General features: G+C 45.2%; 6 protein-coding genes across 10 annotated transcripts; 4 read left to right on the forward strand and 2 right to left on the reverse strand.

Annotated features, from left to right (window-relative positions):
- Nucleotides 1-1001: 1001 nt before the first annotated feature.
- cmtr2 (cap methyltransferase 2) lies at nucleotides 1002-7548 on the reverse strand. Of its 2 annotated transcripts, none has more exons than XM_033035972.1 (2): nucleotides 7420-7548; nucleotides 1002-6553 (listed from the first exon to the last, which is right to left on the reverse strand). In XM_033035972.1, exon 2 carries the CDS (start codon nucleotides 6547-6549, stop codon nucleotides 4279-4281), a length of 2271 nt encoding a protein of 756 aa, XP_032891863.1. In that variant the 5' UTR covers nucleotides 6550-6553; nucleotides 7420-7548; the 3' UTR covers nucleotides 1002-4278. The 2 variants fall into 2 exon arrangements, with proteins under 2 accessions (XP_032891863.1, XP_032891864.1); XM_033035973.1 differs by lacking the exon at nucleotides 7420-7548 and adding an exon at nucleotides 6779-7398.
- Nucleotides 7549-41733: 34185 nt separating this feature from the next.
- LOC116982658 (purine nucleoside phosphorylase-like) lies at nucleotides 41734-76698 on the forward strand. Its single transcript, XM_033035974.1, has 6 exons — nucleotides 41734-41909; nucleotides 61340-61509; nucleotides 62823-62926; nucleotides 64637-64812; nucleotides 67723-67913; nucleotides 76190-76698. The coding sequence occupies exons 1-6, from the start codon at nucleotides 41890-41892 to the stop codon at nucleotides 76387-76389; spliced, it is 861 nt and encodes a 286-aa protein (XP_032891865.1). The 5' UTR covers nucleotides 41734-41889; the 3' UTR covers nucleotides 76390-76698.
- Nucleotides 76699-111113: 34415 nt separating this feature from the next.
- calb2 (calbindin 2) lies at nucleotides 111114-154877 on the forward strand. 2 transcript variants are annotated; one of them, XM_033035976.1, is made up of 12 exons: nucleotides 111114-111350; nucleotides 112263-112339; nucleotides 122235-122303; nucleotides 122483-122563; nucleotides 124389-124445; nucleotides 135553-135630; nucleotides 136014-136069; nucleotides 136746-136785; nucleotides 141385-141402; nucleotides 149080-149133; nucleotides 149969-150040; nucleotides 150901-154877. In XM_033035976.1, exons 1-12 carry the CDS (start codon nucleotides 111260-111262, stop codon nucleotides 151012-151014), a joined length of 807 nt encoding a protein of 268 aa, XP_032891867.1. In that variant the 5' UTR covers nucleotides 111114-111259; the 3' UTR covers nucleotides 151015-154877. The 2 variants fall into 2 exon arrangements, with proteins under 2 accessions (XP_032891867.1, XP_032891868.1); XM_033035977.1 differs by lacking the exon at nucleotides 141385-141402 and having other exon boundaries at nucleotides 111117-111350.
- An 8883-nt stretch (nucleotides 154878-163760) lies between these two features.
- got2 (glutamic-oxaloacetic transaminase 2) lies at nucleotides 163761-188738 on the forward strand. Its single transcript, XM_033035975.1, has 10 exons — nucleotides 163761-163917; nucleotides 176752-176908; nucleotides 178078-178206; nucleotides 178832-178891; nucleotides 179623-179784; nucleotides 180652-180756; nucleotides 181019-181169; nucleotides 183678-183843; nucleotides 186488-186638; nucleotides 187797-188738. The coding sequence occupies exons 1-10, from the start codon at nucleotides 163835-163837 to the stop codon at nucleotides 187917-187919; spliced, it is 1287 nt and encodes a 428-aa protein (XP_032891866.1). The 5' UTR covers nucleotides 163761-163834; the 3' UTR covers nucleotides 187920-188738.
- Nucleotides 188739-194183: 5445 nt separating this feature from the next.
- Nucleotides 194184-218512, forward strand: slc38a7 (solute carrier family 38 member 7). 3 transcript variants are annotated; one of them, XM_033035980.1, is made up of 11 exons: nucleotides 194184-194229; nucleotides 198473-198862; nucleotides 201635-201833; nucleotides 203335-203485; nucleotides 204722-204820; nucleotides 205403-205460; nucleotides 207216-207330; nucleotides 208538-208685; nucleotides 214089-214288; nucleotides 215686-215740; nucleotides 217143-218512. In XM_033035980.1, the coding sequence occupies exons 2-11, from the start codon at nucleotides 198611-198613 to the stop codon at nucleotides 217243-217245; spliced, it is 1380 nt and encodes a 459-aa protein (XP_032891871.1). In that variant the 5' UTR covers nucleotides 194184-194229; nucleotides 198473-198610; the 3' UTR covers nucleotides 217246-218512. The 3 variants fall into 3 exon arrangements, with proteins under 3 accessions (XP_032891871.1, XP_032891870.1, XP_032891869.1); XM_033035979.1 differs by lacking the exon at nucleotides 194184-194229 and adding an exon at nucleotides 194734-194819; XM_033035978.1 differs by lacking the exon at nucleotides 194184-194229 and adding an exon at nucleotides 194817-194927.
- A 3075-nt stretch (nucleotides 218513-221587) lies between these two features.
- LOC116982663 (lysosomal protective protein-like) lies at nucleotides 221588-243478 on the reverse strand. Its single transcript, XM_033035981.1, has 11 exons — nucleotides 243144-243478; nucleotides 236910-237021; nucleotides 236666-236803; nucleotides 234340-234498; nucleotides 232442-232533; nucleotides 231180-231264; nucleotides 230160-230309; nucleotides 229066-229196; nucleotides 226023-226185; nucleotides 225050-225139; nucleotides 221588-222912 (listed from the first exon to the last, which is right to left on the reverse strand). The coding sequence occupies exons 1-11, from the start codon at nucleotides 243296-243298 to the stop codon at nucleotides 222829-222831; spliced, it is 1359 nt and encodes a 452-aa protein (XP_032891872.1). The 5' UTR covers nucleotides 243299-243478; the 3' UTR covers nucleotides 221588-222828.
- Between the last annotated feature and the right edge of the window lie 315 nt (nucleotides 243479-243793).

The following is a 243793-nucleotide window of genomic DNA, read 5'->3' on the forward strand; positions in this document are numbered from 1 at the left end:
AATATACAGCGAAGACAGGAAGTGGTCAAGATGAGACTTTTAATTATATAGATTGTCAAGTGTACTGAGGTACAATTAAAAGCTTTCTTGTTGCGTGGGGCACAAGGGGAAAGATTATAGATTACAAAGCAAGATTTTTATACAGCAGATATTGTAACAAGAAGTTGGGATGTTATGTTACAATTGAACATTGTGAGGCTGCATTTGGAATATTGTGTTCAGTTTTGGTCACCTGCTATAGGAAGGATGTTGTTAAGCTGGAAAGAATACAGCGAATATTTATGAAGATATTGCCAGGACTTGAGGTATACGCAGAAGTTGGGCAGGCGCAAGAGGATGAGGGATGATCTTAGAGCTGTAAGAGATCATGAGATGAATAGATAGGGTGAATGCACAGACTCGTTTACCCAGAGTCGGGGAAATCGAGAACCAGAGGACATAAGTTTAAAGTGAGAGGGAAAAAAATTAATAGGAACCAGAGAGGTAACTTTATCCGCACAAAGGGTGCTGGTTATATGGAACGAGTTTCCAAAGGAGCTAGTTGAGGCAGACAATATTACATTCAAGAGACATTTGGACAGGTCCATAGATAATAAAAGTTTAGAGGGATATGTCCTAAACACAGGTAAGTGGGACTAGTGTAGATGATGCATCTTGGTCACCTGGATTGTGCCTTGTACAACTCTATAACTTGTATTACCATTCATCTACACCAGCAGTTTGTCAACCAACAACCTTCCAAAAAATATGTATCTGCTGTGGTTGTATACTATTAGGTGCTGGAGAGGATACTTAGTTGATATATCGATACTTTACCTGCTCTTGGAGTGTTCGTTGGGACAGTACAGGAAGGATTTTACTCAGCATCGAAATGTGTGCTGTCATTGCCAGTGTCTGCACTGATAGCTTCATTGTGGAGCAGCAAGGTGATTAAACCATTATTCATCAATAGAAATGCCACCCCAGTCAAGGGAGCAACAAAAAATCAAATCAAACTTGGCTTGTGTAAATCTGAAGACATTTAATGGTTCTCCATACAAACAAAACTAGTTGTACATGGTTATTTCAATCTCTGAATATAGAGCCATTTTTATTTCAGATGAAAACATTCTCCAACCAATAACATTAACGTCAAAACAGGAATATTTATCTCCCACAGGATTTATTGATTTCCTTTTCAGCTCCAAAGGGTATGTTAAAGTGCACTTTTGAAAAAACGAAAAATTATTTTACATAAAACAAATGAAAGTAATAAACAATAAGAAAGAGGTCCCTTATCATTCACAGAATGCATTTCTCATGTAGTCAAGTGGTATCATGGTGCTACCAAGCCATATCCAGTGCCAGACACATCCCAACCACTACTGGACATCAATATCTTCTTGGGACACTATGGGATCGATCTTTATATGGTTCATCAGTAATCACTGGCTATTCAAACCCCAAAACAAACTCCCAGTTACTGAGTATTTTGATTTGAAGTTCCTGGGAAACGCAGCAGGTCAGACTGCATCCATGCAGATAGGAAAAATTGAGCTAATATCACCGTTTGATGCGTCTATCAAAATTATCCCTTCTAACCCAAACTGGAAGGGCTGGTTATCTGATACTGGTGTTCTCTATAAAGTGCTCAGTATCCCAATAGAATCCCCATGCACTGGCCTGGCAGATTACCCTCTTACAGCCAGAAATTCAGGCAGCACTGATATGGGCTGCAGACTGACCAGGAAAACAAATTAGTGGTATTTCACAGTTGACAAAGGACCAACAGTCTAGTTGGTTTTCATCTGTGCTACACAACCCAAACTCTGCACTAAGAAAGCTCTCTTACAGACTCAAAGAAGCAAACACTACTCTGCTCTTCTATTTATCTCTCCCCCAAGGATCACAAGCTTCAGATACCTGCAACCAAACAAGTGTTTTAGTCTCTACCACATTTGAGCATCATCCCTTTCCAACCACCAGTATTCCCTGCCAAAACATCGTCCATTTCTCCTGCCCTTTGGATCGCAGATAAACTCAAACTGGCTCCAAAGAATCCCTGGCCCTGTGGCCAAAATGTATTTCTCAATCACAAAACTGGTTCCTCCATTTGGCCTGGAGCAATTTGTATGGTTTTGGTGTTCATAGAATTGCAGTTGCATGTCCTACACAACAGGAGATGACGTGGCTTTGAAGAACGGCCCGACGTCCTGAAATATTTATGCTTCCTCTCTCGAAGCTTCATTATTCTGTTCTGAGTTAGTTCTGACTAAACATCTTGCTTCCGAAAATCAAATTAGCATTGTTCAGTGTTCTCACAAGGTCAGCACAAGCGATACCACAGTACGAGACGTGGCTCTTATTCCAACTCCTGCCTTGGCCCTCTCTTTATGCTAAAGATTAACATTATGCACCTTAAGTTTAACACTGGCATTTTATGGCAAGACAATAAACTGTTACACCAGATGCTGGTGCGCCAGATACTGGGCTGAAGATAACGTTTTCTAAAATAATTATTTAATGTTTTAAACATAGAAATGTTTTAAATGTTATATTGTGGGAGTATTGTGAGCAGTTTTGGGCCCCATATCTGAGGAAGGATATGCTGGCATTGGCGAGTGTCCAGAGGTTTACAAAAATGGTACCAGGAATGATTGGGTTAACACATGATGAGCGTTTGACAACACTGGGTCTGTACTCGCTGGAGTTTAGAAGGATGAGGGGATGGGGGGTGGGGGTGGGGGGGAAACCGCATTGAAATTTACCTAATACTAAAAGACCTCGAAGAGTGGATGTGGAGAGGATGATTCTACTAGTGGGAGAGTCTAGGACCAGAGGCCACAGCTTCAGAATAAAAGGACGCACATTTGGAAAGATGAGGCATTTCTTTAGTAGAGGGTGGTGAATCTGTGGAATTTGTTGTCACTGAAGTCTGTGGATGTCATATCGATATATCCTTGATTAGTACATACGTTAGCAGTTATGGGGAGAAGGCACGAGAATGTGGTTGAGAGGAAAAGGTAGATCAGCCATGATTGAATGGCAGGGTATACTTGATGGGCAGAATGGTCTAATATGTTTCTATAACTTATGATTATATCACTGCTATACAACTAATCATGGGAGTTGTAGTGGCCACAGCGTGGGAACAGGTCCTTCGGCCCAACTTGCCCATATCGACCAACATGTCCTATCTACATTAGTCCCACCTACCTGCGTTTGGCCCATATCCTGCAGAGGATTGTTGAACAATACTCACACAGTGAAGAGGAACCATCCTGACTTTTGGTATGCACCTCAGACCTCACCAGCCCCACTAAACTGCAAAAATAACAGCTGCTACTACTGAGATACAAATAGTTGGAATGGGATAGTGCTGCATAGGAGTGCACACTAAGCATCTGTGTTGTACAGGAAACAAGGATAATGAGAGATAGGACAGTAATTTCACTGCTGCAAGGCTTGTAATTCATACCATAGATTCTATCATTTGGTAAAACACGCACTCAATTCCTATAAAGTCATTTCCTATTCCATTGGAGTAATGGGGGAAAGGAAGTCAGATAAATCAAACCAGTGATTCCCAACTCGTGGCCGAGTTGAAATCCTAGAGACAGCTGGACACAACTTTCCCACATTGCTTGCCCTTCACATATCTGCTGGACTTGAAACACAAGAATAAATGAATTCCAAAATGTAATCGCTCATTTGTGGAAGAGAGTCCCTGGCAAGTTTACAGCCGTCCCTGCTCCTAACACCATCACCAAGTCACACCTGGCTCATGAGCCACATTGTGATGCAATGTGGTCCCCGGTGTGTGAAATAATTATTTACACAAACACAATGACTGATCAGACTCCTCATTCCACAGGGCAAACAGCACACAGCTCAACATCTCCAGACTGACCTCGTCACATTTTCCATGCAATTCCCAGGCACCACACCCATCACAAGGTGGAACACTCCCCACTCCCTCCCAATGTCTTTCGGCTAAATATCTGACAGCTTGGATCAGAGCCCTACGATGACGCCCAGCTCTGTGATCTTAGTCAGCCTGCGTTCACACCTTGCATGCTGCACTCTGAGCTCTTCAGGTGAGTCTGCCCCATGAAGCCAACACTGGGCCATAGGACCATTGTGGACCCTGACCCCCTTTGGTCGAAGCTGCCGTGCAACTCCCTTGTGACTGGACGCCTCTGGAGGATTCCCTTGCCTCCGGTGAATTCTGGCGGACAAGCTGCTCCAGCGGACCAATGCTGCCGTGTGGTCGCCTCGTGCAGTCCGGAACACGCTGATCTACGTGGTGGTCTGGAGCGCCAGGTGAAGTCTCTGCTTGGTGATGGCAAGGTTGACCGCACTCAGGAACTCCGGCAGGGGCCCGTTGATTAGCAGCTCCATGGGCACAAACTGCAGCACCTGCCGGGACTGCTCGCTCCCAGACTCTGGCCTCTCGCTCAGCTGGCCCTGCATCCTCCTTAGGAACTCCACCAGCTGGCTAGGGGGACGGCAAAAGCCTACGCACAGGAGGGCAGCCAGGTGCCCCAGGGCATCTGAGGAGGTGGGGCTGGCAAAGGACAAGGCACGGAAGCAGTGTTGGAGCACGAACACCAAACCCGCCGTGAAGCGGGTGAAGCAGGAAAGGAGGGGGAGGACCAGGGCACCGTTCTCAGTGCTCTCTGTGACTGCCTCCAGGACGGCCCCCAGTAGCCACCGCTGGTAGCCAGGGTCCCCATCATGGAGCTCAGTGCAGCGGGCAGGGGGTGGGGGCACAGACTGGCACTGCCGTAGCTGGACGCCACTGGACTGCCTTGGGGCTGGATAGTGCTCCAGACTCCCAATCACCAGGCACTCCCAGGGCGGGCACGGCATCACTGTGAGGTCGCCCAGCTGCTCCCTCATGAGGGCCAGCTGCGTGAGCACTTGCTGCCCAGTGTAGGAGCAGCAGGAGGGGCAGTGGGCAACGGGAGCAGCCTGGCACGTGACCAGCGCCTCGTTTAGATCCCGCAGCAACCACGGCTGGCAGAAGGGGGAGCTAGCCAGCCGGCTCAGACCACGGCCCTCCAACACGTACCAGGACAGTGGGTCGGGGTGCCCTTCCGCTCCCTGCAGGATGTAGGGATTCTCCAGGGGACGCTGGCTGTGCCCATCCACATCAGGTCCGAGGTACCCTCTGCGCACCCGCTGCTGCCAGCCCTGCCGAGCCAGCTCCTGCCTCTCGTTGTAGGAGCCGGTGTGCTGCTTCCTGCCCTGGGCCAAGAGCCTGCTGGACAGTCCCCGGACGGCCCCTGGCCCCTTCAACACCCAGGCATCCCGGGACAGAGGGCGCAGGCAGAACCGGTTCAGGTAGAAGCTGGCGGCGCAGTCCCGTTTCTCCGCCAGCAGACTGGCCACCTGGGAGTCTGTCTTCCCAAAGAGCCGCAGATTCTCCCGGATGGTGCCGGTCTGGAGCTGGTGGAAAAAGTGGCAGCAATCCTCCAGCTGGCCCAGGAAGGAGGGCGGGACAGGGACGCGGGCCACCACTGCCTCCCCCACCACCTCCGGCCCGAAGCTCTGCACCAGCTGCTCAAAGTGGCCCCCCAGCGATCTTTGTCCTGCGTACTCCAGGCAGACAGCGTAGACCTCGGAGTTGCCCGCCTTGCTGGTGCCCGGCTTGAAGACGTGAACCTTGTTGAAGCAGCAGTTGAGCAGGTAGAGCAGGCAGACTGAGGAGCGCTCAAATAAGGTGAACATCTTCAGCACCAGCGAGCCGCCAGGGCTCAGCAGCTTCAGGGCGGAGATGGCTTCACAGTAGTGCAAGGGGGCTACCAGAACCTCCTGCTCACCAGGGTTGTCCTGACAATCCACGCTGCCATCCGCCGTCACCAGGTGGATGCTCTTCATGTTCCGCGTAAACTCTGTCAGACCCTGGAGATACTGCGGGTCCATAATGTCACCAGTGTCATCAGGACCAAAGTACCACCAAGGCAGGGTGCCTGCGATCAGCCGGTCATCCGTTATCATCATGCCGGTGTCATTGCCCTCGTGGTAGGGGTTGAGAGTGTTCCCCACCCAGCTCCAGTCACAGGGTATCTGGTTGGACCTCAAATAGTGGTTGAGGCTGGTGATGAAAGCTCCAGGAGCCTCACAGAGGTGCACAGAGTTCAGCTCCCCGTTGCGAAGGGCCTCCACTGGGAGCAAGGGGAATGTGCGTAAGATCTCGTGAAACTTACACCAGGCCTGCGTGCACAGTTCAGCGTTCATGGTCCTCCTGACATGAGGAACCACCTTCCCAGACCGGTTTGTGAAGCTGGTGTGCTCATGCCACTTCTCCAGCTCCTTGTCACTCAGCTCATTCTTCACCTGGTTGAGCGACTCCTTCAGGGACTCCAGCCTCTTGGACCGCTGGCACTGCCCTGTCTGGACATCTCGGACATCAGGCAGAGTCCACTCATTGCCATGCGGCTTCTGAAAAGTGATTATTTTATTAAACAGCTCCTCAATCTCACTGAGAACAGGACGACTGAACTCGGAGAGATCTGTCACAGAATCTCCACGCAGCCTTTTCCTATTGGTCTTGCAATGCTCCATGGATCTGCAAGAGAACAAAACAGAAAACGTTTGGTTATTTATTTCCCTTATTCAAACAAGAAATGTCAACATTCTGTGCCTCACCATCAGTGAAAGGCATTGAATGCAAGCAGATCTTTTTCAATATCACTCCTATTTGCATCAACTCCCAATTTGGTTTAGAAAGCTGTCGACTGACCATTTTGTTTTTGTGCAAAGTAAGACTACAAGCAACAAAAGAGTGCCTCACCAAGTCGGATATCAAAACGGTCAGTCCGAATGAATCACCCAACCCCCTTTTTTCCCCATTCGGGATTTCTGGGGTCTCACTCTGGTGGCACCTCTGATTCTCACCCCACACACCTATGTGATGGTTGGTGCTCAACATACAGGGCTTTCAAAACACCACTCTGGCCACATCCAAGCAAGCTGGATGGGCAGTGGGTGGGGGGAGGGGGTAATGGTAGGGTGGTTAACAGACAAAAGCCTTCAATCCTGCTGCAGGCAAGACCCACAAACCCTGCTCTGGATTTTGGGCAGAGGGGCCAACAGACTCTCACCATTTGGACAGAGGGTGGGCGAGGAGCTGGAAAACTTGGCTTTTAGGGAGAAGGGCAAGAACAGTTACAGCAGGGCAAGGTTTCGACAAGTGGGGTGAGAGGCTGCTGGAATTAGGGCGGAAGCTTGTGGCAAGGAGGGGCCGGGCCGGGTGTGAGGGTAGGAGAGGAGTCGGAGGGAGATGAAGGGGACCCGGGGCGGGGAAGGACGAGACGGACCCGTACTGATTGCGGGGAGTTGGGGGGGGAGAGGGCGAGCTCTGTCCTCACTCATCGGCACACAACGGCGATCGGTGCCGAGGGTCGGCGGCGAATCCGAGCGAAAGCTGCTCACCTGCCTGTAACTTCCGGCAACTCCAACCTCCAGTGGCTTGGTGCGCCGAGTAAAACATCCGGAGGGCAACAGGTTCCCGAGCGACGAATGGGTGTGGACTGGGCCCGGTTTTATTCAAAGATCATAGGTTTTATTTGAGGTACAAAATCTATGAAAATCTTGCCCGTGGTAGCACAAGCACGTAGACACAACCAAGCGCATGAAAACATACGGAAAATACACTTACATTCTACAAGTCTGTTACAAGAAAAAAAAGTGCATTAGGCAAAAAAAATATTAATAATCAACTCCCTGGTCGCGCAAGAGGCGTTCCATTACCGAGATAGGTTTAGGGTTGTACAGGTCAGTTATAGAAGCTGACAGTTGCAGGAAAGCAGCTGTTCCTGCACCTGCTGGTGTGGGGCTTCGGGTTTCTGTACCTTTTGCCCGATAGTAGCAGAATGAAGAAGTGATGGTGGGGATCTGTGATGATACAGTGCCCTCCATGGGGTGGAAGATTGCAACCTTCACGTGGTCCGCCCTGTTTCAACAAATGCAATCAACCTGGCGTGCACAATCAAATAAGATCAAATACAACAAGTTGTCCTACAACTTTAGGCTGTGCACGCCCTACGCAAGAAGAAGTGCCCTCCATAATCTTTGGGTCAAAGATCCATCATTTGCTTATTTGTCTCTGTACTCTTTGTAATAGAGGGGGGGGAAATCACATGTGTTTACCAAATCTGACAATCTGCACATTGTCAGATTTCAATAAAAGCCATTTTTATACATTTTGGTTTCACCATGTAGAAATTACAGCAGTGTTTATACATAGCCCCCCCCCCCCCCCCCCCATTTCAGAGTACCATAATGTTTGGGACACAGCAATGTAATGTGAATGAAAGTAGTCATGTTTAGTACTTCATTGCATATCCTATGCATGCATGCAATGATGGCTTGAAGTCTGTGATTCACGGACATCACCAGTTGCTGGGTATATTACCTGGTGTTGAGGTGCCAGGCCTGTATTGCAGTCATCTTTAGCTTATGCTTGTTTTGGGGGCTAGTCACCTTCAGTTTTATCCAAAGATTATAGAGGAGCTCATCTATAATCTTTGGATTTATCTTCAGCATATAAAAGGCATGCTCAGTTGGGTTCAGATCAGGTGATTGACTTGGCCACTCAGCATTGACCATTTTTTAGCTTTGTTGCTTTAGCAATATGTTTGAAACATTTGTTTGAACTTGAGCAGATGGTTCACAAATGATGTGGTATGCTTTGGATCTTGGTCAGTTCCTTCCCTTCTTCATACTCTGCTCTTGCCATCACTCTGATATAAGTTAATCTTCGTCTCATCTGTCCACAAGACCTTTTTCTCCAGAACTGTGGTTGGTCTTTTAAGTGTTTCTTAGCAAACTGTAACCCGGTCATCCTATTTTTGCAGCTAACCAGTGGCTTGCATCTTGCAGTATCTATCTATCTATATAACTAAAAGTCTGATCTTGACCGCTTTTGGCTCACTGTGCTGCGATTTCCGAGAGTACGCCGCCAAAAAATTCGCCATTCTCTCTGCTGCCCCTGCTGGAGGGAGGGGGAGGGACTATAAAACCAGGAAGTGGTGTGCCTCACAGTCTCTGCAAGATGGAGGAAGCCAGAGGATCACGTCTCTCTGAGCTCTGAATAACACTGAACACATGTCTACTCAACTGTGAGTGCACTTAATGTGGTTTGAAAATGAAAATATGGTTGGTTGAAGTAAAAATGCACTGCAAATGGTTGTTTGGGTTGAAGTAAAACTGCACTGCAAATGGTTGTTTGGGTTGAAGTAAAAATGCACTGCAAATGGTTGTTTGGGGGGGTTTTGGGTTGAAGTAAAAATGCACTGCAAATGGTTGTTTGGATTGAAGTAAAAATGCACTGCAAATGGTTGTTTGGGTTGAAGGAAAAATGCACTGCAAATGGTTGTTTGGGTTGAAGTAAAAATGCACTGCAAATGGTTGTTTGGGTGGAAGTGAAAATGCACTGCAAAGGGTTGTTTGGGTTGAAGTGAAAATGCACTGCAAAGGGTTGTTTGGACGGGTTTTGGGTTGAAGTGAAAAGGCACTACAAAGGGTTGTTTGTTTAAACTTGACAACTTCCTGTTTGCACTATATTGATTTTAGGTAAAACGCTACCACTTACGGCTGAGATTTTTACCCATCTTACTCAGTGCCCCTCCGCTGATCAGGTGCAGAGGATTCTTCCCATCAATGAAAAATAAAAGTGTTATTAGTGTTTAAAAAATGTTGAGAATCTCTCTCCTGTCAATCACGCCATGAAGGCCACATCTTTTCCGGTGGAAGGGGGAGGGATTATAAAACCCGGAAGTATGAGTGTGCATGCAGTCTGCATGATGGGGAGGGAGAGGGTCCCACTTAGTCTAGCAAGATGTCTTGGATCAACTCATCGAGTGCAAGGGCAAGTGCAGCTGGCTCTTTTGAGAAATATTACCTCCAAGCTCCCCTTCAGATCATAGTCCACTCTCAGTGCTGATGCAGGGCCTCAATCTGAAACGTCAACAATTCACCCTTCATCCTCCCCCCCCTTGAGGACCACATCAGCCTCAGGGTGTGATTCAGGATGTCAATCGCCACTCTGCAAAAGTGTCATGGCCTTTTAAGAACAACTGAGTTTTAGATTTGCTGGAAGCTTCCAGAAGCTGAGATCAGAATATTATTAGTCTTAATGGGTTCTGTCTGTTTTGTATCTCTAAGGATTTCTGTCAGACGAGCAGATGGCATTTATGTTTTAAACATTACAGAACTCACAGAGGAAGCCCAGGCTTGCATTGACAGGAGGCAGGTATAATCGGTGTCAGAACAATGTTTCTCAAAATCAAAACACCTTACCAGAAAGTTAGTAAATAGGGATTCCTCAAGGAAACACTTTAGGGCTTTTGGAGCATTCTTGGTTGCATTTTGGAGCATTTTGGTTGCCCTCATCAGAGCCTAATGTGCCGGGGACCATGGAGACGCTGTGAGTGGGAATGGCAACTCAGCTGCGTTCCTCCTTCCCAAAGCAGAGTCTGGGGCTCATCAGCAAAGAGATTTTCTGCCCAATCTCTAACCCAACAGGCAACTGTGGAGTCTTTCCTTCCAACCGATCCCTCGTCGTCATTGTGTAGATGACCGACTGTGACTATAAGGTACATTTGTGAATTAGACCAGTTTATTCTGTGGATCTACCGTGTGATTGAGCTTGGTTTATATCTGTATGTTGTAGAAGCATCTTCTTGCTGTTGTTTCAAGGTTAATTCGCGGGATGGCGGGACTGTCATATGCTGAGAGAATAGAGCAGCTGGGCTTGTACACTCTGGAGTTTAGAAGGATGAGAGGGCATCTCATTGAAACATGTAAGATTGTTAAGGGCTTGGACACACTAGAGGCAGGAAACATGTTCCCGATGTTGGGGGAGTCCAGAACCAGGGGCCACAGTTTTTAAGAATAAGGAGTAAGCCATTTAGAACGGTGACGAGGAAACACTTTTTCTCACAGAGAGTGGTGAGTCTGTGGAATTCTCTGCCTCAGAGGGCAGTGGAGGCAGGTTCTCTGGATGCTTTCAAGAGAGAGCTAGATAGGGCTCTTAAAAATAGCGGAGTCAGGGGATATGGGGAGAAGGCAGGAACGGGGTACTGATTGGGGATGATCAGCCATGATCACATTGAAACATTACAGAACTCACAGAGGATGCCCAGACTTACATTGACAGGAGGCAGGTATAATCGCTGGCTCAAAGGGCCAAATGGCCAACTGCACCTATTGTCTATTGTTTCTTTGCAGCTTGAATGGACCCATTTAATCTGCATCTTTGCCACAATATTCCCGGAGCCATTCTTGGTGTCAGGTGGTATTTTTCCTTTTGTTTCTCCTGTAGAGATCATAGACACATGGAAACAAGCCTCTTCAGCCCACTGGGTCCAAGGTTTAAGTCGGATTCAAAAACACTTCTTCTCAGCAACTCAGTTATTGCACAAATGTGTTAGCTTAAATGATGTGCTCTTGTCAGTTTTATGAAAGCATATAGAAAACCTAAAACCCTCCAATAACCCTCATTCTAAGCACCTCTTCTGCTTCAATCTTGAATCACAAATCATTCTCTTCCTCTGGAGAATCAATCATTTTAAACAGCTCGGTTGCCAGGGCCTAGATTGGCAGCACTGAATACGCAAAGGGGGGTTGGTGCATCTGGCTTTGGCTTCTCCCTCAAATCCTGAACCAAAGGATCAGAATATCATCACTATGTGATTCGACAGGCTTGGGCAGGTGCACAGAAATAATGGCAGCATCTTACTGGAATGTAAATGAACAAGACAAACTGGGAAGTGATGGATCAAGTAGAAAGGCATGGATAAAGAGAGAGAGAAATGTAAAGAAAAAGGTTGAAGCTGACAGACAGATAATCAATCTAGGCTAATCCTAGTTTCAAATTCCACGAGGCTGTGTGCCTTGCGAAAGAGAGACAGTTTGATCCACCCTGGTAACATTGCCTGTGCTTGTAAGTTGTGGAAACAACAACTTCTGAACACTCCAGGGAATGTTGAAACAACTCTCCACCTTCTGAAACCACTGTTTTAAAAATCATTTTATAACATATAACCACTTTACAAAAACAGCACTTCTTAGGACTTTACAAACCTGCTTGCTGCCAAAGAAAGTATGTTTCAACCCTTATAATTGTTGCAATGCTAGAAACTCCCAGACAGAGCAAGATCCCATGAACTGTGATGTGATAGAATAAAATGCTTTGTAATTATACTAGTACAACTGGTTTATTATTGCCACGTATACTAAGATACAGTGAAATAACTTTATTCTGTGTGTTATCCAGGCAGATTATACCATACATGAGTACACCAGGTAGTGCAAAAGGGAAAATAGGCAGAATGCAGAATGTAGTGTTAAAGCTACAGAGAAAGTGAAGATATAAAAAAATTGCAAGGGGCTCAACTAGATAGGTTGGAATATCAGGAAATTCATTCTTAGCTTGTGAGAGGTCTAGTCAACAGACTGGTAACAGCAAGAAGAGGTTGTTCTTAAATCTGGTGGAATGTTATTTAAAACTCTTGTATCTCTGCCTAATAGGAGAGAGGAGAAGAAAGAAAGATGAGGTATAAGTGGTCCTTGATTATGTTGGCTGGTTTTCCGAGACAGCATACAGTGTAGATGGTGTCGATGAGGGGAGGCTGGTCTGTGTCATGCACTGGCCTACGTCCACAACTCTACAATTTCTTGCAGTTTTGGGCACAACACTTGCCAAACCAAGCTATGATGCATGCCAATGGGAATGCTTTACAATGGTGCATCTGCACAAATTGGTGAGAGTCACTGGAGACATGCTGAATTTCCTTTTGTCTTCTGAGGAAGTAGAGGTGTTGGCATGGATGGACCAGGAGTTACACTGTTAGTGATATTTACTCTTAAGAAGAAAGCGAATGGCATGTTGGCCTTTATAACGAGTGGAATCGAATATAGGAGCAAAGAGGTCCTTCTGCAGTTGTACAGAGCCCTAGTGAGACCACACCTGGAGTATTGTGTGCAGTTTTGGTCCCCTAATTTGAGGAAGGACATTCTTGCTATTGAGAGAGTGCAGCGTAGGTTTACAAGCTTAATTCCCGGGATGGCGGGACTGTCATATGCTGAGAGAATGGAGCAGCTGGGCTTGTACACTCTGGAGTTTAGAAGGACGAGAGGGGATCTTATTGAAACATTTAAGATTGTTAAGGGTTTGGACGCGCTAGAGGCAGGAAACATGTTCCTGATGTTGGGGGAGACCAGAACCAGGGGCCACAGTTTAAGAATAAGGAGTAAGGATTGGATTGGATTCCTTTATTGTCATTCAGACCTTTCGGTCTGAACGAAATTTTGTTGCCTGCAGTCATACATATAATAATAAATAACAAAACATACAATAAACACAATTAACATCCACCACAATGAGTTCACCAGGCACCTCCTCACTATGATGGAGGCAAAAGTCTTAAAGTCTCTGTCTCTTCCCTCCTTGTTCTCCCTCTGCGCTGAGGCGATCCAGGCTTCAGATGTGGTGAGTAAATCACGCGGCTCAACCGAGCTCCGCGAACGGGCTGGTTCAAGCTCCGTGGCCCGGGGTGGTCGAAGCTGCCGAAGATGCCGCCCTCCAGTCCAGCGGACGCAGCTGTAGTTGCGGGAGCTCCGGAAAAACAGGTCACTAACCTGTGACCTGTGAGCTCCCGACGATGCTGTCCACTGGCCCGCGGCCGAGCCCTGAATTCAGGACGCCGCCGGAACGCCGCCGGAACGCCGCCTCAGCCCCGAAGCCGGGCCGCCACCACCGGAACGCCGCCTCAGCCCCGCGTCAGGCCGCCGCCGCCACAGCCCGAAGTCGGCCAGCTGGTAAGTCCTGGCTGGCACTGCCTCCGGAGCCTCGAGGTCAGTCGCAGTTGGAGGCTGCCAGCCCCGCCATTAGGCCTCAGCGCAGACGGAGGCAGAGAAGGGGGATACGACAAGAAGAGTCGCACCCCCCACACATATACACAACCTAATAATCTAAAATTTAAATTTAACTAAATTTAAAACTAAAATGTAAGCCATTTAGAACGGAGACGAGGAAACACTTTTTCTCACAGAGAGTGGTGAGTATGTGGAATTCTCTGCCTCAGAGGGCGGTGGAGGCAGGTTCTCTTGATGCTTTCAAGAGAAAGCTAGATAGGGCTTTTAAAAATAGCAGAGTCGGGATAAGGGGAGAAGGCAGGAACGGGGTCATGATCACATTGAATGGCGGTGTTGGCTCGAAGGGCCAAATGGCCTACTCCTGCACCTATTATATATTGTCTATCTTCACTTCGCCTCTATTAATACAGACTGGGGCATATACTCTAACACACTTCCTGAAGTCGATGAACAGTTCCACTGACATTAAGGGAGAGATTGTTGCCTTGACGCTATGGATTGAGGGATCAATATTATGCCCACGACGCCAGGAAGAATTTCCAGTCTCTGTCAAGTGGTCTTTTACAAAGATCAGAAGGGGGTTGGTTAAATATCTTGAATGTAAGATAGCATCTACCCATCAACATGCTACCCTGGGCACCCCTGTATTTTATTCTCATGCCTGGAACGGATATTGAACCCACAATGTTTTAATTCAACAATGAGAGAGCAATCAATTGAGCTACGCATGTCTGGGGCTGAGGAGCAGATCCTGGAGAAAGGGAGTCAGCAAGTCTGAACAAGAGACATTCTGAAGCATGTAAAATGTGCAAATAATGTAATGTTTAATGGAATTTATTACACTATTTAGACATCTATATATCTCTCTGTCAATATCAATACACCGAGATCTATACCTAGACTTTTTTTTATTCATTCAAACAATGTAGACAATTCAGGATGATGCATGGCTCAGATCCAGGTGAGTCACAGAGAGAAAGACGATTGAAACGGGTCCATCAACCACCTATTTACACTACAGTATACCACAGCAATCTTGTTTATAATTCTTCACTGTGGTTACTTTAAGTTAGGAAGTTAAGGTTGAGTGGGGTGATTTTATTTTTCTCACAGGGATGTGAAATTTTGATCCCCTCTTCAAGATGGTGAAATGAGAGCCTTAGAATAATGTTAAGGCAGAGATTGATAGTTTCTTGATGAGCAAGTTACTGTGGAAGGACAAGGATCAGGAATTGTTACAATCAGATCAGCCTGTGCTATTAAATCGGACATTTGGTCAAGTGGTTGATTCCTGCTCCTAAATTGCATGTATTTTCAGTATGTCACCTCTCATTTCCTTCCAGTTTAACTATTAGCCCTGCCTTCTCGTGGGTAACAAATCACCTGAGCAGGTCAATAATTTATTGTCAATTTCACAAATCTTAATTTAAATTCTTAGATTCTTACACACAATGTAATCAAATGTTTTTACGGAGAAATGTTACATTAAACGCAGAAATGTTCTTCTATCCATTACTTGGATTTCTTCCTCAAAAAATGCGATTAGGTTTGTTAGACATGATCAACATGTTACAAATCCACATTGGCTCGCTATAATTTCAGCTCAATCTGACTGTACTTAATTGTAGATTCCAATAACTTTCCCACAACAGATGTTTGATGAGCTGGTGGATAATTTTCCTGGACTCTTTCTCTCATCTTTCCTATTGAATGGAGTTGCACGTCCAATTTCCAATTTAAAACTTGACTCGAGAGAGCTTTAAACAATTAAAGTAAAGGTATCTGCAGCCTCCTTCGATACATCCTTTAAAACCCTGAGAATGAAACTGTCATATCCTGGGGATTTGTCAGTGTTTAATGGAACTTTTACTGATGCTGTTTCCATGCTTTTGTTAACGTTAGTGATTTCCAGTCCTTTGTTCATTATTAATGTCAGGTCTTTATCCTTTGCTTGTTTGAAAATAACACTTAGAATTACACTTCCAGGGATCAATGTCGACTGTATAATTATTTATACAAACATTTAACAATACTCATAATTAAAGAGCAGCATGCAAGGAAACATAGGTTCCGGTAGTGGGACGCAAAGGTAATATGAGGTTACTTGAATATGATACTGTTTTATTTATTGATTAATTGAAAGATACATCATAGAAAGAGACCCCAGGGCTCGAAATCAGCGGTTGCCCGGGTGCCAATGGCAACTTACAGTCCCGCCGGGCAACCTAAATGCCATGCCATTTTGCCCGGCTTGGCAAGCAACCGGGACACCCGCCCGCCATCTCGGCTCTCGCTCTCGGCGCTAGCTCTCGGCTCGGCGCTCGCTCTCGGGTCTCGGCTCGGCGCTCGCTCTCGGGTCTCGGCTCGGCGCTCGCTCTCGGGTCTCGGCTCGGCGCTCGCTCTCGGGTCTCGGCGCTAGCTCTCGGCTCTCGGCGCTAGCTCTCGGCTCTCGGGGTTTCGGCCCGAAACGTTGCCTATTTCCTTCGCTCCGTAGATGCTGCTGCACCCACTGAGTTTCTCCAGCTTTTTTGTGTACCTTCGATATTCCAGCATCTGCAGTTCCTTCTTAAACACATCATCGGCCGTGGTTGTGCGCATGTGCGGCCCTGCACATGCGCACTGCCACAGCAACTGGTCGGCGTCGGCTACTTTCTCCCTCCCTTTGCATTGTGGGAGTTCTGGCCGCCATTGCTGTCCAGTCGCTGCCTCACCGCTGAAAAACAACGCAGAATCATTCCCTGGAGCTGCAGTAACTCCCTGGAGTAACTCTTGCTTCTTGGTTTCCTGGTCCTCCAAAAATATTCGAAATGGAATTTAAATTGGTGGACCCACCACCACCAAATTCCAAACTCTGAAAAATAACAGCCTATTGCATTTTATCTGTTCATTTATTGTGTATATAGAAACATAGAAATTAAGTGCAGGAGTAGGCCATTCGGCCCTTCGAGCCTGCACCGCCATTCAATATGATCATGGCTGATCATCCAACTCAGTATCCCGTACCTGCCTTCTCTCCATACCCTCTGATCCCCTTAGCCACAAGGGCCACATCTAACTCCCTCTTAAATATAGCCAATGAACTGGCCTCGACTACCCTCTGTGGCAGAGAGTTCCAGAGATTCACCACTCTCTGTGTGAAAAAAGTTCTTCTCATCTCGGTTTTAAAGGATTTCCCCCTTATCCTTAAGCTGTGACCCCTTGTCCTGGACTTCCCCAACATCGGGAGCAATCTTCCTGCATCTAGCCTGTCCAACCCCTTGAGAATTTTATAAGTTTCTATAAGATCCCCTCTCAATCTCCTAAATTCTAGAGAGTATAAACCAAGTCTATCCAGTCTTTCTTCATAAGACAGTCCTGACATCCCAGGAATCAGTCTGGTGAACCTTCTCTGCACTCCCTCTAGGGCAATAATGTCCTTCCTCAGATTTGGAGACCAAAACTGTACGCAATACTCCAGGTGTGGTCTCACCAAGACCCTGTACAACTGCAGTAGAACCTCCCTGCTCCTATACTCAAATCCTTTTGCTATGAAAGCTAACATACCATTCGCTTTCTTCACTGCCTGCTGCACCTGCATGCCTACTTTCAATGACTGGTGTACCATGACACCCAGGTCTCGCTGCATCTCCCCTTTTCCTAGTCGGCCACCATTTAGATAATAGTCTGCTTTCCTGTTTTTGCCACCAAAACGGATAACCTCACATTTATCCACATTATACTGCATCTGCCAAACATTTGCCCACTCACCCAGCCTATCCAAGTCACCTTGCAGTCTCCTAGCATCCTCCTCACAGCTAACACTGCCCCCCAGCTTAGTGTCATCCGCAAACTTGGAGATATTGCCTTCAATTCCCTCATCCAGATCATTAATATATATTGTAAATAGCTGGGGTCCCAGCACTGAGCCTTGCGGTACCCCACTAGTCACTGCCTGCCATTGTGAAAAGGACCCGTTTACTCCTACTCTTTGCTTCCTGTTTGCCAGCCAGTTCTCTATCCACATCAATACTGAACCCCCAATGCCGTGTGCTTTAAGTTTGTATACTAATCTCTTATGTGGGACCTTGTCGAAAGCCTTCTGGAAGTCCAGATACACCACATCCACTGGTTCTCCCCTATCCACGCTACTAGTTACATCCTCGAAAAATTCTATAAGATTCGTCAGACATGATTTACCTTTTGTAAATCCATGCTGACTTTGTCCAATGATTTCACCACTTTCCAAATGTAATGCTATCCCATCTTTAATAACTGACTCTAGCAGTTTCCCCACTACCGATGTTAGACTAACTGGTCTGTAATTCCCCGTTTTCTCTCTCCCTCCCTTCTTAAAAAGTGGGGTTACGTTTGCTACCCGCCAATTCTCAGGAACTACTCCAGAATCTAAAGAGTTTTGAAAGATTATTACTAATGCATCCACTATTTCTGGAGCTACTTCCTTAAGTACTCTGGGATGCAGCCTATCTGGCCCTGCGGATTTATCGGCCTTTAATCCATTCAATTTACCCAACACCACTTCCCGGCTAACCTGGATTTCACTCAATTCCTCCAACTTCTTTGACCCGCGGTCCCCTGCTATTTCCGGCAGATTATTTATGTCTTCCTTAGTGAAGACGGAACCAAAGTAGTTATTCAATTGGTCCGCCATATCCTTGTTCCCCATGATCAACTCACCTGTTTCTGACTGCAAGGGACCTACATTTGTTTTAACTAATCTCTTTCTTTTCACATAGTATATAGACACACTGAACTTTTATCTCCTGTTCTGTATTATGTTTACATATTCTGTTGTGCTGCAGCAAGCAAGAATTTCATTGCCCTATCTGGGACACATGACAATAAAACTCTCTTGACTTGGACTTAAGAAAAAAGGGTTCTTGGGGAAAAAAAAACCTACCTTAAATTTAGTTGCGTCTGGTTGGTAGCTATGGTATGGTGAAGACTATTCCATATTTAATTGTGCGGAGGAACTCCATGGAGCAGCCAGCATTTCTGGATAGGAAAAAATTGGGTGACGTTTCGGTTAGAAACCCTTCTTTACATTTCCTCTGGTTTTAGTGTTTTTAGTTTAATTTAAAGATACAGCGTGGAAACAGGCCCTTCGGCCCACCGAGTCCACGCCGACCACCGATCACCCGTACTTTAGTTCTATCCCACACATTAGCGGAGTAAGTCAAGAGTGTTTTATTCTCTCACGTCCCAGTTAGAACAATGAAATCCTTACTTGCAGCAGCACAACAGAATATGTAAACATAGTACTCTGTAAACAATGTTATAAACGAGAAAACAAAACTCCATACAGACAGCACCCATATTCAGGATCAATTCCAGGTCTCTGGCAATTTTAGGCAGCAAATTTATGGCTAATGTACTGCTCCAATAGCCTTGAACTGAATTAAAACATACAGTAGCTGTAAAGGGGGACATAGCGTCACTTAGAGATTTAAGACTGAAAATGGATAGTTTTTTTTTTAGTAACCAAAGTTATCAACGTATCATTTTTTGTGTGTTGGAAAATAAAATATAGTGGCACAGCTGGTAGACTTGCTGCGTCACACGCCAGAGATCTGTGTTCGATCCTGTTCTCGGGCACCGTCTGTGTTGAATTTGCACATTCTCCCTGCAAGCATGTGGGTTTCCTCCCACATCCCAAAGGCGCATTGGCTTTGTAGGTTAACTTGTCTCTGTAAAATTGTTTCTAATTGTGCAGGGAGTGGGTGAGGAAAATGGGATAACAGAACTTGTGTGAATGGGTAGACAAAAAAGCTGGAGAAACTCAGCAGGTGAGGCAGCATCTATGGAGCAAAGGAAATAGGCGACGTTTCGGGTCGAGACCCTTCTTCAGACTGATGTCGGGAGGGGTGGGGGGGCGGGAAAAAGAAAGGAAGAGGCGGAGACAGTAGGCTGTGGGAGAGCTGGGAATGGGAGGGGGAGGATGGAGAAAGCAAGGACGACCTGAAATTGGAGAAGCCAATGTTCATACCGCTGGGGTGTAAACTACCCAAACAAAATATGAGGTGCTGTTCCTCCTGGAGGAGGGCCAGGACAGAAAGTTCAGATTCGGAATGGGAGGGGGAGTTGAAGTGCTGAGCCACCGGGAGATCAGGTTGGTTATTGCAAACTGAGTGGAGGTGTTATGCGAAGCGATCGCCAAGCCGGCGCTTGGTCTCACCGAGGTTGATCATACGCTGAATAACCACATTTTTGTTTGGAAGTGGAAAGAGATAATAGAAATTGCATTCATTGCAACGTGTAAAAACAGATGAGATACTGTATTATAATTTTGCTGCATGTCATTGTGGTATATATCATGTCTTTATTCTTGTGTGTGGACTCGATAAGAAGAAGAAGATATGTCTTGATTGGTGAATATGTTTAGTTTGTGACTTTATTTGAAGCAGAAATAATACGTGAATGCTTCATTGAGTATAATTCCGACTGGTAACTACGCACTTCGTCCGAGCACATTATCGTACGCATCATGAAAGCCGTCTTAAATTACCACCTAAACTGTCATTTGGCAACTTAAAAAGCTGCCGAGGTTGCCCGGTTGGCAACAGGGAAAAAAGTTAAGCGAGAGCCCTGGACCCTTCAACCAACAGAGTCCATGCTGACCATCGATCACCTATTCTGAAGAAGGGTTTCGGCCCGAAACGTCGCCTATTTCCTTCGCTCCATAGATGCTGCTGCACCCGCTGAGTTTCCCCAGCAATTTTGTGTACCTGTTTACACTAGTTCTATGTTATCCCACTATTGCATCTATTCCCAACACACAAGGTACAATTTGCCAACATCAATTAACATACAAATGCACAAGACTTTGGGATGTGTGAGGAAACTGGAGCACCCAGAGGAAACCCATGTGGTTACAGGTACAACGTGCAAACTCCACACAGACAGCACCCGAGGTTAGGATAGAACCTAAATCTCTGGCACTGTGAGGCGGCAGCTGAAACACTGTGCCTTCCTTGTACAGGATCAAAATGTTCTTGGAGATTTAGTTAATAAACAAAAATGGCTCTCTTGTTGTTGGTAGGATGGTTCAGTTGCCCGATAGCAGCTGGGAAGAAACTGTCCCTGAATCTGGAGGTGTGCGTTTTCACACTTCTATACCTCTTGCCTGAATAGGCTGTGGGCCGAGCATCAAAAATGTGTCTAGAAATCAGTTTTCGTGACCCAAGTCACCAAACTACATGACATTTTCCACAGATTTAGATGAAACTAGACCAAGTGCAGACCCGTTGGGTCTGTTTCCCCAGCGGCGTTTGCGGGGGGGGGGGGGGGGGTGAGAAGAGGGGAGGGAGGGGAGAGGAGGAGGAGGAAACGGGATAGATTTGGGAGGGAAAGGAGAGCGGGGTAGGGGGTGAGAGATGGGGAGAGAGATGTGGGGGAGGGGGGATGGGGAAGATGGGGAGGAGGGAGGGAGGGAGGGGGACAGGGGTGGGGGAGAGAGGGGAAAGAGTGGGGAGGGAGAGTGGAGGGGGAAGGGGGAGAGGTGGAAGAGTGGGGAGGGAGGTCGAGAGGGGTAGGGGGAGTGATGGAAGAGGGACAGAGGGGTAGGAGGAAGGGGGTGGCGTAGAGAGGGAAGGGGGGTGGGGGAGAGAGGGATGGGTGGGAGAGGGGTGCGGAGAGGGAAACATAGAACCATTGAAATTAAGTGCAGGAGTAGGCCATTCGGCCCTTCGAGCCTGCACCACCATTCAATATGATCGTGGCTGATCATCCAACTCAGTATCCTGTACCTGCCTTCTCTCCATACCCCCTGATCCCTTTAGCCACAAGGACCACATCTAACTCCCTCTTAAATACAGCCAATGAACAGGCCTCAACTACCTTCTGTGCCAGTGAATTCCAGAGATTCACCACTCTCTGTGTGAAAAATGTTTTTCTCATCTCAGTCCTAAAAGATTTACCTCTTATCCTTAAACTGTGACCCCTTGTTCTGGACTTCCCCAACATCTGGAACAATCTTCCTGCATCTAGCCTGTCCAACCCCTTAAGAATTTTGTAAGTTTCTATAAGATACCCCCTCAATCTTCTAAATTCTAGCATGTACAAGCCGAGTCTATCCAGTCTTTCGTCATATGAAAGTCCTGACAACCCAGGAATTAGTCTGGTGAACCTTTTCTGTACTCCCTCTATGGCAACAATGTATTTGAACATTGGGCATTGTGACATCACACAATGGAACGTTCACCAAGTGCTTGTGCTCCTGCAAAGGCATATGTAAATGAATCCATTCCGATTGGACATCTGTGAGCATCGGGCATTGTGACATCACACGATGGAACGTTCACCAGGGGCTGGGGCTGGTGATGCTTCTATGGGTGAGAAGCCAGTTTATTTTTGAAATATTGGGGGGGGGGGGGTGAAGGATTTGATTAAAAACGTGCACTTAAACACGACGACCAATGGCAAACCCGTTGGGTCTGATCCAACGCAGCCGTACCCTACCCGTAGCCCCCACTGGGGGGGGGGGCGGCATCACCCCCACTAACCACCCCCACACACAGAGTTGGAAAAGTGTATAAAGACCGTTCCCTACCTGTAGCCCCCAGCGGAGACGTGGTCGTCGAAGTCGGGTTCTTGCCGTCTTAAAATAGCGTATATTGAAGTCGTCGAAGTCGGGTCCGTCTCGGCAACGGGGGGGGGGGGGGGGGGGGAGGGGGTGGTGGGGCGGCATCACACACACGAAGCATCCCCACACACAGAGTCTTAAAAGTGTAATGCCCCAACGCAGCCGTTGCCTACCCGTAGCCCCCACGGGAGACGTGGTCCTCGAAGTAGAGCCGTTCCCGAAAGGCCGTTTTTAAATGGCGTCGCGTGAGGTTGTGCTGCGGGCACCAGCAGCCGTTATGGTCGCTGGCCAGCAGGAGGCGACAAAATGAGTGAGGGGGGGGGGGGGAGGAGAATGTTTTAAAGAAAAAAATGGACATAAACATAACGAAATGTAATGAGGAGTGGATAGCTGGAAGGGAAAGTGAAATGTCTACCGAAATGGCTGCTTGTATGGGTGAGTAGCCAGTTTTATTTGAAAAACTGGGGGGGGGGGGGGGAGGAGGCATTACACTTTTGCGTTGGGGCATTACACTTTTATGTGGTGAAAGTTCTGACATAACAGGAATCAGTCTGGTGAACCTTCTCTGTAATCCCTCTCTATGGCAACGATGTCTTTGAGCATTGGGCATTGTGACATCACACGATGGAACCTTCACCATTGGCTGGGGCTCCTGCATAGGCATATGTAAATGGATCCATTCCGATTGGACATATGTGAAGATTGGGCATTGTGACATCACACGATGGAACGTTCAGCAGGGGCTGGGGCTGGTGAAGCTTCTGTGGGTGTGAAGCCAGTTTAGGTTTGAAATATTGGGGGGGGGGGGGGGGGGGTTAGGATTTGATTAAAAACGTACACTTAAACACGTCGAAATGTAATGAGGAACGGATACTTAGAAAGAAAAGTGAAATATCTACTAAAATGGAAAAGATGTCGGCGATTCAGCGTTCCCCCCTATCCTTAAACTTTGACCCCTTGTTCTGGTCTTCCCCAACATCCGGAACAATCTTCCTGCATCTAGCCTGTCCAACCCCTTAAGAATTTTAAACGTTTCTATAGGATCCCCCTCAATCTTCTAAAATCTAGCGAGTACAAGGCGAGTCTATCCAGTCTTTCTTCATATGAAAGTTCTGACATTCCAGGAATCAGCCTGGTGAAGCTTCTCTGTAATCCCTCTCTATGGCAACAATGTATTTGAGCATTGGGCATTGTGACATCACACGATAGAACGTTCACCATGGGCTTGGGCTCCTGCATAGGCATATGTAAATGAATCCATTCCGATTGGACATCTGTGAGCATTGGGCATTGTGACATCACACGATGGAACGTTCAGCAGGGGCTGGGGCTGAAGCTGAATCTATGAGTGAGAAGCCAGTTTAGTTTTGAAATATTTGGGGGGGGGGGGAAGGATCTGATTAAACACGACGGAATGTAATGAGGAGTGGATACTTAGAAAGAAAAGCGAAATCTCTGACGAAGTGGAAAAGACGTGGGCGGTCCTGCGGCCCCCAATAGCCCCCAATGGGGGGGGGGGGGGGGGGCCTCACACACACTAACCACCCCCACACACAGTGTTGGAAAAGTGCATAAAGACCGTTCCCTACCTGTAGCCCCCAGGGGAGATTTGGTCGTCGAAGTCGGGTCCCTGCCGTCTTAAAATAGCGTATCTTGAAGTCGTCGAAGTCGGGTCCGTCTCGGCAACGCGTGGGGGGGGTGGTGGGGGGGTTTGCGGTGCGGCATCACACACACGAAGCTTCGACACACACAGAGCCTTAAAAGTGTAAATGCCCGACCTCTTTTCCGTTTTTCTCTAATTTAATTAAGATGTGCAGGTGGTGTTCTTATCGAGGTTCAGGGGTGAATGACGTAAATAAGTTTTCACACAATATGGGAACATCTCATGTTGTCTTGAAGGCTCCTCGGCCCACATCTGACTCTCTGTACTGTCACTATGGCAACGATGTCTATGAGCACTGGGCATTGTGACATCACACGATGGAACGTTCACCATTGGCTGGGGCTCCTGCATAGGCATATGTAAATGGGTCCATTCCGATTGGGCATCTGTGAGCATCGGGCATTGTGACATCACACGATGGAACGTTCTCCAATGGCCGGGGCTGGTGATTGCATATGTAAATGGGTCCATTCCGATTGGGCATCTGTGAGCATTGGGCATTGTGACATCACCCGATGGAATGTTCAGCAGGGGCTGGTGCTGGGGAGGCTTGTGTGGGTGAGAAGCCAGTTTAGTTTTGAGATTTTTGGGGGGGGGGGGGGGGGGGGGTGGGTAAGGTTTTGATTTAAAACGTGCGCTTAAACACGACGGAATGGAATGAGAAGCGCATACTTGGAAAGAAAAGCGAAATCTCTTCCGAAGTCGAAAAGACGCGGGCGGTCCTGCGTCCGGTTTCGGAGTTGCGGAGAATCACAGGGAGCGCGCCAGCAAAGGGAGTGGGCCAGGGTGCCGGACGGACGGAGTTCCGTTTTGGAATCTGGGGCGAGAGTTTTATATATTAACTAGACCAAGTGCAGACCCGTTGGGTCTGTTTCCCCAACGGCGTTTTGCAGGGGGGGGGGAGGGGGGGCTGCGGCATCAAACTCATATTAACCAACCCCCAAACACACAGGTGGGGGGGGGGGGGGGGGGGGGGATGTGAAGAGGGGAGGGAGGGGAGAGGAGGTGGAGGAAATGGGACAGATTTGGGAGGGAAAGGAGAGCGGGGTAGGGGGTGAGAGAGGGGGATGGGAAGAGATATGTGGGGGAGGGGGAGGATGTGGAGGTAGGGGAGGAGGGAGGGAGGGGGAGAGGGGTGGGGGAGAGAGGGGAAAGAGTGGGGAGGGAGAGTGGAGGGGGAAGGGGGAGAGGTGGAAGAGTGGGGAGGGAGGTGGAGTGGGGTAGGGGGAGTGATGGAAGAGGGACAGAGGGGTAGGAGGAAGGGGGTGGCGTAGAGAGGGAAGGGGGGTGGGGGAGAGAGGGATGGGTGGGAGAGGGGTGCGGAGAGGGAAACATAGAACCATTGAAATTAAGTGCAGGAGTAGGCCATTCGGCCCTTCGAGCCTGCACCACCATTCAATATGATCGTGGCTGATCATCCAACTCAGTATCCTGTACCTGCCTTCTCTCCATACCCCCTGATCCCTTTAGTCACAAGGACCACATCTAACTCCCTCTTAAATACAGCCAATGAACAGGCCTCAACTACCTTCTGTGCCAGTGAATTCCAGAGATTCACCACTCTCTGTGTGAAAAATGTTTTTCTCATCTCGGGCCTAAAAGATTTACCCCTTATCCTTAAACTGTGACCCCTTGTTCTGGACTTCCCCAACATCTGGAACAATCTTCCTGCATCTAGCCTGTTGAACCCCTTAAGAATTTTGTAAGTTTCTATAAGATACCCCCTCAATCTTCTAAATTCTTGCATGTACAAGCCGAGTCTATCCAGTCTTTCGTCATATGAAAGTCCTGACATCCCAGAAATCAGTCTGGTGAACCTTCTCTGTACTCCCTCTATGGCAACAATGTATTTGAACATTGGGCATTGTGACATCACACAATGGAACGTTCACCAAGTGCTTGTGCTCCTGCAAAGGCATATGTAAATGAATCCATTCCGATTGGACATCTGTGAGCATCGGGCATTGTGACATCACACGATGGAACGTTCACCAGGGGCTGGGGCTGGTGATGCTTCTATGGGTGAGAAGCCAGTTTATTATTGAAATATTGGGGGGGGGGGTGAAGGATTTGATTAAAAACGTGTACTTAAACACGACGACCAATGGCAAACCCGTTGGGTCTGATCCCCCAACGCAGCCGTACCCTACCCGTAGCCCCCACTGGGGGGGGGGGGGGCGGCATCACACACACTAACCACCCCCACACACAGATTTATAATGAACAGTTAAATTAGTAAATTCAAATTGATAAAAATAAAGAAAATTACAATGAAATGCAATAAAATGTTATTCTTTAAAAAATAAGCTTGTAAATTAAATGGAATTTTTAAGATTTATATAATGAGCAGGTTGATGTGATACAAATAAATTCAATCCAATAAAAATAAAGCTGATTTTTATCGTCAGACAAATGCAATCCACGACTCCTGTCTTCACAAGCAAAGTAAGAATGACGGTTAGTGAAGAATTCAAACAATCGCTGAGCGTTCAAGATGATGTGTGCGCGCCTCCTGCACCAAAGGGGGGGGGGGGGTGGTGCGTTTGTCGTCACACACAAAGATGAGGAGGGAGAGGGGGAAAAGTGTGGAGGGAGGGGTGGTGTGGGATCGGAGGTGGAGAGGGGTGAGGGGGAGGGAGCGGTGTTGAAATTATTAGTCTTTAAAAGTAATGTTAAGTGAGAAATAAATCAATTCAATGAAATACAAATATTGAATTTAACAATAAAATGTTAATGTTAAAAATGAAATGCACTCCTGAAGATTTATAATGAACAGTTAAATTAGTAAATTCAAATTGATAAAAATAAAGAAAATAACAATGAAATGCAATAAAATGTTTTTTTTTTAAAAATAAGCTTGTAAATTAAATTGACTTTTTAAGATTTATATAATGATCAGGTTGATGTGAAACAAATAAATTCTATCCAATAAAAATAAAGCTGATTATTATTGTCAGACAAATGCAATCCACGACTCCTGTCTTCACAAGCAAAGTCAGAATGACGGTTAGTGAAGAATCCAAACATTTGCTGAGCGTTCAAGATGCTGTGCGCGCGCCTCCTGCACCAAAGGGGGGGGGGGGGGGGGTGGTGCGTTTGTCGTCACACACAAAGATGAGGAGGGAGAGGGGGAAGAGTGTGGAGGGAGGGGGGGTGTGGGATCGGAGGTGGAGAGGGGTGTGGGGGTCTAAGCTATTGCAGTAAAGTAAACAGTGTCACTAATGCCAGCGTGTTGTAGAGTAATTAGTTGTTAAGAAATAAGCTCGGTGCTTCCTGTGAAAACCTACCGGTACTCGCGGTAAAGTGAAGAAGCGGTCTCAATTAATAAGCGGCCGATTGGCGATCGTGGAGGCGAGGATCATATCTGTGGCCGGGCAGGGGGGGGGGGGGGGGGGGGGGTGGTCGTCAGTATTCTTAGTTTGCTCGTTTTCGGACCATGATAACGGGAGAAAAAGGGAGTGAAATTGATTGCTACTTGCCGCGAGTTCGTAAGTTACGCGATCGGAGCATTTTGTCCCTGCATGTTTTCGCATGAAGCTCCGAGATTATCTGTTATAGACTAATAACTGTACAACAGGCTGGCATTAGTGACAATGTTCAATTCACCGCGTTATAGTTCAGGCCCTCAATTTCATGAATGAACGTCTGAGTAAGTGAGTGAGTGAGTGAATGAATAAGGAATGAATGAATGAATGAATGAATCTATTAACGTTATAAAGGGTGCAATTAGATTAATTAAAGTCCATACAGTTAGATGTTCATAAATTCCGGCCTTTAGTCTTTCCTTTCAGGTAGGTGATTCATGGGTTCATTTGTGTTCCAGCACATCAGCATGGACCTTGTTCTCTTGCATTTTTATCCACTTCGCAGCACTTTCTTCTGTCGTTTTTTTATGTTTTTTGCACTAAATACAATGAAGCTGCTGCAAGTTTCCATGACATTTATTCCACAGAACAACACATTTGAATCTCCAGTAAAACAGGCATCTGTGAAGCCCTCTCAGCCATTTTGTGTGCTGGCCTGAAACAAAGCGCGTGATTGGCCAACTGGCAGACAACTCAATGTCAAACGTGCATCGATTGGAATATTAAAATCTCGACATATTGTTCGTTCTTCTCTAATTTAATTAAGTTGTGCATGTGTTGTTCATATCGAGTTTCAGGGGTTTGAAACACGTTAATATTTTTACACAATATGTGAACATCTCATGTTGTTTTGAAAGCTCCTCGGCTCACAGGCTATTCTCTGTACGGTAACTATGGCAACGATGTCTTTGAGCATCGGGGCTTGTGTGGGTGATAAGCCAGTTTAGTTTTGAAGTGTTGGGGGGGGGGGGGGGTATGTTATCCATTAAAAACGTGCGCTTAAACACGACGGAATGAAATGAGAAGCGCATACTTAGAAAGAAAAGCGAAATCTCTGACGAAGTGGAAAAGACGTGGGCGGTCCTGCGGCCCCCAATAGCCCCCAATGGGGGGGGGGGGGGGGGGGCCTCACACACACTAACCACCCCCACACACAGTGTTGGAAAAGTGCATAAAGACCGTTCCCTACCTGTAGCCCCCAGGGGAGATTTGGTCGTCGAAGTCGGGTCCCTGCCGTCTTAAAATAGCGTATCTTGAAGTCGTCGATGTCGGGTCCGTCTCGGCAACGGGTGGGGGGGGTGGTGGGGGGGTTTGCGGTGCGGCATCACACACACGAAGCTTCGACACACACAGAGCCTTAAAAGTGTAAATGCCCGACCTCTTTTCCGTTTTTCTCTAATTTAATTAAGATGTGCAGGTGGTGTTCTTATCGAGGTTCAGGGGTGAATGACGTAAATAAGTTTTCACACAATATGGGAACATCTCATGTTGTCTTGAAGGCTCCTCGGCCCACATCTGACTCTCTGTACTGTCACTATGGCAACGATGTCTATGAGCACTGGGCATTGTGACATCACACGATGGAACGTTCACCATTGGCTGGGGCTCCTGCATAGGCATATGTAAATGGGTCCATTCCGATTGGGCATCTGTGAGCATCGGGCATTGTGACATCACACGATGGAACGTTCTCCAATGGCCGGGGCTGGTGATTGCATATGTAAATGGGTCCATTCCGATTGGGCATCTGTGAGCATTGGGCATTGTGACATCACACGATGGAATGTTCAGCAGGGGCTGGTGCTGGTGAGGCTTGTGTGGGTGAGAAGCCAGTTTAGTTTTGAGATTTTTGGGGGGGGGGGGGGGGGTGGGTAAGGTTTTGATTTAAAACGTGCGCTTAAACACGACGGAATGGAATGAGAAGCGCATACTTGGAAAGAAAAGCGAAATCTCTTCCGAAGTCGAAAAGACGCGGGCGGTCCTGCGTCCGGTTTCGGAGTTGCGGAGAATCACAGGGAGCGCGCCAGCAAAGGGAGTGGGCCAGGGTGCCGGACGGACGGAGTTCCGTTTTGGAATCTGGGGCGAGAGTTTTATATATTAATAGATATAATTGAGAAGGATGTCATAACTCGTCATTTCCAAACCTTGCACATTAATTAATTAAACCAATTAGAAAATGAGATCGGGAAAATAAGCGCCATCTAGTGGCCAATGCCCGTATTACACCATGGGCAGCCTATTTCCGTGTTGCAGTCCATTTAAACTATATATTATTATACCAATATATATACAATATAATACAATACAATACGGTTTATTTGTCACATTGCACATAAGTGCAAGTGAAATGAATATGTCAGCAGCGGTACAATTATAAAGAACACACACAAAAACACAATAAAAGTTTAACATAAACATCCACCACAGTATTCATCACTGTGGTGGAAGGCACACAATTTGGCCAGTCATCCTCCGTGGTCGGGACCTCAACCCTCCGCAGCCGATGCTGCGGGCGTCCAGATGGTAAAAGGACAAGGTACAAGTCCAGGTAAGTCCAGAGTCGGCTCTTCCCCACCGGAGACAGCGGCTTTAAGTTGGTGTAGGCCGCAGACCGGCGGCCGAAGATTTAAAGTCCCCGCCGCGCCGCAGACAGAAGCACCGCAGACCGCAGGGCCGGCGGTCGAAGCTCCCCTCCAGGGGTGATGGTAAGTCCATGCCGGCCCCGCGGTAGAAGTTGGCCGCGTGCCGGCAGTGATGGCTTCTTCTTCCCCCGGGTCCCCCACGAGGGATCCCGGGCTGTAGACGCCGCACCAGCTGGAGCTCTGCAGAACGCGCGCGGCTTCAGGCTGCCGGCTGCCGCGGGCCAGCGAAACGGAGCGCTCCCCTCCAGCGAGCCCCAGCGAGGGCTCGCCCGCTCCGCGCCGAGAGTCCACGCTGCGCCCGCCGCTGAAGCTCCGGGCACGTCTCCGGGAAAGGCCGCGCCGACCCTTGCTGTTAGGCCACGGGGAGGCGACCTGGAAAAAGTCGCCTCTCCATGGGGATGCGGCCGAAACGGTTTCCCCCCCCCCCCCCCCCCCCCCCCCCCCCCCACACCACCCCCCACACAAGACACACAAAGAAACATTAAAAACATACTAAAAAAATAAAAAAAGTTGAAAAAACTAACGCACTGCTGACAGGGCTGCTGCCATTGCATATATATATGTAACCTGTAAATATGAATGTAATCACATATAATTAAGTATAATTATATTATATAAAAATAATATGATGAATATAATTGTGAGTGTGTTTTTTTAATGACACTGGCAGAGGTCCTGCTCATGAACCTGCCTAATTAAAGGGTCAGGCCAGATCCTCTATGTTTCCCCATTTACTGAACCCCGCTGACTGCCAAAGTGGGGAGAGTGGGGGTAACAGCCATAGTGGGACCGGGGCAGTGCCAGGGAGGCATGTTCCAGTCGCTTTAATAGGAAATTAAATGAGACTGCAGCAGATGTCCCAGGTTTTAAGGGCTCATGAACCTGCCTAATTAAAGGGTCAGGACAAATCCTCTAAATTTCCCCATTTACTGAACCCTGCTGACTGCCAGAGTGGGGAGAGTGGGGGTGACGCCCATAGTGGGACTGATGTTTACTCGATGAATATTCATTTTATGCTACAATGAGCTTATATTTATGTTATAGACCCCCCCCCCCCCCCGATAGTGCCTTTGCAAATGAGGGCTATTACCTTTAACCTAAAAGAACCCTAAAAGTGTTGCATTGTTTATCTCTAGTTTGTGTGTGTGTCTGTGTATGCCTTTCAAACGTTTATCTGTGGATGTAAGTGTGTATGTACGTGTGGATGGATGTATGTATGCATGTATGTTTGGATGTGTACATGTATGTCTGCGTGTGAATGGATGTGTGTGTGTGCGGATTTATGTGTGCATGTATGTGTGTGTTTGCATGCATGGAAGTGTGAGTATGGATGGATGTGTGTGTGTGGATGTGCGTATTTATGTATGTGTGGATCGGTGGGTGGATTGTCGCAGTCATTCACCGGCACGCCATTATCATAAGTAATTCACTCATTGTTTAAATAATTTGACCAAATAAACAGTGAAACGATCCACATTAAAATAAAACGTTATATAATCATTTTTTTCCACAATTTATTTCTTTTGTGTACTTTGAACCTTTACAAATGATGCAATGCGTTGGTAGGACATGCCTACGGTCAGTGTGCTCGACAGTTGCTGTTTGTTGACTATGACTTGTCATGGATCGAAGCAGTCTCTTTGGGGCCGGCTCATCTGCTTCACCATCAGGAACTGCCTCTTGAGGTGATTCACCTGCTTCAGGCTTTTCAGCGTCTTGAACTCAATTGAAAGAGGAAAAAGAAAACAGAAAAGGAATAAAAAGTAAAATAAATCTACATCCTCAAATATATCTTATCATTTTTCTAAGTAACATCATATGACCATAAGTAAAAAGATTTGTTGTTTGAGTCCTATCATTACCTTTCTTCCTTCTAGACTTTGCTATCGCTCGATTTATTGTTGTTATGTTGCAGAAGTGACTATAGCACTCTGCATGATACACTGCTGCCTCCTAATAATAGAAGATAATATGTGTCAGGTGTATTTTACATCTTTTCATGTTTTATATTATGTAAGACAATATCAACATATCAATGAGGAAATTAAACATGTATGCATGTCCAGGTAGATGGGATGGCAAGTCTGCAAATTATCAAATTAGTGTTCATTAAAGCATAGTGAATGTCCACACAAAACACTTTTGTGTGGACAGGCTCTGAATAGTGGAGGGGCAGAAGCTGCAGAAAAAAAAATCTAATATTACTTAGGTCTGCATGGACTTCAATTCATAAAATGTCAATCTCTTCTTAATGTCAATGAGACTGACACTGTACTGTAATTTACTGCCATAGATAAGACTTCAAGTTCAAGTGCAGGATAGCTAGAGAAAGAAACATCTCATAGTACCTAGGTCTGCATGGACTTCCATTCATAAAGTGTCAACCTCTATTTAATGTCAATGAGACTTACACTGTAATTTACTACAATTGATAAGTTATTTCATGTTTAAGTAGAGGCTACAGAAAAAAATTCTCATAGTCATTAAGTCTGCATGGACTTCAATTCATAAAATTTCAACCTCTTCTTAATGTTAATAAATGTTGTTAATTAATATTAATTAATTAATTAATTAATAATTATTAATAAATAATGTTAATTAATCTTAATAAAATTCCACCTCCCGTTTAAATTCCATTTGGAATATTTTGGAGGACCAAGAAGAATGTTAATGAGAATAACAATAGGTTACTACCATAGAAAAACTAGTTCAAGTTCACATATCACCAATTCATTTCTACAGAAACATCAACCATTTCTGACCATTTCTCACTGCAATGGAACCCTATAAATTTCGATCGATATCCCTCTGTTTTTCTCCCGTGGTCGGGGCCTGAAAACGGCTGCTACAGACGGCGCTATGTACAGCCTCCCCCTCCCCTCCCCCCCGCCCACGGAGATGATCCGCGGCTCCGCGTTCGCGAATCGGCCGCTTATTAATTGAGACCGCGGCTTCACTATACCGCGAGTACCTAGGCCATGCGGTCGGAGCACTTTTTCCCGGTAAGTTATCGCAGGCAGCTCCGAGATTAGCTATTAAAGACTTATTACTCTACAACAAGCTGGCATTAGTGACAATGTTATGACTGTGTTGTGGAATTGTCTGTGTTATGGAAACTTATAGTTTAGGCCCTCAACTTCTTGAATGAATGAGTGAATGAATGAATGAATGAATGGATGAATGAGTGAATGAATGAGTGAGTGAATGAGTGAGTGAATGAGTGAGTGAATGAGTGAATGAATGAGTGAATGAATGAATGAATGAATGAATGAATGAATGAATGAATGGAATATATGAATGAGTGAATTTATTCACATTATAAAAGGGTGCAATTAAATTAATTAAAGTCCATACAGATAGATTTTCATAAATTCAGACTTTAGATCTTACCTTTCAGTTAGAGTTGATTCCTGGCTGTCTTCTTTGCGTTCCAGCAACTCAGCTTTCTTGCACTTCCATCCACTTAGTTGCACTTTCTTCAGCCTTTTTAATGCTTTTCTCACTAAATTCAATTACCTTGCTGCAACTTTCCACGACATGTATTCCACAGAACAACAAATCGGAATCTCCAGTAAAACAGGCATCAGTGAAGCCCCCTCAGCCATTTTGTGTGCTAGCCTGAAACAAAGCGCGTGATTGGCCAACTGGCAGACAACTCAATGTTAAACGTGCTTTGATTGGACCATAAATTACCCAAAATTTTTCCAGTTTTTCTCTAATTTAATAAAAATGTGCAAGTCTTGTTCATGACGAGTTTCAGGGGTGAATTATATGATTTTTTTACACAACATGTGAAAATTTCATGTAGTTTGGTGATTTGGGTCACGAAACTGCAGAATAAAGCTCCTCGGCCCACAGCCTAGAAGGAAGAGGGGAGAAGAGGGTGAGGCTGGCGTGTGACTCATCCTTGATTACGCTGATGGCCTTGTCGAGGCAGTGTGAGGTGTAAATGTAGTCAATGGAAGGCAGGGCTGCCAACTCTCACGCTTTGAGCGTGACACTCACGCATTTCAGCCAATTCTCACGCTGAAGACGGAATTCTCACGCTGACAGGCTGTCACATGACAGCGATCTGCACGGATTGGGGAAGCGCGTCGGTCCCGGGCAGCGGGTGTCAGCGTTTTTGTGTGACGTCTGCGAGCGCTGAGCTTCCGGCTGCCGCGGCAACCTCGTTCCCTCCCTCCCTCCCTCCTGCCCAAAGATCTTATAGCTCCGCTATAGGATCTTTGCTCCTGCCCTTCAACTCACACAGCAGCGCCAGCGCCGCCAATCCACGCTACACCCTGCCCGCCAGACTCCCCAATGGGCGGCCCGGTAAAGAGAGGGAGGGGAGAAAGAGAGAGAGAGAAAGAAAAAAAGGGAGGGATGGAGGCGAAGAGAGACTGGGGGAGGGAATGTAGAAAGGGGATGAAGGAAGGGAAGGAGAAAGGGGAGAAAGAGGAAGCGTGAGGAAAAAGAGGGAGGGTGAGGAAAGAGAGGGTGGGGGAGGAGGGAGGGGGGGAAAGAAAGGTGTGTGTGTCTGTTTCCCTGTGTGTGTGTGTGTGTGTGTGTGTGTGTGTGTGTGTGTGTGTGCCTCCCTGTGTGTGTGTGTGCCTCCCTGTGTGTGTGTGTGTCTCCCCGTGTGTGTGTGTGTGCCTCCCTGTGTGTGTCTCCCTGTCTGTGTGTGCGTGTCTCTGTGTGTCTCCCTGTGTGTGTGTGTGTGACTCCCTGTGTGTGTGTGTCTGTCTCCCTGTGTGTGTGTGTGTCTGTGTGTGTGTGTGTGTGTGTGTGTGTGTGTGTGTCTCCCTGTGTGTGTGTGTGTGTGTGTCTGTGTGTCTCCCCGTGTGTGTGTGTGCCTCCCTGTGTGTGTCTCCCTGTGTGTGTGTGCGCGTGTCTCTGTGTGTCTCCCTGTGTGTGTGTGTGTCTCCCTGTCTGTGTGTGTCTGTCTCCCTGTGTGTGTGTGTCTGTCTCCCTGTGTGTGTGTGTCTGTCTCCCTGTGTGTGTGTTTGTGTGTGTCTCCCTGTGTGTGTGTGTGTATCCCTGTGTGTGTGTGTGTCTGTGTGTCCCTGTGTGGGTGTGTGTCTGTGTCTCCCTGTGTGTGTGTATCCCTGTGTGTGTGTGTGTCCGTGTGTATGTGTGTGTCTGTGTCTCCGTGTGTGTGCGTGTGTCTCCCTGTGTGTGTGTCTGTCTGTCTCCCTGTGTGTGTGTGTCTGTCTCCCTGTGTGTGTGTGTGTCTGTCTCCCTGTGTGTGTGTGTGTGTGTGTGTCTGTCTCCCTGTGTGTGTGTGTGTGTCTGTCTCCCTGTGTGTGTGTGTCTGTCTCCCTGTGTGTGTGTGTCTGTCTCCCTGTGTGTGTGTGTCTTCCTTTGTGTATGTGTCTCCCTGTGCATCTGTTGTCACATCCTGTCCTTAGACAGTCACACATTTCAGCCAATTCTCACGCTGATGACAGAATTCTCACGCTGTCTTCAGTCCCTGCACAGTTTTTCTTTTTGAGCCATATCACAACGATCTGTGCGGTCTGGGGAAGCGCATCAGTTGGCGGCTGTGAGTGACGTTGCATCTCTTCTCTTCTCTTCTTTCTTGGTTGGATGTGCAGCCGCCGACAACATGAAGCAGCCGGAGATAAAACTAACCAGGTGAATCGGTTGTAAAACATGGGGAGGACCACAATGAGGCCAAACATCTAGGACAGGGTTCGGCAACCTACGGCACACGGGCTGAATCCGGCCCGTAACCCGAAAAACCACGTTTTTTTTCAATTCGTTTTCGCAGGGTCGGGGCAAGCGAGCCGACCTGAGATCTGCAGCCAGTCCCTGGGACGCAAGCTGATCTGGGAATGGCAGCCAGTCCCTGGGCACGCAGAATGCCAACTTGATCATTATGGACAAATTGGGCAAACCACGTACATGTTGTATAACTCTGACTCTATGAAGATCTGAATGGGCTTAGAATGACCATTTAAGCAAAATTGCCCCCACTTTCCCCATTTTGATTCTTGAGATTAATATCCCTTTGCTCTGTTAACAGCGTTAAAGTACTTATGAGGTCGAGTCAGGAAAGGGAACATGTTTTTTTTTTTTTAGTTTGCTTTAATTTGTTAGTTGATTGTTTGTTGAGTGCCATCATTTCTGAAATGGTCTTAAAGTAACTTAACTGTTATAAAGCAGTAATAAGTGATTTTTGTCCAAACAATTGGAACTTGCATAAAATGTTTGCATTATTAGCAGGACTGCCAACTCTCACGCATTCAGCGTGACTCATGCATTTCACAAAATTCTCATGCTCTCACGCTGATCACAAAATTTCTCACACTCAAATATCTGCGGGTGCTGAAAGTTCAAAATAAAGCAAAAATTGTTTTAGAAGTGAGTAAAAACCATGAGGGGAATATCAGGTGAATGCATAGTCTTTTTCTCAGGATATGTGATTCAATCACTAGAGGGGATTGGTTTAAAGCAGGGCTATCAAACTACCGGCCTGTGGGATGATTTTGGGGGGAAAAAAAGTAGTTCAGTTTCTCCCATGCAGATGGTGTGATAGGTGAGACATGGCGGCGGTGGTCCCAGCACCAACCCCCCTCCCCCTTCCCCCCTGATGCACGGCACACACCTCCCACCCTCACCTCCGGCGGCTCTATGTCCGTCGACCGCTCTGTCCACACCCCAGGAGCGGACCGGGTGAGTTGGTGCCGCCTCCGGAGCCTACTATGGGAGGGGGAACACCCCCTTCCACACCCTCCCCCCATCGGTCGCTAGGCTCCCTCGCAATTTCTCACTCTCAACTCTCACCCAATGTTGGCAGCCCTGGGAACGGAGGTTGGTTTGTGTGATGGTCTGGCCTGCGTCCACAATTCTCTGCAATTTCTTGAAGTCTTGGATGGAATTGTTCCCAAACCGTGCTGTGATACATCCCGATAAAATGCTTTCTACGCTGCATTTGTAGAGGTGAGTGAGAGTTGTTGGGGACATGCCGAACTTCCTAAGTCTTCTAAGGAAGTAGTGGTGTTGGCGTGTTTTCTTGGCCATTGCTTGAATATAGGTGGTCCAGGACAAGTTGCTGGTGATATTTACTCCTAGAAATTTGAAGCTTTCAACCATCTCTATTTCGGCAGCGATAATGCACATCAGGGTAAGTGTACTGCTTTGCTTCAAAGCTGAGATGAGTAATGGCAGTGCGTTTTGTATATGTTGCACACGGCATCCATCATAGACTGGAGGATGGTTTGAATATTTAACATAGTTATTGAGATTCCATTCAAATCAATTCCATTCCATTCCATTCCATTCAAATCAAGCTCGCCTTCAAGGTCCTCGGGTCATTGGAATGAACTCATCCATGCAGTGGAAGGTATCCATCGCACTTCTGACTTATGCCTCGCGGAGAGAGAATAGGTTGTGGGGTTTCAGCAGCTGAGTCACTTATTGCAAATTGCCCAGTCTCTGACCCGCCCCTGCAGCTGAAGTACAGCTGGTTGTGTGAAAGCAATAGTATGTTCATTAGGAACCCAGTCAATGAGAAAAAGATGTTTAGCAGCTAGAGAGTTTGCGACTGGCAACAGCAATGTTATTCTTCCTGCAAATATTTTTTCAAAAAATAAAAATCTTTTCAATAGCAATCAGTTTATTCTTGTCAGTGGAAACTAAAAATACTAAATAATTTGTACCTGACATTATTTCATAGAATGTTATTGGACAAATGTCAATAGAAGCAGGATGAAGGTAGACATAAATGCTGGAGAAACTCAGCGGGTGAGGCAGCATCTATGGAGTGAAGGAAATAGGCGACGTTTTGGGTCGAAACCCTTCTTCAGACTGATGTGAGGGTGGGGGGGGGGGGGGGGGGGGAGCGGGAAGAAGAAATGGAGAGGTGGAGCCAGTGGGCTTAGGGAGAGCTGAGATGGGGAGGAAAAAGTAGGGAATACCTGAAATTAGAGCAGGCAATGTTCATACCGCTGGGGTGCAAACTACCCAAGCGAAATATGGGTGCTGCTCCTCTAATTTACGGTGGTCCGCACTCTGGCCATGGAGGAGGCCCAGGAGAGAAAGGTCGGATTCGGAATGGGAGGGGGAGTTAATGTGCTGAGCCACCAGGAGATCAGGTTGGTTATTGCAAACCGAGCGAAGGTGTTCGGCGAAGCGATCGCCAAGCCTACGCTTGGTCTCACCGATGTAGAGCAGCTGACATCTAGAGCAGCGGATGCAATAGATAATTTTGGAGGAGGACCTGGAAAGACTGCTTGGGTCCTTGAATGGAGTCCAGGAGGGAGGTAAAGCGACAAGCATAGCATTTCCTGCAGTTGCAAGGGAAAGTGCCCGGAGAGGGGGTGGTTCGGGTTGGAAGGGACGAATTGACCAGGGAGTTACGGAGGAAGCAGTCTCTGCGGAAAGCAGACAGGGGAGGAGATGGGAAGATGTGGCAAGTGGTGGGATCATGTTGGAGATGGCGAAAATTGCGGAGGATTATTTGTTGTATGTGATGGCTGGTAGGATGGAAGTTGAGGACAAGGGGGACTCTGCCCTTGTTATGAGTGGAGGGGATGGGGAGTGAGAGCAGAGTCACGGGGTATAGAAGAGACCCTGGTGAGAGCCTCATCTGTAGTAGAAGAGGGGAACTCCCGTTCCCTGAAGAATGAGGACATCTCCGATGCCCTGGTGTGTAACACTTCATCCTGGGTGCAGATGCGGCGTAGACAGAGGAATTGGGAGTAGGGGGTGGAGTCCTTATGGGAAGCAGGGTGGGAAGAAGTGTAGTCCAGATAGCCATGGGAGTCTGTGGGTTTATAGTGGAAGTCGGTCAGGAGTCTATCACCTGCGATGGAGATAGTGAGGTCAAGAAATGGTAGGGAATTGTCGGAAATGGTCCAGGTGTATTTGAGAGCCGGATGGACGTTAGTGGTGAAATGGATGAAGTCAGTGAGTTGTGTGTGGGTGCAGGAGGTAGCACCATTGCAGTTGTCGATGTAGCGGAGGTAGAGTTTGGGGATAGGGCCACGGTACGCCTCGAACAAGGATTGTTCGACGTACCCTACAAAGAGGCAGGCATAGCTAGGGCCCATGCGCGTGCCCATAGCTACGCCTTGTATTTGGAGGAAATGGGAGGATTCAAACAAAAAGTTATTAAGGGTAAGGTCCAGCTCTGCTAGACGGAGGAAAGTATCAGTAGATAGGGATTGGTTGGTTCTGCAGTCGAGGAATAAACAGAGGGCTTTGAGACCATCCTGGTGGGGGATGGAGGTGTAGAGTGACTGGACATCCATGGTGAAGATGAAGGAATGGGGGCCTAGAAAAAGGAAGTCCTGGAGTAGATGAAGAGCGTGTGAGGTGTCTTGAACATAGGTAGGGAGGGATTTAACCAGGGGGGATAGGATGGAGTCGAGGTATGTGGAAATAAGTTCGGTAGGACACGAACAGGCAAAAACAATGGGTCTGCCAGGACAGTCAGGTTTGTGGATTTTGGGGAGAAGGTAAAATCGTGCCATGCGGGGCTGGGGAACCATGAGGTTGGAGGCTTGGGAGGGCAGGGAGCCGGAGTTCAATAGAAGCAATTGCTTATCATTTTCTATGGCCTCCAGCGGTGAAAGGAGCAACAGTGTTCTTAAAAGAAAATGGTATTTGATTACAGTAGGGATGTTGTACGGAAACAGCCCGGGGAGTGGGCAGATGCATGGCGGATGAAGTTTAATGTGGATAAATGTGAGGTTATCCACTTTGGTAGCAAAAACAGGAAGGCAGATTACTAAATGGCGTCAAGTTGGGAAAAGGGGAAGTACAACGAGATCTGGGGGGTCCTTGTACATCCGTCTATGAAAGTAAGCATGCAGGTACAGCAGGCAGTGAAGAAAGCGAATGGCATGTTGGCCTTTATAACAAGAGGGATCGAATATAGGAGCAAAGAGGTCCTTCTGCAGTTGTACAGAGCCCCAGTGAGACCACACCTGGAGTATTGTGTGCAGTTTTGGTCCCCTAATTTGAGGAAGGACATTCTTGCTATTGAAGGAGTGCAGCGTAGGTTTACAAGGTTAATTCCCGGGATGGTGGGACTGTCATATGCTGAGAGAATGGAGCAGCTGGGCTTGTACACTCTGGAGTTTAGAAGGATGAGAGGGTATCTTATTGAAATATTTAAGATTGTTAAGGGTTTGGACACGCTAGAGGCAGGAAACATGTTCCCGGTGTTGGGGGAGTCCAGAACCGGGGCCACAGTTTAAGAATAAGGAGTAAGCCATTTAGAACAGAGACGAGGAAATACTTTTTCTCACAGAGAGTGGTGAGTCTGTGGAATTCTCTGCCTCAGAGGCAGGTTCTCTGGTTGCTTTCAAGAGAGAGCTAGATAGGGCTCTTAAAAATAGCGGAGTCAGGGGATATGGGGAGAAGGCAGGAACGGGGTACTGATTGGGGATGATCAGCCATGATCACATTGAATGGCGGTGCTGGCTCGAGGGGCCGAATGGCCTATTCCTACAAATATTGTCTATTGTCTATTTTGCTTGCAAATTTCCAAAGTACATTTTAAGTGGTTCTCTAACCCCGATCGAAATCGCGTAATAAACAATTACACCTAAATTATGTTAACTGTGTTACCTAATTCATCAAAGATAGACACAAAATGCTGGAGTAACTCAGCGGAACAGGCAGCATTTCTGGAGAGATGGAATGGGTGACGTTTTGGGTCGAGACTGAAGAAGGGTCTCGACACGAAACGTCACCCGGCATTTTGTGTTCATCTTGGTGGTAAACACGCATCAGCAGTTCCTTCCTACACATCCCTAATTCACCTGTCGCGTTGCACGTATGCATGGAAACACGTGTTGCAGCTGCATTATATATTGTTGGCGCAGCTGAGTTTCTGGTCGAAGCAAGGTGACCCGAAGACTGTTAGTATGAAGCACTCAGCGATGAATGATTCCTGCCTGTCCCCCACTAGACCAGGAGATCTCCTGTGGCAAGAGGACTCTGTGTTTGCCCATCTTACATCAGCCGACTGTAAAAAACAGCTCAGCAATAGAGGGGACAATTCAACCAGTCTCCCCGTTCTATCTAACCATGGTTGATCATATATCAATTACAATGTCCTGCCTTTGAAACACTTGTCACTTGCAGCCTTTGTTAGCTCCAGCTCTCCCATGACCCACAACTCTGGGGAAAGTTTGTGATAAATTGAACCCAAGCCAAATGCAAAGCATTGCGGGGTCTCCGCGGGTCAGGCAGCTTCTGGGGTGGGAATTGTCAGTCTTCGAAACTTCATCTGTCCATTCCTTCAACAGATGCTGCCTGACCCGTTCAGTTCCTCCAGCACTTTCTGTTTTGCTCAAATTTTGAGCATCTGCAGTTTCACGTGCACTTACTACATACATGTCGACCATTTGAAGATCGGATACGTCTGAGACCGATATACCTCTCCAAATCCAAGGGGATCCAAATCAAATTAAGACAATCCAGGCTCCCAATTTAACTTTATAGTCGGGGCTTTTTCCGTGGGGAGATTTGTTTGTTGAATGAAAACATGTCACAACCCCAGTTTATTTTTTAAGACCCTTTTTTATTACGCTTCAACGGAGGCAACGCTCCTCTGACCAAGTTGCATTCTCTTATGAAATTTAAATAATTTGAATGTGGGAACGCAGAACCCTTCCCCTGACGTCAGGCTGGGGCAGGATATTTCCCTCGTTTAACGACGGCAGGGCGAGTTGATCCTGTAGTTTCCCTTGAAGCAGGAAGGGGGAGAGTGACAACCAGTGGCGAGGAGGGCGACGGGCGCGCAGCGGTGCGGGGAGCCGAACGGGAGCCGCTGCAAGAATGGCCGCAGGGAGCTGCAGGTGAGCCGGGCCGGGGCCGGGGCTGGGGCTGACGACAGGTGCACGACAGAGGCACGCAGTGTATCCATCAAACGCGACCGAGCATCTTGCCAAGTATCAGTGTACGGGGCAAGCCCTCTCCCAATACAGAGCGGCAAGTCCGGCAAGTGTTTCATTCTTGCTCCTTTGACATATCTAGATGTTGGTCCAAAGTTTGTTGGCTACATTGCAAACAATACTCTTTAACTCCAGAGGGGGTGGATGTCCAATTATTGGCAGCGATGAGGCTGCTTTCTATCATCATTTTATTGTTCTCCGATCCTAAATTCCATCAATCCCCTTGGATGACTCCCATTTTTTGTCGGGGATGAGGGCTGTGCCAATATATAATTGCTCTTGAGGAGTCGGTGGCAACGCAGTCCTTGATGTGTGGGTGCGCGCACAATACTGGTAGGGAGTGGAATTCCAGCATTTTGACCCAGCGACGGTTAAGGAATGGAGATAAATTTCCAAGTCAGGATGTGTGTGGCTTTTAGGGTAACTTACAGTTACCACGTTTTGCTGGCCATGTCCTTCTAGCTGGTTTAGAAGATGCGCTCCAAAGTGTATTGGCGACTTGCTGTAGTGCATCCTGTAGATCAGTGGTTCTCAAATGGGGGTACGCGTACCCCTGGGGGTACGTGAAGGCACTCCAGGGGGTACATGAGATTTTAAAATATAGGCCTACATATATTTAAAAAGTAGCATCCATGCAAAAATCCTTTAAAAATAATTATTTAATAAATATTTCAGGAAAATATAAGTATAAGTTCATAAAATGAATTTTATATTCAGTAGGCTATTCAATTTCATTATCCTAAAAACCCAGAGTCTCCCCCATTCCAGGATGGTTCGACTCAACCTGTCATATGCCACCCGGCATCACCTGTCAATCACAACTCAAACGATGTAGTCGTGGTTGAAGGTAGCAGCAATTCTTTTGAAAACACGGAGGGACAAGTGGCAAAGAAGGCCAAACCAGAGCCGGAAAAATTCTGGCTGTATCTTGAAGATTATGTTTTAATTGGATTTACTTCCACAAGTTGCAACCCACCCTAGGCACTGTGTTTTTTCTGTGGGGAGAAATTAGCTAACAGTAGCATGAAGCCAGCACATCTGCAGCGTCATCTTAAGACAAAACATGGATGTCACGTTGGTAAGCCACCTGACTTTTTTAAGAGGAAACTGTCTGAATTCAGATCATCTCAAGACACGATGCGGAAGGCCTCCACAACATGACGGGCAGCGCGAAAGGACTAATACATTTTAGTGATGAGAAATATTTGCAATAAATTTAGTCATGGATTATTAACATTTAAAATGTTCGAAATAGTTTTTTTTCAAATGTTTGAATTTTGTATGTGTTTATCAGTTCCAAAGTTTAATAAATCAGACACTGATGGCACAGTGCTCTGTTTTAAGTCTTTTTTTTCAACCAAAAATGCTTTGCGCTGGTTAGGGGTTACTTGGCTGAAAAAATATTTCACAGGGGGTACATCACTGAAAAAAGGTTGAGAACCACTGCTGTAGATGGTACGAACTGTTGCTACTATCTGTTGCTAATAGAATGAGTGGATTTGTGTGGGAAGGGTCGCTATCGATCTAGCTGCTATGTCGTGTATGGGCATAAATTGGGTAGACAATCAGAACCTTTTTCCCAGGGTGGGGTTGTCCAACACTAGAGGGCATAGCTATAAGGTGAAAGGGAGGAAGTTTAATGGAGATGTGCAGGACAAGTTTTTTTGCACAAAGTGGTGTGGGCCTGGAATGCACTGCCAGGGGTGGTGGTGGAGTCAGATACCATAGTGGCATTTAAGATGCTTTTAGATAGGCATGAGAAAGTGCAGGGAATTGAGGGATAGGGATCATGTACAGGCAGATGAGATCAGTTCACTCAGCATCATGTTTGGCACAAACATTGTGGGCCAAAGGACCTGTTCCTGTGCTGTACTGTTCGATGTTCTATGTATAGGGGGGTTGCACGTAAGGTTATCGGGTCAAAGGGCGTGACGCACGGAGCAGCTCAATTGTTTTGGAGGACATGGCAGCTTCCGGCATACACTGTTAACACACAAAACGCATTCTTTCTTACTTGTTAAAAACCGGCGAAATGGTCAATTTTTGCGCTGTAAATAACCGAATGCTCTCTTATCTTTGCTCTGAACCCGAGCACCATGGTGTGAGGTGCGCATCCCTTGGGACAGCCCCCACTCTCGCCCCCGATGTCAGCATTGGCCGCCCTCTGCCCACCCTACCCCTGTGCAGCCGCACTATCACGGGCTGTGGTCGGCAGCGCCCACACACGGGGCCGGGTGGATCGGGGCCACGGCTCCGGGCAGCGGACACACGGGGACGAAAACCCGGCAACGTCTCCATCAGCTGCAGCAGAGTTGGGGCCAGTCTGGTCCCTCCGCCCACCCAGAGTCACTGACTGCGCTGGGAATGATATCTCTTCCCTTGTTTGAGCGGTGTCTCTACCAGGCCCTACACCCCAATGTCCAGCAGCGGAGGGACGCTAGACTGTGGTCTGCCCCCACAGAGCCTTGGCGTTAGCTGTGCCATGCTTCATCGAGTCCCTCAGCATGTACTCCTGCAGTCTGGAATGGGCCAGTCGGCAACATTCCCTCATGGACATCTTGCTCTGCAGGGAACGAGCTTTGGCCAGACCAAAGAGCGTCATTCACTGAGTTGATGATCTTCCAGCAGCACTTGATGTCCTTCTCCGAACGTATCCCTTTGAACAGTCTGTAAATCAGAGACTTCTCTGATATGGAGCTGTTCGGGATAAACCATAACAAGGACCATTGCATCATTCTCCAGACTCTCTTCGCAAATCCACCATCTGGGAAGTGGGCAACCATCTCCTCTCCATAGCATGCAATGGTAGTAAGATTCCGGTGGTGCAGGAACGAACTGACTGGGAGGGCCCCTCTCACCGCCAAGGTCATGGTGCCTGGTGGTGAGTTCTGAGGCATTTTGCAGACAGGCTGCTCAGGGAACCATGCACAAGATCCATCAAGTCCTTGTCCTGCAGTGCCTGCAGGTTGTTCCGTGCCGACCACTGCCCGATGGACTTGTGGTCAAAGGTGTTGGTCCGGAAGAAGCTTTCCACAAAGGACATGTGGTGCAGCAATGTCCAGCTGACTGGCACATTGTGCGGCATCAGAGCCAGGCCCATCCTTCACAATACTTTGGCTCTTTGCAAAGCCTGATACAGCCACACATGAAGATGACCATCAGGATGAGGGCTTTTTGCCCCTGTTGTCTGTCGACTTGTGCAACATGACCAGTTGGACCCACTCCATCATTGATCCCCAAATGAACTGGAATACAGCCCGGGTGATCTCCGAGGCAGAGGAGTGGAGGATGGGCCAGACTTGTGCCCAGTGCACAGCCCCGAGAGCAGCTCACACCTGATGACCAAGATTTATCAGGTTATCGAGAGGGAATGCTGCTTCCACAGACCCTATGTTTGCTTCACCTTGGCTGTTCTCTCCAGATTTGTTCTCTGTTACATGCTTTGGCCCACATGAACCAGATCCCCAGCATCTTCAAGAAGTCAGACCTGATAGTGGAGATGGAAGGTGATGTTTCAGGTCCAGACCCTGCATCAGGACTGAGGGTGCAGAGGGAAGCCAGAGTAAAAAAAGGCGACAGGGAGGAGTGAGACTGAGGCTGAGACAGTGATAGGTCAAATCAAATGTGATGGGGCACGACAGGCAGAACTCGCCTCTCTCTCTCTCACATCTTTATAATAGTTATCCGCCCTCGAAAATCTGTCCTAATATAGGGTCTTGATTTGAAACGTTGACCGCCTCTTTGCTTCCACAGACGCTGCCTGACCCACTGCGTTTCTCCAGCAGTTTATTTTTTGATCCAGATTCTGCATACGCAAACTCCTTTTTTTATGGTTTGGTGGTGGTATTGGTATTATTTTGTTATTGCCACATGTGCTGCGATACAGTGATAAACTTGGTTTTGTATGCAGTCATGTCATGCATAAATACAATAAAACCATACATGAATCTATCTAGTGGTGCAAAGAGGAAGGAAAGAGAGTGCAGAATATAGCTTAAACGCTACAGAGAAAGTACAGATCAAAAGTACAAGGGCCACAACAAGGTTTCTAGTATCCAGGGATATTTATGGTTCATGTGAGAATATCCTATTTCTTTTTCCATCCTGTACCTAACACTTTCTGTTGATGGTACACAAAAAAGCTGGAGAAACTCAGCGGATGCAGCAGCATCTATGGAGCTGAAGACTGAAGAAGGGTTTTGGCCCGAAACGTTGCCTTTTTCCTTCGCTCCATAGATGCTGCTGCACCCGCTGAGTTTCTCCAGCTTTTTTTGTGTACCTTCGATTTTCCAGCATCTGCAGTTCCTTCTTAAACACTTTCTGTTGAGGTATCTGTGCTTTCCCCCTCCATCTGAAAGCAAGTTCAGAGTTCTGACCACTCTCAGAGAGAATGGTTTCTCCTGAGTTGGATTTATGAACTCCTTCGTCTCCTTACTCCTTCCATCTTATTCTCCCAGTTCCTGCTTTTGGGCCAACTGCCAAGTGTCACCACCTCTAAATCTCCCCAGTCAAACCCATTCATAATTTTCAGCCTTCCATAAAGTAATTCCTCAGAATGCTTTATTCAAGGGGAAAGACCCCAGTTGCTTCAGTCATTGCCAAGAGTCATGACCTGATATTATCTTTGTCAACCTTTTTTTATACCTTCTCCAATGTCTTAGTGTCTTTTATATAATATGGAGGGAGAACAGAACTGCATACTTTGCTCTGTGTTTTGCTGTGCCGAACCTTTCCAGTAGATGGGCAAAAAGGTCGGCATCGGACATGTTGTGCTGAAGAGCCTGTTTCTATGCTGTACACCTCTGTGACTCAATGAGTGTATTACTAATATTGTACTGCAGTATAAGCCAACACAGGAACACCAAGCTCTTTGCATTGTGAACTGTTCCACCATTGTGACACATTCAATACATCAGATTGCTTTTGTCAGTACACAATGTGTGTCATTTATACCCCGGTTGCCCTGGGAACATTACGTGTGAAGCACAACGTATTCTAATAGAGTCAGCAACAGAGCAAACCAGGTAAGGATTTCCTTGTAGATGCAAGGAACTGCAGGTGCTGGTTTACAAAGAAAGACACAAAGTGCAGGAGTAAATCAGCCGGTCAGGCAGCATCTCCGGAGAATATGGATAGGTGACATTTCGGGTCAGGACCTTCTTTCAAACTGATGGTAGTGAGGGTGAGGGGGGTGGGGGAAAAAGAAAGCTCAGAGAGTGGTGGGGGTAGGAACAAGTTTGCAAATGTAGGTGGATAGAGGTGAGGCGAGTTTTTGATTGGCAGATGGTTGGACAAGCACCAGAGATAAAAAGAGAAAAAGTGTGAGAGAAGGAGATGTGGATAGAAGAGGCACGAAATGTGAAGCTAGAGGAATGAATATATATAGCTGGAAGGGGTTGGGGAGGAGGGGGAAGGGAGAAAAGGTACACATCCAGGTGGGACAGAATAGGAAAAAGGTGGGGCGGTGTTGTACATTAGTTATCTTATATTGGAGAATTCAATGTTCATACCAAGCGGAATATGTGCTGTTCCTCCAGTTTGCATGTGGACTCTGGCAACGGAGAAAGACCCAGGACAGAAAGGTCAGTATGGGATTGGGAAGGAGTTAAATTGGCTAGCAACAGGAAGATCCAGCAGGCCTTGGCAGACTGAGCACGTGTTTAGCAAAACGGTCACAATGTCTATACCTGGCCTCAGATTGGGAGCACCAGCTGCAGTAGATGAGGTTAGAGGAAGTGCACCTGAACCTCTGTCTCTCCTCGAAGGACTGCTGAGGTCCGTGTATGGATGCGAGGGAGGATGTATGGGGACAGGTGTTACGTTTCCTGGGGAGGGGGCAATGTGGATGGGAACGGATGAGTGACCAAAGGAGTTGCGGAGGAAGAGGTAAGGATTCCTTGCTTGATTCTCCAGTTGGATTATTACTGCAGTTGTTCCTGCACCAGCCATAAATTATCAGATGTATGGTATCCAATCTCCCAAACTGCCTTGCTTGGATTTGAACTCGCATCTTTCGATGGCACTATCAAAAAGGCTGTTCCAATCATCAACGCCCTTTCAACTGTCATTTATGTAATGTGCAAAAACTGATGTGAACATAGATAGTGTTGTATATAGTGAGGATGGTCATAGATCAGATCACCTCATTCTGGATGTACTGCCTTGTTCCGTTACTCCAAACTCTACCTCAGTCAGTTATTTCATTATGCACTTTGATATATCTTTTTGCACTACTTCAGATAGCACTACAATCTTTGCAGTATTTTGGGTTTTATTTGTCCTTGCATTTATTGTCATAGTTATCATTACCATGTATTCCGGCTACTCTGTGATCTTCATGTAAACAAATAATTTCATTCAATCTGAATCTTAATGGAAAATGGAAAATGGAAAATTTGGCAGAGCATGGGCAGTTGATATTTAACCTGGACAAGAGTGAGGTGATGCATTTTGGAACATCAAATAGGGGTAGGACATATACAGTAAATGATCGAGCACTAAGAATATTGAAGAACTGAGAGACCTACGGGTCCCTGGGGTCAATGGGGTGGTGAAGAAGGCATGTGGTATTTTTGCCACCATAGGTCGGGGCATAGAATATGAAAGTTGGGTGTTGTGTGGCAACTTTGCAAACACTGGTAACTGAAGTATTCTGTGTCGATTTCATTGCCACAATATACAATGTGGATGTGTTTCTGTTGGAGGGAGCAAAGAGGAGATTCACCAGTATATTGCCGGGATTGAAGGGGATTAGTTATGGGGAGAGATTGGACAGGGTGACTTTGTTTTCCCTGAAGCAAAAGTCATTGAGGGGTGACCTGATAGATTATGTAGAAGCACAGATAGGGCAGAGAATCAAATTTATTTCCCCAAGGTGTGGTTAGAAAAACTGATGGCACTACAATCTTTACAGTATTTTGTTTTATTCCGTACTCCTTCAGATAGCAGTACAATCTGAACCTCCTCCGTGCTCTCCCCAGCAGAAGCATGCCCTTCCTATATTGTGGCAATAAGTCTGAGGTGAGAGAATTGATTTTAAAGGGGATCTGTGAGGTTATTTTGTACATGGAGACTGGTTTCTTGTGTGTGATTGCTGAACTTATTTTCCACTTGATTTTAGTACAAGAGCATGGATCTGGTGGGGCTAGCATCGATGGGGAAGCTTGGTTGGCATGGAGTTACTGGTGTGTGTGTGTGTGTGAGAGAGAGACCTTGGAATCCTGACTAAATTTAACTCAAGTGCACATTTATGTGGTGGTTGCTACGGCAACTGTAATTTCAAAGAACCAAATGAACCAAAGAAAACTGAACAAGTTCTACTGGATATTTTACCTCCGTTTCCTCTCAGTGAGATATGGCAAAACAGAAACCTGCAGAATAGTTTAATTAAACATGTTCCCGATGTTGGGGGGGGGTCCAGAACTAGGGGCCACAGTTTAAGAATAAGGGGTAAGCCATTTAGAACGGAGATAAGGAAAAACTTTTTCACACAGAGGGTTGTGAATCTGTGGAATTCTCTGCCTCCGAAGGCAGTGGAGGCCAATTCTCTGTATGCTCTCAAGAGAGAGTTGGATAGAGCTCTTAAAGATAGTGGAGTCGGGGGATATGGGGAAAAGGCAGGAACGGGGTACTGAGTGTGGATGATCAGCAATGATCACGGTGAATGGCAGTGCTGGCTCGAAGGGCCAAATGGCCTACTCCAGCACCTTTTGTCTATATTGTCTAAGATGTAATCAAACCACAACTCACTGACAGAACACACTATACAGGCCATCCTCCCGGTGATGAAAGGACTTTGTGTTCTCTAGGACACCTCTGGCAGTGCCCTCATGAATTCACTGTAGGCAGACAGTGAGGACAAGGTCAGGGAGGTTTACCCCTCGTTTTGGTCGCTCACCACTACTGCAGATTTGAATGCAGCAGCTGTGTCCCTCGGGAGTGCAGCTGCTGCCAGAACACTTTTGATGATGGTCATTATAGCCCTACCCCATCACAGTACGTTTGGCACTGGGGCTTCCACCAAGTGTTGAGCTTCCTCTCCTCTTTTTCTCCTTCCCTCCCTGGCTCTACCCGTCCTTCCACATCTCTCTCTCTCTCTCTCTCTCTCACTCAATCTCCCTCTCTCTTTCTATCCAGCTAGATGTCTCTCTGTTTCTATCTCTGTGTCTCGCTCTCTCTTTCTATCTCAAGCTCTCTCTTCCTCCGTTTGTCTTTTTCGCTCTTCTTATCTCCTTCTTTTTCATTCCCATCTCTTTCCTATCCGTCCTGCTCCCCCCTCTTCCACCACACGGTTCTATTGACAAACCCCTCCCTACCCCCACAGTCTCCTTTATCAGCTCCCAGCTGCCTGATGACAGCGGGTTTGGCCCATGTGCTGGACAGCTGTCATCTGAGTATTCAAAAGCTAACATCTTCTCTCCCTGTCTTTCCCCCCCATTCTGTCTCCCTTCCTCCTGGAGAAACTCAGTAGGTCAGGCAGCATCCTTAGAGAGAGCTGAAGCTAATGTTGCCAAGGTGGATGATCTTTCAGAAGGATGGAGAAATCAGTACTTCTGACCAGTTCTGATGGAAGGTCATCGATCAATAACATGAGTTTAGCTTCTATCTCCCTCCACAACTGCTGCCGGACAGTCTGGATATTTCCAGCATTCTCTTCCAGCATTCAATGACCATGGTCTTCGGTGTCACAATTCTAGATTTGTCTTTCCTCTCTCTTCATTAATCTCCCTCTTAAACACCTCCTTCGGGCAGATCAGCTGAGACTAACAAGCATTCAACCCCTTTTCTCAGGTTTAGATTTATTGTTGTCGCGTGTACTGCGGTATAGTGAAAGTTTTGTATGCTGTCCAAACAGATCAGATATACCATATATAAATGCAATCAAGCAGTAGAAAGAAGGAACTACACATGCTGGTTGACTCAAAGTGCTGCAGTAACTCTGGTCATGCAGCTTCCGTGGAGAACATGGATAAGTGACGTTTCCGATCGAGACCCTTCTTCAGACTGATGATGATGATGACAATCAAGTCAAACTCCAGTATTTTTGATCAAGCAAAGGAAAAGAGTAGAGCGCAGAATATAGTTGTCAACATTGTAGTGCATTGTAGTGCATTAGTTCCATAGACAAAGCCTCACCTGGACCCAGTTATTGACATACTACAGTATGTTTGGGAGAGGATAATTTCTTTGTCCATATATTAAGTTTGACTCCATTTGATCACATTAGTATTATGGGTTGAAGATGGCTGTCAGTGGTCTGGTCATTTTCACCTTCTTCCTTAATGCATCCAGTTGGCAGTACAATCCAGAACGCTTTCCAACAATCTTTTTTTAATTAAAAATTGATTATCCTCTCAAATTTCAGGGGAAGTACTCTTTTCTCAAGTGCTTTATAAAGCAGCTCGTAACCATTTTATTTCATTAATTCCAGTTTCAACAATAAATTATTTGAAAGCTTGGTGATTTTAAGTGCTATTTTTCATTAAAATGCCCGCAGTAATGTTGTGTATAACTTCCATATCTCCACTTTTTGATGCCCCATCATAAAAGATAACAAAGAACCTGGAATGAGTTAGGATGAAGTCTGTAAGGCAATACCTTTTGTGAAGATTGTCGTTTGGTATTTAATACTTGCTGCTGTCTGCAGATCAGCTTTTGGATACTTGTTATGCTGGCAGCGTTTGTGTAGAGACCCAGAACATGCCCTTCTTTCAACACAAAGCAGACAATTCATCGTAAGAATTCTAAAAAGCCCAAGGGACTAAAGCGTCAATTTATCTTCAACAAAGAAAGTTTAAATTTAAGAAAATGCAATATACAAATTTACATTTCATAACACTGTGCATCCATTGTGCATTGAAGTAATAATGCAAATGTCATCCTTTAATAACTAAAAATACAGCAGAAAGGGTAAACATCTTTGTGTGTTTATTAGATATTGTCAGATGCAATTTCTTTACTTTTGTCCTAATGGTTTGAAAAGTCACTAGAACAATATTCATCTAGAGCCATAATTATTTTTTATGGTAAAAATCATAATCACATGGTTGCTCATTACAATGCAGAAGGAGACAGTTCAGCTCATTGTGTTAGTGCTAGCCCTGTGCAGACATCTAGTTAGTTCCAATCCCCACTCTTCTCTGTAAGCCTGAAGTTACTTTCCCCACAAGCCTATACAATTCCCTTTTGAAAGTCCTGATTGATTCTATTTCCACCCACCATCTGGGCAGGGAGATTCCAGTCATATCCACACATTGCACAGATAAGGTTTTCCTCCTTTATCTATTGCCCTTCACTTTGTATCTCTATCCTCTGGTTCTGGAATCATCTGCTCATGGGAGCAGTTTCACACCACTTTAGATCCATCACCATCTTGTGCACACCAATCAAATCCTCTCCCAATATCAGCTTCTCTGGACTAACATATTAGCTGACTCCCTCATCTCTTGGGTAATGCTACCAATTTGTTCTATACACAGTGCACAGCGGAATGCAATATCTCATGGTGTTAACTTCCTATAATATTCATAGTTGCGTTGTACTTCAGGAGGTACATTACATCACGGAGCTCAACAATCACTTGTCATTGGGGTAAATAGCTTTGTTCTTGATGAAACAACCAATTGCATATTCTCCCACATTATATTTCATTGCCCAGGTCTTTGCCTCTTTGTAGCCTCCTTATGACCTTGTCAGAACTTGCGTTCCCATGTTTCTGAGTGTCACCAATAGGTTCAGCAACTAACCTTTGGTTCCTTCATCCAGGTCATTTGTATTAATAGTAGGAAATTGAAGCATATTGATATTGATCCCAATGGCATATTATTCATTATATCCTGCCAAACAGAAAAAGGCCCATCTATACATGCTCACTGATTCCTGTTAGCCAACAGATATTCTCCCTCGCATCCCACACCATGATAATTTACCTTCCGCAATGACCTTTATGGGCCTATCCCACTTAGGCGACTTTTTAGGCGAGTGCAGGAGACTCTGCACTGGCCACATGGTTGCCACTTGTTCGCTGGTTCTCTCTGGTGAGTCTCCTTCATGGTTGCGAGGAGTTCCCGCATTCTGGGAACTAGTCGCGACCTCAGTATGGTCGCCGCAAATTTTTCAACATGTTGGTCGCCATGGAGAAAATCGATAATCCTGTAGTCGTAGGTGCCGTTGTTGTGGGATCGCCATGTAGTTATGGGTAGTTGAGGTAGTTGTACTTTGCTGACCGGTCATTTTCATTGGCTCATTGGGGGGAAAAAAAGTAAGTAGGAATTTTCAGAACCAAGGATAACCGATCGGTAATGTTAAATGTCCGCCAAACTTCACAGCTGTGTATCTCTGGCTTATTAAAAGTTATCTGGCTTCTTAAAAGTTGGCTCAACTACTTCTCCCCCCTTCCCCCCCTTCTGCCCCCTTTCCCGGCTTCTCCCCCTTTTCCCCGCTTTTAAAGGAATTACCGTACACTGTGTTAGCCGTCTTAATTAAAACGCCAACCTTCCTGCTCATCGCGGTGTCTGTTTGTATCACCTTGGCTTTGTACCGTGTGAATTTCAGACAATGCTCCCCCGCTTGTCCTGACCCCCGCTTTTGCGATGTGTTTGTGTGTATGTGTGTTCCACTCTGACAGTGGGTGTGCCAGTTCCCAGTTTTTCAGGCGACTGCCGGCAACTTGACAGTCGCCAGCATTGAATGCCTTCTTGAAATGTCAGTGTAGTACATCCACTACACCCCCCCCCCCCCCCCCCTCCTTTAAATCGACAGCACATATTACTTCTCATGGGAACTCCAATTAGTGCTCTAACATTATTTCATTTTCACAAAACCATGTTGACTTTACCCGATTAACGTATATTTTCATGAGTAACATTCTACGGCATATTTAATAACAGGTTCTAACATTTTCGCTTTGACACTGTTAAGCTAACTGACATGCAGTTTCCTGCTTTTAATCTTCCTCTCATTTCCGATAATAAAGTTACATTTTTCAGTCAAATGGAATCTTCCCTGAGTCTACAAATTTTTGGAAGATTAAAAGCAATGTGTCCACTATCTCAACAGCCGCTATTTTTCTGTGCCCACTCTTTCTGGGTTGTTAATTGGATCAGAGAAAGGATTAACTTCTCTGCAAATTCATCCTGACTGGCAGCATTTCAATTTGTGAAGCTTGCGTGCCGATTATTCCAACTATCAAAGAACAAACAAAGAGATAACGAGAACAGGGCTTAAAAATAACAAAATCATGGCTTGTGCTTTCTTTCTTCAGGAACCTTTGCAGATAATACTGAAAGGTATAAATAGTTCCTTTCGAATATGAAATACAACGTCAACAATTATTCAGGGAAAAAAGGCAAGAGGTAGATTTTTAATTGTGTAGTTTAGTTTAGAGATACAGCGCGAAAACAGGCCCTTCGACCCACCGGGTCCGCGCCGACCAGTGATCCCCATATAACACTATCCTACACCCACTAGGGACAATTTTTACATTTACCAAGCCAATTAACCTACAAACCTACAAACCTGTACGCCTTTGGAGTTTGGAAAGAAACCGAAGATCTCTGAGAAAACCCACGCAGATCACAAGGAGAACGTACAAACTCCGTAGAGACAGCACCCGTAGTCAGATCGAACCCGGGTCTCCGGCGCTACATTCGCTGTAAGGCAGCAACTCTACCGCTGCGCCACCGTGACCGCGGGTCCCTCGGCTCACTCGTTGGGTTCACTTGTTGGATTCACTCGGATTATGAGGTGCGGCAACTTCACACCAAATAACAAAGAATCTTTCTCTTAGTCATATACAAATTTCCACCCAGCAGAGACTTAACAAACATCTAACAACTTTTGAACCCCCTCATTCATTATTTCTCTCCTTCTCTCCTTCTCTTTTTCTCTCCCTCTCCCCCCCCCCCACCTTCTCCCCCTTCTCCCTCCCCCTTCTCCCTCCCCCTTTCCCCCTCCCCCTTTCCCTTTCCCCCTCCCCCTTTCCCCCTCCCCCTTTCCCCCTCCACCCCTCCCCCTTTCCCCCTCCCCCTTTCCCCCTCCACCCCTCCCCCTTTCCCCCTCCCCCCTCCCCCTTTCCCCCTCCCCCTTTCCCCCTCCCCCTTCTCCCCCGCCCCCTTCTCCCCCTCCTCCCCCTCCCCCCTTTCCCCGTCCCCCATCCCCCCCTCCCCTGAGTGCTTAGCTTCAGAAGAAAAGGATGTACCATTAGAAAAGACATGAAGAGGAATTTCTTTAGTCAGAGGGTGATGAAACTGTGGAATTCGTTGCCACAGAAAATTGTGTCTTTTTAAGGCGGAGATTGACAAATTCTTGATGAGTAAGGGGGTCAGCATTATTTTTCCCTGTAAAGGAGTGCATGAGTGAGTGTGTTTTAATGCAGCTGTATTTGGCGAGGGTGTGTGCTTCCTTCACTACAAAGCCAGTGCAGAGGGATACCTCCAGCCAGAATAATTGTACTGACTGGGTTTTGGAGTCGTCGCCCTTAACCTCAAATTCCAACTGGTGTTTTTGATGTGTGTCAGGTGCACGGTAGATACAATAGAAAGATAATATAATGACACAGTGAGTAGAATGAACATTGGCAGTAATTCCATCAAAGAAATGAAGCAACCTTAACTGTAAGAACACGGAGCTGAGGCTTGATAATCCTGGAGAGGCTGCATTTACAGGGAGTATCAGAAACATCTGGGCCAATTCAATTCTCCTTTCAAGGGTATTTTGGAACCGTGGGTACCTGTATTTTGATCTCACAATCAGTTGCCTTTTACAGAACCAATCTCTCCGCATAGACCCAGCTTAATTTTTGGTTTGATTCCTGTGTTTTCTTGGTTTATACACCAAGAATCCTCTTTTTATTGTAACAATAACCTGCCTTTGAAAAGTAGGAAGATATCCTGAGGCACTTCAGAGGAGGTTTACCAACCAAGAGCTTGGTAATCCTTGGTTTACCACAAGAAGGTGGATAGTAAGCCACAAAAAGTGAGCCACAGTGATGCAGAAAGGTGGCACAGAGGCACTAGAGCTGCTGCCTCACGGCTCCAGAGACCCAGGTTTCATCCTGACTTTGGGTGCTGTCTGCGTGGAGTTTGCACGTTCTCCCTGTGACCGCATGAGTTTACCCCAGGTGCTCTAGTTTCCTCCCAAATCCCCAAAGCGTACTGGTTAATAATTTATTGGCCACTGCAAATTACCCCCACTGTGTTGAAACTGGGCAGAACTGATGGGAATGTGGGGAAAATAAAACATATTGGGGTTTCTGTCGAATTCGTGTAAATGGGTGTTCAATCGCTGGTGTGGAATCGGTGGGCCTAAGGCACTGTTTCTCCTATGACCCGATGGCAAAGTTTGTCCAGATATTAGATTTATTTAGATAATTCACACTTCAGGTAGGAGATCCTTCATCACGTCACGTTCATGGCTATGAAAACGCATCCGTCATTGATGGAACGATGAGAAAACACCACTGGGAAAAAGCAGTGCTTTCACAGGGAGAGTGGAAGAGAATGAAGATAGTTAAAAGTACGGATGAGAATTTTGGAATGTCATGGTTGGAGGCTCCAGAAAGTGTGTGTGTGAGGATGTCAGCCACCGCAGATCTGGTCCTAGCTGGGTCGGTGGGAGGGGCTGTCTTGACAATGAAATAGTTATCTGGCCAACATTTCACTGACGGGTAAGGATGGAGTACAGCTGGCAGTGAGAAGGCGGGAGTTGTGCCCAAGGACATGACCACCGAGGGTCCCAAGGAACACAGCTTTTTGTCACTTGGTTGGAGAACATGCTGTTGTCCCAAGACCACGTGTTGGGCAGGTTCTGTGGGCGAGGGAAGTACATCAAACCGATGCAGCTGCCATCAGATGAACCTCTCAAATAACCCCAGACCCCTCAAACCTCCCTCCTTAAACATCGCCAAATGTTCCCACAGCCACAAACATCCCCATCCCCCAAGTATCTCCACTCCCCAAATTTCACCACCCCAAATGCTATGTATATTTTTAATAGTATTTGACAGTTCCACCTTAAAAACGATTCTGATTGCCAATCCTATTTATGCCTCTCATAATGACCTGAACTCCTCCAGTAACTCCTTCAGCCTCCAACACTCCAGAGACAGCAATTCAAGTTTGTTGACCTCTCTTTATACATAATACATTCTAATCTTGGCAGCATTCTCAAAAATCTCTTTTGCACCCATCCCCAAAGCCTCCACATCCTTCCTGTAATGCAGTGTAAACCTCCCAACACACCTCATACACGTGAGCATATATTTGCAGGTGTAAACATGCGAATGTCATATGTGTTAATTACTGATGTGTGTATGGTGTGCACATGTATGTGTTTTTGTGAATGTGCATGTATGTGCATTTATGCATCTGTGTGCATATATGTGTGCATTTGTATCTGTGTGTGTGAATAAACTATCTGACTTAACATTTAGAGATCTTTTTACCGATGAAGCAGAAACCTTCCAATTAATGTTCCATGTTGACATTGAGCATAGGATGTTACTTTAACAGTATAAATATTTCAATGCTCCAGCAGCTTAATCTGGAAACCTCTCCTCACAAAGGCTGCACACCAACTCTTGTACAATTCCCCTACTGATCCACAATCCCACCACTGAACATCGGTCTGTGTCTCGCAGATTGGTGTGGCCCTAATTTCCTCAGTAGAACCTCCCTCCACAATTTCCAGCCTCAGTCTCCTGCCCACGACTGCATGTCTGGAGAGACGTTACTGAGGGCTCTAACTGCGCTGCTGCCTGTAACTTGGATAGAGTCCCTGACCTGTCACGCATGCTACGGTGAGAGAGTTATACTGCTCATTCGCATGGAACAGCGCATTTAACACACTGTGGGGAACCTATTGTTAACAGCTGCCATAATATATTTGGTTGTTTTAATCTGTAGCCCCAGTCTCACCTTATAAATGTCGAACTTTAGAAATGAGTGATGTAACCCTGATACTCCTGTCTTTCAGCACAATGTCACTGTCAGCCAACTGATTGGGAATGAGAACCAAATTGTCCATTAACACTTCCCACTCACTCCCTAATTACCTCCCCTTCACCTGGCCTCCTCATTCCATCCTCTCCCTCCACCTTCTTCCTCCCTCACCCCTCTCATCCTATCCCGCACGTCACGAAAACCGCGCCCAACTCTCTCCAACTCAGACCACCTCACCTCAGCATCCTGCCCCATGTCCGGTCCTGTGCAGCTCCCACTCCTGCCTCACTGTACTCCAGCTTTTGCAGCATACGAGCCAGCCAAAGGCAAATGGGACTGACAATTATCAGAGGGGACTGTGTGGAGAGGGTGGCGGATTTCCGCTTCCTGGGAATCCATATTGAGGAGGACCTGACGTGGAGCGTGAACACCTCTGCGCTGCTGAAAAAGGTCCAGCAGAGACTGCACTTCCTGAGGGTGCTCAGGAAGAATAACATCACTCAGAGACTGCTGCTGTCCTTTTATCGGTGCTCCATTGAGAGCCTCCTAACATACTGTGTATGCGTATGGTACACCAGCTGCACAGCGGCTCAGAGGAAAGCGCTCCAGAGGGCCATTGACAACGCCCAGAGGATTGTCGGATGCCCTCTCCTTACCTTGGAGGACTTACACAGTTCCCGCTGCATCAAAAAATCCCAGAGTATTATAAAGGACATTTCCCACCCCGGACACTCCCTGTTTGAACTGTTACCATCAGGCAGACGGTACAGATCTACAAGGACAAGGACAAACAGACTTAAAAACAGTTTTTACCCCACTGCTATAAAGGCACTAAATGTAGCCGCCAAGGAACGCAGGGGCGATACATACATACATGAAATCGACAGAAGGATGTAGGGCTGGGTGTTTATGCGTGCTATTTTTATGATATTTATTTTAGTTGTTTATCTTTTTAAATATTTTACTTTGTATGTATCGTTAGCTTTTAGAAATGTTTGAATGGTGCACTGACTGGCTGACATTTTACAATTTCGTTGTACATGGTTCATGTTACAATGACAATAAAGAAACTATTCTATTCTATTCTATTCTAAGATTGGGCAACTTGGTCAGCATAGACGCATTGGGCAAAATGGCCTGTTTCCTTGCTGTGTGACTGTGTGCTGTATGAATCTATTCCCTACCCAGTTCCCACTGCAAACACCTCAACCCACCCCTCAACCCCACTTCGTCCCAACTCCATCCCTCTCCTTTCCCAGCACAGTCCAGCCAAATACTGCACTCATTGTCTCCGGTACACCTCCACCCGGTATCCTCCACACTCAACCCGTCTCTCCCCTTTCGCAAATAAATACTTTTCATCGATGTTCACGAAGGAGAAGGGCATTGTAATTGGAGAATTCTGGGTGGGAATTGGTAAAATTCAGAATCATATAAAAAAATAGATGTTAGATGATGGGGATAACAGTATGAATCACCAGGACCTGATGATATCTATCCCAGATTGCTATGGGAGGAGATTTCTGGGCCCTGACGGGGATTTTTAAATCTTTGCTGACCACGTCGTCATTTGCCAGATGACTGAATAACAGTAAATGTGGTGCCTTTATTCAAGAAGGGATAAACCTGGTAACTATAGGCTAGTGAGTTGAACATCAGTGGTAGGGAAGTTATTGGGGGGAAAAATCAAAGGTACAGGATTAATCTGCACTTGGAAAGGCAGGGATTGATAAGGTATTTATAGCAAAGATTTGTTGGTGGAAGATCCTGTCCGATTAATTTAATTGAATCTTCCAAAATAATGCGATTTAGCTAGAGATGGTGCCGAAGTTTTGCACATGGATGTTGCTAGCTCTGCAAGGCTTGAATCATAAGGAGAGACTGGATAGGCTGGCACTGCTTTCTCTGGAGCAAGCGATGCTGAGGGGTGATCTTATAAAGATATATAAAATCCTGGGTGGCGTTGACCGGGTAGATAGTCAGAGGATTGTAAAACTAGAGCGCGTAGATTTAAGGCAAGGGGGGGAAAGACTTTGCTTCAGAGGTTGAGGGGTATGAGGAATGAGCTGCCAGAGGAAGTAATAGAAGTGAGTACAATTAAAACATTTGAAAGACATTTGGATAGATACATGGATAGGAAAGATTTAGAGGATGGTGGACCAAATCCAGGCAAATGGGATTAATATAGATTGGAGCGATTGGGCCAGAGGGCCTGTCTCTGTGGACTATAACTCTATGACTCCAACAAAATATGTGGATGAGGGCAGTGCAGTTGACTTCAGTAAGAACGTTGACAAGATTCCATGTGGTAAGTTGATTCAAAAGGTCAGAGCCCTTGGGATCCAAGGCAGGTAGGATCCAAAATTGTATTGGTAATGGGAGGAGGATAGTGATGGTGGAAGGTTGCGTTTGTGTTTGGAAACCTGTGACCTCTGGTGCACTAAGGGGATCAGTGCTGGGACCCATAGTACTGATAACATACATGAACAATTTCAATATGAAATAATCAGTAAGTTTGCTGATGGTATGAACATTAGTGATATCGTAAACAGTGTGAAGGGAAGTTTGAGGTCACAGGAAGATATGGATGAGTTATTAAGAGGAACAGGGGTGCAGAGTGAGGAACCAGATGGAATTTAATTATAGTAAGTGCACGGTGATGCACTTTGGCAGAACTAATAAGGTAGGAACATACACAATAAGTGGAGGCCCAAGGACCATTGAAGATGGTGGAATAAGTAGATAAGGTGGTGAGGAAGGCACATACTTACCTTCATTAGTCAGGGGCAAAAGATATAGAAGCCAGGACATCATGGTACAATTTCATAAAACGTTGTTCAGGCCGTTGCTGGAATACTGTGTGCAGTTCTGATTGCTGCACTTTAGGAAGGACACGATAACAGGCAGAGGTGAGTCATTGGGATTCTGCCTGTGATGAAATGTCACATGTGGAGAGATTGAAAAGGCTGAGTCTATTTTCCTTGGAGCAGAGGAGACTGAGGGAGGACCTGATCAAGGTGTATGAAAAGGTGGGAGGCATTGATTGGGTAAATATTTAGAGATTTTTAAGTCGGGTTTAGGGTAAAGGGGATCAGAGGAAGCATTGTTTCCCACTTGGTTGGCTAGAATCTGGGATGTAGTACGTTAGGGAGTGGTGCAGGTAGAGACACTCACAGCACTTGTGAAATATCAGGACGAATACTTGAAGCATTGAGGCAGAGAAGGTTGTTGACCAAGAGCTGAATGAGTGAAGTGTTTGATGGCCAGCATGAATTGAAGGGCCTATTTTGCTGCTGTATGACTATGCTTCCACCTCCTGTGCTACCTTTACCCCCACCGCATCCTCCCCACGACTGTCGGCACTCTGTCACCCTCTCTCCTCTCTCACCATTGCAGCGTCCCATATGATGACTGTAAGGAGACTGCTGATTGGTTGTTGGCTCAGACCAGCACACGGCCCTGTCTGGCTGTCATCTGTGGGTCAGGCCTCGGGGGACTCGCCGACCTGCTGAGCAACAAGACCGAGATCCCGTACGAGAAGATCCCGGGATTCCCTCGGAGCACAGGTTAGCAGGCTCGCTGTCCGCACCGATAACACACTGATGTCCCCAGTACAGCACGATAATACAGTCCAGCAGTACGCCCAGACAACACACTCTGCTGTTCCCAGTACAGCACAACAACACACTGTAGTCCCCCAGTATACTAGACTACAGCACACACTGCAGTCCCCCAGTATACTAGACCAACAGCACACGCTACAGTTCCCCAGTATACTAGACACTGGCGCACAATACAGATCCCAGTATACCAGACTACAGCACACACTACAGTCCCCCAGTATACTAGACCAACAGCACACACTACAGTTCCCCAGTATACTAGAATAACAGCACACACTACAGTCCCCCAGTACACCCCATCCTAGTCCCCATTGTCCCCCAGTACAGCTGACTATCCTACATACTAATGTCTCCCAGTGCACCGAACTACAGCTCATTCTATAGTCCCCCAGTAAACCACACCAACATCACATGCTACAGTCTCCCAGTATACAAGACAATGGCGCACACTAAAATTCCCCAGTACATCCCATCCTAGTCCCCACATTCCTCAATAGAGCTGACAAATCTACATACACCCCAACTACAGCACACACCATGGTCTCCCAGTATACCCTATCAAAAGCAAACACTATGTTCTCCCAGTACACCCGGCCAACAGCACACACTTCATAACCAGGTACACCCGACCAACAGCATACACTATATGCACCCATTAACACTGACACTGCAGTCCCCAAATACATCCAGCCAACAACACACACAACAGTCCCTCAAGTACACCCAGACAACAAAAACACTATGTTCTCCCAGTACACCTGCCCAAAAGCATATACCACGGTCCCCAGTACAGCAGGACAACACACACACACACTACTGACCCAATGTTGACTGGGAAATACTCAGTGGAAAAGATTTAGACAGGAGGCAGACACAATTGTAGCATCTAACAGGTCTTTATATTGGCACGTGGATATGCAGGGAAGGAGGGATACAGATCATACATAGGCAGCCGACATGAATTTAACTTGGTATCGTGTTCGGCATGGACATTGTGGGCCAAAGGGCCTGTTCCTGTGCTGTGCTGTTTTATGTTCTACATTTTACCAGTATACCTGACCAACAGCAGCACCCAAGAAAGAGGCAGCAATGAAGGTGGGAGGAGAATTTCCTTAGTCCTTCCATGAGTGATCAGTAACAAACACCTCCCATGGCCCACTCAAATCTGCCCTGTATTCAGCCAGAATATAGCTGAAGGCTACTTTAAGGGTCATGGCTGGAGGTAAATCTATTGAATGCTGTCCTATGTCTTTAAGTTCCAGGGCACGAGGGAAAACTGGTCTTCGGGGAACTGGGTGGCAAACAGTGCGTCTTCATGAAGGGCCGCTTCCACTTTTACGAAGGCTACAGTATCAACAAGGTGTGTATGTGAGTTGTATGTGTGAGTTGGGTGTGTGGGTGCGTGTGTGTTGGGTGTGTGCTTGTGCTTATGCTGGGTGTTACTGTGTAGGCAAGGTCGGTGTTTGTGTGTGTCTTGTGCTTCTATGTGTGCTAGGCGTGAGAGGGTGTTGGGTGTGTGTGTTATGTGTGCTTCTTTTCGTGTCCATCTTGTTACCAATGTTGACCTCGCTGTCATCGTCCGTCCTGATAAGGGCACAAGCCTCCAGCAACAATCAGTGGAACCCATCACTTGTCACAGTAGATGATGGTGGTAACAGAATTAGCTCAGGATACTTAGTTTCCAGCTCCACGACGTGGACGCTTCTGCTATGGGGCCTTCTTTGTGCTGTGTGTAGCCCTCTAAAGGAAAACAAATTCACCTCATTTCTGCTTTAAAAAAAGGATGACCCCTTATTTTTAAGCTATGGCCTGGATCAGGATTCTCCCACAAGAGGATTCATCCTCCCCATCAAGATTCTCCAAATTTGTTTCAATCACACACTTGTGCTTCTAATCTCCAGTTATAAAGGCTGTGCATCCATTCCTCAAGTCAACCTGCTTACCCTTGTAACTTTTCACCCTCTTGCTTGTCAATGTGGAGTTGACTAAGAGCCAGCGTGGAAGAAAGGTCAAGTGTCGGAAGGAACTGCAGATGCTGGTCTAAACCGAAGATAGAAAGCTGGAATAACTCAGCGGGACAGGCAGCATCTCTGGAGAGAAGGAATGGGTGACGAGATGGGTCTTGACCCGAAACGTCACCCATTCCTCTCTTTAGAGATGCTGCCTGTCCCGCTGAGTTATTCCAGCTTTTTTTTGTCTATCTTTAGAAGAAGAGGCAAGGGTGAGGTGGGGTGGGGTGAGTGGTTGTGAAATGAAGGTGGTGACTGGTTGGGTCCCAGGCAGCATCATGCAAAGATCCTATCCCCAAACTGGCCTGACAGTCACTGACAGATAGCCAAACTGGCAGATCTTTGCTAGAGATTTTCTCTAATCTGAGGAAAGACATTCTTGCCATAGAGGGAGTACAGAGAAGGTTCACCAGACTGATTCCTGGGATGTCAGGACTTTCATATGAAGAAAGACTGGATAGACTCGGCTTGTACTCGCTAGAATTTAGAAGATTAAGGGGGGATCTTATAGAAACTTACAAAATTCTTAAGGGGTGGGACAGGCTAGATGCAGGAAGATTGTTCCCAATGTTGGGGAAGTCCAGAACAAGGGGTCACAGTTTAAGGATAAGGGGGAAATCTTTTAGGACCGAGATGAGAAAAACATTTTTCACACATAGAGTGGTGAATCTCTGGAATTCTCTGCCACAGAAGGTAGTTGAGGCCAGTTCATTGGCTATATTTAAGAGGGAGTGGCTAAAGGTATCAGGTGGTATGGAGAGAAGGCAGGTACAGGATACTGAGTTGGATGATCAGCCATGATCATATTGAATGGTGGTGCAGGCTCGAAGGGCCGAATGGCCTACTCCTGCACCTATTTTCTATGTTTCTATGCCTTCTGTCAAAGGTGTCAAGAGTGTTAAATGTATTTGTTATTTCTGGCATCTATGTTTTGTACACCTGGGAGTCATGAGTGGGTTTGTAATTGTGAGGTGGAGCAGCTGAGTAGAGGTGCTGGCTGCACCAGGGAGTCTGGTTCCTCCACGAGCAACACATTGATGTGCTGTGCCGCTCCTCCACAGGTGATCTTTCCAGTCCGTGTCTTCCATTTAATGGGAGTCCAGGCCCTGATCGTCACCAATGCTGCTGGAGGGCTGGGCGAGAAGTTCCAAGTGGGTGATCTGATGGTCATCAAGGACCACATTAACATACCGGGCTTCGCGGGGATAAACCCCCTCCTCGGCAGCAACGATGAGAGGCGAGTCCGCAGCGAACGGCCAAGTCTCGCAGAATCCTCGCCTTCCCAACTCTTCCCCCCCATCCCCCCCCCCCCCCCCCCCTCCCCCCTACAGTCCAGTCCAGGGTGGGTGAGCTGTTCAGCAAACTTGGATTCAGTAAGTTATCTCCTTGCCCAATCATTGGTATGGAATGTGATCCGCACACTCCACCCACTCTCTTCCATCCATGCATGAGCAGCACTCCCTTCTAGTTGTAGCAGTGTGGAGTGTCCCTTTAAGAACTGGCAACAGAGACTGCGCAATGTTGGCAGCTGTGAGAAGTCACTGCACAACTGTGGGGACGGTTGCACTAGAAGCAACAGCCTCAGTTTGCACAGTGAAACCCAATCGTTTTGGCTGAGCAGCCAGTGCACCGTTGCAGCACCCCGACGCATTCTGCAGTTTCTTGCATTCCTGTAGTTGAAATTTCGATATCGGGTCATGATGATACCAGTCCAGATGCTTTCTGCAATGCATCTGTAGGTGTTTGTTAGCCTATTCAGTGATGTGCCGTATCTCATTGAACTTCTAAAACAGCAGATGTGCTGGTGCACCTGTGTTGCACGGGTTTGATGTCACTGCAATTCATTGATCCCTTCTGCACATGAAGTCTTTTATTACATCTGCAGTTTGAGGGTGAGAAGGGGAGGGTACTGTTTTTCAAGCTGTAGTGATATTATGGTGTGTTTTAAACTGTTGGATGTCAATATGTAATTGGTAGATTTGAGTATTTTGATGTAATGTGACAGTCTATTTTGGCTGGGAGTCAAATTCATTACAAGATACTGTTTGTCATAGAGTATTTGGGGGCGGGAGACTGCAACCTTCACATGGTCCGCCTTGTCTTGACGAATGCAATCAAACTGGCGTGCACAATCAAATAGAACAAGTTGTTCTACAACTTTAGACTGTGTACGCAAGAACAAGAAGATAATTTTGAGGAAGACGCCAGGCAGTTTGGGGAATAATGCTGCACATTTTGAAAGATATTGTATATTTTAATTTTTATTGGTGGAATATTAGATTCAGTTTATTTGACATGGCAGCATATTAAGAAGGATTTGTGATTCAATTTGAGGCAATTATGCTCGTTGGTGGATGCCTTTGTGGTATTGTGGAAGTGCTTATACAGATATCAGGAAATACAAGCACTTGAAGCACCAGACATACAGACCAAATGCTGGTAAATGTGATTCGAATATGTGGGTAATTGATGGTCAGCAGAGATATGTGTAAGAAGGAACTGCAGATGCTGGTTTAAACCGAAGATAGACACAAAAAGCTGGAGTAACTCCTCCTTAGTCTGAAGAAGGGTCTCGACCCGAAAAGACACCCATTCCTTCTCTCCAGAGATGCTGCCTGTCTCGCTGAGTTACTCCAGCGTTCTGTGTATATCGTCAGCATGGAAATGGTGGGCTAAGGACCCATTTCTGTGCAATGTCCAGCTATTACCGCTTCATATTCAATGGCACTATCACCACTGAATTCCTCGCTATACAGATCCTAGGGTTTACCAGTGAGCAGAAACTGAGTTGGAATATCCATGTTTAGTTTAGAGATACAACGAGGAAGCTGGCCTTTCCAGCCAACCAGCAATCCCGCACACTAATGCCCCTGTCCCACTTAGGAAACCTGAACGGAAACCTCTGGAGACTTTGCACCCCACCCAAGGTTTCCGTGCGGTTCCCGGAGGTTACCAGAGGTTTTTGTCAGTCTCCCTACTTGCTTCCACTACCTGCAACCTCCAGCAACCACCTGCAACCTCCGGGAACCGCACGGAAACCTTGGGTGGGGCGCAAAGTCTCCAGAGGTTTCCGTTCAGGTTTCCTAAGTGGGACAGGAGCTTCCTACACCCACTACGGACAATTTATATTTATAGAAAGCCAATTAACCTACAAACCTGTATGTCTTTGGAGCATGGGAGGAAACCGAAAATCTGAGAGAAAACCCTCGCAGGTCACAGGGAGAACGTGCAAACTCCTTACAGACAGCACCCATAGTCAGGATCGAACCAGAGTCTCTGGCGCTGAAAGTGCTCTTAGGCAGTTACTCTACCGCTGCACCACCGTGCCGCCACGTGCACAATGAAGCTACAGGAGCAGGTCAGTGGAGAGGGGTCCAGTGGCCAGTAACTAAACTCCCAACTCCCCAAAGCCTGACATCCATCTCCAAGGCACGAGTCAGGAATTTGATGGAATACTTACTACCTGCCTGGATGAGTGCAGCACTGAAGAAGCTCAACACCATGCAGGACATAGCAGCCCTTTTGGCAGGAATGCTATCCACAACTATTCACTCACTCCACCAGCACTGATACACAATAGAGCAGTTTGTACCGTCTACAGGATGCACTGCAGCAACTCACCAAGATTCCTTCGGCAGCATCTTCCGAATCCACCACCTCTACCACCCAGAAGGACAAGGGCAGCGAAACCATGGTGACGCCACCACCTGGAAGTTGCCCTCCAAGCCACACACCATCCTGACTTGAACATATATCACCATTCCTTCACCATCGTTGGGTCAAAATCCTGGAACTACCTCCCTAACAGCATGTGGATTGACCCAAGGACAGTGGCGGTTCACGAAGACAGCTCACTACCACATACTCAAGTACAATTAGAGATGGGCAATTAAATGCTGTCTCAGCCCGTGACGCCCACATCCCTTGAATGATGAAAATAAAGTATAGCTCTACAACCCTGTCAGAGTTCCAGTTAGGGATGTTGTATCTACACTATATCAAGATGTATTTTGAGGAATCTTAGACCAAATGGCACAGTGCTTTGGGGGGAAAATTACATACTTTGCGAATATATTTTGTATGCTACTGTGGTCTATTTTGGAGGTTTCAGGATGTTTTGTAAATGTCTGCCAACCCTGTTCCTCAGATTTGGTCCACGATTCCCCTGCATGTCGGATGCCTATGACCGGACCTATCGCGGACTTGCTTTGGACAGCGCCTTGGAGCTGGGATACCAAGACTTTGTCCGTGAGGGGGTATACTGCATGCTTACCGGACCAAACTACGATACAGTGTCAGAATCTCGCATGCTGAAGACATTAGGAGCAGATGCAGTGGGTAGGTTCACACGCCACCCGCACAAACGACAATACATTTCCACAGTGTATTAACATTGGTCTGTAACCCCCTCACCCCAACCTCCCCTTCTCTCCTGACCACCATCATTCCCTACGGGAGATGTCCATGTGGCCAGTGCTGCACTTCCACAGATGAGGTGGCTGTTGGGAGCATTTGGTTAGTGAGGTGCTGTCTTCCTGCCAATGTAGATTTCCTGCTGTAGATTTGGGAGCAACAGCAGCAGGAGTTTAGCAAGAGATACGACTGATTGGCTCTAGCCCAAGTGGGAGGAGAGAAGTGAGTCAGAGGGGTGAAAACAGTTAAAGTAGAGGCCAAGGACAGGCAGACTTTACTCAGAACTGCTGTAGTTTTGGGAGCAACAGCAGCAGGAGTTTAGCAAGAGATACGACTGATTGGCTCTAGCCCAAGTGGGAGGACAGAAGTGAGTCAGAGGGGTGAAAACAGTTAAAGTAGAGGCTAAAGAAAAGGCAGACTTTACTCAGAACTGCTGTAGGTTTGGGAGCAACAGCAGCAGGAGATTAGCAAGAGATACGACTGATTGGCTCTAGCCCAAGTGGGAGGAGAGAAGTGAGTCAGTGCCGGGAAAACAGTTGAAAACTAAGGAATTTGGTTTGTAAATTGGTAATTCAGGCAATTTATCAGTCAATTTAAGCAAGACGGCTCTTAGCGAGCGGCAGTGAGTGAGCGGCCTTGTGAGGGAAGTGTGAGTCTTTGGCTCGAGAGTCTTCGGAGAGGAGACCACGCAATACGCTTGAGAGGTAGAGACGAAAGAAGGAGATGTCAGGCAAGCTGATTCAGTGCGATGCTTGCAGTATGTGGGAGGTCAAGGACACCGCTGGTGCCTCTGGCTGCTACAAATGTGAGAAGTACCTCCAGGTAGAGCTCCTGAAGGGCCGTGTTGAGGAACTTGAGAAGCAAGTCGATGACCTCCGGTTCGTCCGAGAAACGGAGTCGTTCCTCGACAAGTCCTACAGTACGATTGTTACACATAAGGTACTGGAAGAGAGAAGGTGGGAGAGTGAGAACGGGAGGGAAGCATGGAATGCCAATGTCCCCGGGTGTTGTACCTCTTGTGAACAGGTTCACCCACTTAGAAGCTGTCGGGACAGAAGAGGTGTTTACACTGGGTGGCGGACTGGCTTGTGATGCGAATAGGGCTGTTGAGCCAAAACCAAAAAGGCCTAAGGCAGGCAACGCCATTGTAGTGGGAGACTCCATTGTGAGAGGTACGGACAGGGGTTTCTGCGGCAACAGACGGGATGCGAGGATGGTGTGCTGCCTTCCTGGTGCCAGGATCCAGGATGTCACGGACAGAGTGCAGAAAATCCTCAAGGGCGAAGGTGAACATCCGGAAGTGGTAGTGCATGTCGGCACAAACGATGTCGGAAAGAAGGGGATGAATATTCTGCAGCGTGACTTTAGAGAGGTCGGAAAAATGCTGAAAAGCAGGACCTCCAGGGTTGTTATCTCCGGTTTGCTTCCAGTTCCTCGTGCTGGCGAGAGCAGGAATAGGGAGATACGGGACCTGAATGTGTGGCTGAGGAACTGGTGCACGGGGCAGGGTTTTAGATTCTTAGATCACTGGGATCTGTTTTGGGGTAAGGGGGAACTATACAAAAGGGACGGATTGCATCTTAACAGGTGTGGGACCAGCATTCTGGCAGGCAGGTTTGCCACTGCTACACGGGTGGTTTTAAACTGAATAAGGGGGGTGGGGTGTCGAATGGGATAGTGGAGGATGGAGTTAAAGGGAAAGGGTTTCTTAAATGTGTGAGCGTAGAGACAGAGGGGTGTAAAATGAGGGTAGAAGCAATAGGTAGCAAGGTGAAAAGTAAAAGTGGCAGGCAGACAAAACCAGGGCAAAAATCAAAAAGGGCCACTTTTCAACATAATTGTATAAGGGGTAAGAGTGTTGTAAAAACAAGCCTGAAGGCTTTGTGTGTCAATGCAAGGAGCATTCGTAATAAGGTGGATGAGTTGAATGTGCAAATAGCTATTAATGACTATGATATAGTTGGGATCACGGAGACATGGCTCCAGGGTGACCAAGGCTGGGAGCTGAACATCCAGGGATATTCAATATTCAGGAGGGATAGAGAGAAAGGAAAAGGAGGTGGGGTAGCGTTGCTGATTAGAGAGGTGGTTAACGCAATGGAAAGGAAGGACATTAGTTTGGAGGATGTGGAATCGGTATGGGTAGAGCTGCGAAACACTAAGGGGCAGAAAACACTGGTGGGTGTTGTGTACAGGCCACCTAACAGTAGTAGTGAAGTTGGAGATGGTATCAAACAGGAAATTAGAAATGCGTGCGACAAAGGCAAAACAGTTATAATGGATGACTTCAATCTACATATAGATTGGGTGAATCAAATTGGCAGGGGTGCTCAGGAAGAGGATTTCTTGGAATGTATGCGGGATAGTTATCTAAATCAACATGTAGAGGAACCAACGAGAGAGCAGGCTATTTTAGACTGGGTATTGAGTAATGAGGAAGGGTTAGTTAGCAGTCTTGTTGTACGTGCCCCCTTGGGCAAGAGTGACCATAATATGGTTGAGTTCTTCATTAGGATGGAGAGTGACATTGTTAATTCAGAAACAATGGTTCTGAACTTAAAGAAAGGTAACTTTGAGGGTATGAGACGTGAATTGGCCAAGATTGACTGGCAATTAATTCTAAAAGGGTTGACGGTGGATATGCAATGGAAGACATTTAAAGACTGCATGGATGAACTACAAAAATTGTTCATCCCAGTTTGGCAAAAGAATAAATCAGGGAAGGTAGTGCATCCGTCGATAACAAGGGAAATCAGGGATAGTATCAAAGCGAAGGATGATGCATACAAATTAGCCAGAAAAAGCAGCATACCGGAGGACTGGGAGAAATTCAGAGACCAGCAGAGGAGGACAAATGGCTTAATTAGGAAAGGGAAAATAGATTATGAAAGAAAACTGGCAGGGAACATAAAAAACTGACTGCAAAAGTTTTTATAGATATGTAAAAAGAAAGAGATTAGTTAAAACAAATGTAGGTCCCTTGCAGTCAGAAACAGGTGAGATGATCATGGGGAACAAGGATATGGCGGACTAATTGAATAACTACTTTGGTTCCGTCTTCACTAAGGAAGACATAAATAATCTGCCGGAAATAGCAGGGGACCGCGGGTCAAAGGAGTTGGAGGAATTGAGTGAAATCCAGGTTAGCCGGGAAGTGGTGTTGGGTAAATTGAATGGATTAAAGGCCGATAAATCCCCAGGGCCAGATAGGCTGCATCCCAGAGTACTTAAGGAAGTAGCTCCAGAAATAGTGGATGCATTAGTAATAATCTTTCAAAACTCTTTAGATTCTGGAGTAGTTCCTGAGGATTGGCGGGTAGCAAACGTAACCCCACTTTTTAAGAAGGGAGGGAGAGAGAAAACGGGGAATTACAGACCAGTTAGTCTAACATCGGTAGTGGGGAAACTGCTAGAGTCAGTTATTAAAGATGGGATAGCAGCACATTTGGAAAGTGGTGAAATCATTGGACAAAGTCAGCATGGATTTCCAAAAGGTATATCATGTCTGACGAATCTTATAGAATTTTTCGAGGATGTAACTAGTAGCGTGGATAGGGGAGAACCAGTGGATGTGGTGTATCTGGACTTCCAGAAGGCTTTCGACAAGGTCCCACATAAGAGATTAGTTTACAAACTTAAAACACACGGCATTGGGGGTTCAGTATTGATGTGGATAGAGAACTGGCTGGCAAACAGGAAGCAAAGAGTAGGAGTAAACGGGTCCTTTTCACAATGGCAGGCAGTGACTAGTGGGGTACCGCAAGGCTCAGTGCTGGGACCCCAGCTGTTTACAATATATATTAATGATCTGGATGAGGGAATTGAAGGCAATATCTCCAAGTTTGCGGATGACACTAAGCTGGGGGGCAGTGTTAGCTGTGAGGAGGATGCTAGGAGACTGCAAGGTGACTTGGATAGGCTGGGTGAGTGGGCAAATGTTTGGCAGATGCAGTATAATGTGGATAAATGTGAGGTTATCCATTTTGGTGGCAAAAACAGGAAAGCAGACTATTATCTAAATGGTGGCCGACTAGGAAAAGGGGAGATGCAGCGAGACCTGGGTGTCATGGTGTGGAGAGAAGGCAGGTACGGGATACTGAGTTGGATGATCAGCCATGATCATATTGAATGGCGGTGCAGGCTCGAAGGGCCGAATGGCCTACTCCTGCACCTAATTTCTATGTTTCTATGTTTCCGTGTGGTCCCAACATGTGGATTCCAGCTTCTTAAAACCCATCCCAACTACTGTTTGAAAGATTGAAAAACTGAGGGTTATGGGCAAGATTGAATGCTGGAGCAGGCTTGAGGAGCTGAGTGACCTTCTCCTGTGCCTGTTTTTTTGTCACAGAATAATTGAGTCATAGATCAAAATGCAGATAACCTTATACGCTGGTCCCAACTGTGCATTTTACCAATATCCCTCTAAACCTTTCCTATCCTTGTATCTGACCAATTGTCCTTTAAATGTAGTTATTGTGCCTGCCTCAACCACTTTTTCTGGCAACTCGTTCCATACACTCACTACCCACCTTGTGTGAAAAATCTGTCCCTCAGGTCCGTATTACATCTTTCCCCTCTCATTTTATATCTATGCCCTCTCATTCTTGATTCCCAAAACCCGGGGGGGAAAACTGAGCAATCCCCATATCTATGCCCTCATGATTTTATATACCTCTATAAGATCACTCCTTCAGCCTCCTGACCTCCAAGAAACAACCTGCCCAACCCTTTCCTCTGCCAGTCCCTGAAGTCCTGACTGCATCCTTGTAAATCTTTTCTGTACTCTTTACAGCTAATGGCATCTTTCCTCTGGCAGGATAACCAAACCTGTGTTCTTGTTCTTCCAATGGCCATGGTCCAGAGATTCCCAGGAGTCTGCTCTCATTTTTAAGCGTTGAGAAACATACCCTGAACCTTTTCCTTCCTCTGCCTGGCAATCTCTTGTGACAGACAGGTCAGATACCTGGAGAAAGTGACATGGCCTGCCCAGTGTGGATGCCCGAATGTAACCAGGACTCAACACTCGGGATGTTGGCCTGCGAGAGGACGCTGATGTTGCTTCACTTGTCCTTTGTGGAGCTGAATTGGCACTTAGATTACAATCACCATGACAACTGGTGAAGGAATTCTTAATGTTATTCAAACACTTAATTGCAAAGACCGAGTCTAAGTGCTCAAAGCTGGCGCTGGCACAATGTACTATCTGTCAAGACATGAGGAAATAGACTTGGTCAGACTTGGAGTTCACTCTGTTTTATGGGTCCCGGATTTGATCTCTCTCTGTGAGTGCCACGCTTTATGATCCCAGGTTCTCTTGTTGGTCCAGAATTTGATACAGAGTTGTATCCTTTATCCAGGACCCATCCCCCTCCCGCTTTTTCCCTTGTCCTCCAATGAGACGGCACCAAATCCAGGTCCAACCCATTTCCTAGGTCCTAGTGCCATTGCGAGGCTATTTGCTTCCATAGTGTCATTCTTCCTCTACCAATTGCACAGTATCTTCTTGCCTGCTATGGAACCAATCAGGTGCAGAGGAGTGTGGAACTGCTGACAGGTTCGTGCAAGGACCCAATTCTCCACAAGAGTCATAGAAACATAGAAATTAGGTGCAGGAGTAGGCCATTCGGCCCTTCGAGCCTGCACCGCCATTCAATATGATCATGGCTGATCATCCAACTCAGTATCCCGTACCTGCCTTCTCTCCATACCCTCTGATCCCCTTAGCCACAAGGGCCACATCTAACTCCCTCTTAAATATAGCCAATGAACTGGCCTCGACTACCCTCTGTGGCAGAGAGTTCCAGAGATTAACCACTCTCTGTGTGAAAAAAGTTCTTCTCATCTCGGTTTTAAAGGATTTCCCCCTTATCCTTAAGCTGTGACCCCTTGTCCTGGACTTCCCCAACATCGGGAGCAATCTTCCTGCATCTAGCCTGTCCAACCCCTTAAGAATTTTGTAAGTTTCTATAAGATCCCCTCTCAATCTCCTAAATTCTAGAGAGTATAAACCAAGTCTATCCAGTCTTTCTTCATAAGACAGTCCTGACATCCCAGGAATCAGTCTGGTGAACCTTCTCTGCACTCCCTCTATGGCAATAATGTCTTTCCTCAGATTTGGAGACCAAAACTGTACGCAATACTCCAGGTGTGGTCTCACCAAGACCCTGTACAACTGCAGTAGAACCTCCCTGCTCCTATACTCAAATCCTTTTGCTATGAAAGCTAACATACCATTCACTTTCTTCACTGCCTGCTGCACCTGCATGCCCACTTTCAATGACTGGTGTACCATGACACCCAGGTCTCGCTGCATCTCCCCTTTTCCTAGTCGGCCACCATTTAGATAATAGTCTGCTTTCCTGTTTTTGCCACCAAAATGGATAACCTCACATTTATCCACATTATACTGCATCAGCCAAACATTTGCCCACTCACCCAGCCTATCCAAGTCACCTTGCAGTCTCCTAGCATCCTCCTCACAGCTAACCCTGCCCCCCAGCTTAGTGTCATCCGCAAACTTGGAGATATTGCCTTCAATTCCCTCATCCAGATCATTAATATATATTGTAAATAGCTGGGGTCCCAGCACTGAGCCTTGTGGTACCCCACTAGTCACTGCCTGCCATTGTGAAAAGGACCCGTTTACTCCTACTCTTTGCTTCCTGTTTGCCAGCCAGTTCTCTATCCACATCAATACTGAACCCCCAATGCCGTGTGCTTTAATGTCATGTGACCAGTTGGATGGCTTAACCTAAGCCTTGAGTTGCCTCCTGTTAGCATGGTAACAACCAGCCCTTCTACCTGGTGCCTGAGGGCTCAGGTGCCATTGGAGATCATAGAGAGGACCCATTGCTTCTTAGCTCGCTATAGCCAGATGGTCAGCTGCTTCCATTTAATTAGTCCTCTGAGACCTTCGGTCTCAGTGCAGAGTGCGAACTTCCTAATATATGGTTGCTTCTGAAGCTGAAAGAATTGGAATACTGTCCCATATCACATGCTAGTCCAGTTCATTCTGTGATCAACCCATCCTGGCAAGTCATTCCTTAGACTAATTTGTTCTCAACCTCTATACTTGAGGGCAGACACTCAGAGATTGGTACAGCTCTGATTGGTCCACCTGATCCATGCCGATTGTGATCTAATTTACCTGCAGTAATCTAATTTACCTGCACTACCCACTTTCCTATCCAAGTATTTAAGAAGGAACTGCAGATGCTGGAAAATCGAAGGTACACAAAAAAGCTGGAGAAACTCAGCGGGTGCAGCAAGGGTTTCGGCCCGAAACGTTGCCTATTTCCTTCGCTCCATAGATGCTGCTGCACCCGCTGAGTTTCTCCAGCTTTTTTGTGTACCTTCCTATCCAAGTACCTGTCCAAACCCATTTTAAACATTGTAATCGTATCTGCAAACCCCCTCCTCTGACAGCTTATTCCAGATACCCTACATATTTTGCTAACAATCTCATAGAATTTCACATACCATCACATCAACCAACCCTTGAATGTAGCAACCTCTGTGTGTGTGTTCAGGCTGTGCACACTATACACTCTTCCATTCTGTGACAGCTGTTCCAAGCCTCTGTCTATCACCAGCCTCCAGGGGATGACAAGGAGAGAATGCAGGTGATCTCTCTCCGGTGCCTTGCGTTGTCCCGCTGTCGGTAGTCTGGGCCTCATAAGCAACAGGAGGGCAAAGATTACTGGTACGCACTGGACCAGGAGTGGACCACAAGTTTTGTGCCAGATCTCCAATCAGCCACTATATATAAAGTTATGTAGACCCAACACCAGGTCACCTTGGGTGGCTCAGCAGGGCAAATGCCAGTTCCTCGTGTGACCTTCAGCCTGTGGAACAGGTGGACGATGGGTTACAACCTCTGCCTTGAGTAAATCCATGGCATTAGACTGTAAAGGGAAAAGGCCTGCATGGAGAAAGCACACCAAATTGGCCTGGATACTTCAACCACCTATGTCTGCACTGTCATTTGTACGTAGCTCCACTCATCCAACTGCAGCAGCAAGCAAGGCCACACAGTCCAGGGTCATGGAGATGGTACACACTTCACAGCTACCTCACAGTCTTTAGTGCAGGACCTCAGGATTAGATCTTTCACACCACCCCCTCTCTGGGATACTCCTCTTGATGGCAGTACAGGGACCCCTGCTGGGAGGTTAGAGCGCTGACAGTGTTTCCCATTGCAGGCATGAGCACGGTGCCGGAGGTAATCGTGGCCCGGCATTCCGGTATGCGAGTCTTCGGCATCTCCCTCATCACCAACCAGGTAGTGATGGACTACGACACCCGAGCGAAGGCTGAGCACCAGGAGGTGCTAAAGGTAGCCCACGACCAGGCTCGCGCTCTGCAAGCACTGGTGGCCAAGGTGGTGGAGAAGATGGAGTGAGGGCAGCACCACTCACTACCTGCACAGAAAGATCAACAGCAGCAGGCCAGGCTGCCCACCCTCCACCGGGCACACGATGCCCACCTGCTGGGTTGCAGCTTCCTCAGCACCGCACTTCCCTCCACAGAGCCTGCTGCCCACCCACCCTCCCCAGACACCCCACCCCCTGCCCTAGACAAATCCCACCCACCCCAGACATTCCCCCGCGCTAGACACATCCCACCCACCCCCCTGCCCTACACACATTCCACCCAACTAATACACGTCCCACCCCCCCCAGATATGTCCACCCCACCCTATACATGTCCCCTCCACGGTCTCCAACTAGAAAGCGGCCGTTCCAGGTGGCCCAGCCGCTGACAGGACTCTCCCGACGCCGGGGCAAGATCACCCGGTGAGAATGGCCAGGAACATCGGGCCTCCGTAGAGCCTCAATAGGCCTGACTTTGGGGTGAACTTGGGGTGGGGACTGGACATTGTGCCTTCCCCCACAGTGGTATCCACTGTGGGGGGATGATTTTTTTTGTCTATAATGTAATGCTGTTAGTCTTTGTCCAAGATGGCTGCCATGGAGGGAGAGTGGACGCTGGCACGCGTTGGCTGCCGCTGCTCTCTCTTCACATTGTGTTTTTGATTTTCTGTTTTTGGACTGAATTCTGTTTTTAGTTTGTGTCTCTGTGATGTCTTTATTATTTATTTTACTCTGATTATATGTTTATATTCCTGTTAATCTCTGTAAGGTGTCCTTGAGATGTCTGAAAGGCGCCCAACAAATAAAATGTATTATTAATATTATTATTATTATATGTCCCACCCAACCCAGACACGTCCCCACCCTAGACATTTCCACCCTATAAATAATAATAATAATAATAATAATAATAAACTTTGTTTCGGACTCGAGGTCCAGGCAAGGGGCAACATTACATAAAAATGTATTGCATATTAAAATATATCATAAAGTACATATAAAATCTTAGTATATCACTTATAAAAGCATCATAAATAATATATTTAAAAAAAAACGCAATACATGAATTAAAATCCAGAATAAAAAAATGATCAATGTCCTACAACGAGACAACAATACCAGTGTCTCCACAGCTGGGATTCGTAGCGTGTAGTGCTAAACGTTATGTTTGACAAGGCCACAATAATTACATTTTTAGAGTCATTTATCCTGCAAATGAATTTATACATATGATTTCTTAGGATAGCTTCTAAAGTACTGACTCCTGCAGCCACAAACTTGTTACTAGCACTACACTATCTAGGTTTCCTTAGCAGTGTTACACTATCATATTTTCTCTTTTTCTCCCTCCCACTCACCATTCCCCTCTACTCTCTCATACTATCTCTCTTCCCCCACACTTTCTCCCTCTGGGTCACAGAGATAACAACGGATTGCTCAGTAGAGCATAGGAGATAGAAGTTTGCAGAGTATTTCCAAGTTAATATTTGCGCAGTAGAACCATAGATAGAATCATAACACCATATAGGACAGAAACAGGTCCTTCGGCTGACCTCGTCCACTCTGACCATGATACGTATCTACACTAATCTCGTTTACTGACACTAGACCAATACACTTTACACCTTTCCTAAGTACCTGTCCAAATGCCTTTTAAAAGTACTTTTATCTGCCTCCACCACCGCCTCTGTCAGCTCATTCCAGATATTCACCATCCACTATGTGAAAAACATACTCCTCAAATTGCTGCCTTCTCACCTTAAACCTGTCCTGAGAGAGGAATTCTGGCTATCTATCCTATCTATGGCCCTCATGATTTTATAAACCCCTGTCAGGTCACTCCTCAGCCTCCTATGTTCCAATGAGATTAAACTCAGCTTGTGCAACCTGATAACTCCAGCCCTCCAATCAAGGCTATGTCCTGATGAATCGCTTCTACACTCTATTGCTACCACATCCTTCCTAATCACACTAACAAATGGTTTATGTCTGAGCAATAACTTGTTTATTTTCAAAGCATTGTCCTTCAGATCCATTTAATATATTTCATGCTGATTACTGTAAAGGGAACCAGAGCTCTTCTGATACCAATTGCCTGCAGCTCTGTAACTTTTCCTAGACCAGACAGTGTAGTTTGGTCAGTGCGAGGTCAGTGCTATTGGCACCATCCCCCAATTCGAAGAGTCCTTGTTCCAAACATAGATTGACACCATTCAAGTTAAAGGTGTAGCCATGAGCACTCATGGCGTGGGCCTCAGCTATGCTTGCTGGTTACATCGAACAGTCCTTGTTCCAAACATTGGCACTGACCCCCTCTTTGAAGAAGTGCTGCTTGGTTCTCTGCTGCATTAGTTGTTCTCAAACCAGACTCCCAAACTGTAAGTGGTGTGTAATCCAGCTGGGTTCCTCAATCCCCTTGAGCCCCGGGTGAACGTTGGCTTGAGAGTGTCATCTTCTCTCATGTAAGTCTCCCAGGATCGACATGACTTGCTTCCATCCTGGTTTGTGGGCTCTGGAGGTGAATGTTGAGGCCAATATGAGGACTACAGCTGTGACACAGATGGGATAGGAGGTGGTTGATGGGTGGGTGGGTAGTTTGGTAATATCTTCCTGTGGCAGAGATTGGAATAGAATGTCCAACTCACAGTCTTGTGTTACGCATGTGAATGGTATGGGTTGCCCATCTTTCTTGACTATCTTCAATCTGACTTTACTGGACTTTATCTTGCACTAAATGTTATTCCCATTATCATGTATCTGCACACTGTGGATGGCTCGATTGTAATCATGTATTGACTGGTTAGCTTGCAACAAAAGCTTTTCACTGTACCTCAGTTCACGTGCCACTAAACTAAACTGAACTGAAAAAATGAGCTAAGTTAGGCCCTTGCTACTGGTGATGTTTGTCTGAGAGAGGATGCTGACATTGGTTCACTTATCCTGCCAGCAGATCTGGAGGAATTTGCAGATACCACATTGGTGGCATCTCACCGGGTTTGCTGCTGTAGGTAGAATTAAACAGGAGGACAGAGGTCACTGCAGTCTGATTGACCATGTATTTGGTGCTGGGTTTGAACCCTTCATCTTTCAACCCTCTCTTCCTCGGTCAGCCAAATGGTGAATTTCACCATCGAGGTCAGCCATCATTGAGAGGTTGCTCCCATGGTGTTCCCCATTTACTAGATGGTGATTATGGGGAGATGAAGAGTGAGGGTGCCTGTGATTATTTCAGGAAAAGTGAGTTATCAGCCTCACAGCAAAAAAGTTAAATGTTTGTAAGAACTCAATGGGTCAGGGCAATTTTGTCAAGGCAGAGGGATGGTCAATAGTGTGGGTCGAGACACTGCATCAGGGTCCGAAGATTACAGCATCTTCAGTCACTGGTGTCTTCATTTTACTTTCTCAGTTGCCTCTGATTTGCTATTTCATTTGGCTGTCCATTTGGAGTAGTGCTTAAAATGGCTGGATGATACTGTGAACATTGTGTACAGACTCCTCCACATCCCACACACTCCTTCTCAAGAGGGGATGTTACAGTAAAATTCCAAATGACCAGAGAAACCTCCAGTTGAAGTCCTATCCTGCACAACCTCCCCCTATAGCTCAGGCCCTTGAGTTCTGGCAACATCCTCATAAATCTCCTCTGCACCCTTTCCAGCTTGACAGCATCTTTTCTATAACATGGTGACCAAAACTGAACACAATACTTGAAATGTGGACTCACCAATGTCTTATACAATTGTAACATGACCTCCCAATTTCTCTTCTCAATACTTTGACTGATAGGACCAACTGATGAAAGCCTTTTTGACCACCCCATCTACCTGCTACTCCACTTTCAAGGAACTATGTACCCGCACTCCTAGATCATTCTGCTCCACAACCTTCCCCAGAGCCCTACCATTCGCAGTGTAGATCTTGCCCTTGTTAGACTTCCCAAAAATGCAACACCTCACATATCTCTGTATTCAATTCCATCAACCATTCCTCAGCCCACCTGCCCAACTGATCACAGTCCTACTGCAATTTTTGATAACCATCTTAACTATCTACAATATAATCCACTTCTCTGTCATCTGCAAACTTGCTAGTCATGCCAGGATGTTCTTATCCAAATAATTGATATGGATGACAGACAGCAATGGGACCAGCATCAAACCCTGACACACGCCACTAGTCACAGGCCTCCAGTCCGAAATACAACCTTCCACCACGCTTCCTTCCATGAAGCCATCTCCCCTTTGATCCCATGGGAATCTAACCTTCCAGAGCAGCCTGCCATGTGGAACTTTTTCAAATGCCTTGCTAAAGGTGTATCATTTTCACATGTACCAACATACAATGCAATGCTTTGTTTTGCAAGCTAGATCAGATAAATAAAATATATAAATACAATCGTCAAACGTACATACAATATGTAGAGCAAAAGGTGTGATACAGAGAGCAGGATATAGTTCCTTGCATTGTAGCACATCAGTTCCATAGACAAATTCCAATGTCCGCAATGAGGTAGAGGTGAATCAGACGGTCATTAATTGTATATTTTCTCCTTACTTTCAACCTCCCAAAGGGCAACATCTCACATTTGCTTGGATTAAACTCCATCTGCCATTTCTCCACCTATTTCAGTAGATGACCTATATCCCACTGTATACTTTGGCAGCTTTCCTCACAGTCTGCAACTCCAGCAATATGGTGTCATCTGGAAATTTACTAACCCATCTACATTTTCATCCAAGTCATTTATATATATATATCACAAACAAACGAGGTTCCAGCACGGATCTTTGCGGATCTCCTAAAAAATCTCCCCAGCGCAGCCATGTCCTTTTGTAAGATGGCACATCAGGGCAAATTCCGGACTGAAGTTAATGTTGCCAATGCTGGCAGTTTACTAGGAGACTCACTGGGAGGGATATCTGATGTTAAGTCACCTAATTTCACCTGCTCCCTGCCAGGCTTGTTAACATTCCTTTTTCATGAGAAGTAACCTGACTGCCTTTATAAGAAGGTGCTGCTTCATCAACTGTTCCATGGGTGCTTACTGTAACACTGTTTTTACTGTAACACTGGTTGTTTACTGTAACACTGTTTACTGTAACACTGACCATTTGCTATAACACTGGCTGTAATACTTACTATAACACAGACATTGGACTTTGTCTTTGGAACTGATGTTTACTGTAACGCTGTTTACTGTAACACTGTTCACTGCAACACTGCCCGTTTACTGTAACACTGTTCACTGTGACACTGCCCGTTTACTTTAACACTGTTCACTGTGACACTGCCTGTTTACTGTAACACTGTACACTATAAATACCATGCTCACTGTAACACTGTTCACTGTAACACTGGCTGTTTACTCTAACATTGTTCACTCTAACAATGTGTTTACCATAACACCGGCTGTGCACTGTAACACTATTCACTTTTATACAATTTTATCCGTAACAGTGTCAATTTACCGTAACACTGGCTGTTTACTTTAACACTGTACACTGTAATACCATGGTCACTGCAACACTGTTTAGTGTAGCACTTTACTGCAATGCCATGTTTACTTTAACACTGTAACACTGTGTTTATTGTAACACCTTGCTTTTAACAGTAACACTGGCTGACTGTCGTAACACTGTGTTTATCATAACTCTTTCTTTACTCTGAGCGGAAATAAGAATCCTAATGGTCACTCTGGACATTCCACAAAACCAGGACGATGTTCCAGAGATAATGGAATGATTTGATACTAACATGTAAGCAAGAGTGTATAGATGTAAGTTGGCAGAATAAAATAGAAGTTTCTCAGATACATTTTGGTGTGCTTTTTTATTGGAGGGGAGTGGGGGGGGGGGGGGGGGGGGACAATCTTCAAAAAATAAAGTAACAATGCTAGAAGCACCAGGCAGGTCAGGCTGCATCTGTGGAGTGAAGTGTGGCTCATCCAGTTCTGATGAAAGGTCATCAACCTGAAAGGTCATCGACCTGAAAGGTTGACTCTGATTACCTCTACTTGATGTTTCTCTCTTCAGATTTCCAATACCTATAATATTTTGGCTCTTAAAAAAAAAAAGTGCAGATAATATTACTGTAACACTATAGTGGTGTCCCTAAGAAACCTTGCATTATGTAAACAATTGTGTGAATGGGGGGAAAAGGGTTAGGTGCAAAACGTTTCAGACTCACAATAACACAGTTAATTTTCCCACTGGATATTTTAAAGGTATTTTTAATGGCTATAACTTTATTTCTCTTACTGCAAACCAAAAATACTAATGTGTTTAAGAAGGAACTGCAGATGCTGGAAAATCGAAGGTAGACAAAAGTGTTGGAGAAGGGTTTTGGCCCGAAACGTTGCCTATTTCCTTCGCTCCATAGATGCTGCTGCACCCGCTGAGTTTCTCCAGCACTTTTGTCTACCAAAAATACTAATGCTGTATGTTACATTATTAATAGAGTAGCATTGCACAAGGGTCAATAGAAGCAATCTTGTCAATTTCACCGACCACCCACCATTCTATGTATGATTGCTGCAGGAAGTTACATAGATAGTCCTTCCCCCCCCCCCCCCCCCAGAAAGCTTTTTTGCTTCTTGTCAATTTCCAAAATAACGTTTAAGTGGATCTCTAGTTCCTGCTCAAAATTATGTTTTAACCAATTTGGCCCAAGTATTGCAACTAGTTTCCCTTAATTCACCATTTGTGTTATATGGAATGTGTGTTATGGAAGCATGTGTCATCACAGAGCTACCTGTACTGAATAACAAATTACAACAGAAAAGAAAATACTCGTTCTAGAGCGCACCATCTCATTTCAAACAGATGGCATGGAATGTGTGTCGGTAAAGATAGCCGCTAAACTACACATGCAAATAACTTGGACATAATCCAGCAAATAATTTGCTCCGAGCTCTTTGTGTTCAAGGAACTGGGGAAATAATGTCACGTCGTCTTCAAAATTCTATTAAACCACTGCACCAGTTACAAAGGATCCCACTGTAGTGCGTGGGTCTCAGAATGAAGCACGAAGTCGTGTTTTGAGAGGCACTTTTTATTACGTTCCTCCCAGTTGTAGGGAAGACCAAACGAGAGGAAGATGGCACCCAAACCCCTGCCTTTAAAGCCTCCGGCTAAGGGCCGCCTCCGGACTGAACCACCTGTGCCGAGGGGTTCGACACTATGGTGGCACGACCCTTGGGAGCCGCCACACCACTTTACTTCTCGAATGGCATCATTTTTAGAAAGCTATTTCTTAGTGGGGGTTTTGCTGGCCAGGCCAACGTTTACTATCCATCCTGAACTGTCTTCATGAAGGCAATGGTGTGCTGACGGGTGGCTGCTGAAGGTGCCCCCACAGCGCTGGTGGGGAGGGAATTCCACGATTTAGACCGGGCAAGGATGAACGACTGATGATATATACAGTAGTCAAAGAATCATACTGTGTGGAAACAGGCCCTTTGGCCCAACTTTCTCATGCCAGCCAACATACCCCTTCTACACTAGTCCCACCTGCCCGCGCTTGGCCCATATCCCTCTGAACATATCCTATCCATGTACCTGCCCAAATGTCTATTAAATGTTATGATGGTATCTGCCTCATCTACCTCCTTTGGCAGCTCGTTCCATATACCCACCACCTTTTGTGTAAGAAAGTTACCCTTCAGGTTCCTATTAAATATTCCCCCCCCCAACCTTGAACCGATGTTCTCTGGATCTTGATTCCCCTACACTAGGTAAAAGACTCTGTGCATTTACCTGATCTATTCATCTCATGATCTTGATGCCCTCGTTCTTGGTGTTAACAACAGCCAATTTATAAGGTTGAGAGTCACGGAGCTGTACAGCATGGAAATAGGTCCTTCAGCACTCCTTGTCTATGTCACCCAAGTTGGCATACTGAGCCAGTCCCATTTGCCTACATTTCGTCCATGGCCCTCTCAAACCTTCCTCTCAATATATTTGTCCAAATGTCTTTCAAAAGTCATAGTTGTATCCATTTCTATAGCTTCCACTGGCAGTTCGTTCCAGATATGAACTATACTCTGAGTGAAACAGTTGCCCCTGAGCTCCCACTTAAATATCTCTGCTCTATGACACGTACAATAAAACGAGAGGGTAACCAGGGAGAAGGTAGGACTGCTCAAGGATAAAGGAGTGAATTTATGCTTGGAGTCAGAGGGTGTAGACAAGCTACGAAATGAGTACTTTGCATCTGTTTCCATCAAGAAGAAGGACATGGAGGACAGTGAGATCAGTGTGGAGAATACTAATATGCAAGAACAGTTTGAGGATGAAGTGGTGTTGGGGCTCTTGAAGAGCATTAAGGTGTATAACTCCCCAGGGCCTCATACAATCGATCCCAGGTTATTGAGAGAGGCAAGAGAGATTACCATAGCCTTGATGAAGATCTTTGTATCTTCTCAAGCCACAGGCAAAGTCTTGGAGAGCTAGAGAGCAGCCATGTTGTTCCTTTGTTTAAGAAAGGAAGTAGAGAGAAACCAGGGAAATTATAGGCCAATGAACTTCACATCAGTGGTCAGAGAAAAGATTATTTGGGATAGGATTTACTTCCATTTGGAAAAGAATGAGTTAATTAGGAACAGTTAGCATGGCTTAGTAGATGGCAGTTCACCTCTTACAATGTGATTGAGGTTTTTGAGGAAATTATGAAGGTGATTTATGAAGGTAGGCCACTAGGTTGTCAACATGGATTTTATTTTGGCATTTGAAGTCCTCCATGTCTCCTTTAAAGATAGTGCAGACATCCTCGGAGAAAGCTCTGAGGTTTCATCTGAACTTTCTCCTCTGTGATGACTGTTGTTGGGATATTTCCATGTAGACATTGTCGTCCATGTACATCCGGAGCACCTTCTGTCACCTACATCGTACTCCTATTCATAGGCTACAGCTCTGCCTTTAACCCCATTCTACCATCCACGCTCATCACCAAACGCATGGGAGTTGGAGTCAGCACTCATCTCTACAACTAGATCCTCGACTTCCTGATTCAACAGTCCCCAATCAGTGGGGATCGGGGGACAAGTCATCCTCTACAATAAACCTCAACACTGGTGCACCGCAAGGGTGCGTGCTCAGCACCTTTCTTTACTCCTTGTACAACCCCGACTGTGCAGTCATGTACAAATCTAATTCAATTTACAAATTTGCAGACACCACCACCATTGTGGGGAGAATATCCAAATAATGATGTTGGAGTACAGGAAGGAGATTGACAATTGTCATGAAAGTGTCGTGACAATAGCACTTCTCTCAATATCAGCTAGCCAAAGGAGATAGTGATCGACTGCAGGAAGTGAAGCGGTACACATGCCCCAGTTTTCATTGATGGCGCCGAAGTAGAGATGGTTGAAAACTTCAAATTCCTAGTAGTAAATATCACCAGCAACTTCTCCTGGACCACCCATACCCAAGCAATGTCCAAGAAAACACACCAACGCCTCTACTTCCTTAGAAGTCTTTGGAAGTTTGGCATGTCCCCAAAAACCCTCACCAACTTCTACAGAAGTACCGTAGCAAGCATTTTATCAGGATGCATCACAGCTTGGTTTGGGAACAGCTCCATCTAAGAACGTAAGAAATTGCAGCGAATTGTGGATGTAGCCCAGCCCATCACTCAAACCAACAATAATAATAATAATAATAATAATAATAATAATAATAATAATATATTTTATTGTCATTGCACATAGGTGCAACAAGATTTGGTATGCAGCTTCCATCTGATAGTCATAACTTAAACAACTAATAAAATTAATAAAATTTAGATACCCCAAGAAACATGATTTATAAAAAAAAAGAACAGTAAAACAGTCTAAAGTGGAAATATGTCTGTGCTGGGTCGATGTGCGTGAATACAGTTCATTTGGGTGGGGGGGCACTCAGCAGGGCCGGTTCAGAGCAGCGATAGCTCTGGGGATGAAGCTGTTCCTGAGTCTGGAGGTGCGGGCGTAGAAGGCCTTGTAACGTCTGCTGGAAGGTAGGAGTTCGAACAGACTATTACAAGGGTGTGAGGAGTCTTTGTGGCCGCTGACGGCCTTCCTGAGGCACCGTGTGTAGTAGATGCCCTCCAAGGCTGGTAGCTGTGTCCCAATAATCTTCTGCGCTCTGTGGACAACGCGCTGAAGAGCTCTCCTCTCCGCCTCCGTGCAGCTGAGATACCACGCAGAGATGCCATATGTTAGTATGCTCTCTGTGGTGCTGTGGTAAAAGGTTGTCAGCAGCTGTTGGGGCAGACCAGTCTTTTTCAATATTCTTAGGAAGAACAGTCGTTGCTGTGCCTTCTTGGCCAGCACAGCGGTGTTGGTGGACCATGTGAGGTCCTCCGAAATGTGTGTGCCCAGAAACCTAAAGCTGGACACTCTCTCCACACTGTCCCTGTTGATAGAGATTGGGGCGTTTTCACCATTTTGTGTCCTCCTGAAGTCAATAATCAGCTCCTTGGTCTTGGAGGTGTTTAGGGACAAGTTGTTACGTGCGCAACAGTCCGCCAGGTTCTGCACCTCCGCTCTGTAGTTTGTTTCATCACCGTTGGTGATCAGCCCGATCACTGTTGTGTCATCTGCGAACTTGACGATGGTGTTGGTGTCGAAAGTGAAGAGGGAGTAGAGCATGGGGCTCAGTACACAGCCCTGTGGTGTGCCGGTGCTCAGAGTGATATTGGAGGACAGGTGCGGGCCCAGTCTCACTGCCTGCGGTCACTCCGTCAGGAAATTCAGGATCCAGTCGCATATTGGCGAGCTGGGGCCTAGCTGGTGAAGTTTGGTGGTGAGCTTGGTGGGGATGACCATGTTGAAGGCAGAGCTATAGTCTATGAAGAGCATCCTCACGTACGTGCCCTGTCTTTCCAGGTGAGTCAGGACAGTGTGAAGAGCCAGCGAGATGGCATCCTCTGTGGATCGATTTGCCCTGTATGCAAATTGATGTCTCCCATCCATTGACTCCATTTATACCTCACAATGCCCACGGCTAAACCAGCAGCATAATCAAGGACGAGTCGCACCTTGGCCACTCCCTCTTCTCCCCCTTCCCATTGGGCAAAAGGTACGGAAATATGAAAACGCACACCTCCAGATTCAAGGACAGTTTCTTCTCAGCTGTTATCAGGCAACTGAACCATCCTACTGCAACTAGAGAGCAGTCCTGAATTATAATCTACATTATCGGTGACCCTCAGACTATCTTTGATCAGACTTTATCTTGCATTAATGTTATTCCCTTATCATGTATCAGAACACAGTGGATGTCTTGATTGTAATCATGTATTATCTTATCGCTGACTGATTAGCATGCAACAAAAGCTTGTCACAGTACATCAGTATACTTGACAATAAACTAAAACTGAACGGAACTGAACTGACAACTGAACTGATCTGAATTTCACCCCAATGATAGCATTACAGACAAATCGGCCCCTCTCTGTCATGCTCTGAAGTGTAAACTTGGACAATGTGCTTTAAATCCTATGAAATCCATGAAATCCATACGGACACAAAAATAAAACTGCAGTACATGATATGAATGTCAGAGCAGCAGAAATACAGCTCAAGGAACAGGTTGTATCAATATGCTGCACATCTTAGAAATAGAAAATCCTACCAAGATTTTCTTTGCATCTGTACCTCTCCGTGCTTGTGCATATAACAACAAACTCGACTCAACTTGAAAATGCCAGACATACAACAGGTCAGGATGCCTCTGTGGGAAGAGAATCAGAGTTAATGTTTCTGGTCAAAGACCTTTCATCAGAACTAGGAAGGAGACAAATGAAGTGAAGGATGGGAGATGGGGGGATGTTTCTAAAGGGGTAAAACCAGAGTAACTATGGGGATAAGGTTCCAAAATCGTCCCTTTCCCTCTTACAACATAGAAGAAAGCCAGTTGAGTCTCTACTGGTTCACGGGAAAGTCCTGTATCCACTTATTTCCCTATCACCTGTTCTTCTTCACATGCGAAATAACCTCTCCTGTTCCTACCTCTCTCCTGCAACAAGGAGCCAGTTACAGTACACAATTCACCAACCAACACATCTTGAGATGTGGGAGGCAACCAAAGCACCCAGGGGAAATCCACAGTCACAGGGAGAACATGCAAACTCCGCACAGACTGTACGGGATGTCAGGAATGAACCCGGCTCTCTTGAACTGTGAGACAGCCGCACTACCTGTGGCTCCTCTGCGCTGCTAACTCTGGCCTGATGAAAGTATAATTTAGCAGCAGTGGAACAGGGGTAACCGTACACTGAGCAAGGCAGATTTGCATTTTCAAACTGTCTTCTGCCAGAAATTAATTGTCAGAAGACAGGAGGTTGTCAGAATCCCCATGGGAAAAAGCTTGAAATGTGCGGGATAAAAAGGAAGATCAAAATCACTAGTGACAGGAATCAACCAAACTGGCACTGCAACAAAATCCGTCTAGGTTTTAATACAAGGCTCTTCAAAGAAATAGATTCTGAAAAGTTCAAAGCTGAATTATTTGAAGTGCTGTCTCAAATCTCCATTGTGCTTCTGTGAACAATGTGCAAAGTTGGCTGGGTGGGGAAATATCACTGGAAGGGACTCCACAGTGAAAGATTCTACTCATTGCACAAGGAGAGACTTCTGTTATAAGCCCAACAAGTAGCTTCATCGTCTACTTAGATGGCTCATGGCAAATGAATTTGGGACATTCAATTGCACACAGCAAGACCCCACAGACAGTCAATGAGATGCAAGCGGCTGTTTTGTATTTTTCTTAGGACGAGTCGGTTCAAAGATAGCAACGGCAGCTACATGTGGATTTAGTGCAGGAAAAGATCCCTAGTAGCTGCACAGGTAAAACTTGGCACCACACCACGCAAGGAATATGAACTTTTATATATTATATACACATCATACACCACATAAATTTATTATTCAGCCCACAGTCCATGCCAACCATCTAACTCCCATTTTGCACCTACCCTGCACTAATCCTATTTTATTCTCACTACATTTTCATCAACTCTACCCCAATGCTACCCCCCCCCCCCCCCCCCCCCCCCCCCCCCCCCCCTGGGTGGGGATGGGAAGGAGTTTGGAAGAAATTTGGGCCAATGGATGAGGGTGAGGAAGGAAGACAGCTGATTGGCCTGTCTCAATCTTGGCACTTGCTTTTGGGAGTCACAAAACAAGTGATGGAGTGAGGACTAAGATGGTTTATGGTGAAGACATGCAGGGATTGATCGAATGTTCCGGGATGATCCAGGAAGGACAAGTGGATTGTCGAGTAATCCACGGGATCTGACAGGATCTGCGGGTGACTGGCAGTCAGATCTGTTCAGGCTGGCGATCCTGGCAATGGAGGGCACAGAGATGAGAGCCACACTGGTGAAGCAGGATGGGTGGAGAGAGGTCCCGGGCTCGGTGAGTAGAAGCTGGATATGATCGGTCTGATGCTGCAGTGAATAGAGAACCAAGGTTGGAAGTTTGGCTGTTCGAAATGGAAGCAGACTGAATAGGGGAAGGAAAGGAATGGGGGAAGTGGTCAGAGATGGCACCAAGACAGTGACAGGAAGAGGCCAAGTGAGATGGAGACAAGACAAAGGATGAGAAGTAAAAAGAGGGACAAAGCTGCTGGAGACAGAGATGCATTGAGGCAATGCCTGGGGAACTGAGAATATAGGAATAATGAACTGCAGGTGCTGGTTTATACCAAAGACAAACACAAAGTACTGGAGTGACTCAGTGGATCAGGCAACATCTCTGGAGACATAGGATGGGCGATGTTTCAGGTCGGGACCCTTCTTCAGACTTCAAACTGAGAATATATTCAGGTTGTGAGATTTATGGGACAAAATTGATTTTCCTGCATTCGCAGACAAGAAGCCGAACTCTGAATGGATTTCCTCTGAACTGAACTGAAGCATGAACTGGAGTGGTATGGTTTGGAAGAACTTTCACATTGTTATTCGGCATATACCCTGCTCCCATACATCTGACACTCACACAGTAATTGACACTGAGCTCACCCCCACCTGCAGCATTGTGTAATTGCTGGGGGATCATTCACAAATCTGGTGCACTGCTTAACACAATATCCCGCAGACAGTATCGCCAGGCTAAAGATGAAAGATTTCTTGTCAACAGAGGGTCAATTAGCAAAGTTAAAATGAAATCATTGTTTTTTCTGGATCGATCTGTGCTTCGTCTCATCCCTTGGAATCACAAAGAAACATTCTGCTCCATCTCATTATTATTCCTTTAAGCTCAGAATACTAAAAACTTCCATTAATACATTAGATTGGTTGCATTTCTTTTTCTGAGAGTAAATGAGTTTCATCTTTTTTTCCTTTGTGCAGGGGAAGATGAGGGATGTCAGTGATGGAGAATGGAACGATTTCTATTATAAACTCCAATGCCGGCACTGAATATCACTGACAGCCAGGGCCAGGGGACCAAATTTTTCTTTGTCATTCTCCTTCTAGAGATGCAAACTGTCTATGGGGAAGGAGGGGGTGTCTCTGACAGGGTACGTCCGAGGTGACCGTGGAGACAAACAGTAAACATGGTTACCTGATCATTGAGTGAAAGGGAACAATTAGAGAGAGAGAACACAGATCAAAGACTGGAGTAGTTGTAAAATACAGTGCAGGAAGAAGTGCCCGGCAGTTCAGGCTGGGCCAGTGCTCTACTCCCAGAGGGAAAAAAGAACAAACAAACCGAGCCAATGCCACAGATGGTTACATCATACCTGCTAATTTGATTAGGTGCTCATTATCCTTCCCATCCCCTGCTACTCATAACTTGTCTTCTAACCAATAACTAAGAGTCTCTCATGCAATGATAATCTTGAGGGCATTTCAAATCCCTACAAATGACATATGTGGATGTCCCTATCCCTTAGTCAGCTCTTTAAATAATTCACTCCCATTTGTTGGACATGAGCTATTCCCTGAGCAACACAGTTTCAAGGTGTTCTATTTTTATGTGCAACCTCTGGTAATTTCCCACAACAGATGGTTGACTTGCTTCCCTCTCTCACCTTTTGCAAATTAATCTGAAGGAACAGTTCCCAAATGGAGAGACATTCAGGCTATTTTATTATTCTCCAAACATCTTGCCTGCTTCATTTAAACCCCTTCGAGAAGGTCTACTATTGATGAGTGAAACGGATTGAACTTATTCCAGACTAGCAGACAGTGACATCCTTCTTCCATGTTACAGCACCTCTGCTTTCCACATTGAATGGGAAGGCGGAGAGGACCTGGACATCCCTATCTGGTGCGGCGACTTCCCGTTCCACATTGGACTCCATACAGACTCCAGAAACGCAAAGCTGATTTACTAAGATGAGAGCTGTGAGAAAATGGCATTCTATCCCATGTTCTCATAACTCTCACTCCTCTATCTTTCAATTGTTTCTCCATCTCCTCTTTAAGTACCTCCACAATGTTGGAGAATTTCCAAAGCTTTATGACCCATGAAATCCAGAGCAAGTTAGCAAATGGATCCAAAATTTGCTTGACAATGGGAGACAGAATGTGGTGGCAGAGGATTATTTTTGTGATTAGATGACCGTGACTGGTGGAGTTCCATAGAGGTTCATAGTGGGATCCTTGCTGTCTATAATATAAATGAATGATATGGATGTGGATGTAGTGTGTGAACAGTAAGTTTGAAGATTACACTGAGATTGGTGGAGTTCTTGACATTGAGGGAGGTGGGTTTAAGCTATAGGATGATATTGATGTGTTGATGAAATGGGCGGTACTAATAAGCTCAGAACATTCACTGTGAATGGTAGAGTTCTTCAAAGTATTGAGGAACACAGGACCTTGGTATTACAAGTCCAAAGTACCTTGCAAGTGGCACCATACGAAGATATTTGGTTTAGAAGGCATATACGATCCTGGCCTTCATTTGATGGGGAATACAATGGAGAGAGGTTATGCTCCAACTATAATATATTGGTCAGATCTCAGCTGGACAACTGTGTGCAGTTCTACTCACCACACTACAGGAAGGATGTGATAGAAATGGAGAGCTGGAGTGGAGATCCACTGGAATGTTGCCTGGGATGGAACATTTCAGTTATGAGGAGAGACTGTAGAGGCTGGGTCTCATTTCATGGAGCAGAGGAGATTAGGGGGGAACATGATTGAGGTACTTAATATTATGAGGGCTTTGGATAATATAGGTAGCAAGAAACATTGTCTCCATTTCAGAGGTTGGTAAAAACTGGAGATCACAGATTTAGGGAAAGGAGTAAGAGATTTAGAGGGGATTTGAGGGAGACATCTTTCACCCAGAGAGTGGTGAGTACCTGGAATACACCGCTAGAGAGAGTGGTGGGAGCAGAATTGTTGCTTTTAAATAATATCTAGATTAGCAGGGGAATCATGAACCAAGGGATATAGGTTTAAGGTGAGAGGGGAAAGATTTAATAGGAAGCTGAGGGGCAACTTTTTCTCACCGAGGGTTGTGGGTATATGGAACGAGCTGCCAGAAGGGGTAGTTGAGGCAGATTCTATATCAATATCTAAAAAATATTTGGACAGGTGCATGGATAGGAAAGGTTTGGAGGGAAATTGGCCAAACGTGGCAGTGTAGATGTGGAATCTTGGTTGGCATGGGCAAGTCAGGCCAAAGTGTTTCCATGTTCTACGACTCTAGCATTTGAATTGCCAGGCATTGAAGACTATAGGCCAATTGCTGGAAGATGGGGTTAACATGGATGGAAGCTCACTGATTGCTGTGCGAGTGGTGGGCCAGAGGACCTGTTTTCATGCCGAATGACTCTGGCCCTATCTATAGACCATCTACAACAGAGAATTACTGAGACTCAACCCCCAATGCAGGATGGGATTAACCATCTGAAACTATATATTTGTTTTCTCAGACTATTTTAGCCAACTCTCCTCATATTGTTGTATTTAAGTTTAAGACACTTGTTTTAGTCCCGAGTTATTAACCTTTTATCTGCATTTGAGGTTCATCAGAGTAAGAGACATGGGATAGACTCAGGAAGAAATTGAAGGGTGTCCATCGCCTGAGGGACCACAACACTGCAGCTCCCTGCACTCAATCTCCCACAGGCTACAGGTGGTCCCATGGCAATGACTCCAAAGGTGGCACACAGACCGATCAGGATCCGAGGCTGAACTGAGGGTTAAAGGAGGAGGGAGCAGTTTGATAACATCAAGATCCAAACCTGGCTTGATACCGTGGAAGAAATATGACTGGAGCAGCAGACTCCCTCAATCCTTGGGACCCCCAGCATCTCCCCATGCCCGCATCACCTACTGGTCTCTGCTGAAGGAGAGGGAAATGGACCCCCACCCAAGAATTAGCTGCTACAGCTGGGAATTATCAGTGGCTATGCTCAAGATGACAGCAGCCATTGACTCTGCAAGAGGAGCAGTGAAGAGATCCATGTGTGGCTGGAGCTCTGTTATCCAACACCACTCCACGGACTCATCGAGATTCCCCAGGATTTTGCCTGGATTGAAGGACTTTAGTTACAGGAGCTGCGGAGGAGGTGATGGAATCAGATACAGTCACTGCATTTAACAGGCTTTTAGACAGACACTGAGGCATAGGCATAGAAAGATACAGTCCTAATCTGGGATTAGTGTAGATAGATAAAATGCTGGCATGGACTAGGTGGGCCAAAGTTTCTGTGTTGTATGACTCTGTGACGCTACAGCTCCAAAGCATACGGAAGACAGCTTTCCTTGTAACACGGCGGACCAAGAGTTTAGTGGAGGGCGGCAGCTTCGACCACCCCCAGGCCGCGGAGCTTGAACCGCGGGACTGATACCATCGCCCGGTGGGGTATCGCCTCGGCGCAGAGGGAGAAGAGGAGGGAAGAGACAGTAACTCTAAGACTTTTGCCTCCATCACAGTGAGGAGGTGTTTGGTGAACTCACTGTGGTGGATGTTAATTTGTGTTTATTGTGTTGTTATTATTACATGTATGGCTGCAGGCAACAGCATTTCGTTCAGACCGAAAGGTCTGAATGACAATAAAGGAAATCTAATCTAATCTTAGTGTCAGGCTTGAAGTCTAGATCCTCAAACAGTTGGTTGAAAACTGTGCTGGGAGCTGTGAAGATCGTGTCAAATTTCCTCACCAGCAGCGTTGGGAGCACCTTCATCCGAAGGACTGCAGCCGTTCACGATGACTGCCCAGCACCACAGAACACACTCTTCCCTCTGCTCCCACCACCACCCCCCCCCCCCCCCCCCCCCCCCCCCTCCCCTCCCCCCTGCTGCTCAGAGGCTTCGGGCGTGAGTGACCTGGTTTCTGCAAAACTCAGCAGGAATCCTCCTCCCTTCAGCCTCCTATCTCACTAATAGGTCAGGTTGCGCAGGCCTGCCATTAGAAACCCAGCATGTGGGCTGGCTAATGAGCCCTGTGCTCACGCCAGCTCTCTATTCCTATGGCAATATCCTGCAAGCAAGTCCTCAACTAATGACAATAGTTGGTGATCTATTAAATAATTCTGCTCGAGCGTATGCTACTTTCTGAGTATTGACCACAAACCTGCTACTGTACAGACTTACATCTCTCAAGTCAACTCGAGTTTATTTTCATATGCACAAAAACGGTGATGTATATTTGCAATAAAACTCTTCCTTGCAGCAGCATCACAGAGACCTCGACTCAGTCAAATGCACAAAAAGCATAAATTATACATAGATTACACATCAAACTGCCAAAAAAGGACTGTATAAAAAACAATATATTTGTGTTATAATGAAAAAAAGTGTGAATGGTAGTGCAAGAGGTGGTCCGTAGCTAATGTAGAATTAGGGCACTGCAGATTGGTTCAAGAACCTGACAGTTCCTGAACATGGTGGTGTGGGACTTGTGGACATCCTGCCCGATGGTAGCGGTGAGAAGAGGGCATGGCCCCAATGGTGGGAATCCTTAATGATAGATGCTGCCTTCTTCAGGCAGGGCCCTCATGTAGATGCTTTCCATGCCTGAGCATGAGAACCATATAATGTCAAAGACAGAGGATTATGCCCATGGTAACAGGCCCTGTTCACCACATCCATGCCGACTTCCAAGTCCACATCTATACTAAACATACGTGATCTTTTCCCAAACATAATGTTTGAAGAAATGCAAAGGAGATCTCCCAGTGTCCTGAATAATATTTAGCATCAGTCAAAAAAGAGGGTCATAGATTTATACAACAGGCCATTCGGCCCAACCTAGATGTCTCTCAAAGCTAGTCCCATTTACCTGCATTTCGTCCATAGACCTAGAGAAATGTCCTATCCAAGAACCTGCCCTAAATTATTTTATCTGTTGTAATTATGTATCTGCCTCTACAGCTTCCTCTGGCAACTCATTTTACATACTCACCATCCTCTGTGTAAGAAAGCTGTGCTTCAAGTCCCTTGTAAACATTTTATTTTAGTTTAGTTTAGAGATACAGCGCGGAAACAGGCCCTTCGACCCACCGGGTCCGCGCCGACCAGCGATCCCTGCACATAAACATTATCCTGCACCCACTAGGGACAATTTGTACATTTACCAAGCCAATTAACCTACAAACCTGTACGTCTTTGGAGTGTGGGAGGAAACCGAAGATCTCGGAGAAAACCCACGCAGGTCACGGGGTGAACGTACAAACTCCGTACAGACAGCACTCGTAGTCGGGATCGAACCCGGGTCTCCAGCGCCGCATTTGCTGTAAGGCAGCAACTCTACTGCTGTGCCACCATGATCGCCCATCTCACCTTTAACCTCTGCCCTCTAGTTTTAGACTCCTCTGCCCTGGGAAAAGGACTGCGACCAACCACCTTATCCATGCCCCTAATGATTTTATAAACCTGTCTAAGGTCACCCCTCATCCTCCTATGCTCTAGTGAAGAAAACCCAGCCTTTTCCACCTCTCTATAAACTCAAATCTCATTGTTGTCTGTCGGATCTTGCTGTGCTCAGACTGGCTACAGCCTGTGCAAAAATGGGAAGGTGTAAAATTTGGGTAAGGTTTTTCTTTAGTTAGAATTAAGTTAATATAAGGAAGTAAACTGACCGTAACATTTAATATTTTCATGTAAATTACCTTGAGTATATGTTCAATGGAGAAAATATAACCTGCTACTTCTAACTCTCTCAAGAGAGTTGGCAAGAGTTTGGTGACGCTTGTTCCAGTGAGGATGAAAGGGAAAGATGGCAAGATTAGGGAACCTTAAATGACAAAGAACATTGAATGTTTGATCAGGAAAAAAGGAAGCATTTGACAGGTGTGGGTACCTACAATCAAGCGAGTCCCTTGAGGAATGTAGAGGGCTGGGAGAGTACTCAAGAAGAAAATAAGAGGCCTAAAAGAGGTCATAAAATCTTCTTGACAGGTAAAGTTAAGGAGAACTCTAAGTCGTTGTACAACTAAATTAGAAACACAAAGGCAGCTAGGGAAAGATTGGGTCCCCTTAAGAACCAGATAAGTCATCCATAAGTGGAACCAGGGAATGTGGGTCAGATCCTAAATGAATACTTCTCATCTGCATTCACCAAGGAAAAGGATGTCGAAGATAGTGAGTTCGGGGAGGGGAACGTGATGGTCTGAAGCATGTGAGTATTAAGAAGGGTGAGGTGTTAAATGTCATGGAAAGCATGAGGGTTGATAAATCCGCCGGGGTGAGAATCAGGCAGAGAATATATTTCAGGCTTAATACGCTGACTTTACAAGCATTGGCCAAGCCACATCTGGGATATTATGCACAGTTCATGTCAGCAGACTATAGGAAGGATGTGGTTGTATGGAGAAAGTGCAGAGGAGATTCCGCTGGATCTTGCTTGGAGAGAAGTATTTTAATTCCGGGGTGAGATTGGATAGATTGGGCTTTTTTTCTTGGAGCGGAGGCTGAGGGGTGACCTGCTGGCAGTATGTAAGATTATGAGAGTAAGAGGCATCATAGGTAGACATTCAATATCTTTTCCCCGTAGTCAGAGAAGAGAGCGTGATATTAAAGTGAGAGGAAGTGATTTAAACGAGATCAGAGAGGTCATTTGTTTACAGAATGGTTGATATCTGGAACTTGCTGAAAGAGGAGTTGGAATCAGACACAATTACTATATTTAAGAGTTTAGATAGACACTTAAATAGATTAGGCATAAAAGGTTACAGTCCTAATGTGGGCAAATGGGATTAGTATAGATCGGCAAAAAGACCAGCCTGGATGCATTTGGATGAAGGTTCTGTTACTGTGCAATAGAAACTCTGAAACTCTACAAAATACTCAATGGATTCTCCAGTGCTCTTTGGATTATTTTATATAAATGCAATTGTACTACCAATAGTCTTGATTAAAGCCCAGTGGACCAGTCATCATTGAGATCTCTGACAAAGCAAAATTCATCAAAATTAAGAGCAGTTGAGAAAAGTTTTAAAAAACTACAGATGTAGGAAATGTGAAATAAAACTAGAAACCTTTGACAGGTCAGGTAGCAAATGTGAAGCATGTTTCAGGTTTCTAACCCTTGACAACAACCAGGCAAAGTGAGAAATCAAACTCGTTTAAGTTGCTGAGAAGTGGGTGAAACGAACAGAAGGTCCATGAAAGTGAAGATGAAGAGAAACTGAATGACACATGTGTGGTGGTGTTGGCTGAGATAGGGTGGTGGAGGCTTGTTAAACACTATCTGGAGAGGTGTACATAGTGGGAGAGAAACAAGAACAGATTGGAAAGAAATTGAGCCATGAAAGAGCTGTGAGATTAATGAAGAAAAAATAAATAAAGGAGAATGGTAGTTGTACCCAATAGGCAGCATCTGTGAAGAGAGAGAGTGACGGAATTCCTGCCTTTGGCCGCTTACATCCTTCCAATGAAGCCCAGTCTAAACTTGGGGGAACAATCCTTCATCCAACTGGACATGCTGCTGCCCTCCAGATTCAACGTTGAATTCAATAATTTAGATAACCAGCCTTTCCAGTTTGTGTCAGAACAGGCCACTTCAGGAGAAAGGTTATGATCAGGTGTTCATTAACTCAGCTCTTCTCTCTGCACAGTTTCTGCTGAATATTTCCATTAGATTTGTCAGCTGAGAGATGTGACTGACTTTAATGAAGGATAGTATCTAGGCTTAACAGCCAGATGTGTTCCAGCACTTATCAACAAGTGATGCAACGGCCTGTTCACCTGACCACCATCGCTGGCTCTTAAGTGCTTTGCTTGATGCCTTTGTGGACATTTCTGCAGTACTTGTTATTAATTTTAAATTAATTTTAAATGTGCTTTCTCTTCTATGATGTTAATTGTTCTGACTGCCGTTTGACCCTTGGTTAACTGCTGATCTGATGTGCCTTGGCAATGTCTTCCGTGAAGATAGACAAAATCTTTGTTATTCCCCGTTGCAATTCCTGCATTCCAGACCCTAATGTTCCAAGTTCTTCCCTCTTTTTGAATTTTACAGTAAAATTTTGATAATCGGTTATCCAACCACTCATTGGCTGTGAGGAATGAAGCGTTAACATTGTGATGATGTTGAATGGGTTGGGATCTTGCCTGGTCTCGGAGGCTAGAATCCCTCTGCTGATCTATACGGCAATTCTTCAATCCTCAAACATGTCCTTTAATTCTTCCTAAAAAAACACACTGATTGAATAAGAAGGCCTGCACAGCTTCTAAAGATCCAAGGTACATAATGTGCTTGACCATCATGTAATCACAGTGAGCCCCATAGCCTTGATACTGACCACACAATATATCTCAATCTATCAGTCACAGTCACCTGCTGTGACAGAAGGTTTTAAAGCAGAGATTCTTGACAAAAGCACCACCTCGTGGTCAATGCCCAGCCAGAGCTGGCGGTCAATGCCCAGCCAGAGCTGGCGGTCAATGCCCAGCCAGAGCTGGTGGTCAATGCCACATATTTCCAATGAACAATCCCGCCACATGGCATCCAGATGCACATTGGAACAGATCAAAACCACTGAAGGAAAAAGGTTGCTTTAGAAACATAGAAAATAGGTGCAGGAGTAGGCCATTCGGCCCTTCGAGCCTGCACCGCCATTCGATATGATCATGGCTGATCATCCAACTCAGTATCCCATCCCTGCCTTCTCTCCATACCCCCTGATCCCTTTAGCCACAAGGGCCACATCTAACTCCCTTTTAAATATAGCCAATGAACTGGCCTCAACTACCTTCTGTGGCAGAGAATTCCACAGATTCACCACTCTCTGTGTAAAAAATGATTTTCTCATCTCAGTCCTAAAATACTTCCCTCTTATCCTTAAACTGTGACCCCTAGTTCTGGACTTCCCCAACGTCGGGAATAATCTTCCTGCATCTAGCCTGTCCAACCACTTAAGAATTTTGTAAGTTTCTATAAGATCCCCCCTCAATCTTCTAAATTCTAGCATGCACATCTAGAGCCATTAGACACATTCCTGGAGTTTACAAGAATAAGAGGTGACCTTATTCAAATGTGTAAGGTTTTAAGTTGGTTTGACAAAAATAGACGTTGAGATGTTTACATTAACGATTGATTAATTCACCAGGAGTGATTTAGGATAGCCAGCAAGGCTTTATGCATGGAAATTGTGCCTCATGAATTTGAATGAGTATTTTTGAAGAGGTGACCAAGAAGATTGATGAGGCCAGGGTGGCAGATGATGTCCACATGGAATTCAGCAAGGCCTTTGTCTAGGTATCACATGGTAGGTTGGTCCAGAAGATTGTTTTTAAGACTGGAGGTTTGTAGTAAGTGGTGTGCCAGAGGGATCAGTGCTGGGTCCACGGTTGTTCTTTACGTTCCTTCTACGCCCGAACCTCCAGACTCAGGAACAGTTTTATCCCAAGAGCTATAGCGGCTCTGAACCGGCCCTAATGAGTGCCCCCCCACCCACCCCCTTTGGACAGTCTCCCTCAGATGGTCACGTCAATCAATTCAGCTTGCTTATTTATGTATTGTATTTGTTTACCTTTCTTGTACATCAGTGGAGCTGCACACTAAATCTCGTTGCACTGACGTGCAATGACAATAAAAGATATTATTATTATATTATTATTATTATTTATATTAAAGATTTGGATCCGATTGTAGGTGGCGTGGTTGGTAAGTTTCCGAATGATACTAAAATTGGTGGTATAGTGGTCAGTGAAGAAGGTTATCTAAGATTAAAAGGGATCTTGATCAACTGGGTCAATGGGCCATGGAATTGCAGATGGAATTTAATTCAGACAAATATGAGGTATTGTAATTTGGTCAGGCAAACTAGGGCAGGACTCGCTCAGTATTTGGTGGGACTGGGCTGTGTTGTAAACACAGCCACGGGTGAACAAGAGGAAGAGGATTGAACTTTTGTGCCTTCACAGTGGGAAACGTTGATTCCGCTGTGTGGGAATGTTCATGTTAAATTTTATCGTGTGTTGTGTTCTTTTTATTTGTATGGCTGTACGGCAACCCAAATCTCGCTGTACCAATTGGTACAGTGACAATAAATGTAAACTTAAAGCAGAGAGACCATGGGGTGTAGGTACATAGTTAATGAAAGTGGCAAAATAGGTAGGGTGGTGAGTAAGGAGTTTTGTCAGGCTGTTGTACGTAGATGACAGCTCAACCTTCAACACCATCATTCCCACCAAACTTGTTACTATGCTCAGGGAAATGGGTTCTGCATACTATATCTCTTTGCAACTGGATTGCATTCAATATGAATTGGCAACATTACCTCCTCGATAACCATCAGCACAGGGGCACCTCAACTCTCTGCGCTCAGCCCCCTACTCTACTCACTATATACCCATGACTGTGTAGCCAACTCCATTTTTAAATTCACTGACGACACCACCGTTATTGGACGAATTATGGATAATGATAAGTATAAGAGAGAGATTGAATGTCTGATTGAATGGTGCCAGAACAAAAATCTCAGCATCAATAAAACCAAGGAACTGATTGTTGACATGAGAAGCGGAAGGCTGACGATCCACAAACCTATCTTCATTGATGGGTCAGTGGTGGAGAGAATCCCAAGTTCCTGGGCATGCACATATCTGAAGATGTGTCCTGAACCTAGCACATTCATGCAATCATGCCCATAATACTCTCTTGAACTTCTACATGTTAGAAATGTATGGTAGAGAGCATATTGACTGGTTGTACCACGGCCTGGTTAGGCAACTCAAATACCTAGGAACAAAGGGGATTACAAAAAAATGGTGAAAACTGCCCAGTCCATCACAGGTACCGACATCCCTTTCATCGAAGGGGTCTATAGGAGGTGCTATCTCAAAAAGGCAGCCAGCATCATCAAGGACCAACATCACCCGGGCCACACTCTTATTTCATACCTGCCTTCGGAAGAAGGTATAGGAGTCTGAAAAATGTAACGTCCAGTTTCAGGAACAGCCTCTTCCCAACTACCATCAGACTATCGAACACTATGAATCTCAACTGAATTCTGAATTATGAGCTGCCTAGTTGCACTAGGGACTTTGTCTTTTATTACACTATTTTTTTATTATTTTGACCTTATTTTTTCATTTGTTTATTATATCATCTGTTGAGTGCTGTGTTCACAAGCCAGCTGCGCTGCTGCAAGTAAGAATTGTTCCGTGTCGGTACATATGACAATAAAACACTCTTGACTTTTGACTCTTAACTTTGGCTTAACATCGGTCAGGGCATTGAATACAGGAGTTGGGATGTCTGCACAAGATGCTGATAAGGCAACATTTGGCAAACATTTTTAATGAATGAAAAAGACATGTGTTACAAATCTTAATTTCTAGGCTTGAATATTATAGTCTTACCTTGAATGCAAGCACCCTGTGAGTGGAACATTATTCTGGGAGTCTAGAATTGCATCCTTAAAACCAATAGTACAATAGAAATGTTCAGAGATGGGTGGAATCTCAGTTTAACATTTCATCGGATGAGCTCCTGGCAATGCATTGTTAATTCAACAGTGCAGTGGAGTATTATCTAATGTTATGTATTGAAACGTTGGTCTCCTGATTCAGCGATAGCAATTGTACATATGGAGCTTAGCTGATGCTGGACGAAATCACTAGATAACATGCAGTGGCGTGGCTGATCAAAGGATGGGGTTGCACAGTTATTGTAGAATGTGGCTGAAGTTTTGGGGAATTGCAACTTTGAACATACTGAATAAAATTAATTTAAAAGCCTTTTGATGAAATGAATGAATGAAGGTGAAAACATTTCAGATTCCCAAAATCTAAAGAGTCATTGAAATGTTTAATTGACTTGGGCTTTGATACTGCACTGCAAATGATGGGATGTGGTTTCCATTCAAATAAAGAGCAATGCCAGTAATGAAGAATACCTCTCTGAATAGCGTAATAACAGACTGAAGCAAAACAGAGGCATACTCCTCCACACATCAACCATGCACAGTCCAAATCAAAGGGGTTAACATTTCAGCAAGTTGCTCTTTCAGTAAATATCTGAATTGCAATGGGATTGATGATGTGGATTATGGGATTCTGTGTTGAATGTGATAGTTTGTGAGTTATTTGTGATGCCAACCTGGTTTTATAACTAAATTCATCCCATTTGCCTGTGTTTGGCCCATATCATTCGAAACCTTTCCTATTCATGGACTTGCCTTATTGACTTTTCAATATCACCATTATATCTCCCTCCACAATTTCCTCTGCAGTTCATTACATATACATACAACCCTCTGTATGAATAAATTGGCCCATGCGTCTCTTTTAAGTTGTTCTTCTCTCACCTTAACTCAATGCCCTCTATTTCGGGATTCCTACATTCTGGAGAATGACTGTGAGCATTCATCTTACCTATACATCTCATGATCTTGTATTGATCATGATCAATCTCCTATGCTCCAGGGGGGAAAAAGTCACAGCCTATCCAGCCTTGCCTTAAAACTGAAGTCCTTGAGGTTACATCTTGGTGAAAAATAATTGGAAAATAAATGTCACACAGGAAATTAATTGGGATATTTACAGGACATGAAATTAGCTGGTGGTATAGGGGAGTCAACCCCAGCTCTTATTACTCAACTTGAAGAGTGTGCAAGGGAAGGTGAGAAGTCTTTACATTTTCCTCTTCAAGTTGAGTAACTCCAAGGTGGTCCCGGGTCCATGCTTGATGGTGAAATAGCTTTCTGTTATTCTAGAAGCAAACCCTCCAATTTGTCAGTTTCCCCTCCTCCTTCTTTAGTCAGAGTGTGATGAATCTGTGGAATTCAAAGGTTCAAAAGGTTCAAAGGTTATTTATTGGTCACATACACCTAGGTGTAGTGAAATGCTTCTTGCCAATGCAGCACATAAAGAAAGAATACAGACATAACATTAATAAGAGATTTAAACATAAAGAACATCCCCCCACAATGGCTCCCACCATGAGGGAAGGCATAAAGTCCAGTCCTCAACCCCAGTTCACCCATAGTCGGGCCCATTGAGGCCTCCACAGTTGCCTCTACGGAGGCCCGATGTTCCTGGCCGTTCTCGCCGGGTGATGTTGCTCCGGCGTCGGGAGAATCCTCGCAGCGGCATGGGAACCCTGGAACGGCCGCTTCCGTACTGGAGGCCGCGGCTTCCGAAGCCAACAAGGCCGCGCCGGTTGGAGCTCCACTACTGGCGATCTCATCTAGAGATCCCAGGCTCCCGGTGTACAGTTCGGCGCCACAGAAGGCTGGATATTTTTAAGGCAGAGATCGATAGATTCTTGATTTGTACAGGTGTCAGAGGTTATGAGGAGAAGGCAAGAGAATGGGGTTAGAAGGGAGAGAAAGATCAGCCATGATTGAATGGCGGAGTAGACTTGATGGGCCGAATGGCCTAATTCTACTCCTATCACCTATGACCTCACACGCTCTCTCTCACTCAATTGACTCGGCATTCCCGGAATCAATTGGCGTTTTGCTAAGACACTGCATCTGCAGTTCCTTTCTATTGAAGAAGAACTCTGGTCCGAAACAACTCCTAATCCATTCCCTCCACAGATGCCGCCCAGTCCGCTGAGTTCCTCCAGCACTCTGTGTTTTTTATTTAACTCTGAAATTGTAGACACAAAAAGCTGGAGTAACTCACCGGGACAGGCAGCATCTCTGGAGAGAAGGAATGGGTGACGTTTCGTATCACGACCCTTCTTCATTATGCGTTGGCCGTGCATAAAATTCGATCACACCTGTGTATGTCCGCGTATGTGTGATTAAGTGTGAATCGGCGTGAGTTAGTGCCCGAGAGACAGGAAGTGTCCGCACTGCGCTGCCTCTGGTCTTTATTCCCACTAAGCAGAATTCTTCCAACTTCCTCCACACATCAACCATGCACAGTCCAAATCCTGAGAACCCAGCTCCAAAATAAATTCCAAATGTGAAACCTGAAACGATGCAACTTGATATAAATCCACATAAAAAAACTTGAGGGAACCCGCAAGCACAAACAACTCATTTATCTTCAACGAAAGACACATTAAAAAATAATGAATATACGCCCCACTCTTTCTGACCTATTGATATATAAATGTCCACATTATTTTGTAAACTGGATGTTAGTTGTTTAGTCTCATTATCAGGGGTATTACGAAATGGACTCAAATCGCGATGAAACACTAACTGACGGAAGCCTGCTTTAGTAATTATGAAATATACTGCCGATATGCATCCAATATTCATATACATGAAATAAACGGGTCTCCTGAAGCACCCGATTGTGTATTCGGACAGTAATTTATCACGAGACTCAAATTGTAAAGTACCCAGACATTCAGCTACAAGTCACGAGTACTCTTGTGTGGGAAGGAACTGCAGATGCTGGTTTACACCAAAGATAGACACAAAATGCTGGGGTAACTCCTCTAGATGCATTTTCCCCAAGGAGTAATACTGAAAATGTAAAAAAGTATCTGAGGCAGATTGAATAATTAAGACCAAAGGTCAAGAAAAGGACTGCATAAACAAAGTGCAAAACACATATGACAAACAAGTTGATGAAAACAACAGAACGTAGACCATCATCCTCGACCTCGAGGAATAGCCACGACGAGACGATAATGCAAGAGCTGGTCCATAGTATTCCATTGCTGAGGTAGAATTATGGTTATGCAGGTTGATTCAAGAACCTGATGGTTGTTGGAAAGTAGCTGTTCCTGAACTTGGTGGTGTGGGACTTTAGGCTTCTGTACCTCTGCCCAGTGGTAGCAGTGCAAAGAGGGCATGGGATGAATGGTGATAGATGTTACCTTTTTGAGGCAGCTCCTCATGTAGATGCTTTTGATGATGGGGAGGACTGTGCCCATTATGGACCAGTTTGATTCCACCACTATTTGCAGCCTTGTGTGTTTCTGTACATTGGAACTGACGTACGAGGCTATGATGCAACCAATCAGGTTCATTTCTACTGAACATCGACAGAAATGTGTTACATTATTCAGTGACATGCATGATCTCTTTAAAATTCTAAGAAAGTTTACATGCTGATTGTATTTTTACAATGGTCATGTGCAGCATAATTTATAAGTAGTACTTCTGCATTTCTTAACCAGAGTAACAGATAAATAAAATATTGACTGTGGAAAGTGAAGAGCTGGGAATAGCTATTACTGACCTTGCTTCACTTCATTCCCATTGATCATCTGTCATTTACTTTCCTGATAACAGGGAACATCATTTTCTAAATACTTTAATTATCCAGGTTCCCAAACTAGAGCAGCCCATTTGTTAATCCATAATCTGCAGCACTGCCTCTTTTCCAGATTTCTTCCCAAATGACCAGTTCGACTAAATAATATCTGAGGAGCTTTACCATCGCTCCCACCCCATTCCCAAAATTAGATGGAGGTTGATGAAGTCGGATCACAACACTGCATGAACTGTTTATTCCCAGCATGTTCCACCTGCAAGTTCCCCATCAAGACATAAACTATACTGAGCAAAAACTGTTATTTCCATCCACAAATGCTGCCGGACCGCTGGGTCTGAATCCTGGAATTCCCTCGTTGACAGGCCTACACTTCCCTGTGACAGCGTGGGTTTCCTCCGATGCTCCAATTCTCTCTCACATCTCTCAAAGACGTGCTGGTCGGTAGGTTAGTTGGCTGTTGCAAATTACCCCTGGTGTGTAGATGAGTGTACAATCTGATGGTGGGGCAGGGAGAGAGATGCTGGAAATGTGAGGAGAATCAAATGGGAACAGTATAGCATTAGTATGAATGGGTGGCTGATTAGAGTGAATAGATACGGACACAGGGGGCTGAAGGGCTAGTTCCTGTGCTATATCTCTCTATCACTCTTGGCACCCCACTTTCACCAATATTGCTGGGCTTCACCGCTCAGCTCTCAGGGTAGAGAGGCAGCGAGGATGCTGAGAGGCAGGGGTGGTCAGTTTGAGCCGCAGGTTGTGCATTTGGGACATAACCAGTGCAGAGAGATTGATTAGACCAGTAAATGAGCAAGGAAGAGAATGTGTATAGCATGAAGGATAAATGCAGCCACAGGGGAACAACAGGGAAGAGCCCATGACTGCAAAACATCTGGATCGACATTTTAGACAGTTGATGGGCTCCAATCCAAACAGCAAAGCCTTTAGCAAAGCACAGAGGTTTATGGAGTGAATGTCTCTGATTTTCATAAGTGCTGAAAATCTTAAACAAATTATAATAATGGAAATGTAATGTTTAAAGCTTTGTACTGTGTCAAAAATATAAAACATTTTTTGCATTAGAGAACAGCTAAATATTGAATAAAATTAACAAATGTAAATTACCGCTCTCATAGTGTCATAGAGATAAGGCAGGGAAACAGGGCCTTTAGCCGATTAAGTCCAAGCCAACCATCAATTACCCATTTACACTAATCCTACATTAAATCATTTTTTTAAACATTTCCCCATATTTCCATTGGTGATGAATCCGAAAGCTTCTGTGCACTGAGCAGAAATTTCTGGGACTAATAAATTATAAAAAGCAAGAGTTGATATGATTGACTCAGTAGATTGTGGTTCCCAGGTGTAAAATGCAACGTCATCGAGATCAATAAAATCCCAAACCATCACAGGAAGTATTTACATATTTAGGAATTTGCTCACAGTTGCTGTGGAAAATGTTTGAGTCACAGATGTCCACCTTTGATTGTTCCCCTGGCAGACACTCTCACTTTAGTTGTCCAACAGGCACCCCATCCCAATCTATATCCCCTTGCCAAATTCACATCCACCCTGATACCCCACACCAATCACCATCCCTCCCACTGACCAACATCCCTGCTCTGATCAGCAGTCTGCTGGGATCCCCTCTCCACAATTACCAATTTTTCAGGGTGGTGCATGACATAGAGGAGATACAGCAGACAGTGGTATTCCCATGAGGCCGCTGGCTTTCCACTTCTTGGTGCTAGAGGATGCTGTGGGAGAGGCTTGGACAAGTAACCACATTACATTTTGTAAATGATAAATACATGGAGGTGGGCCTGCAGCAGTAAAGTAGCGGCAGTGGACACCATAGGCTATGCTTGGCCAAGCCAACCCAGTAACGCCGCAAGGGCAATGGACCTTCTTGTCAGGTCAAGAAACCTGCACTGACAACTGGGAGTTGAAAATGGTGCTAAAAACTGGCGACTCTGTATACTGTCTCAGTGTACTACTGCTATACACTTGTACTGTATCGAAGATGCTTATCTAAGAGGTATCTAAATGCTTACCTATGGTGATACTTGTACTGAACTGTATACAAAATAAATTTCACTGAACCTCGGTATATGTGACATTAAAGTACCATTGAACCATTAACTCTTAACAACTTCCACAGATGCACTGTAGAAACCATTCTATCGCGTTGCATCACATCTTGGTTTGGCAACAGCTCTGCCCAAGACCGTAAGAAATTGCTGAGAATTATGAATGTAGTCCAGACCATCGCACAATCAAACCTCCCCACCACCTTCTCATCCACGTGTCAAAGCAGCCAATATAGTTAAGGACCTTTTTCAACCCAGTCATTTCCTTATCTTCCATCGGGCAGAATATACAAAAGATTGAAAGCACATACCACTAGATTCAGGAACAGCTTCTTCCCTGTTGTCATCAGGTCACCTTAGTACAGACCTTTGACTTTTTCTCTATAACTGTAGCCCTATATTGCTGTAACACTATATTCTGCATTCTAATATTTTTCTCTGCGCTACCTGTGTACTTGTTATGACTTGGTTGCACTCATGTATAGTATGATTTGACTGAATAGCATGCAAACAACATTTTTCACTGTAACTCAGTATGTGACAATAATAAACCAACACCACCTTCCTTTCAGCCCTCCAACCACTGGAGTGTTTCCTCTTTGATGGTCAATGTTATCAGTGTTACCAGAGCCTTTCAATGCCAAACTCAGTCAAATGTTGCCTTTATGTCAGAAGGAGTTACTCTCTCCTCATGTCTGAAATATAGATCTTAAGTCCATGTTTAGACCAAGATTGTTATGAGGTCTGGTGCCATATTGGCCTGTCAAACCCCAATCAGGGCAACAGGGAGCTGTTTTATGGTGAGTAATTGGTGCTTGATAACATTGTCGGTTGACATACTCCATCAGTTTCTTGACAATTGAGAATAGACTAATTGGTGAATAATTATCTGGATTTGATTTGAGACCAAGTTATGCCTGAGATATTTTTCCCATTGTTGGGTAGATGCAAGTGTTGTAGGGTACTGGAGGTGCTGCTATTTTTAGATCACAAGTTTTGAATACTACAGCTCAGATGTTGTCCGATCCCACAGCCTTTGCTGTATCTAGTGTCACAGATGGATAGGACAAAGGGAATATTTCTGATAGAGTGAGGTGATGGGTTGATGGGAGTATAGAGAGAAAACACAAACAAAATAATATAGAAGTTGTGCAATGCAGATATGTAGGCACAGTTCAGCAGGTTGTTCCTTGATATCAGATAGAGAGCAATGAAGTAGCTGGGGACTGGCTTCTCTAACAGCAGGGATCTCAGGAAGAAGCCGTGATAGACCATCTACACAGCAATTCTAGGCGAATATATGGCTGTAACTGTTGCAGTCTAGACTTTAGCACTTCCAAGTTGGTTCCTGCATTAGTAAGTATGGAGTTGATGATGGGACAGAGAAAGGTGGTGAACATTTAACTGTAAATTAATTAAACCACACACTACAAGATTCCACCACTGGACATATCTTCCCCTCCCCTTTCAGTACTTCAAAGGGAATGCTCTCAATTCCCTGGTCCAGGCTTCTGGCCCCACCAACCACTGCTCTTATCACAGCATTTACCCATGTCATCGCATGTCACTTGCCATTTTACCCAATCAATTTCAATCATCCAGAGAAGGAGCCACCGCTAATATGTGTCCCTGATCCCATCCCAAAGCAGACAATCCAGTTACTACAACCCGGACGGAGGTTGCAAAGGTGCCCTGGCGTTAGGATTGCCAACTTTCTCACTCCCAAATAAGGGACAAAAGGTCAAAATAAGGGACAAATTCCAGACGCCAATTCGTTGACCGACTCGATGAGTTGATGATCGGCCATGAGAAGGAGGGGTGGTGGTGTCGGCGGTAAGCGAAGGTCCGAAGGTCGGACAGCTGGCCGGGCTGCCGACCGACGGGGCCACAGGCGAGGCGCTGCTGCTGCACAACTTCGGGGCGGGTGAGACGAGGCTCGACGCGACGCGACGCTCCGACCCAACAGCTCCCTCGACCCGAGTAGTAGCAGTCAAATACGGGACAAGGGCAGTCCCAAATGGGACAACCCAATAGATGGGATGTCCCGGCCAATACGGGACAGTTCGCAACCCTACCCGGGGTAGATGGATCATCTGATGGAAGTATTTCATGTCTCCGCTTCCCTTCTCTGAGAAGAATAAGGATATGCCAATGGGGTCGCAGAGAAGATAACTACCTTCCTGAATTGAGGCAACCAGATTTTGGTAATTACAGGCGTGGTGTGAGAGAGCAGAAGTAATTTCGTGTACTTCTTCAGACTGAAGAATAATATTATGAATGTCACAAGCTTTGGTTTATCATTCAGGATCTCAGTTGGATGACTGCCCCGTGTCAGAGTTGGGGAAATGGGAATCTCAGGAAGATTTGGGCTTTGAGAAAGAAGCTGGACCCAGTGGAACCCCCCCTCCCCGGACCAATAGGATGGAGGGAGCAGCCGGGACCAGATCTCTCAGTACAGGAGTTAAATGCAGCTTCCATCATGGGTGAACAGTCATATTACATGGTCCTTTGAGCGTTGCTGCTGCGGGCACAATGGACCTGCAAACATTGGAACCTGGAATAAACAGTCTTGTTTACTGTCTGAAGAAGGGTCCCGACTCGAAACATTGCCTATCCATGTTCTCCAAAGATGCAGCCTGACCCGCTGAGTTACTCCAACACTTTTTGTTTACTGTAAACTAGCATCTGCAATTCCTTGTGTCCTTGTTTGCTGATCTATCTTCCAGATGACAAGAGACATGACGTGCTACATGCACCCAGCCCCAGCCCTGTGTGGCACACAGCAGTGGATTCACCGAGCCCAGATGCGCCCTGCCACCCGCACACAGCAGTTGCTTGCAGCAGTGCGTGCACTAAACCCAGGGGTAGTGTCTTACCGCCTACATAGAGCAGTGCATGCACTGAGCACAGATGGAGAGTGTCCTACCGCCTGCACACAGCAGTGCATGCACTGTGCCCAAATGTAGAGAGTGGCCCGTACACAGCAGTGCCTACACCGAGCCCAGATATACAGTGCCCGTTGCCCGCACACAGGAGTGCATTCATTCTGCCCGTGTCTTTGATCCTGCCCATCTTCCGCACAAGGAGCTGGCGGCGGGGATGTTTGGTGCCGCAAGACCCAGAGCGTGGCGCCCCCCGCAGGTGGCTCGGCGAACTGCGGCAGCAAAGGGATAAAAAGGATGCGCTCGGGCAGCGGCAGTTCCAAACGGGTCCGGGCTTGTGCACACGATGGCCGAGAGGCAGCTCCCACCTTACCTGAACCTGGCCGAACTCACCGCCTCCCAGTTCCTGGAAGTCTGGAAACATTACGATGCAGACGGTGAGACTTCTTTTTCAAATCACCTTTCATTTATTGCAAAAATAATATTTTGATCACAAAATGCATGCAGCGAGCACAGATATATGTGCCCTGCCACCGATGGGGAAGTCGGGGCATTTTTTTTATCTGAAAAAGGGTCACGACCCGAAACACCGTTTGCCCATTCCCTCCTCAGATGCTGTCTGACCAGTTGAGTTTCCCCGGAACTCTGTTGTGTGCTCAGGTCTGCAGAATGTCGCCCGGCGGTCGTTAGGTTGGCAGTGGCTCGGCTGAAGGTCAATGCCAATGAACGACGGGGCAAACTGAGTGCCGGCAACCGGGCGCCGCGCCCTGTGTCCGGGCAGCGGAGACTGGCATCTCGCCCTGGTGACCCGTGTTCAGCACTCGGGGATATCTTCCCAAATATGAGGCAAAATATATGTAATCCCAATACTTCAATTATATATGTAATATATATTATAGTAATAGTCAATTTCCAATAAATGTACAGTCCCAAAATATATATATTCCCAATATTTAAATGTAAAATCAAGTGTTTTGAAAGTTTGTAAATGTTTGGAGTTGCAGTTCGGGAGGTGATGTGTCTGGGCTGGGTGCGTGGGGCAGAGCTCGGCTTGGGGCACCGAGGGAGCCCACAAGCCGCTGCTCACTTCAGGGTTCGCGGGGAGAGTGGCTGATGTCTCCGCCGCCCAGAATTGGAGACACCGCACCGAAGTCTTCCCCCCCCCCCACCCTCCCCTCCCGAATCTTCTCCATGCTGTCTCGGGTTGCCCTCAATACTGACCCCCACCACCCGCCCGGCCCCCTGTCCGTCCCCCGAGCCCGCGCTCTGGCCGGGAGGGAGAGGGGCGCAGTCCTCGCTGTCTGAATGACCCCCGGTTGACAGCGGCTTCTCTCCCCCTGCGTGTGCAGGTAACGGGTACATTGAGGGCAAAGAACTGGAGAATTTCATCCGAGAACTGCAGCGAGTGAGGAGAGGCGCCGGCGTGGTGAGTACCCCTTAGGGAGGGGCCGAGTATACGCCTGGTCCGGACGGGGAGAAAACAGGCAGGGTTCGGGAGGGGAGAGTAAGGGGAGAATACTCTCCCGCGGTCCTGGCGGGGTGGGGCATGCAGGGGTCGGGGCGGTCGCGCAGGCTGCTGCGGGCAGGTCACACGCCATCGGGCTGAGCGCAGAATGTGTCGAGGACGCAGCAGCGTTTCAGACACAGCAGCTTGATGGATCGCTGCAGCGGAGCAAACGGGAGAGATGGAGACGGATAGCGGGGGTGGCGGTGGGGAGGGGGGAGATCGGAGGGTGGTGGACGCGGTCCACGGGGAGAACAGGGGAGCCGGAGGTGGGTGGAATGGGGCAGAGAAATTGACTGAAAATGAACGGGATGCCGATAAGGTATAAGGTAATAAATGGAGGTTACAAGTGGAAACAAATAAACGGAGGCAAATAAAACTCATCATTGGAAGGCTCATGGGGGTGTGGGGAAAGAGTGAGGTAGAGGACAGACAGCGAGGGAAGGCCGGTGGTGCCCAGACATGCAAGTGCGGGGTGGTTGGGGGGGCAGGACTGGTCCAGACGGGGGAGTAGGGGATGGGGTAGAAGCCAGGCGACCAGAAATTGTGAGAAGGGGGTATAACAGACACCCAGCGGCGATTGTGGGGTGGTGGAGGGAGCATGAGTTGGGGAGGGTGGGTGGGACCTTGGCGCAAGAGCATCATTGGGTGAATGGGGAGAAGCTGGGTCTCTGGGGAGATGGGCGGACTCACTAGCAGCTTGCCCTCTGACCTCAGCTGGGACAAGACCTTCCTCTGAAGGGCAGTGATGAAGGTCTATGCAGGTAAATGGGGGGACTGGCCGCATCCAAACACACTCCAGGGACAGGGAATTTACCACTTGGTGCCCCGCTCCCCCACTATCTGTTGTGGATGGGTGTCTGTTCCAAGGGACACAATGCCCCTGTCCACTCATAGAGGGGGAGGTGGAGAACACCACCCAGCACCTGCGTTCCTCACCAGCCCTGCCCCCTCTCACAACCTCCCCAAACAGCACCAACGTGAATTCTCACTGAAGCATTGGCCCAAAGACCTTGTTCCCCCTCTCTAATGTCCTCCCCACCAGCTCCCTCTTCCCATCGGGTGCTTTGGAAAGGAGGAGAGGTCCCATGGGAAGATCCTTGAGGGTGAGAAGACATGGTGGTGAAGTGAGGAGGCAGACAATGTGTGAAGCTCTCCATCTAAGGGTGGAAGATTGCAACCTTCACGTGGTCCGCCCTGTTTCGACGAATGCAATCAACCCGAAGTGCACAATCAAATAAGATCAAATAGAACAAGTTACCCTACAACTTTAGGCTGTGCATGCCATACGCAAGAAGAAGAAGAAGAAGAGAGGATGTGAGTGGGAGACACAGAATTGCCGATTGAGATCCAAAAGTAAAAGGCTGGGCTTGCTGATCTGAAGAACTCAGACTGTGGGATATGTTGTTACCTAAAATGGCTGGTGACCTTAAATATTGGCTGAATATATGATTCAAGAGTTGACCACTCAATGTTCACCCATTAGGTTAGGCATGAGCATCCACTGTCCATGCAGGGGAGGTGGTGAGATGCAGGACTTTCTAGACCCTTGAACTAGAGTAATCTACAGGGGTCACTTTGATTGGCTCCAGGCTTGAGGACCTAGCACAAGAACAGGCACATTGGCCCACAATGTTCATGCCAAACATAATGTTAAACCAGTCTCTGCCTGCTCATGATCCATATCCCTTCATTCCCATCCATATCCATGAGCCTATCTCAAGCCTCATAAACACCACTTTCATATCTGCACTTTGGTCTAGTATTGGAGACACAGGAAACTGCAGATGTTGGAATCTTGAGCAAAATACAAACAGCTTGTGGCACTCAGTGGTTCAGGCAAAATCTGTGGGGGTAAAATGTATAGCTGGTGTTTTGGGTTGGGTCCATTCAGTCTGATGAAGGTCCCGACCCAAAATCTCATATATATAAGAAGGAACTGCAGATGCTGGTTCAAACTGAAGATAGACCTAAAAGGCTGGAGTAACTCAGCGGGACAGGCAGCATCTCTGGAGAGAAGGAATGGGTGACGTCTCGGGTCGAGACCCTTCTTCAGAAAATGTCATATGTCTATTTGCCTCTACTGACATTGATACTCCTGGACTGCCCACTGAGTTTATGCAGCAGTTTGTGTTTAGTTTTGAACTGGTGTTTATCGTTATTCCTGCCTCATCCAGGGTGGTGGCATTAGGTTTACGTGATTTCAGGTCACACCCTGTGCGAGGTGTCAGAATGCACGAGGCGGTCATGGGCACTAGCCACCAGTCCCCTTAGGTCTCTATCCTGCACTTTACGTTGAGTGTGAGAGGAGGAATAGTGAGTCCCAACACCCAGTGTAACTGACAGTAAAACAGCAGCCGTGGGATTCCGTTCCTCAATTGTTATCCTTCTCTGCACTATGCGCTTGACATTTGCTCTGGCGCCTCCTCTGATGTTCCAGAAGATTCTGCGTCCTCCAAAGCAGACGTGATCTCTTATCTTGCTACTCATTATTTTGCAGCTTGCGGAGATAAGTTATACCCCCTGCAGCATCACCACTGTGTTATTATTCACTGTGACCTACAGTGTGACAACCCCTCCCCCCTCCCACCTTATCACTGAGCTGTCGGAGTGGAATTTGATGCAGGTGGTACCCAGTAAGAAGGTGGAGGTTGCAATTAGAGGTGATTACAGATTCTTCATACTCCTGCTGGGGCTTTGGTTTGTGGCTGGAGTCCGAAGCTTTCTTTACAACCACAGCCCTCGTGGAACGGTGCTGGCATGCTGAGCTTGGAAAGGCTGCATTGACCTTGGAGGAGGCACAGTGCAGAGTCACTAGGATATCACCACCACTGCAGGCTTTGAGCGTGAGGAGAGAATAAATAAAATTGGGTGCATTGCTGTCAAATGCGTGGGGGAAATTAATTCAAAAATCCATTTTCTTTTACATTTTCTGTATGCTAATGTAGGTAATCTTTCCTTCAAACGTCTCCATGTCACGCAACAAGATCGATGGCATCGTGACTGTCAAGGAGAAATTTCTTCACTGAGGGAAGGGGTCGAACTTTTATTCTATACTTCGGAGACTCCTCTTCTGAGTGCATTCAAGGGAGAGATGGATGAATGTTTAGATATTGACAGAATTCGAGGTGTACAGGGAGGTGGGGTTATGGGCCTGCAATTTCCTATCTTCACGATCTACCTCATTGCAACTTCATTCCTCTGGCTCCACTTCCGCTGAGGCCAGTGCCTCTGTACCTCATTTCCCTGATGAGTCTGTTGTCCGTCCTGATACCCTCGCTTCCCTTTGTCAGTGGCGGTGCCACCCAAATAACAGCCAGCTTACTTCATTCACTGCTTGGAGTCACAGAGTGATGCAGTGTGGAAATAGGCCATTCGGCCCATCTTGCCCACACCAGCCAACATGTCCCAGCTACACCAGTCCCACCTGCCCACATTTGATCCATATCCCTCCAAACCTGTCATATCCATGTACCTGTCTTACCTAATTTGAGGAAGGACATTCTTGCTATTGGGGGAGTGCAGCATAGGCTTACAAGGTTAATTCCCGGGATGGCGGGACTGTCATATGCTGAGAGAATCGAGCAGCTGGGCTTGTACACTCTGGAGTTTAGAAGGATGAGAGGGCATCTCATTGAAACATGTAAGATTGTTAAGGGCTTGGACACACTAGAGGCAGGAAACATGTTCCTGATGTTGGGGGAGTCCAGAACCAGGGGCCACAGTTTAAGAATAAGGAGTAAGCCATTTAGAACGGAGATGAGGAGACACTTTTTCTCACAGAGAGTGGTGAGTCTGTGGAATTCTCTGCCTCAGAGGGCCGCGGAGGCAGGTTCTCTGGATGCTTTCAAGAGAGAGCTAGATAGGGCACTTAAAAATAGCGGAGTCAGGGGATATGGGGAGAAGGTAGGAAAGGGGTACTGATTGGGGATGATCAGCCATGATCACATTGAATGGCTGATCATCCTGGCTCGAAGGGCCAAATGGCCTACTCCTGCACCTTTTGTCTATTGTCTTAACTGTTTCTTAAATGTTGGGATGCTCCCTGCCTCAACTACTTCTTGGCAGCTTGTTCCAAACATCCACCACCTTTCTCAATCTTTCTCAATTTCTTGGAAAACAAATTATTGATGAGCTAAAACTCTAGTGAATTGGATATCTGAAAAACACAAGCCATTATTTCCAGCCTTTTCAAAATCCCTACACTCTTTACTGCCCCTCCTGATCTCAGTACTTTCTAATGTGACTTGGTAGGTGAATTGGCCACTGAAAATTGTCTCTAGTGTATGTGAGTGGTAGAATCTGGGAGGAGTATAGGGCAAATATGTTGCAGAGCAATTTAGTGGGAAAATGGGAATGTCCTGTGAGCGTGCATTGAATTAATCAGGTGCTTCTGTTCATAAGGAATAATAATTTACCCAAAACGTCACCTATTCCTTTTCTCCAGAGATACTGCCTGACACGCTGAGTTACTCCAGTATTTTGTGTCTATCTTCGGTTTAAACCAGTATCTGCAGTCCCTTCTTACAAATAATCAAGTAACAGTGCCTGACAAAAAGGCAAAATAGGTTGCCAGGATACTTACAAGGACATTGGCAAAGAAGTAAACTTGGCAAGGTTTCGCCCTGTTCTTCTAAAACTTGAAACCATTCCGCCTTGGGTTGAAACCATAGTTATTATTATCTTAAACAAAACTCACAGATCAAAAGGAACCAGCAGCTGAAAGGTAGTGGACAGCTTGGGTGGACTGTGCAACAGCGCAACTCATGAACGTACAGTTCTCACACCATATGGTCTTGGAGTCCTGTATCCCAGGCTGGGGGGCAAATTATATCCTGCTCCGAACACACAATCACCTAAAGATGGGACCACTGGTCCCTTCTCACAGCTACTATACAACAGCCAAGTCAGTGGCTGGAAGCTGCCTTAGAAATGGTTCAGCTAAATTAACATCATACTGTGTAGAGGACGAACATCATCATGGAGCCTGATGGTTCAGTAACTAAACTGATGTCCAGAAGCTCAGGTAAAAGTCCTGAAGAGATTAGTTCAAATCCCTCCTCTGCCGTTAGTCTCAGACGCTGGCACTATCTATTCCTGGACAATCCGTCTCAGACATTCTCATAAAGTTTTCCTATCCCGTCCCTCTCAGAGTAGAAACCAAGGGCCTTGGACTTGGGGAAACAAAGAGCCAGGACAATTTCAGAAACAGAACCGCAAGTCTAAACAAGCATAGACATAAAATGTTGGAGTACTCAGCAGGACGGGCAGCATCTCTGGAGAGAAGGAGTGGGTGATGTTTTGGGTCGAGACCCTTCTTCACCTGAAACATCACCCACTCCTTCCAAGTGATGCTGTCGGTCCCGCTGAGTTACTCCAGCATTTTGTGTCTAGCTTTGGTGTAAACCAGCGTCTGCAGTTCCTTTTTATACAAACATGCTGGTTAACCAATGTGCTGGGAAATTGAAAATAAGTGGAGTTATACTTTTAGAGTAATATAGTGTGGAAACAGGCCCTTCGGCCTAACTCGCCCACACCGGCCAACAATATCCAGTCTACCCAAGTCCCACTTGCCTGCGCTTGGTCCATAACCTTCCAAACCTGTCCTATCCATGTACCTGTGTTTAAGAAGGAACTGCAGATGCTGGAAAATCGAAGTTACACAAAACTCTAAGAAGGGTTTCGGCCCGAAACGTTGCCTATTTCCTTTGCTCCATAGATGCTGCTGCACCCACTGAGTTTCTCCAGCATTTTTGTGTATTATCCATGTACCTGTCCAACTGTATCTTAAACAATGGGATAGTCCTAGTCTCAACTACTTCCTCTGACAGCTTGTTTCATACACCCACCACCCTCTTTGTGAAAATGTTACCCCTCGGATTCCAATTACATTTTTTCCTCTTCACCTTGAACCTATGTCCTCTGGTCCTCGATTCCCCTACTCTAGGCAAAAGACTCTGTGCATCTACCCGATCTATTCCTCATGATTTTCTATACCTCTACAAGATCTCTCTTCATCCTCCTACGCTTATTTATTATACGAGCTTCATTTGCCCAGCACACGATCAATTCAGCAAAGAAAACAGTAAACTAAGTCAGGCAGACAAAAATGTTATTAGGTGGATCAAGGTCATTGAGATTTGGCAGAGCAGTAACTGCAGCATGTGGTAGATTCTGGACACCACTGTGTTTCCAGATAACTATGCCTGCTGCTGGAAGATGCTCAGCTCAGAGTTACTGAGCTGGAGTGAAGACATTGAGAAGCGTCGGTGAAGGGAAGAGCTGCCTGGACACCTTCATCCTGGAGATCATCACATCGCTGAGCATCAGTAATAGTACAGGTCTGCTTAATGGTTATGGCTGGGAATTGAGACGTTAGCTCTTAAACTCTGATCTTTTAACAGAGGACATCTCTGAATAATAATAAGCTATCATCTACCAGGCCAAACCCTTTTCAGCTGCTTCTTCATTTACCTTCCTTCAGTCATACGACGTAGGTATATCCACTGATGATTGCACAATGTTCAGCTCCATTCGTGTCTCAAATTTGATTCTCCTTTAGCGAGACCCAGCGTAAGACTAGACAACCTTTTGGCCAAACATTTCAGCTCTACGTCAAGGCTGCTAGATCTCCCAGTTTTCATCCCCCTTCCCATTCCCATACTGACTTTTCTATCCAGGCCTTTTTGATTGCCAGAGTGAGGCCACATCAAACTGAAGGATCAGCAATTCATATTCTGCTTCAAAAGCTTACAACTCAATGGTATGAACATTTTAGACTTTAGAGATACAGTGCATAAACTGGCCCTTTGGCAACCAGCAATCCCCATACACTGGCACTATCATATGGACTAGGGACAATTTACAGAAGCCAATTAACCTACAGACCTGTAGGTCGTTAGAGCGTGGGAGGAAACCTGAGCACCTGGAAAAAACCTACATGATCAGGGAGAACGTACAAACTCCATACAGACAGCACCTGCCAGGATCGAACCCAAGTCTCTAGTGCTGTAAGACAGCAACTCTACAGCTGCACCACTGTGCCACCCTATTTTACAATATCGTATAATACCCTCCTACCCCCTACCCTTCCCGGTACACACTGATTTCTCCGACTCCCCACGCCTCCAGTCATTCTGCCCCTTTCCTCTCCTTTACACACTAATTTTCCATTCCCGAGTCCCTCATTTCCATTTTGTCGCCCCTCTTCCCCCTTCCTCCCATATCCCTCCCCCTGGCTTTACATTTCACCCCTCTCTATATCTGACCCCTTTTGCATCCTTTTCATCTAGCCTTTGTCACATTCCACCCCTTTGCCAATCATGCCCCTCATCTGTATCCACCTATCACTTACCAGCATTTGTCCCACCCCCTCCCCTTGCTTTTCAACTTTTCTCCCACCTACTACTATCAGTCTGAAGAAGCTGCTGCTGCTGCACCCACTGAGTTTCTCCAGCACTTTTGTCTACCTTCAATTTTCCAGCATCTGCAGTTCCTTCTTAAACAGTCTGAAGAAGGGTCCTGACTGGAGACGACACCTATCCATTTCCTCCTCAGATGTTGCCTGACTCGCTGAGTTCCTCCGGCACTTTGGTTCACAGAGAGATGGTGACTATGTTCAGTAATTAAATATTCCAGGAAGATTTAGGAGATTCATGCAAAACAGGAAAAGAATACTGTTGAAGAAACTCAGTGGGTCAGGCTGCATCTGTGGATTGAAATGATGTGTTAGGTTGGTACCTTTCTTCAAACTGATCATATATGAGTATATGAATTATATTTTACAGAAAAAGGGTAGATAAAAAAGAGTGCAACAAGGTAGGTTAAAAGATCAGGAATTCTTCCCAAGCATGTGAGACTTTGTTCAAGAGTCTGATAACAATGGGGAATAAGCTTTTCTTGAATTGGGTGGTACCTGTTTTCAAGCTTTGTACCTTCTGCCAATGGGAGAGGGCAGAGAATGATCAGGATGTGAGTGGCCCTGGTTGGTTGTTTTCCGGAAGTATAGATGGAGTCGATGGGCTGGTCTTCGTCCACAACTCTGCAAGTTCTTACAGGTGAGGGAGGTTTTTTGATAGGCAGATGGTTGGGGATGAAAAAGCAAAAGGTGTGTGACAAAAGGATGAAGGGTTGCAAATTGTAAAGCTACAGAAGGATGTGCGTTGGAAGGGGAAGGGAAAATAGGTGCAAGTCCAGGTATGGCACAGAGGAGAGTGAGAGGATAAAGAAAGTGGAGGTAGGGAGCAGGAAGTTGATCCTTAAAAGTGGAGCATTCATTGATGCTTGGGTAGCTTACAACCTGACGGTATGAACACTGAATTCTCCAATGTTAGGTAACTACCGAAACCCCCTCTGGAGTTGATGTGCATCACGGCCGGCCTACTGAAGCATTTCATGACAGTTGTTATAAAGGCACGCCACCTTGTTTTTCTTTGACAGTGGATGATAATGGTCTTCTTAAAATAAGTGGAAAGCTCAGAGTATACTAGAGAAAGGTTAAAGATGAATACTCTTGCCAGTTGGTCTGTCCACACAGGTTCTGAGTAGACAGCCATGGACTGCCACTCTCTGCAGGTTCACTCTCAGGAAGGGCGATCTAATGTCTGCCAAGTGCACCTGAAGCTGTCATTCCATCAATAACAAGGTTATCATTCCATTGATCACTGGGACCACATAATTCCACTGATCTTCTGTTCTTCTTTTCACGTCCATCTTGTTACAAATGTTGGCCTCGCTGTCATCGTCCATCCTGAAATGGACGCAAGCTTCCAGCGGCAATCAGCGGAAGCCATCACTTGTCGCAGTAGATGATGGTGGGGTAGCAGAATTAGCTCAGGATACTTCCAGTTTCCAGCCCCGCGACGTGGACACTTCTGCTATGGGCCATCTTCTGTTCAAAAGCAGCATAGAGTGCCTGGAGCTCATCAGGGAGTGATGTGTTGTCAGCGATTCTACCTGACTTCACTGTGCAGCCCGTACGGCATGCAAGTCTTGCCACAATCGGCAGGTGTCGGCTTATTCTGGGACTAGAGCCTGACACAGGTGTTGCATCTCCAACAGTTGCATGAAAAGGTGAAATGAAATGGGAATGGTTGGTAGGAATGGAAGTGTAGATCAGAGAGCGGCAAATGGAACAATCCCTATAAAATGCTGAAAGGGGAGGAGAGCAAAATCTCGTTGGAACTGGTGGAAATTGAGAATGTTCATCAATTGAATGTGGAGGAAGATGGAGAACCAGTGTGTGTATGGACAGGGTAGGCATATGGAAGTATGCTTCACAGTGTGTGTGCTTGTGATATTTGTGGCAATGGAGTACACATGAAATATATGTATGCAGTATGTGTAAGAGTGCTGACAGTCTGTGTGTGTAAATGAAATGAATGTATGTTGAGTGGGCCAGGATTTTGTGGAATAATTGTAAGAGAATATGTGTGCAGGGGATAAGAACATGTATAGTGGTGTGTGTATTGTGTATATGTATGGATCATTGTTTCATGTTTTCATGTTTTTTAAATTAGAAATAAGAGATTAAACAATAGGGCAAATCTGGAGAATATATTTCAATGTCGGTAAGTGAAAGATTGGTGTTAATAAAAATTTGTGAGTATGTAATCTGCGTGTGTTTGTCTTCCTCTCTCTCTCCCTGTCTCTCTACCAGAGATGCAGGGATTAAAGAAGAGCTCTGACTTCTGTGGAATGTGCCCTCTGTTGGGTAAATCTGGAATAAATCAGTTTAAAATAATAAGCCTAAACGTAAATCTGCTTTCTCTCTGACAATACGTTGGGCTGAGCGGATTATTTTGTCTCACACAAACAGGAAATACAGATGAGGGAATTTATGGAAAAATACGACAAGAATGCGGATGGGAGGATTGAGATGGCAGAGGTGAGTGTCTGCTTAACTGAGTTCTTGTGGTGCCCCCGAGTCTGCTGGCCCTCCCAGGCACCACCCCAAATTCAGCATTGTTGCAGGAAGCAAGGCCACAATCACAGGGGCTTGGGTGAGGAGGACAGTAGCCCTCAATGTTTGATGGAAATAATGAATCTCGCTCCATTCTCTTCCAGCTTGCCCAGATTCTCCCAACAGAAGAGAACTTCTTGCTGTGCTTCCGGCAGTGTGTACGGTCCAGCGGAGAGTTCATGGAGGTATTGAATTGAATACCTTTATTTGTCATTCAGACCTTTCGGTCTGAACGAAATGCTGTTGCCTGCAGCCATACATGTAATAATAACAAAACACAATAAACACAAATTAACATCCACCACAGTGAGTTCACCAAACACCTCCTCACTGTGATGGAGGCAAAAGTCTTAGAGTTACTGTCTCTTCCCTCCTCTTCTCCCTCTGCGCCGAGGCGATACCCCACCGGGCGATGGCGGCCCGGGGGGTGGTCGAAGCTGCCCGCAGCTGTTGCAACGGGTGCTCCGGAAAACAGGCACCAGCCAGTGACCTGCGAGCTCCCGACATTGTCCTCCACCGGCCCGCGGTCGAGCCCAGGATCCAGGTCGCCGCCGCCTCAGCCGCCGTAGCACCGTCTCCGCTCCGCACCGGGCCGCCCACAAGGCAGCGTCTCAGCCCCGCACCGGGCTGCTCACACGGGAGCACCTTCCAGCCGGTAGCCGTGCCGGCCGCACAGGAGTGTCTCAGCTCCGCACCGGGCTGCTCACACGGGAGCACCTTCCAGCCGGTAGCCGTGCCGGCCGCACAGGAGTGTCTCAGTGCCGCACCGTCCGCCCTCACCGGAGCGCCGAGTCGTGCCGCTACCCGGACGTCGCCACAGCTCGAAGACGGCCAGCCTCGCGTTGGTGAGTCCTGGCTGGCTCTACCTCCGGACCCTCGAGGTCGGTCGCAGGTTGGAGGCCGCCAGCTCTGCCATTAGGCCTCAGCGCAGACGGGGGAAGAGAAGGGGGATACGACAAAAAGTCGCATTCCCCCGAAGGGAGAGACAGAAAGCTCTGTTTCACCCTCCCCCCACACACATAACACCACCTAATAACCAAAAAAATTACTAAACTAGACAAAAAAAAACAAACAAAAAAAGTAAAAACAGACAGACTGCAGGCGAGCCGCAGCTGTATCACAGCGCCGCCACTTCCGGAAACAGGCCCTTCGGCCCACCGACTCCGTGCTGACCAGCGATCCCCACTCCACTACCCTACATATACTAAGGACAATTTATAATTTTACCAAGCTAATTAGCCTACAAACTTGTACGTCTTTGGGGTGTGGGAGAAATCCAGAGCACACAGCGAAAACCCAAGCAGTCACGGGAAGAACATACAAACTCCATAGTCAGGATCGGAGCCGGGTCTCTGGTGCTGTAAGGCACCAACTCTAATGCTTCCCTTTTTCTCCAGGTCCTTCGGCTTCCTCACACATTCCAAAAGACACGCAGGTTTGTAGGTTAAATAGCTTCAGTAAATTGTCCTTAGTGTCCAGGATAGAACTTGTGAACAGGTGATTGCTTGTCAGTACGGACTTTGTGGGCCAAATGGCAATTTGTGCATGAGCAAACTACGCAAAAAGAATTTCATTGTGCAGTGCACACATGACAATAAAGAACCATTGAACCATTGTATTTCTAAACTAATCTAAACAAAACATCCTATCTGTTGCAGGGTGACCGAAACTGAACACAAAACTCCAAATGCGGTTTACCAACATTTTGTACAACATAACATGACATACCAACTTCTATACTCTGTACCCTGACTTATGAAAGCCAATGTATCCAAAGCCTTCTTGGACACCCTTTCTACCTATGACTTGACTTCCAAGGAACTATGTACTGTGCTCCTAGATCCTTCTGCAGTACCAAGGACCTACTGTGAAGATCATGCCGTGGTTTGATTTCCCAAAATGCAACACGTTAACTGAAGGACTAAAATTCACTTTCATTTCATGATGCCATCATCACAAGATTCTACCAGCGCAGCATCTAATCTCAATTCATCTCTTTTTGTTTTACAGGCTTGGCGGAAATACGATTCAGACTGTAGCGGGTACATCGAAGCAAATGAACTGAAGGTGCTGACACATTTATTTCATTTTACTTACAACAACCCTGAATTATACGCCCAGTAACAAGGTACTCCATAAATCCCTGCAGCCACAATATGATTCTCTTGAAATGCTTCCTGTTTTGAACGGCTAGATTCCTTGGTGAGATTGTCCCAGGCTGGGGTCCTTGGAGAGATTGCCCTTGTTGGTTAACTGGTAAGATTGTCGCAGACTGCATATCCAGATGAGATGGCCCAGAATGGAAATAACATGAGACTGTCCCTAACTAGTGAGAATCTTGACTGGATCTGTTGGTGAGATTGTCTGAGACTAGGTTCTATGAAGGTCATTTCCGGGGTGGAAATCTTATTGATATTGTCCCAGACAGAAGTTTCTGAAGTGGACCCAGACTGGATTCATTAGCTGAATTCCTTGGTGTATATGTTCCACACAGGATTTTTTATTGACATTATCCGAAGACTCCACTTCTTGGATATAATAATCTGGACAGGGTTTATTGATGAGGTTGTCAGGGACTAAACGTTTAGGTTTGGTACTCCTGGCTTGAGATTTTACCCAAGTGGATTTATCGGTGAGAGAGACCACCTCTGGATTCATCAGTGCGATTGATTGGGATTGGATTTTGCAGTGAGGTTTCCCAGATCAAATTTCTTATGTTTGTCCCAGACTCCACTTTATTGCAGTGGTTGTCCAGGCTGGATTTCTTGCTGAAAATTTCCTAGATTAGATGTCACGTGAGAATGTCTTATTGTGGATTCCTTGCTGAGATTGTCTCTGATTGGATTTGTCCACAAGATTGGACAAAACTAAATTAGAAGAGTAAGTTGGTGGACGTGTGCGAGAGAATAAGTGGCAGGGGAATAAGGTAAGGGGCATTGGATTGATGGAATTGCTCTGCTGAGAACCAGCTGAGATACGGAGGAACAAATGTTCTCCTTTTGTGCTGTAAGAAGTACATCCAATGTCTATGTAAATGATTGCTGACTGGACTTCTTGCTCAGAAAGTCTCTCTCTTGATTTATTCATGAGGTTGTCTTAATACTAGCTTTCTTTGTGTGATTATCCGGACTGGATTCTTTGTTGCAGTTGTCCCAGATTTGTGGGTAGCATTTTCCAGACTGAAGATCTTGTTGAGATTGTCCCAGAGCAGATTTTTTTTCATAACATCTGGATTTATTGGTGTGGTTATATGAGACGGGAATTCCTGATGAGGTTTTCCATACTGGGTTTCTTGATGTGAATATTCTAGGCAGCCACTTAGCGAGATGTCCCAGACTGGAATTCTTGGTGAGATAGTTCAGAGCGAATATCTAGCAAACTTGTCCCAGTCTGGAATTCATGGTGATATAATCTCAGATTTCTTGGTAAGAGTGCCACTGGTTGTTCCAATTGTTCTGTTAAATGTCTCCCCGATTTCTTGCAGAGATTTGCCCAGATTGGATTTCTTTATGAAGTCATTTCACACTGGAAAACTCAGATGGGTTCCCCATTTGTAAATCTCACTGAGGAAGTCTCTGAAAGGTTATAAGTGGCTGGAAATCTTGGTGATGTTATTCCAGTGGATTGTCTCCCTGAAAAACTAGCCTGCCGTGATGTCTTGGTGGTATGATTTTCTTTGACTGTATCTGTCACCTGTACCACGCTGCCCCGAATGCTATATGTAGAATTGGGTGAGTTAGGCTGTACAGTGTTATGATAAGATGCCTTATTTTGCATAGTGTGTACAGCGTGTACTTGTGCAGTTTAACCTATTCTCAAGGAAATCACACTAAATGGAACTCAAGATGATATGTCCCCTTTTTAAAATGTATGCTGACATCAGCAAGAGTTGTAGCTAAAGGAGGCTGTGAATGTAAACTTTGCAGGCTGGTCCCGCTTCAAAATTACCTCCTGATGATGATTTGGGCTGCTGTTGGAGCACTTTCACTGTCCGTCGTCTATTGGAGAATTTTAAGGCATTGATCTATCATTGCAAACAGTGACATTATTTTGACGTATGTCCCCGCAAATAGGATTATGGCTGCAAAAGCTAGCTGGTGTTTATGTCCCATTTGCTGGACCATGAGTGTCGAATTCATATCGTTAGTATGATAGACAATGAGGAAATCAGGCTCAGTGACACTAATTCCAAAACAAAGAAAGATATTCCCAATACTCACCCCTCCCTGAGAATTCTATCACAAAGACCACGGGAAAGATTTTTTAAGATGTGTGGGAACCATTCTAGAAACAATGAATCTTGGTAGATGACCACTGGTGCATCCACTGTCCTAATCACTATTGGCTTTGAGACCCATTAATTTTTCCAATGCTATTGCTATACTGATTTTTCCAGCTCTGAAATTCCGTTCAAACCTTTTTGTCTCCACAATTTTCTGTCCCCAAAATGAACTAGGTTTACCTTTTCCTCTTTATACCCGCAACCTTTTCCAGTCCATGCCCATGTCCCTCATTAATCTCATTTTGTGGTCTACTTGCATTTTCAGTTTTCTCAGCTCTCCTTTGTTGAAGTTGGTAATTTCCCAATCTTCAGGAATCTTGACAATAGCAAAGTGATACAACAGTAGAGCTGCTGCCTCACAGTGCCAGAGACCCGGTCTCAGGTGCTGTCTGTGTAGAGTTTTAATTTCTTGTGACTGCGTGGGTTTTCTCCGGGTGCTCCAGTTTCCTCCTACAATCCAAAGAAATGCAGGTTTGTAGGTTAAATGGCTTCTGTAAATTGCCCCTAGTGCGTAGGACGCAAAAGTGAGATAACATAAAACTAGTGTACGGGTGTTCGATGATCATGATTTTATACACTTCGATAACATTACCCCTCAGCCTTCTGCGTTCTCTGGAATAAAATCCTAGCCTGGCAACCTCTCCTCTCCTGGACCCTCAACCTCTCCTGGACCCTCAAATCCTAGCAAGATTTAACATCCTTGGTCCTTATTTTTAATCTAAATTAAAAGTTCTGTCATATTATTACTTTTGCATAAAGGCCCCTTAACTACACTATTATTATACTAAATCTAATCAGCCGTTCCCTCCTTGGTTCTGATCCAACCGCTGTACACCTGTACGAGAATCCATCCTGCCCACTATCACATGGCTGCCAACATTGGGTGAGAGTTTAGAGTGTGAAATCTGGACCCACCCTCCGACAATGTCTACAACAAGCCACCATCTAGTTGACGTCAAGCTACGACAAGCTACGTCGACCGGCGACACAATTCCTCGCGAATTGGGAAGTCCACCTACGACAACCGAAGTCAACATATGTCCACCCGCGACAACCTACGACCCTGTCAGCAACAACTGAAGACGTCACGGCACTAATTGCAGTGCGTCGGGGCTGTGGTGAAATGCGTGAGTCTTGCGCTCAATGCATGAGAGTTGGCAGCGCTCTTATCACAGCTATTTAAGTCTGGCCTGTTCGTGTGTGACATCCCCTGTGATTACCCGAGGAACACGTGCCTGATTCATACTGGGCCATGCTTTCCCACTGCAGCTGGGTGACTAGATCTGCCACGATGTCTGCTGCCCTCTACTGTCCTATAGCTCCACCCAAACTAATTCAACCATGATCTTCTCAGGAAATACATTTTCTCTCTCTAGCCTGTTCTTTTTCACAAGGATAACTTCTCCTTTTCCATTTTGCATTTTTGTTTTATTAGAAAAATCTTGAACTATTTAATCCCCCAGCCGAGTCTGTGTAATGGCTAGTAGACCACTCGCATTTATAATAGAAAAAAATGCCTTTTATTGTCATTCCAACAACAAAAGTTTGAACGAAATTTCGTTCAAATGTAATTAATAATCTAATTTAATTAATAATCTAAAAAGATACAAAGTGCTGGAGTAACTCAGGGTGTCAGGCAGCATCTCTGGAGAACATGGCTCGGTGACATTTCAAGTTGGTACCTTCAGATTGATTTGGGGGGGGTGGGGGGGTGTTGTGAAGAAAGCTGGGAGGGGGAGGACAAAGCCTGGCAGGTAATGGGTTGATACCAATGAGAGAGCATTTTGATAGGGAGATGGGGAACACAGGGTAGAGATCTAAAGACAGAAGTGAGACAAAAGGTTTGGAAAGTTCGGATTGCAAAGCTAGAAGAAATGTAGACGCAAGAGGGAAGAAATAGGTGTGAGTCAAGGTGGGGCACATGGATGAGGTGGATAGTGAGGGGGATTATAGTGGAGAGGGGGAGGGTTTTGGAGTTACCTAAAATTGGAGAATTCAATGTACATACCATTGGGCTGTGAGCTACCCAAGTGGAATATTAGGTGCTGTTCCTCCAGTTTGCATGTGGTCTCATTCTGGCAATGGATGAGGTCCGTGTCAGTATGGGAATAAGAAGAGGAGTTAAAGTGGTTTGCAACTGGGAGATCCCATAGGTCTTGGTGGACCAAGCGCAAGTGATCGCCAAAATGGTCACCAAGTCTACGCTTGGTCTCGCTGTGCAGGACGCAACATCGGGAATACTGGAGGCAATCGATGAGGTTGGAGGAGGTGCACATAAACGTCTGTCTCACCTGGAATGACTGCTGGGATCCCTGGATGAAGGTGAGGGAGGATGTATAAGGACAGGTGTTACATCCTTCACAGTTGTAGGGGAAAGTACCTGGGGAGGGGGTGGTTTGGATGGGAAGGGATAAGTGAACCAAGGAGTAAGGTGAGGACCATGGAAATTCTATCCTTGTGCCATCTGATGGGAGAGGCAGCGAGAGCTCCCTTGTTAATATCTACCTTGTTACAAAATCTGTGTATGTTCAGATCAAGTCTTTCGTTTTGACCTTTAATATTGATTTTCCCTGTTCTGACTCTAATTGGAGTGTGTCGACACCCACTGTGTCCTAGAGTTAAACAGCACATGGCTGAACTCCAGCATGCCAACAGGATCATTGTCCATTTTGCTACCATGCCTTGTCTTTTCTGTTTAACTTTCTAAATGTAACACACTGCCCCCTCCTGTTTGGTTTGAAGCCTTTGCTTTAGCACTTGTTTGACTCACTGATCACCGGCCCCAGCCTGGTTCGAGTGAAGCCTGTCATGAAGTCTGCAGTGCCCCATGGATCAAAACCCATTTCTCCCGCACCGGTCTTTGATTGATGCAGAAAGCTCTCCAATCTGCTTGACCCTGAGCTAGTTTGCAGAGGGTTATTGGTTTTGTGCTTCAGCTTATTAATTTTCATTTTAGCTGCTCATACCCTTTTAGCAGACTCCCGCCCATGTCCTTTCTCTGTCCTTGGGATCCCATATGGACCACAACAGCTAAGTCACTCCGTTCCCAGTCCAGTAAGAGTCCTTAACCCTGACAATGTTGAGATATTACAGCCTTCATTACAGACTCATTGACTGCAACAATATCTACCATAATCTAACTACACTGTCACCTATCACTCCTAGTTTCTGTGTCACTCCCTCTGCTGGAATCATCCCCTATACCAGGGAGCTGTGGTCAGTTGCTTCTCCTACTGCTCTTGCCCATATAGACAACAAAAAATGGGTATAAGACCATAAGATCATAATTCATAGGACCAGAATTAGCCCAATTCAGCCCATTCAGTCTGCTTTGCCATTTGATCATTGAGGATCTATTTTCCCCCCTCAGCCCCTGGATAAAGAAATTCTTCATCTCAATTATAAAAGTATATTATTTTATTCTGAGGATACTGGTTCTAGACCCTCCCATTAATGGGAACATCCTTTTCATGTCCACTTTATCTAGGCCTTTCATTATCCATTAGATTTCAATGAGATCCACTCCCCAAACTCCAATGAGTATGGGCCCAGAGACTTCAAATGCTCATTATACGTTAACCCAATCATTCCGAGGAACATTCTCGTAAACCTCATCTGGACCATCTCCAATGCCAGCACATCCCTCTTCCTGTTTGGGATCCCAAACTGATCCCAATATTCCAAATGTAGCCTCACCAGTGCCTTATAAAGCTTCAGCGTTACATCCTTGCTGTTATATTTTAGTCCCCGCAATATGCATGCTAGCATTGTATTTGCAATGTCTACACCTTTATTCCTTCTACCAAAGTGCATGACCATACTCTTTGTTTAAGAAGGAACTGCAGATGCTGGAAAATCGAAGGCAGACAAAAATGCTGGAGAAATTCAGCAGGTGAGGCAGCATCTATGGAGCGAAGGAAATAGGCAACGTTTTGGGTCGAGACCCTTCAGACTGATGTGAGGGGGGGGGGGAGAAGAAAGGAAGAGGCAGAGACAGTGGACTGAGGAAGAGCTGGGAAGGCGAGGAGAAATCAGGGACTATCTGAAATTGGAGAAGTCAATGTTCATACTGCTGGGTATGAACATAGGTGCTGCTCCTCCAATTTACGGTGGGCCTCACTCTGGCCATGGAGGAGGCCCAGGACAGAGAGGTCGGATTCGGAATGGGAAGGGGAGTTGAAGTGCTGAGCCACCGGGAGATCGGATTGGTTATTGCGAACCGAGCGGAGGTGTTGGGCGAAGCGATCACCAAGCCTACACTTGGTCTCACCGATGTAGAGCAGCTGACACAAAGAGCAGTGGATGCAATAGATGAGGTTGGAGGAGGTGCAGGTGAACCTCTACCACGCCTGGAAAGGCTGCTTGGGTCTTTGAATGGAGTCAAGGGGGGAGGTAAAGTGACAAGTGTAGCATTTCCTGTGGTTGCAAGGGAAAGTGCCAGGAGAGGGGGTGGTTTGGGTGGGAAGAGACGAATTGACTAGGGAGTTACGGAGGGAGCGGTCTCTGCGGAAAGCAGACAGGGGAGGAGATGGGAAGAGTGGCCAGTGGTGGGATCCCGTTGGTTCTCTTTGCTCTGCTGTATTCTATTTGCCATTTCTTTGCCCACTCTCCCATTTAGAGAGATGTCCAAGTCCTTCTGCAGACTTTCTGCTTCCTCAACACTACCTGCCCCTCCATCTATCTTCGTATTATCTGCAAACTTGACCACAAAGCCATCAATTCCATCTTCCGAACATTGGTTGTGTAAGGGCCGAGGTTCCTCCAAACGCTACTCCCTGAAAACTGATTCCTGTTTCAGGTTCAAATCCTTCGTTAGACTCAGTCAGAGGAGAGGTAATCCAGAGGTACGAAAAGGTTCAGAGCCCGAAATGTCACCAGTTCCTTTTCTCCAGAGTTACTGCATGACCCACTGACCTACTCCAGCATTGTATGTCTACCTTCGGTGTAAACCAACATCTGCAGTTCCTAACTACACGCTATTACTTTTGTGGTTCTGCTCTTTAATTTAATCCCAAAGTCCTCAGCAGCACCTCTTTGTCCAATTTTATCTTTGTTGCTGGTTCCTATCTAGATCACAGCAACTGAGTTTCTCCCCTCTCATTACATTCCTCTCCAGTCCTAAGAGGAGTCCTCAACACTGGGTGACATTACAACATTCAGGACTTTATTTGCAACAGTATCCACCAGACCTCACTTCATTGTTCCTTATAATTGCTACATTTTTTGCCACTCCCTCAGATGGAATGATCCCCTGCACCATGGGGCTATGGTCAGATTGCATTTCCTCCCCGCAGTCTCTACTCTTGTCCACACACACACTGCAAGTATTGGGTATCCGATTGATGTATAAGGGCTGAGACTCCAACTTTCTGAATCCCTATTCCTGCCTCAATCAGGGTCACTCTCTCCACGTCTGTTGGTAGTCTCGGGCTACAATGGCAGGCTGTGGATCAATGACAGCGGGCATTATTAAAGCAAGCCCTGTGTTCAACAAATCCTGTCTCCAGACTTTAGTCCGATTAGGTAAGAAACTGTTGATAGAGAAAGTGAAGTGGGCAGCAGCAGGTTCTGCAGCTGCTTCTGGAGATGTGATCTAGGGAGAGTGCAGAAAAGGTTCACAGGGATGTATCGTGGTCTGGAGAGACTGGATAGGATGCAACTGTTTTCTCTGGAGTAAAGGAGGCTGAGAGGTGAACTTGTTTATATAATCATGTGAAGTGAAAATAAGTTGGACGGTCACAGTCTTTTTGAGTGGAGTGAGTGAGGGGAAAGATTTAAATGGGATCTGAAGGGTAGGTTTTCACAAGAGGGTGGAGGATATCTGGAGTGAGCTGCCACAGACAATCCAATTGTGAAGGACAGTTGGGTAGTTACATGGATAGAAAGGTTTAGAAGGATATTTGAGCCAAACGCCGGTAAATGGGTCCAACTCAATTATTCAACTTAGTTAGCAAAGACCAATTGGGCTGAAGGGCCTGTTTCCGTGCTGTATAGCTCCAACTCTGTGTCCAATCTTCAGTTTTCCTGTCCTGATATTGCTCAGGTAGCCTGAGGTCAGGAATCCGTCAACTCATTGAAGGATAAAGATTGCAGTCACTGCTCAGCTTTAACACGATTATATAGGTAGCGCAATAAAATACGGTTCCAATGGGGCTTGGCAGAGCTGTGTGAAATCACATTGTGTGCTTTGATACTCCAGTGAGTGCTTCATAAACCGCTTGTTCAGAACAGAAGACATTAAATTGACCAAAGCGTTTAATTCCTGGCATGATTGAACTGCCAGCAACCTCTAGCCAATAGATTATTTCAGCACTTAATGCCAATAAACGTCAAAGGGCAGTGGGGACACACAGGAAGAAGAGAGACATAACCCACCCACAAGAGAACAGGGAGCTGGGTTCCTGCCTCTGGTAGGGCATGCAGCAGGGCGCGCAGAGGTCACCCAAGACAGAACAGAATGATCAGTCCTCTTGTACAGGCAGAATTCCAGTCTCACACTCCACCTCAGACAACATTTTTCTTGAGGCGCTTGGCCAAGGATGGTGGTTCTGTTCCTCCTGCCCCAGGGCACTCTGTCTGGGTTGCTTCCCCCCCGCCCAAGATGTGACTGTCTGGAAGGGAATCTAATCCTGCATTTGTGACTCCAGACCATCCTGGGCAGCAGCAAGATGTCCAAGACGTGTATCATTGTTTGCGGCCGAACTCTCCAATGGGAAATATCATTGATGCTACCTCCTCCAGGGAATAGGACTTCTTCTCAAGTCGGTGACCATTGGTGGTGCATCCCTCATGCTGGCACCGGAGAGTGGGTATAGGTGGTGGCAGAGAATGTATGTGTGTGTCTGTGGATGGCACAGTGCATGTGGGTGGCACAAAGTAAATGGGTGGTGCACAGTGCATGCAGGTACCAGAGAAAGAGAGAGTGTGGGTGGTGCAGTGTGTGTGGACGGTGTGTGTAACATTTCACCCTTCTGTAAGCTCTACGTACATTTGCCAAGAGTCTGGTTGTGTTGGGTGTAGACCAGCCGCACTGGACCTTGAGTATTGGACTGACTGCGTCACAAACCACTGGAAACGCTGGCGACCATGCCTTTCAATGTCCTGGGCCACAACTTCCCTAGTGTGGGATTTATTGTTGCTGGGGGCACCTGCCCTTTGGCTTGCTCTGAAATCGTCCACCAGTAAGGCCGACTTAAGGTTATTAATTCTCTATAACATAATGGTTTATCATTACCTCTCTGCAGTCCTAAGTCACTCCACCCTTTGGAAACTGGACCTTCACCCAGAGTTGCCCACATAAAGGCTCTCTGTGGCGAGGAACTGAGCTCAGGATCCCTACCACCTAGTGCCCTTTCGGCACTGTTATTTATCAGTCAGTAAAAGATCCAATTATGGGAGAAGACGTTTCATGAAGTCACACAGTGATAATTCTGGGACAAGTCTAGCCAGAGCTCCAGCCAGGGCAGCATGTCTGCTGCAGGGGTTTCCTCCTGCCAGCAGTCCAGGCTTGGCGCGCGATGACAGAGAAATGCAGACATGTGTCCGTGAGACGACAAGAATGGATCATTATTCCTGCCATTCTACAATGATTCATGTTTGTTCTCTGTGTCAGGAAGGCTGCCATACGTCAGGTCTTCCCGTCTCTTGCCAACAATTTCTAGTTGATGGATCAGGGCCACAGGTTCTCCCTGCTTCACATTTAGCCCGCCAGCATACACGGACAAAGGGCCATCATTGCTAGCAAACCTACAATTGCTTATTCTGTCCACACCAGGCCAGGAGAGAGATGGTGCCTCTTTGTAGGGAGGGAGCTCAGAACATGAATTGGTGGTTGGGAGACATCAAACTCAGTAACACAACCCTAAAGACAAATTCTGCACATACGAGGTTTAGTCTCGATGCCTGGCATGATTAGGATGTGTTCAGAGAGTTGTAATCATTCAACATGGAAACAGGCCTTTGGTCTAACTCTTCCATGCCCACCAAAGTGTCTACCTGAGCTAATCCCATTGCCTTCGTTTGGCCCATATCCCTCTAAATCTTTCCTATCTGTGAACCTGTCCAAATGTGTCTGTCCACATGTCTATTAATCTTCCTCTACCACCTCCTCTGGCAGCTCGTTTCATATATCTACCACTTTCTTTTGAAAAAACTACCCCTCTGGTTCCCTTTAAATTTTCTCCCTCTCATCTTAAACCAATGCCCTCTAGTTTTAGACTCCCCTGCCCTGGGAAAAGAATGACCATCCATCCTATTTATGCATTTCATGATTTTTTAAACCTCTATAAGATCACTCCTCAGCCTCCTACACTCTAGTGAAAACAGTCTCTCGTGGCCAGTCTTTCAGTGTAACTTAAGCTCTCCAACCCTGTCAACATCCTTGTAAACCTTTTCTGCATCCTGTCTAGCTCAATTACATCCTTCCTCTGGTGTGCAATCAAACATCTTGTACAATTATAACATGATGTCTCGACTGCTGTACTCAATGCCACAGCTGATGAAGGCAAGTGTGCCATACGCTTTCTCCAGCACCTTGTCATAGTGACCAGGCAGACATAGTTCAGCTGGGACAGCCAGTTTACAGCCTCTCAGATTTTATTTGGTAGAAATCTATGATGTCACTCGACTGGCCCCCCACAAAAGTCAGTCGTCTCCTGTCTTAGAGGTGGTTAGCTGGTATTCTCGGTTACTAAGGCTAAAGTAACATTGACAACCTGCTGAGATTTTCCCTTGAGGTATTTTGGCAAAGAGAGGGGCCGAATGAGCTGATGTACACACTGGCCACCATCTCGTTGAATGGATGTGCAGGGTTGAAAGAAACCAGATACTTCTTATGCTGCAAGGAGTGTTTGTAATGTGAGATAACTGAACCTGGACCATGTCTCCCTTCAGAGCTTCCTGGCGGACCTCTTGAAGAAAGCAAACAAACACTACGACGACAAGAAGCTGCAGGAATACACACAAACAATAGTGAGTGGTAGCTGTGCATGGGATAGATCCACAAACACACTTATCTCTCCCGGCTGCTGTCCCTGGGTGGTGAGTGCTGCCCCGAACTGGAGCAATGGAGGTGATGCCCCCTAGCACAACATTCATAGACCTGCTCCTGCATGGCATGCCCACCTGGTGCCAGTCACCTACATCATGACCCTCCCTTCCCTGGCTATCCCTCTCAAAACCCTGAACTCTGGCTACCGACTCTCCCAACTGATTGTGGATCCTCCCTCATCCCAACCCGTGGCCTACACTCCTTGTTAAACAAACGCCATTCATTCTCCAAGCACCGCTGGCACAAAGGAAAAAAATGTGGATGCTGGAATCGGTCACCATGCCATCTTTATTTTCTATTACAGCTGAAAATGTTTGATGCAAATGGCGATGGGAAACTGGGTCTTTCAGAGATGGCACGGTAAGTTAATTATCTCGAGATGGATTCCAGGAGATGAAAAGACTGGCAGGGTCTGATTGGAATTGGGATGGGAATCGAGGAAGGGTGAGAGGAAGCATTTAGACCTGATGGAGGTAATATTTGATAACTGCTTGCTCTTTTCCTGTTGGTCAGTTTTATGACTTGACATAACACCCATCAAATATGGAGAAAGAAATAGCTGTGGAGGATATAGATGGTGCAAAGGCGGGTTGTCAGAAGGAAAGTGTTCAAACAAGTGGACATGTGGCAAATTAAGTTCAACTTGGGGAAAGGAAAGGTGTTACATGCTTGTCAAAAGCTGAACATTAGTGCAGGGTGAATGGGTTGAATTCTCCGGAAATCACCAGCAGATCTTGTGTGTCGGTTCCCCAAGAAGCTGGACAGTGGATGGAGGTCGGCTCACAGGCTTCATGGGAGAGTGTCCCTACAGGTGCTTCTGGAAAGCATTCTGGCCACTCAAGCCCCCTCTGTCTCCTGGCACCACGGCTGTTTTTTGTGCCATAGACTGAGAGCCAGGATAATCTCAGCACAGCTCTCAAGTCCACGGCAGAAGGTGCCTCTGCACACTCCAAACATGCAGTACAGGTGGGCGTTTTGTATGATGTATCAGTGTTCTATCTCTTTAAGACTAATTCTTTCTTTTTACTTCCTTTAGTTTATTACCTGTCCATGAAAATTTTTTGCTAAAGTTTCAGGTGAGTCTGCTGAGTTCGATTTCTCCTGTTTTTTTACTCCTTTTCCTGAAGTGTTGCCAAGCTGAGTATGCAGTCCCACATACACAAGTTCACCTGCGTGCTCAGCCTTCGTCTGTGCGCCTGAACCATGACTGCCAAGGTACCTCTGCAGGGCAGCAAAGTCAGTGTGGCATTGAACGTTTCCAATGTCCACACACATCCATTCTCCAGCACTGGCCAGTGTTTGGGAGCAACTGCCCCTGCATAGTCCAGGGTGTCAAATCTGTTCCTGGCACTCAGCTGAGGTCTCCTAACTAAACACGACAGAGATTTAATTTGGGGTCTGAAGTTACAATTTAGATAAATTCATTTATTTACCCATGGACCCTCAGGGAGTATGGAATGGAATGTACCCACCTGTTCCTTGTAACAGGCAGAAGAAATGACATTAAGTGTAACTTGCCATTGTCCAATAACATTTGCAATAATCATCCCATTGTATTGCTGAAACCTTCTGATGAAACATTCTGGCCAGACTTTGAAGGAGAGGCATCCACATTCATACTCCCTTGCAGCATTTCCACTGCTATCCTCACTTCAGCCCAGATCATTGATTCGTACAAAGCAACAGCCCTATGGGTGAAAGGCCTTTCTAACTTGCACTGTAATACCTGATCAGTTCTTGCCCTCATGGAACTCTTCATGGTTTTTGACACATCAGTCTTTTGTCTTCCACCGTCAGCTCTTCACAACATTGTCCAGTAATTTTTTCATTCCTCTGTCTAAATACAGCTGGGACCATTCCTGCAGTAGGTCCATCTTCTGGGTCAGTCAGCAGTCTGCCGCCTCTCATCTACACATAACATCACAGCAACACTGCGGAAGCAAGGGTCAGATTTCAGAAGCCCAGTATGGAGCTCCCTTGATTCCATCACCATGTTGGGTTGTCAAGCCTCCTGTTCAAAATCAGATAATGGATCATTTAGAAATTTCTCCATTGAAATGCCAGTGAGAATGCTCAGTGATCCAATCTTTGAGCCTACAGCCTGCTGTCTATCGTGGCTTCTCACTTTGTTTAAGGCCATCAGTGTGCAGTCTTAGTCCCTGTTTAATAGATAGATAGATATAATAGATATAATTTATTTGCCACACAACCAGGGTTGGTGGAAATTTGGGTTGTCAGCAGCAGTACAATAATAAAGAACACACAATAAAACTGTAACACAAACATCCACCACAGCATTCATCACTGTGGTGGAAGGCACAAAAACTTGGCCAGTCCTCCTCCATTTCCCCCCCCCGTGTACAGGACCAGAGTCCAGTCAGTCCAGGATCGGCTCTTCCTCACTGGAGACCGCGGCTTTAGATTGTTGTAGGCCGCAGGCCGCGGTCGAGATTTAAAGTCCCCGCCGCAGCCAGAAGCACCGTAGACTGCAGGGCCGGCGGTCGAAGCTCCCCTCCAGGGGAGATGGTAAGTCCATGTCGCACCCGCGGTAGAAGTCGGCCGTGGGCCGGCAGTGATGGCTGCTTCTTCCCCCGGGTCCCCAACGTGAGATCCCGGGCTGTAGACGCCGCACCAGCTGGAGCTCTGCAGACCGCGGCTTCAGGCCGCGACTTCAGGCTGCCGGCTGCCCCGGGCCAGCGAAACGGAGCGCTCCCCTCCAGCGAGCCCCAGCGAGGGTCGCCCGCTCCATGCCGAGAGTCCACGCTGCGCCCGCCGCTGAAGCCCCGGGCGTGTCTCCGGGAAAGGCCGCGTCGATCCTTGATGTTAGGCCACGGGGGAGGCGACCTGGAAAAAGTCGCCTCTCCATGGAGGAGGCGACCGAAGCGGTTTCCCCCTTACCCCCCCACACCACCCCCCACACAAAACACACGAAGAAACACAAAATACACACTTTAAAACATACTAAAAAATAAAAAAAAGCTGAAAAAACTGACGCGCTGCTGACATGGCTGCACACATAGGAGCGCCCCCACAATTGGACTGGGCTCTGAGATCATCTCCCGTTTTTACTCCTATAACGTGGCCCACCCTGTCTTCACTGTCTTCTACCGTACCCTCAGCATCTCTGTGCTCAGATTTCCCTTTTCCTCATTCCTCAACTTTCACTCCATGCAGGTTCCATCTCCCGAAAGAATCAGCCATCCGATTCTTGTCTCATCTCATTGCAGCTTCCAATATCTTGTTTTTTTTATTTCCAAATTTCGATGTTGCTGTCCTGACACATTTCCACAATAATTGTATCTTAAACACGGCAAATCCTGATGTTATGAGCATCTACACTCGCCAGCCCCTCCAAAGCTCTCCATCTTCAGTTCTCATTGCTCCATTATCTCTGTCACTTCCTCTCAAGCCTTGCCATTCAACTAGCTCTCTGCCATCATTGCAACCACACCTTTTGTCATCCTTCTTGGCTCCCTGACAGTGCTGACTGCCCTCAGGTCTGCTTTGTGATGTTTTGCTGTGTTAAAAACAAGTCAATGTTGTGGTTGTCCTTCAGAAGAAGAAAGTCATTTAGTCCTGTATGTTGTCTCGTGTCTTTTCAATGTGTCTGCTGCATTCAATTTATTTATTTTGGAAAGAATTTTGTTAGTTTTACATTTCATCCAGAAGAGGATGTCTGTGCTGGAAAATGAAACCATTCCCACTTTGCAGCAGGTGACAGGTATGGGTTTGAGTTTGTTTCACAGGTGTCCCTAAGTCCTACACTCCTAAGTGCATCACAGTTGTACAGCTAGTTGTGTTGTTTTGATGATGAACTTGGGCACTGATTGTGCAGAGTTTGTATGTTCTCTTTTTGATGGCCTAGATTTATACGTTTAAAAGAATTTAAGTAATGAAAAAAACTTTTAAAAGGTAAACAATTAAAATAAATGGACCAGAAATGCCAGAAATCAATTTAAACGATTGTGACTGAAGTAAAGGAACAAAACAAACCTCTTAGGTAGACAGAAATGCTGGAGGAACTCAGCGGGTGAGGCAGCATCTATGGAGAGAAAGAATAGGCGATGTTTTGGGTTGAGACCCTTCTTCAGACTCTTGACCCGAAAATGTCGCTTATTCCTTCTCTCCATAGATGCTGCCTCACCTGCTGAGTTCCTCCAGCATTTTTGTCTACCTTCGATTTTTCCAGCATCTGCAGTTCTTTCTAAAACAAACCTCTTGCTACTTCCATCATGATTTACTATCCACAAAAACACAAGAAGATGGGAGCAGGATAGGCCACTTGGGCCCTCAAGCCTGCACAGCCATACATTTTACTCCTCTGCTTCCTTCTTTATGTCTCCACTTCACCTTGATGCCCCCTCCCAAGACAATAACCTCAATACTGAGGCCCTAGTTACACTCCCACTGCTACGCTTGGTATTCACATGCCTGACACTTTACTCCTGAAACAGAACCTCTATTCCCAGTTTATCATGGGAAAGATTATTGGGAGGCTGGGGGAAATATTCAAGGATGTGCCCATTGCTTCCTTGAGGAAATGCAATGGCCTGGGAATCGATCAGACCCACGGAGGGATTGAAACATTGGGAGGGGGTGGATATAAGGCCACAGATTGGATTCATGCCTGAAGTAGGTGCTGAAAATCTGAAGTTAAGAAAGTGGAACCGATGATGCAAGGTTAATTGAGAGCAAATCTAGGAACATGAAGGACATATTTATCTTGATGTCTGCAGACATCAGCATAGGTTTACCTGAAGAGCGCCCAAGGCGTAAATTATGGAGAAAGATTACACAGTATGATTGTTTTCCTGGAATTTGTCAAGTTGATTTCATTATAGTTGATTTAAGAGGATCTGTTCTTATGGATACTGAGAAATGTTTTTTATTGGATGTAGAGCCTCAGACCAGCGGCAGAGTCTGAAAGCTGGGTCTTCCTGGAATGGAGCTCAGCAACACTTCCATGTGCAGAGAACAGAGAAGGTTCAAACACTGTCCGTAAAGCACAGTTAATGCTGTATCAAATGTTGATTGCACATCTGAGACCAGTAGATTTTTGCTAATAAGACTGAATATGGCAAAAAATGCTTTGCAGTTAGTCTGCGAATTAACTACGATCGCCTTCAATAGTATTAGGGATTTGAGAGTCTGAATAGTCTCCTCTTGTTCCTCTGCCCATGGCTTTTTGTGTGGCGAGGGGTTATTCGGACACTATTGCTAAATAAGTATGAATGGGTCAGAAATGTGGGCCTCTCGTCTACCAGACCCAGAGTTCCTGAGATGGGAGATCTGTATCTCCTCTGACTATTGGCTTCAAAAGAACTTGCTGTGCCCGAGTCGTCTGAGAAACTGCACAGAATGGCTGGCAGAGTGGGGCAGAAATGGGCAACAGTCTAAGCTGGGACAGCTCCAGGGGACCCTTGCTCAGCCTCTGCCCTCTGTAACAGACCCAGGAGCTTTGTACAGCTTTGAACAGACCCAGGAGCGGGTAGTTTGTACATCAGGTGTTTCATTTCCCAGCACTGACTTCCTGCACATTTCTGAGCACCGAAAAACACCCACAGTAACATTGAAAATAAATAATTAACTTGTTTCCATCATGAAGAACAGAGCTCTTTACAGGTAAAACTTAATTACATATGTGAAAGATTGATGAAGTTCTATTTTACTCTCAGGATGACAGAGGATCAAAGGTAAGTTTCAGTGCTAAGGTGATTTTAATTTCACTTACAACATTCCATATTAACAACAGATATTTCCTCTGTGTCACGGTGTTTGGGCTTGAGCTTTTTTTTAAAATCTGTTTAACTGTATTCATGCATTCATGCATCCAAGAAAAGTTGTTGATAATTTGCTGACTTACAATCCCCCCAGCCTCTGCCCATATCCCTTCATTCCCCAGCCTCTGCCCATATCCCTTCATTCCCCAGCCCTCTGCCTCATTCCTGTCTTTCTTCTGGCCATTCTCTAGTTATTTATGTTTAAATCTCTGCTGGCCTCCCTGGTCATTCTCCGCTTCTGTTGTCTTAAGCCCTTGCTCTGGACGCCTCTCCATTTCCTTCCCACTTTCTTAACCCTAGATTTTCTGATGCTTCCTCACTCTTTAATCCAGACCCTATTCACATCTGTGGACTTTAATCCATCCCCTCCCAATATTTCAATCCCCTGTTCATTTTCCCTTGATTTAGAACCCAACTTATGTTGAACTTTTAACCATCGCGATATATCTCACTAATAAAATCTTAGACAGGAAATTTCAAAACTAAATAACATGGCAAATAGATAATAGCTTGTAATTTGTAGTACAGCCTTATGGGAGCTGGCAAAGTAAAGAGGATTAGAGGCAGAATTCCAGAGCTAATTCCAAGGTGGCTGAAGCCATAGGCATCAGTAGCAGAGCAGTCAACACTCGGGACAGATTTAGAGCTTCACAGAAATAAGAAGGTTGTAGAGCTGGAAGAAGTTTCAGGGATGTGGAGTAACAGCGGGCACGGGAAAACCAGAAATCGGAATAGGTCAGCAAAAACAGACCTCAGTGTAGTCCAAGGAATAGGGAAGCAGGGCCTTGGAGGGGCAGTCATTGAAGAACAGGGAAGATGGAAGGACGTTGAAACTGTCAGTATAGCGATGACAAAGGCGTAGATGGGAAGAGGATGGAATCGAACAAGGTTTCCAGACTGGAAATTGCTGAGCAAATAAAGACTGCTGGAGGAACCCAGCGTGTCAGGCAGCATCTGTGGAGGGAAAATGACAGACAATGCTTAGGGTCAGGAACTTTCTTCAGGCTAGAGAAGTCTTCTGTGTCTCTGGAAATAGCTGATTTGGCAAGGTAGTGAATACATGGTCATAATCTCAGGATCATATTTCATCATTAAATGATGATTACTTGCGTTTATCAGGACTCTGGTTTACCCCAGACAGGCAGATAAATAATAATTGGGCAATGTGAGGGCTGTGTTGTGGTGCAACAGTTATTACTGCCATCTCACAGCTCCAGAGACCCAGGTGCAATCCTTGGCTCTGATGCTGCCTGTGTGGTGTTTGCACGCTCTCCCTGTTTCAAGGTGGCAGAGACCAGAAACAATGCAACAGTATTCCCAATATTTAGAACACAGGTGTTCCTGGAAATGCTGGATTTGCTGAATTTAAAGGCTGCAGACAGATCTTACTCTGGGAACAAAGAATAGAACCTCGAAATTGTAAAAAAAAACAAGACCTTGTCAAAACTCCTATGACCAAAGACCGATATGGAGAGGTTGTGATCTGACAAAGAGTGTAAAGATAGTGTGGGATGGATGACCAAGTAATATAATGGCCAGATCAATATCTGTAAATGGCGACTAGAGATGTTGGGACCAGTTAAATAAATAAGAGGCTAACCACTAAGTGCTAGAAATTATGTTGTGCTACTGTTGCATCAGAGGGCACAGCCTAGTCTTGTATGGAGTGCCGCGGGTGGTGGACCAGACCCTCTGCATTGAACCAAAGGCTTTCAGACTGCAGTCTCCATCCATTCTATGGGATGCAGCTAACAGGATATTCCGGTGGGCTGGCAGAGTGGGGAGTGGACAACAGGAAGATGTCAGAGGTGGAGGAAACAGTTGAGATGGGGGATTGGTCATGGAGAAGTGGGAGAGAAGCAATGTAGAAAAGGTTTGTTTGGGACTGGGTAATGGGTCAGATAAATGATTGGGGGAGAAATGGAGTTGAGGGGCTGGTGCTGATCAAGGACCCCAAGACATTGCCAACAGTCTTTTACCCAGAATAGGGGAATCAAGGACCAGAGGACATACGTTCAAAGTGAAGGGGAAAAGATTTAATTGGAATCCGAGGGTTAACTTTTTCACACAGAGGGTGGTGGGTATATGGAACAAGCTGCCAGAGGAGGTGGTTGAGGCTGGGACTATCCCATTGTTTAAGAAACAGTTGGACAGGTACATGGATAGGACAGGTGTGTAGGTTTATGGACCAAGCGCAGGCAAGTGGAACTAGGAGCTGGGACATTTTTTGGCCGGTGTGGGCAAGTTGGGCCGAAGGATCTGTTTCCACACTGTATTACTCTATGACTCTAACAGGAGGCTCAGGTGGAAAGAAGAACATACCTGGGAAAAGATAAAATCCTGGGTCATCGTGCACCTCATGACCAACGTGAATTTGGATTCCTCCCTTCCAAGTACACTGCAGCAGGTTTTGCCCTCCAGTTAAGGCCTGCTTCAGTTATGAGGGAAGACAATTATGTTCTCCAAGGATTCCAGGTTGCCTAAAAGACCAGGAATAGAACTGTGTTATTAACCCATGAAGAACTATATCAGTGTAATGATACTGAGTGACCATAGGAGGTTACTGGTCAGTCAGACAGAATACAGCAAGATGATGGCATTGGCTGTGGGCAGCAGATATTTCTTGGTTTCCTTCTTAGGCTCCACCCCCTCATTTGATCCAGGTGTTCTCAGAAAACACCCGCTCAGCTGCCGGCCTGTTTCCCCTCATGCCCATGGTGAATACCTAATTTCATGTGCTTGGAAAAGTTCCCATCCGTCACTATCCCAATTACTTAACCCCATGTACAGACCAAACATAAAAAACAAATTTGTAACCAACCCTTTCTCTATTGGGTCATGAAGTTGTGATCCTTCCTTCCCTCCGACTCTACTCAGCGGCTAGGGTATGTTCTGCTAAGACATGTTCCAGGTAGCATTGATAGCACCAGCATCATTGATCTAACTGTCCCACTTGCCCATAGGTACCAGGTTGTCCCGCCAGCCAGTCAGGTGTGTCCATCCCAGTCCAGAGTGATGCTTCCAGACCCTGTTGATCTCTTCAGTTCACCAGCTGCCGATGGAACTTTGCCAAAAATGAAATTTTGAAGCTCTTCAGTTGAAGAACACTCTTCAATTATTCCTCTGTCCTTCCCTTTCCTCACATGGTTTCCTGTCTCCCCATGATGTAGGTAGAATGAATATCACAACCTTTCTAACTTTACTACCAACTAACCCATAATTCCATTACCTAAGTTTAGCCTATTAACAACACGCTAATCACACCCCCATACAGTAGCGTACATGCATTTACCACACTTTATATAATTGTTGTGCATAGTGTGTTTATCTTTCTTTTCATGTATGTGATCAGGTTTTAGATTATGTTCTATCCTGTGGGACATTAAAGCATTGCCCAAAGAGATGATGTTTCCAGGCATGTTTGTAACCACAAAACCAACCAGAGCTTGATCATCTAACAGGGCAGGGCAATAGAGTAGATTCTCAGAGCACGTACTGAGGTCATTCAGATTGTGAGCCTCAGTTTAACCAAATAGCCTTCAGTAATTGTGCTTGTGTGCATGTGATTGTTTGTTTGAGTGCATGTTTATTTGTGTGTGAGTCTGCATCACTTTATGTCTTTGGTTCTTGACCTTGCCCATTCCTTTGCCTTCCTCCTGCTCTCTCTAGGGTGTCACAGCCTCCTGCGCATCACTTGCATCTGCTCTTTTGTCGCCATCTCTCTCTGTCCTTCCGTGTCTCACTGTGGTGTTCTGTTCATCCTCTTCTTTCTCACCCTCTAATTTATTCTCTACAAGTGTCTTGCTTTATCTCTCCTCTTCTCCTGTTTCTACCCTTTTTTCTGCCTGTCCCCCTGCCCATACCTCAACCCTTTTCACTGTCTTTTGTCCTCTCTCTCTCCCTCTCTCTTCTCTTCAGACAAGGATCCAAGGTTCAGTATAGTACAGCACTCTCTATATTCTCATCAAAAGGATAGCTCAAATCTCACATCAAATTCCCGAATTTCAATACTCAAATTCCCTAATCTCACATCAAATTCCCTAATCTCTAACATCAATACTCTCCTGTCAAACATTAGAGGGCAAGAACGGCATTGGATCAACAATGTGAACCCCCCCTCTACACTATCCCAGCAAAAACTCCCAGGGCAGGGTTATTACTGTGTAAAGCTGCCTCATCTGACTTTTACTAATTTTGTGGCTAATTTACATGGTTGTCTGGTCGATGGAGGGTCGTCTATATTTAAATATTTTTAAATCAACCATCAACTGAGGCTAAATGGTTGGTTCTCTGTCACATTTAGAACTCCCAGGATTTAGAACCAAGTAAAACTCCATCTGGCTCATCCAACAATGCCAGGGTTGGTTCAGCATGAGCAAAATTCCTTTCTTCCAGCACACACTCAAATGAGCAAGAATAGCACAGATTCAGTACCAAGTTAAACCTTCCTCCGCATAAACACTTGCAAGGTGGGAAGAGTGCAGATTAAATGCAGAGTATGGCTTCTTCGACACTACCTTGTCACGCACTCCCAAACCAGGCAAACCATAAGCAGAACACCAAGTAAATCTTATGTTCCAATCTCACACCAAACATTCCCAAGGCACGTCCAGTAAGAATTAGAAATAATACACTGGTATATCCACTACTGCTTGGGAATGGGTAAGTTAATGGAGTCCACACTAAGAAGGGTTCACTGTATATTTGCTGCTGGCCATGGATCTTGTCACCATAGTCAGCCGGGCTGGAGAGAGGTGTGCAGTCAAACTAACCCAGGTCCCATCACAAGGGGGATGATGTACGAAACCGTAGGATCCAGGTGGCCCATCAGCTGAAGGTGTAGGTCCCAGCAACGGTCACATCTCAGTGTTAAGCAGCCGACCACCCCACTCACCACCAGCCTCTCCGCACCAAACCTTGATGGGAGAGCGGCAGGTTCCCAGCCAAACAGATCCCACCCGAAGTGGGTGTCACTTTTAAAGTAAATCGTTTGTTCCAGTGTCGCATCAATACTCCACAGACAGGTGCAGTAAGAGTTAGAAACCTGGGAGTATTCAGGCTGGATGACCAAGATCGTTCTACCCGGTCAGTGCTATGTGTGGAGTAATGCTGACTCTTCACTGGTTAAATGCAATGAAGGTAGGAATGCTGCATTTTTCCTGGGAGCTTTTATTTTCATTCAAGGGGTTTGGGCTTTATCGACTGAGCCAGCATTTCATTGTCCTTGAGAAGGTGGTGCTAAGTTCAATTCAGCCGTTACAGTTTTTGAGGTCTGGGGCTACCCACAACGTTGTTAGAAAGGGAGTTCCAGGATTTTGACCCTGCAAGTCAGGTAGCCTTGTGGCCTGGAGGGGATGTTCCAGGTGGTAATGTTCCCCATGTGTTTGCTACCCATATCTTTCTAGCTGGTCAGGTGGTGAGTTTGGAAAGTGTTGACTAAGGAGAAGTGGTGAGTTGCTGCAGTGCATGGTGTAGATGGTGCAAACCGCTGCTACTATACGTTGGTGGTAGAGTGAGTGAGTGGTTGTGGATGGGGTGCGTATCAAGCTTATCTATATCCTGTGTGGTATCGAGTTTATTGAAACTGCACTCATTAAGGCAGGTGGAGAGTGTTCCATCGCACTCCTGACCTGAACCTTGTAGATGGTGGACAGGCTTTGGGGAGTGAGGAGACAAGTTACTTGCTGCAGGATTTCTAACCTCTGACCTGCTCTTGTAGCTACATTGTTTGCAATTCAGGATGGTGTGTGACTTGGCGGGAAACTTCCAGGTGTCCACATACCTTTGCTGCCCTTGTCCGTTCAGCTGATAAAGGTGGTGTGTTTGGAAGGTGATGTCGAAGAAGGCTAAGTGTATGCCCCTGTCCCACTTAGGAAACCTGAATGGAAACCTCTGGAGACTTTGCACCCCACCCAAGGTTTCCGTGCGGTTCCCGGAGGTTTTTGTCAGTCTCCCTACCTGCTTCCACTACCTGCAACCTCCGGGAACCGCACGGAAACCTTGGGTGGGGCGCAAAGTCTCCAGAGGTTTCCGCTCAGGTTTCCTAAGTGGGACAGGGGCATTACTGGTGCATCCTGTAGATGATGCACACTGCTACTATTTTCCATCAATGTGAATGAATGGCAATGGATGGCCTGCTGTGTCCTGTAAGGTGTCAAGCTTCTTGAGTGTTGAAGCAGCCTATGCCTGGTCAAAGTGGATAGGGGTTGGGAACCACTGCGGCTGTGAGAAGAACAGAGTAAATGGAGGGGGTGTGCACCTCCTTATAAATTACCAACTTGCCTCACAAAGCTTCATCTGCCCCGGTGGCAAACCTGTGGGTGCCACAACAGCCACCCTAAAACGTAGGGCATGGCAGTTGATGCAAATTGTGTTTGATTTTGAGAGAATACCGAGTATAAAACCTCTTCAACCACTCCCAGAACACCAGGTGCTCATTGCGGCTAGAAGTACTGAAGCAGGCCACCCAGAAAGTTCATAAATGATAGGACCAGAATTAGGCCATTTGGTACATGGAGTCTACTCTACCATTCAATCAAGGCTGATCTAACCTCCCCTCCAAACCCCATTCTCCTGCCTTCTCCCCATAACCTGACACCCATACCAATCAAGAATCTATTTCTCTCTGCCTTAAAAATATCCATTGACTTGACCTCCACAGCCTTTTGAGTTGCAATCTTGCAGCCCCAGAATCACATCCACCTCCCACCTTTCTCTCTAGCAACATCCGAAGCTGAGAAAAGGCAAATACTGCATGCAAATTAATCCCTCGTTCCTAGCAGAAGGAGGGGGTGGGAGATTGCAACCTTCACGTGGTCCGCCCTGTTTCGACAAATGCAATCAACCCGGTGTGCACAGTCAAATAAGATCAAATAGAACAAGTTGTCCTACAACTTTAGGCTGTGCACGCCATACGCAAGAAGAAGAAGCAGAAGGAGAGGTGATGGGACTGTGGCTAAAAATCGGTGGAGCAACCCACATTCATGGGTCTGCATGGTGAGAGTGGGTCGTCAACAGAACGGGCCAAAGTTGTGAAAATGAGAGTTTGGATTTTTACTTAGACTCTTTAGGAGATGTGTGTGGGGTTAAGTAGAGGTTGTTATGGTAGAGGTTGTTATCCTCGACGCTCACAGCAGGAACAAAGTGTCAGAGGAGGAAAATCTTAGTGATGAGGGCATTGTGGTCAATGCCATTGTGGTCAATGCCCTCATCACAATCCCCAATGCCCTCATGCCCTCTGCTTCTTTGGAGTCTCTCCCCTCTTCCAGTGGTTAATTTACAGCTCCAGTCTCATCTTCCTCCCACTACCTGCTGCCTTCCTTCAGTGACAGGAAGAGTCCCCACCTGCAGCCTGAGATTGGGTCCTGAAAAAGGGGGTCCATTCTCCCAGCCCTAGAGCCTCATCTGTTACGCTCAACTGTGTGTTCAGGGAGAGCAATGGGAGGCGACGGAAAAATGACTCCAGGGCTCAAACACAGAAGCCATAAATCAACTTGAAACAGATAAGAAAATGTGGAGATTCTAGTCTGGGGAATTGATCTAAAATAAACGGTGTTAAATGTTTCTAATGCATGTTTCTTGCATTTACAGGGCATGAAACTGAATGCCGAGGAGTTCAATGCAATATTCACATTTTATGACAGGGTAATTATCACCTCTGCGATGCAGTTATATCCATTGAAGTTGTTCATAGATCCACAAGTTTTTACCTTAATGGGTGAATTTGACACTCCTCTCATCCCCCCCCCCCCCCCTCCCCCCACCACACACACACACACACACACACACACACACACACACACACACACACACACACACACACACACACACACACACACACACACACACACAATCCCCTCCCCCTCCTCACTTCTGAAGATGGATGAGTCAGTCTCAGGTGCACTGTTCCAGAGATTCAGGACACCCATGCCTGAACCACCTGATGTTTGGGTCAAGATAGTGAGATAGAAGAGCTGAGGATGGGCCTATTCTGCCTTGCATTTACAAGAATGGAAAATGATTCTGGGAGATTTGGGAATAGTTTGACAGTGTACACCCTGTGAGGATGGTTCCTAAATTTAGAGAGATTAGACCATAGTCTCGGGGAAAGTGGGTGTCTGTCAGATCTGCAGGGAAATACCTTTCCATTGCTCACTGTGTGGGTTTGATTGGTGTTGAATCAGGGCCTGACACTGAGGTCTCAGCATCAGCACCTGGGTTCTGACACTCTATACTGCCCTGCCACTTGCAGGAGAAGCTGGGATGGTGCAGGTGCATGTTGAATGCGCAAAGCAACCTGACCCTGAGGATTAAGATGCTTGTCAAGGTTTCCACAAAGAAAAAAAATTCAGATGAAAGCCCAGAGCAGTGATACAAAGAACATTGTCCCTTGCTCAGCAGAGCAGGCGGCCCTCTGACTTTTGCTGTTGACTGGCATTTCTCACCATATAATTCTTTGGTTTCTGTCTTGTCTTCTCAGGATGGAAACGGTTACATCGACAGTCATGAGCTAGATGCATTACTGAGAGATTTGTATGAGAGAAATAAAAAGGTGGGTCTTTGGTGAATGAAGCAGTAATATCCAAGAGTATGGGTGCTTATTTTACCCTAATCGGTGCTAGGAATTCAAGCGACTTTCTCATCTGCCTCACCCAACATTCTCATGGTATCCATAGCATGGGTTAGTTGCAGAGTAAAGGCCTCTACTCCATGCCAACAACATTCCCCACGAAGGAATACCACGGATAAGATGTAAGGCATGCTCTCTGCTCTCTCATCAAGCACATCCAGAGGAGAGAGAGCAATTTAGCTCCCTGTAAAGTGTCAGACATGCCCAACACAGGAACTGAACAATTTTGATGCAGATTAAAGATCCCTCAGCATTCACCCATTAACCACTCGTAGGACAGTTATTGTGCAGGTTAGAAGCAAGAATCATACTGCCCTATCTCCAAACACACTTGCAGTCCGGAAACAGAAAAGGTCAGAATAAAATTCATTCTACGGTGCCCCATCAAACACTCCCAGGAAGGCTGCAGCTGTAGTCAGGTTTAAAGACTGTCTACACTGCACAGACACTCTATACAGTTTACCATACCACCCCAAGCACAAGTGTCAGGACAAGCAACAACAGTCTGCTGGTGCAACTCAGCAGATTTAGCAGCATTTAAGAAAGTTAGCCCATATAAAGAGGAGAGAAGGAGGTCTACGACGGGCAGCAGTAGGTGACTGAGAAGGCGTGAAGAATGATGGGCAGATGGAGTCAGGTGCGGGACGGGGAGGTGTGGGTGAAGGCTGACAAGGTTAATAAAGGGAAGCTGGAGCCAAGAGGAGAGGGTGGTGGATACAATTATTACATGTGACATGATCAGTATTGTTATCTGATGCATTGTTTATTAACTCCCCTCCTAGGAGATGGATATTAAGAAAGTAACTGCATACAAGAAAAATATCTTGTCCCTGTCGCATGGGGGCAAACTATATCGGCGGGAGCTGGAGATGATCCTGTGCACGGAGCCATTGTAGGGAGAGATCCATCAACAAATTATGTAATCCACGCCCCCACCCACCCCACAGAACATCACCCAGCGCATGTGCAGTGCGTTCTGGAAACCACAAATGTGCTTGCATTGCAGATTACAAAATGTCACAAGGGACAATTCACACAGCAGTCGTCATTATTTTCTATGTATCTCCTTTTCTGCATTTTAAAGCAACAATCTATACAGCGATATACATATACACTGTAATATATTTAAAAAAAGCACATTGTGTTTTGGTAAATCCTCTTGGTTGCCAAAGGTATGCCCGAGATTTAAAGCAGAAAGTCAGTTATCCATGAGGCAAATTTTTTTGCGTGATTTTGGTACATTGTACTGTTGTTTTCATCACTTTGTCCTGACTCTGAAATTGGATGGTCTGTAGAATAAATGGTAAACTAGATTATGAGCTCATCTGGGACCCATCAAAGTGAAAGCCCAGAGGGTGTTAGTAACTTCCCATATTTTATCCGCATTCCCATATTTTGTCCCCATTCATATTTCTTGTGGATCTGCCCTTCACCACTATATCTGCCTTTCCCACTGTCACCATCCCCCCCACCCACCCCTCTTTCCAAGCTCAATGGTTGAAATATAACTCAATTGTTTAGGTTGTTCAGTTAAGGGAAATTAAAATGTTAAATTCAGAAAATTGGGACTGAAGAAGAATGTTGCACAGAACCTCTTCATCCAAAGAGTATTTGAGATAAGAAGTGCAAACCCAATTTATGGGGAAGGATATTGAAGAAGTCATCAATCACCGTGCAGAGCTACTCTGTTTCGGATACCAAAATCAAAATACAATTGATGCTGACAATCTGGTATAAATAAGGAAATTGAGGAGGTCAGGCGCATCTGGAGAAAAGGCCAAGGTCAACACTAGTGGTCAATGACCTTTCATTGAAACTCACAAAATGGTCTATGGCCTGAACTGTCAGCAATTTCTTTACCCACAGATGCTTCCTGGCATGCCAAGTATTGCCAGCTTTTCTCTGGTCTGAGAAGGTGGGCAGGTGAGATTAGGTGGTTAGAAAGAGCCCCTTCTGCCCAACTGAACGAGCTCAGCTTACAGAACATGGGTGGTAGGGAACGAATGTGATCAAGCCACCGGTCTGTTTATCATCTGCCAAATATCACTGCAAATTGTAATTAGTGTATGACCTATGATATTTAAACATGAGACTGGGCAGACTTACTTGATATGAACCCAGTTGATGGGGGGGGGGGAGGTCAATGGTGTAAATACAATGTTAAAGTCTCTCAGTCATGCAAATGTAAATAATAGTAATCAGTGATGTAAATAGAGTATTATAGTCTGTGAGGTAAATGTAGTGCATTCCAACATGGGTTTGCAGTTCAGCATGTAATGGCACACCTTCAAAACGCCAGTGATGTACATACAAACATTACAGCCTATAGAGGAAATGCAACCCAGCAGTTTGTCCTGTTATATGATGCAAGCACAAAAAAACATAATTTGCCTGGGATTAGTTATTTATCAGTCGATCAGTGGTGTGAATATAAACATTAAAGATTGTCAGAGGTCAATGGATTATCAATTGCTGTCTATTAATTATGTAAATATAAAATTTTCATTCTCATAATGTCTAATTTGTTCTGAAATGACATGCATAATCTAGATTCTATTCATCTATCCAGCAAGTTAATGCAAATATTGATTGCTCAGATAAGCTGCTACTATCTATTCTAACATATGCTTTTCACTTGAATGGGGGGGAGGCCAGGAGAATGGACAGTAGTTGACAATGTGGTTAGAGAAGAAGGAGACTTCATGTAAATGAGGGGGTACAACCATTACAAGAGGCATAAGAGCAATTAGATCTGGGGATATCTGCAAAATTTATTGAAAGTAGCAGCAGAGATTGAGAAAGTTGCTTTAAAAAAGCTTTCAGGTTCCTGGGCTTTTTGTAAAGCTAGAGTACAAGAACAAGGAATAATGATAAATCTTTATAAAACTGGTTCAGCAGAACTGGAGGAAAGATGTAAATGCTCAGAAGAAAGTGTGGAAGAGATTTACTGAAGTGACTCCAGGGATGAGGGACTGCAGTTCTGTAGATGGACAGGAGAGGCTGAGATCATTCTCCCTAGAACAGAATAGGTTGTGCAGAGAACTGACAAAGGGATGGAATATCACAAAGGGTAGAGACAGACTTGATTTCTTTTGACAAAGGGGTAACAAACCAAGGACAGAGTGAAAGTGATTGATGACATTGGCAAAAACTGCTTCAGGCAACAAGAGGTTTGAGGTGGAATGTGCAGTCGGGAGATCCAGTTGTAGTGTCCAAGAAGGAGAGGAGATAGTGCATGAAAGAGGAGGTTTTGTGAGGCTCAGGAGGTGAAGAGTAGAACCAGCTTGATTGTTCTTACATAAAGCCAGTATGAAAATGGGCTGAAAGACCTCCTGACTGATGTTACCACGGTGTGTCTCTGCAGCATCCTATACCTTGATCTCACCTCTCAGCATCCTCTGTTCTGGCTGAACACCCTAGTTTTGTTTATTATTGGCATGTGTGGAAAGCCTTTGTTGTGTGTTGTAGAAAAAAACTATACATTGATTACAGTCAAGCTGTCTGCAGTGTACAGATAAAGAGTACAACATTTTGTGCAAGACAAAGTCTGATTAAAGATAATTCAAAGGTCTCTGATCAGATAGATGGGAGGCCAGGACCTCACTCTAGCTGGTGAGGGCGGTTTGGTTCTTTTAAGTTCTTGTATCTCCATTATTATAAATGAAGCTATTTTACTATGTCATTCTTAGGGATTATTCTGTGCATTCCCTCCAAAGCTTGAGTTCCTGGACCTGGACACATTGCTGGAGGTTGGGTCTGGATATGATGCAGTAATGCTTGATGACACCTTCTTGGATTTATACTCTCATTGCCAGAGCAGCCGATCTTGGCTTACTGATGTAGGATTAGGAATGGAAAGTGAGCATTATGTACAAAGGCAGCTGGTAATACTTTGGAACCTGCTAGTCACATCATGGAAGTCCTGAGTCTCCACTACCAAATGATTCAACATACAACTCAGATAGCACAGTTAAATTCTGATAATCCACTATCCCAATAAATCTCCAGTGTTCAGCATACTGGTTCACTCATTACACATCCAGTCCTTATTATCCACAGACCTGGCATCAGCGGCGGACTGGCCAGGGTGTCAGCTTGCCCGATGTGAAGTGGGCCCCCTTTGTCTCCTGGCAACCAATATTTTTAGACCCAGTTCGCCACTGCCTGCTATCTATGTACGTAGGAGATCGGCCATACATACTGCATTTGTAACCGGAGTCGGAATTGGAAACACCGGGTGGACTTGCCGCTGAATGTGGACCAGGTAAGCAATCAGAGTAAGGACCACCAAACTTAGTTTACCCAGCAACCTTAAAAGGATTTCAGGAAAATAAGTAAAGTTCCGGCTCTTGATTGCTCCCCAGTGAATCCCAACAGAAAATGATTTTAGTTGATATTCAGAGAGAGTAACGTCACACTTAGTAGAATCTGTCTCAAGAAATAAATGTTCTACTGACAATCCTTGCCTGGGCTCTGTTTTTAATGAGGAGACAGACCACTATCAATGCCATTTCATGGTACATTAACGATAACCAGTGCTTTCAAGTGAGGAGGTGACACGATTAGAGGGCAAAAATCACTGATGCAAATAATAACCCAGCTGTCTGATAACTGACCTTCTGCTGACCATTAAGTTGTTTTATTTGCATTGTACATGAATTGGTTTTAGTTTTTACCCAAGTCTCCTGTTTAGATAATCTGTATAATGGCTACAAAGCTACGTTGCTCCAAATCAATTAAATCTTTTCATTGAACAATATGTTCTGTATGTGAGTTTATTTGTATATACATTGAAATTCATTTCAAAATGTTTGCTGTTAGAAAGTCACAAATAAACCCACCATCCACCTGAAGCATATAATTACAACGAGCCGAGTACGCCTCCTAAACTCCATCATACTCATCAGTAAATCATTCACTCCAACCTCTATCACACTCACTGCTTCTCCCTGGCCCCACTTACACTCCTGACTGTGCACCAATTAACCTTGATGACACACATTGTTTCGAATGTGGCTTTCTTATTCTCATTACATTCTGGCTGCCAGCCACTGACCTCAATTACAGTGCCCTTCATATTGAGAATGCCTTTCACCATGTTAAGTATGAGAATTAATGACCCCAGTGCATCTACCATTGCGTTTTTGCTGTCAATCATATTCCCAGTTACAGAGCATTTGTCGCTTACTGGATGGGCCGTGCGGCCAGAAGGCTTCCCGACGGGCCGCGGCTGTGGACTGTGTTTAAGGTTTCATAAATAATATCAAGTTATTTAGTTTCAAACTGGTTTAATGACTATCGAGGATGCAACGTAACAGATATGGCCGCAGTTACGAAGACCCCTGTTACCACACGCACCACGCTGAGTTAAGGGCCTGTCCCACTTGGCGATTTTTTCGGCGACTGCCAACGTCATATCAGGGTCGCCAAAAGATTTTGAACATTTCAAAATCCAACGGCGACAAAAAAAAATGTTGCGACACTTGATGAAACACCGTGCATCAATACATCACCACGGCGTGACCATTTCAGTGACCTGATACGTCAGTCAATGATGCCGGCAGCCAAACAAAATCGCCAAGTGGGACAGGTACTTAACCTCCACATGCGCAGGATAACTTCCTGCAGGTACGACATCTGCTATAGCTCAACAAAGACTGTGAACAAGTGACTGATCTACATCCCCTTTCCTTAGCTCCTGCTCCATATAATGACAACATATCTTGTTAAGTAGTAAATGTAGCAGGACTTACAAAATGTAACGTGGAGCTCGTGGCTGGGGCCCGGATCGGCACCACGGAGGCATGAAGTGGGGCGTCGACAGTGGTGAGGCCTCGCGACGATGGGGCCTCGGCGGTGGTGAAGCCTCGCAGCGGCGGCGATGCTTCGCGGGTCGACCCGCAGTCGTCCAGAGTGTGGAGGACCACCGTGAGGGGGGAGGAGAAGAACAATGGAGGACCCGGCGTGGGGGGGATCGCCGTGAGATGGGAAGGGGAAGAACGATGGACAATGGGGACCCGGAGTAGGGGAAATGTTGGGGGGGGGGGGGGGGGGGTGGATGAGGACAAAAGAGGGAGCGAGCATGCTTTGTATCTTTGTCAGCGCCATAGGTGACTGCTATTTGTGTACATTGGGTATGCAAGCAAAGAATCTCACTGTGCCTAGTCACATGTGACAGTAAAGTATTCCTATTCCTACTGTGTACTCTGCATTCCACTGTTCTCCTGGGTGCTGTTTGTCTATTTCTCACTGTACCTTTTACATTTTCCATCAATGTCACCAGCTCCATACACACCATTTACAGTGTTGACGGTCACTGACCCTCATTACACTTCCCATTTTTATATCATTGACACTCACTCGTGCACATGACTATCCCTGTTAAAGTAAGAATGTCGCTCAATTGTCCCCTACTATAAGAATAACCTCCCATGCAATCCCTGTCCATCTTCAAATCTGTTACTTTTCCAGTTAAGGCCCATTAATCAATTATCCATTTACAGTGTGCTTGTCATTCCTCTGACCCCTTACACTCCCACTAGCAACATGATTACCTCAGAGAAACATTACATTTTCCATTTCTGAGCATTTGTGATTGGTTCTATCACTCAGTCACTTTATTATATCCTGTCAATTTGCTTCTGTCAAAGTATATTTCCAGTATTTAAAGCCAGTGATAATATATTTTTAGGTCAGTAGAGTATGTGGCTTGTAGGTGGTGCTCTGCCTGCTCCTCTCACGTTGAGCAGTAAAGTTTGTGGGGCGGTGCAAAAGACAAATGCTGGAGTAACTGTAGGTGACACACATTCAGTAATGGGCAGAGTTAATATTCAGGCTGGTGGGTGCCATTTAAGCACCTGCTTTGTCCTGCATGGATATAAGTTTCTAAAATGTTGAGGCTGTATGTATCCAGGCAAGTAGAATATGTTCCCTTACACATTTGTGTCTCACTTCCAACCTGCTCTTGTAGCCACATTGCTCAATCTAGTTACGTTTCTGTTCAACAATGTTGAGCTGTTCAACAATCAAAAAGGATGTTGATGGTTGAGGACTTGACTGTGGGAATACTGTTAAATACCAAAGATAGGTGATCAAACTCTCTTATTAAAGATCATTGTTTGACAAATATTGCTGCTATTACCTTGCCACTTCTCAGCACAACCTGCTGCATGTTTGGTTAGCTTAATTACCTGAGGAATGGGATTGAGTATAGTGCATCATAACTGAACATTTCCACTTTTGACCATAACTTGAAATATCTGCCATATACACACATATCACACTAACTGGGCTAACACTCACTGGTACATATTAAAAGTGTGTGCAGCACTAACTTCACCCCTATTATATCCTACCTTACAGTCTGTCATTCACTGCCTCAATTACAGTTCCTGTTAGTGTATTATATTCTGACCCCAATTTACACATCCTGCAGATTCATAGAGTACATAGTACATAAACAGGCCCTTTGGCAAACCTGGCTATGCCATTCAAGAGCCAATCTAATTTGTTAGCATTCCACTCGTATCTCTCTTAATTTGTTCCTTTCCGTGTATATTTTCAAAAGCATTTTAAGCATTGAAATTGTACCCACCTCTACCACCTCTTCTGGCAGCTCATTCCATATACCCACCATCCTCTATTTGAAAAAAATGGAGGTCTCTTTTCAATCCTTCCCTCCTCACCTTAAACCTATGCCCTAAAGTCTTAGGTTACCTACTTGAGATAAAGACTGACCATGCACCTTATTTATATACCTTATGCTTTTATAAACCTCTATAAGGTCACCCCTCAGCCTCCATTGCTCCAGGGAAAACAGTCCCAATCTATTCAGTCTCTCCTCACAACTCAAGCTCTCCCGACCTGCAAACATGTTTGTGATTTTTTTCTGCACCTTCTCCAGCTCTATCACATTCTTTATCATATGGCAACCAGAACTGCATATAATATTCCAGATACAGTCACCAATATCCTATACAGTTGTAACATGATGTCCCAACTCAATGCCCCAGCTGATAAAGGCAAGCATGCCAAATAGCTTGTTTGTTACCCTGTCTACCTGATAATGAGTCACCAATTTCAGGGAACTATCGACGTGCTTGTCAGTCAATGGCCTACATTGCTCTCTACTTTATTGATTCATTTGTTGACTCTTTTACACAGCCTCACCAAGTGTGGCTGTCATTTAATAGTCTCTATTACAATCCTCACAACGCTTGTTTGATATTCATTTATCCCTGATTGCACTTCCAAATTTGGAAGAATGTATATGTTACCCAATGACCTATAATTTACTCCCTGACACAGTGTTTGTCATTCAATGTTCTCTGTTACAACATCCTCACATGGAACTCACTGGTTCTAACCACTCCCTGACATCATATATTAACATCTCGTATACATCCTGGTGCAATGGATATGTCAGTTAATAGCTCCCTGCTACAGTGGGTGTGTTCACCAGGCCCTATCACACTCTCTTGGTGCCATGTGGCTGCCACTCTAATACAATTGCACACTTGTCACTCAAAGCCTGCCATTACACTGTCTATTAACTGTCATCTTCAGACTCCTGCTATACTTCCTGTATATTGCTCAACCCTTGACGCCAATACGTTCCTCTTTTAGATGACAATTGCTTACCCAATCCAATCAATTACAATGAATCTATAACTCACTGATCTCCATCTTTATCATTAGCTCTTGCTTGCTACATTGCTTTTGATCTATTTTACTGTATTGAGTGAATAGATCTGTTCACCTTTCTAATATGTATTTACAACTCTTTTTGCATGGTGTTTAGCCTCCTATGTATGGATTACTCTGTCCTATGTTTGGCTTATTCTTAACTATGTTTCATGCATGTTAAGTCTTTTACTTTGATCTACCTGGTAACTATCTACCCAACATATTAAAGCAGTACATGGATCATTGTCAAGGGATGAAGCCTCTGCAAAGAAATCAGAAAAGCATCCGCAAATATGATGAGAGTTAAAGCAAGAGAAGGAAAAAAAGAAAAATTAAATTCCCTCTACTTGCCCTTCCCATATTGCCAAACCTGGAAAATGAACTAGATGAACTAGAAAGCCCAGCTAAAGAGAATAGAAGGGGAGAACACACATAAAGCGAGAGAGAAGGATGCATTTCCTTCCCTACAGTTACTTGCCTGTCTTGCAATCCCCTGCACAAACCCCATGGAAATTCCCAACACCATTACCACCATGTCCCAGAAGAGTAGAACAGATAGAGCTCTCTCTAGCCACCCAGAGACTGAGTGTAACTTTCCGAGTTTGGTAATATGGGAAGAGAGTGGAGGGATTTGTTTCAGTTTCATTTTTATATCTTTATACCTCCTCACACTTGAAAATTTCCAGTCACCTCTCCATCTTCTGAGTTTTGCTCCATTGGCATTGATTCACAAGGAACATTATTTAACATCACTGTCATTTTGTTTTGTTGACCATATTGGAAAATATTTTTGAGTTTCCAAATCAAGTTACTGAAATGTTTGAACTTGCAAAATTTCTACTTTTCCAATATCCTTCTTTCCATCCTATTCAATTCACATACTGTCAATTTGTACTGGTATTGTTTTATTATCATCATGTGCACTAAGATACAGTAAAAACGTTGTTTTGCATGCTATCCAGAAAAATCGTAGCAAACATGAGTACATCAAGTGGTGCAAAAGATAAAATAAATAGTGTGCAGAATATAGTGTTACAGCTGCAGGGCAAGAGCAGATTTTAAAAAATGTAAGGGACACAACGAGATAGATTGAAAGATCTAATTGGATGCAGAACATTACTCACCATTACCTTAGTAATTTGTGTATTGCATCCAATTTGAAGCTCTGTGTTATGTGGAATCTATTTTATGACATGGACCTCAAACTATCTCCAAAAGGAGTGCCTTAATCCCAAAGAGTCAATTACATATAGAATATTTAACAATTGTGGAATACCTGTAATGAACTGGATGGGATCTTAGCCGTAGTTTCATGGCCAACCTTAAGAAATTTTACATTTTTTATTTCAGGGTTTTTTTTCCAATTAGATTGTCTGACTGCCTTGTTGAGATTCAAACTCATGAACTGTCAGTGCTGTGAGTTTAACTATCCTGCTCTGAGCTCTAAATATATCTCCCTCCTTCTGGTCTCCATAATTAGATATCTCTCTCTCTGCACTAATGCCTGTAGAGGTCAAATACATTGTCACCCTGAACCCATTAAACTCCAAATCATTCCAGGCAGCTAATTTATGTCCCAGTTCTCAGTCTGCAGCACAAATGTGTAGTAGAGATATCAATACATATAACGGGATGCATTTCTGAGGATTTATCCAGCTTAATGCGCTTTAAAACTGCTAATACCTCTTCTTTGGTCATTCGCTCTAAGACATCAGAACTCCAATGCCCCAATTCTTTAACTTCCATGATCTTCCCCATTGGTGAAAACAGATAAGAAGTATTCATGATCTCCCGGTTGCTGGACCCTTTAATTCTCCTTCCCATTCCTACATAGACCCTTTTTCTGTCCTCTGTCTCCACTATTGTCAGAGTGAGGCTAAATGCAAATTGGAAGACTAGCATCTTATATTTCTCTTGGAGCAGCTTACAGCCCAGTGGTATTAATTTTGATTTCTCTCACTTCAGGTAGCCCCGGCATTCCTTCTCTCTCTATCCCTCCCCCACCCAATTCGCACTAGCTTCTCATTTTCACCCTACAAACAGCTTACAATGACCTGTTTCCTTTATCATTGTTACTTTTTTGCATACCTTTCATTCATTGTTCTTTATCTCTCCACATCATCGTCTATATCTCTTGTTTCCCTTATTCCTAACCAGTCTGAAGAAGGGTCTCGACCCAAAACATCACCCATTCCTTCTCACCAGAGATGCTGCCTGTCCCGCTGAGTTACTCCAGCTTTTTGTGTCTATCTTCCTTTAATACACCCCCCCCCCCACACCTCCTGTGCCTCTACGTAAAAATGGCTGTGCTGATCTTTAAGGCGACCTATCCTTTCCCTAGCCATTATTTTATTCTTAATATGCTTATAGAATTTCTTAAGAATTTCTTTATCGGCCAACGCCATTTCATGTTCACCTTTTGCCCTCCTCATTGGTTTCTTAAGTGTACTCTTACACGTCTTATCTCATGGAGAGATTTGCTTCATCCCGAATGCCTAACTCTGATGTATGCTCCTTTTTTCTGACCAGAGCATCTGTTGCCTCAGCCTCGCATTGCCCTGGACCAATGACATTGAAGCTATTGCCAAGAAACCATAAACACCTCTACTTCCTCAAAAGATTAAGGAAGTTTGACATGTCTACAATTACTCTTACCAACTTCCACAGATGCATCAAAGAAAGCATGCTATCAAGTTGCATCACATCTTGGTTTGGCAACAGCTCTGCCCAAGTCTGCAAAAAAGCGTAGAGAAAAATTGTGGAAATAGGCCAGTCCATCACATAAACCACTCTTCCCCCCATCAACTTCATCTAAACTTCCTTTTACTTTGGGAAAGTACCCAGCATAAACAGTGAAAATTTACACTTCGGTCATTCTCTTTACTCCCCTCTCCTATTAGGCAGAAGATACAAAAGCTTGATTCAGGAACAATTTCTTCCTTGTTATTTGACTACTGAACAGACAACTCATAAGGGTGTGGCCCCGATCGCATTATGGCCCTTGAATTTTTTTTTCATCTGCACTTTCTCTGTAACTGCAACAATATAATGCTGCAACACTATGTTCTGTACTCTGGTATTTTTCTCTTTGCACTGCCCACAGTACTCGTGTATAGCTTGATTGTACTCATGTATAGTATGATTTGACAAGATCTCCTTCTTCTTGCGAATGGCGTGCACAGCCTAAAGTTGTAGGACAACTTGTTCTATTTGATCTTAATTGATTGTGCATGCCGGGTTGATTGTATTCGTCGAAACAGGGCGGACCACGTGAAGGTTGCAATCTTCCACCCCATTTGACAAGATAGCACACAATGTTTTTCACTGTATTTTGGTACGCGGAAATAATAAATCATTGCCAAAACCAATATCGATATTTAAGAGGTGAGAGAAGCAACTTGATCAATGGTTGATAATGAAAGGGAACTAATACATGGAAAACTAATACTGCTTTGCAGGCTGGGGGATCTGGTACTGGAGTCGGAGTCTGACAATAAGATACAGGCTTTTCAGCTGTGAAGATAGGAAATACTTCTACATACAAAGTTGGAACTGTCTTCAGCAAACAGGATTTGATGTCAGGGCATTTGTTAATTTTAAATGTCAGGTTGATAAATGTAAGGCAGAATGAATGCAGAATAGAGAATTTTATAATAATAATAATAAACTTTATTTCGGACTCAAGGTCCAGACAAGGGACAACATTACATAAAAATGCATTGCATATTAAAAAATATAATATAAAATCTTAGTATATCACTTATAAAAGCATCATAAATTATATATTTAAAAAAACACAATACATGAATTAAAATCCAGAATAAAAGAATGATCAATGTCCTACAATGAGACAACGATGCCAGTGTCTCCACAACTGGGATTTGTAGCATGTAGTGCTAAACCTTATGTTTGACAAGCCCACAATAATTACAAGAAGCAGGCAACAGAAAACTCAGGGTTGCCCATGTAGATCGAAAGCAGGTGCTCCACCTATCCTGCATTTGTTTTTTTGGTGTAGAGAAGACCATGTGTGAATGCTGATGGAGTGGACTACACTCCATACCAAAACCAGGGTGTAGTTGAGAGACTGCCATCTGGATGCTCCTTCTTTCAATGCAGTTGAAAGAAGAGCAACTGAGTCATTGCTTCACCCGTTATATTTTGTTTCAGATTGATTGATCATGTTGTGGAGCATCCATGAATCCTCGATCCATTTTACCAGCAACAATTACAAGCAGCTTGTAATTTCAGCCTGAAGGAGGGTCTTTGCTCGAAATGTCACCTATTCCTTTACTCCAGAGATGCTGACTTACTCCAGCATTCTGTGTCTATCCTTGGTGTAAACCAGCATCTGCAGTTCCTTCCTACACATGACAAGCGACGCATGGACTTCCTTATTACTATGATTTATAGTATTCAATCACTCCTGCCTCACTTCTCACTGGACCAATCTTCCAGTAAAGTCCCCAGGCCATGTATATTTCAATCACGTCCTCTCTCACTCAAGTACTGTGAGGTACGGATATTTCAGGCCTCTGTACTGACAGTAGCAGCGAGAGGAGGGCATGGCATTCATGGTGGGGATCCTTGATGATAGATCAGATGTCACGTTCTTGAGGCAATACTTTAAATCCAAAGATAGACACAAAATGCTGGAGTAACTCCGTGGGTCGGGCAGCATCTCTGGAGAAAAGGAATGGGTGACATTTCGGGTCGAGACCCCTCTTCAGATATCTCGACCCGAAACATCACCCATTCCTTCTCTCCAGAGATGCTGCCTGTCTCCCGCATGTTGTGTCTATCTTCGGTGAAAACCAGCTTCTGCAGTTCCTTCCTGCACATTAATTTAAATCTACTCAATGAGTGTTAGGTCATTCGGCCTGAAGGTGTCGCTATGCGTGAGCCCACGCGCGTGTTTAACACGGGAAAGTCACCTCTTGCCACCACGCACGCACGCACGCACCTCGTTGGTTTGCCGAGCTTATATAAAGCTGCCACTGACCTCTCCGCCAACCCCAAACTCCATCCACCATGGCAATGTTCAGCTCCTGCAGGCTCCTCGCCACAGCCTCCCACCACCCGGCCTTGGCCGCCGCGATCTCCGCACGAGCCAGGTAACACACCGGTTGACATTGAACGGCGGTCCTTATGCGGGAATACCTCACTGTGGAGACGGGAGCGAAAGGCCGCCGATTTTAAGCTCCCTCTGACCCGCAGTCCTGGAGTAACACAGCGGGTCAGGGGGAGGGGGGGATGGACAGGCGTCGTTTCGAGACGGGGCCCTTCTGCGGACCCCGACCTGACCCGTGCTCCTGTACCCGAGGTGAATTGTTGGCGGGGGTGGGGGAGTTGTGGCCCGTCCGTTACCCTCCCCACCGACCGCGTCCCCTCCTGCTCGCCAATTGGTGGCGGCGCCGCCGCCTCGCGTCAGTTAGACGGGCCCGGCCCGCTGATTGGTGGCGGAGGCGCCAGGCGGCTGCCGCTGCACGCGATGCCCTTGATGGAGGGGCGTTAAAGGGCAGGAGTCGTCGCCGCCCACACCCGGGCAAGCAATGCAGCGGGCAAAGGCTCAGCGGTTTAATGCCGCCTTGGGAAGCTGATCTGAGTATTGCGCCCATTTTCCATCGCTTCGGAGAATAAGTGGAACCCACTCGGTTTCACATCCCAAACTGGCCCCTTCTGCTTCTTCTTCTTGTAGGATTCCGGCAGTGTAGACGCTGCTAAGCGTATTACTGCCCTCCACAGGTCAAAGTTTGAACTAAATCCTTACATACAGTCCTGTAACTTGCAGGAATTGAAGAACAGCCCTGGATATCAGTTGATGTTTCTCACTGTGTCCAAACAAAGATAAAACAGAAAAAGCCTCAACTCCAAGTCCTGTCAGTCTAACAAACAATACTTCTCTTTCTACCCTGTACTTTTTACATTCTAGGAAAACATGCTTAACTGTCTCATTACTCCCACATTCACACAAGCCAGAAACATGTTTCCCTACAATGCACAAATAGTAATTTAACCCACAGTGTCCCAACCTCAATCTACACAGTTTAACTGAGTCCCTACGGGACAAAGATGTACAGAAACATATTTTCCTAACTTCAGATTGTATAGAAAAGTAGTGTCTACCCCTGACTTCCATTTCCCATCCTCTCTGCCATTCTTTTGTTAAGCCCTCTTTAATTATTTCTCTCAGTTCCACTCTCCCCAATAATACATGGATATCTATTTCTCTTCTTAAACTCTCCTTTGCTATGAGGTCCACCTGCTCATTCCCCCTCACCCCAGCATGCCCGGGAACCCAGCAAAAAGTGATGTTACACGCAAACCCAATTCTAGAAAACACACTCATGATTTCATTTAGAATGTCAGGACGAGCTTTAGATTTCCCTACTCTTAAAGTTTCAAGAGCAGCTGCAGAATCAGAACAGATAATGACTTCACTAAAACTGGCTTCCTCAATCCACCATAGAGCCCATTGAATTGCCATTAATTCAGTCGTGAGAACAGAGCTTCCATCAGAAATGCGCCGGCCAATCTTCAACCCAAGCTGCTCCACATACACTCCAAACCCAGCTCTCCCACTAACTGGATCTTTAGATCCATCTGTAGAAACAATCAAAGTGCTCTCACTGATTGAATTAAGATATTCCACTATTCTTGGAGTCACCTCGCGCTTATCTTTTTCCTGAAGAAAAGCAAGCTCAATAAACAGTTCAGGAAGAACCCAATAGGGCACAGGTAGCCATATTGTATGCTCTATAATACCCCCTTGTTCCAAACCCAGCTTATTAGCCCACTGATTTATAATGACAAAAAATGTGTTATATTTGTTACCATCATCAACCTCTTGCAACAAACACCTTGCTGGGAAGGTATCATTACACCCACAAAGTTTAGCCCAGTAATGTAACCCTAGCTTAATGCGCCTTAACCATAAGGGCATTTCTCCCATTTCAACAATCAGGGCAGGGACTGGGGAAGTCCTGAAGGCTCCACAGCAAAGCCTCAAAGCCTTTGCCTGCAACACATCTAGCCTAGCCAGAACAGTTTTAGACGCAGACCCATACACAAAACACCCATAGTCAAGAGAAGATCTGATCATGGCCTGATAAATTAGCAGCATTGTCTCCCTGTTGGCCCCCCACTCACACCCAACCAGACTTCTCATAACATTCAGAACTTTTCCACACTTCAACACAATTTTACCTACATGCACAGCCCAAGTCATACGCTCTTCAAACCAAACACCCAAAAACTTTAAAACCTTTACCTTCTCCAATAGAGACCCATACATACACAGCCCTAACTTAGGTAACTTTCTTTTTAAAACCAAATACCATATATTTAGTCTTAGAGGCAGAGATTTTAAAGCCCCATGTGTTCCCCCATTCCTCTACAGACACTAACACTCTTTGAATCTGTTTTAAAACAAACTCTACATTACGACCTCTTTTCCAGATGGCCCCGTCATCTGCAAACAAAGACAGACCAAATCCTCTCTCTAATTTACAAAATATGTCGTTTATCATGATATTAAATAAAACTGGACTGATAACACTTCCCTGCGGGGTTCCATTCTCTATTTCTACAGTCTCTGAGCTGACACTACCAACCATTACTTGTATTGTTCTATTCAATAAAAAATCCTTAATCCAGTTGAACATTCGTCCCCTGACTCCCAAGTCAAAAATTTTAATCATTAATCCCTCCTTCCACAAAGAATCATATGCCTTCTCAATATCAAGGAATACACTCACTACTGTTTCCTTGCTTCTAAATGCCCTTTTAATATCCTGATCCAAAACTGATACAGACTCCATTGTAGACCTTCCATTCCTAAAGCCATTCTGTACATCAACAAGTAGTCCTCTGGTTTCTAAAAAATAAACTAGTCTGTTGGTTACCATCCTCTCCATAATTTTACAGAGCACTGCTGTGAGCGCTATAGGGCGATATGAACTAGGGTCAGATGCCTCTTTGCCTGGTTTTAAAATAGGGACCACGACTGCATGTTTCCATTCCTTTGGAAAATAACCCTCTGCCCACACAGTATTAAACAAAGCTAAGATTTCATCAAGTACAATATCATCCAGATGTTTAAATAACTCATATGACAACCTATCTCTCCCCGGGGTGGTATTTGCCCCAGACATAATTGCATCCTTCAACTCTTTTATGGTAAAAAACAGATTAAAGGTATTATCATTTACTAAACTCCTCTCCAGCTTCCACTGATTAACTGCCATCAGCTCAGTTCTCTTTCTACACCTCTCCACTCCCATGCTCTCTGATCTATGCACTGCTTGAAAACTGTCAACACACATGTCTGCTTTTTCCTTATTGGAGACTGCTACCACCTCACCCTTCTGCAACACTGGTAACAAACTTCTTTTGTATACTCCTGACATTCTACGCACAGCTGACCACAAATGCCTTACTGGAGTTTCCGGGCCTAGCGTACCACAAAACTTCCTCCAACTATTCCTCTTTGCATCCTTTACAACTCGTCTTGCTACTGCCCTTAGCCGCTTGTACTCCATTGCATTGACCAAAATTGGATACTTTCTTAATTTTCGATAGGCTATATTCCTATTCCTTACAGCTTCATCACATTCTTTATTCCACCAAGGAACAGACATACGGGACCTAGGTTCCTGCTTCACAGGAATAGTACAACAAGCTGCCTCATGAATCATGAGACTAATGGAAGTATTCCAACTATCTACAGAACCCTCACTATTAACCTCTCCAACTAAACTTTGAGCCTTCTCTTGGAATTTATCCCATTTGGCCTGAAAAAAGTTATATCTAGGGACTTTCTTTTCCACTTCTCTCCTCAAATCCCTACCAAACCTACATAAAATTGGATAATGATCACTACCCAGTGTATATCTATCCATTACATCGCATTCACCAATTCTTGCTAAATTTGATGAAGCAATTGATAAATCTATGTGGCTGCAGGTGTTTCTCACAATATTATACCTAGACGGCCTTCCATCATTTAACAATACCGACTCATACTTGTCTAGAAATTCTTCAACAATAACACCATTTTTATCCCTGTGATCACTACCCCATAAAGGATTATGCGCATTAAAGTCTCCAATCCATATAACAGGACACCTTACCTTCTCCATTATCTCATCAAAATCTGACAATATCAAGGGTTGACAAGGGTTATAATAATTTATCACAGTGATAGAATTCTGGCCGCTCCTAACTTCCACAGCCAAAACCTCAAGATTAGAATTAATGTCAACTTTCCGATACTGCAACCCAGTCTTAACAAAAGTTGCACAACCCCCACCTGATCTATCAGACCTATCTAATCGCACACATTCATAACCTGGGATTACAAAATCTAGACAGGGCTTTAACCATGTCTCTTGGATACATATTAGTTCTGGTGCTTCTTTAAATTCATCAACAAATCTCTTTAACTCTTGACCGTTTCCAATCAGACTCCGGGCGTTCCATTGAAGTATATAAAACATTATGGTGTTAATGAGGATCCCCATCATCCACCTCACTGACATACTCCATACTGCTAGCTCTCGACAACTGTGACCTCTCCATACACTGACTCTCCGTCATGTATTGATGCAACTTTTCTGGCAACTGCTTTACACTGAGGAACCTTTCAGCTGCCCCCACCACTAACCTGATGATATCTGACCGGTTAGCTGCTTTCTTAGCTCCTACCAGCACATCAGAAACAAAAGACAGAAATGACTCCTTATTAAAAATCAACATGTCAGATAGAAAAGCCGACGGCAAGTTTGGCACAGTGATCTGGCTTCCTAGCACCACTCTAGTCCCAGCGCTCACATCTCCGCGTTCTCTAGCCACCCTTTGAGCTGCCTCTGCATATGACACGTTGTTCTGATCCTTCACTTCCTGCACTCGCTTCGCCTGAACAAAGCGCTCACAACCACGAAACCCTGCTGCATGATCCCCATCACAGTTAGGGCACTTAGGAGCCTCTGCCTTGCAATTTTGTATTACATGATCTCCACCGCACTTTGCGCACTTTCTTTTACCCCGACAAGACCCAGCAACATGTCCAAACCTCTGACAGTTATAACAGCGCAACGGTGGTTTAATGTACTCCCTCACTTGATACGCCATACTCCCAAGAAACACTCTCTGTGGCAGTACTCCATCTTTGAACGTAAGCAGGACCGGCGGGTCCCTGACTCCATTCCTACTCTTAAATCTCACAACATCAGTTACCTGGGCCCCCTTAACATTTTCTAAGATCTCCTTCTCAGACAAGCCATCATACATCCCATACACCACTCCCTTTATTCCCGGCTGTCTTCCTCTAGGGACCAAACTCTCCACCTTGACCACCAATTTCCCCACCCCCCTAGCATCATTAAACTGTTTTCTGTCTTTGCAACAAACTCTTAACATCCCATTATACAGAATCTTAGCCTGAAAATCCCTGCCTATCTGGCTCTCCAAAGCGGTGGTAATTTTTAATGGATTCACTGCTCTAAATCCTGCATCTCCTTGATTTACTCCTTTAACTTTAAACAGCACGACGAATTCTTCAATAATTCTAGTTCTCCTAACTTTACTTCCTTCGTCTCCTGACATTTCGGGTCTTTCGCTCGATGCCTCTCTCTTAGAGCCCCCCCTTTCCTTACCTACAGTCTGCCACCCACCACCCTCAGCCCCACCACTCTCTGAAGCCATGGGCCTCTAGAATCTCCGAAGTGACTCGAACGACCTCTCGCAGCTAAATCCCCTCAACAAGTCCTAAGTCCTGCAAGTTTTCCAGGTTGAGCAACTTTAGCCTCTCTCCTCCTCCGCTCCTGCTAGGCTTGCAGTCCTCCAATTTGTGTTGGGCCTCACTCTGATAGTGCTTCACTTTCCCCAAACTGGCCCCTAAACTCAAGAGTGTTTTTATGGTCATATGTCCCAGATAGAACAATCAATGACATTCTTACTTGCAGCAGCACAACCGAATATATAAACTCTCCTAACTGTTGAGTTCTAGACATATGCAGAACAGAAACAGGCCCTTCGGCATACCTCGAACATGCCGAACCAGGTGTCTTCTTGATCAGTCTAAACCTTTGCGACCTATGTAGCTGTACAAATGTCTTTTAAAAATGTTGGAATTTTTCCCGCTTCGACCAATTCCTTTGGTAGCTCGATCCACATACCTGCCATCTTCTTTGTGAAGAGGTTGCTTCTCGTCCCCTGAAAATGTCCCCCTCTCACCTGAAGCCATTACCTTTAGACGTCCTTGCGCTAGGAAAAAGACTGACCATCTATTTATACCCCTGATGGTTTATATGGTCCCTCGGCCTCCTTCGCTCCTGGGGAACAATCCCAGCCCCTCCAATCTCTCCTTATAACTCTCCCTTCAGTCCTAACATCATCCTTGGAATCCAAAATCTAATACACTCCAAAGCAGTATATGTAAGCAATCCATAAATATTTATCTGTCTTTTCCTGGTTTACGATTTCCCCTATATTCCACTAGTGTTGCCTGCCCTTGATATTTAATAGAAACATAGAAATTAGGTGCAGGAGTAGGCCATTCGGCCCTTCGAGCCTGCACCGCCATTCAATATGATCATGGCTGATCATCCAACTCAGTATCCCGTACCTGCCTTCTCTCCATACCCTCTGATCCCCTTAGCCAAAAGGGCCACATCTAACTCCCTCTTAAATATAGCCAATGAACTGGCCTCGACTACCCTCTGTGGCAGGGAGTTCCAGAGAGTCACCACTCTCTGTGTGAAAAAAGTTCTTCTCATCTCGGTTTTAAAGGATTTCCCCCTTATCCTTAAGCTGTGACCCCTTGTCCTGGACTTCCCCAACATCGGGAGCAATCTTCCTGCATCTAGCCTGTCCAACCCCTTAAGAATTTTATAAGTTTCTATAAGATCCCCTCTCAATCTCCTAAATTCTAGAGAGTATAAACCAAGTCTATCCAGTCTTTCTTCATAAGACAGTCCTGACATCCCAGGAATCAGTCTGGTGAACCTTCTCTGCACTCCCTCTATGGCAATAATGTCCTTCCTCAGATTTGGAGACCAAAACTGTACGCAATACTCCAGGTGTGGTCTCACCAAGACCCTGTACAACTGCAGTAGAACCTCCCTGCTCCTGTACTCAAATCCTTTTGCTATGAAAGCTAACATACCATTCGCTTTCTTCACTGCCTGCTGCACCTGCATGCCCACTTTCAATGACTGGTGTACCATGACACCCAGGTCTCGCTGCATCTCCCCTTTTCCTAGTCGGCCACCATTTAGATAATAGTCTGCTTTCCTGTTTTTGCCTCCAAAATGGATAACCTCACATTTATCCACATTATACTGCATCTGCCAAACATTTTCCCACTCACCCAGCCTATCCAAGTCACCTTGCAGTCTCCTAGCATCCTCCTCACAGCTAACACTGCCCCCCAGCTTAGTGTCATCCGCAAACTTGGAGATATTGCCTTCAATTCCCTCATCCAGATCATTAATATATATTGTAAATAGCTGGGGTCCCAGCACTGAGCCTTGCGGTACCCCACTAGTCACTGCCTGCCATTGTGAAAAGGACCCGTTTACTCCTACTCTTTGCTTCCTGTTTGCCAGCCAGTTCTCTATCCACATCAATACTGAACCCCCAATGCCATGTGCTTTAAGTTTGTAAACTAATCTCTTATGTGGGACCTTGTCGAAAGCCTTCTGGAAGTCCAGATACACCATATCCACTGGTTCTCCCCTATCCACGCTACTAGTTACATCCTCGAAAAATTCTATAAGATTCGTCAGGCATGATTTACCTTTTGTAAATCCATGCTGACTTTGTCCAATGAATTCACCACTTTCCAAATGTGCTGCTATCCCATCTTTAATAACTGACTCTAGCAGTTTCCCCACTACCGATGTTAGACTAACTGGTCTGTAATTCCCCGTTTTCTCTCTCAAAAGTGGGGTTACGTTTGCTACCCGCCAATCCTCAGGAACTACTCCAGAATCTAAAGAGTTTTGAAAGATTATTACTAATGCATCCACTATTTCTGGAGCTACTTCCTTAAGTACTCTGGGATGCAGCCTATCTGGCCCTGGGGATTTATCGGCCTTTAATCCATTTAATTTACCCAACACCACTTCCCGGCTAACCTGGATTTCACTCAATTCCTCCAACTCCTTTGACCCGCGGTCCCCTGCTATTTCCGGCAGATTATTTATGTCTTCCTTAGTGAAGACGGAACCAAAGTAGTTATTCAATTGGTCCGCCATATCCTTGTTCCCCATGATCAACTCACCTGTTTCTGACTGCAAGGGACCTACATTTGTTTTAACTAATCTCTTTCTTTTCACATATCTATAAAAACTTTTGCAGTCAGTTTTTATGTTCCCTGCCAGTTTTCTTTCATAATCTATTTTTCCTTTCCTAATTAAGCCCTTTGTCCTCCTCTGCTGGTCTCTGAATTTCTCCCAGTCCTATGCTGCTTTTTCTGGCTAATTTGTACGCATCATCCTTCGCTTTGATACTATCCCTGATTTCCCTTGTTATCCACGGATGCACTACCTTCCCTGATTTCTTCTTTTGCCAAACTGGGATGAACAATTTTTGTAGTTCATCCATGCAGTCTTTAAATGTCTTTAAATGTAGGTAATAGTTTATTCCAGTTATTTGTATTCATTTTTTCATTTCTGATTTGGTTAATATTTATTATCTATCCCACAGCACTGGGTGGGGGGCAGTTCTGATTTACATTGGGCAACAGCGAACATCTGGTTTTCTAATTGGGGAGAGAATTCAGAAATTGGAAGTATAAAGGCACTTGGGAGTGCTGGTGCAGGATTCTCAAAAAGTTAATCTACAAGTCAAATAGGTGATAAGGAAGGCAAATGCTATGCTAGGATATATTTTGAGAGGACTAGAATATAAAAACAGGGATGCAATGCTGAAACTTTACAAAGCGCTGGTCTGACTGCATTTGGAGTATTGTGAGCGATTGTGGGACCTATATCTGAGGAAGGATGTGCTGGCGCTGGAGAGGGTCCAGAGGAGGTTTACGAGAATAGAATAGAATGCCATTTTATTGTCACTATACACATGTACAATGAGCTCGTATTCAGTGCAGACATGTAATTAGTACAAAAAACAAAAGGGAGGGGGGGGGGATAAGGTGCACAGTTCTGCGGCGCTATATACATATCTACAAAAAGACAATGGGTGAATAGAGTGAATAAATAGGATTCCTATATACAGTATGGGTTATTGCACATATTAAAAATTACAGTTACAGTACAAATTACAGTAGGTGGATAGATGGAAGTCCGGGGGTTAGGCTGTGAAGTCAGTGCATGTGTGAGTTCAGAGAGGTTATGGCTTTTGGAAAGCAACTGTTCTTGAGTCTATTTGTCCTTGTTCTGATGCACCTATAGCGCCTCCCTGAGGGCAGCAGGTCGAACAGGCCAAATGCAGGATGGGAGCTGTCCTTGATGATGTTCTTCGCCCTGCTGAGGCAGCGGGAGGTGTAAATGTCCATCAGGGAGGGGAGAGGGCAGCCAATAATCTTCTGTGCTGCCCTAACTACCCTCTGAAGCCTCTCCCTGTCTGCCATGGTGCAGCTGCCATACCATGCTGTAATGCAGTATGTCAGCAGGCTCTCAATGGACGAGCGGTAGAAGGTCAGCAGCAGGTTGGAGTCCAGGTTGTGCTTCCTGAGGACCCTCAGGAAGTGCAGCCGCTGCTGAGCCTTCTGTGATGTTGTCTGTCCAGGAGATGTCAGCGGAGATGAGGAGGCCGAGAATCCGGAAGGTGTAGACCCTCGCCACACACTCGCCGTTGATGTATAGGGGGGCTAAGTCGGTGCTGTGCCTCCTGAAGTTGACAATGAGCTCTTTTGTTTTCTTGGTGTTCAGAGCCAGGTTGTTTTCTGAGCACCAGGCTGTCAACTTCAGGACTTCCTCTCTATAGGCTGCCTCGTCTCCCCTTGAGATGAGTCCGACTACTGTAGTGTTGTCAGCAAACTTGACGATGCGGTTGTTGTTGTGGGCCGGACTACAGTCGTGGGTGTAGAGACAGTATAGGATGGGGTTTAGCACGCAGCCCTGTGGGGAGCCGGTACTCAACATGCGAGTGGAGGAGAGGTGGGGGGCGAGTCTCACAGTCTGGGGCCGGTTGGTGAGGAAGTCCTTTATCCAGGCACATGTGAGAGTGGGGAGGCCGAGAGTGACCAGTTTGTCGATGAAAATGTCCGGAATGATAGTATTGAAAGCTGAGCTGTAATCCACAAAGAGCATCCAGACGTAGCTCTGCCCCTGCTCCAGGTGGCTCAGCACAGAGTGGAGAGCTACGGTGATGGCGTCTTCTGCGGATCTGTTTGGGCGATAGGCGAATTGGTGGGGGTCGAAGTCTGGAGGGAGATAGTCCTTGATGTGCTGGAGGACCAATCTCTCGAAGCACTTCGTGATTACCGGAGTGAGGGCCACGGGACGGTAATCATATTGTGAGCGATTGTGGGGCCTATATCTGAGGAAGGATGTGCTGGCGCTGGAGAGGATCCAGAGGAGGTTTACGAGAATGATCCCAGGAATGAGTGGGTTAACATATGATGAGCGTTTGATGGCACTGGGCCTCTACTCACTGGCGTTTAGAAGGATGTGGGGGGACCTCGTTGAAACTTACCAAATAGTGAAAAGCCTGGATAGAGTGGATGTGGGGATCAGAGGCCGTAGCCTCAGAATAAAAGGATGCACCTTTAGGATGGAAATGAGGAGGGATTTCTTTAGTCGGAGGGTGGCGAATCTGTGGAATTCATTGCCACAGAAGGCTGTTGAGGCCAAGTCAATGGATATTTTTAAGGCAGAGATTGATAGATTCTTAATTAGTACTGGTGTCGGGGATTATGGGGAGAAGACAACAGAATGGGTTTGACAGGGAAAGATAGATCAGCCATTATTGAATGGTGGAGTAGACTTGATGGGCTGAATGGCCTAATTCTGCTCCCATCACATACATTTATGAATTTGAAGTATGGGATAATTTAATCATCAATACTGGGATGTATCCAGGATGTACACAATGGTGTGTATGGTGACCAGTGTCAGTATAGTCTCCAATTGATTGCTATGTCCAGTCGGGACTTAAAAACTTCATCATATAATTTAATATATAAAATGGAGTGAGAGTGTAAAATGGCATGCATATTCATTGAAATGAGCAAATGAATTTGGGTGTGCAGCATATGGATATATTAGCCAGTGTCATCAAAGATGCAAATAGCAATGGGAAAGAAAGATAAATTAGCAGACCCTCCAGCCACATACTGCCAGAGAGCGGTTTACTAATGCACATTTGAGAATGGGGTAGAATGCATGTACTGGGACCATTGTAAGCTGTATTAAGGAATGTTTAAGACAGTGTAGTGTGATAGTGGGGATGGTGGTGACTGCACACAGGTGATGCAGCATCTGTGTTCGAAGAATATTCCTCAGGAAAGGAGCAAAAGATGAAGGTGGTTAAAAAAGTGAAGTTTGCCTTTGCAGAAGGATTGGTCACTTTAGAACAGGGAGGAGAGGACTGGAAACAACATGACGTGTTAGTGAATGTGGACATTTTTGTGGACAGTGAGAATCTGCATTCCACTGTTTTTGAAAACAATGGAAGTAAACAAAGTAAACACTGAAATCCATCCAGTCACACACGTCTCAACTGAGAAAAAGGGACATATCAAAAACGTACCAGAAAAGTTTGACAGTGGGAAACTTTTAGGAGTTAATTTGCAACTCATTTTTGATAGTTCATCACCCATTACAGAGTATGTGACCGTGGTTGACTGATATCGTAGAACGAGACAATGTGGGTGACCTCTTGTCTCCATTTGATTTTGTAAAGCTTTGTTTAAAGTTAAATGGGAACTGATGACTTGGATAATATTATAAAATTGACTTCACCTGCTTGTGCTTTCCTGCAAAATGTAACTCTGTTTAATCATAATGAATTAATGCTCTCCATGTCAGGGGCAAATACACAGGATTCCAATTTCTCTTTCTGCAGTCAATCTTTCTCTTACTAGTGTGAGTCACAGTTTTCCTGAACTGATTTTCTTTTGAATCTTTTAATTGTGCTCTGAGAATCATCAAAAGTGGTCTCTTAAGTGCAGTGAAGTTGTTCCAGTGTATCGTCAACATTTAAAGTAAATATTAAAGTAATATTTGTTGATTTAGTGACTACATCACATATTTTAGGTAGGCAAAAATGCTGGAGAAACTCAGCGGGTGGGGCGGCATCGATGGAGCGAAGGAAATAGGCAACGTTTCGGAACAAAACCCTTCTTCAGACTTAGACTTAGACTTCTTCAGAATAGATTTAGATGGAAGCAAAGGAAAAAAGAATCACCCAGCGGAGCAGGCAGCATCTCTGGAGGGAAGGAATGGGTGACGTTTTGGGTCTTGACCCGAAATGTCACCCATTCCTTCTCTCCAGAGATGCTGCTGCCTGTCCCGCTGAGTTGCTCCAGCTTTTTGTGTCCATCTTGGGTTTAAACCAGCATCTGCAATTCCTCCTTGCACAAAAAAATAATCACCAGTGGTTAATGGGATTTCAACCTGAGTGAATACCTAGCTGTACACAGATGCAGACATTGAGATGCAAAGTGGAATTAGGCTAGATGGGTTGTCTATGGCCTTAATATTCACAATGGGCTAAATGTTCTCCTGTTTTGTAAATTTATGATTATACATTAATTTGTCACTCTTAATTATACTGTTATCCTCAGTGGTTTCTCCACACTGACCCAATTGGTAGAAAAATGTATATCATTTTTATCTGGGGATTGTAAATGCTAAATATAAAACAAGCTAACTCCTTATTGTGCAACTGTAATCTTCAGAATATTCCGTTTTAATGTTAATTTAAACTAATGGCCTTTTGAATAAAATCGTGCTGACATTTACTTTCTGATAATCTTCCAGTTCTGTGTGGTCACATGTGGAAATGGGTCCTCCTGATCCAATTCTTGGTGTTACTGAAGCCTTCAAGCGTGACAACAATCCCAAGAAAATGAACTTAGGTGTTGGTGCATACCGTGATGACAGTGGGAAGCCATTCGTATTGAACACTGTCCGAAAGGTGAGTAAATTGTGGTGTTCTTTTTATTTTTAAATCTAGTTACGATGAAGTGAGACCAAATCCCACTGTAGGCTCTCGGGGTCTCTTGACTGAACAATACTGGAAGAAGCCTGGGAATGAGATGAAGTTGGTACAAACTTGGGAAGAGAAAGAAATACAATGTAAAATTTTAATATTTAACACTTCAGGCAGCATTTGTGCACAGAGAATCCTTAAAGCTCTTCAGTTTCAGAATAACATCTTATGGTTCATATTGTGGAGTGGAATACTTTCTTGTCACATGTGACTAGGCACAGTGAAATTCTTTGCTTGCATACCCAATGCATGCCGAAAGCATATGAAAATTGGGGATTAATAGGATCCTAAGTATTTTTTTATAAGACCCTGCCTAATAAGAGTCCATGATATCAAATGTAGAAATGGTGCTTCAGCATTTCGCGTATTATATGGTCAGCTTTTTTATTCATATCAGAATGAATGCTCAAAGATTGTTTTTTGTTCTGAGATCTTTATGAAACAGCCGCTATTCTGTTGCGTGTGGAAATGTCCACAAAGCATAAGGAGCTGCAGAGGAAACTTATTTTATTCTTGGAATTAAATGTCATTAGTAAGATGGAGTTTATTGCTCAATCTAGTTATCCTGTGATAGTGGTGGGGAGACTGAACCACTGCAGCATCAAGTGCTATACTGAGCAAAAGAGTTGTGTGAATGGATTCACAATTCATCAACTTCATGATCACTTTCACCAATATTTTTTTTAAATTAGATTCATATTCACAATTTTCATTATGGAATTGGAGCTCAGTTTTTCTCTATTAATTTAACATTTTAGATTACTAATCCAGAATTTAAAATGTCACAATAACATGCATCTATTGAAAATATATATATGCAATAGTGTAGAAGGGTGTGGGGTGGTGTTGAAGAACATTGCCAAAGTGCAGCTGATAATATCAAGCTCATATCTCAGCACTTTATTTCTTTTTAACTACTTCATGGCATGTGATCTGAGGGACCCTGGTTATCTGATAGTCATCTTGGGAATGGCCAACATTGAATAACCTTTCAGTGAAGTGATGCACTGGAAAGGAAACAACCTTTTTAGCACAATCAGTGTCTCAAAGTACTACTGCTAATTTTTACCTTGTTGTTTTGATATTGTTAACAGGCTGAGAGTCAAATTGCGGCAAAGAAAATGGACAAAGAGTACCTCCCTATTGGTGGCCTCGCAGACTTCAACAAGGCCTGCGCAGAGCTGGCTCTAGGGAACAACAGTGAAGTTATCAGGAGTGGAAGGGTAAAGAGCTATGTTTTCTATTAATTTGGGCTGGGCAAGCGGTAAGTGACATTCATGGGTTTCTGGACTAAATAAATGGAGCAGTCAATGAGAATAGTATTGGACAGATGGTCCAATGGCTGGGAAATAGAGAAAATCCCTTTATTAAAGCTGGGGAGGAACATGGGTCTGATAAATTTATCCAGTTAATATGAAACAATTGATATAGATTCAGGTAACAGGATTAATTTATTGACAATTAGTGGGAATCATTTATTCTTGATTTAAACAGACTTGTGGGTATGGTAAAAATTTACCTGCACATCGGATATCATTCCAAATTTAAGCAGATTACATACTTGGGAAGATGACACAAATATAAACTTTCAATCATTGGAGAGGGATAACTTGACCTAGGTTTTAACAAGGTTAAAACTTCCAAATTCTTGAGCCTAGGCAAAATCTGCTCAGTTTGTCTTCACATGTCAGATTAATCTAGTGATCCATCTTCTATCTCAAGGCAAGCATACCCTTCACTTTACTCATCACTCTAGTTTCATTGGTAACTATCACTCCATTTTGTTCTTTGAGTATTAAATATTTTGTAAATGCACAATCATTAATTAGAGCGTATTTCTGATTTCAGTACATCACCGTGCAAACCATTTCGGGAACTGGATCTCTGAGTGTTGGCGCTAATTTTTTGGTAAGTGCCAATGGTATTTCTTTGAGTAAATGTCATGCTGGTGTGTTTTGTATCAGATCACTGGAACTGGTCTTGCACTTTCTACCTCAACTGCAGACACAATGTATGGCAAGGTCTTGCTTCGCATTCTTTAACATCAAGATTTCTTGAATAGTTTTACAACAGATTTTCCTCTGGATCTCAAACTGTGGAAATCCTTACCCCTGACACTCTTTTCTTCCTCCTGCTGCCTTTAGGAGCTTGATACTCCAAGACTAGTATATTTTTTATAACAAAAAATAATGGGAGAGTTGTAGGGGTATTTAGCACTGTCTCAGGGAACATTTAGAAATTGAAACATAGTAAGGTCTTGTTTTTCAGAAAATTGCTGTTTCTGATTATCTTGATTATATATCTTAATATTCGGAAGCCTCCCTTTTGGCAGTAGGGTGCTTTTAGCATTATGTAAACTGTTATCTACATAATATGGAGATCTTGGTGAAAAAATCAAATTTGGGGACATACAGCACATCACAGTCTCTCTTCAGTAGTCTACTTTTATTTTTCTCTTTCTCATGGAATGTCTTTGAATTAATCACAGGTGTATCGGGTAGAATATTCTTTACTCAATGGTAAGAGTGTAAACTTAGGGCTAGTTGTTTGGTGACTTAGGAGACACCACGGTTGAAGATCTAGGACATGAATAGCCTAATACCAATGTGTCACGCTGTTAATACTTTTCTTCCCGACAGCAACGATTCTACAAGAACAGCCGTGAGGTCTATCTGCCCAAACCATCTTGGGGCAATCACACACCCATCTTCAGGGATGCAGGCATCGAAGTCAAAAGTTACCGCTATTATGATCCGAAGACCTGTGGGTTTGATTTTGCTGGAGCAATGGAGGACATTTCAGTGAGTGGGTGCTTAATCTCGTTCATAAGTATAGCGCTTGTAATGATAGATTCATTTGAGCCATCCTTAATAAATGTTTCTAATTAAACACTCAGAATATGAAGATGACACTTGCTGAAAATTATGACTAGCCGTCTGCCTGTAACTGACAATTCTGTATTTATAAACCGATCATGGTTGAGATTCAGTCATGTTATGCTCATACATTGGGTTTTCAATTTATTCTGTGGTTGAAATTACTTTTTTATTTAATTCATTATTTTGAAGGATGTCTACAAAGATAGCAATCTTTCCTAAACCACCCCCAAATGCCAGATGAGAAGATTGACCAATTATAATGTAAATGGGAAAAATCAATGTCCGAATATCCCTTCTGTTCTCAAATTTTTAATGAAAATTTAGATCAATTCCTAATTCTAGCACAGTTTGAATCCACACTGTTGTCCAATACAACACCAAAGGCAGGTCCCCTATTAATGGCTTAACCCTGACAATGAAACAGCTTCTATACCGATGCAAAGATCTTTCATGGGTGGAAAATAATAATTAAAAAACCTGCAGATGCTGGAAAATGCGAAGTGCACTCAGCAGGTCCAACAACACCTGTGGTATGAGAAACAGTTAACATTTTAGGTTGAAGAACTTTTGTCAGAACAGGGAACTGTGTTTGTAGGTATGTAATATTCGTGGGATTTGTCCACTGGATGGTGAGTCAGTGGATTCAATATTGTACATTGTGCTTTGTTGCAAATCACAAAAGCAAAATTTCACATACTTGTTAAGCATGGGTTTACATTTTTTGTTCACCATTTGCAGTTACAGAAGATGTATTTGGATATTTATTTGTATATCCCTGTATTCCTACAGAAACTCCCGGAGCAAGCCATCATCCTGTTCCACGCTTGCGCTCACAACCCAACAGGAGTAGACCCAAAACCAGAGGAATGGAAAGAGATAGCTGCTGTTGTTAAGGTGATAAGGCAATACACTCTTCAATCTTTCAGTGTTGTATTTTGAAGCTAATCCTGTTTTTCATGACTATGGTGGAGGTGTACAAAGCTTACTTACAAGCATGCAACATTTGTGAATAAACCTGGAACAGTCCATTGTATCCAGTATATCATGGGAGGCATGCCCTTGGACATTAAAAAAGTGTAAACTTGTTTTGTTAAATAAAGTTAGATCAGACAGACTTGCATGTATGAAGCTGAGATTTCAAATCTCTTCTTTCCAGCAAAGAAATCTCTTCCCATTCTTCGACATGGCCTATCAGGGTTTTGCCAGTGGCGATGCTGACAGAGATGCCTGGGCCATGCGCTATTTCATTGACCAGGGAGTGAATCTGGTTCTCTCACAATCTTTCGCAAAGAACATGGGCATGTATGGTAAGTAAATGGCCCAAATGCATAATTAATTACTCAATGCAGTTTATTTAGATTTTCAACACTTTGAAGTATCTGCAGTCCCAAAATCACCAATCTCAACAAATCATCCATCCCAATTTTGAAGCAACTTTTACTGTTGGCTTGCCAGGTGAAGAGGCTGAGTTGAAATCTTGTATCTCCGTCCCTCTGCCTTTGCTGCTTTAAATATCCAAACACTGACAGATATGTAGGAGCAAATGAGGTGTGCTTTTGTCACTGTTGGAGATCAGGAATAAAAATAAATGTAGGAAAGTGGGAAACACATGCAGTCCATTGATCATCCAGAAAGATGATCTTTACCTCATCTTCCTTACCTGCTTTTATGCTTACATCCTTTGAGTGATGAACTATTACTGAGCATGGCTTTTACTAGTGAGAGTTCCAAAGATTCCCATCTTTCTGAATCATTTCACAGTTGATTGACAAATGATAAAACTGGTTTGTTCCTCTCCTGTGAATGATAACTATAGAAAGCAAAGAGCAAGATTTCTGGAGAAGTTCAACATAAGAGATTTGAATGTTATAATTAGACTTGACATTTGAGCTTAAATATCAACTAACCATACAGTGCCCTCCATAATGTTTGGGACAAAGACCCGTCATTTATTTATTTCCCTCTTAAATCCACAATTTGAGATTTGTAATATAAAAAATGATATGTGGTTAAAGTACACATTGTCAGATTTTATTAAAGGGTATTTATATACATTTTGATTTCACCATGTAGAAATTACAGCAGTGTTTATACATAGTCCCCCCCATTTCAGAGCACCATAATGTTTGGGACACATGGCTTCACACATGTTTGTAATTGCTCAGGTGTGTTTAATTGCCTCCTTGATGCAGGTATAAGAGAGCTCTCAGCACCAAGTCTTTCCTCCAGTCTTTCCATCACATTTGGAAACTTTCATTGCTGTTTATCAACATGAGGAGCAATGTTGTTCCAATGAAAGTCAAAGAAGCCATTATGAGACTGAGAAACAGGAATAAAACTGTTAGAGACATCAGCCAAACCTTAGGCTTACCAAAATCAACTGTTTGGAACATCATTAAGAAGAAAGAAAGCACCGGTGAACTTACTAATCGCAAAGGGACTGGCAGGTCAAGGAAGACCTCCATAGCTGATGATAGAAGTTTCTCTCTATAATAAAGAAAAATCCCCAAACACCTGTCTGACAGATCAGGAACATTCTTCAGGAGTCGTGTGTGGATTTGTCAATGACCACTGTCCATGGAAGACTTCATGAACAAAAATACAGAGGCTACACTGCAAGATGCAAACCACTGGTTATCCGTAAAAATAGGATGGCCAGGTTACAGTTTGCCAAGAAGTACTTAAAAGAGCAACTGCAGTTCTGGAAAAAGGTCTTGTGGACAGATGAGACGAAGATTAACTTATATCAGAGTGATGGCAAGAGCAAAGTATGGAGGAGAGAAGGAACTTCCCAATATCCAAGGCATACCACCTCATCTGTGAAACACGGTGGTGGGGGTGTTATGGCCTGGGCATGTATGGCTGCTGAAGGTACTGGCTCACTATCTTCATTGATGATGCAACTGCTGATGGTAGAATAATGAATTCTCAAGTGTATAGACACATCCTATCTGCTCAAGTTCAAATAAAAGCCTCAAAACCCATTGGCTGGCGGTTCATTCTACAGCAAGCCAATAATCCCAAACATACTGCTAAAGCAACAAAGGAGTTTTACAAAGCTAAGAAATTGTCAATTTTTGTGTGGCCAACTCAATCACCCGATCTGAACCCAATTGAGCATGCCTTTCATATGCTAAAGAAAACTGAAGGGGAATAGCCCCCAAAACAAGCATAAGCTAAAGATGGCTATAATACAGGCCTGGCAGAGCATCACCAGAGAAGACACCCAGCAACTGGTGATGTCCATGAATCGCAGATTTCATGCAGTCATTGCATGCAAAGGATATGCAACAAAGTACTAAACATTACTATTTTCATTTACATGACATTGCTGTGTACCCCACATTATGGTGCCCTGAAATGGGGGGACTATGTATAAACACTGCTATCATTTCTACATGGTCAAACCAAAATGGCCTTTATTAAAATCTGACAATGTGCACTTGAACCACATGTGATTTTTTTTTCTATTACAAATCTCAAATTGTGGAGTACAGAGGTAAATAAATAAATGATCGGTCTTTGTCCCAAACATTATGGAGTACTGGGAGCATTACCCACTGCTCTTTGGCTGGAATAGTACTTTGTGGGGAGTATTAAGCCCCTACTTTGTCAAATATCCTGTTAATGTCCAATCTTATGTAGCTTGGATTATGACCAGGAAGGAAATGGTTGTTTCTGAAGCAGTTGGAAAGATAGAAAATTATTAGGTGCTCTTAGTCTTGAGCCGAAACTGTCAAGTGGATTCTGAGGTTTATTTACTCCTGGATACCATGGCTGAATCACAACACAATGGCCTTGCTGTAACCTTTCAGGTGAGCGTGTGGGTGGATTCACTGTAATTTGCAGCGATGCTGATGAGGCGAAGCGTGTGGAATCCCAGCTGAAGATCCTGATCCGTCCTATGTATTCCAATCCACCATTAAATGGAGCTCGCATCGCTGCCACCATCATGAACACACCAGAACTCCGAAAAGAATGGTGAGTGCAGATAAAGGCAGTGCCGTGTTGAAGAGCTGGCTGCAGCACACAGCAGTCTTGATCTCTTGCTGTTTCCTGTTGAGAACCAACTATTCCTCAGATACCAATTATTATTGATTGATTTAATTGACTGAAAGGTACAGCACAGAAACAAGCCCTACTGTCCACTGAATCCACCCTGACCATTGATCACCCCTTCATGCTAGTTCTGTTATTCCTTTTGCATCCACTCCCCATGCATGAGGGGGGAATTTGCAGCGGCCAATGAACTTATCTGCATATCTTATTAATGTGGGAGGAAACCGGAGCATGGGAAGAAATTGATGAGGAGCATGCAAACTCCACATAGACAGCATCTGAGTTCATGATCGAACCCAGGACTCTGGCGCTAGGAGGCAGCAGAGCCCCACTAGCTATGCCTCTGTGCCGCCCTTCTGTGTGGACAGGTACACAGGCTTGGCCTTTGTGAGCAGTGTACCTGTCGGGCATGGCTGAGGTTGCTCCTGAGTTGTGAGATAGGCTGACAATGCAGTGCTAGGTTATAATGCCAGTTGTCTTCGAGGCCTGGTCATCTTCACATGACCACGATTCCACCATTTATCCTTTGACAAGTTTCATTCCAATAACTGCCTGCTCATTATCTATTGCCATTGGTGGATGTTGGGTGTGCACGAGTTGACATAGATTTTCTGCACCACAGCAGTGATAAGGCTCTAAATGTATTGTAACTGGCTCACTCCATAGTGTTGCCGTTTCCCTTCTTTCGCACAAACTGGACGGGTATGTCCTGGACACTTAGTCCAGAAAATACTTCATTGGCAGCATAAAAGAGGAGTTATGGAGGAAGCAAACCATGCAACCCCATGTGCTTTCTTCACTGCCTGCTGCACCTGCATTCCTACTTCCAATGACTGGTGTACCATGACACCCAGGTCCCATGACAATAGCTGGCATATTTATTTTTGGGGATGGAAAAATAATTTATGCTGCACACATTTCTTATCAGTTGTTATCAGGTATAATGGCTTGAAGAAATTTGTGTAGCATAAATTATTTTCCCATCCCCAAAAATAAATATGCCAGCTCTTTTGCAAATTACTGCTGTTTGATCCAGTTTTGTCTGCCTTGAGCAGCAGTTTTTTCCCCAAGTGCAAACTGAAAGGTTTTAACTGGTGATTATGCATAATCTATTGAATGGCTATAAACCATTTGATGTCCTGGTCATATGAAAGATGGAATATAAAATTTATTCTTTAGTAACTGATATGGAATTGGAAGAATCTATCCTCAGAACTTGCAAACTGGGCTGGTACAGAAGCCAATTGCTTCTGGGTTGGCTCTGGTGGAGAGGGTACTCCATCACTTAGGTTTGGGAGAAAAGGTCTCTGCTGTTGACCCTCTCTCGGCTCGGGCAGTTAATACTCGCCATCCAGGATCGTTCTTATTTCAGGATTTTACCATATGCAGTATTTTACTTTTGGAGAATGTTGGCTGAGTGAGCATCAAAAGTTAAATACTTCCCAAGATTCTGACTCCTACATTCAGTATTGGGCAGTCAGATATCCCCCTCCTTCATATTGAGTATAATTCATGCATGTATAAAGGCCTATTTAGTGGCTAGGTTTAGAAATAGTTTATCCTTGACCCCCTAGAATTTGTGCATCACTCCCCAAAATATGTCCACTATATGTTTTTAAACATCTCTGGTCTCGTAATTCTGTGACCAGGATTACTGTACAAAATAAAAACTTAAATGAGAGTTTGTTCTCATTCACTGAGTTAGTGATGCCTCTTACAAAGGTTTTTGTATGTTACCTCTTGGTATCTCAGTGCAACTTACCCACAGGCACATGAGCAAACTGTTGCCACTTACACTATACTGCATAATGAAAATGGCAGGTACTTGATGAATTGAGTGGTTAGTGAAGACTGCCCTAAGGTGGGAAAAATATTATGAATTAAGTATAAAGGCAAGGAAGGGGGTATAGAACAGGATGTGTGTATCAGTATTATTACATCTGGGCAGAAACACAAAGATGAGTCTTAGCAATTTTCTAAATAGTCTACATTGTTTTATCTTAAGAGTTGTGAATAAAAAGCAAACATGTGAACATTCCATATGAGTATGATACACAAAATGCTGAAGTAGCGGGACAGGCAGCATCTAGAGAGAAGGAATGGGTGACGTTTTGGGTTGAGGCCCTTTTTTAGACATGTATGATGAAATAGCTGTGAGACAATGAGCCTGGGACGATGTCCTGAAGAAATCTAGCATTTGTATTCTGGGGCTAACTTTCACCTCCCTTTTTGATTTTAGCTCCTTGTATCATAGCTGTGATGCGATCTAGAGCTGAATGGCCCTGTTAGATTGCGTATCTAACAAATTCACTGCATGGTTCATTTGGAAAACAATGTATCCCAATAAGTGGCATTGCTATGAGACTGGGGCGAAAGGCATGCTATTCATGTGGAATTAGAAAACCCTCCCACCGTAAACATGCTTTACAAACCTAAGCTTGCTTGGTTTTGATGCTGCACCTGAAATGGAAAATGTTTCATTTCCAGTATTTTTTGGTTTGGATGTGTTTGTTCTGCAGGAGAGTTAAGACTTTTGCCAATTGTTTTAAACTTTGCCCATAACCAGGCTAGAAGAAGTAAAAGAAATGGCAAACCGCATCATCAGCATGAGAGAGCAGCTGGTATCAAACCTGAAGAAGGAAGGCTCAATCCACAACTGGCAGCACATTACTGATCAGATTGGAATGTTTTGCTTCACTGGACTCAAACAAGAACAGGTAATCACAAAACAGTGATTCATTCAGAGTAATCTGTGGAAAATGGGTGAAGGGATGGGTGACCATTGGAAGAGTCTAAGGCATTACACAAAGCACAGTCGACCATGCAAACAATGGGAAGGACACAGTTAAATAATGATGAAACCGGGGATTGGAGCAGATAAATAATATAAATGGAGCTGAAATTAGGGAATATTTCTAGGACCAAGAAGAGAACTGATAATACATGGTTGCTGTTAGAGCAGAGCTTGGGGAGAATACTGGTTCAATGGAACATTGCATTTGTGTTCTCTTGTTCAGTGTGAAGTGGTCCACAAATTCATCCCAACTGAGAGTCCAGCAGGGGTTGCATTGGTCAATTTTAAATTTATTATTATACAACCTCTGTGACGTCCATATGTGACTTGCTTTTCTTTCCAGGGTGTAGTCCTCATTTGACCCGAGTTACTGTTTTGCAATTATGGCCTTTGCTCAGCCCTTTTTATGGGATCTGAGCCAGATGTAGACATATTGGCCAGAGACTGCAAGATCTTTATCACAAAGCCAGTAAAGAATCGGTTAGAGTGTCGCAATATTCCAGTAAATTTCTCATTATCCCGCAGGCATTTGGATATTATAGTTATTAAAACATTTATTTCATAACTTGCTGTGATGGATTTCAACATAGGAGCTTCTGACCATCCATTCTTTACCAGAACTATAACACTGCGCCCTTTGAAAGAATCCTGTGCATGCCTCACCATTCCTGTCCTTGCACCATATGCCAAGGTTCTGTCACATTTTGACTTGGTAAAGGTATATATAAAGGTATACATAAAAACAAGAGAAATCCATTGTCCCAAAATTCTAAATGGAATATTTTAAATTCATATTGTTAAAAAATTACATGTGCTTTAAAAGCATTTTAATGGTCAACTGGTTTGTGAGACAACATTGAAAGTACAGCATAGAAATAATATTTTTAAATCTTACATTGCAAAATTAGTTACTGGGAGGCCTGAGGAGAATTTAGCAAACTCACTATTTGGGGAAACCTAAATCATCAGTGTTCTGGTATGTCGTTTTAAACTGTCATCTGAATTGAAATAATTGTCACGTTTTACTGCCCAATACAATGAGTCAAATGCATCTCAATCGTATTTCATATTTTACCTGCAGGTAGAGCGTCTGACGAAGGAATTCTCTATTTACATGACAAAAGATGGCCGAATTTCTGTTGCTGGAGTCACCTCATCCAACATAGGATACCTAGCACATGGTATCCATAAAGTATCTAAATAAAGCATTCAAGAAAAAGGGAAGACATGAGGGGGGCGGGGGACAGGAGAGAGGAGGAGTGTCATCCAAAATTAACCTTGTAAAAACCAATGGTAACTGAATGAAGTTCACCCCATTTCCCTTGTTTGAAGGCTTGTGTTTGTATGGCAGAAACAGTTCACTTTTCTTCAGTGAGCCCCTCTCTGCCCCAGAGACTTTTCAGACTGAAGCCCTGTTTTTATCTTTTGTATATTTTCTTTGCTTCAGCCTTCAGAGAGAATTACTCTGACGATTGTTTTCAATTGACCAGCTTTAGCACTGTTATACACAAATTCTGCATTTGCTAGTTACTGCTGTCAATACTGGGTAGGGCCTTTCTTCAGCTTTATAAGCAGGAAGTTTAGATGTTATAAGCAGATATTACTAGCAGGTGCAACGGTTACAGTCTGTTCATAAGCTTGATTGCTTAGCTACTACATTTGTTAAACTGATCTGCCTTTGGAAAATTAATCAAACATTGATTCTGGTCATTATTGTCACAGATCTCTGTAATCATGCTGTGAGAGTTGCTGTTTGGAATGGCCCCTCACCAATAGCCACCAATCATGGTAGATGGGTTACTTGCATGTTCCATTAGGGCTGGAGCTATGTTTGGCTTTAGTGTTATGTTCACCATTTTTGACAGCACTGTTATGGACAGTCCAAGAAATTCAAAGAGCTGTTGCAAGGCTGTGGAAGCAAGCTTATGTTTGCTGCCAGATGATCAATTCTGTCAAAAATTGTCTACCTTATAAACCTGGAGGCAGAGGTTCAATAAAGCAACTGCATAAATTAATCATTGTACTTCCATGTGTGCCTTGCATTCTGTATAATTAATTTGAATTTTGTCTACATACTGCTACTGGTTACCTTCTGAATTTTATAGTCAGCAGGGCAGTACTCTGCATATCGCCAACTTGGACAATTTTAACATTTTTATCAAGCCAATTAATCAATCCAATTAACCTACAAACCTGTACGTCTTTGGAGTGTAGGAGGAAACCGAAGATCACGGAGAAAACCCTCGCAGATCACGGGGAGAAGGTACAAACTCCATACAGACAGCACCCGTAGTCGGGATTGAACCCGGATCTCTGCCGCTGCATTTTGCTGTAAGGCAGCAACTACTGCTGTGCCACCGTGGCTGCCGTTAGAGATCTTTTGTAATGTTGGCAGTAGAATTCAGGACACTAGATACTCTGAAGCATTTGATACCAGAGGAAACTACTGAGATCAGAAAGAGTCCCTTCTCATCTATTAAAAGTATGTAAGTGAGAATGGCAGATTCAGACACTCCATGTTGACTTCTTCCTACCAAGCTGTGCAGGTCAATGCAACCCATTTGATTGAGCAGAAAGTTAAACCAGCTTCGATGCAACACTTTTTGTGGGTTCAACTATCATGATCTTAGCTGACAGGTCTACAATAAACTCACTTTCAGGTGAGACTGAAGTTACAAATGCACTATTACACCCAGTACTTTGCTCAATCTTTCTCACCACCACACTACACCTCACCTACAGCAAGCTTCTTGCTGGCGTAGAGTGAATTATACATTACAATTATAAGCTACCCAAGTGGAATATGGAGGGGTTGTTTCTCCAGTTTGTGTGGCTGGCAATGGAAGTGGCTCTGGTCAGTATGGGAAGGGGACTTAAAATGGTTTGCAACCAGAAGATCTGGTAGGCCTTGGTGGACTGAGTCCAAGTGTTCGTTAAAACAGTCGCAAGGTCTACCCTTGGTCTCGCCGATGTATAGGAGGCCACATCAGGAACACAGGATTAAGTTGATGAGGTTTGTGGACCAAACTAGTGTTCACAGACATCTTAACTCTCTTCCTACTCTGTTCTGAGGTACCAACCTGCTTCAAGAAGACCACTATCATCGCAATTCCAAAGGAAAACAAGATCTCATACCTTAATGACTACTGTCCAGTGGCCTTAACATCCAACATCATGAAGTGCTTTGAGAGGCTGGTTACGAAACATTAACTCACATTAATCTGTGTATATTGCATTTATGAGCCTGTTCAGCTGCTGGAAGTAAGAATTTCATTAATATTGGTACATATGACAACACCCTTGGCTTCTGGTGCTATCTTGGAAATCTTAAACTTTATCTAGTAACTATCCTTTTCAAAGTATGGAGTCCAGAACTCTGCAAGTGATTTAACAACACATCTATTCAGTTCTGTACTCAAAGAAATTAATCCCACTGTGTTAGAACTTTGTTTGGACGATCTGCACTGCTTATTTTTAAGATTTATCACATGCACCTTTAAGCTGCCCATTCAATAGAGGTGAAAAGAATAGACAGTGTTTCAGTTGTGTAGACATGGTAATACTGCTGCCTCACAGATCTAGAGACCCAGGTTCAATCCTGATCTTGGATGTTGCTGGTGTAATGTTTGCATGTTCTCTCGAAAACTGTAATGTCTGGTTTCCTCCCACATCCAAAACATGTGCTGGTAGGTTAAGTAGCTGCTGCAAATAATCCCGAATAGAGGTGGAAAGTGAGAATCTCGGTGCAGTTGATGAACATGTGGAGAAAACAGGTGACAATGAAATAAGTGAGGAATGGGGTTGCTCTGGAAGCTGACATTAACTTGGGAGTCTTAATTGCTCTTCCTTTGCCAATATGGAAATAAGAAAAGATGCAAGCAGCTATCTTTGCTATCAAGTTGCATTTAGCTCATGTGTCTATGTTCCACTCGGCTTCCCAGCACTTATGGTGCAGTCTTAACCACCCTCTCCAGCTATAATATTAAAAGGGACAAGAATAAATACCTGAGAGAAAAAGTTTGAGAGGGCACAGTAAATTATTATTATTAAACTTTATTTCAGACTCGAGGTCCAGACAAGAGATGGCATTACATAAAATACATTGCATATAAAAACACCATAAAATATATATAAGCTTAGTAAATTACTTATAAGAGCATCATAAATTATATACAAAAACACAATACATGATTTAAAATCCAGAATAAAAAGATCAGGGTCCTATAACGAGACAACGATACCAATGCCTCCACAACTAGGATTCGTAGCGTGTAGTGCTAAACCTTATGTTTGATAAAACCACAATAATTACATTTTCAGAGTCATTAATCCTGCAGATGAATTTATACATATGATTTCTTAGGATAGCTTCTAAAGTACTGACTCCTGCAGCCACAAACATTTCAGTAGCCCTACACCATCTAGGTTTCAATAGACAATAGATGCAGGAGTAGGCCATTCGGCCCTTCGAGCCAGCACCACCATTCATTGTGATCTTCTTGCGTATGGCGTGCACAGCCTTAAGTTGCAAGTCAACTTGTTCTATTTGATCTATTTGTTTGCGCACGTCGGGTTGATTGCATTAGTCGAAACAGGATGGATCATGTGAAGGTTGCAATCTTCCACCCCATTCAATGTGATCATGGCTGATCATCCCCAATCAGTACCCCGTTCCTGCCTTCTCCCCATATCCCCTGACTCTGCTATTTTTAAGAGCCCTATCTAGCTCTCTCTTGAAAGCATCCAGAGAACCTGCCTCCCCTGCCCTCTGAGGCAGAGAATTCCACAGTGTTTTAATTTCCTTAGCAGTGTTCTCATGGCATTATTATAACCCACCTTTAGTCTCTGTAAACTTGTCTTTCCATAGTTTGACCACAGGTGTGCAGTATAGAGTGGTGTGCAATATGTTCTAAACAAAGCCATCTTCACGACATCTGTACATGCACCAAACTTACATAAGAGAATATTCGCCTGGACATACCGCATACATCTTTGCCTATAAATATCCTCATCATCTCATTTTTTCTGTAATTAAATGTCCAAGATATTTTACCTTATTACAGACACTAACATTATTGTCAGACAATTTAAAATCAGGAAATTTCAGACATTTTAGACTCTTTGGTTCTACAGATCATAACAGCACTCTTACCAGCATTATATTTGATATCATGTTCCACACCATACACAGAACATATAGTAAGGAGCTGCTGGAGACCAGCGCTAGATGGACTAAAGACCACAAGATCATCTGCATACATAATATGGTTCACTAAAATATTACCAATCATGCACCCAGCATTACAGGCTTTCAATTGCTTGGACAGATCATCAATATAAAGATTTAAAAGGACTGGGGACAAAATTCCCCCTTGTCGAACACCATTGCTAACCCCAAATGGGGCTGAGACCCTATTGCCCCATTTTACTTGCATCGTCTGTTGGGCATACCAGTAAGCCAGAATTCTCACAATGTATTTAGGCACCCCTCTTTGACTCAATTTAACAAACAACTTTCTATGATTAACACGATCAAAGGCTTTGGAAACATCAATAAAGCACATAAGAAGTGATGAGTTTTTACCTCTATATTTGTTTACAATCTCCTTTAGGGCATATATACGCAAGTCAGTGCCATGTTTAGCTTTAAAACCAAACTGGTTATCTGTGGAGTTAACAAAGTAATCTAATCTATCCAGCAGAATTCTTTCGAGGACTTTTGACAATATGCTGGCTAAAGCTATGGGCCTGTAATTATTTAGACTACCTACTTTACCAGCTTTGGCCTTAATGACCGGCACTAGCAGAGCAGACAGCATTGAGTCTGGTAACAAGCCATGAATCATAAAGCCAGTAAAACAAATAGCAAGGAGAGGAGCTATCCTCATACTCGCATACTTAAGATGTTCAGCAGAAATCTGATCCAAGCCACTTGTTTTGTTGTTGAACAGCTTGTTCATGGCATGATACACCTCATGCGACATAATCACCATTGAGTCATTGCTCTCAATATTGTCCACCATACACAAATCACCTTGGACACAGTTGAATAAAGTACTATAATGTCGCCATAACTCCGCGATATTAGCTGTTCCGGAGATTCCATCTACAGTGCATGGTAGAGATGTTTTGCAGCTGTTAAGAGCCCTCACTTCTTTCCAAAAATCAGTATCATTGTTACTTAGCAGCTTCTTAGCCATGGAATCAACCCTCACAGCTTGCTCATTTTTACAGACACAGGCCCCAGTCTAGGTCTACCGGCCATAGCCCATGATTTAGTGGCTTCACGGGCTTCAGCATGATACTCAGCTATATACTTATTCCAGCCAGGCCTGATGTTATGCGTCTTATTTTTATGCTTGCAGTAGGGTTTACTGCCTACATATAAAGCACTTACTATATCATTATACATGGAGCAGATATCTCTCCTATGCTTCTTATCCTTACAATTAACATTACTACACATTATTGCATCTTTAGGTAGATGAATATTGCTTAAGGATTTATCTGTATGAGCATAATAGGCTAAGATGTCTTCCTTTGTGAGGGTTGAAGCAGTCCAGTTTTTCTATGTTAAAGCTATTTCCATCTCTGGATACCACAGGTAGATGTTCAACATTTATTGACATACCAACAGGTATATGATCAGTCATTGCTGCCCCATACAGAATGCTCATACACCCCAATGAGGCATGTGCACCAGCTGTACTAATACAATAATTCAGCCATGACGTAGAGTGCCAAGCCTCACTAATATAAGTATAACTATCTGTAGGTATAAGCACTTTGCTTGACAATATAAAATTATTATCTTGACAGAACTGAGCCATATGATTGGCAAATAATGAGTTCCTGTCTGAGATATCTGCATTCATATCCCCAATGACATATACACCAGAATAATTACTTCATTCTGTCAAAACATTGCTGGATCCAGGCAAACTGCCTCACTAATTTATTGTACCTTACACCAACCCACAGGTCTCACATTCCAAACTGTTTGGGTTACAAGTGTGACGATGTACATACACGTAGTTCATGATGTACAGACATGAAATGCAAGTCCATAAGCTCACTAAAACTGGTGACACATGTAGGTGGGGTAATGAAGGAATTAGTTATGCTTGCCTCATAGGCCGAGCTATTGAGTATAAGAATTGGGACATTATGTGCAATTGTACAAAACCTTGATTGGACTGCACTAGGAGTGCAGTTCTAGTGTCCTTATTACGAGGGATGCAGTAACAATAAAGAAATTGCAGAAGAGATTCACCAGGATGTTGCCTGGAAGGAAGGGCATAAATTACACGGATAAATTACATAGGCTGGGTTTATTCTCACTGAAGCATAGGGTGCTAAGATGTGAGCTTATAGAAGTTAATAGAATTGTGAGGACATAGATAGGATGGATAGTCAGGTTTCTTCCCCCAGTCTAGAACTAGAGGGCGCAGTTTAAGGTGAGAGGGGAAAAGATTAAAGCGAATATGACAGCCAACGTTCTCGCATAAAGCGTAGTGAGTATCTGGGAACTAGCAGGCAGAGCAAATAACACAGGCAGGTACAACAACGGCGTTAAAAAAAGATATGGATAGGTGCAAGCGAAGATCATAGAGCTCCGGAAAGGACGGAAATGGGCCAGGTGTAGGCAAGCCCGGCAGGCGTGGACGAGATGGGTTAAAGGGCCTGTTCCCTTGCTGGGGTCAACCCTCTGCCACAGGAGAGAGACCGACTTTGAGATTACATTTCCCAACAGACTCTCAGCAACAACCGCTGTGTGTCCACCACGTCCCTCCAAAGCAGCCGGGCAAGAGCATGCGCCGTCAAAGCGGAAGCGGTGGAATAAGACCACAGTAGATAGACACAAAAAGCTGGAGTAACTCAGCGGGACGGGCAGCATCAAAGATATAAGATCTTTGGGCAGCATCTCTGGAGAGAAGCAACGGGGACGGGTGGCGGTCGGGTCGAGACCCTGCTTCAGACTGTAGGACTACAGTTCCAAGAAAGCACTGCGTGGTCTTTCCCGGTTGTTACTTAGTCACGTGAGTGTGATCCCGGGATCATCTGACCAAAGATACTAGATAGAGGAGTGTGGCTGCCGCAACTGGTGAGTGACTGGTCTTGGTGCGGGAACCGGGAAAGATAAATGGGACTCTGTGGCAAGTGATGATCGGTGGGTATACCAGGGTCAGTGCTGGCACTCCAGCATCCAACAGTAAGTACCACAGGCTTGTTTGGTGAAACCTAATGTAAACTACCAGATTTGCTGGTGATGCCGAACTGGTGGGATTGTGAGGATTCCAAGCGATTTAGATCGACCAAGTGGTGGACATGGCAGATGCAGTGTGACTCGGATAGCCGTTAAGTTAACTGATAGTGGAAAAGTCAGAAAAATGTATTGTGTGGTTAATTACCTAGAGACTTGAGCGTCATTGTACACCAGTCTCTGAAAACAAACGGGTGCAACAAACAGTTAAGAAGGTTTGGCACAGGAGCAGGGATGCCTTGCTACAGTTAAACGTGGACTTGGTCAGATCACACTCTGAGTACTGTATATTTCTTGTAGTCTGCTTACCCAAGCTTGGGCATACTGTAGAGCGACCCAGCGCAGGTTCATGAGGCAGTGGGTCCGGTTAGCGGTGAAGATTAGTTGTGGGACTCTAGTGAGGAGACTTGCTACAGGCTTAGTAGGCAGAATGTCCAGTTAGCATTGCTCAACATTATTTTCTTACGGAAAAAATAAGTAGAAAAGTGGGCGGAGAATGAGCTACTCACATGTCTTGTCACATGGTTTGAGCGGCATAGTGGCAAGTTATTAAACCCATTTTGAAAAATATTGTATTTCCATAGCATGTTTTGCAAATTCATTGTCCTCCAAGCCCGCTTGCAGCAAGGTAAAGGCTTCTGTAGAGCTGCTGCCCCACGTCTCCCGTAACCAGGTTTGAACCTAAACTTGGACGCTGCTTGTGTGGAGTTTGCGCGTTCTCCCCGTGGTTATATCGGCTTCTTCCGGGTTTTTCGGTTTTCTCCCACACCCCAAGGTGTGGGCCCTTAAATTAATTTGCTGCTGAAAAATATCCATGGTGTTATAATCTGAGAGGACTTGGTGGTAATGTAGGGAGAATAAAATAGGATTAGTTTGATGATAGGCATGGATTTCATTGGCTGAAGGGCCTGTTTCCTGTTTCCATGCTGCATGGCTCTGACCATTCCATCTTCTGATTGCCATTGTAAACTGGGAAGTAGCAGACAATCAGCAAGTTTCATTTCCATCTCCGATCAGCGAGGAAGATAATATATGTGGAACAAAGAACTGCATTTACTGGAAAGCTGAAATAAAACAGAAAATGCTGGAAACATTCAGCGGGTCTGGAGATAAATTGTTAAAATTTCAAGCTGAAAACCCTTTGACAGAACTCTGTTAATGATACTGATTGAGGGATAAATATTGAACAGTATACCAGGGAGAGTTGGGCAGGGTTAGAGGGAGTGGTTTGTATCTGGATCTAGTCCTGACCACGGGGGGAAATGGAGGAGGACTGAACAAACTTTGTGCCTTCCACCACAGTAATGAATGCTGTTGTGGATATGTTAAATTTTTATTGTGCATTGTGTGGTTTTTTTTTTATTGTACCGCTGCTGGCAAGTTCATTTCACTGCACTTTATGTGGTCTCACCAGGGCCCTGTACAACTACAGGAGGACCTCTTTACTCCTATACTCAAATCCTCTTGGTATGAAGGCTTTCTTCACTGCCTGCTGTACCTGCATGTTTACTTTCAGTGACTGGTGTACAATGGTGTACTTTTTCCTAATCTGACACCATTGAGATAATAATCTGCCTCCTTGTTCTTGCAACCAAAGTGGATAACCTCACATTTATCTACATTATACTGCATCTGCCCACTCACTCAACCTGTCCAAGTCACCCTGCAACCTCCTAGCATCCTCTTCGCAGTTCACACTGCCATCCAGCTTTGTGTCATCTGGAAATTTGCGTGTTACTTTTAGTCCCATCATCTAAATCATTAATATATATTGTAAATAGTTGTGGCCCCAGCACCGAGCCTTACGGCACTCCACTCGCCACTGCCTGCCATTCTGACGGACCCGTTTATTCCTACTCTTTGTTTCCTGTCTGCCAACCAATTCGCTATCCATGTCAATACCATACCCCCAATACCATGTGCTCTAATTTTGCCCACTAATCTCCTGTGTGGGACCTTATCAAAGGCTTTCTGAAAGTCCAGATACACTGCATCCACTGGCTCTCCTTCATCCATTTTACTTGTCACATCCTCAAAAGATTCCAGAAGATTAGTCAAGCAGGATTTCCCCTTCATAAATCCATGCTAACTTGGACCAATCGTTTTACTGCAATCCAAATGCATCATTATTACTTCTTTAATAATTGACTCCAGCATCTTCCCCACGACCGGTGTCGGGCTAACTTGTCTATAATTCCCCGTTTTCTCTCTTGCTCCTTTCTTGAAAAGTGGGATAACATTAGCTACCCTCCAATCCACAGCAACTGATCCTGAATCTATAGAAAATTGGAAAATGATCACCAATGTATCCATGATTTCTAGTACCCAGGGATGCAGACCATAAGGCCCTGGGGATTTATCAGCCTTCAGTCCCATCAGTCTACCCAATGCTATTTCTCGCCTAATGCAAAATTCCCTAGATCCTCTGTCCACTAATACCTCTGGGAGATTGTTTGTGTCTTCCTTAGTGAAGACAGAACTGAAGTACCTCTTCTGCCATTTCCTTGTTCCCCATAATAACTTCACCTGTTTCTGATTAGTAAAGACCCACATTTGTCTTTACTAATCTTTTTCTCTTAACATACCTAAAGAAGCTTTTACCATCCTTTTACATTAAAGAAGCTGTCCCCAACTCAGAATGGCAGTGTCTTCTGTCCCGACAGATTCCAAGAAGGTGAACCCGTTTTCAAGAGGTACATCCCCCAGGATCTCCTGTACTCCGAGCTTCCTTCCCTTCCCCATCGTCACCCACCTTCTCTCTTCCAGTATCTTCAGTGTAGTGATCTCGCTGTAGGTCCTGTCCAGGAAACTCTTGTTTTCCCGGATGATCCTGAGGTCATCCAGTTGTCTCTCCAGTGCCCCAACACGGTCCTTCAAGAGCTGAACCTGGACACGCTCTCCACAGTTGTAGCAGCCAGAGACACCAGCAGTGTCCCTGACCTCCCACATCCTGCAAGCATCTCACTGAATCAGCTTACCTGGCATTTGTTCACTGCGTCTCACCCTCTCCAACTTTTGGCGTAGTTTCCTCCCTCAGCCTCCTCGCTGAAGACTCTCGAGCCAAAGACTCGCACTTTTCTCGCAAGGCACTTCCCTCGACCCGGCTGCAACCCAACAGGCCTCTCCCCTTGAGCAAACCTTGCTTATAATAGCTGATAAATTGACTAATTTGCTAACTTGCCGATTTGCTAATTAAATTCCTCAGCCAATCCCCGCACTCACTCCTTCATCTGGCGCTCCTCTGCCGGCCTCGAAGGTATATACCAGCATATACCTCTGATAGTACAGTACTAATATAGCCATCTATGCATTGCCAATTCACATGTTTGTCTAGATACTAAAATGCGATGAGGGTATCTCCTTTCACTGCACACACAGGCAGTATTTTCTAATCTATGAGTAAGTGGTTTGGATGGAGTGGGAGTAGGGAGCTGTGCAGTGTGTATCTTGTTATAGCAGTACCCTTTTCACTTTCTCTGCTGCTTCCTTTTCAGTTGCTGCGTGTGAAACGTTGAGAAGATCCGCCGTTTTCAGTTCCCTGTGGATGCTTTGAGTTCGGGAGTCCAACACACTCGCCCAGGCCGAGCGGGAGCTCCATTTACGGGGCCACTTGAAGCCAGTGCTGGTGGGGGATGGACCACTGTGAAGCCTCCGTGAACAGTGACGAGCAGGATTGGAGCTTGAACAGGGACCCTGGGGAGCAGACTGGCCTCCTGTGGAATTTGCCCACCGACCAGCCAAGGGACACGGGGAAGCAAGGAAGGACACCATCTTATGCAGCTGTCTTCATCGTGGTTAATGCCGCACTTGGGGCTGGGCTTCTCAACTTTCCCTATGCCTTCTACATGGCAGGAGGAGTGGTGGCCGGGATAGTCCTACAGATGGTTAGCTGTTTACATTCTGGTAGTTTCATCTCTGCAGACTTGGGTCCTCAGACCCTTCCTCCAGGCCCCTTCCAGTACCATGCCTCTGCCTTATCTATGGCAATATCGAGGCTATTTCTAACCACACCCTGCTTCTCCATCGGGAACATTGGAATGAGCACGGTATCCAATCCCAAGCTAAGGTGCCCAGTGGCGCAATGGGTAGGGCTAACGCCATTTAGTGCCAGCAACTTGGGTTCAATCCGGAATTCTAGTGTTGTGACCCTGTGACCTTGTGGGTTTATTTGGGATGCTCCTGCTTCCTCTTCTATCCCAAGACAAGCAGAATTCTCGGCCAATTAGTCACTATAAAATTACTTTTGGTGTGCAGATCAGTGGTGGAATCGGGGCACAGTTTATGGCATGGTGGGGGGAATACAATGGAATTAGTATTGGATTAATATAAATGGATCACTGATTGTTGGCATGGACTTGGTGGGCCAAAACGCCTGTATCTGTGCTTTGGTTCCATCTGACTATAGCTGCCCTGGTGTCATGCATGCCAGTGTGATGCTGAGCATGAGATCATTGTCTTCAGTTTTGCAGATAGTTAATACACACAATGTTTTAAGGTTCAGTACTGGGATCATAGCTCTCTCTAATGTGTAGGAATGGCTTTGAAATGAAGAGAGTACAATGTATGATGGATACAAGAGTACAATGGATACAAGAGCCTGCAGATGCTGAACTCTCGAGAAAAAAAATCAAGTGCAGGAGAAACTCCATAATTTGTTCCATAGCACTGTTTAGGTGTTTAAGACAGGACCACCTGTACCTGGGGCTGAATCTCCTGTGGAAAGAAAACCTTCTCGCATTTTCATGATTTTGCAAATATCTGTGTCTATTATATGACTGGTTAGCAATTTTCTGCCTGACGATATGCAGCTGTCATACTTTGAGCCCCATCAATGAGCTGCATTTCCATTGGTGGCTGTAGGCATCTCTGGAAGGGTGGGGAAATGCCACGATAGCGAGTCATTGGGTGAAGATGGTCCTGTAGCCATCGTCACGGCAGTGGTGCCTCCTGCGGAACCCTCACCTTTGTCACTGGGAAAGGCTGCAACACTGTTACAATGCCGCTAGCTACTGATTGTAATTCCTGCCAAAGGCTTGCGTCTTTCTTTCACTAATGGACTAAATACAAGGTAGCCAATTGGCCTCTTTGGTTTAACGTCACTGCATCCTGTGTTGCCTCGGTAGTGCAGCAATCATCCATCCAAACTGGGTACCCATGTCAGCAAGCCTTTGCTGGGACAGTTGGCTACCTGGCTTCAGAGAAAATTATTACCTTGGGAGCTTCAATAATCTGATAGAAAAAAGCCTTGTATATCAAATGTGAAAGCTGTGGAATGGTATATCAACAGCCTGTTAACTGGTGGCCCATTACATTAGGCCCTATTGTCCTAAGAACGTTCACAAAGTTCCAGTGGAAAAAGTGGACATGTGCAATCTTAAACAACAATAGACAAAAATATATATTTTTAATGGCTACTTGACCCCTTCCCCTCCACCACCCGCTCCTGCAATCAGAACATTGCTAATTTAAATGCTTTAAGTGAGGCCAAAGAACTTCTAAAACTTGTGATACTTCTTATTGATTTGGCCAAAGCTTTTCATTTGGTTGGACTTGTACTTATTGTTATAGTTTTAGATTACTGTTCTGAATATTTTACTGTCATTATAGAGCTGGTAAAACATACCCCAATCCTATCCGGAGCAGTGTTCCTGATTCTAAAGTGGTTGTCTCTTGGCCTGTGCTCGATGTTCTTCTGCAGTTACCTGATTGATGTGAAGCCCTCAGCATTTGAGTTCAGGAAATCTATTAATTCCACTACCGCAGGGAAAGCCGCTCTGGCAAGAATGGAATTTCAGCTGAAGTGTGGAAGATCTCATTGTTGCCAGATTTCCACAGGCACTGTCACCACTATCTCCGTGTCTTTATTTTGCAAGATAGGCCTGATGCAAGTGTCATACACAAATAAATGTTATACACAAATCAGGCATTCCAGACACTGCAATATCTCACCTGCTATCACGGGTAAAGCTTTTTCCAAAAGGAGTTCCACCAGTTAGTTGATTGGGTGTGGCACATAATTCTCCAAACCATGATATGAAAATGAGCAACGAGCCCGTGTTGTTGGGGGTAAAAGATTGCTGGAGTAGTCGGGAATACAAAGTTGAGAGTATGTTCTGATTCACCGTGATCATACGGCAGGATAAGCTTGAGGGACCTCCCCCAGAACTAATTCATACACTAAAAGTTACCCACTTCAAAAAATGCATCACACCATTGCATTTATCCTGAGGGTAAACTGTGGAATGGTTTAATGTCTCTTCCAACTCCTGCCTCAGTGCTGAATGTCAGCCTGGAGTTTTGTGCTCCAATCTCTAGAGTGGGACTCAGACCTACAACTATCTGGCCCGGACAATAGTGCGGCCGACTGATAGTGATCCCTTGGACTGATGTTGAGCATTAAGGTTCCCGTCCGAGCTGTGGAGGGAAGTTGCAAGATTTTGGCCATACAGAAACAGGATCATCATGCTCACTGAGTCCAGGATGACCAACAACTAACACTTTGCACAGATCCCATTGAATTCTCCCCACACCGGGAAGGTAGCAGTCTTTCTACCAGCAAAAATAAGGCACTCGCAATCCACTCTGTTTAAAAGCCCTCGTGATTGACCCTTGATTTCTAAATGTTGTTTTGTGATCTTGGATGTGTTTTCTTGCAGTGCCTGCTCCTGTTTATAATTGCTGGGTTGGTGATCCTGGCCTACTGCTCTCAGGTCAGCAGTAAGGGCACCTACCAGGAGGTGGTACGGGCAGCTTGCGGCCGGGTAGTGGGCACCATCTGCGATGTCCTCATCGCCGTCTACACCTTCTGCACCTGCATCGCCTTCTTGATCATCATTGGCGATCAGCTGGACAAGAGTGAGTCACCGTGAAGGTTGTGTGGTGCAGCCCGTCTGGGGCCAGAGATTCAGGGCTGGGGTTCAAGGTCAGTTTATTGTCACATGTACCAATTAAGGTACAGTGAAATTTGATTTGCCATACAGCCATACTAAGTGAAAAGCAAGAAGACACACAACCACATAAAAGTTAATATAAACATCCATCACAGTGGACTCCACATTCCTCACTGTGATGGAAGGCAATAAAGTTCAACCTTCTTCCTCTTTGTTCTCCCACGGTCGGACCAGTCAAACCGTCCGCAATCGGGGCGATCAAAGCTCCCGCAGACTACGATCGAAATCCATGTGTCAGGGTGATCAAAACGTCAGGGCGGTTGAAACCCTCTCCGCGGCATGGAGTTCCCGAGTTGGCCTCTTCTTACCAGAGACTGCGGGCTTCACGATGTTAAAGTCCACAGGCTCTGCGGATGAAGCTTTGATCCCTGGCAAAGGGATCGCAAGCTCCGCAATGTTAAAGTCCCGCAGACTCCTGCGGCTTGGAGCGCCCGTCTGTCTCCAGGAAAGGCTGCCAACTCCATAATGTTAGGCCGCAGTGGGGACAGCGATACTATACGGAAAGAAATTGCATCTCCGTCGAGGTAAGGGATTGAAAAAAAGTTTCCCCGAACTTTTGTTGGGAGATTGCAATGGGGTTACCTGCTGCCTCATACTGGGCACAGAAAGTTTTGATTGGTAGCGTTGGTTAAACTGTTACACTCTCACGGACCCACTCTCATTGAGCCTTGTTTAGGCAGATCAGTATATGTGTTGAGCGAGATTCAATGTTTCGGTACAGTGACATTTTTCCTATCAATGAGTCATCCGACATTAAAGCATAGAATGTGCATTCATTTGCATAATGTGGATGTCACAAGCGAGGTGTTGCTCAGTGATCACCCTTGTTTTACTATGAACTGAGGTTATCATTTAAGTATCGATTAATCACCTGAATTTGAAGTCCTTGGATTCCTGTGGTGGAATTTGAACTTGTCTTCGGACACAGCAGACACTACCTCTGGCAGCAGCATCGCAGGCAAATAGACTCAGACCACACTAAAACACAGATTGTGCACAAATATTAGAGGACATAGCTTTAAGGTGGGTGGTGGAGTAGGTAAGTTAATTTTACACAATTAACGAGGAGCAGTGCAAGTTAATTTTGCACAAAATGATAGATGCCTGGAACGGGAACTGTTCACAAGAACAGGCAAGGAATAGTGGGATGTCCACATGTGCAGACAAATGGGATTTGTTTAAATTGGCATCATGGTTTGTACAGATCTGGTGGACTGAAGGGCCTGTTCCTATGCTGTACTGTTTTTAACTTCTAATTCTAATGACTGAGCAGTGGACCAAGTCTAAAGTGGTTAGGAGTTCCCTCTGAGGTAGTTAAAGCTCAGGTTGTTGGCTGAATTGAAAGATGTTTTGAGATAAATATATTGTGTGGGAGAGATTTTGAATGGTTTGTTTTTGTCTTTCAGTACTTGCGGCATTGATGCACACACCTGAAGGAGATGATTTCATCAATGGCCACTGGTACAGTGACCGTAAGTTCACCATCTCTGTCATCTCCATCCTGGTCATCCTTCCTCTCTCCATACCCAAAGAGATTGGCTTCCAGAAGTATGCCAGGTTAGTGCTTTCACTGTTTGAATGGTGAATTCCTAGTGGCAGTGGATGGAGCGGGGGAACGAATGGCATATTCCATTCCCAACCCGTGTTATAAGTCGTTCCCGGCCAGGGCAGTGGTTAACAAAGCAATTGGGGACAGAGTGCAGAGGCAGCAGTAATTAGCCTTCCCTCTAAATATAACATCACCCTGTCCAAAAATACACTGGGATTTTTACCTCTGGGAATCCTTGTCATTTTTCATTTGTATTATTGGAAGCGATAGTCATCGACTCAATTCCAGAGCCAATATTGTCCTGTGTCCTCTTGGTGTGAATCAACAGCACCTATCTTAGCAAATGAGGCTGTCAGTGTGCATTTATTATTTCATTTTATTAACTCTCCATTCTGATCAAACATCTCAGTGTGACATTAACAAATTGACACCTCTATTTTCTACCCTCTTGAATTGACCATGTGGCCTCGTTCTCCAATATTGTCACCTCTTGATCAACTTTCTTGCCTAACCTGGTTAAACAGCCAGTTAGGAAGTCTTGGCAGAGTGGTTGCCTGGTCCCTCTATACCTCAGTTTACTGGTCTTGTTTTGTGAAACAGAAACACATCTTTTCTATGTCGAGCCCATTGAATTCTTTGCAACTATTCAATCTCAGCATCATGGATAGTTGTGACTAGTGTTGCTTAATCCTCAGAGTCAATTGGCTCTGCCTGATTGCTTGAGATGGGGTTATGGTGAGAGGATGCGTGGGGGAAGTTACGCAGGAGGATAGATCCTGAATGATTGGACCTTGAGCTTGAATACAATACTTATGTCCTTTAGCTCCAATCCAGATTAGTGCCTGTTATAAGGTATTTGTGACTGACCGGCTGCTGCTTGATGCTGCTCCACAATGGAAGATAGACCCCAAAGTCTCACACTGATAATATGTGTGTGTGGGGGGGGGAGGGGGTATTCAGATCTTACACAGTATCTGGTTGCCAGCTGATCAAACCATGGTTCACTTGATTTGGCGAGGGTTGATACTGACAATGAGAACCTAGAATGCAGATGTTTTTGATTTGTTGGCGATTCTGTTCCTTGTAAAAAAGGATGGAGAAACTTATCCAAGCCATGGCTTCAAGTGGAAGTTGAAGCAGCTTCGGATTCAAACCATTTTTGTATTTGGCTGTAACATCTTCCCTGTTGGATATGTATGGCCAAGGTTGGTCCTGTTTTGATTGTTTTATTTCTTTTTCTCTAGTCTCCTAAGTGTGTTGGGAACTTGGTATGTGACCATTATAGTGATCATTAAGTACATCTGGCCAGATAAAGGCATGATTATTGGGAACATCCCCACCAGGTAAGTGTAATCCCTTGGTGCCTGGTTTCTTTCATACAAGTGTCTGCCAAGCCAGAGAGCTGCAGTAATATATAGAGGGTGAGGATGGGGAAATAGTCAAATGGTCTCTCTCTCTGTGCTCGGAGTGTTTCAGATTCAGATTCAACTTTAATTGTCATTGTCAGTGTACAGTACAGAGACAACGAAATGCAGTTAGCATCTCCCTGGAAGAGCGACATAGAATATGATTTCAATAAATAAATCTATTTACATGCATACAGTCATATCCTGCTTTATCCAAGAATATGTCTAGGCATCTGGAATTTCTGGACTCGGTCAAACCATTACTCTGTGTGTGGCTGAGGGAGTAAGATGAGAAGGAATTATACTGAGAAACAGCAACTCTGTGCCTGCTGTGGCATCCCTGGGCAATAACAAGCCAAGAAAGCTGCTTGACCACCTAGTGGCCTCGGTTGGCTAACAGTACGTAGTGAGTGCAGTGCACTACTGTCAGGGTGGGACCAATGAGAGAGGAAATAGTGGGTGACGTATATTGAATTTGTAGAGCTGCCAGCAAGGTTAACCGCTTTTTTCTGTTCTTAGCCCTTCCTCCTGGATGGCGGTGTTGAATGCTATTCCGACCATCTGCTTTGGCTTCCAGGTACTGCTTTCCCTTGTCCCTTTATTTTTGCGCTGTTGGTATCTGCCGTATTGGAACAAAGTGCTCTTAATCATGGCTGAATAGTTAAATGACTGGAGTTTTGAGAAGTAGGGAGACAGAGTCCCGTAGTCTGACATGACATGGATGCTATAATTGCTACCTGCTTCCTGGTTGTAGCTAAGATTCCTGCTTGGTGTGCAAAGTACCTGTGTCCTGATGTTGGGTGAGAAAGTGTTTGGGTTTGCTGGTCTTCTGTAGTGGAATGCCCCAGCCACATTTAGTGATAAAAGCCACAGGTGGTAAATTCAGGAGCGACTCTGTGGAAATTTGCCCTGTCTCCCAATGACAATCGGGCATCAAGAGACTGCAGGAAATTGAGGTAAGTAAGTAGGTTTATTGGCCAGGTATTCACATACAAGGAATTTGCCTTGGTGCTCTGCCCGCAAGTAACAACATGACATACAGTGACAGTTACGAATGACTCAGAAAACACTAAACATTAATAATAATAATAATAAAACATTCATGATAAACACCATTGATCAAGCATGTGAAGCAACAAAATACCAGATCAAAGGGAGGCTACAGATTTTTGGCTGTTGAGTAGAGCAACAGCCAAAAATAAAGGGACAGTATTCAAGACTTCAGGACTTCAAGACTCGGACTTCTCCAGAGGGAAGTGATTCAAAGAGTTTGTGGCCAGGGTGAGAGGGGTCAGAGATGAGCCAATAACCTTCTCTGTGATGCAGTGGAGTCTGTGATGCAGTGTTGGCTTTCAGGGTACTTTTGAATTGGTGGGGGTGGGGGATGGGGAGGGAGGCATTTCTGACAAGACTCGATTATGATGGAGTCATTGAGAGATGCAGCATGCCATCAGCCCATTGAGTGTGCACTGATCCTCATAAATATCCTACATCAATCCTAATATTGTATCCCAAAGTGATTGAAACAATCCAGCACATTTGCCAAAATGGCGGGTGTTTAACTCGTGTACTCGTCCAATAAATTGGGCTTATTTGAAATTGTTTTATTTTCAAAATGCTACATGTGGACATCTGATTCTTGTTGCCTTTACTTTTTAATTCTTTACTTGGAAACATTGAAAAATGCAGTACATTATTAATGGCATAAAGTTTCAAAACCTATACATTTTATTTCCATTCATTGATCCAAATTCAATAGGAGATGAGCAAAACCCTAAACAGATCCTTTCCTAAAGTAGGAGTTCATCCACGTTGTGGCGGAGGTGTTGGGAGGCTTGTAACCAAAGGGAAAGCACAGAATTAATGGCACAACTCTTAACAGTGTTAATGTACAGAGAGATCTTGGGTTCCAAGCCCATCGCTCATGGAAAATAGTAGATAAAATAGCAAGTAGATAAAAAAACATCACCCATTCCTTCTCTCCAGAGATGCTGCCTGACCCGCTGAGTTACTCCAGCATTTTGTGTCCACCTGAGATAAAATAGCAAAGTATACTTGCTTTCATTGGTCCGGACTTGGGTATAAGAGACAAGCAGTCGGGTTTCTGAGTTATAGCTCTTTTTAGGCTATATTTGGAGTATTGTATGCAGTTCTGGTCGCCCCAGGAAGCATGTTGAGACCTTGGAGTAAGTGTAGAAAGAGTTCGTAATGTCTCCAAAAGCTCTTGCCAACTTCTACAGATGCACTATACAACGCATCCTATTTGGACGCATCATAGCTTGGTGTTGCTAAGTACGTTCTTTCTTTGTCTCTTCCTCCTTGGTGTCGTCAGTGCCATGTGAGCAGTGTTCCTGTGTACAACAGCATGGAGAGACCCACAGTACAGCGCTGGGGATGGGTGGTGACAGCAGCCGTTGTGATCTGCCTGTTTGTGTACACGGGCACAGGTAAGGTGCACGCCGCCTCCATTACTGGGATCACATGAGCTTAACACAGCAAAACTTTGCACCCCTATCCTTCGTTGGAGCAAATGAAACCTTTGTGTGAAGGGCTAAGGCAGTCTATGGCGAAACATTAACTTCCGAATCTGACGGATCAAATTAAGTTGGAGGAGTGTGGAGATCACGGGTGTTTGTTAGGAGGCGAGGAAACTTAAAAAAAAATAAAAATTATAATAATAAAGATGAGAACTTTAAAGTGGGATTAATGTTGGACCTGAAGGCAGTGGGATGGTGACGTTAAGGTTGATTGGGCAGAGCAGGAAGTCCCATCCACGATGTGAAGCTTGACCTGAAGTTGGGAACTTTGGAATGATCAAACAAAGTCTCGGTAGAGTTGACATGTAAGTGAGTGGTGGGGAGTCTGGTGAGTTACACCAGATTTTTCCTCTGGTACGTGAGAGTGGGGGCGAGTCGGAAAGGTGACCGGAGATTGGGTTTGGTGTTGGCAGCAATGACAGTAGCTGGTTTTTTCCCAAATTTAAATGGTGGGCAAACAGCCTTTCAAACCAGGGACACGGTGAGTGAGAGGTTACGGTGAATGCAGGGAGACTGAGTATTCTGTCCCCATCCCCTCTCTGACTGCGAGTGTTGAAAGAACAGGATCACCAGTCAACTGGAGGAAGGTTTGATATTGAGATCAATAACTCATTCTCATGGGTCATTTGGGCTTACTTGAGACTTAAGGAAACAGTGTGTAGATTTAAAAATGCCTTGCCTGTATTCGGGTGGCATCAAGGAGCAAGCTTCACAAAACTGGCAGCAGTGGCCTTGGAAGTGAGTTTGGGCATTTTACCTCCAATTCAAATTGGCCATGAGATTTGCCTCCAAAGATGAGTAGATTATCAGCTTGTTTAAGTGGTGAGGAGAGGGGTAAAATACTGTTGCAACAGTAGGTGCTGTAAGTCTGTGGTGAGACAGTGTAGAGAAAGGGCTACTTTAATTCACCTGCATAGTTAGTGTTTGGGGCAACAGAGGACATATCTCTCTGAATTGAATCAGTGCAGCATTTGCCGCCTGAGCAGTTGAAGAGGGAACTGGTGGCCAGTGTACATTCTCCTTGTAGACCAGTCTCTCTGTGTGCAGTGTATAGTGTCTGACTGACCTTCGGAACCTCCACCCCCATACCCATGGTCACCGGCTAAATCTCTTGCAGGTGTCTGTGGTTTCCTGACATTTGGCTCCAGTGTGAACGTTGATGTTTTGCTGTCCTACCCATCAGACGACATCTCTATGACCATTGCCCGAGCCTCCATCGTCCTCTGCGTGCTCACCTCCTACCCCATCCTTCACTTCTGCGGCAGGTGAGACTTCTACCTGGGTCCAGGCATGGGAATGGAATTGGCGAAGCCTGGCCGTCGAGTGGCTGTTGGATTCATCACCTTTTAAATGCTCACAGCAGAGTACAGTGCCAAGAAAATGGGAGGTCGGTGCAAATTGGCCCTTCAGTCATTGGGGTAGAATGTGACCTGCTTCTTTACTTCAATTCTGTTCATTGTGTACTTGAATTTTTCACTTCACTTTCCCTCCCATCCCAACCTTGAGGAGGTTCCCAGCTTTCTGACATCACTCCTGACTGGTTGCACTCTGTTTTACTCTTGTTCTCAACCAGCGAAGGTGGTTTGACATTGAAATCTTCAAGTCATCTTAAGCAGACCTCAGTTAGAGCAGGAGGGGGATCCGTTAGATCTTGCCCTTTCCTCAGTAAATGTGCTCGAGAATGAGCTTTTGGCCCCAAATTTACCTCCTGCGCAAGTCAAACGTGTGGAGGGGAATGACTCCCCACTTGCTAGGCAGTGTCTTATGGGGCTGTGGCCAGGCTAGGTATTGTGATGCGGAGGAGGGCAGGATCAGGGTCAACTGCATATTCTGACCAGGAAGGTAATGAGAAAGGTCTTCCATTGGGAACAGCCTGGGTATGTGTTTGATGGGTACACAGTTCATAATAGAGTGGATCTGGGTGTGGGGTTGATGGGGACACGGTTCATAATGCAGTGGGTGTGTGGTGAAGAGGGTGACAGTTCATAATGGAGTGAGTTTGCGTGTGTGCTTGATGAGGACACAGTTACAGCAGGAAAGTTCCACATGTTGGAAATCAGAAATTAAACAGATTTGAACATTCTCGGCAGGACAGGCAGCATCTGTGGTGTGAGAGGGAGGTTGCTGACTTTCTGTCAGAACTGCAACGAGTTGGAAGTGAAAAAAACACATTTTGGGTTGCAGTTTAGAGTGGGGAAAGCAAAAAGCAAGATGTTGGATGGTGTGGAAACAAGAGAGTGACTCTAGTGTGCTGAGAGAGCGTGTACAAGCTGGGCAAATGTTTTGTACCAAGTGGTGGGTCCCTGGAACGTGTTGCCAGGATGGTGGTGGAAGCAGATACAATAGTGGCCTTTAAGAGACTTTTAGATGGGCATGTGGATATGCAGGGAATGCAACGGTGGGTCACATGCAGGCAGAGGAGATTAGACATTGTGGGCTGAGGACCTATTTCTACACTTTGCTGTTCTAACGTACCAGTGTATACTACCATCAAATGCAGTCCGAAAATGGTTTACTTGGTTCAGTCCTGGGATGGAAGGGTTGTCCAATGAAGAAAGTCTTAAACTTAGATTGGTAATCAAATAACATTTAGAAGAATGTGGGCTAATCCAAGTTAAACATACAAGGTCCTAAAATGCCATAATACAAAAAGAATCTACCCAGTTGACAATGAGGAGGAAAGCTTTAGACTACAAGGGGATGTAGGTGTGGTCAGGTGTGTAGTAAAACAGCAAGTGACATTTAATTCAGTGGCGTGCGAGGTTTGGGATGGTGCAACAAGCAAAGGGGATATGAACGAAGAGGGAAAGTATTAGATGGATGTGACGTAACAGGGATCGTGGAGTATATTTGAAGATTCTTAATGATAGCTGGTTAAAAAGTATAATTAGCTGAAGTGAGGAATACAAGATCAAGGAGTTATGCTTGAACAAGGTGTTGTCTGAGAACCGTGTATAACTGGTTGGACTGCATCTTGGTATTGAATAGAGTTCTGATCACCATACTACAAGGAGGTTAGGATTGTGCTGGAGAGAGTGGAGTGGAGATTATGAAAATATCCATTTTCTGACATGGACTCGATGGGCTGAATGACTCCAATGCAGGCTCTCAGATTAACCTAGTCCACCTCACCATCTATTTGCCTGCAATCTATTCTCATTCACATCCCCATCAACACTCGCCAATTCACCTCTCACCAGCTGCACTCAGATTAATTTAGAGTGGGTGATTCAGTTTGCAGCCTGCAAGAAATTGCAGCATTAGGGAGAAGGCCATGCGATCACAGAGAAGGTACAAACTCCACACAGACAGCTCCCGAGGTCATGATTGAAGACTTGCAGCCTTTTGTTCCTTCTGTGCTCGGCTTTTATTAATTTTAATTATTTCAAGTGCGCTCTCTAGCAGCCCCTGTGTCTTAAATGTTAATTGTCAGTGGCTTCCAAGTGACTGCTCCAAATTTTAGCCAAAGAAGGGAGAAAGTGACCAGGGCTCAACATTATCAACCGGTATGGAAACATGAGGGACTGTAGGCATCATGGGCAAAAAAACAGCGCTGGAGGAACTCAGTGGGTCAGGCAGCATCTGGGGAGAGAAATGGACAGACAGCGTTTTGGGTTGGGGTCTGTTTGCAGTATAAAGAAGGATCTCAACCTGAAATGTCATGTGTACATTTCCCTCTGCAGATACTGTCTGACCCACTGAGTTCCTCCAGCACTTTTGTTTTACTCGAGCAACATGTAGATTGCATTGTATATTGCAGATTGGTGAATTGGCCTTCAGCACAGATATTGAATTACATACACACCCAATGATTTAAAAATATATAAACACTTTTGTACAATGAAACAATTGTGTGCCATTGTCAAAATCCCACCTCAGACAGCCTGTTCTGTCCTGTTATAATCCATATCTTTGTTTTTTCTAATCTCTTAATTCATACAATCTTCTCGTGACCTGTGGTTTTGCATTCGCAACGTCTGCTGTATTTGTACGAGTGGTTTTCTTGTTTCAAGAGGAAATGGCCACTTAAGCAGGAGGCCACTTATTGAAACATTTTCTTGAAGTCTGTGTACTAGCTGTGGATGTTGATGCCCAAGTCCTTTCACTTCTCTTTAATCCTCAGGTTGTTACCATTTAGAAAATATACTGCTTTGTTTTTCTTGAATCAAGAGAAAATGATATTTGTCCACATTAATCTGTTCTGACCACTCATTTAATCCATGTCATTTTTCAACTTTATTTTACATTACGGCTGAGGAGTTGCCGGTAACGCCAACATCTATTATCCAATTCTGAGGGGTAAATGTTGCCATCTAGAGGATGCAGTTGGGAGAGTTTTATAACCAGAGAGCATAGGTTTAAGGTGAGAGGGGAAAGAATTAAATGGACCGAGAGACCTTTCTGCACAGAGGCATGTGGCATGAGCTGCCACAGACAGTAGTGGAGATGTTTACGATTTGAATGATTAAATTGACTGGTATATGAATAGGATAGGTATAGAGGGATGAGGGCCAAATTCAGGCAAGTCAGACTAGTTCCGATAGGCACCTCGCATTTGTGTGCAGAGGTTGAAGTAGAAAGGTCTGTTTCCATGTCGTATAACTTTCTGACTGGTGCAGTAGCTCTTATGAAGATACTGCACCAATGCTGTTGTGTTAAGTCTGAAGTATCCCGACCCAAAGCGTCACCAATCCATGTTTTCCAGAGAAGCTGCCTAACTTGCTGAGTTACTCCAGTACTTTGTCTTCTGTTGTGTTGGATTTGGATCCAATGATGATGGAGTGGTGATCAATTTCAAGTCTGCATGGTGCCTGACTTGCAGGGGATCCCACAACCACTGGTGCCCCTGTCCCTGCTGCCTCTGTCCTTTACTATGGTGGAGGTTGCAAGATTGGCTGGTGCTGTTGGAGTAGACCAGGTGGGTAGATGGGTGAATCCTTTGTGGATGGTACACTCTGCAGTGCCGATGGCTGTCAGAGACCTCCAATAACCAATGTTGCACTTATGCACTAAAATCTTCAAGTGTAACTGACCAACTGGATGAGGTTGTCCCTACCGGCAGCTGAAGTAAGATGACCACTGGGGGAAGTCCACATAGTCTGTCTATTTGAGCTTGGAGGTACACTGTTCCTGTTGCAGGCATCTTCCAAAATTGCCAATCATTATGAAAATCGAAGGTACGCAAAAATGCAGGAGAAACTCAGCGGGTGCAGCAGCATCTATGGAGCGAAGGAAATGGGCAACGTTTCGGGCCGAAACCCTTCGGTTTCGGCCCGAAACGTTGCCTATTTCCTTCGCTCCATAGATGCTGCTGCACCCGCTGAGTTTCTCCAGCATTTTTGTGTACCTTCGATTTTCCAGCATCTGCAGTTCCTTCTTAAAAACATTATGGAAATGGTGTTGGGTTCCTGAGAGATGTGGAAGAAACTTGATGGCTCGCCTCAACGTAGGAAACCTGACCTCGAGAATGTGCCCATGCAGACGTTGCCACTTTGGGTGAGATGGGGACGGGAGGAACTAACTGGGGAGAAGACAGCCAACAGACTGTAATAAAGCTATGCAGCATGGAAACAATCCCATGAGCCCTACTTGTTCATAACAACCAAGCTGTGCTTGTCCTAGTTACCTGGACTATTTTCCTCCAAAACCTTCCTCTCCATGTAACTGTCAAAGTATCGTAATTATACCTGCTTCCACCACTTCCACTGACAGCCTAGTGTATCGTCAGGATATCAACAGTGAATGCATGTGGACCAAGCCAAGGCCTCGGTTTTAATTGGAATCCAGGAAGCCACAGTCTGGGGGAGGATGCATCTCTGAGGCATCCCAATGGAAAATCTTGTCATTGGAACAAATGCAATGGAGATGGAAAAATCTGGAGATTGGAGTTTCCTACAGGAGGCAGGGTGGAAGGATGTTTAGTCAAGTTAGCTGCTGAAGTCTGTAAGTTTGTAATGGACATTTGCTGCTTTCCTTTCCCTGAGGTTGAGACAGAGATCTGAGAAGGTAATAGTCAGAGATGGATTTTTGGAGAAGGGTGGAAATTTGGGAGGCATGGTTATGATAGTGAGTTCTGTGAGTGCCGGAAGCAACACCGATACAGTCATTGATGTCCTGGAAAAATAATTGGACTGACGCTGAGATAGAGTGGAGCAAAGATTGTTGCACATATCCCACAGAAAGGCAGGCAATGCATGAGCCCACTTGAGTAACCAGAGCTATACCTTTGATCTGGAGGAAGTGAATGCAGGTAAAGACGATGTCCGATGTGAGACCAAGTTGGGCAAGCTGAATGAGTTTTGGTGGAGGGAACTGGTTGGGCCTCTGTTCAAGGATGAAGCAGTGGGCACTCAGACACATTTGGTGTAAAGGAAGAGTCGCGGAGACCAGGGATTTGGAAACTCTCAAAGTTAAGAATAGTATCCTGGATTTAAGTAGGAAGGGATGGACAGGAGGAGAAAAGATTGTCAAGTTAGGAAAATGCAACTTTCATGAGGCATGAATGGTCTGACTCAATCGTCCTACATAGACTTATTTATTAATCTTGGGCTGGAGGTGGGGTAGGGAGACTTAAAACTGAGGAGGGATGATCTCCTGAGCCAATGAGTTTCATGTCAGTGAGCTGATCATTGTGTCTTTATTTTGAACTGTCGTCTCCTCTAATCCAGGACTGTGATCGAAGGACTGTGGCTGCGTTACAAAGGGGAGGCCCTGGAGGTGGACAGCTCCCGTGAGAGGCAGCGACGGATACTGCAGACGGTGACCTGGTTTCTGCTGACTCTGGTGCTGGGACTTTTCATTCCGGACATTGGGAAAGTGATCTCTGTTATAGGAGGATTGGCTGCTTGCTTCATCTTCGTGTTCCCAGGTACAGGACGGGGATGGGGGGATGGGCTGAATGTCACACGATGCAGCAAGGAGCAGGTCTGGCTAGCCAAGCTTGGGTTCGCAGAGTCTGACTAGGTCCCTGGAGTAAAAAGCAGGCAAAAGATGATTTGGAGTTGAACATCAAAAGAAAACTGCAGATGCTGGAGATCCAGCATAAAAATGTAAAATGTTGGAAAAAACTTGGCAGGTCAGTCAGTAGCTAGGAAAGAGATACAATCAATGTTTCAGGTACACTACGCGGTTCTGATGTGTTGTGGTTTGGAGGTGTTGCCTGCTTCAGTTAAATATCCTGCACCATGGTGATGCCTGGTGCAGCAGTGGATTCAGTACCCAGCAGGATTTGGTGTTTCAGGAGGCCTTGTGCATTAGTTGTACCACAAGTATTCTGCCATCTCCCACCTTTCCGCTCCCAGACCCCTTTCATCCTTTCCTGATGAGGTCAATGCTGGGGGAAGAAAATTTAGGGGAGAAAGCAGAAAGCTCGGAAAGAGATTTTCTAAAAGTGTACCTATTTGTTAAAGGCCTTGATAAAGTGCTGGCAGAAAGGTCAATAACACCACAGTAACACCACAACACTGATTTGTAGTAAATAGCCAAAAGAGCCAGAACAAGGCTGAGAGGAACTTGACTGCGGACCAGTGATCTAGAATGCATTGGATGTGGAAGTAGATTTAGCAGTAATAAAACACACAACAATACAGCACAGTAACGGGATCATCACCCAGCATGTCTGTACTGACCATAATGCAAATGAAACTAAATCCTTCTGCCTTGTATGACCCATGTCCCTCTATGTTCTGCCCATTCATGTGTCTGTCCAAACCACTCTTAAAAGTTGCTTGGGTTCTGCTTTCCCCACCTTCCTGACTGTGCGTTCCAGCCACCCATCATTATGAGTAAAAAAGCAACTTGTTCTGCACATCTCCTTTAAACTTCCCCTCTAACCAGAAAGCTATGCCCTCGAGCTTTTGACACTTCCACAAGGCATTAAGGTTCATATGTCAAATTTTATACACTTCTATTGGGTCTCCCTGATATTCCAGAGACAACAAACAGTTTTGTCAACCTCTCCTTAAAGCTAGAACCCTCCAATCCAGACAACATCTTGGTAAACCTTGTCTGCAACCTCCCTAAAACTACCACATGCTTGCCTTGGTTGGGCAGCCAGAACTACACAATACTCCAAATGTTGAGCACATTGCCTTTGTGGGTGCTAGAAATGGATTGTTCTGGCTTTCGAGAGAGGGTTGAAAGAGATAATTGGTGTAGTGGGGTGAAGAGCCGGGGGATGGATGGGAGTTGCACTACAGCTCCATCAGCTAGCAAGCAAAGAGGCAGTAGTGTGCCTTTTCCTAATGTTGTTTTCTGTGTACTCAGGCCTCTGTCTGGTCGAAGCAAAGTTTTCTGAGATCCGGCAAGCAAACTCTGCCAGGTAAATACTAGAGAATGCATTTGTGATATCAATGCCCAGGGGGCAGAACTTTCTTTGTCCTGAACTACATTCCTTTTCATGTGTCAACTCCAACAAACAATATAACGGGGGGGTTTTTCTGCTACTTTCTGAGGCAATTTGGTGGAGTGCGGTGACTGAGAAGTGTCTGTAGGGACGATGCACTGACCCGATGAGTGGAGTCATTTGTGTTAATATTAACCTGAAGGAAGGGGTTTGCTCTCCTTAGCCCGTTGTTTGTGGGAGGAGTCAATTACTAAACTCGAAGAGGGATCTGTTTAATACTGACACTGTAGGGAAGGACCTATTGAGGGAGAGAGGTATATTTCGGGATTATGCACCAAAACATGGGTAGGGTAAGAGCTGGTGGGGTTTGGGATCGTACGCTGGGGGGAATGAGTGGCTGCAGGATGGAGGAGGGCGGGCCTGTTGGGATTGTATATTGAGCTGGGTGCACGAGGAATATATTAAAGCATTGGATACCAGGCCAGAGTTGAAATTTATGCAATTTGGCTTTGACGCTTGACGGTTTGAGCCTTCCAAATGTGGAGTTGGTGAGGCTGAGGACAGATGGTCCAAATGTTGAACATCTCTGGTCCTCTGTCTTTCCCACCCCCCATCCCATATCCTCTGACCACCCATCTGATGAGGGACAATGAGCAGGAGCAGCCCACTTTGCCCCTCAAGCCAGTTTCACCAGGCTGGAGATCAAAGGTGTCTTGTAACAACCTTTCCTATCTTTGCCTGTCCCCTCCCCCCCCCCACCTTCAACACCACCATACCTCATAATTCAGCTAGTGATTGTCTTGGGTTTAACATTAACCAGTGGGCTTGCATTAAATGCCATCTGCAGATGAATCTAATAAACTTCTGCCACATTCTACACAATTGCCCGAAAGGCCTGACATACATTTGGTGATTCTGCCCCCAAGTGGTGACAATGGTCTCCTTTCATCCACCTTTTTGGTTTCCTTTAATATTCAAGCGAATTCCAAAGATTCTAAATTCAGAGGAATAGAACCATATTCCTTGCCATTTCCTTCTGGTTTATCCATGTTGCATCATGTAACCACAGGAACGTCTCTGGTCCTGGGGGTGCTGCTTGTGGGGACTGATGCTGGTAATGGTGAAAGCTGCCAATTGCCATTGCTTGGCAAGTGGCATAAATGTAACCACCTGAATGGATTCCTTGCACGTTGTCATGGGCTACCTGGTTATCTGAGGAGTTGCTGTGCTTACAGGTCAGCACTGGGAAGAGTGTTTCACCAAGTGATTACATATCCAAGTTGGGGTGGTGACTTTGCAGTGTTTTCATTTTATGCTGGTTTTGTGACTAAATTGATTTTGGTTCTCTAACAGAATCTTTCTCTCTCCCCCACCCCAGCTGGTGGTCTCTGGTGCTGTTTGGGATCTTCATGGTGTGTATGGGAACTTTCATCTTTGGCCAGAGCACAGTAAGCGCCATCTACCAAGACCAACGCAAATGACAATTGCCCCCCCCCCCTCCTGAAACCATCTTTACCTCTACTCCTGCCCCTCGAATGCATTTCACAACCGGCTGCTGGCAAACTGATCCAGTCTAACGTGAAATGAACTGTGCCAACATTACAACTTTTACAGAGACTTCACCTGCTCCAAGAGCTGAGATGCGAATGAAGCTGCCAATGCAATGGAATGAAAGTATCCTGCCAATATCTATCCTCCAGAGTAGAGATATGGGACTTTCTTTGACAGTGGAATGCAACTCACTTTTTCTTCACGTTTTGCTTCTATGGGCTGCCTTTCTGCCTGCACCATTGTACAATTGTAGCTGTAAGCAGTGCTGCACTGGGAACACACTGTTGAGGCAGCCGTTGTCTTCTAGTTGTGGGAGACTTTGGGGTATATGTTGGCAATGACCTCCCATTCCCTTCCTTACTGACCCAGAGTTACCCAGTGATATCTGTAGCGATGCATCTGATAGCGCATGCGGCACTGCCCTGACGCACACTGGATGTTTTTGTGTGGCACCCTCTGACGTGAACCTACAAAGGTTTGGTGGATATTTTCTTTCCAGGAATAGTCGAGCACTATTTTATGTCTGAATCCCACCAGTGAGTTGAAGATGAGGACCAAACGGGAATGGTGAGGGAGTATCTCTGTTCACTTATTACTAGCACTTTGGAATTCGTCACAATGGCGATGGAAGCATTTTAAAATCACTCTTTTCTGGTGAAAGTTTCAATAGAAGGGTTTCGGTATCACTGCCACTAAAATAATGCATGTTGTCATTAAGACACAAATTAGCTAACTCCCTCCCCGAGCCCACCGCTAACGTGCTCTCACTCTCCCACATACACCAAGATGCCCCTACTTGCCCACCTTGCTACTATGGCCAGTTATGTACAGGGTTCTGGACACCAAATGGAGCCAGGAATTCTTCTCAGACTGCCCACTATGCGGGCTCGGAACTAAATCTTTTGTATGATTCTAAAAATCGGGCAGGTTCTGATTTAAGTAATTATTAGCAGGGTGCTGATGTTGATTCTGTGCTGTGGTGCTGAAGTTAATTTGATGACAGCGTGGGACAGCTTCCAAGCACGAGGTCTGCTCTGTGAGCACTGGAATTTGGTGCAGCCCGGTGTGGCCCTCAGCATCTGAGATCTATACTGGTGAAATGTCAGCCCATCCTGGGACTCTTGGGGGGGGGGAAATGAGATTCTACTTCTAATGTCCAACATTGCAACTTTCAATAAAGATACTGCTTTTTTTTTTTTTTAACAGAAGCATTATTAATTTGAATTAATAATTTGAATCACGGCTCTGGGCCGTGAATTTACTGAATATAAATCAGCTATGTTATGCGGAAGAGTTCCCAGCTCGAAGCTGGTCAGCACGGATTTTGTCATCACTGGATAAGGATATGCACCCTTTCTCTTCTCCCCTCCTCCTCCCCTTCCACCTACATTCCTTCCTCTGGCTTCACAATTCATATCTCTTCTATCATTGTCTCACACCTTTTTGTCTTTTCATCTCTGGGCTTGTGCAACTATCTGCCTATAACCCCACGACCCACCTGTATCCAGCCATCATTCACCAGATGTTGTCCTGCCCCTCCTCGTTCAGCTCTTTTTCTCCCCCCTCCCACACCCCCTCCCCCGTGCCAACAATCAGTATAAAGAGTCTTGTTCCGTAACATCACCCATCCATGCCTGACGCATCGAGTTATTTTGTTTAAAGAACCTATTTATCAGAGGTTGTCCACTTTGAGTGAAGTGAAACATTGGTTAGTTAGTTCCCTCAGAACTCAGAGATGCTTTAATAGTGACCATTTTTAAGAAGGGGGACAAGGTTGAATGTGGAAACTACAGAGGCATTTCGCTCCTGTTAACAACAGACAAAGTCCTTGCTCGTGTCCTCACAAACAGACTTCTACTACTGTCTGCGGAGCTACTTCCAGAATCACAGTGTGGCTTCTGCCCATCCAGAGGTACAGCAGACATGATATTCACAGCACGCCAACTCCAGGAAAAATGCCGTGAACAAAGGCAGCCTTTGTACATGGCCTTCATAGACCTGACAAAGGCTTTTGACTCGGTAAACCGCCAGGCTCTTTGGAGCATACTATAAAGGTACGATTGTCACGACAAGTACATCAGAATATTGAGGCTTCTACATGATGGCATGTCAGTCAGCGCTCAGCAACTGCGGCTCTGAGTCCAAGCCCTTCACTGTGGAAACGGGGGTCAAACAGGGATGCATCATCGCACCAACCCTGTTTGTCGTCTTCATTGCTGCCATACTTCACCTCATTGGCGAAGAGCTGCCACAAGGGATCCCTTGTGACAGCTACAGAACTTAATAGGTTGAAGGCCAAGAGCAAAGTCAGTAACACCGCCATCATGGAGCTTCAGTACGCAGAGGACTGCGCCATTGCAGCACACTCTGCAGAAGACCTCCAGGGCATCCTGTTTGCCTTTGCCAAGGCATACAGAGCCATGGGCCTAGCCTTAAATATCAAGAAGACCCAGGTCCTACATCAACCTCCACCCACCCAACCAGCCGTCTACCCAGCCCACTATAAAAGTGAACGACACCACTCTTGAAAACGATGACCACGTCCCCTACCTTGGCAGCATTCTTTCCTCAAAAGCTGACATCGACCCTGAGGTCAACCATCGCCTGAGTTGTGCCAGCGGAGCCTACGCCATATTCAGGAAAAGAGTCTTTGAAGACCGAGACCTAAAGGCCCAAACAAAACTGCTGGTCTACAGAGCCGTTGTCCTCCCCACCCTGTGTATGGAGCCGAGTCATGGACCACCTACAGCAGGCACCTGAGAGCCCTGGAACAATACCATCAAAGATCCTTTCTAAAGATTCTGAGGATCAGCTGGAAGGACAAACTCACCAACATCAGGAGGAAGCCAACATGACCAGCATCACCACCACAATAATGCAGCACTAACTTCGATGGATTGGCCATGTCATCCGCATGTCCAACACACATCTCCCTAAACAAATCCTGTACTCTCAATTGAAGTAAGGTCGGCTAGCCCCCGGCGGGCCGAAGAAATGCTTCAAGGTCAATATCAAGAACAGTCTGAAGAAATTCCACATCACATCGAGCAACTGGGAGCACATTGCACTGGACAGGCGCTCCTGAAGGAAATCCGTGCAGGAAGGATCTGCACTTCACGAAATGGAACCACGCCGTGTCGCAGAGACAAAGCGACCGCACCATAAGGAGAGAGAGAAGGGGGCTCGACGACTACCAACCACCGCCAGTCTCCACTGCCCACGTTGCACCAAGATGTGCGATTCATGGATCGGCCTCTACAGACACCTGCAGACCCACAAGTAGACGATCCTATGGAGAGGAGAACAGTCAGACTCGTTTCAAGTGACCGCCGATGATGATGATGATGATGATGAGTACCATGGATGCGCAAACAAATAGTACTCGTGGAAAAATTAGATTTTTCTTCCCCTGGAGGTGGGGACTGTTTTTAAATAATAAAGGAAGTGAACAGGGTCCAGCAGAGAATTGGTGCAGTGCACATGGGAGAGGTTCAAGAAGATGGGTAAAGAGTAAAGATGAACAGATCCATGTTGCTGTGTGCTGTAACTAATGAATCTACTGCTGTTGTTTGTCTACTTCAAGGGTGCAAAGACAGATGTTGGTCAGCAAATATCATCAATTTCATAGGAGGATACTGCAATGGACTATAGATTTGGATTAACCAATGGTGCACCCTACGGCAGTGAGTTCCCAGCATTGTTGCCACCAGCTGTTTGTTGGGTGCGGGCATTGACCTGGTGGTGGATAGCTTGAGCTGGCCTAGTCATTCCACGGACCAAGGCTGACCAGGAAGGTAAAGAGCAAATTATCAACTCGGAGAGACCTTTCTATGGAGTTTTATACTCGCTGCAGCCCTGCGGGATATACAAGAAGTTGGGATTAGGTTAGTCAGGAAACACGGAGCACTGATGAGGGTTGGTGTCACATTCCCAGCATGTGGTGGATGAGTTGGGTGGACTGACTTCAAAGCCCAGCTCTTCATTAGGGTTACTCTAACTTCAACAAACTGCCTATCTAAAGTCATTTCACTATACTTCCAATAACTTGAGCATGCCGAACCCAAACTGGCAGCCAGTGATGCAGTATCACAATCGTTCTGTCTCCCACTTAATTAAGTTGTGGGAACAGTAAACAGTGTACGAGAGGTAGGAGTGGAAGTATTCCTGCATCCACTCATTTCAGCTTCCATCCACACTCCTAACAGTTGCAGAAGAAGCCCGTTTCATTACGCCCCATCTCCTCCAAACAAAGAAAAAGCAAAGGCACCACTCCACCATTCTACAGTTTTAATAGCCAAACAGGTAATTATATTTAAACAATTGGAGAACAAAAGTTATTTGCAGAAAATGAAAAGTGATCTTGGATTTGTGCTTTATTTTCTGAGGTGCTCATGTTTTATAGAGATTGGAATCTCCCGGTTCATCCTGGAAGTTGACAACCCACCCCTATCTCGAGGTGCATGATAAAGGAAGTAGATTTTTAGTTAATTTGTTTGCATTATATTGTACTTCCATGTAACCTGTTGAACCAGGCATCTGGCACTTGACAGTCACAGCACACCCCAGTTCAGTGCGGTTACTAGTTTAGAGATGGTATGTTTCTCGAAACATCAAAGGTGCTGCTGACTGGGTCAACACGAGCACCTGGATCAATGTAAACTGAGCATATGCCAAATATGGTCCTTCTATAACTCTAACCTTGTTAACTAGAAGGAATATAATGGACAGGGCAAAGTTTGCATTGTGCTGAGGCTGACTCCTGAGGTGTTCCAACCATGGTCACTCCCAGCCTGGTACGAGTTGGCTCTTGTTCAATGCAGATCCAGTGTAGTTCTGGGTGAGGCACTTACTTTGTCTGCTGTAGCTACTGCTGAGAGCAGAGTCTGTCTCGGTATAATTATAAGATTTAGAATGAGGAAGCAGAGATTTGGAGGTACCGTGTTCCATCTAACATTTACCATGAGTGTTATCTACATAACCCTTTCCACAAACTAAGAGTAGCTCTCTGGAAAAATGCATCGCGGGAGTGGGGTTCCTGCCCCTTCCCAGCAGAGGTGAAGTTGTTGAATGTGTTCAATAGACTCTGACCTTTGGTTTTAGAAAATCATTAACATAACATTGTATTCAATCATTCATGAAGAAGTTCCCTCAAGAAATTGATTTGACTTGTATTTTTTCCTCTGATTAGAAAAATAGGCAAATTCCAAACAAGTAATTTCCCTAAATGATAAAGCAACACCACCAAACTGGGCTGAGTAGCCAAATTGGGCTGTGGGAATTTAAGGGCCTTTCCACTTCTTTCAATATGTAGAGGTTCTTCAAATTACTGGTAATGATACTTTGTGCATCATTTTGTGATACTAAGCTGCTAGGACTTGGCTTAGCTAGGTGCCATTGATTTAATTGATGTACTGTGATTTAAAAAGCTCTGTTTGTGTGAGAGAAGCAAGACAAGTGGCCAATCATAAGGCAATCGGATAGCCAGTAGCTGGGATGGCAAGGCTGGTGCTGTGTCAGTATGGAGAGTTGGAGAGGTAGCTCTCAAACATCTTCAAGGCTCGTACAGGAGCCCATTGTGGTACCATGTGTCCTGCTCCCTGTGGATAAAGAAGCATAAGAATTGGTCTCGAGCCAAATAAATGGTTATCACCATTCCCTATTAACAGAAGTTGAGCTGTACATCCTGATCCCAATCATGCATCAAGGGAGCCCATAATGCCCCCAGTAATGCCATAATACATTTCCCATGTCATTTTGCTTGGTGTTTTGTGACAACTGTTACACTGACAACCTGCTAACATTTCCTGCATGTGTCTGGACTCGTGCTGGCCAGTGACATAGCAAGCTGTTGCCCAATCAAGAAGCATTGCCTTCACTGGGGAACCTGGGTTAAGAGCCATGGTGATGAAGGCCACAACTCGAGCCAAGAGGAAGGACAAATGCCCATCAACAATGCCTGTGTGATGGTCACGCCACACATTTGGGTTGAACAGGAACCAAGGTCAGGAGATCAAATCCTGAGAACCAGGAATCAGAAAGGCAGCACACTACCTCTCAGGATAACGAGGGATGGACACTCAATGGTGGGCTTTCCTGCAATACCCACCCTGAGGGTGAATACATATTGCATGTGGTGGAAGCTGTTAGAGTGATTCAGGATGTGTAGGAAGGAACTGCAGATGCTGGTTTAAATCGAAGATGGACGCAAAATGTTGGGAGTAACTCTGGAGAGAAGGAATGGGTGACGTTTTAGGTTGAGACCCTTCTTCAGACTGATGTCAAGGGAGAGGGAAGTACATAGATGAGGAAGTGTAAGATGTGAAAAGAGGACAACAGGAATGGAGGTCAAGGAAAATGTAGAACAGATCATTGTTAGCTGAGAGAAAGTAACATCAAAGCAGAGATAAAATGTAGTCGGAGACAGTAAGACCAGTTAGAGAACTGGGAAAGAGGCGGGATGGAGAGAGAGAGGGAAAGCAAGGGTTTACTTGAAGTTAGAGAACCCAATGTTCATACCGCTGAGGTGTAAGTAGCCCAAGCAAAATATGAGGTGCTGTTTCCTGTGCTGCGCTGACAATGGAGGAGGCCCAGGACAGAAAGGTCAGTGTGGGAATGGGAGGGGAAGTTAAAGTGTTTAGTAACCGGGAGATCAGGTGGGTTTAGATGGACTGAGCAGAGGTGTTCAGCGAAAAGACCACCAAGCCTGCGTTTGGTCTCGCTGATAAATAGGAGTCTACGCCTGGAACAGTGGACACAGTAGATGAGGTTGGAGGAGCTACAAGTGAACCTCTACCTCACCTGAAAAGACTGTCAGGGTCCTTGTATGGTGTTGGGGGGGGGGGGGGGGGGGGGGGGAGGGGTTATAGAGAAAGGTGTTGCATCTCCTGCAGTTGCAGGGGAAGATACCTGGGAGTTGCGGAGGGAACGGTCTCTGCGGAAAGGGGTGGAGATGGGAAGATGTGGCCTGTGGTGGTGGCAAAAACGTCGGAGGATTATGTGTTGTATGTGATGGCTGATGGGGTGGAAGGTGAGGATTAGGGGGATTCTGTCCCTGTTAGGATTGGCGGGAGGCGGAGCAATGAGCAGAGCTGCGGGATATCGAGGAGACCCTGGTGAGGGCCTCATCTATGATGGAAGAGGGGACACCCCGTTCCCTAAAGAATGAGGACATCTCCATTGTCCTGGTATGGATCACCTCATCTTGGGTGCAGACTGAGGAATTGGGAATAGGGGATAGAGTCTTTATAGGAAGCAGGTTGGGAAGAAGTGTAGTCTAGATAGCTGTGGGAGTCAGTGGGTTTATAATAGATGTCAGTTGATAGTTTGTCTCCTGTGATGATGACGGTGAGATCAAGAAACGGTAGGGACAGGTCAGAGATGGTCCAGGTGAATTTGAGTGCAGGATGGAAATTAGTAGTAAAGTTAATGGTCAGTAAGTTCCAGGTGTACACTGGCCCTATCCCCGAACTCTGCCTCCGTTACATTGACGACTGCATTGGTGCTACCTCCTGCACACATGCAAAACTCACTGACTTCATTAACTTTACCACCATCCTGCACACAAATCCCCAGTCTGAAGAAGTGTCTTGACCCGAACCATCACCTGTTCCTTCTCTCCAGAGATACTGCCTGCCCCACTGAGTTACTCCAGCATTTTATATCTATCTTCGTAGTGAGACAGTCCTTGCCCTACAGGAATAACTTGACTTCTAGTGGAGAGGGAGGGTTAGTTACCTTGATAGTCAGGAAAGTGAGGTTTCCATACTGCTCGTAAAACCCAGCAATCTGGTTATTACAAATCCATGGTTGGTAGTCGACCGTTTTCTGATGATGAAGGAGACAATCAGTTACTCTCCTGGGACTACACAACTGCAGCTGAGGAGAGCCCCTCTTGCAATCTCCCTCCCCAAGTACACAAACTGGAGCTTCCCCTCTCCTGACAGAGACACTGTTATTCCACTGAATTACGATCCTCCAGGCAGTTCTGTGAGATTGAGTTCCGCACACCCTGCTGGGGAGCTGCTGTAGACAGAGAGAGCCTTTGATAGAAAGGACACCCGATAATTGGGATTATCTCAGTGCCTGGGTTTAATTTCAGAGGCCAAGTTTCTTTCACAAGACATTATCTTCATTTTTAACTGTCTCGCCACTTATCACCACAGCTCCATAGTGCCTGCAGTGTGTATCATCTACACCACGCCTGCAATGATAACCCAAGCCATGAGGCATCCATTACTTAGTAGGACAGGGCATCAGGTGCAAGGGAAAACCACTGACTACTCTCTACCAACTTGGAATTGCATCAGCCTGCCTGGTCACTAGCTGTAACTCCTTTAATTAACCATCAATAGAGGGGTCCATAACCAGCACAACTGTGTAAAAGAAAGAGTCCGATCCACCTTCTCATGGCAGTTAGCAAAGGGTAGTAACTTCACAGCCGCATCCATCGCCCAAAAGTGATTTTAATCAGTAAGGATTCAGAAAGAAGCCTCAGCAAATTTTTCTTCATAAATCTGAAAACCCAGATATTTTCTCTAGTAGGGAACTTGCTACTTTTTTCCCCCCCTTCCTTAACATGTATGATTCATTGTTTCCACACATCCCTGGGGCAGACTGGCTGTGCAAATAACAAAGGCACAATAATAGCGACCAACATGTCTAAAGGTCTAGGCAGAACACCACAGTGACCGACTGGGTGGCAGCTTACCTTCTGATTCAGTGACGTCACAAACCAATGGTCTCCCAGAAAGTTGCAGGCCATGTCTGTGTCCCCATTATAGACGAGGGCACGTAGACCCTTGCTGAGAAGCGCCAGGTAGAAGTCGTGCATGGTGGAGTAGGTGCGGCCATAGTGTTCAGCAACCTTGTCACTATAGATGGATGAGTGCAGGTTAGAATAAATCAACAATAATCACAGTTCAAATCCTGAGTGTAGCAAGTTCAGGAGTATCTAAGCAGAGTTTAAAATTCTCAAGGGTTTGATTGGATAGATTTTTGTTTTTTATTCCGCTGTCCCACTTAGGAAACTTGAACAGAAACCTCTGGAGACTTTGCGCCCCACCCAAGGTTTCCGTGCGGTTCCTGGAGGTTCCCGGTGGTAGAACTCCTTCAGTGACTACCTTTTACTCCCTTTGTTCTTGTTCAAATATGCAAGAATTAGGACAGACATCAAAGATCTAATCTAGTGAACAATAGACTCATTGATAATTTCCAGGCCAAGCTTTTTACTTCTTTGTACGTGCTGGTTCCTTGGTAAACCATTCCAATATTAATCCCAAACACTCTTCGAACAGCAAACAACTTCTTCCAGCATCCTGGCTAATATTTCTCTCTCACAAATCACAAGCAGGTTGGCCTATCATTGTCAAATTAACGTTTATAATCTTGTTTCTGTAAATTCACTCCTATGTTACAAATTGGACTCCTATTGGGTAACCGCAAAATCACAAGAGCAGCTTTATCCCACAGCTATGTCGGGCACAAGAAAAAGCATGATCCAGCTATCTACTTGCCCATCAGTCCACTCACAGCCATCAAAGAGTTGAACAGGTCGTCAAGCTTGCTATAAACTATCACCTATTTTACAACCTTTGATTAAGAAGGGAAGTAGGGAGCATAGATGGAATTATAGGCCAGTGAACCTCACAACAGTGGTAGAGAAGCTCTGGGAGAGGATTGTTTGAGATGGAATTTACATAGAGGGTGCGAGTGCCTGGAATGCATTGCTGGGGGTGGTGGTGAAGGAAGATATGATAGTGGTTTTTAAAAGACTTTTGGATGGACACATGGATCCACACAGAATGGAAGGATATGGAATACATTCAAGCAGATATATGTTGATATGCGGGGCATCATTGTGGGCCAAAAGGCCCACTCCTGTGCAGTACAGTTCTAGATTCTATGTTCTAACCTGTTTACTAATGTTCAGGCCTGTTTCTGACAGCATTTAGACTTCAGGCCTCAGTACAAACAGTGCAGATGCAAGCCATCTATATATTGATTGAGAAGCCTTTCCTTGTGAATACACCAAACAAATTCCACCCCATCCAACCCCTTAGCACTATGGCAGTCCTCCCAGTCAATATCTGGGAAGTTAAAATCCACCACTGTTACAACCTTATTATTCTTCCATCTATCTGGGATCATGCTGTATTTGTACCCTGGAACTTTGAGCTGCCCGTGCTGTTGATCCTTCAGCCACCTCTCAGTAATATCTACAGTGTCCAGTTCCAAGTTCCTAGCCATGCCCTGAGCTCGTCCCCGCCTTCTCCTCTTATCTCTTAAATGTCCACCAACTTTCATGGCTGGATATAGCAGGACTGCAGAGTTTTAATCCGAGTTGTTGGTCGTGAAATTTTTCAGTTCTGTCTACTCCGTGCTGTTTTTGTGGTTAAGCACACACGGTGCTGTGTTGCAACAGCAGTCAGCTGGCACCTCGTCACTATTAGTTATGCCTGGTGCTGCTCCCAGTATGCCCATCTCCTCCCCTTGCAGAGAATGAGGGTTGATTACCTAGCTTGATAGTAATGGCAGAGTGAACAATATTGTGTAAGGTATAAGGTTACAAGTTGTGGTGGTGTACATTTCTGCTGCTGATGGTCCACACTGCCTTGTGAACAGCCTGCTCTGAGCTGCCAGATCTGGTCTGAGTCTATTCCAGTTAGGAGTACCACACAACACATGGAAGGTTTCCTCGATGTGCAGACAGGACTTCACCAGCACAAGGACTCTGGTGGTGGTCACTTCTACCAGTGTTTTCATGTTCAGATGTGTCTGCCACAGTAAACTGGCGAGGATGAGATCAGGTTGGTTTATTCCTTGTGGTGCTTCACTCACCACTGGCCACAGACACCATCTAGGTGCTCCTATCCTTCCACATCAGTCAAAAATACATAGTGTGGACCTCGATGGTCCCACCCAGGATACATTCTGTGCAATTACTGCTTCAGGTGCAGCTTCCAAGTGTTATTCAACTGGAACAGCACTGCTTTGTCAGCTGAGGAAGGGCAGTGACTGATGACCAGGAGGTTACTGTGTCCTTGTTTAGCCTGATTGCCAAAGACTTCATGGGTACTGACATCAAAGTTGGTACTCGAGACAATTCCCTCCTGCTCGTATCACTCTGTGCCACCACCTCCCAGGGGTCTGTCTTGCCGGTGGAACAGCATTACTCTGGAGTTGTGATGGGGGTAGTCTGGCACGGTGTCCAAGTACGGGTAGGTGCACCACAGGTCCGTGGGACAGCTCTCCCCATTTAAATACTGGTCCCAGACTTTTGTGGGAAAGAGCACTGCAAGGTGAGCTGGGTTGATAATGACTTTAACACGTCTGAATTGGAGTTACTGTTAATGCTAAGTGGTTGGTCTGGTTTTATTCTCTCTGTTTAAACATGGCAACATTGGTATAAGTGAGGGACCTGGCCAATTTCAGAGGGCATTTAAGAATCAATCACATGTAGAATCCCTTGCAGAATGCTTTGGTGAAGTGATGTGTTTTTACAACAGTTTGATAGGTTTTCATGTTCATAAGTTGGATTTATTTTTTAATTAGAGATCTTACTGAATTTAAACTCTCCAGAAGCTGTGCTTGCAATTTAATCTTGGGTTTCTGGAATGTTGGTCCAAATCTGATTACCTGTTCCACTCACATGCTCTGTGAAAAGCCCTGTGCGAGTCATTTTTCCTTAGCTGACCCAACTGGGTCAGTAACCTGTCCAGGTCATGTTTGGAGTTTACGACATATCCTCTTACCTGCAGAGGTCCCAGCTCTGGACATTTCCTGGGATGTGCAGGGCCATTCGCACGTCAGCACGATTTAGCCAGAGCCATAGAGTTGTATCATTGAGGCACGGAGGATGAAATTCACTGGCTGTTGCTGTGGTCTGGTGAGAGAAAGGAGACAGCAGCCGTCGATCTGCTAGTCTTAGAATAAGGGGTAAGCCATTTAGAACGGAGATGAGGAAATACTTTTTCACACAGAGTTGTGAGTCTGGAATTCTCTGCCTCAGAGGGCGGTGGAGGCCAGTTCTCTGGATGCTTTCAAGAGTGTTAGATAGAGCTTTTAAAGATAGCGGAGTCAAGGGATATGGGGAGAAGGCAGGAACGGGGTACTGATTGTGGATGATCAGCCGTGATCACATTGAATGGTGGTGCTGGCTCGAATGGCCTACCCCTGCACATTTGTCTATTGATGGTGTACCACTACAGAGTGAGAAACTTCCACCCAGCATCAAAAACATCCACAACTCTTCGCAAAGTTATAGGCAAGATCATTTTGGATATGCTTAAACTATTTAATTCAAACAAATATATAGAGCCTGGAGCATAATGGAGGGGTTTGGCCCTGTGGGATCCTGCAGGGTGACAATTAAGGGGAAAGGATTGGACTCATCAACTCTACACAGGGAGAGTTGGGCCCATTGGGATTCAACAGAAATCAATGCTCGAGAGGCGATCTGGTCTGTCAAAAATGTGTGCAATGATAGTCCTTGGGCAAGGGTTAATTCTGATCATATTTTAAATTGGATGCATTGGGAAGAGGGTGGATCCATGGGATTTGATATGCTGAACTAGAGTCATTGGCTCATATGAATTTTAAACCATGGAGTGTATGGCAAGGGTGGAGTGGTCAAACTACTGGACTGGTAAAATAGTTTGGACTGATGATCCAGAGACAAGAGTCAACGCTCACTGTGGCAACTGGAGCATTGATATTCAATGTATGGGAAGTGTTGCTCCTGTTGGCATTTTATACAGTGGAGAGAATGTGAGCATTGGACATTTGTACACATGGGAAAGGGATGAACCCTTCAAAGCTTTCCCGGAAAAGGCAAAGATCTTCATACCTTAACTGTATCAAATTGGTAAAACTGGAAGAGATTCTTCATGTCTCTGTGAAAGCGTGCAGGGTATTTCTCCAATCCCCCAGCACAGTCCATGTACAGCGAGTACACATTGAGTCCACTATTGAAGACTATTAATTTAACTACACGGAGCTGTTAAAATAAAAAAAAATAAAAAGTATCAGGTTAACTCAACTAGTGGATCGTTCCCCTTCCACCAAATCTGGGTCCCTCGCCATCCAAGAACATCTTAGGCCAAGGGTCATACCAACGCATGATGACCAGAGTCTGCCAGAGGTGGGGCTGGCGGTACTGGTGGGGTGGGTGATGGTATTGGGAATTGATGTACTCTTTCCACCATTTGCATCGAGCTTCTGTGTGCTCAACAACTGGAAACAAGGTTTTTAATGTCAACCCATTGTCCTCCAGATCTTGAGCGATTGATGAAGCAGTGATTCCCCTGGTTCAGTGAGGGTGCCACATGATTTCAAGGAGGCTGTCAGATCATCGTTGAATCAATTCCTCTGTCAACCTGGTCACGTCTAACCATGATAATAATAATATCTTTATTTTTATTTTTATTGTCATTGCACATAAGTGCAACAAGATTTGGGACACGAGTTTAGTCCCAGAATAACTGCTCCAAGGGTCTGGTGTTGGTCAGGAGAACATTGTGCCTTCCCCTGGAGCTGACTGAATGTAAGTGGGGCCCAACACTTCGGATATAAGCCTGGGGGAGGATGCTGTTGTTGGTTTGCTTACCCCGCCAGTGGATTTGAAGTATTTTGCAGAAATATTGTGGGTGGTTTCACTCCATTGCTATGAGGTGTCTGGTTTAGTTAGTCCAGGTCTCAAAAATGTACAGAGGAGTAGGAATTACTGCTGCCCGAGACACCATGAGTTTTGTGCTATTCGCAGCCACTCCCATTGTGTCTGTTTTATTATTGGCCCCAGACATAGTAAGCAGAAGCTGCAGTCTGATGTGGGTGGTCTGTCTTGGCAAAGAAGTGAATGGGAACCTACTGAATGCATACAGTCGCTCTTAGTGTTGTTGTAGAAGTTGCAGGATCCATCTATGCAGCAAAACCGATTCAGGTCGGCCCAGAGTCTAAGTGAAGACAGAAGGAGAAAGATAATGTGATCTAGAAGGTCAGGCACCTTCACCACACCGCACTTCCACCCTTTCCCTCGCTTAATCCCACAGTAAGATCATTCTGCAGCTACCCTTGCCCAATATTTCCCTATCTCTGCAGAAGGGGGATACTGAGAGACCCCTTATTGCCGTACCAACACTCAATTCTCCAATTTTGGGTTATTACGTCACCCTATGGGGGCCCCCCCCCTCCCCGCACCTCCCTGGATTCACAACTATTTCTCCCCTCCCATCCAAATTCTTCCCGCCAGCTTCACAATTCACAACTATTTAATCCTTTTGTCACACACATTCTATCTTTACATCTCTGGCCTTTGTCCAAACATCTGCCTATTACAACTCCCTCCTCACCTGTATCAATCCATTACTGGGCTGGCTTTATCCTGCCCCTCCTCTCTTCCCGATTTAAAATTATGCTCTTTGGTAATTCATTTTTCCATCCTGGATAAACGGTTCGGACTGTCTACTTTTTCTAAATGTCAACTGTTATGTTTAATGTCTTTGCTTCAGAATGTAACCTGTTGCAAGAGAATGGAAGTGACACAATGCCCAATTGATTATGTTTGTTATGTTTTCATTATCAGTGCTGATTCTCTTGCGGGATTGGCATGGTCCGGAGCTCTGCTGGAGAACACAAGCTGAGGTTAGGAAGCTCAGCCCTGGCCCTGAAGCTACTGAATCAGTTCAATGGCCAGCAGGAAGAAGCTGCCAAGGCAGCAACCATGCTCATTTTTTTAAATCTTCCATTGTTTCTAACCTGTGCCCTGAGAGTGTCTTTGTCTAACCCTGATGGAACAGCGTAGAGGCGGTGTGTGCTGGAACAATGTGGAGTGAGCTTCACTTTGTGTGTCACCCTGGGAATGTGTGGCACAATGATGTTGAGGGAGCTTCACTCTGTGTCTAACCCTAGGAGTGTGGATTGCAACAGTGTTGAGGGAGCTTCATTCTGTCCCCAACCACACGCGTGCTGGAAGTGTCACTACCTCAGGTATATGGCGGTGGTGGGAATGGGAGATCAGCTCTGGGGCTGCCGAGACATTGATACAAAGTGATGGAGGGTGGGGGGCTCCCTGGAGACTGATCATGCAAACTTCTTTTCTTCCCAGTCTGGAGGTTCAAGCACTATACCTACACATCTCCGAGGAGTCCGTGGTAATATGCAAAGTAAACGAGTGACTGATCGTTGTAATACGAGCTGCTCAGACCATTCCCAACCGCAAACCCCTGCAAGAGAGGACAGAGCATCACCAGAGCATCAAACACTGGGATCGTGTTGCATTCAAGTATACAGGTACCTTGTCCAATGAAACCATATTATACAAACAGGATAGTGAGAACAGCTCCTCCCCATTACAGCTGAGATAAGCCCACATACATGACTGGTGCCATGGATAAGTGTCACTTTAATATGTGCTGCTTTGGTCTTCTAAGCTACTAAAGGAATCGTCTCAAACCCTTTTCTTGGTAGGTAAAATTCTGGCAGGAGTCAGATGTCCAAATGCTCCTCCAGCAACTGAAGTAGAATAAGGAACGTTGCCTATTTCTTTCGCTCCATAGATGCTGCTGCACCCGCTGAGTTTCTCCAGCACTTTTGTCTACCTTCGATTTTCCAGCACCTGCAGTTCCTTCTTAAACACAATACAATAAGATTCAGCATCACTAAAGCAGTTATCTGGGTGGGTACACGCTGCAGTTTGTGGGAGCTCGCTCATGGTTCTCTGCATAATTGAAACGTGATTTTTAAAAAAACAGAATGCTGGTAAAATACTCAGTAGGTCAGGCAGCTTCTGTGGATGGAGAAACAGAGTCAACATTTCATTGTTTGTCAACATGTCAACAGAGTCAACATTTCAGGTCTTTATGCCTTTGTCACAACTGGAGGCGGAGAGAGAACAATATGACTAGAGGATGCAAGTGGTGCTGGCCGAGTGGAGGGAGTGAAGGCTTGTTAATCACAACTGAGCTGCCTGAAGATAATGTAAATCAAGGAGATGAATGAGGACAGGAGAGATAAAAATTGCTGGTACACAAAATAATTCCACAACGGCTATAAATCCGAATTACAAGAACACTGGAAATTCTCAGCAGACCAGACCGCATCAGTGCAGAGCAAAACAATTTATATTGCTGGTCTTCACCATCTGACAAAGATTGGAAAGGGTGCTTATCTAAAATTGATGAATTCGATATCCCACGGGTCACAGTGCAGCTTGACAAAATGAGGAGCTCTTCCCTGAGCTGACATTGGACTTTGTTGGAAAATGTGCAGGAGGGGACGGACACGCACGCGCGCGCACGCACACGCACACACAGTGGCAATGGGTTACTCCAGTGCTGTACACAGCACCAGAGCTATAGAATTGAACAGTATGAAGACAAGCCCCTCGGACCAACTCGTCGAGTTTACTGGCAGCAATCTCCATTAGATTGTGTGCGAGGCTCAGTAATCCTGACGGGGTGGGAGATTGCAACCTTCACGTGGTCTGCCCTATTTCGACAAATATAATCAACCTGGTGTGCACAGTCAAATAGAACAAGTTGTCCTACAACTTTAGACTGTGCACGCCATACGCAAGAAGAAGAAGAAGTGATCCTGACCACAGCTGGGACATGACATCCATTTACTAACATGAAAAATAGAGCAGGAGTAGGCCACTCAGCCCCCAAACCTACCCCACCATTAAATATGACCATGGCTGATATATGCTGGCCTCAACTCCTATTCTGTGCCAGTTCCCCTCAATGCCTCGATCTTCCAAATATTTATCTATCTCCACTTTAATAATCTAATGAATTCCAGAGACTCAACACATCTAAGAAATGTCCATGTACCTCGGCATTAAATGACCGGTCTCTTATTTTGTGATTCTGTCCCTTTATTTGTGACTCTCCCATTAGTGAAAGCATCCCAACATATACTCTGTTAACCCCCTGACGATCTTATATTTTCAAATGTAATCTAACAGGCTGCCCCAGAAAAGTGCAAAGAAGGCTGATTGAGATCTCCACATTGAAATGAAGCATGCATACCTTGAAGTTCATTTTCGCTGTGCCCTCTGCAATCTTGAGGCTTAGGGTCGGAGTGTAAATCCCACCGTAGCTTTCACCGAATATGTAGAAATCATTTTTTGTGAAGTTCGGGAACTTCCTGAAGAAATCCTGCAGGGCCAGGTAATTGCTCTCTGCGACCTACAGGAATGGAGGGAATTACTGGTTGCTTCCTGTGAAAAGATCAAAGGTTGACAGAGGCCGGCAGGCACCGTCTTTGATATTTCTGGAGGAGGGTTGCCCTTGGCTTTAAGCTCCAGCCATGTCAAGGAGCTCTGACCTCACTACATTTAGCTTTGGAATGCTAGTGTTATGTTGCAGCAAGAGTGAGATACTGTCCTACAATTAAACAGAAAGAAGAGCAGGAAATGCCAGCAATGCTCAACAAGCCAAGAATAATCTGTGGAGAGGGAAAACACGTTACAATTCCAGATCAAAGACACCTAGTTAAGAAAGGTTGGTTTTAAGTTGCAGGGAATGTGGTGGTGATGGATTGGGCATGTCGAATAAGATGATGCCAAGGGCACCATGTTCATAGACCCTTCGCCCACTTTGCCAGTTTGCATATTCGTGGTCCCAACCAGCTCATCTTAGCACCCAATCTGCCTTTCCAATTGTAGAACAAATTCACGTCCACTTCTCACCTGTGGTCTGAGGACCTTCATTGAACAGAAGGCTAACCAGATACCCCCATCACCCCCAACCACCCCTCCCCACCCCCAACTCACTCATTCACCCGGCTGAACTTGTCCTCGCCTTAAACCATTATTCCTTCTATCCACTCCCTGCAAATCCAAGGTGTAATGATGGGAACCATATGGGCACAACTGTGGCTTTCTCTTTGTGGGGTACATGGAACACCATGTTCACCATTTGTCTCTATCCCGCCCCAATCCCTCAACTCGTATTCCATACCATGACAACAACATTGAAGCTGCTTCCTGCAAGTGTTTGGGATTTTGAAAATGTCACCACTGTTGCTGTCAGTTTCTATCCTCCTCTCAGTTTCTCACACATTCCAGACATGACTATTCCCTTTCTGGATCTCCACCTTGGGGGAGAGATACCAATAGCCATTACAAACCACAGACTATATCATCTGGTTCAGCATTACATCTCTCACCCCGCAACCAGCTTCCAGCAAATATCTATTCCATTTCATTCTCACAGTTCCTCTATCATCACTGCATCTGACACCTTGAGTACAGGTGACCTTTTTTCATGAAATGTGGCTTCTACACCACGGTCGACAGAATCCTTCACCGTATATTTCCCACATCCATTCTTTCCTCCAACATAGAGCACAGGGTAGGCTTCTCCTGATCCTCACCTATCACCCCCCCCCCCCCCCTCCCCCAAACTTCTACTTTCAACATCTATCCTTCACCCACATCAGATATACCTTCCCCTCTTTTAGAATCCCAAAGGGACCATTCCCTATCCACTCTTCTATCTCCACCATTCACTGCTCTTCACATGGCATTGTCCCCAGGAGTTGCAAACACCTGCCCTTTTATCTCACCCCTGTCAGGAATCCACTCTGCCTTTCCAGAAGTAGGCACAATTCACGGGTACCTCTCAATTGGACTTCATGCACACGGAGGTCTTTACATTGGAGAAAGTAAGAATAGATTGAGTGATCACTCTGCTGTTCACAGGGGTGACCCTGAATTTCCAAACGCCTGTCACTTTAATTTTCCATCTCACAACCACTCCATCTCTGGTCCCCTGCACTGTTCCAGTGAATCAGCATGTTCCAGCCCTCTGGACTCAATATCCAGTGATTTCAGATAACTCACCACTTCAGCATTCAGTTCCCCACTAAATAAATTACATTCTGTTGGCTTTTCTAACTACTTGCTAACTAGATGCATATCAGCTTTTTGTGACTTATGCACAAAGGCATGCGGATATCTCTGATTCTCAGAGTTCTGTAATCTCTCACTGTATAGATAATCTTTATTTTCTGCCCCAAATAGTGAACAACTTTTTTTTTTGCACTATACACCATTTAGGAAAGGGAAAGTGATCACTGTGAATCTGACCCAAGTGAACCATTGCTACATAAACCAATAAAGAATGATCACAAAATGTCAATAGTTTACTGAGGTGAACAGCTCCAGAATCAGGAGTAAAGGAGATGGAGGGAACAAAGCAGCATTGGGTGAGATCTCTGGAGAAAGTTTACATTGAATATTTCCACTCCCTCTCCTTCATTAAATAGTGACCGAGCAACTAGAACCTATGACCTTCCAGCAGAGGCAGACAGGCCCAGACACGATAGCTCACGATCGGCTAGCCACGTTACCTCTTTATCATTAGTGGTGTAGTTTCCACTGTCGGAGTAGGAGAAGCCAACCCCAGCCGGGGACTCCAGGTACAACATGTTGGCTACCTTGTTCCAGCTGTACTTGTTAATGTAGAGTGTGTTGCCATCATCATTCACCTGAAAACAGACACATCATTCAAGCGGTTCAAGTTTTCTACCCGATTAAACAATAGCCCAAACCTCACACTCCCAATCCTCATCATTGGGTCACAGGAAGACCTACATGAAAAGGTCCATTTTCAGCGAGGAATCCATCCAAGGAGCTGCACCCGGGTCCACCATTCAGCCACAGGACCAGAGGGTCTGTAGTTGGGTCTCGCTGAGACGTCACAAACCTGAAGGACAGAAAACACACAGTAAATAAGGATGATGACAGAGGACTCTGCAGGACCACAGACAAGTGAGCAACTCGTCTCACAGTCGCCAACTGGACGTGTGACGGAGGGACATTCGTCAGGTCCACTTCGACTCTTCCCCTCTGATGGCTCCGAGAGCAATGGCAGGTAGAATTTAATCCTGTTAAGTGCAAGGTGTTGCATTCTTTTTTGTTTAATATATTTTTTATTAGAAGCAAACATATTATAAACATTTCATATATATCAGTCGTACATTATTAATATTATCAATTGTGGATTGGTTCTGCTTCTAGTTTTTTTTTTTTAAAGATAGGAAGTAAGACAGAAAGAGGAAAAAAAACCCACAAATGTCAAGATCAAAAAAAAAAGAATGGAATGATTTACTAATAATACATCTTTGGAGATAGGTTCGTGGATTATAAAGTATAACTTTTCATCTAATCCTGGGTTCAAGATTCGGTTAGGTTCCCGTGCTGGACCGATCTACCCCCAAGGTGTTGCATTCTAAAGGTTCTAATAATGGTACAACATTGTCCATGAAGGGTAGGGCAATGTTTTTATTCATCATTATAAACATCATTGAGAAACATTGCATGGTTGTTATCACAGTTCTGTATCTGGGATCTTGCTGTGTACAGACTAATTGCTGCATTGCCTACAAGACTAAACTTCAAAGATCCAATGTTATCTGCAAAATACTCCAAGATATCTGCAGCAGTGCTTTAGAAATGACACCCTCTGCTTTCTCTCATTCTGGCAACACCCTGCACCAATGGCTCGTCTCCCTGCTGATTTACTAATGTCGCAATAATGACCGACTCCTGATGGTTAGAAAGGCTGTAAAGCAAAGACCTGCCAGTTGTAGTTTACATAACATTTGCTATCTTGTGACCACAACCGCTGTGATAAAGGCAGGTCAAGTTGTCCCTTTCATGGCCTCTTGACCAGCACAATCTACCCCCAACTGGAAGAGGTCATTGGAGGGGTCAGAACTCCTCCTCCACTGTGGATAGTCCCAACTCCCCAAGTACGATCACGTCAGATCCTCAGTGCCCTGACCAACCAGACCACACACACGCACTGCCTCTGGCCTCTGCTGTGGAATGGAACAGCATGCAAACAAGCCATTCGGCACAACTCATCCAATGCTGACAAGAGGATACCCCAGCACTTGGCCCAAGGCTCTTTATGCCAAAGTGATTCAGGTGTTCATGTGGACACCTAACGTGGGTAATTGCCATGTGCTGAAGAGCTTTGTCCTCCTTCCATGGAAAGGCTGTAACCACCGTTCAGGCACGGTCTCGGCTCAGTCACAACTCATTCCATCTTCTCCAGAAGAAGTCTGATCCCACTCACTCATTATCTCGATTCACCTCCATCTCAACAAGGAACATTGATAGACAACACCTCAGAGGAACAGCACAAGATGGCACCCAAGCCAGGAGACTCCTTGTGTGCTGGTCCCACAAGTGGTTCTGCAATCATTCATTACTAAACAAAACATCTGGGGGTTGACAGTTATAGGGAAAGATTATGGTGGCTGGGACTGTCTCATTGAACATTACAGCACAGAAACAAGCCCTTATGCCCTTGTTGTAGATGCCAACCGTGATGCCGAATTAAACCAACCCCATTTGCCTGCACGATCCATATCACTCCATTTCCTGCCTGTTCATGTTTCCTTTAGAGAGAAAGCTGTGGATATTTGACTAAGTACATAAAATGATGAATTAGATACACAGACAATAGGTGCAGGAGTAGGTCATTCGGCCCATAAAGCCAGCACTGCCATTCAATGTAAACATTCAATGGCTGATCATCCACAATCAGTACCCATTCCTGCCTTCTCCCCACACCCCTTGATTCCACTAGCCCTAGGAGCTCTATCTAACTCTCTTTTGAATGCCTCCAGTGAATTGGCCTCTATTGCCTTCTGAGGCAAAGAATTCCACAAATTCACAACTCTCTGTGTGAAAAGGTTTTTCCTCATTTCAGTTCTTATTCTTAAACTGTGGCCCCTGGTTCTGGACTCCCTCAACATTGGGAACATGTTTCCTGCATCTAGTGTGTCCAATCCCTTAATAATTTTATATGTTTCTATATTATGTTATATGTTTCTCCATTCTGGAGAGAATGGAAAGTGGAACCTTGGTGGCAGAGGGGTCAAATTTCCACCGTCAAAATCACAAAGAATTAAGATGAGGAATTTATTTAAAAACACGACATGTAGTTAGAATCTACAATGCACTGCATGCAGATGTAGTGGAGGCTGGTTTAAGAAGCTGTGGATTCTACAGGGAATTGTACAAACAAGGTGGAGAACAAATTTACATGAAGACAGAAGGGTGGAACAATGTGCAGAATAGAGTAATTGAATTATAAAGCACAGAAACAAGCCCTTTGGTCCAACATCTATGCCAACCAATGTGAAGTAAAGATGCCAAAGGGATTGGGAATGGGGCAGGACATTGAAGTAAGAAACAGTTCTTGTGAACAATAAGAACAATAAGAATCAGCTGTGGGATGTGCCACAGCCAAATGGAGAAGAGTGAATCATTGCTCATCCCCAGACTTGGCATCAATTTAACTATCAGGTTTTTTCTAATCCGTAAAGCGTTAGTTATTTACTTGTGAAGCTCACCCTCAGGGGGGCTGGTTTACACAAGTTTTAAATCGGTAGGATGATAATCCCACCTTCTGCCCTCACTGACATCAGTACAGATTCTGAACTAATTCTCCAGTGACAACACCTACACCTCAAAGGCATAACCTAGTGGCTTTTAAATCCCAATTTCTATTGGTTCCCCTGACTAATATTTCTCTCTCTAAAGGAGCAGATTTTCTCCCTAAACTGTTGCGAAACCTTATGATGCACAAATTGGGCTGCTGTGTTCTCTGCAATACAACAATAAGTACACTTCAGAAGTATTTCATCAGTTGTAAAGCAGTTTGTGACGCTTTCAAATGTGACTTGCACCACATCAATAAGCTTTTTATCTTTCTATGTGGCTCTGACACTTATGGCTAAATAGAGATGCACTGCGCAGGTTATTAATAGTTGGACATTTTGCATTGGGTGATCATTAAAAAGATCTAGAAATACAATCTACCCATTTGCAAACCTCTGGAGATCACACGTACATACGAGCATGATTCACACCCACACACAAAAATAAAGGCAGATTAATTATTCCCCCAATGTACCAATTGTGTTTTGCACTAATTTATTGGGGGGGTTTTTGTAGTCTTTTTCTTTTCACTGTCTTACAGAATTTGTGTGTAATTTATGTGTGATTGATATGTATTTTATGGTTTTGTGTATCTGGGTCTGAGTCCATGTGCCTGTGGTGTTGCTGAAAACAAGATTTTCATTGTACCTCTACCTCACCATACTGATGTGTATGATCATAAACCCGACTTGACATAACTTGCACTGATCGGATAGGATGGCATGTGATTCTATGAGTCACAAAGCGTCTGCGACTGTGGTCGGCTTCAAGCAACTCTAATCATTCTGTCCTAATTGATGATGGCAGTAAATTCCTGGGCTGTACAGAGTTGATTCCCCGGCTTCCATCTCCAGTCTGTCAGGGAACTGTCAGTGGGGATGGGAAAATCATGCCAATGGCCATTCCATCCCATGGAAAAATGGCAGGAACTCAACTGTCTAGGTTTGCATGGAAAAGAAGTGCTGGAGTAACTCAGCAGGCCAAGCAGTATCTCTGGAGGACATGGATAAATGATGGTTCAGATCTAAGTTTGCATCTTGAGAATGATCACCAGACCCAGAACACAGAAATGTCACCTTGAAATCCTTGCCTGGCTTTTGTTTAAGCACAAGGGTCCTCTCCGCACAGACCGCTGCTCTCAGAAGGAATGTCCAGAGGTGGTGTCTAGTGAACTGCAACCTGGTCCATCAGGTCCAGATGTCAGCTCATGAAGCCAGAATCCACCTGACTCGACATCTCCTTCAGCTGCCCAAACCAATGACTAATTTGGGCTTTACATACAACAGATGACAAGCTTGTCTCACTGATCTGTTCCAATAATGAGTGACCATTGTAAGGGTAGATATTTCCTCTGATTTGCACTGCAAACTGTTAAATCTCAAATTTCGAAACAGGCTTTTTAATGGTCTCTGCCTCACAGAATTCGGAGTTAACTGAAGAGCCTTAGAGATATACAGGCCCTTTGGCCCACCGAGTCTATGCAATCATCACCCACCCATTTATATCAATCCTCCATCTATCCCCTTATGTGGTGCCAGAACTGGATGCACTAAACTGGTGTTTTAAACCCAGTGTTTATAAAAGTTCACATTGACTTCCTTGATCTTGTTCTCTCTATCTCTATTTATAATGCCCTGCACTTGATGGCATCTTTAACAATTTTCTCAGTCTTCTCAGTGCACTTTCCATATACTAACTAATTTACCTACAAATCTCTGTTTGTAACCCATCCAGGAATGTGCCCTTCCTCCTTGCACTCTTCCAATCAACAACGAGCTTTAACCATTTTCTATCCATTCCACCAGCCTGTCCAGATCCCACTGACTTTACTCTTGTGAGATATATCAAAGATAACTCTCATCCTTTTTGTAGACAAAAATGCTGGAGAAACTCAGCAGGTCAGGCAGCATCTATGGAGTGAAGGAAATAGGCAAGGTTTCGGGTCGAAACCCTTCTTCAGACTGATGTGAGGGGGGGGGGGCGGGAAGAAGAAAGGAAGAGGTGGAGCCAGTGGGCTGAGCGAGAGCTGAGAAGGGGAGTAGACAGTTGGGACTACGTGAAATTAGAGAAGTCAATGGTCATACCGCTGGGGTGCAAACTGCCCAAGCAAAATATGAGGTGCTGCTCCTCCAATTTACGGTGGTCCTCACTCTGGCCATGGAGGAGGCCCAGGACACAAAGGTCGGATTCGGAATGGGAGGGGGAGTTGAAGTGCTGAGCCACCGGGAGATCAGGTTGGTTATTGCGAACCGAGTGAAGGTGTTCGGCGAAGCGGTCTCACCGATGTGAACCTCTGCTGCACCTGGATACGGAGCACCTGCTCCATAGATGCTGCCTCACCCGCTGAGTTTCTCCAGCATTTTTGTTTCCCTTCGATTTTCCAGCATCTGCAGTTGCTTCTTAAACATCCCTTCCTTTTAGTTCTCATTTCATTACAAACTACAGAAGCCTGTTCAGTTTTGATCACCCTCCTGCGGGAAAGGTGGCATTACGCTGGAAATAGTGCAGGAACGTTTTCAAGGATGCCGCTAGGACTTGGAGGACAGTTATAGGGAGAGGCTGGCAACTAGGAGTTTATTTCTTGGAGCATAGAGACTGAAGGATCATATAGAGGTGTATAAAATGAGGGGAACAAATAGGGTGAATGCACGGAGTCCCTTACCCAGGGTAGGGGGATCCAGAAGGCATAGGTTTAAGGTGTGAGGGGGAAATTTTAATAAGTTTTAATAAGAAACCGAGGGGCAAGTTTTCACACAGTGGGTATATGGAACGAGCTGCTTGAGGAAGTAATTGAGGCAGATACAATAACAACATTTAAAATACACTTGGACATGTACATGAATAGGAAAGATTTCGAGGGACATACGAATCGCGAGCAACTGGGACGATCTTACATGGGGCATCTTGGTTGGCAAGGACGAGTTTCGTCGAAGGGCGAGTTCCCTGCTGTGTAACTATAATTAAGTGGCTACATGTCTTCCGCGTGACCATTGTTTAAAAATGAAAAATCTCTTCGTAGACTAAAAAATTCAAACGATTTGGAAAACCCGAAAAGAGGAAGCGGGTGCTGCGGGCCGGAGAGTCGCTGCTGTTTCTCCTCAGTGACAATCTAGACACTCGCCCTGACCCAACGCCAGTTCCACAGTGGGGCGGAAACACACACACACACACTTTAATGCGCATTCCAACAGTAATTAATTGGAAAGTGATTAGAGACGATAATAGTTATAGCATCTCCTTCAACCTCCCTTTCATCCAACTGCACACAGTTTAACCCAGTCTCTTCCCAGTCCTGTTTACCAGGAGAACTAGTCTCGGGCTCGGAGTTTCACCTCGCTCAGCCCCCGGTGACACCAATCCCCCTTCACTCACCAGTAATGCAGATGTATGCCAGGACCTGCGTCCAGATACCCTGACCACTGCCTGAAGTTGATCCCGGCGCTCAGCCCGGGCAAGGAGAAGACTTCATCTCGGGAGGGTTGCCCCAGAGCGCCGCTCACACACAGCAGCAACAAGCACCGGAGCATCGTGGCTGGCTGGACAGGCGGAGAACGAGAGTGGCGACAAGGCGGGGAATGAGGAAGTGGGTTTGGTCATGCACTCCGGCTCCGGATAGAAATATCACATGATCGCCCACAACTGAAGTAGGGCTCTTGTAAACGCGCCAGAGGGTGCGTGTGGTGTGAGAGGGAGATAGAGAGTTAGAGGGAGGGAGTGGAATCCATCGATAGTCAGTGATAGTGGGAGATAATGAGAGGACTGCTGCAGCTTAGTCCTCGACCCCCCCCCCCCTCCCTCCCCGTGAATCCCCACATCAAGAGGAAGCGAGCAGAGCTCGGCTCCAGTTCATGTGTGGGTGGTGGAAACTTTCATGCCTGAGCTGCCGAGAAACCCCCGAACTTATCGCCCCAACACTTCCCCATCCAAGTAATTTGCAGAGCATTTTACCCACACGATATTCACACAGCACCAGGGATTTCACCAGGGCACTGTTTGGGAGTAAATCTTCAAGTTGTGAGGAG

This window comes from Amblyraja radiata, chromosome 17 (assembly GCF_010909765.2).
Source record: "Amblyraja radiata isolate CabotCenter1 chromosome 17, sAmbRad1.1.pri, whole genome shotgun sequence".
Taxonomy (NCBI): Eukaryota; Metazoa; Chordata; class Chondrichthyes; order Rajiformes; family Rajidae; genus Amblyraja; species Amblyraja radiata.

Excerpts from the sequence above, each read along its gene's own strand:
- cmtr2 (XM_033035972.1), bottom strand. The coding sequence starts at position 6,549 with ATGGAGCATTGCAAGACCAATAGGAAAAGGCTGCGTGGAGATTCTGTG.
- LOC116982658 (XM_033035974.1), top strand. The coding sequence starts at position 41,890 with ATGGCCGCAGGGAGCTGCAG. Across the intron at positions 62,927-64,636 it reads AAGGCTACAGTATCAACAAG|GTGATCTTTCCAGTCCGTGT; the intron begins GTGTGTATGTGA and ends GCTCCTCCACAG. Across the intron at positions 67,914-76,189 it reads ATTAGGAGCAGATGCAGTGG|GCATGAGCACGGTGCCGGAG; the intron begins GTAGGTTCACAC and ends TTCCCATTGCAG.
- calb2 (XM_033035976.1), top strand. The coding sequence starts at position 111,260 with ATGGCCGAGAGGCAGCTCCCACCTTACCTGAACCTGGCCGAACTCACC. Across the intron at positions 112,340-122,234 it reads TGAGGAGAGGCGCCGGCGTG|GAAATACAGATGAGGGAATT; the intron begins GTGAGTACCCCT and ends TCACACAAACAG. Across the intron at positions 135,631-136,013 it reads AGGAATACACACAAACAATA|CTGAAAATGTTTGATGCAAA; the intron begins GTGAGTGGTAGC and ends TTTCTATTACAG.
- got2 (XM_033035975.1), top strand. The coding sequence starts at position 163,835 with ATGGCAATGTTCAGCTCCTGCAGGCTCCTCGCCACAGCCTCCCACCAC. Across the intron at positions 178,892-179,622 it reads GTGTTGGCGCTAATTTTTTG|CAACGATTCTACAAGAACAG; the intron begins GTAAGTGCCAAT and ends TCTTCCCGACAG. Across the intron at positions 186,639-187,796 it reads CTGGACTCAAACAAGAACAG|GTAGAGCGTCTGACGAAGGA; the intron begins GTAATCACAAAA and ends TTTTACCTGCAG.
- slc38a7 (XM_033035980.1), top strand. The coding sequence starts at position 198,611 with ATGGACCACTGTGAAGCCTCCGTGAACAGTGACGAGCAGGATTGGAGC. Across the intron at positions 204,821-205,402 it reads ATTGGGAACATCCCCACCAG|CCCTTCCTCCTGGATGGCGG; the intron begins GTAAGTGTAATC and ends TTCTGTTCTTAG. Across the intron at positions 207,331-208,537 it reads GTTTGTGTACACGGGCACAG|GTGTCTGTGGTTTCCTGACA; the intron begins GTAAGGTGCACG and ends AATCTCTTGCAG.
- LOC116982663 (XM_033035981.1), bottom strand. The coding sequence starts at position 243,298 with ATGCTCCGGTGCTTGTTGCTGCTGTGTGTGAGCGGCGCTCTGGGGCAA. Across the intron at positions 229,197-230,159 it reads ACCAATTTGATACAGTTAAG|ACCACAGCAACAGCCAGTGA; the intron begins GTATGAAGATCT and ends TTCTCTCACCAG. Across the intron at positions 226,186-229,065 it reads CAGAGCTGGGACCTCTGCAG|TGACAAGGTTGCTGAACACT; the intron begins GTAAGAGGATAT and ends ATCCATCTATAG.